This window comes from Ceratotherium simum, chromosome 9 (genome assembly GCF_057802395.1).
Source record: "Ceratotherium simum simum isolate JZ-2026a chromosome 9, ASM5780239v1, whole genome shotgun sequence".
Lineage (NCBI taxonomy): Eukaryota > Metazoa > Chordata > Mammalia > Perissodactyla > Rhinocerotidae > Ceratotherium > Ceratotherium simum.
In genome coordinates this window covers 64318021-64567238 of record NC_141908.1, presented here as the reverse complement: position 1 = coordinate 64567238, position 249218 = coordinate 64318021, and the positions used below count along the sequence as shown (strand labels likewise).

General features: G+C 38.2%; 2 protein-coding genes and 1 pseudogene across 3 annotated transcripts; 1 reads left to right on the top strand and 2 right to left on the bottom strand.

The window, feature by feature from the left end:
• Nucleotides 1-20539: 20539 nt before the first annotated feature.
• Nucleotides 20540-90591, bottom strand: FAM171B (family with sequence similarity 171 member B). Its single transcript, XM_004426713.3, has 8 exons — nt 90248-90591; nt 52549-52782; nt 47274-47366; nt 44051-44209; nt 40399-40569; nt 37139-37255; nt 25391-25514; nt 20540-25137 (listed from the first exon to the last, which is right to left on the bottom strand). The coding sequence occupies exons 1-8, from the start codon at nt 90465-90467 to the stop codon at nt 23793-23795; spliced, it is 2463 nt and encodes an 820-aa protein (XP_004426770.2). The 5' UTR covers nt 90468-90591; the 3' UTR covers nt 20540-23792.
• A 14691-nt stretch (nt 90592-105282) lies between these two features.
• ITGAV (integrin subunit alpha V) lies at nt 105283-199372 on the bottom strand. Of its 2 annotated transcripts, none has more exons than XM_014784671.2 (30): nt 198903-199372; nt 187852-187979; nt 165480-165571; nt 162865-162979; nt 157836-157897; nt 155805-155850; nt 152893-153018; nt 151659-151703; nt 150811-150854; nt 150663-150719; nt 147341-147393; nt 146730-146932; nt 142898-143089; nt 140435-140480; nt 138915-139022; nt 137176-137234; nt 135470-135624; nt 132539-132676; nt 128216-128283; nt 127406-127553; nt 126779-126871; nt 124862-124941; nt 124408-124488; nt 123819-123924; nt 123045-123203; nt 122104-122217; nt 110210-110323; nt 110002-110109; nt 109295-109417; nt 105283-109036 (listed from the first exon to the last, which is right to left on the bottom strand). In XM_014784671.2, exons 1-30 carry the CDS (start codon nt 199082-199084, stop codon nt 108941-108943), a joined length of 3141 nt encoding a protein of 1046 aa, XP_014640157.1. In that variant the 5' UTR covers nt 199085-199372; the 3' UTR covers nt 105283-108940. The 2 variants fall into 2 exon arrangements, with proteins under 2 accessions (XP_014640157.1, XP_004426768.1); XM_004426711.3 differs by having other exon boundaries at nt 187852-187982; nt 198903-199371.
• Nucleotides 199373-225682: 26310 nt separating this feature from the next.
• On the top strand, nt 225683-226066 carry LOC101406973 (large ribosomal subunit protein eL31 pseudogene; annotated as a pseudogene).
• Nucleotides 226067-249218: the final 23152 nt, after the last annotated feature.

The window sequence follows — 249218 nt, the reverse complement described above, 5'->3', positions numbered from 1 at the left end:
TTCATTACTAGTGTAGAGAAATGCAACTGACTTTGTATATTGATTTTGTATCCTGTAACTTTAGTAAATTTGTTTATTAGTTCTAACAGTTTTTCGGTGGAGTCTTTAGGATTTTCTATATATAATATCATGTCATCTGCAAATTATGACAGGTTTACTTCTTTCTTTCCAAGTTGGATGACTTTTTCCTTTTTTTTTTTTTTTTTTGCCTAATTGCTCTGGCTAGGACTTCCAATACTGTGTTAAATGAAAGTGATGAGAGTAGGCATTCTTGTCTTATTCCTGATCTTAGAGAAATAGCTTTCAGCTTTGCACCACTGAGTATGATGTTAGCTGTGTGTTGTCATATATGGCGTTTATTATGTTGAGGTACATTGCCTTTGTATACCCACTTTACTGAAAGCTTTTATCATGAAACAATGTTGAATTTTGTCTAATGCTTTTTCTGCATCTATTGAAATGATCATATTATTTTTATCCTTCATCTTGTTAATATGATGTATCACATTGATTGATTTGCAGATGTTGAACCAACGTTGTATCCATGCCATAAATCCACTTGATCATGGTGTATGATCCTTTTAAAGTATTCTTGAAATCAGTTTGCAATATTTTGTTGAGGATTTTTTTTAATTTATTTTTTCCAGTTTTATTGTGATATAATTGACATACAGCACTGTATGAGTTTAAGGTGTACACCATAATGATTTGAAGCATATATATTGTGAAATGATTACAAAAAGTTCAGTTAACATCTATCATCTCATATAGATACAAAAAAGAGAAAAAATATTTTTTTCCTTGTGATGAGAACACTTAGGATTTACTCTCTTAAAAATTTTCATATAGGGGCCGGCCCAGTGGCAGTTAAGTAGCAGTTAAGTGCACACGGTCTGCTTCAGCTGCCCGGGGTTCGCAGGTTCAAGTCCCAGGCACGCGCCGATGCACTGCTTGTCGAGCCATGCTGTGGTGGCGTTCCATATAAAGTAGAGGAAGATGGGCACAGATGTCAGCCCAGGGCCAATCTTCCTCAGCAAAAAGAGGAGGATTGGCATCGGATGTTAGCTCAGGGCTGATCTTCCTCACACACACACAAAAAAAGTTCATATATATCATAGAGCATGGCTAACTACAGTCATCATGTTGTACATTACATCCCGAGTAGTTTTTTATCTTATAATTGGAAGCTTGTACTTTTGATCACCTTTATCCAGTTCTCCCTTTCCCTACTCCCCACCTCTGATAACCACAAATCTTCTCTCTTTATCTACAAGTTTTTCTGTTTTTTGGTTTTTTTAGATTCCACATATAAGTGAGATCATACAGTATTTGTCGTTCTCAGTCTGAGTTATTTTACTAAGCATCATGCCCTCAAGGTCCATCCGTGTTATTGCAAATGGCAGGATTTCCTCCTTTTTTATGGCTGAATAATACTCCATTGTGTATATATACCACAACTTCTTTATCCATTCATTTTTCAATAGACACTTAGGCTGTTTCCATGTCTTAGATATAATAGATAATGTTGCTATGAATATGGGGGTGCAGATATCTCTTTGACGTTGTGTTTTCATTTCCTTTAGATATATTATCAAAAATGGAATTGCTAGGTCATATGGTAGTTATATTTTTAATTTTTTGAGGTATCTCCACACTGTTTTCTATAGTGGCTGTACTAATTTACCATCCCACTAATGGGCATGAGGGTTCCCTTTTCTCCTCATCTTTGCCAGCATTGTTATGTCCTGTCTTTTTGATGCTAGCCATTCTAACAGGTATGAGATGATCTCTCATTGTGGTTTTGATTTGCGTTTCCCTAATTATTAGCAATGTTGAGCATTCTTTCATGTACCTGTTGGTCATTCCTATACCTTCATTGGAAAAACGTCTATTCAGATCGTTTGCCAATTTTTTAGTTGGATTATTATTACTTTTGCTATTGAGTTGTATGAGTTGTTTATACAATTTGGATATTAACTTCTTACCAGATATATGTTTTGCAATATTTTCTCCCATTCCATAGGTTGTCTTTTCATTTTGTTGATCATTTCTTTTGCAGTAAAGAAGACTTTAGTTTAATGTAGTCCCACTTATTTTTTATTTTGTTCTTGGGCTTTAGGTGTCATATCCAAAACATCATTGCCAAGACGCATGTAAAGGAGCTTTGTTTCTATGTGTTCTTCTAGGATTTTTATGCTTTCTGGTCTTAAATTTAAGTCTTTAATCCATTTTGAGTTAATTTTTGTGAGTGGTGCAAGATTAGAGTCTAGTTTCATTCTTTGAAATGTGTGAATATCCAACTTCCCCAGCACCATTTATTTAAAAGACTGTCTTTTCTTCATTGAGTATTTTTGGCTCCCCTGTCAGATACTGACTGTATATGCATGGATTTATTTCTATGCTCTTGATTCTGTTCCCTTGGTCTATGTGTTTGTTTTTGTGCCACTACCATACAGTTTTGATTGCTATACCTTTATAATATAGCTTAAAATCAGGAAGTGTGATGCCTCTCACATCACACTTTTTGTTTCTCTTTCTCAGGATTGCTTTGTCTATTCAAGTCTTTTGTGATCCCATGTAAATTTTAGGATTTTTTTTTCTACTTCTGTCATTGGAATCTACATAGAGATTGCATTGAATCCATAGATGTCTTTGGGTAGAGTGGACATTTTAACAATATCAATTCTTCCAATCCATGAACATGGGATACCTTTCCATTCATTTGTATTTTCTTCACTTTCTTTCATGATATCTCATAGTTCTTAGTGTAGAGATCTTTCACCTCCTTGGTTAAATTTATGCCTAAGTATTTTATTGTTTTTCATGCTATTGTAAATGGAATGGTATTCTTTATTTCTTTTTCAGATGATTTGTTGTCAGTGTATAGAAACGCTACTGATTTTTGTTTGTTGCTTTGTATCCTGCAACTTCACTGAATTCATTGATCTAACAGTTTTTTGATGGAGTCTTTAGGATTTTCCATATATGAAATTATGTCATCTGCAAATAGAGACAATTTTACTTCTTTCTTTCCTATTCTGATACTTTTTATTTGTTTTTCTTCCCTGATTGCTCTGGTTAGGACTTCCACTGCTATGTTGAATAGGAGTGATGAGAGTGGGCACTCTTATCTTGTTCCTGATCTTTGAGGGAAAGCTTTCAATCTTTCACCATTGAGTGTGATGTTAGCTGTGGGCTTGTCATATATAGCTTTTGTTATGTTGAGGTATGCCCCTTCTATTCATAATTTATTAACAGTTTTTATGGTGAATGGATGTTGAATTTTGTCACGTTTTTCTGCATTGATTGAGATGATCATATGATTTTTTCTTTCATTCTATTAATGTGATGTAGCACATGGATTGATTTGTGAATGTTGAACCATCCTTGCATTCCAGGGATAAGTCCCACTCGATTATGGTGAATGTTCTTTTAAATATGCTGCTGAATTCAGCTTGTTAGTATTTTTTGAGAATTTTTGCATCTACATTCATCAGAGATATTGGCCCATAGTTTTCTCTCCTGGTAGTGTCCTTTTCAAGCTTTGGTATCAGGGTAATACTTGCTTTGTAAAATGAGTTTTGGAGTATTTTCTCCTCTTCACTTTTTGGGAGAGTTCCAGAAGGATTAGCATTAATTCTTCTTTAAATATTTGGTAAAATTCACCAGTGAAGCCATCTGGTGCTGGGCTTTCCTTCACTGGAAGATTTTTGATTACTGGCTCAATCTCTCTACTAGTAATTGATCTGTTCAGATTTTCTATTTCTTTCTTATTCAGTCTTGGTATATTGTATTTTATAAGAATTTTTCCATTTCTTCTATATTGTCCAATTTGTTGGCATATAGTTGTTTATAGCCTCTTATAATGCTTTGTATTTCTATAGTATCAGTTGTAATGTCTCCTTTTTTCTTTTTTTTTTTTTTTTTGTGAGGAAGATCAGCTCTCAGCTAACATCCATGCCAATCCTCCTCTTTTTGCTGAGGAAGACTGGCCCTGAGCTAACATGCATGCCCATCTTCCTCCACTTTATGTGGGACACCGCCACAGCATGGCCTGACAAGCAGTGCATCGGTGCGCACCCGGGACCGGAACCTGGGCCACCAGCAGCGGAGTGCATGCACTTAACTGCTATGCTACGAGGCCAGCCCCACCTTTTTTCATTTATAATTTTTTTGATTAGGTTCCTCTCTCTTTTTTCCTCGGTTAGTCTAAGGATTTATCAATTTTGTATATCTTTTCAGAGAACCAACTCTTAGTTTTGTTAATCTTCTCTGTTTTTTCTCTATTGTCGATTTCAATTATTTCTGCTCTAATCTTTATCATTTCTTTCCTCTTGCTAACTCTGAGCTCAGTTTGTTCTTTTTCTACTTCCTTAAGCATAGAGTTAGGTTATGTATTTATGATCTTCCTTGTTTCTTAATGTAGGCATTTATTGCTATGACCTTCCATCTTAGAACTGCTTTTGCTGCATTCCACAAATTTTGGTTCGTTGTGTTTCCATTTTCATTTTTTTCGAGATACTTTTTATTTCCCCTTATATTTTTTCTTTTCTCCATTGATTATTCAGGAGAGTGTTGTTTAATTTCCACGTGTTGATCAATTTTTCAGTTTTCCTCCTGTTATTACTTTCTAGTTTCATATCATTATGGTCAAGAGAAGATACTTGGTATGATTTCAATCTTCTTGAATTTGCTAAGACTTTTTTATGGGGTAACATGTGGCCTAGAAAATTTTCCATGTGCAGAAGATTCAGAAGAATGTGTATTCTGCTGTTGTAAGGTAGAAGGTTCGGTATATGTCTGGCAGGTCCACTTGGTCTATAGTGTTATTTAAATTCACTGTTTCCTTACTGATTCTCTGTCTGGATGATCTGTCCATTGTTTAGAGGGGGTATTAAAGTCCCCAACTGTTATTGTATTGCTGTTTATTCCTCCTTTTATCTCTGTTAGATTCTGCATGATTTATATGGGTGCTCAAATGTTGGGTGCATAAATATTTATAATTGTTATATCTTCTTGATGAATTGACCCCTTTATCACTGTATAATTACCTTCTTTGTCTCTTTTCACCACATTTAGTTTAAAGTCTATTTTGTCTGATATAAGTGTAGTTATCTCTGAATATTTTTTTTTGGATATCATTTGCTTGAAATATCTTTTTCAATCCCTTCACTCTCAGTCTATAAGTGCCTTCAAGGCTAAAGTGAGTCTCTTGTAGCCAGCATATTGTTGGATCTTGTTTTTATTTTTAAATTTTTTTTATTATTATTATTATTTTTTGGTGAGGAAGATTCACCCTGAGCTAACATCTGTTGCCATTCGTTCTCTATTTTGTATGTGGGACTCCACTGCACCATGGCTTGATGTGTGGTGTGTAGGTCCGTGGCCAGGATCTGAACCTGTGACCCCAGGCTGCCAAAGCAGAGCATGCAAACTTAACCACTACGCCACTGGGCCAGCCCCCTGGATCTTGTTTTTAATCTGTTCAGCCATTCTGTGTCTATGATTTGATTACAGAATTTAATCCATTATATATAAGGTAATTATTGATAAAGACTTACTATTGCCATTTTGTTGATTGTTTTCTGGCTATTTTGTAGATTCATTGTTTTTTGTTTCATATCTTGCTGACTTTTTTTAGTTTTGATGTCTTTTGGTATCAGTATGCTTTGACTTCTTTATCATGTTCTTTTGTGTAATTACTATAGATTTTTCCCTTGTGGTTATCATGAGGATTATATAAAATTTCTTAAAATTGTAACACCATATTTTAAACTGATAACTGCAATACAATTCCTAAACTTTATACTTTAATTCTTCTCCCCCTCACATTTTAGGTTACTGATTTTACACTTTACATATTTTTTTATGTTGTATAACTAATAATGGATTATTTTAGTTATGGTTATTTTTACCACATTTGTTTTATAACTTGTAAACTAAGTTGTATGTGAATTACATACCACCATTACCACATTTCAAAATCTAACTTTGACTATACGTTTACCATTACCAGTGAGTTTTATGCTACTTCTTAGGCTTTTGTGATGTTAATTAGTGTAGTTTTACTTTCACTCAAAGAAATCCTTTCAGCATTCCTTGTAAAGCAGATCTAGTGGTGATGAAGTTTTTCAGCTTTTGTTTGCTCAGGAAAGTTTCTATCTCTCCTTTACTCATGGACAGCTTTGCCAGGTATAGAATTCTTTGTTGACAGTTTTTCTTTCAATATTTTAAATATATCATCTCCTTCTCTCCTGGCCTGAAACGTTCTTGCTGAGAAATCTGCTGATAGTCTTGTAGGGGTTCCCTTGTATGTAATTTCTCTTTTTTCTCTTCCTGATTTCAAAATTCTTTCTTTGTCTTTGACTTTTGACAATTTAATTATAATGTGTCTATTTGGGTTTAACCTATTTGGGATCCTTTGGGCCGCATGCATCTGGATGTCCATTTCTCTCCCCTGGTTTAAGAAGTTTTCAGACATTATTGCATTTATATACTTTTATGTCCCTTTCTCTTTCTCTTCTCCTTCTGGAATTCCCATAATGTGGATATTGTTTCTTTTAATTTTATCCCATAAGCCCATAGGCTTTCTTCATTCTTTTTTCTTTTTGCTTCTCTGATTGGATAATTTCAAATGTCTTATTTTCTAGGTCACTGATTCCTTCTTCTGCATGGTCAAGTCCCCTTGTGAAGCTCTATATTGAATTCTTCATTTAAATCATTGTATTGTTTCCTGCCTTGTTTCAACACATTAACAAGACAGGAAACAACACATGTTGGAGAGGATGTGGAGAGAAGGGAACTCGCATACACTGCTGGTGGGAGTGCAAACTGGTGCAGCCACTATGGAAAACAGTATGGAGATTCCTCAAAAAATCAAGGATAGAACTACCATATGATCCAGCTATTCCACTGCTGGATATTTATCCAAAGAACTTGAAAACACCAATGCGTAAAGATACATGCACCCCTGTGTTCATTGCAGCGTTATTCACAATAGCCAAGACTTGGAAGCAACCTAAGTGCCCATCAAGGGACGAATGGATAAAGAAGATGTGGTATATATACACAATGGAATACTACTCAGCCATAAGAAATGATGAAATCCAGCCATTTATGACAACATGGATGGACATGGAGTGTATTATGCAAAGTGAAATAAGTCAGAGGGAGAAGGTCAAATACTGTACGATTTCCTTCATTAAGTAGTAGATAACAACAACAATAAACAAACACATAGAGACAGAGATTGGATTGGCGGTTACCAGAGGGGGTGGGGGGAGGGAGGAGGGGGAAAGGGATAATTCGGCACATGTGTGAGGTGATGGGTTGTAATTGGTATTTGGGTGGTGAACCTGATGTGATCTATGCAGAGATAGAAGTATAATGATGTACGCCTGAAATTTATGCAATGTTATAAACCAATGTTACTGCGATAAACAAAAAATTTTTTAAAAATCATTGTATTTTTTAGCTCTAGGATTTTTATTTGTTTGTTTTTAATAGTTTCTATTTCTTTATTGGACTCATTTTTTTTCATGCACTGTTTTCCTAATATTGTTTAGTTGACTGTGTGTTCTTATAGTTCACTAAATTTCTGTAAGGAGATTATTCTGAATTCCTTGTCTGACAGTTCATAGATCTCCATTTCTTTAGAGTCAGTTATTGGAGCTTTATTGGCTTCCTTTGGTGCTGTCATGCTTACCAGATTTTTTGTGATCTAAAGGACCTAAAAAGATTTCTTATGTTGGTATCTGCATATTTGAGTAAGTGGTCTCCTCTTCCAGACTTTACAGGTTCTTCTAGACTTTACAGAACTGGCAGAGACAGTTCTTCACCAGTCAGCTCAGTTTTGGTTTCTGCACTTGTCTGTGGCAACATCCTTGGGCAGGTGGGGCTTGCTATCAGAGTCTATTTTTGGGCAACGCAACTGCCCAAGTTCTGAGGTTGAGGGGGTGCCACTGGCCTAGAACAGTTGGATAGTACTGCTGTCTTGGTTACCTGCCTAAGTGAGGTTGTAGGATGTGCTCTACAGTTGCCTGAATTTCCTGGTCAAGCTTACTAGATGGTTAGGATTGGATACTACACTCAGCAGCAGGTGGGGCTTAAGAATTAGCTTCTCTGCCCTTTCTGAGCAGCAGGACGGGCCCCAGGGCCTGCATGGCTCATTGTTTGGTGACCTGAATCTGGCAAGACTGTCCACTGTGTTCTCCGGTCAGATGGAGCCACCAGTTTGGCTCTGCAGAAAGGGAAAGCCATGGGCTGTGTTCTCTGTTTAAGTGCCACCTTAAGCAGGGCTTTGATAGGCTATGCAGCTTCCTGTGTGCTCTGGTTAGGATCCCTGGTCGGGTGCACTATATGCAGCAATGGGTAGGGCTATGAACTAGTTTCTCTGCCTGGGCACAGTGGGAGAACCAGCTCCAAGGTCAGTAAGGCTCTTTGTTTGTGGCCTTGACTCAAGCCAACCCGTGCCCCAAGTTCCCTGGCAAAACAGGGCCACTGGCTTTGTTCAGCAGACTATCAGCTCTGCCTGCTGGACTTTCTGTTCAAGCATTCCTGGGCTATGCAGCTTACCAGGCTTTATGGTCAGGTGGGCTGGGAATTTTACTCAGCAGTGGATGGGGCTATGAATAAGCTTCCCTGCCTGGGCAAGGGCATACCAGGCTCCAGGGCCAGCAAAGCTCTTCATTTGAGGACCTGAATTACAGACCTGTTCTCAACTGAGTTCCCTGGTCAGATTGTGCCACCATCTTGGTTCTGCAGATGAGCAAAGTTGCTGATTGGGACTATTGGTTGGGTGCTGCAGGTAGGAACTCAGTCTGCCAAGATCTGAGTGTTGGTTGTTACAAGCCTCACCCCCTTCTCCATTACAATCAGATTCCCAGTGGTCAAGTCCCACAGATTGCCCTACAATCCCTATGGGGCAAGACTGGAGTGGGGCTCCCCAGAAGCAACTGACAATGCTGAAGGAGCTAGATGTCCACCCTGGGCTCTCTTTTCCCACTAGAGGAACTATAGGCTCAGGAGAGTCCTCTCAGCATATTGCTGCACTGGCCTGGGGGAGAGGCAATGTGGTCAGCGTGTAGCCAGTCCCCTTACCCTTCTAATACAGTCTGTCTTGGTCTCTGTGGTGCAAGGGGGTTCCTCAGTCTCACCCTTGTGTTCTAGGATTCTCTCAGTGGTGTTTTGTCCATGAATAGTTGTTAGTTATTATTCTTGTGAGGGGAAACAAAGTCAGGAATGACCTAGTTCGCCATCTTGGTGATGTCACTCTCCTATTGAGGATTTTTGCACCTATGTTCATCAGGGATATTGGCCTATAATTTTCTTTTCTTGTATTTTCCTTGTCTGGTTTTGGTAACAAGGTAACGCTGGTCTGGTAAAATGAGTTTGGAAGTGTTTCCTCTTCTTCTATTCTTTGGAATTGTTTGAGAAGGACTGGCATTATTTCCTCTTTAAATGTTTGGTAGAATTCATCAGTGTAGCTGTCATGTCCTGGGTTTTTTTTGTTGTTGAGATTCAGTCTCTTTACTTTGTTCAAATTTTCTATGTCCTCCTGATTCAGTCTTGGTAGGTTGTATGTTTCTAGGAATTTATCCATTTTTTCTAGGTTTCGCAGTTCATTGGCATATAATTGTTCATAGTAGTCTCTTATGATCCATTGTATTTCTATGTTATGAGTTGTAAAGTCTCCTCTTTCATTATTACTAATGACTTTTGACTTCTCTTTAACCTATTGGTTACTCAGTAGCATGTTGATTAATCTCTATATTTTTGTGAATTCTCCACTTTTTTTCTTGTAATTTATTTCTAGTTTCATACCATTGTGGTCAGAAAAGATGCTTAATATGAATTAAATCTTCTTAAACATTAAGAATTGTTTTGTAACCTAACATATGATCTATTCTGAAGAATGTTCCATGTGTGCTTGAGAAGAATGTATATCCTGCTCCTGTTGGATGGAATGTTCTGTAAATTACTTAAGTCCATCCAGTGTAACGTGTCATTTAAATTCAATGTTTCCTTATTTATTTTCTATCTGGGTGAAATATCCATTGATGAAAGTGTGGTATTGAATTCTCCTACCATTATTATATTGCTGTCTTTTTCTCCCTTCAGGTTTGTTAATATTTGCTTTATATGTTTAGGTGCTCCTGTGTTAGTGCATAAATATTTACAAATGTATACTGTTGTTGGATTGACACCTTTACCATTATATATTGACCTTCTTTGTCTCTTACAATTATTGGCTTGTAGTCTATTTTGTCTAATATAAGTATACCTACCCCTCCTTTCTCTAGGCTTCCATTTGATAAAATATCTTTTTCCATCCCATTACTTTCAGTCTGTGTGTCTTTAAAGCAGAAGTGAGTGTCTTTTAAGCAGCATATAGTTGTGTCTTATTCTTTTTATCCATTCAGCCACTCTATTTCTTTTGATCAGAGAATTTAGTCCGTTTACATTTAAAGTAATTATTTATAGGTATGGACTTACTATTGCCATTTTGTTAAATTTTTTCTGCTCTAATTACTTTGTTCCTTTTTCTTCTCTTGCTCTCTTCCTCTGCAATTTGATGATTTTGTAGTATGCTGAGATTCCTTTCTCTTTATATTTTGTGTCTATTATAGGTTTTTGCTTTGTGATTACCATGGGGCTTACATAAAACACTTTATAACAGTCTATTTTAAGTTGATAGAAACTTAACTTTAAATGTATACTAAAGGGCTACATTTCTACTCTCCTCCACATTTTGTTTTTTAAGTCACATTTTACATCTTTTTACCTTGTTCATCCATTAACAAACTGTTGTAGTTATAGTTACTTTTAATACTTTTGTCTTTTAATCTTTATACCTGAGTTATAAGTGATTTGCCCATCACCATTACAACATTGCAGTATTCTAAATTTAACTGCATATATTCATTTGCCAGTGATATTTATTCTGTTATATGTTAATTGATGTTCTTCCCTTCAGTTTGAAAAACTCCCTTCAACATTTTGTCTAAGGCCAGTCTAGTGGTGATGAACTCCTTCAGCTTTTGTTTCTGGCAAACTCTTTATCTCTTCTCCAATTCTGAAGGACAATTCAACATTGTCAGGTAAAGTATTCTTGGTTGGCAGTTTTTTTCATTTAGCACTTTGAATATATCATTCTATTCCCTTCTGGCCTGCAAAGTTTCTGTAGAAAAATATGCTGATAGTCTTATGAGGGTTCCCTTGTATGTAACAAGTCATTTTTCCGTTGCTGCTTTTAAGATTCTCTCCTTGTCTTTAACTCTCAGCAATTTAAATAAAATGTGCCTTGCTGTGGGTCTCTTTGGATTTATTTTGTTTGGAACTCTCTAGGCTTCCTCGATCTGGATGTCTGTTTCCTTCACCAGGTTAGTGATGTTTTCAACCATTATTTCTTCAAATAAATTTTCTGCTCCTTTCTCTCTCTCTCTCTGGGATCCCTATAATGCAAATATTGTTCCACTTCATTTTGTCCCATAATTTCCTTAAGCTATCTTCATTCTTTTTTCTTTTTGCTGCTCTGATTGGATGAATTCCACTGCCCTGTGTTCAAGTTCACTGATCCTTTTTTCTACTTCATCTAGCTTGATGTTGAATCCCTTTACTGAATTTTTCAGTTCAGTTATTTTATTCTTTCAGCTATGTAATTTCTGTTTGGTACTTTCTTATATTTTCTAAATGGTTGTTAAAATTCTCACTTTGTTCAGGTATTGTTCTGAGCTCAATGAGCATCTTTATGACCATTATATTGAACTCTATCAGCTAAATTACTTGTCTCTGTTTCATTAAGGTCTGTTTCTAGAGTTTTAACTTATTCTTTTGTTTGGAACATATTCTTTTGTTTGGAACATATTCTTCTGTTTATTCATTTTGCTTGAGTCTCTGTGTTGATTTATGCACATTAGATAAAATAGTCATCTCTCCCAGTTTTGAGGAATATTCCTGTGCAAAAGATGAACCTTATCATTTATGCTGCCTGGGCTCTTGTTTGTTACTCAGTCCTTTGTGATTGTTCAAGATGCCTTCTTTGTTCTTAGTGGCTCCCAGTAGCTGAGGGTGTACTAAGGCTGTCAGTGTCCCAAACGGGAGGATCACAGTCAGCACCTAGATGTAGGCTGTTTGGAAGCCAGACCCTCAGGCAGAATCTGAGAAAGTATGTAGTTAGGCACTCTCCATGGAGAAACTGGGAGATGGGCTTTTTTTCCCTGCTCCCTCTGTGCTGATCCTGGGGGTATAGTTGCAGGGGGCAAAGAGTGCTGCTGCGTCCATTAAAAACTGCTTCTTTGTTTGCTACTGTCCTATGAGACCCTGAATGCAATCTCTGGGGGGACAGCCAGTTAAGAACTCTTTGCTACAGTCCTGTATGAATCGTTGTGAATGTAAGCCCCCTTGCTATCAGAGGCAGGTGATCTAGGGGTCTGCCCCTTGGTTGGCAGCCCCAAGAGCTAGGGCACCAGACACGTATACAAGCTCCTTCCAGGAAGAAACTGGTGAGTTGGAGTGGGCTAGATGAAGAGGGCAGAGGAAGTATTCGCAGCCTTCCTTGGTCTCCAGGGAGGCTCACAGTCATCCCTTAGGTGCATGTTAAGTTAGAAGTCTGACCCTCAGGCAGCAGCTTTTAAGGTATGCAAATAGGCCTCTTTTGGGGGAAAGACGAAGGTGGGCATTTTAGGGCATCTTAGGGCATTCCCCCTAAGAACTGTTTCTTTATTTGCTACAGTGTTGTTGGTCTCATGGATGCAAGCCTCATTGGCTTTCAGAGCTAGGTTTTTGGGAGCCTGTCCCTCAGTTGAGAGTCTTAAAAGTTGGGGCACTAGATTTGGGGTCCAAACCTTTTGCTCCTTAGGGAGAAGCTTGGAGTTGGGAGTTCCCTCCTGATTGTATGGCTCTATGCTAGGGGTGGGGTTTATGGCTAGAATGTGTCTCAGCCTTTCCTCCCTGTTCCAGCATATGTGATGCAGATATTTTCTTGTTCTCCTGAAATGTAGGAGTCATTCAGCTAGTCTTTGTATTTCCTTTAGAGGGAATTGCTCCATGTGTAGCTATAGATTTGTGTCCTTGGGAGCAGGTGAGTTCAGGAGGCTCCTATATTGCCATCTTGAACCAGAACCCCAAGGAGTTCTTGTCTCTTTTTTTTTTTAGGTGGTTTTAGCTTTACAATAAAATTGAAGGAGAGGTACTGAGATTTTCCATGTATAGCCTCCCCCTTTATCAGCATCACTTACAAGAATGGTACAATTTTTTATCAAGGATGAACGTAGATTGACACATTATAATCACCCAAAGTCCATAAATCATGAAAATTCATAAAGAATGAACTTTAGGGTTCACTCTTGGTGTTGTACATTCTGTGGGTTTGGACAAATTTATAATAACATATATCCATCATTATAATGTCAAACAGAGTATTTTCACTGCCCTAAAAATCCTCTGTGTTCTGCATATTCACCACCCTCCCCAATGAATGATCTTTTTACTGTCTCCATAGTTTTGCTTTTTTCTAGAACATTGTATTGTTGAAATTACACAATATGTAGCTTCTTCAGATTGGCTGCTTTCACTTAGTGATATACATTTAAATTTCCTGCATGACTTTTCATGGCTTGATAGCTCATTTCTTTTTAGTTATGAATAATATTCCATTGTCTGGATGTACCACAGTTTATTTATCCATTCACCTACTGAAGGACATCTTGGTTGCTTCCAAAACTTTCTCTTTATACGAGGAGATCTTTCCAAGGATTATTTTAATTAAAAAATGGGTTATTGGGGGTTATTTTATTTCTTTTAATTTTACAAAATCTTTGTTGTGGTTAGAACCCTATTATAAATTCCCAGAAAGTTTAAAGAGTTCCTCTTCTACAAATATTATTTCATTGAAGATATGTCCTCTTTTTCTCTTGGAAAGTCACCTCAAATCAGAAGAAACATTTTTTTTCTAAAACAATTTTCATTCAATATATCACACTGAAGTTCTATGCTTCTGACACTTAGGACCCAAGAGACTCTATGTGTGTGTATGTGTGTGTACACAGATATGTACGTTTTGAAAACTTTACCTTGGGCTTTCTGGAAAATGTTAGTTTCAAGAAGTAAATGAATAACTACAGAAACAATTTAAATTTGATACAATGGTTCAGAAAACCAATTAGCTACTCACCATACTATTGAATCTTTGTTCCAAAGGACAGAGAGGGTCCTCATCTTCAAGAAGCTTAATATCTACTGGGGAAGGGCTATAGGTAGGCAACCTACATAATTTTAGATAGTGAGAATGAATAGAAAAAATAAGGGCAGGATAACATGATAGGAAGTGCCTAGGAATTGGGGGTTAGAAACCAACTTAGATGCGGTGAGAGAAGGTCTCAGGAATTCAGCAGAGAATTGAGTAACAATGATCAGAAACAGGCAGGAGCATTCCAAAGACGGAAGGCCAAATGCATCATCCCAAGGCTGGAAACATCTTGGAATTTTCAAGGAATTAGGAAAAAAACAACATCAAAAAGTGAGTCTAGAATACACTGTACCAGTGTGGGGAACAGTGGTAGAAAGAAAGGTTTTTATATGGACCAAGGAAAGAATGCACCAGGCGGTGCACAAAGAAAGGCAACACCTTTTCCAGATGGTTAATGAGGTTCCCGTAGCATGTAGTTCAGATCCTAAGATTTTACTTGGCAAAGAAGAGTATTAGAGTTGGGCCTCTCAAACCGTATTGTGTTGACAAACCACCTGGGAGAGCTTGTAAAAATGCAAATGTGAATTAAACAAGTCTGGGGCAGCACTGAGGAGTCTGCAGCTGTAACAAGTTCACAGGTGATGCTGATGTTGCTGAGCTAAGAACCACATTTACATTAGAAAGGTATTAGGTTTACAAAACTTGCTTGCCATCAAAATCACTTGTATCTTCTGATAAATACATTGTTTGTGGGCCCACCCAGTTAGAATTTCTGGAAATAGGACCCAAGAATATTATATATATTAAAAAAAAACTCTTTAGGTGGCAAAACTACCAAGTTTGAAAAGGACTGACGAAACACTACAGGCTAAGGAAATGGAATATGTCGATAAGGATGAAGATACTATGTGTAAAAATATATCTATAGATACATTAGCTCCACTCCCTTGTTTAACATGATGTTTTACTGTTATGGACTCCAGAAAATATTCGCTAACTGTAATCAACCAAAGACTACTTTAAAATGGGATAACATGATCTCTGGACTAAAAGATCAATAGACAAAGAGTTCAAATTACTGAGAGAAAGAAAGAATTAAGTGGACTGGAACTAAGGAAATTTGATTGCTGTCAGATTTTGGCTTATAATTGGCTTTGTGGCCTGGGGTGAGCGACTGAGGCTCTCTAACCCACATTCTCTCATAAATAAAATAAGAGGATCTCTGAAGTTTCCTTCTGTCCTTAACCTCTAGGCCTCCCTGCTAAACAAAGAATTCTTATTCCCACCTCGCCTGGTGGCATCACGATGCCATCTCGTCCAATCCTTCCCCCGACTTGCACTGGGACAGGGCAGCAATCCGATCACAGAAAGCATCCCCTTATTGCGGACACCCCCACACTTCACCAGTGACCTTTTTGCCCCCCACTCAAGCTTCCGGGAGGAGTACCAGTAAAGTGCTTCCTTCATCACCACAGGAGGTGAAGTGAGGGGATAGCTCCCTTCCTAAACAAACCCTTCCCAGAAACAGCACTTCCCCTTCTTCCCAGTCGTCCTCTTACATTAAGGAGATGGGGGGGAGGGGTAAGGTTAGCACCAACTCTGCTGAAAGGGCAGGTCTTAGCAAACCTTTCAAAGAGATGGTTGGCCTGATAACTGAGGGTTCTCTGGACCTAAAACATCTGCTTTTGTTCTCGTCTATGAACTTGAGTCTTCATGTAAGTGAGCGCAAGCGAGGCCATCTTGTTACACTAAATGGCCCCAGCCCCTCCTCTGTATGACTACTCGCTGCTCTGCACGTACTCCAAAAAATTCACATTCTCTCCTGATTTATGGCCTCCACTTATGCAGGTACTCCCCAATAGCTTGATAAATTAAAACTTTGTTCTATGAGTTTCTCTCCAGGAACAGGCTGACAATAGGCGGGAAACACACCTACAAGGTATCCATCACAGCTGACAGAAGAATGGAACAATATGATGCCTGGAGCCCATCATGTCTGGAGACCAACATCCCTGGACCCCCTCCTTACTGCCCATTTTCCCTATATAACTGCCTCAAGATTCTGTAATCTCTGAAGATGAGTCTTTGAGACATTAGTCACCTCTCTTCCAATTTGCCAGCTAATCTAATTAAACTTCGTTTCTTGATCTCTAACTTGTGATTAATTGGCTCAGATCATGGCAAGCAGAGTGACCCCATTGCTTGGTATCATTCAGGATAACAGGAAAGCTCCCACTTCACATTTTGGTCCATTCTCTTACAAGTTTTAGAATACATTCAAAACATCAGTGAAGAGATCGAGAAAAAATAAAAGTTCTCTGGAAACAATTTTTTTCTGAAGGAAACTGTATAATTAAATACTTTGAAATCATATAACATACTTCAGATTAATAAAAACTTAGAAAAAAAATACTGGGCTGGGGGAATATTTAAAAATAACCTAGGTTCCTTTGATTCATGAATCACTGGATAACAGGCCCTCTTCTTCATGCCTCTTCAACAGTTGTTGCTAAATCATTCTAGAGAGCTGAGCAGTTATTGAGTTATATGAGACAATATGATGTATGGGAGGCAAATTATGCATGAGAGCAGCTAAGCAGTACTACTCCAATCCTGTTAAATCCCCTAAATAATTTCAGTGGTTCTCTTCTTTTCCCAATATCTAATTGTCCTGATGAAAAAGCACAACAATAGTGGCTGTAAAAAGGACTCTGACATCTGGAGGCTACACTTCGATAACTGACTATCAGTGATACTATAGGTGTTAGTTTGCAGTGATGATAATCAGCTCTTAATTGGAGATAATCCCATTGGTTAACGAGGTTGAATCACAAAAGTGACCCCTTGTAATTTAATTAAATTCATCAAAGGTACTGTCATAGAATAATAACTACTATTTGCCTAGCCTGTGCTTTTCCTCTGTACCACCTTAAGTCTTACATTAGCCATGTAAGGGAGGTATTACTATTATGAGCATTGTCAGACCCAAATAACAAGAGGAAACCAAAGTTTACCAGAAATGTGAAGTGCCATGACTTGAACCCAGACCTCCTGACTTTCGCTCCCCCGTTTGTCAAATATTTATTGAAAATCTATGTTGTGAAAACGCAATATAGAAAAAATTTTAGTAATGATGGAAGAAATTTACATAAAAATAATTTACCACTTATTTTTAAATAAGATTCTACCTACAAAAATTGAATTTACACCCAACTTGAGATGTAAAGTGAAAGTCATATTTACGAAATTTAAAAGGAGACACAGAAGTCACTCTTATTTTCTTTCAACTTACGTACATATCCGTTTATTTGTAAAACTCAATACTCTGAACTAGAATTGATATTTTACTTATATTTTTAAGCTATCACACAAATAATAATTTAATGACATCAGTGGAAATCTTTTCTCACCCTACAGACTCTTTCTGGGCCATCTCACCTTCACCTGTAGCTTCAAACCACCATCTGGAATTCCCCAAATCTCTAATGCCTGCGTCAGATTGAACATCTGATGGTAGCCTAATAGCTAACCCAAGATTGATTCAAAGATGTACAGGAACTCTCCTAGATGGCCCACTGATCCTTATAACTCAGAGCATCCAAAAGAAAATGACAGCTCTCCTCTCAAGCCTTCCCCCAGGCACCCAGTTAACCCAATAATCACTAATAAACATTAAATCAAAAAATTAATGAGAATTGTTAAAACACAAAATTCAACTGAGTAAATCTGAAGAGCTAATTGACTTTATTAAACAATGTATGAACTGGGCAGCATCCCTTCTAGCAAGTGAAAGGGAGCTCTGAGGAACTTTACAAGGCGGAAGGCTTTTATATGCAGCAATGGGGCAGGACAAAGAGGTTATTAGCAAAAGAAAAGGTTTGTTTCAGGCAAGGTCACTTTCCCTTAGGGGCCTTTAACAGCAGGGGTCTTACGAGGCAGATTACATTACTAGTGTTGATCAGGAAATTCCAGGCCGATTGGTTTAAAATTCCACTCCTGGGAGAGGCTGAAACCGCAATTAAGTCTTGGTTTGCTGTCCTGGAGACACTCGACTCCATTTTGGCCTGTTTCCGTTTTTATTTTTTAACAGAATATCTGCAAAAGTACTTGTTAATAATTAAACATTTCCATATTTAATGGACACAAATCTTTCAGAAGTTATCTAAATTAGAAATCATTTCAAAATAGAAGTACAGAATGCTAGATATGAGATAAATTTAAGCTGAATAAATTTACTTTTAAAAAATACTTTCTATGTAAAACAAAAATCTGTGTTTTCCAGATTGAAATATGGGAATATATTAAACAAAAATTATTTTGAGAAATCTCCTCCACATTGCTTAATAGCCACAATTATGCTGTTCAATATAGTATTTAGGAAAGGTTTTTAACTAAGCTGTCCAAGTATAATAAGTTCAGAGACTCCTGGGAATGTAATTATCTGGTTTGTTTTGAATCAGACTGTCTGCAGTTAGTCTGGCGTTTTAATAAGGTCTCCAGGGATTACAATCAGTCAACATACGAATTATGAAACTTCTAGTCAACCTAAAGAAGAAAAGAAAAAAAAGACCAAATCATGTGGGGAATTGGGGTATTCCTACAGGACTGTGGAATATTATTTACAAACACAGCAAATGCAGGTTTGAAAACCAGGAAACATAGGGTTCAACCAGGAAATGTTTAGTAACCAAAGAAAAAAAAAATACCATATACTTCTCACCATGTGAACTTTTCCAACAGAAAAAGGAGGATGTTCATCTGCTATAGCTACAAAGTGGAGGAAAGTGTTAAGGCAATGTTTTGACAAACATTACAGGTAATTTTTAAATGTGTTCTTTAAGCTTAGCTATTTTGGAAAGAAAACAGTTTTTTTTTTTTCCCTAAGAAATTTGCCATATATATTTAATGAAAATGTTTTTCCATCATTTGTAATTAACATTTTGGTATTTAATATTATAAATTGTGATTGATTTCTAGACAATTTTTCTCTAGTCAAACTGAAGATGTTTTCATAAAGAAAAAAAACAACAACCACTCAATGGACAGTAGTCCACAGTCCCAAAATAAACAGGCTCAAAACAAAGGGAAAAGAAAACAGGTCAAGGAAAGAGTAGTTATTTTGATGGAGTCAACAGATCTACATCTAAGACAACAGAGCAGATATCTCAAAAGAAATACCCCACAATTGATTTCGAGAGAGCTTACTGACGGAATTAAGCTGTCTCTTTCTACATCATGATAAAGAAATCTACCTATAAAAAAAAGGCCAAAAGGTGACTTTATGAAGTCTAGGTAAAGCAATACTGGGGTATAGTTTAACTGTTACTACACAAACAGCATGCGGTTCAAGGGAAGGGTCCCTGATTATCTGTCACGATTATCAAGTACAGATAGGTGAATCACTTTTAATGAATCACATTAAAATATTTAACTCCATCCAGTTACCTTTCCTATAGTTCTTACATGTCTCCCCTCATATTAATTTCCTTTCTGAGATGACACTGTGGTGGCGGCTTGTGAACGTCATGTTTGGCAGCTATGTTTCTGTTTTATGAAATCTGTTTTCCATTACCAGTTTCACATGAGTTTGCGTCCTAGGAGCTGCATCGTTTCTGTTAAGACTCCAGGCTCTTCTAGAGGGAGACCAGGCCCGAAACAAAGGCACCACAACCTGGCTTGCACTTGACGGGAATCCAAATGGAAGTGTCCATCTCAATGCCGGTGTTGGGGTCATAATCTCCACTATATTTGTGAGTGGATTCAGAACTCAATTCTCATTAGAACTGACCAAAAGTATTTCTAGTACCCTGTTCATTTACGTTATACAAAATGTCTAAAAACATGGCAGCCAGGATAATGATTCTAAAAGATAGTCTAAAGTCCAAAATACAAACTGCCTGAACTTAAGTATTGTTCAATTAACTGAGCAGAAGGGCTCTTGAAAGAGCTCTGACACTCTAAGTGTAAACAGCCCTTTAGCCTTGGTGTTATCATTTAGTGTTGGGTTTAAAAGCCAAAGAATATTTTTTAAGGGGTGAGGGGATATTCTATTTTGGGAATTGCAATTTATTTTACATTCTATCACATTATCTTAAGAAGTCTTCTCATTGAATGGAAAAGTAATTTGTCTATACTCAGCTTTAATAGTAAAAATGTGAACTTTGGAGAACATGAATTACAAAGAGAAATTAAGTTCATTACAAAAATAAAAGGTATTCAAATATACAATGTTTATTTTACTATAGAGAGTGTAATAAGGAAAAAAGTAATAATTGAATATTTATTAGATTAAATGACAATTTAGGGAGGAATGTTTCGTAGCTTACCCAAAATTAAACAACGCATCAAGTATATTTTTAGATTTATTTTATTAGCTTTAATGAACTGTTGAACATTTTACAAATCTTCAGATGGTTACAGTTTTCAGCAGTAAATATAGTAGTAATGGCAATAAATACACTGAAATGTGAGATTCCTCTGATGAAAGAATACAAATGATGAAACACTTGGAAACAAGAGGGCAAAATGTCAACTCTAGGTCTGAGATGGAAAATAACACCGTCCAATTCTTTACAATGCTAGTACATGGGGAAATGAGTAACTCGTTCCCTATAAATGAATATGGAACTTTGAGCTTCACCTTTCTGGGAAGTTTTGAGGGACATTATAACCCACAGATCCCTAAAACTAATATGTATTGATACCAGAGGATTCAAACACACAGAAGTGATCTGAAAATGATTGCCAAAGCAAAGAAGTGCTTTTATTCCTCAACATTTGTGACCTCCGTGGTATACTGTGTATTACAAAAGGGCGTAATCCCTATACAACTGCATAAATGTCATAAAAATGGATTTTATAAAGGCTCATCATAATATGTATTCAAAAATACATACAGCTGTGCTTTAGTAAATGAATCCATCAGTTAATTGAGGGATAATTTTGCTTTTAAGATATATCCAAAGTATATACAAAGGATCCACAAATGTTAACAATTGGTGACCAAAATTCTCTAGGTTCACATTTTCAAAAAACTGCGTTGGTTTTCAATTTAAAAATTTAAGAAAGTTGTGAATATTGTAGGTTTATTATCACTTGGGTTAAGAAAAAGTAGATGGCTTCAGCTTTTTAACAGGAAATTTGTGAACTACTCACAAATGAGAAGTTACACATTTTTGATCTTTAGAAAAAATAAATTGCCTATACTTCCCAACTGAGAACAGAATGTGCAGTGTATAAAAAATGTTTTCTTCTGAAACCAAAAACAGTGTTTCTAGAAAAGCCCTTGGGGATACATCTTCTCATTTCCTTTACACAAGAATGAGTAAGTGGTATACCTGAATGGTACATCCTTATACCAACATGTGTATTCCATTACCAAGCTGAGAGATGAAACATTTTTATCTAAAGGTGGGAAAAATATACACTTAAAATATCGAAGAAGTGCAACACTTTCCTATGTAGCTTCAAACTTCATTCCAACATGAACAATATATCAGTATAAGCCGGATTCAAAAAAGAATTAAACACACAAAAGAGATAAATGTTACTTGCATGCAAAATTCATTGTTCCAACGTGAAACACTAGGTCTATATTTTTTAATAAAAACCGCACATCTGTTTAATTTGGCTAACAGAAAGAAAATGCACATTTAAGAAAGATGTTATCATATCCTTCTAATAAAGCAAGTCTATTATCAAAGGCACTTCAGCAGAGCCCTAACTCCTTAACCTTTTCCAAGTCATTTTCATTTATGCCACTTCTAATGCATCTTTCTGTACAAGGCCAATAAAAATCCTCCTCTAATTTGGGCCTTATCGATACCCCTGCAAAAAAAAAGTAAACCTAGGTATTACCCAAAACATTGATCTCTTGCATGGATTGGGGTGAAATAGAGCAAACTTTTGCCTGGGTCTTTAAGTTCTTTGGGTTAATACAGAAAGGTAGGAATATTATCTGACAAGTTAGATGCTTCAGAAGGGGTTACAGGAAAAAATTGGCTAAAGTCTACTATCTTGGGAAAAAAACTTGTATTTCATTGTCTATCCATCTATAATTTGATTATAAAGTTAATGTGGCTAATTTTGGTTTTTTTAACTTTTTGTGTGCCTTGGGTCTCTATGTTGCTCCCATGTTCATTAGCAGGGATGAGAAATAAAGCAATTTAGTTTCATTTTTTTTCCCCCAAGGGAAAAGGGAAGCTGCTTCAGACATTTGCCTTCATGGAAATTTTAAGAAAAATAGGATGAGTTGATTTTAACTAACAAAGAGCTTTATTTTTAGGACATATGAATGATAATTCAGAGCTGAAGACATTTATAATTAAAAACAGTTGTTGAATGTATTCACACTGAATTCTTTGCTATGATAAAAAGAATATGGATATGTCACTGCCAAAACTGCAGAAAAAATGTTGCAAAAGCTCTAAGCGAAACTGTTACTTTTCCCATGAATTTGAAATTGTTTTTCTCAAACACCTTTTATGAATATCAACAACAACAAAAAATGTAGATATATACCTAGTATCCTGAAGGTATTTTTGCGTCTCAGGGAAGTGGCATTTCTTTTTCTGCTCATTGACATTTCAGAAAAAATTGGAAATGTTTATTTCCTTTAGTTCCACATATTTGGTTAATTTTTTGGTGTTCATAAGAAATTCAACTCATTGATTTTTTTAATCAAGTTTAACAGTGTTTAAGTGACTGAAGTTTTTTTTGGAATAGAAGAAATATCTTAAAACTGATTTTAGTCTACATGTATCAGTGAGTCTTAAACTAAAAATATGGGTTTTTTTCAGATTGGTAAAAAGTTTTTCTTGACAGCTAAGCTGACTACACTTTTTGGGGGGGGGGTGGAGAAATTTAAAACAAAAATTCAGTATCAGAGCATTTGTTCCTCAGATTTATAAATAACAAATTAACACCTTATCATTTATTCTGTGAAGTTATATCCAAAAACAATCAAAGAGCTGGTGTTTCCCTCTCTAACAACCAAGTAGCTTCTTGCCCATCTTAAACGAGTATGGGATTTACTTTTGATACAATACACATGCTGTTTATCGCAAAAAAGAAAATGTTGTCTGGCCTTTAAACTCTAGAATAATATCAATCCAGAACATTATCAAGTTATTTTCAAATATAGGCAACAGAGAACATAATAGGAACATTTCACAAGAAGATGATGCCTGAAGAATACAGTTTCATTTCTAAATGTTTCACAGGGGTAGTCATCAAAGCAGAGGCAACACTTTTGGAAGCAACTTCTAGGAGAACACGTTTCACTGTTATTCTCAAGAGAGTCAGGGCTAAATTGGCTGAGTGAGCAACATTTTCGGGTAACCGACATCTTGAAGCTATTTCACATTTTTAACTCTTGGACACTTCAAATTCATCACCCAAAAATAAATGAAAAGAATAGGCCAGAAAAGCATCCCTTGGTATCTTTCGCTCATTACTAACTTACCATTTTACTATTTACTCTGCTTGAGACATGTCCAGGGACCATGAGATTGCTCAGTCTCAACTTCTTAAGTTCATACCGCAATTTACAAGAAGAAGCAAGAATAAACAGCACGAGACAGCAGAGACACAACCACCCTTGGTGTTAATTTATGGGAATCAGTGGGCGTTCCTCTCGCTTCTTCCAGATATTAGTCTTGCTATCTCTTTTGGCTAGTGGTGGTCTGCCTCTTTTTTTAGTGGGGGATGTATTGGCTTCAAAATCTTCAACAGTGCTTTTTCTTCCTGGGGACTCTTCCCCAGGGTGCTCCAGGATAGCTCCGCTCCCTCCATCTAGGATGTGCCTTAAAGCTGGGTCCTCAGGGGAGCAGACAGTGGTTCCACTCTCACTACTGCTCAGGTCTAAATCTTCTAAGTAAAGGATCTTAGGCTGATGCATGCTTTTGATGAACGTTTTCTCCCTCTCGAGTTTTCTAGTTGACTGATGCTCATTCATGTCCACCCCAGAGTCCAGACTCGTGTCATTGCTCTGGGTTCTCTTGCCCTTTTTCAGGTCTATAAAGGAATGCCTCACTTGCGCGACTGGCTTTCCATCAAGAGACACAAACCAGGCTCTGGGATGGGGGGAGGGCTTTCCTTTGGACAGCTCTAGGAGAGTCTGTTCTGAAATTCCTTGAAGCTCTGATGAAAAAGGAGTCATCACAACAGCTTCATTTAGTGTTCCAGGAACAGAGACAGATTCTAGTAAGCTGTTCGAATACCGGCTCCAATCCGAAGTTTGGGATGGCAAGCTCTGTTGACCTTCGAGGGGAATATTCTCTTCCCTGGCATCTGGGGGCTGTGCGTGAGAATGCATTGGCATTTTGGGCAATGTCTGTGTAAAGTTCTCTCTATTTACTGGTTCCATCAATTGGCCATAGACTAACTGTCCCTTTCTTGGCAAAGTAGCTGACTTAGCAGTATGCAACTGCTCTGGGGTGGAGAAAAGGTCAGATGTTTGAAGGATAGCAATGGGCTGGCTGTAGATATGCATAAGCTGTTCAGGAATGTGGGAACGCCCATACACCTCTTCACTACCTGTGAGATACCTCTTTTCCTCTTGAGCATCACCTAGAGATGAAGATAGATTGTTGTTAATATGTTTAGGTTGTCTGGACCCTACATTGGGCTCCAAAGACTGTGCTGGGTTTCTTGAGTAATTATTTTGATTGACTGACAGAAATGAAACATCTTCATTGTAGATTTTAAAATTGTCCCGAGTTTTTACCATGGAAACTCTTTCTTCTGCTTCTGCCTTTGATGGTTCCTTTTTCTGAGGGCTGTATGAGGAGTTTTTGGCATTGAATAACTGTGACTTGTCTTCAGCTTTTAATGCAACTTTGACTGAACTAATGTGATTTATGTGTGTTGTTGAAGTTGTCTGGTCTCTCTTGAGGACCTCAAGTTTAGTGATATTTCTCTCTCTTTTCTGTGGAGTACCACATTTATCCCTAGAGTAGAAGAGAAGGCAAAAAATGTTTAAAACGTATGATCTAGAAGGTTCATTTTAAAAAATCATCCCATGATATGTACATAATATATGTAATGCTACTGTTAGACTATATCCATTTTTACTTTAATCTCCATGTTTTAAAGATCAAACAATTGATTTCTACAAATAAACTCTGTAATACACAGAACATACTGATGATACCATAATTTGAGTTTTCTGTGTTTATACACATTGATTAATATTGTTCTTACCTGCAATAACAAAGAAGTACAGCAAAAAATCCAATGACAATGACTACTGTTCCTCCTAATATGGCTGTAAGAAACACTGTGTGGTAGGCAGTTATGTCCTTTGAATCTCCATTTATACCCGAACCTAAATGGTTCGATATAAACAAAGAGAAAACATATTATTTTAGATCAAATTTTTAACTATGTCCTATCCTAGATGAGGCAGATTAAATATGCGTACACACTTCTGGTTGCTCCTCTCCCATGGAAGCCTTCCCTGTGGGTGGAATATACTTTCCCCACCCCTTGGGTTTAATCGACTGACTTGCTCTGCCCAATGAAATGTGAGCACCTTAAATGAGGTTGCATGCTACGGCCCACCCCTCTTGCTAAGGCCCTCTAATATGCGAATAGTATTTCCTAGAGAGTTGATATTCCTTCAGCCTAGGTTCCGGAATGACAAAAATGTTGAACTGAACCAAGCCAAGCCCAACAGTCATGAAATGTAAGCAACAAATAAACGTTTTCTATTGCTAGCCACTGAGAGAGCAGGTTTGTTTGTTACTGCAGCAACGGCTGTTACAGAAATTGGTACCTAGATGCTGAAATGCTGCTATAACAAAAAACTAAAATACATGACACTGGCTTCCAGGCCAGGCAGTGAGCAGTGAGGAAACTGATTCAGGAGGCAGTAAAATGGTGACCCTACTTAGTTGATAGAAAAATATTTGGTGGAATAAACTGGGAGAAAATATTTCTAATTAATTTGAGCTTTGTGCAAAAAGATTCTGAGATAGAATGATGGTAGTGAGTGTTGATTGTTATTAGCTGCATTTGATTTAAAAAGAAATTTTAAAGATAAATTCAAAAAAATAATTTGCCAAAGTAAGGAGGGATGAACACACTAGAGAGAATCCAACAATTCCAGTACTCAAAGGATTAAAAGTTGCAACTCTTTCACCCTGGGCTCCAGAATAAGAAGGCGCCAGGATCCCAGTAAGCTAAGCCCTGTAGAGGCACAGCTGACCCACTCTCCTCCTTTATGAGACCACATATATACAACGCTGTTGTAATCACCTTAACCACAGTAAAAGTGGACTAACACACTGGGATGATCAGTGTAAGCTATTAAGATTCTGTGTAAAAATAAATGCAACTAACCTAGAAGTAACCTATTTCAATATCACTAAGACTTCATTTTGTCCAAAAATGTATATAACAAGTCTACTGATCAGTATCAACTAGATTCTAATATGTACTCAGGGTGATAAGGCGATAAGAGTGGTGAGACAACTGGTTTTTTGGTCATCTCTACCAGGAGAGAATGTCCAGAATGAGGCGTTCAACCAAGGACACTGGAAAACACTGAGGCTCACGAGGCCTTTAGATCCTTTAACATCTGCATCCTCTGAATTGATAAAAGTAATAATAATAGTAATATCAAAGGATTTGGAGAAGCAGCATTGCGGTTATGCATACAGACTTCGGAGCCAGAAGGCCTGAACTAGAATCCTGGCCTCCCCATTTATTTCTATATGGTCTCGAGCAAGTTTCACTTCCTTGTGCCTCGGTTCATATCTGTCATGCCTCCCCCATGTGGGTTGTTATGAGGATTAAGTGAGTTAACACTTATAAAAACCCAGAACAGTGCTTATTAGCACATGACAAGCACTCAGTGAGTGTTAGCTATGCTACACTGTTATTGTTGTTAAAGCAAACTTCAAGGTTATATAAGAACAGGCAGTCCTTTAAAAAATGAATTTAAAAAAAAAAAGGAGGCGGAGTCAAGATGGCGGCGTAGGCAGACTCTGAACTCACCTCCTCCCGTGGACACAGCCAATTTACAACTACTCGTGGAAAAATTACCCCTGAGACAGAACTGAAAACTGGATAAGAGGAACTCCTGCAACAACGGACAATCCTAACTGGGGTAGAAGAGGCAGAGACCCCCTTCTGGAGAGGGAAAACGCCGCCTTCACAAGCCGCCAGCTTCACGGCCGCCGGGAGCAGCTCACAGGTACGCAGCCTCCCTGGAGACGCGGGACCCTGAGCCGGGGAGCGCCCCCGCTGTGGGCATTTTGTGGACCCAGCACAATCGACACCAGCGGCATAATATCTGACTGTGCCTGCTACTAAAGCATTGGGGAGCACCCCCAGAAAACCCGGTTCACAAAGAAACTAAAACTGGCTCTTAAAGGGCCCGCGCACAAACTCACCCGTTCCAGAAAGCATCCTAAAATCACCAGAAAGAAAGGTGCACACTGCTTTAGTGACAAGAGACTCACCTAATAGGCCCTGAGTGCATCTCGGTGAGGGGTGAGACCTCTCCAGGGACTGGGACATTGGCGGCGGCCATTGTTGTGGCCCGGTGTGAGCGTGCTGACACAGACGCCATTGGAGTTTTCCCTGAGACCTGCTAGCCCAGGGTCTGCTCCACCCGCTAGAGCACCGATTTAATCCAGCTCAGCCAGGGCAGGCAGCCCACCCTAGAGACTGGCCCCACCTAACAACAAGCCCTCAGGCAACGTGTGGGCCTGCATAGATTGGTGACTGGATTTTCTGCAGCCTGGCAACTGAGCTGACTTGAGCCGGGCAGGGTGTGCACAAGGAGCGGGTGGAGAGTGTGGGGTGGTGGCGGAGTGTGTGGGGTTCCTGCCGTGGAGAGACTGGGTCCGCTTGGGGAGGTCGGGGCGCTCACACGGGGCAGGACTGTGTTGACTGTGTGTGTGGACCTCTGGGCGGCAGGGCTTGTCAGCTGCAGAAGACTTGTGCTTCTCAAAGACCCACATAGGAGGTTTGCCCCACCTTCCAAAGCCTGAAACAATTGGGTGCTCCTGTGCCTGAGGCCAGCCCCACCCAGCTGCAATCCTCAGAGAGCTGACAAGAGACCTAATAGGCTAGAGGTTTACAGCAATTGTAAGGCCCTGAGCCTAACAACCTGCCACACTGGGGGCCTACTCACTTAAAAGAAATACTGCAACACAAATGTGGTATTAGAACTTACAGCCAACTGTGCTGGGGCTCCCCACACCTGATAAAGAGACTGAAGGGCCCACAACAACTACAAGCAGCTGAGCATTACAACAGCTGGCCAGGAGCATAACTCAGCCTCCTGGGCGCCTATAGGGAGAGCTAACAGGCCACAATAGAAGGACACACGTAGCCCACATAGGGGCCACCCTGGAACATTGAGAACTGAGGGAAGCACACTGGAAGCCTCCTAAGGCATCACTTACATAAGGTCACCTATCCAAGAGCAGGAGACGTAGCTGACCTACCTAATACGTGAGACACAAGCACAGGGAAAGAGGCAAAATGAGGAGGCAAAAGAATACATTCCAAGTAAGGGAACAGGACAAAACCCCAGAAAAGGAACTAAGTGAAACAGAAATGAGCAACCTACCTGACAGAGAGTTCAAACTAAGAGTGTTAAGGATGCTCACTGATCTGGGGAGAAGAATAGATGAACTCAGTGAGAATGTCAACAAAGAAATGGAAGATATAAAAAAGAACCAATCAGAAATGAAGAATACAATACTGGAAATGAAAAACTCATTAGAGGGACTCAAAAGCAGAGTAGAGGATACAGAAGAACGGATCAGTGAGCTGGAAGAAAGACTAGAAGAAATTACCCAAGGTGAACAGGTAAAAGAGAAAAGAATTAAAAAGAGTGAGGACAGTCTAAGGGACCTCTGGGAAAACATCAAGCGCACTAACATCCGTGTTATAGGTGTCCCGGAAGGAGAAGAGCGAGACAAGGGGGCAGAGAATCTATTTCAAGAAATAATAGATGAAAACTTCCCTCACCTAAGGAAGGAAACAGACATCCAGGTACAGGAGGCACAGAGAGCCCCAAACAAGATAAACCCAAAGAGGCCCACACCAAGACACATCATAATCAAAATGTCCAGAATTAAAGATAAAGAGAGAATCCTAAAAGCCGCAAGAGAATGTCAAGTTACATACAAAGGAAATCCCATAAGGCTATCAGCTGACTTCTCAGCAGAAACCTTACAGGCTAGAAGAGAATGGCACGATATATTTAAAGTGCTAAAAGGAAAAAACTTACAGCCAAGAATACTCTACCCAGCAAGGTTATCGGTCAAAATAGAAGGAGAGAGCAAAATTTTCCCAGATAAGCAAAAATTAAAGGAGTTTGTCACCAAGAAACCAGTGTTACAAGAAATGTTAAAGGGACTGATTTAAGGGGAAAAGAGAAGACCACAAATAGGAAAAAATATCTATTTCCACGATTAGAACGCAATGGGAAGAAATGCACAAAAAAGAGAGTAGATATGATATAAAAAACATAAAAGGAGGGAGGAGGGTAGTTAAAGAGTACAGCTTTCAGACAGAGGTCAAACTAAAGTGACCATCAATTCTGTATAGAAGAAGTAAGGAACAGAGAAGGACTACTTAAACACTGAGGAAAAAAAAAAAAAAAAGATAAAAATGGCAGTAAGTACATACTTATCAATAGCTACTTTAAACGTCAATGGACTAAATGCCCCAATTAAAAGGCATAGGGTGGCTGACTGGATAAAAACAAGACCCATATATATGCTGCATACAAGAGACACACTTCAGACATAAAGACACTCACAAACTGAAAGTGAAGGGATGGAAAAAGATACTCCACGCAAATGGCAATGAAAAGAAAGCTGGGGTACCAGTACTCATATCAGACAAAATAGACTTTAAAACAAAAACTGTAAAAAGAGACAAAGAAGGGCATTACATAATGATCAAGGGAACAATCCAACAAGAGGATATAACACTTGTAAATATCTACGCACCCAATGTAGGTGCACCTAAATATATAAAGCAATTATTAACAGACATAAAAACAGAAATATACAGTAACACAATAATAGTAGGGGACTTTAACACTCCACTTACACCAACAGATAGATCATCCAAACAGAAGATCAATAAGGAAACATTGGCCTTAAACGACACCTTAGAACAGATGGACCTAGTAGATATATACAGAGCATTCCATCCATAAACCGAAGAATACACGTTCTTTTCAAATGCACATGGAACATTCTCCAAGATTGATCACATATTAGGCCACAAAACAAGTCTCCATAAATTTAAGAAGATTGAAATAATACCAAGCATCTTTTCTGACCACAACGGTATGAAACTAGAAATCAACTATAGGAAGAAAATCAGAAAAGCCACAAATACATGGAGAGTAAACAAAATGCTACTGAACAACGACTGGGTTAACGAAGAAATCAAAGAAGAAATCAAAAAATACCTGGAGACAAATGAAAATGAAAATACGACATGCCAGAATTTATGGGATACAGCAAAAGCGGTTCTAAGAGGGAAGTTTATAGCGATACAGGCCTATCTCAACAAACAAGAAAAATCTCAAATAAACAATCTAAAAATGCACCTAAAGGAACTGGAAAAAGAAGAACAAACAAAGCCCAAAATCAGTAGAAGAAGGGAAATAATAAAAATCAGAGCAGAAATTAATGAAATAGAGACCAAAAACAATAGAAAAATTAATAAAACCAAGAGCTGGCTCTTTGAAAAGATCAACAAAATAGACAAACCTTTAGCTAGACTCACCAAGAAAAAAAGAGAAGGCACAAATAAGTAAAATCAGAAATGAAAGAGGAGAGGTTACAACAGACACCTCAGAAATACAAAAGATTATAAGAGAATACTATGAAAAACTATATGCCAACCAATTCGACAATCTGGAAGAAATGGATAAATTCTTAGAATCATACAACCTTCCAAAACTGGATCAAGAAGAAGTGGAGAATTTGAATAGACCAATCACCAGTAAGGAGATCGAAACAGTAATCAAAAACCTCCCCAAAAATAAAAGTCCAGGACCAGACGGCTTCCCTGGTGAATTCTACCAAACATTCAAAGAAGACTTAATACCTATCCTTCTCAAACTCTTCCAAAAAATTGAGGAGGGGGGGAAGCTCCCTAACTCATTCTACGAAGCTGACATTACCCTGATACCAAAACCAGACAAGGACAACACAAAAAAAGAAAATTACAGGCCAATATCACTGATGAACATCGATGCGAAAATCCTCAACAAAATACTAGCAAATCGCATACAACAATCCGTAAAAAGCTTATCCACCATGATCAAGTGGGATTTATTCCAGGGATGCAGGGATGGTTTAACATTCGCAAATCAATCAACGTAATACACCACATTAATAAAAAGAAGAACAAAAATCACATGATCATCTCAATAGATGCAGAGAAAGCATTTGACAAGATACAGCATCCATTTATGATAAAAACTCTGAATAAAATGGGTATAGAAGGAAAGTACCTCAACATAATAAAGACCATATATGAGAAACCCACAGCTAATATCATCCTCAATGGTGAAAAACTGAAAGCTATCCCTCTAAGAACAGGAACCAGACAAGGATGCCCACTGTCACCACTCCTATTTAACATAGTATTGGAAGTCCTAGCCAGAGCAGTCAGGCAAGAGAAAGAAATAAAAGGGATCCAAACTGGAAAGGAAGAAGTGAAACTGTCACTATTTGCAGATGACATGATTTTATATATAGAAAACCCTAAAGAATCCACCAGAAAACTTTTAGAAGTAATAAACGAATATGGTAAAGTTGCAGGATACAAAATCAACATACAAAAATCAGTTGCATTTCTGTACACTAACAACGAAGTAGCAGAAAGAGAAATTAAGAATACCATCCCATTTACAATTGCAACAAAAAGAATAAAATACCTAGGAATAAACTTAACCAAAGAGGTGAAAGATCTGTACACGAAAACTATAAAACATTTCTGAAAGAAATTGAAGAAGACACAAAGAAATGGAAAGATATTCCGTGCTCTTGGATTGGAAGAATTAACATAGTTAAGATGTCCATACTTCCTAAAGCCATCTATAGATTCAATGCAATCCCTATCAAAGTTCCAACAACATTTTTCACAGAAATAGAACAAAGAATCCTAAAATTCATATGGAACAACAAAAGACCCCGAATAGCTAAAGGAATCCTGAGAAAAAAAGAACAAAGCTGGAGGTATCACACTCCCTGATTTCAAAATATACTACAAAGCTATAGTAACCAAAACAGCATGGTACTGGCACAAAAACAGACACACAGATCAATGGAATAGAATCGAAAGCCCAGAAATAAACCCACACATCTATGGACAGCTAATCTTTGACAAAGGAGCCAAGAACATACAATGGGGAAAAGAAAGTCTCTTCAACAAATGGTGTTGGGAAAACTGGATAGTCATATGCAAAAATGAAAGTAGATCCTTACCTTACACCATACACAAAAATTAACTCCAAATGGATTAAAGACTTGAATGTAAGACCTGAAACTGTGAAAGTTCTAGAAGAAAACATAGGCAGTACGCTCTTCGACATCGGTCTTAGCAACATCTTTTCAAACACCACATCTGACCGGGCAAGAGAAACAATAGAAAAATAAACAAATGGGACTACATCAAACTAAAAAGCTTCTGCACAGCAAAGGAAACCATCAACAAAACGAAAAGACAACCTAACAATTGGGAGAAGATATTTGCAAACCATACATCTGATAAGGGCTTAATCTCCAAAATATATAAAGAACTCATGCATCTCAACAACAAAAACTACCAACCCAATTAAAAATGGGCAAAAGACCTGAACAGACATTTCTCCAAAGAAGATATACAGATGGCCAACAGACACATGAAAAGATGTTCAAAATCACTAACTATCAGGGAAATGCAAATCAAAACTACAATGAGATATCACCTCACGCCCGTCAGAATGGCTATAATTAACAAGACAGGAAACAACATGTGTTGGAGAGGATGTGGAGAGAAGGGAACTCTCATACACTGCTGGTGGGAGTGCAAACTGGTGCAGCCACTATGGAAAACAGTATGGAGATTCCTCAAAAAATCAACGATAGAACTACCATATGATCCAGCTATTCCACTGTTGGGTATTTATCCAAAGAACTTGAAAACACCAATTTGCAAAGGTACATGCACCCCTGTGTTCATTGCAGTCTTATTCACAATAGCCAAGACTTGGAAGCAACCTAAGTGCCCATCAAGGGACGAATGGATAAAGAAGCTGTGGTATATATACACAATGGAATACTACTCAGCCATAAGAAACGACGAAATCCAGCCATTTGTGACAACATGGATGGACATTGAGGGTATAATGCAAAGTGAAATAAGTCAGAGGGAGAAGGCCAAATACCGTATGATTTCCTTCATTAAGTAGTAGATAATAACAACAATAAACAAACACATAGGGACAGAGATTGGATTGGTGGTTACCAGAGGGGAAGGGGGGAGGGAGGAGGGTGAAAGGGGTAATTCGGTGCATGTGTGTGGTGATGGGTTGTAATTAGTATTTTGGTGGTGAACATGATGTAGTCCATGCAGAAATAGAAGTACAATGATGTATACCTGAAATTTTTGCAATGTTATAAACCAATGTTACTGCAATAAACAAATAAGCTAAAAAAATAAAAAAATAAAAATAAAAAAAAAAGAATAGGCACTCCAGTACTGGCCACACTTTCCTATACGGTAACAAATAATAAAGTGTTTATCATATCTAAACCAATTACAGCACTGCACGATAAGAAATTTCTTCAAACAAAAAAGAAATAAGAGTAACAATTCTATCTGCAGATTCTTATTCAGGATACAGACCTGCAACAGAGAAAAGTTTGATTATAACTGGGTGAAATTCAACTTCTGCTCCTGAGAGTATAAGAATACACGTGTCCACAATAGAGTAATGCGAACAATTTTCACTCCACAGGATTCCCACACAACTCACTTTTGGAAGTATGAGGCTGATACTGTTGGGTCTGTCCCAAATATTATATGTATGACAATAGCAAGCAAGTATGCATCTGCATGTGTGTTTGTGTGCGTGTGTTTGTGTACATGCCTAAAAGGGGTTAGAAAGGTAGAAATTACAATATATTTTAATTCAAATATATTTGAAAATGCATATTTAAAAATATATTAATAAGCATTTGTTTATTAAGCTCTACTCAGCTGCCACTTGCCTACAGCAATCTATGAAAAACTATTTGATTTTAATCTCTTGCACTTAATATTTTTTTCAAGCAATTTTAGAATTCTATTTAAGATTTATTTTAAAAAATAGCTTTAGGATATTATCAACCAAATTATAACTAAAGTAGCACCAGACACTAACTAGCTCATCACAGGACCAACTTTGATTTTACAGTAACACTCACATCCTAAAATGTTTAGGGACATTAGGGATCATCATATCCAACTCCCGCTATTTAGAAACAAGAAAACTAGTACTCAGATGGGTAAGTACCTATTTCAACCTCATCCAGTTAGTTATTGGCAAAGCCAGAGCTACAGTCAAGATACCCATATTTATAGTGCAGCGTTCCTTTGACTGTGATATGCTTGCAGAACAAATTTTTCAGAAGCATCACTAGAAGGTATCTAATTCAAACTAAATAAGGAATTCCACACTTCTATTTTAAGTTCTCTGATTCACACAGAATCTTTTCCAACATATAGGCTAAAACAAAACTTCCACCTATTTTAGAAAATTATATCAGTTTTCATAATTCATAGTCATCTTATGTAAACTGGTTGTTTCACATATAATTTTTGGTGGAAAGTACACTTCTCTCTAGAACTCAATTGCTCGTTAGGTTATTTTTATTAGAAATGAAATAACTTGGATTTAGTTGAGTTGAAGTATTAAGTTAAATATTACTTGTTCTTTTTTATCAATATTTCATTATAGTTGCAAACCTAGAATGGGAGAAGGTCAGACAGCTGGCAAGCCTGCATGATATTTTGAATCATGAAGAACAAAAGTAACCACCCTCTGGTTTCTGAATAAATAATCTCGTAAGCACTAAGTTCAAACAGAAACAGAGAGAACATCCCTCTTGATCATAATGGTTAATGGCTCATATTTCTTCTATTGGAATACTAAATTTTGGCTTCATTGGAAAAAAGTCTTGTTACCTTGCATGGTTTAAAATTCAAAAGTTGTCAACGTAAAATGAAAATATAAATCAAACTATTAAACAAAGAACTTTTTCAGAAACTCTGAGAACCTTCAAATTATTAATAGATCGCCATGATAGAATACTGTAGAAGAGAAAGAAATATGTAAAATGGCACCCACATCCTTGATCAGGGTGTGCACTGGGACTACTCCTGACCGGCATGAAATGGCCAGGTCACAGCTGTCTCTCAGCTGGGAGCCAAGACACCGGATCAACCAAAAGAATGATCTCCGACACATGATTAAAGATGAAGGAATGACCCATGCATTCAACTTTCACACTCTCTCAAAACTTCACTAAAATGATGCTCCAAGTTTAGCTTTGTTTTGTTTTTGTGAATGTACAAACCTAGGGATTAAAAGAGAATGAGATGAGAGAAAGAGCAACAACATGCTGAAGGCGGGAAAGCTGACTCAGCAAAGCTGGCAGCAGGAAAAGCCAAGAAGCAACTCAATCTACACCATCGGACACCGGAAAGCCCCAGAAAGTGGCAGCAGGCCCATGGTGCAACCAGTCTACACTACAGTAAGTTAGAAGATTTTCCTTTTTTTAAGAAGATTTAATGGATAAAAAATGCAATGTTTGAGAATTTTGAGAGATTTACACAATTCAAGATGAATGCAGGATTTCCTTAGGTACAAATTATATAGATAATTTGATACCATGTTAAATCAAGAAAAAGTGAAATACTCATTTTTCCCAGAATATGAATAGATCATTCTTGGTGGACAAATCTCGGTTTTTGTCCCCCTTCTGTTCATATGTCAGGCCAATCTTCATTTGGGGTATCCTTGTCTTATTTGGAAACAGTCTGGGGACACTATTATTCAATAGCCCTTCTTCATTCCCACCCCCACCCCCACCAACAAGTGTGCTCATGTCCAAAGTCTGGGCCAACCAGATTCTTCATCCCTAGAATGATCAGGACCAGTGTGAGGAAAAGACTGCAGAGGGTCGGAGTCAGCTACCACTTAGCAGCAATCTTGCACAGACAGTCAAGTAGGCCTACTAACTGGGCCCTCTGGTATTCCTGCCTTTTAGAATCTGGTTCTTCACTCTTCCCTGGGATCCTGCGAACTCCATATATCATAATACACTTTTTTGTGTGTGTGTGAGGAAGATCGGCCCTGAGCTAACATCTGCCAATCCTCCTCTTTTTTTGGCTGAGGAAGACTGGCCCTGGGCTAACGTTCATGCCCATCTTCCTCTACTTTATATGGGATGCCGCCACAGCATGGCTTGACAAGCAGTGCGTCGTGCGCGCCAGGGATCTGAACCAGCAAACCCCGGGCCGCTGCAGTGGAGCGCACGCACTTAACCGCTTGAGCCACTGGGCCGGCCCCCTAATACATTTTTTTTTAATTATCCAAAATCTGTTCCTGTTGTTTTCAACCAAAAGCTCTAACTGATTTGGGTAGAATTTATTCATGAAAAGTAAACAAAGAAAAGAAAATACTTGATTTGAACAAATTTCATACTTCACAGATTCATCAGACACTATAGCTATAAAAGACCTTAGAGTTCACGGCACTTTATTTTTTTCATATGTTTAAGAAAAGATTAAGCTGGGATCAAGAGACTAGAAGCTTTTTCCAGTGTCCTACAGTAGGTAATGGCAATGCTAAGAATAAAATCAAGATGTGCTGATATCAATTCCAGTATGACTATTTGGATTTTTTTTTAATTACTTTGTATCATTTTACAATACCTCTAGTTCCTGGAAGTGGAGCTGCTATCCAGTAGCCCAAATGCGGTGCGTCATATGTCCAAATTAAATGATTGTTATAATCCTTGACTATTCCCTGGCCATGATTTACCCAAGCACCTAAAAAGGAAGTCAAGTAAAAAATACCAATCAGTTAGTTCATATATCTTTAATGCTGACAGGAGTTTGCTAAAGTCATGTATAGAATACTTTGCAGGACTTTTTCAAAGATTATGAAAACTGTGGCAATATATTATCATTGGCTAATATATATATTATAGAATAATATAGTACATATTATAATAATATATAAAATAGAATAATTTGAATGATTTGTTATGACTAAAGGAAATAAAACCATTACAAATGAGGATATAGGCATATTTAGGGAAATCATGACTCTCCAAATAACGTTTAAATTGCATATATTGAGACAGGTCTTAAGGACGTGCATAGTGAAACCCAAATTTATTAATAGGTGGTTACTTGTCATCTGTTCTGGGATTCTGATTAAACACTTATAGGGTATGTTTCATGGCCTTATTAATTTTTTTAATTAAATACTCTTTTGTTCTAGCACCATTGGCCTAGCTCTTTTGGAACTAAATTTTTAAAAATTTTAAAAATATTTTCTGATGCAATAAAACGCCATCCACAGGAAAAAGAATTCAGTAAAACCCACACCTTTTCTAAAGTTCGGCATAACAAAGCTATTTACAAGTTTGGTGTGTATTTGTATTTGGTTTATTGACTCACTGTAATGACGTTATCTACAACATGTAAAACAGTGTTTTAATAAGGTAGACAAACTTGAAATGATGAGAATGAGTCAACCTATGCTTCTTAAACAGTCACATTAAAATTAAGCATTACACATGTGATAAATCAATATAAAAACTTTGTCACTGGAAGATACATTAGAGACAAAGGCCTTTGTCAAGAGGAACAATCAGAAATCAGGACTCAAACAAAGCAGATATTCTTCTTTAAAGAGTTTTAAAACAAGTCTCTCATTCAACAAATTAGGATATTGAGGCCCGAATAAGTTAAGTGATTTGTTCAAAATCACAATCCTGGCAAATGGACTAGAAACCAAGTTTTAGGCTCTTAATCCAATGATTTACAATAGTATGCTACTGTGATATTATGATTCATAATAAGAAATGCATATTTGGTCTTCGTCCCCAGTCCTGGCTCCTAAAACCCTTGGAATTCCTACATGATAAGATCCATACAGGTGGAAAGAGTGTCTTTTGTTGTGCTTTCAACCACACCTGAGTTTATGTTAATCACGAGGTGATTTTTGGAAAGTCCCTATGGATAGGGACTGGTTGCCGGGGGAACCAACCACGTGATTGGGAGGTTGGAGCTTTCAGCCCCACCCCATACACACCTCCAGAGAGGGGAGAGGGGCTGGAGATTGAGTTCAATCACCAATGGTCAATGATTTAATCAATCACGCCTACAGAATGAAGCCGCCATAAAAATCCCTGAACTACAGGGTTGAGAGAGCAGAGCTGGTGAACAGCGGAGGTGCCGGGAGGCTGAAGCACCCAGAGGAGAGAGCCTGGAAGCTCTGTGCCCCTTCCCCCAAACCTTGCCCTATGCATGTTTTCCATCTGGCCATTACCAAGTGGTACCCTTTTATAATAAACTGGTAATCTAGTAAGTAAACTGTTTTTGCAAATTATCAAACTTGAGGAGGTGGGTCATAAACCTCCAATTTATAGCCAGTCAGTCAGAAGCACAGATGACAAATCAGACTTGCAATTTGCCTCTGGGGGGTGTCTTATGGGACTGAGTCCTTAACCTGTGGGATCTGATGCTAACTCGTGGTAGATAGTGTCTGAATTGAATGGAATTTTAGGACACCCAGCTGGTGTTGGAGAACTGCTTGGTGCAGGAAAACACCCCCAAATTTGGTGACCAGAAGTGAAGTAATGAGCTAGAATAGAGCGTTGAGAGAAGAGTTTTTCCCTTACAATTACCATTGTTATTGATATAGTTTCCACTCTTCCTTAAAAACATGGATATACTATTGCTTACCTTCTATAGTGAACATTTGATTTGTTTTTTTTTTTTTGCCTATCTACCCTTCTAGTTACAGTGAAATCTCTTTCCAAATTTCCTTTGAGAATCGACTGCTCCCTATTCTCAGTCCACACGATTAGTTTGGGGCTCCATACCCAGCCCCAACATGTGACTTATGCCTAAATAAATCTGTGCATTCTGCTTGTAGGCCACAAAGATGGGTTCCAAGATGGGGCACGCAAACTCCATACTACAACTGCAGTGAATCCAAGGGCTTGTGCAATAGCTACTAGGAAAACAATCTCTCTTTCCATTGGACTTCAACCTGGGTAGGTATAAAGTTAGAGCATCTACAGCCTTCTTGCCACCCTGAAGAGAAATCCTACCCCAGAAAGGTGTTAACATAGAGTAAAGAGATGAGAGAGGAGAAGAGAGATAAAGTCCCATGAAATGGTCCTGGCTCTGTGTCATGACTCACCAAGATAGTTCTAGCCCTGGGCTTTTCAGGTGTGAGCTGATCACATCCTTTTCTTTGTTTTTTTGTAACTTTCCTACCTTATTTACATGGAAACACAGAAACAAAACGAGGGGAAACAAAGGAGGAAAAAGTGCTTCCAGCTGCTATTCAGGAGGCTAAACTCAGGGAACAAAATTGGTACCTAAGGTTTTTTTTTGGAAAATAATCACTCTCAATCTCTTAATAACACAATATTATTTATTTTCATGAAATTAGCATACATTTCTCAAATGCTTTAACCAAGCTTTTAGATATAAGTTCATATTGCCTATCAAAACAAAAACAACCCATAAAAGTAGAAATAACTTAAAAAATAAACTTTATTTCTGCTCAAAATGTTAGGGGATATAAAAAAGGCATGGGAATGTGAGTAAATAATGCTATTTTTAAATAGAATATATTGGCATCATTTTCCCCACAGTTGTAATATATTAATCAAAGTGGGACCAATTTTGGTTGTTAAAATTCTAACATTACTAATTTAGCGCTCTACTAAAGGTAAAACATTCAAATATAAATGATATAGTTTAATATGTTTTAAATAATAAAGATATTAAGTTAAATTTTAATATTATCACATATTAAAAATATAGACGTTTTATTCATCAATTATACCTTAATAAAGCTGAATTTTTTTTAAATAAAAATAACATAGAAACATATTTCTAAGATAAAACATTCAAATATTCAGAATATTTTCTCCTAGCTCACATACCTGTGTTCATATCAAATGTCCAGGCAGGGATGTGATCCCCTGCCCTTACATCATCTGTATGTAGAAGCGGGAGAGAAACTTGAATAGAGCCATCCACTTTTAATTCTTTTCCTCCAGAATATATTTTCACACATATTGCAGCAAGTGGAGTCAATTCAATGCTTTCAAAACCTAAAAAAGAAGACAGTTTCATTAAAATCACACATAAAATACAGATTGTAGTTACATATTAGTAACAAATTAAGATGGGCCTAAAATATCTAGTTCCTCTATTTCACCTAGAGTTGTCCATTTTAATATCATATAGATATTAGATCTTCATTAGGGATTTTTAAAATATAATTTTAAAATATATCAAATAAATATAAGCTATACTTATGTAACATTATAATATGACAATACGAGCCTAGAGATCTAATTCTCTCAGAGTCATCTGATTTAAGGTCACTGGAATCTAATTCAATGTTTTTTAAAAACCTACAAAACCAACAACCAAAAAAACATATCTCACTAATAAAAGATCCACCATACCACATCATCAACGCAGATACAGGTCTAAAGCATCTGTCTCTCCTCCTCCCAAGACCATCTGTTTCAAGTACTAGAACCAAGAGACTCAGCTGTACTCCTTAACAGTTACCTTAGGTAAAAAGCATTCTATTCAAAATGCAATGTTTATAGATAGGTTTGACAAACATGAGAGAAAATCAGCAATATTGTTAGCTAATAAAAATAATAGGCCTCAATATACATCTGATTAACAATAGGATAATTGAAAGAATATAAACTTAGACTAAATATTAATATTACTTAGTCTTCAAAACTTGAAAAGTAGGGGTACAGGAGATTAATAGAAGAACTGGTTATACTGCTTTGCCTATGGTTTTAAAGATGTGGTTATACAATTTATAGTATGCCTTCTTCAATATCAGGAGCTACTTATTTTTTCCTATTACTTAGGGGAAAAAAAACAAAATGTCTTTCTTTGTTTTGTTTTTGAAATATAAGCAATGCCAAAGTTATAATATACACCAGAATATTTACAATGAATAAAATAATGTGGTTATAGATGATGTTAAAATTATAATATAAATTTTCTACAAATAATTTGATAAATTTAAATTTTCCAAGTAATTTACCAACACAGAAAGAGTTGACTAAAGTACACTTATTAGATATTATTTCCTCTTTGTGGTTAAACTTTTGGATCTTTGGCTTAAAAGCCAGTTTTGTTCATTCAACAAATATTTACAACAGAGCCCTAATGGAAGCACGCACTCATTTTGGCTCCAGAGACACAGTGAGTACGTGATCTCTTACATTGTCTGGAAGATTTTTTTCACAATCCTCATTACTATCAAAAAATCCTTTTTTTCATTTCTTTCCTCATTGTCAGCTTTTCCTCCACTTGAATTAAGTGTATGATAGATACTTTATCAGTGCTTTGAAGAAAATCTGGAAAGGCAATGTAACTGGGTGGTCAGGAAGGCTGCCTCTCTGAGGAGGGGACGTTTGAGCTGTGGCCAAATGATAAGGTGCCATCAACACAAAGACCTCAGAAGAGCCTTTCAGGCAGAAGGAACAAGTGCAAAGCCCCCAAATCAGAAGTGATCTTGGCATGTGTGAGAAAGAAGGAAGGCTGAAGGGCAAAGAGAGGTGGAAATAGCCTAGGGCCTTGGAGGCCATGGAAGGGAATTCTCATTATCGCTACTATCACATCTGATATTTATCTTCAGTTATCAGACAGGGCAACCACTGGCTTATTGAAAAATTTCAGTTAAATATAAGAGAATTAGTCTTTGAAACTTCCTCAAACACTAATCATAAGATAAGCAAAGTATCACCGTACATATTTTGTGGACTTGTTGCACTGGTAAGTAATCCAACATAAGCACAAATAAAGTATTATGTAATCTGTAAATAATTATAATCTCATATCAAATTATTTAGTAAAGCCAGCCAGCTTTCTGAAGTGACTGCTCTTAACTCCATCCCCCAGTCCTATGCAGTCAGTGGCTTCACATTCTGAATGCAGCTGAAACTGATCAGATCGACACTCCCCATCTGGGATAAGGCCAACTTAAGAAGGAAAAAAGAATGGTACAAGGGAAAAAGAGAGACTGAAAGACAACAAGGAGTAAACTTTAATAAAAGATATTTTTATACTCATAGAACTCTAGAACTGTGCAATCCAATACAGTAGCCACATGCAACATGTGCCAATTTAAATCAAGTTCCTCAGTGCGCTAGTCATATTTCAAAAGCTCAATAGCCACATGTGGCTAGCGGCTACCATATTGGACAGAGAAAGAACATTCCCATTTGACAGCACTGCTCTAGAACTTTTAAAAGGGGAGCAGCATTCTTAGGACAACAGAAACTTTTAATGAATAATCTCAAAAGTAGGTAGTAGAGGAATGTTGGAGAGCAGAGCATATCATGACCGCTTCCCACTGAATCTAATGAGGCTTGCCCATAAAAACCCTCCAGTGCAACATGAGCTTCATTTGTGATAGTTTTTATTTTGAACATTCTATAACTGCCACCTGGAAAATTTTGGCAGGCATCTTAGACGGGCTTCCTCCAGAAGCAGACCCTGAGATAACTCAGGAGGAAGCACCTACCATGAAGGGAGTAGAGGACTAAGAGAGAAGAAAGAAGGAAGCCTACGTAGGATGTATTAATGAGCAGTAGTGTTCTTTATGAGGGCCAAGCTTGCCTTCTGGACCAAGGAATGCCCTCAGGCAGAGTCGCAGGTCTGTGCAGTAGGAAACAGGCTTGTAACAGAAAAGTGAGGGTCATGTGGCTAGGGCACCAATAGCACAGCTATGGCATGTAAAAAAAATACCTATCTAACCAAAACACCTATATGCTTATTACTCTAATTTCTGGCTCTTTCCCAAATGAAATGGACCAAAAATTTGACACAGCTGAAACCATCATAATTTTGATGGTCTGAGGTGATTTTAAAAACAGTGGGGTTTGTTATGCTGCAACAAGTGGTGAAGCAAGTGTGGATGTACACAGGGAATATGCTGTTTTTTATGGGGGTGATTCATAGGTTAACTGTTAAATAAAATGTAAAATTCCTCCATCCCCTTAACTTTTAAGTCATGACAGCCTTAGTGCCGTTGAAGCTGGAAAATATTTATAAATTTTTACTCATAGAGGATATTAAACATGTTTGAAAAGAAAAATCTCCAATTGCTTACTCCAATCTATAAACTTTTCCACATCTAACAATTATTGTCACTTCTGATCAATTTGTTAAGAATGAATAGGACAAATTATAAAAAGATACGTGTAAACTTCTTTAAATCAAATTTCCATTTTTAAATGTATGTGATTTGCAAAGTTATACAGTAATCATTACTGTTTTCTATATCTTGTTTACTCCCTTTGGATAAAAATATCCTGTAAATTAAATTTTCCATTAATTTGAAATAATGTATGCAGAAGACTCTGGTAATATCTTTCATTGGATAAAAGGGAATTGCCTATAAACGTTTCAATAACTAGATTTATGTTTCAAAAGTGACATGTATCCTCCGAAGCTTAAATGAATATCAAATATCTAAATAACTTAGTATTTGAGAGATTTATGTACTTTTTCTTAGAAATATGATTATATTATGTAAAAATTAGATAATACCTGATTTATTGAGAGTAATTCCAGTTGTATACAGAAAATTGTCCACTTTCAAAAATTGCTGTAGAACTGTAAGATAGCCTGTAACATTGTTGATGTGATGGTTGTCGGGCAGTTTAATTAAGGCTTTTGAAAACTGAACACTTGGTTGAGATTTGGCATCTGGAAAAAGGAAACCTCATTAACAAATAGACAAAACATGCATACTCGCACAGCACCACTGGTCAGGACATTGTACTTTAAGGGAAGCAGTTACTATTTCTAAGCATTACTAACATCTCATAAAATTATTATTTTCAATTCAGAACTGAATAAATAAGAAATCTCCCTTTCTTTAGATCACAAAAGGCACCTTTTGGCCTCCTCTGGGCTTAGCTAGTTTAAGATTGGGTGTTCAGTAACTTGCAACAGAAAATGTTTTTGATGATATTCAGCCATTTACATAAATGGGTGGGTTTCTCTATCAGATAACTAAACATGCATTTAAAAGTCTTCCAACTGCCAGGCACTCAATTTACAAATTTCTCACGTTAATAACTTTGAATTGACTATTCTCTAAGATAATTCATGGAGAGAGAACTCGGTGACAATATTGATATTTCTGTAATCAACGTATTTTATCTAACAAGTCAAAGATCAACTTCTTAAATCATTAAAACTAAAACTTAGTGGAAACATCAGCTTTTGCTTCAGACTTTAAAGTCACTGATAAAGAAAGAAGCAATCAGTTAAATTATTAGGATAAAAAAAGTAGTAGTTTCTAAATAGTTATGACAATAAATGATGGATAAAATAATGTAAGATAATTCTCAAAATCAGTGTATAGTTTACTTTTTATGTATAAAGCTAGAAAAATAATACCTGCAAAATACAGAGTTAAGGGATATAAATAAAAACAACACATTTGTAACATATCATTCTTGTTTGGTTAAGTTGTTTGAGGGTACAATCTGATACCTTCTGATCACTTACAGGTACTATCTACAACTTACTCTTTTAAAATATGTGCCTTAAGTATGTTGCAGACCCAAATTTCTTACAACTGAAAACATGTACACTAAGGGAAATGTCTGTCTGAGCTTCCCTAAGGTTTTGTACATTCCTGAAGTTTCCAATTTCTCCTGCTCCTTTTACTACAAATACATTTACCCACAGGCCTAACACATTATTTTTTTTGTGTGTGAGGAAGATCAGCCCTGAAATAACATCCGTGCTAATCCTCCTCTTTTTGCTGAGGAAGACTGGCTCTGAGCTAACATCTATTGCCCACCCTGCTCCCCTTTTTTTCCCCCTTTTTCTCCCCAAAGCCCCAGGAGATAGTTGTATGTCATAGTTGCACATCCTTCTAGTTGCTGTATGTGGGACGCGGCCTCAGCATGGCCGGAGAAGCGGTGCATCGGTGTGCGCCCGGGATCCGAACCTGGGCCGCCAGTAGTGGAGTGCGCGTACTTAACCTCTGAGCCACGGGGCCAGCCCCTAATACATTTTCACTGTACAAACTGAACAACTCTCTGATCAAATCTTGGAAGAAAAAATATAAACATTTTATGGAAGTTAAGAAGTGAAGATGTGTATTTTCTAACGAAAGAGTTAACATCTTCAGAAACATCCGTCCTTTCCTGCTTAGCCTTACCAATGGGTCAACTCTTAGGGAAATGAGGCAGTAAAAGGAAGTGATCAAAGAATTCAAGAGGGCACACAGTGTTCTCACGGAGACGGGCCAAGGCATGGCCAGTACTATCCAGACAAATGAGTGCTCACCATTGCTTGATATAGTGGCAAAGGAATGGCACATGGACATGCTCACATGCATCCATTTCATGTATGCCAACAGAAATCACAATTTGTAATGGGGTTTGAAGAGGCTAGTACGGAGTAGGAATGTGTCAAAACAAATAAATAAAGCACTGAAAAGGAGAACCCGATTTCACTAAGGCCCCAGCAGCATAAAACATAGCCTTTCTCTGTAGTAAACAGTTCCCATGTACTTTTTATACTTCCACACACAACTCCACATCCACCCATCCTGCCATGCACCAGCAAACCCACTGGCTCAAAATTCTGCTAAATGCCTTAGCATTTCAACAGTAAGAGATTCTAGGGGCTGGCCCCATGGCCTAGTGGTTAAGTTGGGCACACTCCACTTCAGCAGCCCAGGTTTGGTTCCACGGAGCAGACCTACACCACTTGGCGGCACCCATGCTGTGGCAGCAACCCACATACAAAATAGAGGAAGACTGGCACAGACGTTAGCTCATGGGCAATCTTCCTCAGCAAAAAAAAAAAGAGTAAGAGATTCTACTGCCTCACTCAGTAAACTGCTCCAAGACTAATCAAGCCCTAGTTTAATTTTTTTCAAAATAATAGTATTCGGTTTTCCTTTTATTACTTTAGGAAAAATAAGATAGCTTCTGAAAACGAAGAGAACTTTTACAAACAATTCTTTTTACCATGACTCTCTTATTGGACTCTACGTGAGGATTTTCTGCCTTTACCAGTCATTCCTATTATGTTTTCGTTCTAAAGGTTAATTCCCCAATACAAAAGAAACAAACAAAAAAGCAAATTGTTTCATTTCAAGAGTTTTTATATAATATGCAGGAGACAAGTCACAAAATGCGGGGGATTCCCTGAGGATTAGTTAAGGAGGTGACTTAAGAATGAAACTCTCATCTTCATGGCTGGTAAAGCAGAGCTGGAGGTCACAGCTTGATTCAGACTCAGCATAAGGCTTCCTATATTCTTCCCCTTGGGATATGCAACTGGGGCAAGTCATGTCCATGGAGCATGATACTTCACCTACCCGGCCTCGGGCCTGTCCCACAGAGGCAGCAAGTTTAATGGCACAGGCAGGAATAGAGGTGACCTGCAAATTAGAGAGCCCCAAAGGTCTGAGTCCTTTTCCCAATTTCACCAACCACTAAAGCCTAATGAAAGATATGATTTAGAAAGAAGTTCAGAAGCTCTCTCCAATATTTCTGAAAGTCAAATGTTCCTATTTGAAGGCTAAAATAGGAAAGGAGAGGATGATTCCTGCCACACAAAAAACCCATACTGTAGTCTGATAGTGAAATAACAATCAGTTCAGATCAACATACAGGCAGTATAATCATCCCTGATCAGTTTACATTTTATAATAAACATTGATCCATTAGGGAAGAAGCACAGTTACATAATATCACTTTAAGCCTTTACCTACTAGCTGAATAAGAAGTGTTGTACTTACCAGATAATTTTCCAGTAATTAAAACAGTGTCTTCAAATAGCCATATATTTGCTTGGCTTTGCGGGAACAGTGACAGTGTAACTGACGAATATACTGTGAAATATAGCACAATTAGAATATTTCATTAAACATGGGGGAAAACTGGGATAAATATAGTTCTGTTCCAGCAGATCCTAAAAAGTGGGGAAAAAGCTGTGTGATGGGAAAAGTAATTCAAAGCAAAGGAAGAATAAATGTAAAATATGATGGAGGAAAAAGAGGATCAGCATCAAGTGAGAAGAAAAGACTGGGCATCACCATTTATTCTACTAACCTTTTCTATTTCACGCAGTATCTGTACCAAAGTGACTGGTGATGTTTGCTAACTAACCCCAGATATATATGGTCAAGTTAAAAATACTTGAATAATCCTCTGCTATTTTCTCTACATAAATTGTTACTTGTTATTTCCTTCTTATGATTTTTTAAACAATTTTCTTGGCTCCATGATTCAAGGGTCTTTAAGATAGAAAGTACATCCACTCCTCTTTTTTAACTTCCTACATAAGGGTCCAATGCTCTTCTTCACACAGTATGGTTTGCCAAACAGACTCTGAGTTGGCAGAGGAGAAAACAGTTTAATGCACAGAATGATCCACAGTAACGCAGGACGGATGGGGCTGAACCCGCCTACAAACGTAGGCCCCTGAAACAACTGGTGAGATGAGTGAAGTGCAGGTGACCTGAAAGATAACAATTTTTTCAAGATCAGGAGCAAGAAGCTGGGACAAGAGACCATCATTTTATAAGAACAGATCAAATAAGCCTACTAATCCTGCAAAAGAAAAATATGTTTTGAGGCGTTACCCAAAGCACGAGTTCTCATTTGATATCTCTCCTCAATGTGATATAAGCATTTAAAATTAATAGAAATAACATAATATCCCTCAATCACTTAAGATAAAGCACATTTGCATGGCAATACTTTTAATATTTTGAGGTGCATCAAAGAGCTGTAAAGGAAATATGGAAAAGACAGGACAAAATACAAAAAGTATACACTGATGTACAGGTGGATATAAAATGAAATACATTTTTTTCCTAAATAGGAAAAGAGGACTACCATAGGAAGGTATGATTTCAATTCAGAATACACTAACATTTAGACTGATTAATGGATTTATTCGATTGGAGAGGAGATGGTAGGGTAGTAGCTTGGACCTTGAGACGATTATAATTAGGGCATTATCCCATATTTGGATACTTTCTCAGTCACAGGTAGCTTAAAAGGGGCAGCCATGACAGCTTTTTAAGGTTATTAAACCTGAGGAGACTCTTTTGAACCTCACTAAAACTTACATTCAGATTTCCTTTCTCTTAAAAAAAATGTTTCCGATTATAAAAGGGATGTATATCCACTCTGGAAACGTTGATAAATACAGAAAAAAGAAAAAGAAAATGATGGTCATCACAATACCACCACAGAGACACCCACTATTAATTAGTATTTCAGTATAGGTCTTCCTGGATTTTTCAAAATAGGGAGTATGACATTGTATACAGAATATTTTTTACCCTGCTTTTTTCACTTAAGATAATATCATAAGCATTTCTTTTCCTCAATAGAAACTTTTCATAATATTTTCAAGGTCACATATTTCATTTCTTGAAGTATCAAGATTTACTTAACCACTACACTCATATTGTATATTTAGATTGTTTCCATTTTCACTACTATTACAAAATATTTGAATCAACATCCTTGTGCATAAACATCTGTCCACCCTACTTATTTGTATGTTTGTTTTTAGGATAGATTCCTAGCAGTGGAATATTGGGTCAAAAGTTACGAAGATTTTGAAGACTGACACATATTTCAAAATTGCTATCCAGAGAATTTCGCTAATTTGTACGCCCATCAACCGTGTTTGAGAATGGCCTTCTTACCTCACTCTGTCAATACTGAGTATGTTCACTTTTTAAAAACTTTTCTAAGGTGAAAAATCTAAGAAATGTGTATTTCTTTGATGTACACATCTTAGATTATTAGGAAAGTAAAATATTTTCTCACATTTACTAATCATTTGTATTTCCTGTGTTTATAATTGCTAGCTCATATACCTTATTTAGGCAGGGCACTGGTGTTTTTTACTGATTCATATAAATTGTTTGCATTATTAAGGATATCACTCCTTATTGTTTCATATATTTTTCCTACCATTTTTTTAAATATGGTGAAATCTATTATTTATGATATCTTCTATTGCTTTTAAGTTTAAACAGACCATCCTAATAAAAAAATCAGACAGTTTCTTACTCTCTTATATTTGATTTGATTTTCCACATTTGAACTCTTCAAGCGATACATTTTGGAATATGCATCCAAATTAATTTACTCTGAATAGCTGAGCAAAATATCCCAATACTACTTACTGAATACTCAGATTTATAATGGCATCTTACCATAGATTACATTTTTTATAAATACTAGTATCTGATCTGTACCAGAGTACAAATCATAGTACAATATCACATAGTTTTAATTTTGTAGCTATATATTTTAGTCATCTGGAATGGCAAACTGCCTCTAGTAAATCTTTCAAAACAAGATTCCCAGGTATTTTTACACATTTATTCTTTAAGAATTATTTTGCCAAGATTTTTCTTTAATACATTAAGTCTATAAATTAATTAGGGAAGAACTGAAATCTTTACAATATTCAGTTTTTCTAAGAAGAAATATGATGTTTTTCCAGTTATCCAGTGTTTTAGTTTATTTGGGTTTTTTAGCTCCATCACCAATGTTTGTTAGTAGTAGTTTTATTTTCCCCACACGCATTTATTTCACTTTTTTTTGTGGGTTTCCCTGTATATTTTGTTCTTGTTGTTCTAAGAGGGATTTCTCTTCATTATTTTTCCTAACTGGTTATTACTTTTGGTATATAAGAACATGTATGGATTTGTACCAATGCTAATTTGTAGTCTTCCAGGCATATGATCATAACCAGAAATAATGGTTTTCATTCTTCCTAATAGCTATCCCCTTTTTTTATCTGTGAATATCTTTTTGCTCTGATACGAACTTCTACTACAATATAAATTACTATAGACATTTGTGTTTAGTTTCTTATTTTAGTAGGATCACTTCTAATATTTTATAGCTAAGTATGATTTTGAGATACTTAAGGATATCTTTGTGGTCCTAGTTTTTAAAAAGTTTGTTCTTAGGTATGGATGGTAAACTTGTAAAATGCATTTCAGACAATTGTTGATAATATCATATAGTTCTAATTTGTTCTACTAATATGATATACAAAAAATTAATAGAATTTGACACATATTTAACATCCTTATAGTCCTGCAAAGAAGAAAAATCCTACTTGGTCTTGACAGTGCGCTATATTTCAATAATGGTGAAATTCTTTTTACTATTCTGTTTAGGATTTTTACATACAGAGTTATAGATAAGATTGGTCTATAGAGGGGTGTACATATATATATGAGAGAGAGAGAGTATGCACATATATTAAGGCGTTTAATTTTGTATTACCTTTGTTAAGTATGGGAATCAAGGCTGCACTGGTTTAGTAAAATGATTTGGAGTACTTTTTCTTACAGCCTTCGAATCAAGTTATTTTTACCTAGAACATCTTATCCATGGTTATTGGTCTACCTCATCTAAAATCAATATAGTCATTTATATTATCACAAAATTGTTCATTTTATTGCATTTTTTTAAGATTAGTGCCATTAAATTCGATATGATTTTTAAAGCTTTTATGTATTTCTTTTCTTGCCTTCTATTTCCCTCATTTTTGTTTAGATTAGCCAGATGTATGTATAATTTATTTCAAAGAACTAGCATTTTGTCAATTATCTCTTCTTTATATTTTCTAATTTATGCCAATCTACTTTAATCTTTATTATTTTTTCTTTATTTTTCTGACTTTCACTGAATGAATAACTATGCTTAATTTCTGACTTTTAAAAAAATTAAAGCATTTAAGACCATAAATTCACCTCAAACACAACCCTATTCAGATTTTCTAGTCATGATTTTATTAAAATCTTGTTCACATGAATCTTATTAAATTGTCTAATTCATTTTTCATTTTCTTTCTCATTCTAAATTTAAATAATGGTTCAAGAATTTGCATGCTTCCAATATGAAACCAAATAAAATATCTAAATTCTAAAACAAGAAGTACCACATTAAAAAAAAAGAGAGGGGTTGGCCCAGTGGTGTAGTGGTTAAAGTTCTCGTGCTCTGCTTCGGCTGCCCGGGGTTCACATGTTCAGATCCCGGGCGTGGACCTACATACCGCTTATCAAGCCATGTTGTGGCAGGCATCCCACATATAAAATAGAGGAAGATGGACACAGATGTTAGCCCAGGGCCAATCTTCCTCAGCAAAAAGAGGAGGATTGGCAACTGATGTTAGCTCAGGGCTAATCTTCCCCACCAAGAAAAAAAAGAGAGAGAGAGAGAGACCTATTACCTAATGTATCATCCTTCTAATCAGTCAGACTTATATTACGGTACCTTGTATGGCCCATTCCTCCCAATATTCAATTTGTCATACTAAGTCCTATCAATTCTTTTTTTTTCCAGCTTTATTGAGATATAATTGACATATAATATCATATAAGTTTAAGGTGTAATATGTGATGATTTGATATATGTATATATTGTGAAATGATTACCACAGTAATTACCAACTCTTTCTTCAGCATGCCTCATGTACTCCTCCTCTCCTTTTCATTCCCTCTCTGACACGAGGCTGTTGTTATCGTCCACCAGCACAACCGCAGCTTTGTAGCCAGGCTCCCTGAATCCATTTTAGTCCTACTGCTGGCCTATTCATTGTACACTGTTAAGTAAATTCAGTTTCTAACAACTGACACTCATTGTGTTCAAGAATCTATAATAACTGCTTTATTACTCAGCACATAAATCTAAACTGTTTGTCTCATCTTTTGAGAACATCCTTCCATCATCACCTGGCCCCACGGTACCCGGCCCACCCTGTTTCTAACTAATCCTCTGGGCCTGCCAAGCCCCTTCCCTCCACCTGCAGACACACTTTGTACCAGAGCCGAGCTCTTGCTCAGCATTCCTTCAAGCCTCTGTAGAAGGAAAAAGGCCTTCATGTTTTCTTCAAACTGGCACTCCTTTCTAGCCTCCTTATACTGCCTTCACATAGATATTCTCATTTACCAGAACAAAAGATTCCGAAAGCAGAGAAAAAAAAAATCATAGACATTTATGAAGGCAAAACACTGCTGAAGGGCTTACTTGGCATTCTTCCGGTCTTCCAAGGCAGAGGAGTCAACACGTAGCCATCTTTGTAAGCAATAATGGTTAAGCTGAGTCCTGATTTATAGGGCACTCTTATCAACACTGCTCCATTGTTCTTAGTCACTGTGGAATTGGTCTTCGTGTAGTTTACAAACACTTCTACAACTGCTTGGCTCAGGTACTGACGACTGATGACGTCATTCACCTGGACTTTCAGCGTAAATACAGACACTGGAAGGGAAAAAGGGCAGAAATTGTAGCATGTTAGATCCTAGAATGCATATGTCACCATGCTGTAAAATGTCATTCAAGACATCTGAATAACCATGCAAACTGTTGATAAATTTAGGAAATACTATGTATGGATGGATTGATAGAAAGGGATTAAAAATATTCCAACAAATTCATTAGAGTTCCTAAAACTGAATAAATTTGAATTTATTATTAATAAGGCACAGTATTATTACTCCATTTTTCTTTGCCAATTAAAAGGAGAAGAAAGAGTAGTGAAGAATGCAAAGACAGAGGTTTCCTCTTGAGGAAAATTTTTACTTGGTCTCACTAATTTCTAATACTATCAAGTTATATAGATTTAATACTAATTCAAAATATAGTCAAAGTTCCTAGAATAAAATGCTGTCTCCCCACACCCATTAGGACACGGCTAGCTCCTTTATGTTGTCCTGTTGTCTGGAAGCAGGGGACGTGTTTCGTTCCAAATTACAAAATATCAAAACACAATCTTTCTCTAAAATATCAAAAAGCATTATCCATTAAATAGATAAGAAAACATCCTAAGATAATAAATTGAGGAAAATAAGAATTAAAGCTTGTTTCTTATTAAGACTTCACCTTATAGATCCTGATAACGTGTTCATGGATTTACCAGTGATAATGTCTAGCTTTAATAAAGAACTTGTACCACATGGAAATGCCCTTGCAAAGCCTGTATCACAACACCTTTGTCACAGATGCTTCTCTTCTACTGTTAAGGGGGCTTTGGAGTCAGTCATGGTCCATCCTTGCCACCCTAGACATGTGGCTCTGGGTAAGTTCCTCACCTCTCAAAGTCCATTTGCTCCTCTGTAAAATCGGGAGAACAGTAACTACTTTGAGTTGATAAAATGAAATAATGCAAATAACATGCTCAGCACAGTGCTTGGTTGTCACTTAATATCATTATTAATAATAAAGATGATTACTCCACAATTGGAGACTACTACACAAACATTAGAGTACACTGATAAGAAATATCTCACGAGGATTGAGTATGCTGCCATGTATTTGCATAAACAAAGCCATTTTACTCAAAATGATTTTTAGCAATAACAGCACATCGGGTAAAAAAATCCTAGTCAACATTGATTGAGCTGCAATATTGCTACAAAATCGTGGTTATGTCTTATCTATTCTAACTTTGTTAAAATAAGCTAGACTTTAAATTGCTTTTAGACAATAACAAAGACATTTTAAATACAAATAGAATCACTGCAATAATTGCCCAGTCTTAGCAAAGGTTGGATCCAGCAAGTTAGAAAAGAGTTCTGATCTTTTCAAGAATCTAAAAATGAGATTAAATGTTACCCAAACACGATTCTTTATATATTCAGACACAAACATATTTTTAGTATATTTCCTCTTATATAATAATTATAACTATAATAAGAATTACAAGGTGTTGAGAGTTAATGAGCCAGGCACTGTGTTAATTTTTAAGTGCATCATTCCATTGACTCTTCAAAGAACCCTCATTAGAGAGATACTATTATTTTCTTCACTTTATATATATTGGTAACTGCAGATTAGAGAGGTCTGTAAATCAGCCTTGGCCAATCCACAGCAGACGGAGGAACAGGACACAAACTTGGACAGTCTCCCCTCAAAGCTTGTGCTCTTCAACTATTGCACTACAGCTGCCTGATTATACTCTTAAAAGCAACTCTAGCTGCAGTTTAGAGTGTGGAGATGGGAAGAATTAATTGGGAAAAGGAAAGAAAAGGCAGGATTATATCCTAGAGAATCATACCTTACAGTGAGGTTCCATTAGCCTGTCTGATAAACTGTTCATTTCTAGGACAACAACCTTGTGTATATTCAAATGTAAATATGGAGAATAGATTACAAGGCAAAAGACAGAGAACTCAAGTTTATCCTCACCTCTGTTTTCTCAGCATTTGTAATAACAGACAGCCTTGTGGGAGGTTAAATTATTTGTGAGTAGTCGTTACTATCTTTACTTTTCATGGATAAATTCAGGAATGTCAAGTACGAAAGGTTAACTAGGCCTCGGGTCTCAACTTCAACTGTTCCTCAAATTATTAAAGTATTTTCCCAATAGATTCAGCCCATCACTATGATTTCACTCTAAAATAAATAAAATCACGTTTGTAACAATTTAAAATCAAAATATGAACAAGGGCTGGGAGTAAATATATGTTCCTGGTGCCCAGCCTTGTATGTATATTATCACAAAAATCTCAATATACCTTTGAAAAATATGTAACATTAAGTCCATTTTACCAATGAGGAAAAGAAGATTCAGACAGGTACTGCAAACTTCCCCAAGTCTCACAGATATGAAGAAGGCATGTCAGCCTTCAAGTGTCCCCATGAATGACTCCAAAGCCATCTTCATACCACGTAGCACTGAGTCTTGGGGTTACACTACTAAAATTAATTCAAGGAATATATGATTGCAATTATCATTGAGAACTTAAATTCTCATATAACAACAATTAAAAAGAAAAAAGTGCCCCCCCAACACACACACACACACACACACACACACACACACACCAGGGCCAGTGTTAGAAACTTTACATGTTTCCAATTTCATCCTAATACAAACCTGCAAGACTTTTCCCCAGTTGTAAGGCAAGCCAACTGAGGCTAAAATTGCACAGTTAAGGAAGGTATAGGCAGGATTACAGGTCCATCTGACTCCAAGTCCCATGTGTTTTACTCCACACTCTCTCATTGAAAAGCCTTGGGAATTTGGTTTCCATCATATTTGCTAGCTTACTTATTTCCTTCCAACTAGTGCAGAGAAGGAAGCGCTCATTCGCTAACCCTCTGAGCCTCTCATCCCCATCCCTCAGCCTGGTTTGGCCACAACACAAGCAACAGCAAAAACAGCATTAAAAACAAGACAAAACTCGGCTAAAAGCCTGGCCAAAGTAATTAAAGAGGCATGAACAACTCTTTTTTCTCCAAATAAAAGGAAAAGTTATAAAGAATTACCTGCCCATGACCTAAATAGGATGCTTCTGACCTCCGTGATGTCAACAGTTTGATCGGGCAAACAGTGCTGGCAGCATATACCCACGTTCAGAAGTAATACATACCCATAAAAATCCCCCTTACTAGTTCTCTCCTCCAACAAAAATACTTTGGCATTTAGACTGGGCAGATTCTGTGATTAAATATATGATTTTCAACCAGGGGTCCTTTGTCTCCATCATCTACCTACTCGTCTCCATTGTATTTTTCAGCTCTCCATGCACATATTACTTTCTCTGTCACTTAATTATAATCATTATGTCTTGCCCACATAATCTTCTTTTCAATATGTCACCATTGGTTTAAAAATGGTTCAATATCAAATGTTTTCAACAGCACCCTTAGAAAACATATAATCTAAATGTTGAGAGAAACAAGTAAAAATAAAATACACATCAAAGAACAAGGTCCTGAGGTTGCTGGGAAATATTTAACTAATAGCACATGATTAGAAGCTGTAAGTAGTGAGAACCAATAAAATTCAAATGACTAATAAATAGGTATAAAGAAATGTTCTTGAAAAAGCTCATTAGAACCAATACTGTATTATGATTTTGCTATAGGATACAGATAGGTAATTTAAAAGTCCAGACAGGGTTAAAAAAAATACGGCTAACTATTTATTTGGGTGACATCTAGAGCTTGAAGTGGGTGGGCTGATGAATTACTATCCCACTTCTTGAGAATTTGACACCATCCTATTATGTTGTTACCATTGTGTAAGTTACAACTGCGCCCATGGAGAAACCAAGTTATTTTCAGATTTCTCCAGTATAAAAACTAGAGTACTTCTTTTCCATTATGTTTCAAGCATCTACAATAATCTCATTTAATATACTACTTTTTTCCTCTCTAGGAATATAACGCTAAAAATATACTAGAAATACTAAAAATATATAATGCTAAAAATATAAAGCTTTTTTTTTGGGGGGAGGAAGATCAGCCCTGAGCTAACATCCGTGCTAATCCTCCTCTTTTTGCTGAGGAAGACTGGCTCTGAGCTAACATCTATTGCCAATCCTCCTCCTTTTTTCTTCCCCCAAAGCTCCACTAGATAGTATGTCATAGTTGCACATCCTTCTAGTTGCTGTATGTGGGACGCGGCCTCAGCATGGCCGGACAAGCAGTGCGTCGTGCGCACCCGGGATCCGAACCCGGGCCGCCAGTAGCGGAGCGCGCGCACTTAACCGCTAAGCCACGGGGCCGGCCCTATAAAGCTTTTATAAACAGATCACAGATCAAATTTTAAAAATAAAATATTTTAACAATGAAATAAATTTTAAAAACTGTATTGAGGTTTATGCATTCAAATGAGAACTAGAAAAAAATGAAGAGCAAAAAAATACAGTGGAATGAAATAGCTGGTTGGGAATGGTTAGAAATGTTCACCTCCATTAATTCATTCAACAAATGTTTATTGACTGCTTACTTTTGGCCAGATAGCTAAATGTTGGGGATACAAACACTAATAAGACAGTCTTGCCTTGAGGAAGTTTATTCTGAGGGAACATGTGAAAAAATAGTACTGGAGAATTATCTGATACTACCGTAAAGGAGGTTTTAAAAAAGCAATATTGAAACACAGACAAGAGAACTTTCTATAGTACCTAATATAGTCTTCTATGAAATTATGTAGAAATTAATTTAGAATCAATATGTGTAACAATTCCTATAATAAGTATCAATCTCAAAGAGAGATACCCACATTCCCACTGCACCATTATTTGCAATAGCCAAGAGAAGGAAATGACCTAAACATCCATCAGCAGATGAATGGATAAAGAAATCTGGTATATACATACAATGGAATATTATTCAGCCTTAAAAAAAAAGAAGGAAATTCTGCCATTTGCAACAACATGGATGGATCTGGAGGACATTATGCTAAGTGAAATAAGCCAGACACAAAAAGAAAATAATGTATGATCTCACTTATATGTGGAATCTAAAATAGTCAAACTTATACAAGCAGAGAATAGAATGGATTACAAGTGGCTGAGAGGAAGGAGATATGGGGAGGTGATGGTCAAAAGGTACCAAGTTTCAGTTATGCAAGATAAATAAGTTCAGGAGATCTACTATACAGCACAGTGCCTACTGCTAACAATACTGTATTATATACTTAACATTTGCTAACAGGGTAGACCTTATGATAAGTGTTCTTACCACAAAGTAATAATAAAGGGCGTAGGAGGAAACTTTGGGAGGTGATGCATATGTCCATGGCCTTGATGATGGTGATGGTTTCACAGGTGTATACTTATCCTCAAACTCATTAAGTTATATACATTACATACGTACAGGTTTTTACATGTCAATCATACTTCAATAAAGTGGTTTTAAAAAAATATTGAAAAATGTGGATCTAATATCTACATTGGAATCAGTTCACACTATCATTTTTTGAACAGAGAGAATGTCAACATTTTGAGTTCAGATCTCCAAAGGGGATACCACTTCATTCTCTCCTGTTTTTCATGATCTGACTCTTTGGTCCATTCCAGCGGAGACTTACGGTGAGAACTCAAAAGATGCCAAACTTCTGGCTATGACCCAAATCAGGCTGTACTAGGGGCATTCAGAGGACTAGTTCATTCTCCACTCACCATTTTCATACAAAATATTCAGTCACAGAAATCTTAGTTTAGAGCTAGCTATACAAATATCTTAAGATATTAAGATAATATCTGGTTACCAGAGAATATGTGGTTCCGAATTTAAATGTCAAGGTATTTAAAACCTTTAGCAGAGACATAACAATCATGTTTTCACTAAAGAGAATATCAATTTATTCCCAACTCTTTCGCCTAGCATTCAACATCTGACATAGGGACACCACCTCCCTTTCCAGCCTTATTTCGCACTAGTCACACTCTTTTATTTCCCACTAATCATACAGGCCAACTCCGACTGCTGCCTGTTTTTGTAAATAAAGTTTTATTGGAACACTGCCACTCACTCATTTATGTATTGCCTACGGCTGTTTTTGCTACAACGGCAGAGTTGATAGTTCCAGCAGAGGCCATATGGCCCGCAGAGACAAATATCTACTATCTGGCACTTTACAGAAAAAGCTTGCAGACCTCTGCTCTACACAGTCACATAAATAGGTCACCGGGTTTTGAGGACCAACCCACTTCCCTGCTACATTATTCATTTCTTTCTTCTATCCGAAAAGCCCTTTTTTCATCTCTACTCATCAAAATCCTAATCCATCCTTCAATGTTTATCTCAAACTCCCCCTCTTCAAATAAATTTGCCTCTATCCCAATTAGATGGGATCTTTTCTGTACTGACTAGTCTAATGGCACATGGTATATTCTGGTGTATCTTTTACTTTCTGTGTATTTGTCTTCTCCATGAAAATAAGCTTCTTGACAGCCAATATTGTTTCAAACTCAGCCGTGTGTTTGCCAGAGTTTAGTAAGGGGTTTAGCATGTGAATTCTTGATGAATGGAACAAGGGTGAGGAGGAAGAAAGGGAAGACAAGAAGAAGAGTAAGAGAAAGAGAAGAAATGAAGGGAGAGAGGAAGTAGAGAAGATCAGAAGTGGCCAAGCACCCAGGGAAAGAATGAAAACTGCAGGATTTCCACAGAGGCCACCTGAAGTTACGGTTAGCTTTCTAGCCCCAATTTGGTGAAATTTTGAGTTTAATCCCACAGTTGCCAGTGAGAAATATTTTATATTATTACAACAATCACAATAACAAATAAATAGTAAGATTCCTTTTCCTTTTGGAAATTAATATGACTTTTCCACAAGAATATTTAACTTGGGGGGGCCAGCCCTGTGGTGTAGCCATTAATTCCAGCACGCTCTGCTTCGGCGGCCCGGATTCGCGGGTTCGGGTCCTGGGCGCAGACCTACACCACTCGTCAAGCCATGCTGTGGTGGACCCACACAGAAAATAGAGGAAGACTGGCACAGATGTTAGCTCAGGGCTAATCTTCCTCAAGCAAAAAAAGAGGAAGATTGGCAACAGATGTTAGCTCAGAGTGAATCTTCCTCACCAAATAAAGAAAAAAAAAGAATATTTAACTTGGAAAATTTGACTAGAGAATATATAAGTAGCAAAACTTGCTAAATAAATATAATGCAACTGTATTACAGCAAAGATTAAACTTAAAATTTTTATTTTTATTATTTCAAAACAACACCAACACAGTGGTTTTACAATTCTTTCTCCCAGGGTACCAGCACAACTTCCCTATTTAATTGGAAGAAGGGCTGAAAGTTTAGAAAAGAGCAAGGACAAGAAGGAGCTTATAAAGAGAAAGGGCCATGTTATTCTGCATTCCGTAAAGCAGAGTGGAAAGGGCTTCGATGGTTTAATCTTTACAGCATTTCAAACATAGAAACACAGCCTCCTTCTTTTAATAAACAAAAGGGTGCTGAATTTTTTAAAAAGCTCAGTAAAATAGAAAAGCCTCCTTTTCATTGCTTAAGCGTCAGATTGGATCCAGAATTCCTATTGGCTTTAGAGTTTAAAAGAAAAAAATAATCTGTGCGTGTTTGAAGCAAAATCAAATTTATTTGCAGTAAGTTAATATTCATTACAGAGAAAATGTCAAATCCAAGAAGAAATTAAAGAGATAGAATAAGGACATGATCTCCAAAGGGGAAAAATGTCATGGAGCAAATAAAACACACATTTTCTCCATTAGGACTAGAGGCTTAAATGAGAGTGATTCACCAAAACTAATGAAATGGATGACATAAAAGAGTCCTTATAACTTAAGAACCAGGACATTGCAGACGACTCAGTAGGGAACAAACAAGAAGGCTGAGCCATTAGGATTTGGACTCAGTTCCTCTTGCCTACCCAAAGGCCCTTTTCCTCACGGAAATAAATCAATCTGACTGAAGCTCCTAAAACATACTGTCCAAGCTCACTCCACAGGCATTTATCCTTCTCTTCTCTTCTCTTTCCAATTTTTCATCCTGCCTTAGAATCACTCACAATTATCCATTCATTCACTCACTCCCAAAGTCATTTAACATACATTTCTTAACAACTCTGTATACGAAGGCACTAAGTGCGGAGCGACAGAAGAACCTACAGGCCCGGTGTTACCAGACATATGCCCAGGTTATTTACCCGCCACACAAGAGGGGCCAAATAAAACTGGAAAGCCAGGCTTACGGCAAGGAAAGAGTTTTTATTTCTGGTGATGTCAGCCGGGAGACGAGAGCTTTCAAATTTGTCCCGTCTCCCCGACCGTCTCCCCGAAGGATGGGAGGCAAGGGGCTTTAAAGGTTGTGAGGGATGTGGCTGCTTGTAGGGAGGGGGAGCCTGTGGCCTTGCTGGTCAGCACTTTCCCCTTAGCCTGCATTTGGCCTTGTGAGGCTGCCTGCATGGAGGAGGATGGCGAGATAAGGGCATCACAGGTGGGTGTCCTTCAACCGTCTGTCTCCCTGGTGGATGGCGGATTCTGGCGCCAGGAAGCCAAGGAGTCGAGGTCTGAGAAGCTTTAGCTTCTTGCTATCAGTTTCCCTGTAGCAAACCTCAAGAACTGGTAATTAGCCAAAACTTCAGTGTGAGCCCAGCTTGAGGCCACCTGGGCTTTTAACAATTTGTACCTTCTATCTGCCTTGTGGAGTTCAAGGATGCAAAGGTTTAAAACACGATATTTACATATGAATGTAACTTAGAGAAGCAAGGAAAGAAGATGAGCGCTTTTGGTTTTAACCCCATATATTCTGGGTTTAATGTAGGGGAACTGATATCAGGGCCCGTATCACCAGGAGGAAAAGTTCAGGATCACTTTTTTACTTAAGTGTTTGACAAAGCATTGGTCCGGCTGCCATGGAAGTACTGGGCACCCAAGTCAGACTAAGGTGGAGGCGAGGGCTCCGCTGTGGAGGCAAAACTGGAATTGAGTTTTGAAGACAGGGTGTGGGGGAGGGGTGAATAGTAAAAGCACTCTGAAACCTGGAATTCAGTCACTGACACTTATCCTTAAGACGCAGCTCAGACATCACCTCCGCACTGAGGCCTTCCCGGTCACCAGGCCTAGTTCCAGGGCAGGAGGGATGATGGAGAGACAAGAGGGACGGTTTTCCTCTTCCTTTGTACTGATACGTCATAGCTCAACTCTGAGTTATCGGGGTCATGTTTGGCATCACAGATGAAAGGAAGACCGAGAGAAACAAGTGAGTTTTTTATTTTCTGAGAGAACTCAGCAAAACTTTCAAAAGACTGAAGAAAGAACAACCAGGTTAAGAAGAACATGTGAAGACTCTGACAAAAATAGAAATAGGTGAGCTGAGAAAACGTGAGAAGCAGATATTCCTCCTTGGAGAAAAGATGGGATTGGGCAATTCGTCCAGGAAGCATGTGCTGACGGACACCATGCCCTACCCCCAAGAATGTCCTTATCTGATGATGTGCCCCACTGCGTCTGAGCTCATTCCCCGCTCTACCCTCACTCCTGATCCCCATTGATCAGCCCCTTGCACTTCCTTAAGCATGCCAGGCATGTTCCCACCTCCCGGTCTTTGTACAGGCTATTCTTTCTGCCTAGAATTCTCTTCCCCCAGATATCCAAATGGCCTACTCCCTCACCTCCTTAAAATCTGTCAAAATTACACTTCTCATGACTCCTACCCTTGCAGTCCCCCTTACCCTATGTTTCAGGGGTCCCAAGACCACTTTCAAGGTCGGTGATCCACCAGAAGGACTCACACCACTCAATGGCAGGTCATACTCACAACTAAGATTTATTACAGCAAAAAATCAAGAGTAAAAACAACAGGAAAAAATAAATGCATGAGCCACGCCCAGAGAGGTCAGGCATGGGCCTCCAAGTCCTTCTCCTGCTGGAACTGCCCAGGACACAAGTTCTCTCTATCTATGAGCTGCAGGGACACACGCAAAGGATCTGTATGCAGGGAAGGCCAATGGAATCTCAGGGCCCAAGGCTGTCATGGGGGCGCTGGCCATGTAAACATGTTCCTGTTATGTAACCAGCATGGTAGCCAAAACACAGGACTCCAGCATAGATACCAAGTGTATATCATGAACTTGCTAAACAATCTTGACAAGCTGGAACAGCATGCCCCATTGCTCTGGGCACATAAAACATTGTCATTCATCAGTAGCATAAAGGACATTCCAAGGGCCACATTCCCAGGGGCTGGCCAAGGGGAAATCATGGTTCCAGGCATACCTGGAGACATGCAAGGATTAAGCAACCAAGCCTGCTGTGTTACCACTTTCCTCACACTTGTCTACTTTTTCCATACTGCCTTCTTTACACACTTTGTAACTTACTCATTATGTTCATTTTCTCTTTCCTCTACTAGAACGTTAGCTCCATGAGGTCATGGATGTTTTCATCTTATTTACTGCTGTATCCTGAAATATCAAGCTTTATTTTTGAATGAATAATTGACAGTGAATTCCTTACTCAGATCTCATTAAGTGAGACCACTGGCTCAGAATCACTTAATAATTGCAAGGGAGGATGCAAATATATGAAATAAGGTAGATAAGCCTTGAAGTGGACGGGGGGAACAAGGAGATGTGTAAGTAACCATTTCTGTACAGAGAACATTTGTAAGTTATGTACTTTAAGCAAAGCACAAACTCTTTGATTCTTTACCACTCCTTCCTTCAGTAACTTTTTTAACAGATACGTTCATTCTTGTGATGGTGAGAAAGAACTTCAAAATACAAGATTAGGGCAACCATGGTTGCTTTCCCTTAGAAAAGCAATTATATGAAGAGTAACTTCCACCAATTTTAAATAATTAATTGGGAAAATACTCTGTACTATATCACCAAGGAACCAAAACTGAAGTTGGCAATAAAAATGGAAACCAGCAACATAGGTGAAAACAAAAAGACTGCTATAAGGGAAAAAGCCCCATTTGGGAAAATAATTAAAGAAATGTTTTAATAGAAAAGTTCTCATAAAATCTATTTCACACAGACTTAGGTTTCTCAATAAATTGCTATTTAAAAGGAGTAATCCATTAGGAATCTTTGAGTAGTACATGATTTTCCCTTAGGTGTTTCAAACATAGTGAGGATGGTATACGGGAGAGACGAAGTGACCTTTGGAGAACCATCACTGAACGTTCCCTCTCATGAATGTCACAATGGAAATCAGGTTAGATGTGTACAATACCCCCTTGGGGATGAGTTAAGTATGAATTACTTGAATTGAACACAGAGTACTCTAGCCTCCTTTGCAACTTCATGCCTTAATTTCCTTAAGTACTCCCAATTTGGTAGAATTGATGGACAAAGTCTAGAGAGGGCTATGTCATCCAGGCCAAAAGGAGAATCAAGCTACTGCTATTTATATAATTAATATCCTGAAAAGGATTTAGTGTAACAAACTGAAAATGTCCCCCTAAAATTATCTCCCCAAAATATTTCCCACCAAGTTTCTACAAAGGATGTAATATCCCCAAACAGCAAACAATGTAAAGTGTGTTAGTATTTTGAGCTGCACAACCCTAAGCCAGGGGACCAAGGTAAGAGAGAGCTCATGCTGGAGTCCCTGTTAAGACATTTCTCCAGAATGGCTTGAAGGCAGGGTCAACTCTTTATCAACTGAGATGGCCAGCAGTCTTCTCCTCCCGCCAAGAGACCTGTCCAGCCCTGCCCAAAGACCCTTATGTCTAAGCCTAGTCCTATCTTGCAGCTGAGAAGTCTTCTTTACTATTGTTTGTATGATGCATTCAAATTTCAAAAACATCTCAAAGAATATGGTACTGCAAAGTACTCACTAGTACAGTGCCTTGAATCTAGTGCTTTTTTTTTAAAGTATCTATTTTTAGTGGTTCCACATCTTAATGCTGCCAAGAAATAGTGTGACTAGTCTTCTCTGCTAGAATACATGCACAGATTAGCAATTGAGTATCTAAAACCAACTACATAACCAACAAAAACCTAGTAAACAAATCATCTGTTGTACCTAAAACAGAAAAATATCAAAAGCCTGAGATCTGGGGCCACAGTTCCCAAACTGTGCTCAAAGCCACCAAAAGTGACACAAACTCACAGGGGTGCCAGAAGATACTTTAAATTTTCATGCAAGCACAATGATACTAACATCTATTGGACACCACACAAACTCAAGAGTCCCTAATTCAATGTACTACACTCAAATCAACGACATTGCGTCTTTGTGAAGTTGGGTGTTCAGTGATTGCTCTGACAAAAAGCAAACACTGCATGACAATGAATGCCGAAGAGGAAATGAGGATGGCGGTGTTCACTCAGTTCAGGGTCTGAGAAGTTGCGCAGTGTCTAACAGACAAATACATCCCATTAAGTAACTAGCAAATATATATTATTCTTTTCGAATGATTAGTAGTTGTTAGAAGTTTGGCCACAAAAAACATTACTGAGACATTAAACAGAGTGTAGAACCCAGAAAGTTTGGGAGCCTCTGTGTTTGGGGAGTCATTTTATGCTACACACGTTTATTAAGCACCTACTATACGCAAGATCTGTACTAGTCACTGTGAGCGATACAAAGATATTAGTTGCCTTTAAATATGTACATGAAAGAGTCAATGGGAAGAGTAACAGCACCAAGAAAAGTGCCTATGAAGTGTGTGAGAGTTCAGAGAACTGTATGTGTAAGTCATTCTGGTTAACAATGTTAAGCAAGAAATGGGTCATATGTGAACTCTTAGCATACATGTTTCTAAAAAGTGCCTGTTCATTTTATTATCTTAATAAGAACATTCCAGGAAATAACTTTTCTTGAAAAATACATATTGTAAACACGTCTACTTAACTATTTTCTGAATGCATGACTGATTGCTTGAATCAACAAATAAATATTAAATGAAAATCTTACAAAACTTCAAGATTATCAATTTGCATAATATGTTACTACTGTTACGTTTTCCAGTACGCTCAACTCTCTTGGCCTAGGACGGCCATTCTCAACCCTGTGTCGACGTTAAAATCATCTGGGGAACTTTTGCTATATTCCCAGGCCCCACCCCAGACCAATTAAGTAGTAATCACTGCAGATGGGGTCCAGGGAATCACATTTTTAAAAGGTCTCAGATGATTCTAATGCATAGCCAAAGGCTGAGAACCACTGACCTATGAGAAAAAGTAAGTATATCCCGAGGGTGTAGGGATATAACCTAAAGCCATCCTCTTCAGTTCACAAGTTTGGTTTCTATTAATATAAAAGAATTTAAATTACCTATCTTTGATTGAAATGGGCATGCACATGTCTTCCATGGCCTGCCCATGGTCCCTTCTGTTGCACACCCCTAGAGGCACAAGCACCCCAGAGAATCAGAGAGGTAGGATACTGACATGGAAGAGAGCTGACCTTGGTGGCTAGTCTACTGATAGTTATTGTTAGTTTTGCTTTCCTTAATCACTGATATCTGCCATTTCCTAGTCATTTATTTCTGTGTCCTTCTCATCTTCAAAAAACCTGGTTAACGCAGGGTTTGGCTTCACTCAATATTTTTCATTAATTTTTTTTTTAATGTTCTATTTAGAAAATTTCAAAAATAGGGGAAAATAAAAAATATTTCCTAATCCAATTTCTCAAAAGTAACTGAGATTCCATCCAGTACTTATAAAAGCATACTGAAAAAAACAGATTTACAAAATTAAGATCATATTGTATATACGTATATAACTGTGTATACGTTTATATAAGCATGAAGTAGGGTAAGAAAGAAACTCACCAAATGTTAATAAGTGACTATGTCAACTGGGTCATAGGGGACGGGGGGTTCCATTTGACTTGCTATAACATATACAGTGAGCATGTATTATAGGTAGGAAGTAAAAAAGAAAATAAGCCAATAAAGAATGTTATGTGTCATGCTTTTCAGTTAAGATTGTATTGTGAACATGTACCCATGGTATTAAATATTTTTCAAAATTACCATATTTCATTTTTGAAGAACATTCTATGGGTTGTTATTCATTTAACTATTCTCCTATTGGTGTATGTTTAATCATTTCTAATTTTTCACATTTGCAAACAATGCTTTAATTAAAAATCCATGTACTTATATCTTCATCTGAATTTTCAATTATTTCCTTGTGAGGAGAAAAAATAGGTCAAAGGTAAAAATTGTTTAAAGCTTCTTGATATGTATTACTAAAATACTTTCCAGAATGTGATACCAATCTATACTATACACAAGAGAGGATTCCTATTTTATTTTACTGTAGTCAATATATCACCATGACTGCTCCCATCTCCCCAGGGAGTTAACATGAAAAAGAATATTCAGTAAAGTTTTGAAATCATTCTATGTTCCTTTAACTTTATCTTTCATTCCTAACATTGTTAGTTGTTTTATTGTTTCTTCTTCACACGCTCTTGATAGGTTGAGAGAGCCTCTATGAAGAAAATTAAACACACAAACAATAGCCTGACAGAGTTCAATATATACTATTTTGTTATTTTGGGATTGCACTGATGAATTCATAGATTTATTCACAGCAAAATAAATGGAAAATACTTAATAAAACATCATCCATTTTCCCTTTTACAGAAGGCTTTCTCTCCTTGTTCTTTCTATATGCAAAGTATGTTTAAATCAATGAAGAGAAAATGGAGCTTACTTAGAACCTGCCAGACACATGCTTCCGCATGTCTTTTAGCAAGTGTTGAAACCTACTGTCAGAATTTCCTTTAAGCAGATAAGACCCATCCTGCTGGGAAGGATAGATTTAAGCACAAAGATCCCAGCATTTTCTCTAATATTCCTCTGACATCTTAGTAAAATGTAGCATCTTCCCCGTAATTAGACATCTTTGAAAGGAATACTGACCAGTAAATAGAAATTCAGGTGCTATCATCGAGTGCCTAAAGCACTAGCACTGCGTGAGCACCACAGCAGGAACAGGATGCAGCCTACAATTAGCAGGGAATTTTAAGCAAAACAAATCATTTATTAATTTATTTTTTCAGTGAAAAATTAACATAAAATCGAAAGATCTTACAAGACAAAGCAGATATGACAATGCATATCCAGTACGCGTTTTGTGTGAAAGAAAGGTTCATCAGTTGCATCACAACACTTTCAAAAATTCAGAGATTGATTAAATCCACTTGAGTAAACATCTATTGAATATTATTCAGGCATCAGGTAAAGCGCCAGGTCCAGTGAGAACATGTATCATAACTTCTCTTTACTCAACATCTTCTTTGTATCAGAAACTATACTGTGCTAAGTTTTTATGTATGTTACTATATTTAATATTACCCGGTTTCAAGTCTGAAGCAAATCCAGTGTGAAAAGCATACAAAAATGATATGAACAAAGTATTCTGGGTATACAGAAAAGGGAAATATGAATTCTAAATGAAGGAATGAGGGATATTTTCAAGGAGGAATTGAGGCTGAACTAGAAAGAGTAGATGAATTTTAAAATATGGAGTTGAGGCAAGGACACGTCAGGAAAAAGGAACAGCATGAGAAAGGGCACCGAGGATAAATTTAAAAAAAGGAAATACATGCAGTTATTAAGTGAATATAAGAGGTATAAAAAGACCTCTCTGGGGGCCACTGGTAAAATGGACTTGGATAGTGAGAAACCGTAGATATCTATTGAAATAGTTTACGATCAAGTAAAGAAAGTCAAAACTAGAGCAGACGCAGTGCCGAAGAAGGATCAGAAGCAAAAACATTTAGGATCTGGCAACTGACACAATATTGAGATTGAGGGAAATTTTAAATGATGTCAGATTTTTGAGCTTCAACAACTAGGAGAACAGAAATAATATTCTTTTATTTAACCATTATTTATTGAGTACGTGATAATTGTTGATCAAGGTGATAGGTGCTAACAGTCAGCTAAACAGAACAAGATTGCAATAGTCCCTACTCTGTGGACCGGAAAGGCTAGCGGGAGACTGCAGACAAATCAATAGGCCATTTCAACTGAAAGCCAAGAGTGCTTCAGTACATCAAGTGCTACGGAAATGCAGAGCGGGGACACCAAGCCAGACCCCCCCCCAGGTCCACAATGGTTCCTGAGAGAAGTGAAAGTCAAGCTGACACTAGAAAGCTCCTCTCACCTTAACAACCAGCAGCTCTTCAGACAGGAGAGAATTCTAGGCAGAGTGAACCAAAATGCTGAGGCCTAAGACAGCAGAGGGCAGCAGACAGGAGAGCCTGATGAGAGCATAGAATGGAAGGGAGAAGGAGACTGAGAACAAAGAGTGGCATCTGAACAGAAGTGCCCATTACAGTAGACTCAGCTACTGTCCTTCTGGAGAGAAACCTCAATGAAATGAGCTGTCAAAGTTTGCCCATCCTGGTGATTCTATGCTCTAACTCCACTGAAACAACCTCCCCTCTTTATGTCAGAGCAGTGATTCTTTAATCCTTAATCCCTTTGAGAATCTGATGAACCTATGATCTCTCTTCACCTCCAGCCCTATAAAAAAAAAGAAAGAAAATGCATGTACCCACAAATACACAAAAATTTTGCATGTAATTTCACTAGGCTCAAAGGTTCCCATAAACTAGGGTTTCTAAATATTGCTGAGGACACCAGCATGTTCCTGGCTTCACATTTTTTTTAAAACAAGAAGGATTGTTTTAACTATCACTGCTAATTTCAAAAATGTGTTTTAACCTTATGGGTAAACACAAGTCATTTTCCCAGAGGCTGTACCGTCTGTTTTAAGAGCCAGGCAGCCAGGGTTCCAATCCCAGCTCTGTCTCTTACTACTTTTGTGACTGTGGCAAATTACACAGCCAATCTGTGCCTGAATTTCATCTACGAAATGAGAACAAAAACAGCACCTAACAGATATACCTCATAAGGTTACTAGGGGATTAAATGAAATAATAAACAGAGAGTTTAGAACAGTTCCTGGCCCTGAGTATTACTAGTGTTTGGTATTCTTATTCCATATTTGTAAAAACTTCTTCAGCTTCTGAACATAAGTCTCCTGATATTTTTGAAGTAATGTGCTAACTTTACCAAGAGCTCCCTCAGAAAAATGAGCACATATTTTACATATATTTTAGTTTGTATAATTTGCCCTTTCTGGAAATTTTTTCTTCACCTTAAAAAGTTTATAAAAGGGGCCGGCCGGGTGGTGCAGCGGTTAAGCATGCAAGCTCCACTTCGGCGGCCCCGGGTTCGCAGGTTGGGATCCGGGGCACCTACAGATGCACCACTTGTCAAGCCACGCTGTGGCGGCGTCGCATAGAAAGTAGAGGAAGATGGGCACAGATGTTAGCCCAGGGACAATCTTCCTCAGCAAAAAAGAGGAGGACTGGCATTGGATGTTAGCTCAGGGCTGATCTTCCTCACCCAAAAAAAAAAAAAAGTTTATAAGAAAGCTGTTTATTTCTATGACACTAAATAACCTCAATAAAATACTTTTTCATGAAACACTACATGTATGTGTGTGTGTGTGTGTGTGTGTGTGTGTATATATATAACAGAACAGGATAATTAATAGTTGCTAAAAAGTCTTAGAGAAAATTGTGATAAATGATCCACATTAGTGAGTTACTAGTTAGAAAAACATTTGACTTGTTTTCATTATTTCTGTTAGGCAAAGATATTAATCATACGTTTTAACTTTCATTTAACTGATCTGGAATAAACTGGATAGAAAAGGAAGTCTAGTTCAAATAAGAAATTTTATGTATTCAACAAACATTTATGCAGCAAAAACTGTTAACACTGGGATGGATAATAACATTTTCGCCTAGTGAGTCATAGTGTTCTAAGTGTCTTGTATATGCGTATGGACTCATCTCAAGTCTCACAAACCCATTTTAAGTATCACTCTTCCCAATTTAAAAATGAGGAAACAAGATTCAAAAAGGAAACTGCTCAAGGTCTCACTGCTAGAAAGTAGTGAAGACAGTGTGTTGCTCAATTAAAGACATTATTCTTTCTCAACCAGAAAAACTGAGGCATCCAATGACATGACATCAGCCATTATGGAGAATTCTAGAACATTAGATGGACTTGTACATAATTCTCTTTCCTATTTCAAGCAATGTCAAAAGCTGTATAGAGGCAAATTTATTACAGAACCACATACAGTGCTTTTTTCCACCCCCAAATCTGAATACAAGTTTCTCTGAAAAAGCTATATAATAAGCCAATTTCTGAAGCAGTCAACTCTGAAAACAAATTATACATGCAAGAATAAAAGAAGTTCCCACACTCCTAAGACAGACTGTTCTGTAACCATGGTAATAGGTAGCCACAAGAATAGGTTTTAAACATGCTTAATCAATGTATGACAGTTCTACAGCCTTGGAACCACAAAATTGGTTTGAAACTCATTTAACCAATCAATCACTGACAACTTGCCTAAGTCAACTCACATCTGCAAGGTAACCAATCAGTGACCAACACTCCCGAGCATCAGCCGATCGGGAATGGACTCCCTCCAATGATGGTGCCTCTGTGCACCAACCAAACAGCAAAAGTCTCACCTGAGAAGCAGGCTTCTACTGCTAATGTCATCCCACCACCACCTCTGAAAGTCTCCCAAATCCCTGAACTAGATGCTTCCCCCAAAAAACTCTATGTAATGTCAGTTTCCTGCTGGGATGAGAAAAACTGTGCCTGATCAGCATAGCTCTCCCTATCAAGTAAGCAATAAATTCAGCATTTTGGGTTTTGTTTCAGATATCAAATGGTGATCTCATCCTTTGACACAAAGTATGCTGTTTCAGGCCTTAGCAGACACTAAAAACAGTATTTCCCACATTAAAACATAATTTTGCTAACACTCTTCCAAGCCTAGTACTGAACCCTTCACACCAATACTAGGTATGACATGACATCCTTTTCCTTATGGATCACTTTTGTTTTGAATGCTTTGAAAGCATTATTGCTTCATAAATAAGAGAATTTAAAAGAATACATATTTAAATAAATGTGATGTACCAAATACAAACAACTATACATATTGAATCAAAAGTATAGGTGCTTTCTAAATTTTCTAATATTTCTTGAAGCTTACTGCAAAGTAAAAAAACACTAGATAGAACCTAATTGTCCATCAGTATGGCTTATTCATACAATGGAATTTTATGCAGCAATGAAATTGAATTAATGAGATGTGAATGTATCAACAAGGAAAGTCCCCCAAACACGATGGTGAGTGAAAAAATCAAAACGCAAAAAGATATGTATAATATGCATGTACATCCACTACAGTTTTTTATTTTTTAATTTTTTTGTGAGGAAGATCGGCCCTGAGCTAACATCTGCCAATCCTTCTCCTTTTTTGCTGAGGAAGACCGGCCCTGGGCTAACATCTGTGCCCATCTTCCTCCACTTTATATGGGACACCGCCACAGCATGGCCTGACAAGCAGTGCATCCGTGCATGCCCGGATCCCAACCGGGGCTGCCACCAGCGGAGCGCACGGCTTAACCGCTACGCCAAGGGGCCGGCCCCCACTACAGTTTTTTAAACAGAGAGATTGACACCAATTTCAGGATAGTGATTAATTCTGGGTAACAAATGAAAAGGGATGAGAGTGAGGCTTGATTCTATCTTTAATTTTTATTTCTTAAAAACAGAGGGAGAGGGGCCGGCCAGGTGGCAAGCAGTTAAGTGGGCGCACTCCACTGTGGCCGCCTGGGGCTCGCAGGGTCCATCCTGGGCGCGCACTGACGCACCGCTTGTCAAACCATGCTGTGGCGGCGTCCCATATAAAGTAGAGGAAGATGGGCACCGATGTTAGCCCAGGGCCAGTCTTCCTCAACAAAAAGAGGAGGATTGGCAACGGATGTTACCTCAGGGCTCACCTTTCTCACCAAAAAAAGAAAATAAATAAATAAATAAAAAAGAGGGAGAGAGAAATCTGAAGCAAATAGAACAAAAAGCTAATATTTGATTAAATTCAGTGATGAGCACATGGACGTCAATTACCTATAGACCATATTTCTATATGTTTGGAATCTTTCATAATTAAGATGAAAATTTTTTAAATAAAAACAGAATAGAAATGGAAAAATTTATTCCTACAGTGACTATGTGAGTAAATATAAAAATACAAACCAAAATCTTAGTTTCTATTTCCTACCTTAAGTTCTACCAACTAGCTTTCCATTTAGGGCCAATCAGCCAAAAAACATTCTCCTTATTCCTTTCCAGCCACCTCTTTTTACATAGGTTCTAAAACTGGTGATCAAAAGGCACGTAATTAAGCCATAAACAGTTAGGAAATCAGTCTCTTAATAATTGAAAGTTTGTCTCTCCTTCCCGCCTGTTCCCACAGCACTCTGAAGCTCTAATGGGCATATTACAGCATCTTGCCTTATATTATATTTATATATGTTCACGCACTCTCTACCTACAAAGGTTAGCTATCTTGAGAGCAGAAAACTTACTCTTTAAAGTCCCTTCAGAAAGTCAAAGAGACTCTGCATAGTAAATGTTGAATTTACTAATTTACCTGCACTTGCTATATTGAATTTGATTTTTATACTATATGCCCCTCTCTCTATTTGACTATTTGAATAATTTTCCATCTTAGAATTTCAGTATATAATCTATTTTTAATTACTGGACTTTATAGACCAAGAAATTACCACCTCTACAGTAAATTTTTCTAATTCTTTCAAGCCTGAGAGAATAGCATAAGCTGGTTTAGGTTAAGAGCTGAGCAGTAGAGGTCAAATCTCACATTTAGCGCTGCCTTATTAGCCTTTGCCACACCTGTCAATCAATTCCACCCAACCAATCAAGAAGCAAACATTTATCCACTGACCCATCCATTCAGGAAGCTATTACTGTGAACCCAACACAAGTCCAGGGTTGATACTGCCTTCCTGCCATTTGCCAGGCTCTGGAAATACAGAGCAAAAAAGATAGTTCGATATGACTGAATCCTTTGTTTTCATTTACATTCAAAGTGGACTAAAAATAATTCTTATACTACTTGCTCTGATTTATTTTTGTCCTACCAACTTTCTAAACCTTCATCTGGTTTATTATTTTAATTTGGACACAACCCATATCACAACTAGGAATTTTTAGTAAACTCCTGATGAATCCTATTTGGCTTTTAAAATTCATGACTTTCTGCTGATTCCTACTTATAAAAATAAGAATAGCAAACAATTTCTGAACACTTTTCCCTTAATGTGGAGTTTATAATTCTATTCCATTCTTTCATCCCATCTATTAATGAAAACTCCTTAAAATGTTGTTTTACTTGTGAATATTGTTCACATTAGAAAATTTTAAACTGGTGAGATGCAATTACCATACCAATTTAAGAATTCAGTCAGCCTCGAATTTCACAGAACACAATCTTCTAGATCGAATCAATATGTTAATCAATCAGCTGCCTCCATTAGGATGTTAATGCCCTTCTCTGCTGTGGATAGTAACTGCAATACTAGAGAAACATAATTTACTACTCCCCTGAGGTACGTATTCAAAACAAATAAGATTTCATCTGCTTTGCAGCAGATTTCTTTTCTAAAGAGAGTGTTTCAGGACACATCATTTTAATGGACAGATAATACTCCCCAGCACAATGCCAAGGCTAGCAAAGAGAAAGCAGGAGAGCTTTCCATAGAGAAGAAATACTATCTTTTCAACACCAAGTTTTCCAAAAAGGACCACAGCCAGTATTCGTTGGCTTATTTGTATGGTGAGAATTTTCTAGCTCATGTTAAGATTTTATGGACAGAAAAAAAGAATAATCAAAACTACTGTTTGAATTCAGCCTTTCTTAAAAGCCAATTTGTCTTCTCAGCAAAACAAAAGGAATCAATATAAAAGTGAAAACTTGAAGCTCACAGATGAATACCTCGCACTAATTTTTGGCTTTCAAATATATTTTTCTTGCGTGCTTGCTTGCTTTAGGTAATGTTCCAAAGACAACGTTGTTTCTACGTTGTTTTAAAAGAAAAACAGTAATTTTATTCCATTATGTACTTTAATACTTCTTACTACAAAAACATATATGCACTTTAGAGTCAATTTACAGGAAATACAATAAAACAATGAAAACAAATCCAGCCTCATTTACTGGAACGTTGTAAAACTAGCGTGTTACCTTTTCTGACTACCTACTCAACCCTTACTAACATAATATCATAGAATATAAATCAAGACAGAATATTCATACTTCTGAAATATTTATTAAAAATCATCTCTAATATCAATAGTAATTGGTAAGTATCTGTTAAGTTCTACGTATTTCACATACATCAACTCTCATATTCAACAACAAAGTTTCAAGTTAAGTTTCATTATCTCTACTCAGAGCTTAATCAGCATGCCCAAGAGCACACCTAAGAGCAGATTTTGAACTCCAGTTGTCCAAGCTCCAAAGCCCATGCTCTAGCCACCAAACCACACAGCCCTAGAATGATTCATCTTCTGGTAAAGACATCAACCACAGAAGCGCGTGCGAGCGCACAGAGCCCAGTGTTCTGCCCTAATCAACCATACCTGAGCCCTGCCTCCCTTTACATTCTCATCCCACGATCCTCTCATCTCACTCTCCAGGGCAGCCCCCTGGCCTTCTGACATGTCTCAAATTCACCAAAGCCTTTCCTCTCCAACATTACAATCATGAACTAATATTCAGCTAGTCACCCAGTTTTTTAAAATGCCAAGAAAAGAGTTTAATGACTGCTCTCATTAATTATGCTTTTTGTGGCAAAGAGAACTTTTATTTGATAATTATTGAGGACTGATTAATTAAATGGACTTGTTTGCAATGTAGATTTAGACATTTGTTTCTATAAGTCAGAGGCCCTAGAGCAGTATTTTGAGGAGAAAAAAAAGATTCCCGTTTGGAATCCTAAGGACATCTAAATTAGTCCTATGAAGTGAGGGAAAAAATGGAGGTGAGAAAGAAGGGGAGTGAGAGGAATGAGGTTTTCATCACAGACCAAAAAGTGACAAAACTAAGTGTTAATAAGAGACAAAAAATAAAGGTAGAAACGGAAGGAAACAAAAATATAGAGCAGGGAAACAAAATGACTCTAAAAAGTGCTCCAGGTTTAAGAATTGACTTTTGGTATATTAATATCATGATTGATTGACAGTCCTCAATCTTAAAGCATCATATAGTATTATTCAACTCATCATCTTCCAATTCATTTTAATAGCATCAGCATTTGCCATGAACTCATAAATCTAAGAACATTTTTTCATTCACATGAATTTTGGACTACCTGCTATGTGTCCAGCACTGTGACAGGCAGGAGGAATGAATATACAAATAAGAAAAGCTACTTAGTTCCTTAGATAGTTATCTTAATATATACAGTCACAACATGTAATGAGAACTTACTGAGTGTTAGGCATTCTGGGATGTAAAATGGGTGAATGAATGTATCTATGCTCTGAAAGAACTCAGAAGCTCAAGAGAGAAACAAAATAAACACACCAGAAGGAGAGAGAATTGTGGACTGGAACAACTTCCTAGAGAAAGCAGAGTTAAATTAGTTTCTGCTGGACTTAGGGACAAGATAGAGGCAGGGCAGTGCCAATGGAGAGAGAAAAGTGTCAACCAATTTAAAATTTGCTTGGAGTTAGGACTGAGTGTAGGAAATAACATATTGAGCTAGATAAGGCTTTTTTGTTGAACAGAAAACCAGCCAGAATTTGCTGAGGCAAAAATGGGAATTTATCAACTCATGGAATACAAAGAAAGGCTGTGAAGCGAACCAGGGGGATGACGATCATCCAGCCGGAGCTTGGGAGTGAATGGAACCAGGAACTTCATCTCTGTCCTGACTCCATCCTTTCCATTCACAGGCTACTGGCTTTCTCCACATGGCGGGGAGCAAGGCTGATGACAACTCTTGGCTTGTACATCTTACCATTTCCACCATCAAATATGGATGGATGAGGGCAGCATAAGCAGAATAAAGGGGAAAAGAGGTAGCCAGACAGACAATTCTATATATGTCCACCATAAAAATAACATGCGAAGAGTTCACCAATGGAAAATGACCCTAGATTGGCAGGAAATGACCAAAGAACAAAATAAATTGAAAGCCTGGCAGAACCTCCCATTTTGGAGAATAATGTAACTAAAATGCTACCTTTATACAAAACTCAGTCTTACCACAATCTAGTGGATATGTAATATAAATAAAATGTTTATATTATAAAAAGCCCAAGCGAAATCTGCTTAAGAATTTGCCACATACAATATCTAAAATTCATTTATTCATTCATTACTTGAAGTTCTATACCTTTTCCTCATTGATTTTTATATAGTTTATTAAAAAGTTTTTAATAATTGTTTTACCATTTCAGAAAAAGTATTACTTTCCCACTGAAAGTTACCCAGGTCTTAAGCGAAGCATACTGAAGCTTGTAGGGATGAAAAGTCAAGATGCATACAACTAAGTTTCAATTAGTTCTGAAATACTGTGTGCATGTATGTACGCTCATGCACCCTTGTGTGTGTGTGTGTGTGTGTGTGTGTGTGTGTGTATGTAGAGAAACACAGTAACAGAGATAAAGCAAACATGACAAAATTTTAATAACTGTTGTATCCTGGTGGAGGATACACACTATTTCAGTTTTTCATTATATTTCAAAGTATTCATTATAAAAAGTTGGAGGGAGGTAGATACCTGACAGAAGACTTCAAATTTTAATGACAATATAATGAAAGCTTAAGAAGAGAAAGCAGTGTTTCAGGAAGATGCATGGAGTAAGGGTATGGTTTGAGTTAGAGGGAGGAAAAAATAGGGAGATCTAATAGATTTCTCTAACAGCCCAAACAGATGAAGTGGGGGCCTAGACAGAGAAAGTAGCAGTGAAAATAAAACAGAAAGAATGGACACTAAAGACTCTGTGATGGATACTTAAAAGAACCCAGTGAGGGACACGTGAGTGTGGGAGATGGAATTGATGATGATGGAATTGACCTGGATTCCATTCCAGGTCAGATGATTAGAGAAAGGGTAGAAATAGGAAAGGCCTAAAGGGGGAGCAGATCTGTTGGGCTAAGACAATGTCTTTCATTAAATAGATTTATATAATTGCCTCTTCCACGAAATACGGTTCACATTCTGAATGGTGCCATATGTGGAATAATCTCCTTAGTCTCTGAAAGTCCCAAAAGACAACATACCACACAAAGACCCTGATGAGAGGCGAACACATGGGGGCTAGAGCCGGAGGGAGAACAGCCACAGTCAGCCCATATGCTCCCCCTGTTAAGCCACCTGTTTCAAAGTCTCAGTTCCCTTGCCTGGAAGATTTTCAGAATTTCAGGGGTGAAAAAAATGCAAAAGCTCTATGACAGGGTGCTTTAAGTGATAAGGGCAAACTTTGATTGAATCTACAAAAATACATCAACGTATATAGCTTAAAGTAAATGTGACACCCTTTCTCATCCTTTGGTAATTTTCAGCTAAATGGCCTCTTGCTATGAGTACACCTCTAGATTAACCTTAATGGAGAAAAACTTCATGAATACACAAAATTCCTATTAATTTTCATAACTTTCTGATTTAGCAGAAAACCAGGCAACTACATTTTTTTAATGTAAACGTAATTTTTAATGTAAATGTGCAATTACATTTTTTACAAGTCTCAATTCAGACGGTGCAACCACAATCATTAACAAAATATATTTTAAATCACTCATTGCCTTTTGATGGGGTGTGGAAATGAAGTTTGGGGTCACTGAAGGGGAAAGAAGAGAAGCCAAGTTGTTTTCATGATAGACTGGGGAAACGGCCAACAGCCTGGCACAGATGGGGGAGAGAGAGGTAACAGGAGACATCAAGACACAACTGGTCTCTGTCACGTTCATGTTGAGGACTGAGAGGTTAAGAAAACAGCACAATTTGGTCAAGGTGGTGAAAACTCATTGTTTTAATGTCAGGGGAAAGTATTTCTGCTACATATCAATGTAAAAGCAAGAAGCACCAATTGCTAGCTCACAGATCTAAATTAATAGAAATGCAGCTTATGTTTGAATTTAGAATTCAATTCCTTTATTTGAGAAAGGAACGCGCATCACCAGTCTGATGTCTTTAAGAAATGTGGGTACTGTGGAATAAGCTACGTTATTTTTTTTCTTTTCTAACAATATGGAATGATGAGCCATAAAAGTAGGAAATTTGAATTCTAGAGAATATTAAAGATAAAGGGGAACAGAATTATTATATTGTTATCACAGAAATAGAAAAAATAAATCTAAATAAAAAATAAGAAAGTAAATTATTTCCTTCTTCTGTTTTTCTACATCACTTTGAAACTCACCTTAAGTGTGCTTTCTTCCAGGAAACAGGCCAAATTATTTTCCCCCAAACCTGTGTTTCCACAATATCCTATACACTCTTCTAACATAGCACTTCTCACACTCTGTTCTCATTTGTGGTCTCTTTATCTACATCCCCACTGGGTGTTCTCTGCAATCAGTGATGATAAAGTATCGGGCAAACAGTAGATACTCAATGAGTTTATTTAAAAAAAGGAAAAAAAAATGAATGAAATCATTCACTATAGGAATCTTATATGTTATCTCTAGCCCCTTATATAAACCAACATATGTTGTGTTGAATTCAAATAATACCAGTTCCTCTGCTCCTCTTTTTCAAAGCAGGCGTTGCTCTTGATCTAAAACCTGTATGCTTTGGCCACTTCCCTCCAAAAGCCCTACAGCCTTTTCCCTATATAATATCCTTTTCACATACACTCTCTAGAGAAGGCAGCTCAAGCTTGGGAATGAAAGAAGATATTCAATTGCATAAATATTTATCTATACAGAGTCATTCATTTATTCATTCAATAAATATCTATCCAGGAACACAGCCCCAACCAAAATAATTATTGCACCTGGCCTTATCTGGCTTCCAATCTAGAGAAGATGACAAACGGAAATATGGATCAGGTACCTAGCTACAGTTCAATTACAGGCCTTGAGCACGTAGGAGGTGCTTATGAGAGCACATAACAGAGGAACCTCGCTCACACTGGAAAGTCAAAGAAAACCTGTTTAAAAGAAGAGGCATTTAAGCTAATATCTGAAGTTTGAAAGCAACTAGCCAGGTGAATGGGTGTGTGTGGGTGGGTGGGTGGGTGCGTATGGGTGTTTTGGATCAGGGAAGCGCTGTAAGCAGAGAAACAACCTGGACAGAGGCCCTGAGGTACAAAAGCTGTGACACTCAAGGTACAGAGAACTGGAGCACCGTGATGAAGCAGGAAACTGGACCTGACACTGGAGTGCTGAATCGTGCAAAGCCTTACGGGTCACGTTAAGACCTTCCACTTGCTTCTCATGTCACGGGAAGCCTGACCAGATCTGTACTTAAAAATAGAATTACCTCTATGAGGCGGTGATCCTTATAGTTGCTCTGGGGAGTATGGATTTTAGAGCATCAAGAACTGACACTATGCCGGCCTGGTGGCATAGTGGTTAAGTTCACATGCTCGGCTTCAGCAGCCTGGGGTTTGCGGATTCGGATCCTGGGCACGGACCTACACACCACTCATCAAGCAAGGCTGTAGCAGCATCCCACATACACAATAGAGGAAGACTGGCACAGATGTTAGCTCAGGGATAATATTCCTCAGCAAAAAAATACAAAGAACTGACATAAAGAGGCCAATTCACATGCTAAGCTGAACTACAGCGTAAGAGTAACCTGAGCTAGAGCAGGGGCAGTGAAGAGGGAGAAAAATTAACAGATGAGGACTATTTAGGAGATAGACTTGATGGGGTCCAGTGACTGACTAGACGGAGAGGAAGGCAGACAAAGTGGCAAGGACAGCACCCTCAACTCTTCTTCATTGGCCAGGGGGGCACAATAAAGTATATATATAAAGTAAGAAAGCTTTTTAATAACAATAAGGAAGAATTAATAGTGAAGGTAAAAGCTTCCAGTTATAAGATGAACAAGTTATGAGGATGTAATGTACAGCATGCTGATTATAGTTTAAAAAAAAAACAACAATGAGGAAGGAGACTTATTCTGGAAGGTGTGGTGGTAAATCACGAGTCCAGTGTTAGACCTGCTTAAACTGAGACACCTGTGATATATTCAAATGAAGATGTCAAAATAACTGGTGAATATATTCAGGAGCAAGTTCTGGGGAGTCTTAGCATATAGATGGTATTTAAAGCAACTGGAGTGAATGAGATCACCTCGCGAGAGGGGAGAGTGAGAAGAGAGTCAGAGAGTGTTAAATTAAGTGGAAAAATAAATTATTTTTTCTACTTTTATGTTTAGAACATAAGGATATTTTCATTACCTATATATTATAGTATCAAACATCTTATAGTTGTAATATTAATACGTGTAATTTTTAAAAACATAATGTAATTACTGCAAAACAAATTATTTAAGAGTTAAAGACTTGATACTGTCTTATTGATAAGGAATATTGATAGGAAGAAAGGGGAGTGAATTGGGTCACCATATTTTCATCTCCCTTTGTCATAACTATCTCTAAGCTGCTGGATCCGTGATGGGCCCACATAGAGTCCCTGCATAGAGTTCCAGCCTATGAGCCAGTCCTCATCTACAGGAAGCACAGTGGCTATAGTAAGCCTTGGATTTGTCATGTGTGTCTATATTTTTTTCCTCCATGTCTGTGCCCCATGCTGTACTCAGAAGCTGCAGCTTTCCAAGTCTCAACGCATGCTATCATTTAACTTTGGAACATCAGAATGTGTTGAAATACAAATTTCTCCATTTGGATTTTCAAATAAAAGAAAAATTCTGCAATATAAAGCTATTCCTCAAATCAAAGAAATTCTTCACTCTGCTATTCACTCTTTGTAGCATCTACTTTTTCCAATGTAATCAGCTATTAGTGAAACCAGGAGGGGCATGAACCAAAAAAGTGAGTGAGGAAAAGATGGGTTTCAACGAGTTTAGAGATGACATTAATTCCAAAAGCCTGGAACAGCACTGGTGATGAAAACAGCAAGTTCAATTGCAGGCTTCAATCACTGTAGACTGAAATTACTATTTTGACCTAAAACTGTTTAAAGACCAAAGATTAATACTTGTTTCAGCAGGCGGGGAAAGGCTTTTAGGTTTTCATAAATGCCTTCTTTGAGAATTAATAACAACCAGGGTAGGCCCGCACCTGCTAAAACCGTTTGGGGTTTATAATCAGGCCTGGAGGGATTAGATGACTCACAAAGTCACCAGAGCCCTTATTAAGATTATTAACTTAATCTCGGTGACCCTATCTTTCAGTGGAATAACCAAGAGCCAAGATGCAGAGAGTCTGGGTTGACTGCCAAAGAATTCTGAACAGAGGGTTTTTTCAGGTATAAAGTATCCCAGCAGTTTATTATATAATGAAATCTAGACACAAAACAATTCAAAGTCATGTAATTTATCAAAAGCTATTTGTTGCATATTGGTAGCCATTCTACAAACAGAATGGAAAAGCCAAAGGATGAAAGAAGTGACCAAGGTCCGTGCATCCTAAGCAATCAGTTCTTTTAAGGGTTAAAGCTTTCTGGCAGAATTGCTTATGCTGCTGTCAAGCTAACTAATTTTACTGATCACATGTGCACAAAAACAGAAAAACCTCTCATGTAAACAAAACACAAAAATGTTACTTGAGTCTGAAAGTTACCTTTGTTCTTTTCTTATTGTGTCCACTCACAAAGGACTAATTAACCATGGCAGGTTTTGTTAACCTTTAAAGGGGTCAAGGATTTCTTTGAAAACCCTACAGACACTCTGAACACTAGATAATTGCAGATTTATATCACTTCAGGGTGCTCATGAACCTCCTACACCCTTCCATTGGCTCCCTAGGACCTCTGCCTTAAAAGGTGTAAGAGACAGTGAGTCTCTTACACACACATGGGGGAAAAAAGATTCGCCACTTGTGAGTCCTTTTCTCCCCCATGAACATTGATATACTTGACGCCCTCTCATACTTGTCACAGCAAGTTATATTACCTCTCTCTTCTTTTCCCTTGAGCCTCCAAAGTTTTCACCTCCTACATCTTTGCATCCTACATTTACCAAGCTCTATTGATTCACACGGCTTCTTCCCTATTTGAAATACTATGGTACAGAAGCAATTTTAAAATACACCTTCTTTTGACTCTTCTCATTCACAAACTTGAGTCAGTTGGTAGGAAATGTTTCAATTATAAAAAAAACTCACTCATCTGGGTCATATTTGCTTGAAGGAAATCATCAAATTATCCTTAACCATAAGTTTCATCAGACTTTGTAACTGCCAGGTGGTACCACAATTTCTTATACGATGTGGATGTGTTCTAGCTTATGTCATATACTTTTCAAACACTGCCCGAGTAAAGCATAGGAGGTGATTTCTACCTCATTCTAGTTCCAAGAGCCTATGATTCCAAGATGGTTTATTATAATCTGTGAAGTGAAAAACTTTTGTTTTTTTTTAATTATTACGTATTTTAATTGATATTAGACATTCCTTCATTATAAACAGCATTAGAAGATCAGATTAGTTGTTTCATACCATACTATAAAAATATTTTTCTTGCATATGATTATGAATGAGAGTTAAACTCTGATTAATATAAAGAAACACTGAAATTTTGGGAAGTATTAAATCATAGCTTTTCTGCTAAAAGTCCAGAATCTAATAGCATAAATACATTGTAAAATATACTTTGGGAAGTACTTATTTTATGAAGAGAAGTTATTTGTCTTTAAATGAAAACATTTGGAATATACCAACTCATTAATTTTTTTATTTATTTTTTGTGTGTGAGGAAGATCAGCCCTGAGCTAACATCTGATGCCAATCCTCCTCTTTTTGCCAAGGAAGATTGGCCCTGGGCTAACATCGGTGCCCGTCTTCCTCCACTTTATATGGGACACCGCCACAGCATGGCTTGACAAGCAGTGCGTCGGTGCACTCCCGGGATCCGAACCTGCGAACCCCGGGCTGCTGCAGAGGAGCGCGCACTTAACCACTGCATCACCGGGCCAGCCCCACAACTTATTTAAACATAAATGAGTAGATAGATTTTTTTTTTTAACTTCAGGTAAACAAACTGAATTAATCATAATCAGTGTTTCATGACACACATCATTAATCCATGCATGGTTCACTTTACTTAGATAGTAAAATAGTTAAATCATTCCTACTATACCCATTACTCTTGGTGATGTTTTTTCTGTGACACAAAAAGCGTGGCCTCCCTCTATTTCATTTTTGCAGTAAATGGATATTCTTCTGATAATTTTATCTCAATCACCCAGATATTTATAAACAAACTCTACTCATGCAAATATGAAAGAACATTAGCAGCATGTTTCAAGTTTTGAAGAAACATAATCCATTTAACTCTACACAGCCATATTCTGACAGCTTAATTTCTATCCTTTCCAAAAACACAGGAGACAACAGACAAGGGTGGAATGGGTCACAAAATCCAGTAAGTCACAAAATCCAGGACCTTTGCAGCTTCTATTCAACCCAATTAGTTAACCCACTAGGAAAAACAACTCATCCATCTACTCATCCTGTTTCTGTTTGTGTCACACTCCTATTACAAAAAAGCAAAAGGGTAAGTAAGTGGGAATAAAACCATGGACACTAGTTTCATTTTATTTTAGAAAGACCAAAGGATACGGAATTCTACAACATCCCTGGAGTACTCACCCCAGAGACAAGCCAGGGGCCTCGCAGCATGCGGCCTGGGTTGAGGCTGGACATTTTTACCAGCTTCCAACTGGTCAACTGGTCACCTAAGTCCAACTAGCATTTAGGGCCACAGATACGAACTGCTATTGGCTTAGCTATCTAAATGTTCTAAATTTCAGCAGAGCTAACAACTGAATCAAAACTATATAGTTTATAAATAATACTTCTTTACTGAACAGGAACAAAACTAAACTAAGTACAATAACTGATAATATTGGCAAATGTTTATTTTAAAATTTTATGTTATTCTCTAAATTGTTATGATATAGAAACCTGCTTAAGAAAAAAGCACATTAAATAGAAATTGAAATCTCACTCACCTATAAATGAAATTAATTTTAAATCTTAATTTCCGCGCAAAACTTAGAACCTTAATATGGAGAACTTAGACATTATCAACTCAAGATTTCAGATAAGCGTAATATGTTACTGAGGCATTTTACAGTCTTGGTTCACTAGGTCACTGACGCAGATCTGATATGTCAGCAATGAGGGAAAGTGATTATCATTTCCTTGACACCCTCTACCCTACATGAAACGGTACTCAGGCCCAAGCGAAATGGCCTTTATACTCACAGACATTATCAACAAGTATTTAAGAATACTGCGTATTCCTGATGACATAAGACAGGCATGAAAGAAAAAGAATTTAAAAGGCACAGACTCTCATATGTCCTGGACATAACACATTGTGTTTACACAAAAGGCCAATTAAACTGACATCTCCAAACACAATCTTCAAAGCAAACAGAAGCTGTTTTCTTAAGCTTATGATGTATTTCCCTACAACGCATAGCTTTCATAGTTTTAGAGTTTTCCAGGTAAATACTCCAAAGCATACTTTTTACCACTAGCAGATGGAAAATATTGTATCCATTTCCTAGCTAAGGCAATTTGGACAAAAAGAAATGAAGACACATCACACTAAGCCAAGTGAATGAATGACAACACTGCAGCTAACCTAGTCAGACAGAACGTTGAATGAGAATCAAGTTCAATATTTATATACTCGGGGGGAAGAGTTTTGTTTCAGAAAAATATTTTCTAGTTTCTGTTCCATCACATTAAGAACACTGACAAACCACCACTAAAACAAACTGGACTCAAATTCAACACAATGGCATGTGCTTTTCAACCTGTAATCAACACCAAGAAATAGCTCCTTTTGGATATTAAAATCCTGGAAAGAAATCATAAATACTCCATCTGGGAATACGGCCTTTAAAACATGAGTACTTTAGAGAGAACAGTCGATTTCTAATCCCACTTCTCCTATTGATTTTCAAATTTCTTGAATAGAAAAAAGTAAATAAATAAAAGCTTTCATAAATGGGAGATTTCAGTCAGGTTTGTTTAAATCAAGTTATTTGAATTTAAGTATGCACTAATAGTCTACATTGAATTTCATTATTTTTAAATTACATTTTATTAAGTGAAGTAGGTTTCAGCTACACAGAATATGAAAAAAAAAATTTTTTTTTCACTTCAAAAGCATACCACTTGGCCCAGCAATTCCACTCCTAGGCATTTACTTAAGAGATATGAAGGCATATCCACACAAAGATTTGTACAAGAATGTAGCAGCTTTATTTACAATAGCTAAAACTGGAAATAACCCAAATATCCATCAACAGAATAAGTGATAAACCAAACCTAGGTAATTCATAAAATGGAATACTGTTCAGCAGTAAAAAGGAATAAACTATTGAAAATGCAACATGGATAAAACCTATGGAAATTAGACTGAGCTAAAGAAGTTGGACACAAAAGAGTACATGCTGTATGATTCTATTTTATGAAGTTCTAGAAAGTGCAAAATTAATATATGATGAAAACAATCAGAACAGCAGTTGTCTCTGCGTAAGAGAGGGATTGGAATGGGACATGAGGGAATTTTCTAGGGTGGTGTAAATGTTCTGTATCTTGATGGGGTGATGCTTACACAGGTATATCCATTTGTCATTAAGTTAAGGGATGCACATCTCAATATATGTACACTTTACCTCAAAAAAGAAAAGTCCTGAATAGTGGAAACGGATGGAGGTATGGGTGAAACAATTAAAGCAGAATTTTATCATTGGTAAAGCTGGGTGATGGGTATGGGCTTTTATTATACTATTCTATTTACTTTCTGTCTATTTGACATATTCCAAACTAAAAGGTTAAAAATCTATGTCGGTGAAATATACAATAAGAAATTCTTATCATAAAAATATACCTCTCAAGAAGCTTTCTCTGTATGCAGAAAATATTTATAAAAATCCATGGAGATCCCCTGTGTCTGTGCTTCACATGGAGAATTTGAAATGGAGCTCATTATTTTTTCCAGCTCCTCTCGCCCCCACTCCAGCATGCCTCCCTTCTAATGGGCCATCACAGTGAATATGATATGGTTGTCTCAGCTACCATAGCCCCCAAATTTTTATTCCCTGGCCCCTCAAATATTTATTTCTAACAAATACTGGTGCAGATGGAGAAATCAGAGCTGCTGCAAACACCAGAAAAAACAACTGATTTGACCCATCTCAACCTTAGTCTTGATTCTCACGACTCTCTGAAGACGGTGTGTTTTATAAATTAATGAGAAAATAAAAATTTACTGTTCTTAAATTCTGATTTTTTAAATCTCACATTCAACTTTTTTAAACCTCATTTTCTTACTTCTCAGCAATACAAAGAAACATAAATTTTCAGAATAACAAAATCGAGAGAATACTAGCCAAGGTCAATGGTCCATTTCTCTACTATGGACTGATATGTTCAGTCACATACCAGTCACTAAATGTGTTTTCTTAGTTTTCTAGATTTTCCCTGAGGAAAGTCCTATAGTTTTTCACATAACATGTCCAAAGAATCAGAAGCACCACACAGAGGAAAGAATGAACTCACGCTCAATCAGCTATTTAAAGATACGTTAATACCCTCCTAGGTCATAAGAGGATTATAAGTACACTCGGGTAAAGAATCTTCTTGACAGACCCTCATAAGTGGACTCAAGCATTGATATCAATTAGTCCTCTACAGTCAGCATAAGATAAACACCAAAATTAGCTAAAATACAAGATCCAAAATTTATATACTTTATAACCTCTACTTACAGATACTTCTACCTAAAATTTCTTTATTTTTATACATCCCCTGCTAAATTCCAACGAAGAATTTCATATGTTAAATAGCAAATACTCAGAAGGTGAAAGTGATCCTTGATGCCAGCATTTTCGTTTCTTCCTTCCTTCCTTCATTCATTCAACAAACCTACGCATACCAGGAGCTCTTCTAGGTACTAGAAATATATACAGTCATTTAATACAATAGGGAACAAAACAACGTTCACGCCCTCACAGAGCTTACGTTCTAGTAAGGGGAGACAGGCTTACAAGAGGGGCTGAGGATAAGTGTCGTGGAGGGGAATCAGTACGAAACGGCACGCTGATTACTATTTCATAAAGCCGGTCGGGAAAGCTTCCCAGGTATAGTGACATTTGAGCAAACCTGAAGAATGTGAAGTTCCAGAATTCCAGAGAGAAATTCCGGGTAGAGAAAACGGCAAGTGCAAAGGCCCCATGCCAGAGGCCCCTTGCAAACTGAAGAAACTGAGAGCCAGCGTAGCTGGAGTGGAGTGAGTTAAGGGCAGAGCTGTGGGCGATGGGAGGGGGGGGTGCATACAGGGGCTCTAGGCCTTTGTAGGCCATTTTCAGGATCTGGGCATCTAATGTGAGAGATGGGAATCCATTGGAGCACTGTGAGCAGAAATGATCCCATTTAATGTTTTTAAAAACATCACTAGCTGTGTGAGAACAGACAGTAGAGGAACAAAGGTTGAAGCAGGAAGACCAGTTCACCCTAGAGATCACAACGCGCTCAGAGGACTATTTTAACTTTGTTTGTTTATGGGTTGTGTTTCGTGACCCGACTCCATATTCCGATAACTAAAACAGCAATCAACTAAATTGTTCCCTTTCCTGCCACTGGCTTGAGGAGCTAGAGTTTCCGAGGCAAAAACAAGAGGCATCATATGTTACTTTTCAGGGTCTAGTCGGATTTAGGAGACAGGGCCTCCTTTCTCTTGATTACTCTAATAGGTAAATAAGACAAAAACTGCTAGTTTCCTAAACCATCATCCTTTTCAAAAATATTCCCTCACAAATATCAAAAAACAGATATTTTAATGTGCACACTAGATACAAAAGATTTCATCTTATTGCAGTTATTCATAATCCTCATCACAACATATCTATATCACAGTAGTCAAAAGCCATTTCACTAATATTCCTAAAAGATAAATCGAAATAAAAATATACTGCAAACCATAAAATCCACCAATCCTCTCTCAGACTTCTGTTTCATAACTTACGAAATCCTTCTCATAATGAAGACAGACTCTCAAACACTCTCCTATCTCTAATTTCCTTAAGGTTAGCAAACAGCATGTCTAACAGCAGCCTCACCCAAACCGTGTTGTTAGCACTTTCAGTTATAAAAACCCAGGCAGGAAAACCACCATACACTCCACACCTTTCAGGACTTGTAGCCACACTTGAGTGTTATTAATGGTTTAAGAGAGTGTCAGAAACACATGCTATCCCGCACACTTTGGTGATTTCATCCTCTGCTCAGAGCACTCTGATAAATTAAATCACCCTGGCTGTGTCACGAATCGCAGCTGGCATGCCTGAGTATTGCTCTTTGATGACGAACAAGCAGTACAAAATAAGACGCTGATTCCACTCTTTAAAATCTCATTTTCAGCATCTTGTATAATGTTACTAGGCAGGATTTTAAATGCAAATGTTATAATATAATTCACTTTGGTTTTTGCAGAAACCTAAGCCCACTTGCCAAAAAATGGATGGCTTTTTTTCTTTCCAAATAGCAGGCAGCATCTACGCTGGGGAAGGGACTGGGGTGGGGGGTGGGGAGAGGCTATTAAAATGCATAATCCAGCTTTTTGCTTACCGGGAGAGCTTTAATGGGGGGGAACAAGGCAGGAAATGAGGGACTGTCACAGCCACATATACTACAGCGTATTTCCTCACCCTCACTGAATAGTGTCAAGAATCTGCCTCATTAAGTTCTGCTAACAAGTGAGATTCCCCTCTCCGGGGGCAGGCTTCGCTGTACTAACATCTCTACCGACTTTATCTGCCCCCCTCTTCTTTTAGCTTTCCTTCAATTACAAACTCCTATTTCATTTTGTTTTGTTACATCTTATTATTATACTGAAGGCATTCTTGCAAATTGCCTTAAACCCTTCCCAGGAGAAGAAGAGATAGAAACAGATAATAAAATAAATCAAGATTTCTTCCTCCGGGTCTAAATTTAAATACAGAAGGCTGGGTGAAAAGGGACGTGTGGGTGTCTATGGCAAGATTTTCAGTCTCTAGGAGAGAAAAGGATAAAGAACAGAATACTAAAGGGATTTGAGAATGTGTGTGTGTTTAGTTATTCGTGTGTGTGTGTGTGTGTGTGTACAGTCATTCCCAGGGCAGAGGGAAGAATTCAGGAAGAAGGGAGGGAAGAGAAAAAGATCAATGGAGGCAGTCACTCACCCCTACCCCTCCCGACCCCTCCCCACTCTACTGCAGAGCTCTGCGCTTCCCAGAAAGCTCATCATCCAAAGGGCATATTCCCGAAACCAAAGCATAGCCCGAGTCCTGGGCAGGCAGTCTGGGGAGATGGCGGAGATGGGGATGGGTAAGGGACAGGCGATGGGAAGCGATCGGGCTAGGGAAGGGGCGAGGAAGCCAGCGACGCCAGATGAGATCTCCGGCGGAGATGGAAAGGCAGAGCCGGGCCGCCGCGACCTACCTGGAACAGTGACGGTGGAGGATGCCCCAGGCACCTCTGGCCTCTCCTCCTCAGCCTCCTCCCGCTGCCGTTGCTGCTGCTGCTGCTGCTGCTGGATGAGGCTGAGATCCGAGCGGCTGAGCTCGGCTCTGGCGGCCGCGGGGACCAGTGGTGCCTTCAGCAGCACCGCGGCCAGGCCGAAGAGCAGGGTGCAAGGGACGCGCCGGCTGAGCCTCGCCATGGCCGAGAGCCAGAGGGCCGCGGCGGCATATTGCGGGGCCCCGGGCGGCGGCGGGCGCCAGGGCTGCGGGCTCCGGCAGCGCCCGCTCGCACGCTCCCCGCGCGCCGCCTGCCTCGCACACCCTCACCGAGAGCAGGAGGAGGCCCGGGAGGCCGAGGAGAAGCAGGAGGAGGAGGCGGGGGAAGGTAGCATCCTCGAGCACGTGATGCGCGGGGCGGGGCGAGCCGGGCGCCCGGGGCCCGGGCTCCGCTGTCTCCCGCAGCCGGGCTGCTCCGAGGGCACGCGGCCGGCGCGGTGCTGGGGCGCGGTGCCGGGCGGAAGCCACCAAACGTAAACGAGAAAGGAGAGCCCTTCCGGGAGCTGGTAGACTTTCAGATCCTCCAGCCCCTACCGAGGCTCCGGGAAATTTTGCAGAAAGTGGAATAAAATTCCCCCCACCTAACCCTAAAGTAGAGGAGAAGGTGGTACATTGATTACCTTCCTACAACACTTAACTCAGCATCAGCAGATCAAAAAGCCGGAGTCTCTTAACCACATAGGCTTTGCTTATCAAGGCCATCTTTGGTTAGCTAGAAATTAAACTATTGCTCTCCAGATTTTGACTAAACTTCCTTTTTCTGCCCAAGCGGGAATGTCTTTCTGTATCGTTGTGTCCTTAAGTACGTTTTGTCTAATTGTAGCGTATATTTTTCATTTGTTCAAAATATTGTACTAAATATTGTACTAATGTAATATTGTACGACATATTGTACTAAATGGGTACTAGGTGCTTACAATGTGCTGGCATTTAGTCAAGTGTTTGGAACAAGCGAAGATAGAACCCCTGCGTTCTAGGAGCTCACTTCCTGTTAGGGCAGAGGAACACATAAACATTATCATCCAGGGTGGTGGTTGCCACAGGAGAAACACTACAACATGTAGAGGTTGCAATGAATTGGAAGAAATTAACTATGCGGTATATGGAAGGGGCTGTGAAATACTCCACCGGGGAGGTGGAGTTTAAAGAATAATAATATTTCCACACATAAATGGGAGCAATCAGGTCATGTAAAAAGTAGAGCAGCGTGTGTGTGTGCGCGCACGCGCGCACGCACCCAAAGCCCAGAGGAGTTTAATAACACAGTGTGCTTGGAAAACTGTGAGCAATGATTGTGACAGAGTGACAGTGTTTTAGATTGAAAGGAGACCGGAGATCAGGTCATTTTCTAAGTAAGAGCAAACACTTCTGTAGTACTTAACTGTGTGCCAGGCACTGCTCAAGCACTTTATATATGTTAACTCCTGTAATAACTTTGGATGCTATATAAGGAAATTGAAATTTACTCTGCAAGTGATTATGAAGTAGTGAAAGAAATTAATCGGGGAAGAGACTCACCACCAGTCTGCATTTTACAAGGATCACTTTGCTATCAGTATAGAAGATTGATTACACAGGATAGATTGGAGAAGAGGAGGTCAGTGTAGAGGTGTTTGCAAAAGCCCACGAGGAGATGGGCAAGGCTTGTGAGACTGGAAAAGAGAGGAAAGGAGTGAGATATTCAATATTTAGGGCTGGAATCAACAGAAATGATTGGTTGTTTGGGTGGGGAAAGGAGCCTCTTTTAGGCTCTATAATTTGTCCTACGATACACCTGAGAAAACTAAGGCCTGAATGTTGTGTAAATCACATGCATGGCTGAGTGGTGGATACCAGAGCCGTCTGACTCCAAGGCCCTCCTCCATTAACCAATAGCTCTGCCTCATAAAATTGATTTATTGATTCAACCAAGTAATCAATCAGTGTTAGGCATTGTGGTCAGACCTGGAGACTCATACTATAACATACTTACACCAAAAGAAATATATTATATATATATTACACACACAAACATATTAGTTGATCCTCATTATTCACAACTCCATGTTTCTGAATTTGCCTATTTGCTAAAATGTATTTGTAACCCCCAAATCAGTACTTTCATGGTTATTCCTGGAAATGTGCAAAGCAGTGAAAAATTTGAGTTGCCTGACATACATATCCCCAGCTGAGTTCACACAAGGTGAAGCTCTTCCTTCTTTCAGCTCTCACACTACATACAAGTGTCCTTTTTGTGGTCTATTTAGTGCCAGTGTTTTTTTTCAGTTTTGTACTTTCCGTTCGAGATTTTGTTGTTTAAAATGGCCCCCAACTATAGTGCTGAAGAGCTGTCACTGTTCCTAAGCCCGAGAAGGCTGTGCTGTGCCTGACAGAGAACATACATGTGTTAGGTAAGCTTCTTCCAGGCATGAGCTCTAGTGCTGTTGGCTGTGAGCTCAGTGTTAATGCACCAACAATATATAATAAATAAGGTGTCGGGCCGGCCCCGTGGCTTAGCGGTTAAGTGCGCGCGCTCTGATGCTGGCGGCCCGGGTTCGGAGCGCCCCGAGGCACCACTTCTCCGTCCAACGCGAGGCCGAGTCCCACGTACAGCAACTAGAAGGATGTGAACCTATGACGTACAACTATCTACTGGGGCTTTGGGGGGAAAAACTGAATAAATAAAATCTTTAAAATAAATAAATAAATAAATAAATAAATAAATAAATAAATAAGGTGTCTTTAAACAGAAACACACATAAAACAAGCTTATGTATTCTTGGGTTGATGAAAATGTTATGACCAGAGGCTCACAGGCACAAAACTGTATTCCTTTTAGGAGTAATGGTTCAGTATTTGCTAATTTAGTGTTCACAGTGACTTTATAGAACATAACTAACAAGAAAAAATAAGAATTGACTATATATAGTATGAAATTTTATATACGTTATAAAATATATATAAATGAAAATGAAACAGAATAAACATACATACCTTAACAAAAGAAGTAACAGCTGACATTTACTGAACACTTTCTATAGCAAGAATCTCTAATTTTACATTATCTCATTTTTTTTTGCCTTTTAGGCTCTATAATTTCTCCCACTATACACTTGAGAAAACTGAGGCCTGAACCTTGTATAAATCACACACATAGCTATAAGTGGTGGATACCAGAGCCGTCTGACTCCAGGGCCCTCCTCCATTAACCAGTAGCTCTGCCTCATAAAATTGATTTATTGATTTAATCAACCAAGTAATCAAACAATCACTGTTAGGCATTGTGGTCAGAGCTGGAGACTCAGCTGTGAACATGATGGCCCTGACCCTTGTGGAACCTACACTAGTGAGGATACAGGCAAGTAAATATGCATTTTAAATAACAGAGTCCCAAGGGGATATATGAGGTGTCATGCAAGCTCAAAGCAGGGGCAGCGAATCAAAGCTCCCAGCGTCAGAAAACGTGGCCTGGAGGAGGTCATGTCTAAGCTAGCCCTTCAGGCTCGAAGGGAGCTTGCCAGTTAAAGAGGCGAGGTTGTAAACATTGGGAAGAACACAGGTAAGAACGGTGGGGGTGGAGAGGGACGGTCCAATCAGATAAATCAGCTGAAGCAAGTATGATGGTGAATGACGTGAGGTCACAGTCAGATCACATTTACATTAGACTATGAGATGTCCCACAGGCACTCCAAATGCAAAGAGACTACCACTGAACGAGCCGTGGCCTATCACCTATCCTGCAGTGTGTATTACCAGTTCATCTTGATACTGTCCTAAGCAGCCACCCAAGATCTGAATCTGGCAATTTGGCTGTTATACTATATTTTTAAGACATATTTTGTCATACAAAGTGAGATAATGTAAAATTAGAGTTTCTTTCTATAGAAACTGTTCAGTAAACGTCAGCTGTTACTTCTTTTGTTAATGTATGTATGCTTATTCTGTTTCATTTTCATTTATATATATTTTATAACGTATATAAAATTTCATACTATATATAGTCAATTCTTACTTTTTCTTGTTAGTTATGTTCTATAAAGTCACTGTGAACACTAAATTAGCAAATACTGAACCATTACTCCTAAAAGGAATACAGTTTTGTGCCTGTGAGCCTCTGGTCATAACATTTTCATCAACCCAAGAATACATAAGCTTGTTTTATGTGTGTTTCTGTTTAAAGACACCTTATTTATTATATATTGTTGGTGCATTAACACTGAGCTCACAGCCAACAGCACTAGAGCTCATGCCTGGAAGAAGCTTACCTAACACATGTATGTTCTCTGTCAGGCACAGCACAGCCTTCTCGGGCTTAGGAACAGTGACAGCTCTTCAGCACTATAGTTGGGGGCCATTTTAAACAACAAAATCTCCAACGGAAAGTACAAAACTGAAAAAAACACTGGCACTAAATAGACCACAAAAAGGACACTTGTATGTAGTGTGAGAGCTGAAAGAAGGAAGAGCTTCACCTTGTGTGAACTCAGCTGGGGATATGTATGTCAGGCAACTCAAATTTTTCACTGCTTTGCACATTTCCAGGAACAACCATGAAAGTACTGATTTGGGGGTTACAAATACATTTTAGCAAATAGGCAAATTCAGAAACATGGAGTTGTGAATAATGAGGATCAACTAATATGTTTGTGTGTGTAATATATATATAATATATTTCTTTTGGTGTAAGAAAGGTTGGTTAAAAAAAATTATAGGGAAGCCAAATAATTCTGGGAAAAAAAATGAATGCTATCAAGAATTGAGAAAGAATCCACCCCTGTGGTTCCAGGCTCTAGGCCTGCCCCAGCACCAGACTGGCCCCCGAGGCCCCAGGCACCAAGCTAGTACCTTAGACCCAGCCTCCAGGCCAGCACCTGTGGCCCAATGCTCCAGGCCTACCCCAGCGCCAGGCCAGCAACGACAGACCTAGGCTCCAGGGGACCCAGGGTCAGACTGCCTCCATGGACTCAGGCTCCAGGCCCTCCTCCAACAACATCCATCAACATCTGCAAATCAATCAATGTGATACACCACATTAACAAAATGAAGGATAAAATTCATATGATCATCTCAATAGATGAAAAAAAAAAAGCATTAGACAAAATTCAACACCCTTTCAAGATTAAAAAAAACAACTCTCAACAAACTAGGTATTAACAGGGTGTACCTCAACATAATAAAGGCCATATGTGACAAGTCCACAGCTAACATCATACTCAATGGTGAAAGCAGAAAGCTTTTTCTCTAAGATCAGAAACAAGACAAAGATGCCTGCTCTGAAGACTTCTGTTAAATATAGTACTGGAAGTTCTAGCCAAAGCAATTAGGCAAGAAGAAATAAAGAACATCCAAATCAGATTAGAAGAAATAAAATTATCTCTGTTTGTAGATGACATGATCCTATATATAGAAAATCCTAAAGTCTCTACCAAAACTGTTATAACTAATCAACAAATTCAGTAAAATTTCAGGATTGCAATTTTTACAATTTGAATTGCAAAATCAACCTACAAAAATCAGTTGTGTTTCTATACACTAACAATGACCTATCTGAAAAAGAAACTAAGAAAAACAATCTCATTTACAATAGCATCCAAAAAAAAAAGCCCAAATCTTAGGAAGAAGTTTAACCAATGAGGTAAAAGATCTGAACACTGAAAACTATAAAACATTGGTTAAAGAAATTAAAGAAGACACAAATAGATGCAATGATATCTCTTGTTCATGGATTGGAAGAATTAGTATTATTAAAATGTCCATACTACCCAAAGCCATCTATAGACTCAATGCAAAGCCTACCAAAATTCCAATAGCATTTTTCACAGAAATAGAAAAAACAATCCTAAAATTCATATGGAACCAGAAAAGAATGTGTATAGCCAAAGCAATCTTGAGCAAAAAGAACAAAGCTGGAGACATCACACTACCTGATTTCAAAATACACTGCAGGGCCGGCCCTGTGGCTTAGCGGTTAAGTGCGCACGCTCTGCTACTGGCGGCCCAGGTTTGGATCCTGGGTGCGCACCAACACACCGCTTGTCTGGCCATGCTGAGGTGGCGTCCCACATACAGCAACTAGAAGGATGTGCAACTATGACATACAACTATCTACTGGGGCTTTGGGGAGAAAAAGGGGAAAAAAAGGAGAAGGATTGGCAATAGATGTTAGCTCAGAGCCAGTCTTCCTCAGCAAAAAGAGGAGGATTAGCATGGATGTTAGCTCAGGGCTGATCTTCCTCACAAAAAAAAAAAAAACAAAAACAAAAGACACTGCAAAGCTATAGTAGTCAAAACAGCATGGTCTGGTATAAAAACAGACATATAGACCAATGGAACAGAATAGACAATCCAGAAATAAATCCATGCATTTTTCATCAGTTGATCTTTGACAAAGGTGCCAAGAACACACAATGAGGAAAAGATAGTTTCTGCAATAAATGGTGTTGGGAAAACTAGTTATCCACATGTATGTAATCATAGCCTTATCTCACTCCATGTACAAAAATCAACTCAAAATGGATTAAAGACTTAAATACTAGACCTGAAACTATAAAACTATGTATTGGAAGAAAACATAAGGAAAAGCTTCTTGGTATCAGTCTGGGCAGTGATTTTTTTGGATATGACACCAAAAACACAGGCAAAAAAGCAAAAACAAACAACTGCAACTACCTCAAACTAAAAAGCTTCTGCAGAGCAAAGGAAACAATCAGCAGAGTGAAGAAACAATGGGAGAAACATTTGAATGGGAGGAAATGTTTGCTAACTATACATCTTATAAAGGGTTCATATTCAAAATGCATAAGGAATTTAACAACTCAATAGCAAAAAAACAAACAATCCCATTAAGAAATCAGCAGAGGATCTGAATAGACAGTTTTCCAAAGAAGACATACAAATGGCCAACAGGCACATGAAAAGGTGCTCAACATCACTAATCATCAGGGAAATGCAAATCAAAACCACAATGAGATATCACCTCACATCTGTTAAAATGGCTATTAATCAAAAAGACAAGAAATAACAGGTATTGAAGAAGATATGGAGAAAAGAGAACACTTATGCACTTTTGGTCAGAATGTAAATTAGTGCAGCCACTATAGAAAACAGTATGGAAATTCCTCAAAAAAATTAAAAATAGAACTATCATGTGATCCAGCAATTCTACTTCTGGGTATTTATCCAAAGAAAATGAAAACACTAACTTGAAAAGATATCTGCACCCCCATGTTCACTGCAGCATTATTTATAATAGCCAAGTTATGGAAACAACCGTAAGTGTCCACTGATGGATGAATGGATAGAGATATGGTATGTGTATATATACAATGGAATATTATTCAACCATAAAAAGAATGAAGTCTTGCCATTTTTGACAACATGGATAAACCTTGAGGGTATTATGCTAAGTGAAATAAGTCAGATACAGAAAGACAAATACCGTATGATCTCATGTATGGAAACTAAAAAACAAAACAAACAAACAAAAGCAAAGCTTATGGATACAGAGAATAGATTGGTGGTTACCAGAGATGGAGAAGGGGGGCAAAATGGGTGAAGGAGGTTAAAAAGTACAAACCAGCTATAAAATAAATGTCATGGGGATGTAATGTACAGCATGGGGACTATAGTTAATAATACTGTATTGTATATTTGAAAGTTGCTAAGAGAGCAGTTCTTAAAAGTTTTCATTACAAGAAAAAAAATTTGTAACTATGTATGGTGACAAATGTTAACTAGACCTATTGTGGTGATCATTTCAGGATACACACAAATATCGAATCATAATTTTGTACACCTGAAACTAATATAATGTTATATGTCAATTATATCTAAATTAAAAAAAAATGAAAACCACATATTATCTCAATAGACACATGAAAAGCATTTGACAAAATACAACACCCTTTTTTTTTTTTTTGTGAGGAAGACCAGCCCTGAGCTAACATCTATTGCCAGTCCTCCTCCTTTTTCTCCCCAAAGTCCCAGTAGATAGTTGTATGTCATAGTTGCACATCCTTCTAATTGCTGTATGTGGGACGCCGCCTCAGCATGGCTGGACAAGCAGTGCACTGGTGCACACCCAGGATCCGAACCTGGGCCGCCAGTAGTGGAGCGTGTGCACTTAACTGCTAAGCCACGGGGTCAGCCCCCCCAACACCCTTTAATGATAAAAATGCTCAACAAACTAGAAATGGACTGAAGCTTCCACATACTGATAAAGGGCATCTACAAAAAACCACAGATAACATCACACTTAGTGATGAAAGACTGAATGCTTTTGCGTTCAGGAACAAGACAAGGATACCTACTGTCACCACTTCTATTAAACATTGTGCTGGAAGTTCTACTCAGAGCAATTAGGCAATTAGGGAAGAAAAAAAATAAAAGGCATCCAGATTGGAAAGAAAGAAGCAAAATCATCTCTATTAGCAGATGACATGATCTTGCGTAGAAAATCCTAAGCAAGCCCCTAAAAAAACATTAGAACTAATAAACAAGTTCAAAAAGATTGCAAGACACAAGATCAATTTATAAAAACCATTTGTATTTCCATATCCTTGCAATGAACAATACAAAAATGAAACTAAGAAAAATTCCATTTACAGTAGCATCAAAAAGAATAAAATACAGGGCTAGCCCCAGTGGCCTAGTGGTTAAGTTCTGCGTGCTCCACTTCAGTGGTCTGGGTTCTGTTCCTGGGTGGGGATCCACACCACTCAACTGTCAGTGGCCATGCTGTGGTGGTGGCTCACATACAAAAAGAGGAAGTTGGCAGCAGATTTAGCTCAGAGCGAATCTTCCTCAGCAAATAAAGAATAAAATACATGGGAATCAATTTAACAAAAGAATGGCAAACTTGTACTCTGAAAACTATGAAACATTGTTCAAAGAATTAAAGAGGACCTAAGTTAATGGAAAAACGTCTCATGTTCATGGATCAGAAAACTTAACATTGTTAAGATGACAATACTCCCAAATTGATCTACAGAATCAACACAATCCTTATCAGAATCCCAGCTGACTTCATTGTAGAAATTGACAAGATGATTCTAAAATTCACATGGAATTGCATGGGACCCGGGATAGCCAAACAATCTCGAAAAATAAGAACAAAGTAGTAGGATTCACATTTCCTGATTTCAAAATTTACAACAATTCTATGGAAGCCAGCCTGTGGTTGGGTGACCTGGAGCCTATGTGGATGAGAACTTCATCGCCAGAGTCTTTGCCACCATGGGGGAGACCATGATGAGCATCAGAATTATCCAAAACAGCCTCACTGGGATTCCAGCTGGCTAGTGCTTTGTAGAAGTCACAGATTTGGCAACAGCTGGGAAGTGTTTGCATAAAATTAACGGGAAACGTCTTCGAGGAGCCACACCTGCAAAACGTTTATGGGAAATAACCAAATACTAGCCCTGAGTACTCCCTCTTTTGGAGGGCCTGACCCCAGATGTGGGTGGTGGCATGCTTTGAGAATTCTTCATCAACATTTACTCCTCCTATCGGGAAGGCAAGGCCATTTTAGACCAGGGCTGTGGTATTGTGAAACCATTGGGCTATGGTTTTGTGAAATTCACGGATGAATTCACGGATGAAAAGCAGGTCATATGGTTCAAATAGCTACTAAACCCTGGGTTTAGAGGCTCTTCTCAGGTGACAGGCATGTAATCATTAAGATTCTCTGAGGTCAGAATGCATGGATTATCTACTTTATGTCAAAAGGCTATGGTTTTGTGAAATTTACCAACGAACTGGAACAGAAGTGAACCCTTACAGGGTGCCAGGGAGCTGTGGGACTGGGGTCTAAACTGGCATTGCTGAGCATGGCAATCCCTAAAGAGAGCCATGTGACGCCAGTGGAATATAGTCAGATGTACAGTTACAACTACAACCAGTGTTACCAGCAGTACCAGAATTACCATCCCAGGTGGGGCTGTGACCAGAACACATTTACTCGGGTAGGATTATCCATTCTCCTGGAGATAAGGAGAGTCTGGGATTATTAACCAAAGTGGCTCGTATGATTCAAACAGCTACTAAACGCTGGGTTTAGAGCCCTGCTCAGGAGGCAGGCATGTAAATCATTAAGATTCTCTGAAGTTAGAATGCGTGGATTATCTGCTGTGTGTCAAATAGTGGGCAATTTTATCTATGGCTTTTCATGTATCCTCCTTCCTCCAACAGATTTGCTCCAAGTCTGGTGGCTAGGTAGAAAAAAGTTCATTAGGCATTCCAGCTAGGATGGCCCAATATGTGATAGGAAGTGATGGAGCCAGCTAAACCTAGACCAAAAGGCTCAAGACTTGGAGTTTGCTCCAAGACCGGGTCTAGATTTTCAAAAGGGATTGTTTTAGGGACAATCCTATTGAGGGGTATTACTGTGCCATCTATGTGCCAAGTCCTTCAACCCCCTCTTGTGTTTCTTGACCTTAATTATCTAAATTCATTAAATAGATATGAATCTAAAAAAAAAGAGAACCCAGGAAACCAGACTTGATGATTTGGGAAATTCTCAACAAATCCAGATTGCAAAGGATGCTAAAATTAAGATATTTACTGTCAAGAAACTTTGCTCTAGAGACAACACAGAGACTGTACAAACTTTTCCTAATATTTCAGAAAATTTTCTTTGAAGAGATTAAGCATATGACTTATAGATCCCCTCAGACATCTCAGCAGAAGCCAAAAATAGAGATGGAATTATTTAGGAAAGATCTGTGGAGTAGTCTCTGGTCTAATGGAGTGAATCTCCTTGACATACACAGGAGATCCACAAGGTTCTTGTGAATTTTATATCAGCAGAAACACTGCCAGCTTGGTCTAAAAGGGATAGAGTACAAATGGAAAAGCATATTGGACCCACAAAATTTTGCCAGTACAAATAGGCTGATAACAATACTCGGCTGCAAACTTGTGCTACGTTTTGTAGGGGGGGAGGTGGGAAGGGGGGTGACTCAGAGAGTTCAGCCATGAGCCACAGAGAATTATTCACAGATTTTGAAACCAAATGGAGTTTGCCCAGCTGGATTTTGAAATTGCTTCAGACCAGTGAATTTTTTTTCTATTTTTTTCCCTTTTTTGAACAGAATGTCTATAATTATTATCATATGCCTGTCCCACCATTGTATTTTGGGAGCAGAAAACTTTTTCTTTAGCTTCACAGGTCCACATATAGAGAAGAATTGTATCCCGGGATGGATCATAACCCAAGCCTCACCCATATCTAGCTTAGATGATTTAGATAATGAGATTTGGGACATTCAATCTGATGAGATTAACAAGGGATTTTGGACTTTGAGTTGATGCTGTAATGGTTTGATTTGGGGGGACTTTGGGATGGGTTGAATGTATTTTGCATGTGAGATTAATGTGACTCTTTGAGGGCCAGAGGTGGACTGTGGTAGACATAATAATACCCCCCAAAAGATGTCCATGAGCTAATCCCTGGATTCTGTGACTATGTTACCCTTCGTGGCAAAAGGACTTTGCAGTAATTTAAAACTACTGCATTGTCCAAGGCATGATAAAGTAATGAGGCTCATCCAGTCACCAAGCCTGCATGGGTCTAGGGGAGGATATGGAGTGAGGAGGGTGAAGAACTGGATTTGGAGAACTAGAGGTGAGAAGAAGGGACTATTTCTGTATGATGTGTAAACCAGATTCTCAGCTCTGTCATTGAATCACTCCTATACTACAGCTGCTTTAGGGTTCCCTTGAGAGGCTGTGGCTGTCTAGAGGGAACAAGGTGAAATTAGTTACTGCTGTGTAGTCTCTATTACTTGGAATCACTGAATACTTGTGGAGTAATTGAGAAAAAAACCCTTAAAGTTCAACTGGATAATTGAGCACCACATTGTGGTGAAGTGCTTGGCTCTGGTTTAGTAGTAATGGTTCAAGTTGAAAAGTCAAAATTGGTATTACTAGGAAGTTGGAAATTTGCTTATTCTTTAATAAACTCTTCATTTCCTCACTTAAGCTATACTGCAAACTGCAAAATCATTCACTTGTCTGCCAGTTAGGTGACAATATCTCTGAATTTCAAAGGTGTTTGTGTCACTTATAATCTCAAAAACAACTTTAACTGCACTGTTCAAAGATGAGACTATTTATAAGCCACTAGAACTTTCTTGCCTACAGGAAATTTGCCATGTACCCTACACAAGATCAAGAATAATTTCTATTACTCAGGTAGAGAGCATAATTCTCCAAATTAAATACTACTACTGATAATATACATCACTTAGTGCTTTTTAGTAGTAACTTTGTAGTAACTAATATTCTGAATAAAAGATTGACTAAAAAGTGATGCCTAAAGATTCCATTTCAACACTCTAATCTGAGAAATAGTGTAGAACTTTGAGATTAATTACTTCCAATTAGGTTTTTAAAAATAACACGAAGGTAAATTACTGTAAAGTTCAAATTCAAAATCTAAACACTCCTTTTATTAAAACACCACCAATTTATATATTTGTTATGCTTCAGGAAATGGGGCTGACAAAGAAAGGGAACCAGGGTGTGAAAGAGAATCTAACCATATAACTCTCTAGGCAATTCAGAACAGGTTGAAAGTGAATAAAGATATCACTTGGAAAAGCATTGGTGTTGCACCAATTGATATTCAGGCATCTCAGCCTCTTCACTAGATAATAGCAAATCCCTTTTATAAACTGTGACTGGTAATCTAGGCAGTATTGCACAGCGGAAGGCGTACTGGACTAGGAGTTTGACTATGTAAACTGTAGTCCCAATCCTGACAGTGACTGCTTTGGACAAGTAATGAACCCTCTGGGCAACATTAACAGTACGAAGAGGTGAGGTACACCCCTTCTAACTTGTGGTTTTCAGCAGTTTGACATGGTGTAGAGATGGTGTCTGTGATTGTCCCGTTTGGGGTTCGTTGAGCTTCCAGTATTTCAGGTTGCTATTTTTGATCAAATTTGGAAACTTTTTCACTTCAAATATTTTGTCTGCCCCATTTTCTCTTTCCTCTCTTTCTAAGAATGCTTTTGCACCTAGTTAGATTGTCCCACAGGTCACTGAGGCTGTTTATTTTTTTAATCTCGTTTCTTTTGTGTGTGTGTGTGAGGAAGATCAGCCCTGAGCTAACATCCATGCCAATCCTCCTCTTTTTGCTGAGGAAGACCAGCCCTGAGGAGGATTGCCAATCCTCCTCCTTGTTTTCCCTTTTTCTCCCCAAAGCCCCAGTGGATAGTTGTATGTCATAGTTGCACATCCTTCTAGTTGCTGTATGTGGGACGCGGCCTCAGCATGGCCGGACAAGCGATGCGTCAATGCGCGCCCGGGATCCAAACCCGGGTTGCCAGTAGCGGAGTGTGCGCACTTAACCGCTAAGCCACGGGGGCTGGCCCCCTAATCCTGTTTCTTTTGTGCCCTCTGTGCTTCAGTTTGGATGAATTCTATTGATCTATCTCTAAGTTCATTGATCCTTTCTTCTGTTCTATCCACCTTACTTTTAATCCCCCTCTGACGAATTTCTAATTTTAGATACTGTATTTTTTAGTCCCAAGATTTCCACTTGAGTCTATTTTATTAGTTTCCAAATTTTTCCTGAAATGCCCACCTCTTCACCCAAAATTTTCATGTTTTCCTGTATAGACTCTACCATATTTATCATAGTTATTTAAAGTAATGCCTGTTGAATTGTTTGTGGGTCTGTTTCTATCGACTAATTTTTTTCAAAACTATGGGTCAACTATTTTTTCTTTCTTCCCATTTATACACACACACACACACACATACACACATGACATTGTGGATGACACACTGTAGTCTTTAGGTTGTGGTCTCTTCCTCTGAAAGGAACCACCTTTAGGAGCAATTAAATCATAGGTGGATCTCCTTAAACTTGTGGAAGCTTGGTTTTATGCTTCGTTAGGGTGGGCCCCTTTGGGTTTCCCCTTTGTCCTAGGGTGAATTAATTAATCTTGCGATGTAGTATTTATTCCTAAGGCAAAGATCCTCCAGAGTTTCAATGGAAAGACTGGGGTGTTACCAAGCCCCTGTCACTGGGTAAGACTTGAACTCCAATCTCTTGTTCCTCCAGCAGTGGACAGTAGCTGGAATAACTGCTCAGCTCTTTCAACCTTCCAACTGTTGTTTTCCTTTTGGGCTCCTTAGAGTCTCACTAGAGCAGGGTCAGGGTCAGCCAAGGATTTGAGGGGAAAATATTCCCTCCTCCTACAATGTGGCTCCTTCCTTTCCTAGATTTCATCCTCAATTTCTAGCCGCGACGGGAGTCCTATCATTTCAGGAAATGAGAGGGGTTTTTTCCTTGCATTCTATCCACACAACAGACAGTGACCTGGGGGTAAAGCGTGGTTCCCTTCCTTAAGAGTCAAACCCCCTCAAGTTTCTGCCTGCTTTTGGGAACTTCAGTGTCTTCAAAAAGTTTTTTTTCCTTCCTAGTTTGTTCATTGTTATAGGATTCAAGCCACTCTGCCTTTATTGGAATTGGAAACCCCTCTTAAATTTTAAATGACTATGATTCTATGACTTGTAATTGGTGTATTTTTTTTTTTTTTTGATGAGGAAGATTGGCCCTGAGCTAATATCTGTTGCCAATCTTCCTCTTTTTGCTTAGGAAGATTAGCCCTGAGCTAACATCTGTGCCCATCTTCCTCTATTTTGTATATGGGATGCCCACAGCATGGCTTGATGAGTGGTGCGTAGGTCCACGTCTGGGATCTGAACCTGCAAACTCTGGGCCACTGAAGTGGTGAGCGCGAACCCAACCATTATGCCACCCAGCTGGCCCCTAATTGGTGTATTTTAATGTTAGGTTTCTTTTGCTATTCTTGTGTTACCTTTTTTCAAATAACTAACACTCTTAAGAAATCAGACTTTAAGAGAGGTGTGTCACCTGTTTGAGGTCATTCTTTTAGTGCATTAATGCTGGCTCACATGATTAAAAAACAAAACAATATCATGGAAAGAAAGTATAAAGTCCATACATAAAAGTGGCACCATATGCTCAAGTTTATTGTACAAGTTACACATTGGAAACTAAGCAGAACACTGTACCAATTTTCACTAACTCAAATCAAGTTAGCAAATGACAAATTTTAGAACACACTCATTTTATGTCTCACCCAATGTGGGTGATCACAAGAGAAGCTAAACAAAGACAATTACTTTCTATGTTACTTAGGTAGCAAATTAGTTTGATATATACAGGTTCCAAGTTACCTTAAGATATTTTAAAGTGTTTTAAAACCAGTAGAGAATAGTTCATGTCTAGCCTGAAAAAGAATGTAGAATGGACAATTCAGGGTAAATAACTTCATTTGTGTATCCATAGCAGAATCACTCCTTCCTGCTAACAAACATACTAATCAATCTGTTTACATTAGGTTTAGTAAATTAATAATGACTTTGAAATTATCTAGGTTTGGTTACATTGTTATATTGCACTTGAGAACAATGACAATAAAAATCAAAGATTCAGTACCTCTCCCAAAAAGTTCATTATGTATCAGAAATTACGTGAAATAAAAGCTTATATGCATGCTACACGCCCATAGGTTCATCGTGCTAACTAGCCTACCAAAAAGTCCAAGGGGATACTCTCTAAAACAGTGAGTATTAAGTCATCTCATTCACCATTTTTGATCCTATCTTCAATTTTCAAATTTTATATTTTTTTCTTATTTATCAGACTACCACATATACAAGCTATTCAAGAGTACAAACAAAGTGACACTGAGATAGGCAATGGTCATACACAAGTATTCCAAGAAAGACTTATTCTTCTCCAAGCTCTGCACTACATTCTGCAACACAGGAATGTCTATCATCTTACAGATTCTGTTTGCCTTATAAAAACCAGCTGATCTATTATATACTATACTTTTGCCACATAAATCTCTCTCTTATGGTCATCATTCATTATCAAAAATCTTTACAGCCCTCTTAAAGAAGCCAGAATAGTCTCTTCTACTAATACTTGAATTTTCTCTTTATATAAATATAAAGTATTAATGAGAATTTACTATGAATAAGTAGTTTCATAACACAGGTCGAATTGTGGCACTGATGTTTTGATTAACTGTTTTACACTTCAGAATTATTAAGAACTTAATCAGAATTACAATAATAATTAATTACAAGAGAAAGGTACAGGGAAGAAAGGGAAAGAATGTTTCTCACACAAATGTTTCTCAAAACACCAATTCTCAAATAAATGCCTACATAAGAAATCAATAACAGTATGAATACTTTTTTACTAATATCAAATGCTTTAAATATTGTCTACCTCACGCATATGTTTTTTTAAACTGAATCAGATTATAAGAGTTTTACACTCGAATGGATTTTAATTCTCAATAAATCACACAAACATAGTAGTATTTAAAATGTTTGAAAATTAAAATAGTTTTCATAGAACTATTTTTTGACATTTCAACCAAATACATTCATATGCTACTTTAGGATAAAAAGAAGCCCAACATTTTCCCAAACATTTTCTTTAGAGAGTAGACTTTCAAATTGCACTTCTACCATATTTGTGTAGAGATATAAATTTTCATTTTTTAAAAGAAAATACTATTGCTTAAAACTACATTTCATAAAGGCAATTAAAACAGCACATTAATTTCCAATGAAACATCCTTCAATCTCCTACACAAGGTTATACCTTGAGACAGAGGCCATAAAAGGAACAGATTGCAAAAGCAAATAGTAACCTTCTTTTCAAAGAGTGAATTTCTATCCAACATATATTTTCAGGAATGACTCTATTAGGTGGGAAAATATAAGGTGAAAGTTGTTATAGACCAACTTAGTGACCATCTGGTGGCAGGCTCTAGGATAAAAATATTTTTTTCTTAAAAATTTTAAATTTATTGGTAATAAAAATACTTATTGCATATGACTAGGATCTTTTAAGCTACTAATAAAATCTATACTACAAAACCTATTAATTTTGAAATTCATTAGAGCTAAATACAGGGTCTTGTCAATAATCTAACTTATATAACTCACCTACATTTGCCTCTATTTTATGAATATATTCTAGCTTAGCCACTTGTGTAGGGAATTATAACACAAGACATGGCAAGATAAATTTCAACTATTTTTAAAATATAGAAAAATATTCAATTATTTAAGGAAAATATTTATCATTACCTAATGAAGACAGCAGTTAAAAAAGCTATTCAACTCTCAATTTCTAATGCACAACATGATGTAATTGCACAAAAATAGGTATAATTAATAGTCATTCCCAGGCCTTGAGGAACTGTGAATAAATCACATATTCCTCTAGAAGATTCATCACCCTACAGGCATATAAAATTACAACTTGACACCTATGCAGCTTTTATTTAAAAAATCCTACAAAAGTAATTTATGTTAATAAGCCTAAGAAAGTTTTAAAAGGTTTCCATAACTTGAATTGCTTATAAAAGTACCATTTAGAAGTCATTTTGATAGCTGAGACTGGTTTTACACATTATACTTTGCTAAAACTGCGGTGATATCCACATGAGTAGCATCATGCTGGAAGGAAACCAGTGAGCTAGTTGGAGAATTTCAATTCTAAGCATTTCCTATGGGCTTGGGAGGTTGGGTGCAGGTTCCTGTAAGTTGTAAAGATTCCTCATTGACCTTGACCATTTCTCAGTAACAGTTTTGGAAACATAAGGAACGATACATATATAGGAGGAAAATAAATTAATCCCAACTAAAAATTCTTGCTCTAATCTAAGAATGTACTATTAATAAGCAACTCTATCAAAGAACTACAAACAGAGCCTTTTCATTAAAATGCTTTTTTCCTGTATTGTAATAGCCAGACTAGTTCAATGGAACAAATGTACTTTGGAAATGATTTCCAACTCCATATGACTTTAAGCATCATGATGCGTAGCGGAAATTAAACGATTACACAAGAGGCATTTTTGAGTATAGAACTAATTTTTAGTATAGGTTGGCTTAAAGGATTTGAAATAAAACTTATACAAATTAAAATGTAATAAAGTGGATTGTGGATTAAATATAAATAAAAATTTAATAGCATGTACCCAATTTTCATATTAAAACAAAATACTGTACCTTTGCTATTACAGAAAAGAATTTTGATGAGATCATGCTTTTTTTTTTTAAGTTCTACCATGTAGGTAATATTAAAATCCAAGTTCCTGTGGTTATAAAGTTAGTAGCTTGAAAACTCAACTGTAGTGTAATGTGTATTAACATTAAGTACCTGTACCAAAGATGTGGATTCTAAGGCCCAAATCTGGATGGCTTTAAAACAACAAAAACAACAAACAAAACCCAACATACAAAATCAGAAACAATAATTGTAGGAGGTACTATTTTATATAAAGTGGTAACTCAGGCACTACCTGTCTTATGTACATTGAAGAACTATCACTTGAAATTTCATTACTTAAATACCTAAAAACACAAGTCAGTGGATGTGTATTAAATGTATGTCTGAACTTAATTATAACGAAAAGGCTGACAAATATTGCTCTCATTTTGTGGTTAAAACAATGGGCACCATCAGCAGCACAGTCTTGGAATTTAATTTCTCATGAAGGAAATTGAAACCTAGAATGAAGTTGGTGACTCTAACGGGTCAGGACGTAGCATAACTTAAAAATCACAGTTAAGTTTCCGAGTTGCCTTCACCATTTTCATGAGGTTGAAGCTGCTCCCTTTCTTGTTCTTCTTGAGGTGGCCGGACACGTTTAAAAAAGCCCATCTGTCAGTTGAAGAAAAACTATATTACAGCCACATCAGTGAAGAATATTAAAAGTATTCTGAGTGATTATAGTATCACCAAGAAAATTTAAATGGCACCTGGTACAATTTTTCTTCCCTCAAATAATACGTAATGCTCCTCATGCGTCATCATTAAAGGTCCCTTTCTTCCTTCCCTTCCCTTCCTCCTTCTTCCTTTCCTCCCTTCCTCTATTCTTCTGCTTCCCTTCCCTCCCTCTCTGCCTAGTCCCTTACTTACCCTGTACATTACAAATACCAAAACAGCCAGTAACAACAACCCTGCAAGAACTGCTAAAATGATCACCCACACAGGCACGGGCATGGGTGCTGGCTGAATGCCCCAGGTGACATCAGTGGTGACCTGTTGGGGGAAAACAAGTTTGAGTTTTGAAAAGAGTTCACTGACTTATTCAACAAATATCTGAATGCCTACTATATTTTATTTTAATGGTACTCACATTCTTTTCTTTTCTTGTGTATGATAATTTATTTGGTATTGGTAGCGTGCACATATACACATAAAACTCTCCCAAACAGGTTAACTTCTGACTGCTTCTGAAATGATTTTTAAATAATCCTATCCAGTTTATGATGTGTTGGTCCCATTTTTAATCATCAAATTAAAGATCTTTAAAGTGCTTTCACTTATTGCAGTTAATTTCCAACTTGTTAACTTTGGGAGGAGAAATTTCCCAAATTTCCCCCTATGAGAGTTAGTATATGCTAACAATCTCTTACATAATACAAGATACTAAAGTAAAGCTTTAATAACTCTGAGGTGGAAGAGTAAAATAATAATATTAAACTAGGTCATAATCCTATAAACAACTCTTAATTACGTAAAATTATCAAAATAGCTTAACTGCCATTATTTAAAATAAAATAAAAATATCTATGGCATTGAACTAAGTGCATTTATTCCATTTCCCCAGATCAGTGACTTACTAATGTGGAGTTGAAGATATCCTCAATTGGAAGGTTCTTATAAGGAAACTCTATGACATTAAATGAAGCAGACGACTTCAGAGAATATGAATGATTCTGGTTTTCCTTCTGTACAGAAATAACAATGAAATGATTTCCTGATGACAGGCCTTTTTCATTTCTTTGAAAAAATGGAGAAGTTTGCTGAATGCCGCATCTGTGCACTTACATTCATAAAGGTCTCGGTCCACAGCAGAGACCTCACATACAGGATGGCACTCTTTCCTCTGTCTAGCCGCCCAACCTGGCAGACAATCTTCAAGCATTCTGCAATTCCACAACCCTGCCAAAACAAATTATTTACTTACAAGAAAAGGTCATTCTCTCGTCTCTTCAACATATGAAAATTATACATTTTACTTGTTTTATCTGACAGCTAAAGAGATGATCCAGATTCTTTTGCCTTATAGGAATAAGGCTTAAAATGGACAGGCTAACAGTTGAGTCTATGAATGCTTTTTGTTATGAAGGGGTTGGTTTTAATGTGATTTGTTACAGAAGGAAAAGATCTATAATATTAAAAGATTTATTTTTATGGCTAGAACTCAACATTCTTTAGGTAAACCAGAGCATGGTGATTTTTTTTTTTTGTGAGGAAGATCAGCCCTGAGCTAACATCCGTGCCGATCTTCCTCCACTTTATGTGGGACGCCGCCCCAGCATGGCCTGACAAGTGGTGCGTCAGTGCCTGCCCAGGATCCGAACCCGGGCCGCCAACAGCGGAGCACGTGCACTTAACCGCTACGCCACGGGGCCGGCCCCAGAGAGCATGGTGATTTTAGTAAGACACAAAAATCAGATCACAATTTGTCTGTGGAAAAGACAAAGAAACAGACTGAATCTTTAACAGTTATTCCATGTCAGACCTGTAGAAATCAAGTGTACGCTGATGGTCTTTGTTACATTCAGTGTTCTTATCAGGAACTTGAAGGCAGGCAATCAGAGGTAACAAATATTCACCACCTTCTACGTGCTGGTCAAACTGCATTAGACACGTCAGATGCATACACCTCACAACAATGCTATCCAGTTAAGTGGCACCTCCAGTTGCTGACCAGGAATAGAAGTGAGCTTCCTTGACCTGATAAAGGGCATCTATGAAAAGCCCACAGCTAACATCATACTTGATGGTAAAAAAAATGGATGCCTTCCTCCTAAGATCAGAAACAAGAAAACAATGCCCACTCACAACACTTCTATTCAACATTGTTCATAATTTTCTAGCCAGTACAATTAAGCAAGGAAAAAAAATTAAATAAAAGGGGTCAAGATTGGAAGGCAAGAAGTAAAGCTATCTCTATTCGCAGATGACAGGATCTTATATACAGAAAACACTAAAGAATCCCCAATAGAACTACTAGAGCTAATAAGCAAGCACAAAAAATGTGCAGAATACAAAAATCAATACAAAAATACGAATATGCGTTGTATTTCTATACATTAGCAACGAAAAAGCTGAAAATTAAATTAAGAAAACAATTCCCCATTTAAAATAGCATCCAAAAAGAATAAAATATGTAGAAATAATTTAACCAAGGAAGTGCAAGACTTATACACTGAAAACTACAAAATATTTTTGCAAGAAATTAAAGACCTACATACACAGAAAGATATCTCATATCCAAGGACTGAAAGACTTAATATTGTTAAGATGGCAGTACTTGCAAATTGATAGACAGATCCATAAAATCACTATCAAAATTTCAACTATCTTTTTTCTAGAAATGGACAAGCTGATCCTAAAATTCACATGTAATTGCAAGGGACCCCTAATAGCCAAAACAATTTTGAAAAAGAAGAAAATGTTAAAAGACTAATATTTTCTAATTTCAAAACATACTGTAGAGCTATGATAATCAAAACAATTTGGTACTGGTATAAGGATACATGTATGGATCAATGGAATAGAAGTGAAAGTCCAGAAATAAATCCATACATTTATGGTCAATTCATTTTCAACAAGGCTGCCAAGACCATTTAAGGGGAAAAGACAGTCTTTTCAACACACAATGCTGCGACAACTGGATAGCCACATGCAAAAGACAGAATCTAGACCCCTCCTTCACAACATATACAGAAATTAACTCAATGTGGACCAGAGATGTAAATGTAAGACGTAAAAATATAAAACTTAGAAAACCAGAAAACTTAGGTGTAAATCTTCAGGACCTTGGGTTAGGTGATGGTTTCTCAAATATGACAGCAAAAATATAAGCAACAAAAAAGAAACTTGAGAAAAGAAATTTGGACTTCTTCAAATTTAAAAACTGTTTGCATCAAACGATACAATCAAGAAAGTAAAAAGACAACTTACAGAATGAGAGAAAATATGTGCAATCATAGCTCTGATAAGGGTAGTATCCAGAATATATAAAGAACTCTTTATGACTCAACAATAAAAGGCAAACAACCCAATTTAAAAATGGGCAAAGGATTTGAATAGACATTTCTCAAAAGAAGATATACAAATAGAAAGATGGAAATAAGTCGGTCAAGATGGCGGCGTAGGCAGTCTCTGAACTCACCTCCTCCCTTGGACACAGCCAATTTACAACTACTCGTGGAAAAATTACCCCTGAGACAGAACTGAAAACTGGATAACAGGAACTCCTGCAACAACGGACAATCCTAACTGGAGTAGAAGAGGCAGAGACTCCCTTCTGGAGAGGAAAAACGCCGCCTTCACAAGCCGCCAGCTTCACGGCCGCCGGGAGCAGCTCACAGGTATGCACCCTCCCTGGAGGCGCGGGGCCCTGAGCCGGGGAGCGCCCCCGCTGTGGGCATTTTGTGGACCCAGCACAATTGAGACCAGCAGCATAATATCTGACTTTGCCTGCTACTAAAGCATTGGGGAGCACCCCCAGAAAACCCGGTTCACAAAGAAACTAAAACTGGCTCTTAAAGGGCCCGCGCACAAACTCACCGGTTCCAGAAAGCATCCTAAAATCACCAGAAAGAAAGGTGCACAGTGCTTCGGTGACAAGAGACTCACCTAATAGGCCCTGAGTGCATCTCGGTGAGGGGTGAGACCTCTCCAGGGACTGGGACATTGGCGGCGGCCATTGTTGTGGCCTGTTGTGAGCGTGCTGACACAGACGCCATTGGAGTTCTCCCTGAGACCTGCTAGCCCAGGGTCTGCTCCACCCGCTAGACCACCGATTTAATCCAGCTCAGCCAGGGCAGGCAGCCCACCCTAGAGACTAGCCCCACCCAACAACAAGCCCTCAGGCAACGTGTGGGCCTGCATAGATTGGTGACTGGATTCTCTGCAGCCTGGCAACTGAGCTGACTTGAGCGGGGCAGGGTGTGCACAAGGAGCGGGTGGAGAGTGTGGGGCGGTGGCAGAGTGTGTGGGGCTCCCGCCGTGGAGAGACTGGGTCCACTTGGGGAGGTCGGGGCTCTCACACGGGGCAGGACTGTGTTGACTGTGTGTGTGGACCTGTGGGCGGCAGGGCTTCTCAGCCACAGAAGACTTGTACTTCTCAAAGACCCACATAGGAGGTTTGCTCCACCTTCCAAAACCTGAAACAATTGGGTGCTCCTGTGCCTGAGGCCAGCCCCACCCAGCTGCAATCCTCAGAGAGCTGACAAGAGACCTAATAGGCTAGAGGCTTACAGCAATTGTAAGGCCCTGAGCCTAACAACCTGCCACGGTGGGGGCCTACTCACTTAAAAGAAATACTGCAACACAAATGTGGTATTAGAACTTGCAGCCAACTGTGCTGGGGCTCCCCACAGCTGATAAAGAGACTGAAGGGCCCACAACAACTACAAGCAGCTGAGCATTACAACAGCTGGCCAGGAGCATAACTCAGCCTCCCTGGGCGCCTACAGGGAGAGCAAACAGGCCACAGCAGAAGGATACACGTAGCCCACATAGGGGTCAACCCTGGAACATTGAGAACTGAGGGAAGCACACTGGAAGCCTCCTAAGCCATCACTTACATAAGGTCACCTATCCAAGAGCAGGAGACGTAGCTGACCTACCTAATACGTAGACACAAGCACAGGGAAAGAGGCAAAATGAAGAGGCAAAAGAATACATTCCAAGTAAGGGAACAGGACAAAACCCCAGAAAAGGAACTTAGTGAAACAGAAATGAGCAACCTACCTGACAGAGAGTTCAAACTAAGAGTGTTAAGGATGCTCACTGATCTGGGGAGAAGAATAGATGGACTCAGTGAGAATGTCAACAAAGAAATGGAAGAGATAAAAAGAACCAATCAGAAATGAAGAATACAATACTGGAAATGAAAAACTCATTAGAGGGACTCAAAAGCAGAGTAGAGGATACAGAAGAACGGATCTGTGAGCTGGAAGAAAGACTAGAAGAAATTACCCAAGGTGAACAGGTAAAAGAGAAAAGAATTAAAAAGAGTGAGGACAGTCTAAGGGACCTCTGGGACAACATCAAGCACACTAACATCCGTGTTATAGGTGTCCCGGAAGGAGAAGAGCGAGACAAGGGGGCAGAGAATCTATTTCAAGAAATAATAGATGAAAACTTCCCTAACCTAAGGAAGGAAACAGACATCCAGGTACAGGAGGCACAGAGAGCCCCAAACAAGATAAACCCAAAGAGGCCCACACCAAGACACATCATAATCAAAATGTCCAGAATTAAAGATAAAGAGAGAATCCTAAAAGCCGCAAGAGAATGTCAAGTTACATACAAAGGAAACCCCATAAGGCTATCAGCTGACTTCTCAGCAGAAACCTTACAGGCTAGAAGAGAATGGCATGATATATTTAAAGTGCTAAAAGGAAAAAACTTATAGCCAAGAATACTCTACCCAGCAAGGTTATCGTTCAAAATGGAAGGAGAGATCAAAATTTTCCCAGATAAGCAAAAATTAAAGGAGTTTGTCACCAAGAAACCAGTGTTACAAGAAATGTTAAAGGGACTGATTTAAGGGGAAAAGAGAAGACCACAAATAGGAAAAATTATCTATTTCCACGATTAGAACGTAATGGATACAAATGCACAAAAAGAGGTTGGATATGATATCAAAAACATAAAAGGAGGGAGGAGGGGAGTTAAAGAGTACAGCTTTAGACAGAGGTCAAACTAAAGTGACCATCAATTCTGTATAGAAGAAGTAAGGAACAGAGAAGGACTACTAAAACACTGAGGAAAAAAAAAGTTAAAAAATGGCAGTAAGTACATACTTATCAATAGCTACTTTAAACGTCAATGGACTAAATGCTCCAATTAAAAGGCATAGGGTGGCTGACTGGATAAAAAAACAAGACCCATATATATGCTGCATACAAGAGACACACTTCAGACCTAAAGACACTCACAAACTGAAAGTGAAGGGATGGAAAAAGATACTCCACGCAAATGGCAATGAAAAGAAAGCTGGGGTAGCAGTACTCATATCAGACAAAATAGACTTTAAAACAAAAACTGTAAAACGAGACAAAGAAGGGCATTACATAATGATCAAGGGAACAATCCAACAAGAGGATATAACACTTGTAAATATCTACGCACTCCAATGTAGGTGCACCTAAATATATAAAGCAATTATTAACAGACATAAAAACAGAAATAGACAGTAACACAATAATAGTAGGGGACTTTAACACTCCACTTACACCAACGGATAGATCATCCAAACAGAAGATCAATAAGGAAACATTGGCCTTAAACGACACACTAGAACAGATGGACCTAGTAGATATATACAGAGCATTCCATCCAAAAACCGAAGAATACACGTTCTTTTCAAATGCACATGGAACGTTCTCCAGGATTGATCACATATTAGGCCACAAAACAAGTCTCCATAAATTTAAGAAGATTGAAATAATACCAAGCATCTTTTCTGACCACAAAGGTATGAAACTAGAAATCAACTATAGGAAGAAAATCAGAAAAGCCACAAATATATGGAGATTAAACAAAATGCTACTGAACAACGACTGGGTTAATGAAGAAATCAAAGAAGAAATCAAAAAATACCTGGAGACAAATGAAAATGAAAATACGACATGCCAGAATTTATGGGATACAGCAAAGCGGTTCTAAGAGGGAAGTTTATAGCAATACAGGCCTATCTCAACAAACAAGAAAAATCTCAAATAAACAATCTAACAATGCACCTAAAGGAACTGGAAAAAGAAGAACAAACAAAGCCCAAAATCAGTAGAAGAAGGGAAATAATAAAAATCAGAGCAGAAATAAATGAAATAGAGACCAAAAAACAATAGAAAAATTAATAAAACCAAGAGCTGGTTCTTTGAAAAGATCAACAAAATAGACAAACCTTTAGCTAGACTCACCAAGAAAAAAGAGAGAAGGCAGAAATAAGTAAAATCAGAAATGAAAGAGGAGAGGTTACAACAGACACCTCAGAAATACAAAAGATTATAAGAGAATACTATGAAAAACTATATGCCAACCAATTCGACAATCTGGAAGAAATGGATAAATTCTTAGAATCATACAACCTTCCAAAACTGGATCAAGAAGAAGTAGAGAATTTGAATAGACCAATCACCAGTAAGGAGATTGAAACAGTAATCAAAAACCTCCCCAAAAATAAAAGTCCAGGACCAGACGGCTTCCCTGGTGAATTCTACCAAACATTCAAAGAAGACTTAATACCTATCCTTCTCAAACTCTTCCAAAAATTGAGGAGGGGGAAGCTCCTAACTCATTCTCTGAAGCTGACATTACCCTGATACCAAAACCAGACAAGGACAACACAAAAAAGAAAATTACAGGCCAATATCACTGATGAACATCGATGCGAAAATCCTCAACAAAATACTAGCAAATCGCATACAACAATACGTTAAAAGATTATACACTATGATCAAGTGGGATTTATTCCAGGGATGCAGGGATGGTTTAACATTCGCAAATCAATCAACGTAATACACCACATTAATAAAATGAAGAACAAAAATCACATGATCATCTCAATAGATGCAGAGAAAGCATTTGACAAGATCCAGCATCCATTTATGATAAAAACTCTGAATAAAATGGGTATAGAAGGAAAGTACCTCAACATAATAAAGACCATATATGAGAAACCCACAGCTAATATCATCCTCAATGGTGAAAAACTGAAAGCTATCCCTCTAAGAACAGGAACCAGACAAGGATGCCCACTGTCACCACTCCTATTTAACATAGTATTGGAAGTCCTAGCCAGAGCAATCAGGCAAGAGAAAGAAATAAAAGGGATCCAAATTGGAAAGGAAGAAGTGAAACTGTCACTATTTGCAGATGACATGATTTTATATATAGAAAACCCTAAAGAATCCACCAGAAAACTTTTTAGAAGAAATAAACGAATATGGTAAAGTTGCAGGATACAAAATCAACATACAAAAATCAGTTGCATTTCTGTACACTAACAACGAAGTAGCAGAAAGAGAAATTAAGAATACCATCCCATTTACAATTGCAACAAAAAGAATAAAATACCTAGGAATAAACTTAACCAAAGAGGTGAAAGATCTGTACACGAAAACTATAAAACATTTCTGAAAGAAATTGAAGAAGACACAAAGAAATGGAAAGATATTCCGTGCTCTTGGATTGGAAGAATTAACATAGTTAAGATGTCCATACTTCCTAAAGCCATCTATAGATTCAATGCAATCCCTATCAAAGTTCCAACAACATTTTTCACAGAAATAGAACAAAGCATCCTAAAATTTATATGGAACAACAAAAGACCCGAATAGCTAAAGGAATCCTGAGAAAAAGAACAAAGCTGGAGGTATCACACTCCCTGATTTCAAAATATACTACAAAGCTATAGTAACCAAAACAGCATGGTACTGGCACAAAAACAGACACACAGATCAATGGAATAGAATCGAAAGCCCAGAAATAAACCCACACATCTATGGACAGCTAATCTTTGACAAAGGAGCCAAGAACATACAATGGGGAAAAGAAAGTCTCTTCAACAAATGGTGTTGGGAAAACTGGATAGCCATATGCAAAAATGAAAGTAGACTCTTACCTTACACCATACACAAAAATTAACTCCAAATGGATTAAAGACTTGAATGTAAGACCTGAAACTGTGAAAGTTCTAGAAGAAAACATAGGCAGTACGCTCTTCGACATCAGTCTTAGCAACATCTTTTCAAACACCACATCTGACCGGGCAAGAGAAACAATAGAAAAATAAACAAATGGGACTACATCAAACTAAAAAGCTTCTGCACAGCAAAGGAAACCATCAACAAAACGAAAAGACAACCTAACAATTGGGAGAAGATATTTGCAAACCATACATCTGATAAGGGCTTAATCTCCAAAATATATAAAGAACTCATGCATCTCAACAACAAGAAAACTACCAACCCAATTAAAAATGGGCAAAAGACCTGAACAGACATTTCTCCAAAGAAGATATACAGATGGCCAACAGACACATGAAAAGATGTTCAAAATCACTAACTATCAGGGAAATGCAAATCAAAACTACAATGAGATATCACCTCATGCCCGTCAGAATGGCTATAATTAACAAGACAGGAAACAACATGTGTTGGAGAGGTTGTGGAGAGAAGGGAACTCTCATACACTGCTGGTGGGAGTGCAAACTGGTGCAGCCACTATGGAAAACAGTATGGAGATTCCTCAAAAACTCAAGGATAGAACTACCATATGATCCAGCTATTCCACTGTTGGGTATTTATCCAAAGAACTTGAAAACACCAATTTGCAAAGGTACATGCACCCCTGTGTTCACTGCAGCCTTATTCACGATAGCCAAGACTTGGAAGCAACCTAAGTGCCCATCAAGGGACGAATGGATAAAAAAGCTGTGGTATATATACACAATGGAATACTACTCAGCCATAAGAAACGATGAAATCCAGCCATTTGTGACAACATGGATGGACATTGAGGGCATGATGCAAAGTGAAATAAGTCAGAGGGAGAAGGTCAAATACCGTATGATTTCCTTCATTAAGTAGTAGATAATAACAACAATAAACAAACACATAGGGACAGAGATTGGATTGGTGGTTACCAGAGAGGAAGGGGGGAGGGAGGAGGGTGAAAGGGATAATTGGGTACATGTGTGTGGTGATGGGTTGTAATTAGTATTTTGGTGGTGAACATGATGTAATCTATGCAGAAATAGAAGTACAATGATGTACACCTGAAATTTTTCCAAGGTTATAAACCAATGTTACTGCAATAAACAACAACAACAAAAAAAAAAAAAAAAAAACAAATAGAAAGATGCTCAACATCCTTAGTCACTAGGGAAATATAAACAAAAGCACAATGAGATACTACTTCACACTGATGAAGATGACTATAAAAAAATTTTTTTTTTTTAAACAAAGCCAATAGCAAATGATGGAAAGGATGTGGAGAAATTGGAACCCTCATACATTGCTGGTTGGGAATGTAAAATGGTGCAACCACTTTGGAAAACAGTTTGGCAATTCTTTAAAAGTTAAACAGAGTTCCCATATGACCCAGTAATTGCACTCCTAGGTTTATTCCCAAGAGAAATCAAAACATATGTTCACACAAAAAACTTGTGCATGGATGTTCACAGTGGCACTATTCAAAATAGACAAAAAGTGGAAACAACCCAAATGTTCATCAACTGATGAACAGATAAACAAAATTTGGTATATCCATAGAATGGACTATTATTCAGCCATAAAATGACTGAAGTACAAAGACACGCTACAACATGATGAACCCGAAAAACATGATGCTAAGTCAAAGAAGCCAAACACAAAAGACCACATATTATATGATTTCATTTATATGAAATGTCCAGAATAGACAAATCCTTAGAGACAGAAAGCAGATTAGCGGTTGCCAGGGACTAGTGATAGGGAAGAACAGGTAGTGACTGCTCAACGGATACAGTTTGCTTTTGAAATGATGAAAATGTTTTGGAATTAGATAATGGTGGTGGTTGCACAATGTGAATATACTAAAAATCACTAAATTGTATATTTTAAAATGGTTAGAATGGTGAATTTTATGTTATATAAGTTTTATCTCAATTTTTTAAAAAATGTAATTCTGTAGGAGGATAAAGAGTACAGGATCGAAAGCAGGGTGAGGGGAGAAAGTAATTTCTATTTCACACAGGTTGATCAAGGAAGTCCTGTCATAATCTGCCATTTATGGACACCAGAAGGAGACGGGGAAGTAAGCCACAGGGCTATCTGGACAAAGAGCATTCCAGGCAGATGGGACAGCAATTTTCAAAGTCTAGAGGTAGAAACATGCTTGGGGCTGTCTGTTCAATGAAAAGCAAGGGGCCCAAAATGGGAGGCGCAGAGTGAGGAGGGGAGATGCAGGCAGAGAAGTGGAAAGGCCAAGATCGTGATGGGCTTAAAGGCTTTGCAGGCTCTGGCTTTCTCTGAGTTAGATGGGAAGGCACTGGAGTGACCTGACCTGACCTATATTTAAAAGGATCACTATGGCTTCTACATGGCAAATAAACTGTAGTGGGAAAAGGATGGCTATATGGAGTGCAACTAGAGGTTTGGCAATAGTCCAAGTGAGAGAGGAAGTAGGCCTGGGTTAGGTTGTGGCAGTGATGGAGCTGGTGAGAAAGGGCCAGATTCTGGATATTTTGAAAGTAGATATTGGGCTGGCCCCATGGCTTAGTGGTTAAGTGCGCGCGCTCTGCTGCTGGCGGCCCGGGTTCAGATTCCGGGCGCGCACCGACACACCACTTCTCCGGCCATGCTGAGGCCGCGTCCCACATACAGCAACTAGAAGGATGTGCAGCTATGCCATACAACTATCTACTGGGGCTTGGAGGGGAAAATAAATAAATAAATAAAATCTAAAAAAAAAAAAAAGAAAGATATTGATAGAGATTGCTGATATTAAGAACATAAGGTCTGAGAGAAAAACAGGAGTCAAGCATGACGCCCGGTTTTGGACAGAGAATGGAGTTGATACTTACAGAAATGTGGAACCCTGTAGAAAGAGCACAGTTGGGAAAACTCAAGGGTATGTTCTTAGAATTAAGCTTAAGATTCCTATTAGATAGTTAAGAGGAATTCTAGTAGGCAGTTGGATAATGGAGACTAGAGTTCAATGTAGAAGATCAGGTTGGATATATACATCAAAGTCATCTACACAGAGGTGGCATTTACAGCCATGAGAGTGAATAAGATCATCTAGTGCAGCACTGTCCAACAGAACTTCCTACAATGATGGAAATCATCAATATGGAGATATCTGCACTTCCCAAAGCAGAGCCACTAGCCACATACTACTGAAATGCGGCAGGTATCTACAATATTGGACAGCACAGATCTAATGAATGAATGTAGGTGGAGCAGACAAGAAATTTGAGATCTGAGCCTTGGAATACTCTATTGAGTTTAAAGGTCTGGAAATGGAGATTAAGAAGAAGTGGTCAGTTATGGTAAGCTGAGAATCAGAAGAGAGTAGTGTCCTAGAAGTGAATGATAAGTGCTTCACGAAGGAGGAAGTGATTAATTGTGCCAAAAATCACTGAGCAGTTGAATTGGATGAGAACTAAGAAGGACCATGGAATTTGCTGTGATGTGAAGGTAACTGGTGATTGCCAATGAACATAAACACTATACCAGGTTCTCTGCTAGGTGATGGTTTGCAGATCTGTTAAATTTCAAACACTTAAATGATAAGCCCTGTTATAATATTATAGTCATTACATAGGCTGACTCAACAAAAGTTAACCATAATGCTAATAACCATTTTTGTAATATATTTTTGGTAAGGCCTTCTGAGTTTTTCCTGCAGTATTACACTAAAGCCTCAAAGATTAGGGTGAGGCCAAGAGAAATGTTAGTTAAAGGAGTGCAGTGAGAAAAATAAGTTGGAACATAAAATTTTTTATTAGCAATACATAAAGATAGATCATTTGAAGAAAATGTGGCGTTAATTTGACTAGGAACAAGGAAAGTAAGCGGACTGGATGGTATAAAAATATACGTAGTTCTTTCAAGCACAGCTGTTGTTATTTTTGAAATGTTCTTTGGCATCGGTTCTATAATCACTTATTTTTAAATGTTTAAAGTGCTTGTTGTTGAGATGGCGCTTACCAAAGTGTGAACATCTCCTTCAGTGAGGGTGAGATCCCGCTTAGTGATGAGATGGTTCCGGTCACCCTGCCCAGCAACTGTGTCATTCTTTTCAGTTCCTTGCGAATTTGAGATCTAGGATTATATCAATAAACTGGTGGTAAATAATCATGGAAAACATTTTACATTGACATTTTAGCATCAACTGTTGTATGTGATTAAAACACAGTGACCGAAAATTTGGTATGACAGAAAATTCACCACTTAATATATATGGTGAAAAGTAAGCACAGAAAATAAAGATTAGAGTCCTTAATACGCAGAAAAAAGTTACCTCTGCCTAGCCATGATTTTCTCCCCTTGCATAGCTAGAGGGGAAACTGATAAAATACACAGAGACAGCCTGAAATTTCACAGTATACATCTGTGATGAGTGTCAATCATGAGTATATTTTTTGTTTTAACTTTCCTTAGTCCAAACTGTGCAACAGCTTCTTATTGAAACATATGTGGTAAGAAGGAGATGACTATATCCAAAAGTATACAGAATCCCATAAAATGACCTTTTTCTAGGTCATTTAAGTCAAGAGAGCCAGCAGTAAAATGTTGTATCTTATCCCAAAGACAAAAATTCCAACAACAAACATCCTCGACACAATATTATAGTGGATAAATGACAATACAATGGAACTAAAGTCAAACTGAGTCACTTAAGAATACCTCCTGAGGCTCACTAAACACTTCCTAAATACATGGTTCACTAGGACCTCACAGAATTAATCCTTACTCATTTTACAAATAAACAATTTAATCCTTAGTGTACTGGTTATGAACTAAAATATTTTTGCAGAGTGGGTTTGTGGATGAGAATAGTTGTTTTATTTCATATATTTCTTTTATAGGTTTAGAAAGAAAAGCAATAAAATATCATCATACTGAAAAGCTGCTGTTAAAGACATTACCTTAATTCTCAAAGGGTTGATCTCCATATCTGAGGTGCAGTTCATTGGCCCATCAATATCATATTGAAGGATGTACAGCAAGGTGTTATTGTTGTATTTGTAAGGCCACTGAAGATTTAGCATTGCCTTGCTGAATGAACTTGGACCATTGTTTCTCAGCTAATGAAGGGAAGAAAATGTAAATATTTTGGGCAGAAATCGATTCTATAATCCTTCCCCTACATCAACTTTACAGATCACTAGCAACAGTATTTGAATAACAGCAGAGTTTCCATAGTAACTCTAACTACAACATGATCATCATTATGCAAAAGAGATCAAACGCAACATCTGCCTTTAGTGTAGGGCAGGATGTGTCAGGATGAAAATATAAACAAAAGAGGAAAATATAAAAAAGTTATTGATGAAAGAATGACATAGAAAATTTTCTTCCTACAGAAACGAAATTTTGATGATCTGCTATAGGCACTTTTAATTTTTAGTCAAAACTGCAAAATGTCCATGGGAAAATCCTCAATGACCTATTGCTTTCATTCAAGTAGAACTAACTGGTTTTAAACAACAATTTGTATAAACTGCTTTCACCACTTGAAATACTTACCTAATAAAAATGAACTTATGAACCGGGAAAAAATTCAAAGAAATCTCTGGTACAAACTAAAACTATGCAGAGTTTATATAAAAATTAAATAGACTTGTTTTTAAAAAATAGTCTATCTGTTCCTTTCTCTGTTGGCTCTCTGCCAGGTATCAGTTACATCCAACCATGCAAACCTCGTAGATGTGCTGGACCACCGGCCCGACGTCTTCTTCAGTCTCAGGGTTCTCCTTGTGCTCCCAATTCGGAATCGGAAGAAAGATATGATCAGGACTTGAGACTCTAAACAATGACCAAAGAAAACCTACCATGAATATCAAAATGATATGGTCAGTTCATTTTCAAAAGCACCCTGTATCCAAATGGATAAAATCAGAACTATTAAAAAAACATACATTTAAGAGAGAAAAAAAAACTAGACATGCATATGTACATGCACAGACACACACACAATGCTTTACTGACTCTAATGTAACAGGTGAATTGATAAGTCAGTTTGTGTACAAGTTCAATAAATCTATTTTGTGCCTGCTGTTGCCACGTCTGGTTTATTTCCAGAGGACTACCAAACGAATATTGGGAGCTTTGGAACACACCTAGACCTTCTTCTACGGCAGCTGCAGCTCAAGTAAAACCACCACTCAACATGGAGTGCCTACTATACAAAACAAGCTAGGGGCCTAATAGTTACTTTTAAAAAGTAACTACTTTTTTAAGTAGTTCAAATCACGAGAATGAGATACTCAACTGGGTAATCATACTGACCCTCTTATCTCAACAGCAGCTAAAACAGCAAGGTCAACTTTGTAAGATACAACTGGGCTTACTTTGTCAAAAAGATTGGAGCTGGAAAAGAAAAAAATATATTTAAGACTGAACTGAGCATAATCATCATCAAAATCATACAGAGGTACATGCAGTAAAACTAAAAATGAACAAATTAAAAGCAACAAAGAAATGAAACACTTAAAAATCAAAATAGATTTTCATTAGCATTTAATTCCAAAAAGATGATCAAGTTTTACTTCTTAATTTTTAGTTTTGTTTTACAAACTCAAAACTGACAAAGTTATTCTTATAACTATTGATTAAAAAATGGTATCATCAGGTACTTAAATTTTATTCTATTCGATTACATAATATTTAAAGTACATTACATAATATAACAAATAATATTTCCTCAATAGTCATTCTAAACTGAAAAGAGTTGTTTTCATACCTTTGGATCTGTAAATCGAACTTCACAGAAGTATCCATCTCTGACTGCTGGTGCACACTGAAACGAAGACCAGCTAAGAGCTGAAGGGGGAGGAAAAGATGGCAATGTTAGTTAAAACAAGGTCTAAGTGGTGAAATTTCAAATAAAAAAAGATTGTTCTAAAAATAGGGATTTTCTGAGCTTACAATAAAACTGAAAGTACTCTAACAAAGATAATTAAATCTGATCTATCAAATCTCTTTTATTTATGATACTTGGGCCAATCCATAATGGAGCCTAGGTAAGAGCAATTATGAATTATATCTCTGTATAATATTAACTATCTTTCTAAAAAATGCAAAAGTAAATGTTTGTTGATCGAATGAAAGTACAAGTATGCACAATTATTTGGTCACAGGAAGCTAACAACTGAACTTGTGATAATGGAGCAAGAAGGAAGAAATGGACGGTTTACGAGAGAGAGAACTTGGTTAATAAAGGCACAAGTACGGCCAGAACCAGAATTTCTCCACATCTCTCACAACTCTACCAACACTGAACATCCCAACTTCTGCAGGCAGAAGATTGTTATTTAAAGAGAACAACTGAGCTACAAGGGAAGAGAAAGCAGGCTTCTTGGGCATCATATAAATGACACATAAAAATGGCACTTTGGGGGGACTTCATCAAACGGCCTCCCACTTTACATAGCCTGGAGCTGGACATCTGAAATAACCTGAAATTATCTATACTGAATGAGCTGTGAGTGGGAAAGCTAGAGAGAGTGAGGATATGAAAAAATAAAAAGCATGTTCTCTTGTTAATGAAATACTGTGTTGAATATATGTGAAAACATGCAATTCAGGATACTTAGTTCAAGCCCTCTTCCCTAAGAGACCATACATCTAGACATAATAATGACTTTTAATAGAAAATATACTTAAAGAAATACGGAATATTTACTTATTTTAATTGAAATATATTTGACATATAACAGTGTGGAAATTTAAGGTGTATAACATGTTGATTTGATACATTTATAAAGTGTAATATGATTGCCATTGTAGCCATAGTTAGCACCTAACATGTCACATAATTAACACTTCATTTTTGTGCTTTGAATAATTAAAACCTAGTCTCTTAAGAAGTCTGATGATTTTAATACTGTGAATATTGAATACTGTTGTCTATATTCACTATGCTGTGCATTAGATCTCTAGGACTAAACTATTTAATACTAGTTGCAGGTTTGTACCCTTAAACAACACCTAATAGGAGAGATGTTGTTTAAGGGTAAATATAGAATATTTAGCCCCATATTATCACAGATCTTCAAATTACCAATATGTGCTATTAAATTCAATTCTATTGAAAAAGTAACACAAAATATACTGCCATTTTTCCTTGATACTAGGAATTCTACAAGGTATATTTTGTTCAGTTTTTAGAGGATCTGGGAAGTGACCCACTGAGTGCTTCTTCTCAAGCTCCTGGGCTCCCTTCCCCACCACCTGAAGGGGAGTGCTCTTTGATCCTGCTTGGGAGCACCACACAGGTTTCAAGTTAACGAGATAATTCTACCTCAACTAAGGACAGTCTTGGTATTTGTCAGAGTAGCTTTGAGGATTCATTAAAGCGCTAGTTTAAAATAACAAAGTTACAATTCAGTCCTTAGTTTAAACCATGTTCTCATCCATTTACCAAATTGAAGGCGGTGGAAGGAGGAGCTTGTTGAACACAGTGTAACAGCACAACCCACTGTTTTAGTATCCGAGTCAAAACTAAACCCAAGTCTGCTCATCATTACATTCTAAATCAAAACCAATTTCAAGACACTATTTTGAAGTGTTTATTAAAAAAATTACTATGGGAAAACCCACAGAAAAATATGCTATTTGCTTTAAAAGAAAAAAAATCCATTTAATTAAAATGTCTTACTTGAGTTCCAGCCTTCATTGGGTTTCCAAGGTCACATACCACTTGGCGGGTTTGGTTTTCTGTCTTAAATGCACAGGACAGTCTTGCTAAGGTCTTCGACAGACAAAAAAAAAAGGGATTGAAAGGAAATAAATTAAGGACCAAAAAAAAAAAGGCAGAAGCCATAAGACTGTAAAGTTCCTAGACAAGAGCATGCAGTTGGATATTTATGTTTCTTGTTTTACAAAGCAAATACATCTATTTGAGCAAACAGGGGATCCGGGAGAAGCCAGAATTGTGTACAATTGCCACATATAAATGTAAAAGTGTTTCTGAAAGATCCCCACAGGATTTAGTGACATAACCATATTTCCCCCTCACAAATTATTTGATGGATAGGCTCAGACACTTTATCCTTCTGACCTTGTTTCAGGGACACTTCGCTGGCAATTCTAAAAATGTCATATCAATGCATTATGCAAAAAGTATTAGGCTTGAAAGGAATTACGTAAGATAGGCACTCCACCGTCTAGCAATTTAGCCTTAGGTAGAATGGCTAAGCTTGTACAACACTAAATAGGGGAGTAGCTCATTAATGTTAATGAGACCTACAATGCATTTCGATTGTTAAAGAGGCAGCTTGCTTACTTCGCTGTTGCGGACAACCCCGATGAAATCAGCCTGCGGTGGGATGGAAATGATGAGCTCAGCTTCATAGGCACCTTCTCCTTGATTCTGAGCTTTAACAATCAATGTCAGAGGGTTGTCGTCCCCAATACAGATCTTCTTTTGATCACTGCAAGTTAATACAAATCTAGACAATGAAAAAAGACTGCACGGGAGAGCATGACTGTTCAAAGAAATAAGAGATAAATACACAGACAGCACTGACACGTTCAACAGTGTCTCAAGATATTTTAAGACTACTTCACAGCCCAATAGAAAACTGAAAATAGCACACTGGGTGCAAATCCAAGGCTCCTCTCAGTAAAAGAAAACACTGATGCCACTAGTATACGACTATCGTTCATATCTATTACGAAGTAATTTTATATCTTAGTAAGTACTATTAATTCCCTGATTTTTTTCTAAAAGCTGAATGAATCATTTGTCATGATTCTCACAATATTCTTTATAATTTATATACCATATAAAGTGTAATCAGATTCCTTTAGTTAAAGAGTATATCTACAAGGAAGTGTATCTTTAAAGGAGTGTAATGTTACTATGTGACACTACTACTCAATGCTGAATGGAAACAGAACTGTCAACCTAGGCGAACAGCGAAAATAGTGCACTTTTTTTTAAAATTCAATATTGTTTTACAATTATATAAATAGTACCTTATCCTTCTATATAACTTATTCTCATTAAAATATATTATTATTTTGAATAGAAAACTGTGCTGTTCCATTTAAATTTCTTATTATACTATTTACTGTTTGGAGCAAAACTTACCTATGTACAGAAACTTCCAGTTTGGGTTTACAGACATTGTCTTCACCACAGTCAAGCAGAATATGAGCCTACGAAAAAACATTTTATTTTTTTTACATGAAAAAATAGTACAGGATACACATACAGTATATATCAATATATATGTGGATGTATGTGAATATACATATACACAAACACACACATATTTATATTATATACACGCATCAACTTGTTTGCATACCTGAATGCAAAAGGGATCATGGTTGCTTATTTTTAAACAGGTCAGTGAAGCCAATCGAGAATGAAAAGGAAGGAAAAGATTCACAGGATATAATACCATTAGTTGAAACTTTTTAGTTATATCTCAAATTAGCTGTTATGATTTTGGAATGAAGTGTCATATAGAAAAGAAAGTAAGAGTCAAGAAATGAGGGATCAGCTTCTGCTGCTGCTAGCTAAGTTGTGTGATCTTGGGCAAGATAAACTCCCTTGTAGGGTTTCTGCTTACAGACGATGCCTCTGCCAACATCATGGAAACGTGGCTGCCGAGTGTAAAAGAATAATGAGCTGTAGGTATAGAGAAGCAATTCAGACAGGCAGACCAAAGGGAACAGAAACTGGACAGAATGAGGCCAGCATATGCATGGCAGTTTGGAAAGAGATGAAGGAAAAGGAACTGGAAGAATTAAAGTTAGCCAATCCAGGAGAGCTGAAATAAGCAAAAATCCGAACTTTCTCCCTCTTATCGGGCCATGAGAGTGTGCCAGTTGGAGCAGTATGGAAAACCCACAAGAGAGAAATTGTGGGAGGTAACAGAAGAAGCAGGGCAGGATGTGAAAGAAGGAATATAAAAATTAAGAACAGGGGCCGGCCCAGTGGTGTAGTGGTTAAGTTCGCGCATTCTGCCTCAGCGGCCTGGAGTTCGTGGGTTTGGATCCCGGGTGCTGACCTATACACCACTCAACGAGCCATGCTGTGGCAGCGCCCCACATACAAAATAGAGGAAGACTGGCACAGATGTTAGCTCAGGGCCAATTTTGCTCACCAAAAATAAATAAATAAATAAATAAAATTAAGAAAAGAGGAAAAGAAAAAAGATAAAGCCACTCTTGGCTTGTCTATTGATAATATCCAAAGGCTTCAGGCCCAGAGGCAGGCAAAAAGAAGAAAGAAAAAGATTTTAAAGGGGAAAAATAATGAAAAGCTTCCTTTAAAAAAAAGATGATTGGGGCCAGCCCTGCGGCTTAGCGGTTAAGTGCACGCGCTCACTACTGGCGGCCTGGGTTCGGATCCCGGGCGCGCACCGATGCACGGCTTGTCTGGCCATGCTGAGGCCGCGTCCCACATACAGCAACTAGAAGGATGTGCAACTATCACATACAACTATCTACTGGGGCTTTGGGGAGAGAAAGGGGGAAAAAAGGAGGAGGATTGGCAGCAGATGTTAGCTCAGGGCCGGTCTTCCTCAGCAAAAAGAGGAGGATTGGCATGGAGTTAGCTCAGGGATGATCTTCCTCACACACACACAAAAAAAGATGATAACTGTATGCTTCCAAGTCACAAGGGATATGCAGCTACCCAGAATAAAATTATATGATAGAGATCTTAACTCTCAATTAAATTGGGATGAAACCCAACAATGTACATGAATTAATTTAACGACCTAGACAGAAGCAGTTGCCATGTGCTTCAAGAAGGGAAAAAAAAAGGTCAGGACTACTAGGAGAACTTTGTGATGATTCCATAAGTCACACCAAATATAATCACTGATAAATCAGTTCAGAAAAAAAGAGTGGATTTTAAAGATAATAAATTAACTAGTGAAATGGTGTGTATTAACAGTCCCAGTTAGAATGATGAGTATCTGAAGTCTGGAATGAGAAGTATGTCTGAAATATTAATAAAACTGTGGTAAAGGGATAGTTGGCTAACTACCACACTATGTTGAAGAAAAGGGACCGGGCCAGCATTGGTGCAGCTAAGTATTAAAATATGCTATCAGGAAAGATATTTTCAGAAATGGAAAAGCATGGAGCAATGTCTTCCATTCACAAAGAATTAAATCTCTACAGTTATACTTAATATCTTGCACAGAGTAAGAACTGAAAACATATTTGAAAGAATAAATGGAGGGCAAGAAAAAAGACCACTCTTTCCACAGAAAGCACTAAATCTCTACTCCCAAGGATTGGGGTGCAGAAAGGGAAACCCTAGACTAGCTGCCCTGTCCAATGCAGTAGCCACTAGGGAGCCCCATGGGGCTTCTGAACACTTGAAATGTGCCTAATGTGACTGAGAAATTGGTTTATAGATTTTATTTAACTTTAATCTGAATTGAGATATGCTGTAAGTGCATAATAATACACTCTGAATGTTGAAGACAGTAAAAAACAGAATGTAAAATATTTCACTGATAATTTTTAAACTGATTATATGTTGAAATGATAATATTTAGGATATTGTTATGGACTGATTTGTGTTCCCTCATATGTTGAAGTCCTAAGCCCCCTATACCTCAGAATGCAACTTTATTTGGAGATACGGTCTTTAAAGAGGTGATTAAGTGAAAATGACTTCATTAGGGTGGGCCCTAATCCAATATGAGTGGTGCTTTATAAGGAGATTAGGAGACAGACACACAAAGGGAAGACCATGTGAAGACACAGGGAAAAGATGGCCATCTACAAGCCAATGAGAGAGGTCTCAGAAGAAACCAACTCTGCGACCCCTTGACTTCAGACTTCAAGCCTCCAGAACTGTAAGAAAATAGATTTCTATTGTTTAAGCCACCCATTCTGTGTTACCTTGTCATGGCAGTCCTAGCAAACTAATCCAGATATATTATTAAAATTAATTTCACCTGTTTTCTACCTTTTTTAAAAATGCTGCTGACTAGTAAATTTAAAATTACAAACATGGCTCACATTGTATATTTCTATTGGAAGCAGTACTTTATAGAAAGTGCAGTAAAAAAGTTTATAATATGACTAGTGAAATGAAGAATCCATTTTAGGAAGAATAATAAGAATAGTGGGTAGGTAACCAACATAGAAGTGAGAGTAAATAATAAAGCTAAGAATGCAGAAGGAAAGATGCCTAAAAGTAAATAATATCATTGTTGAAACAAATGTAGGACACAAAAGAAACAAAAAAAGATTCAGTTAATGAAGAATGAGAACAAGCGGGGAAAAAAAGGAAGCCAAATGTTACTGAAGTTATTATTTCCCACAAAGGAGGTTCAAAAGTTAACCTATTTGATTAGATGGCTTTAAAATTGTATTGGTATTAAAGAGATTGGTGCTCTCAGTAAGTTAATCAAAAGTAATATTAACACTAATAAATGATTTTGAAAAAATTCTAAAATTATAAAGAAAAAATAATCATAAGCCCAATATCAAAACACCTAATGTAAAGGGATGAGTAACAATTAGCTATTTAAAAAATATAAAATTGAATGACAGACCCTAAGAGGCTCAGATGTTGTATTATTATTAGTCAACATCATATTGTATATCCACTAAAAATAAAAAATAATAAAAAATGAACTAACAGAACTGTATTTACAAGTTCCATATTAATGGGTGGTAGAAAGTGGCACATACACTATTCATGTGCAAAATGAAATATGAAATAAATTGTTTATAAAAATTACAAAAGACTAAAATATAATTTGCCTTATGCTGCTGCCAAATATAGTCTTCTCAAATTACATATATATATATATATATATATATATATATATATATATATATATATAAGCATTTATGAGATCTTAGCAAGTTAGACAAAAGAAACAACAACCTAAATTTAGGGTAAAGCATTCTATAAGAGCAGAAATATTAACTTAAAAATATGAATATGTAATAAAAAAGAAGAGAAAGGAAATACACTAACATTTGAATACATAGGTTTTACATAGAATTTTCCAAAAATATTATAGTATCGTCTTCATGAAATTTTATGTTGTTTTGCTTTTATGAAAAGAATGATTTGTGTACTATATACCTATGCATATATGTGTGTACATATACTATTTTTTATAATTAAAATGTAAATCAAAGATAACATAGATATAAAACTTGTTTAGCAAAATACTAAAATACTATGTAACTACACTGGCACTTTGTTGTTTGCCTTGAATTATTTTACTATTTATGTATATGAAATGTGACCCTGTCTTTCTCTCTATATCACTAAGTTCTGGGTGGCTTTAAATATCTCTCACCTGAAAATTCAGATTCCTTCCCCTGACTTCTTTGACTAAAAACCCAACATTATAAAAGCAATCTCTTATGATATTTAAAAATATGAACTGTAAGACTTTAAATTGAGAAAGTACAGTACCTGTCGACTAATGTTGGCAGGAGTGAACTGGTTAAGAATGGGTTGCAAGCCTGTTGCATCAGCAGCCGTTCTGTAATCCAACCGATACTCCATAAAAATAGTAATCGGAGTGAGTTTGTCTCTAAATTCAGATTCATCCTAGAAATGGAAAAGCTTCGAATTAACGATGACATCATCTATGACATCAAAGTATCTGGAGAAATTCATAAGTGCACAATACAAAGCCAGCTGTATTCATCCTTGATCCAATTCTACCAAAACTCTCCAAAAAACTACAGTTCTGTAAGAATAAGAATAGAGTATGCAAAAAGATTATCATGATCCAGTGAGAACCCTTAACCAATTTTTGTTTTATAATGTAATTTTTGATTCACACAAAAATATACGAGGCACGTTAATAAAGTGAGCACTCAAACACACATCCAATATAATAACTAGAACATTACCGATATCAGGTAAGCTACCCACGTGCTCCTTCCTCTCTACAGCACTCTGCCTTCCTTCTCAGAGGAAACCACTGTCGTGAATTTTAAGTTCACCATTCTCTTGCTTGCTTTCTATAGTTTCATTATATTGCATATGTCCCTAAACAATAGGTTCTTCAGTTTGCTTTTCCTTTTTTCTTTATTTAAAAATGAGATGATATGTATTCTTCTGTGATTTGCTTTCTGTCCGACCCTCTTGCTAAGATTCATCCGTGCTGTTGTGTGTAGCTGAGGTTAATTTTTACTGTTGAGTAACATTTCATCATATAATAAACCCACAACTTATTTATCCATTCTCCTGTCAAAGGTTATCTGGATTGTTTTGGGCTTTTGGTTTTTGCCATTACAAAAAAAAAGTGTTGTAATGATTATTTTTCTACATAGTGGCAAGTAGATTTGTCAGCTCTGTAAGATAATACCATATTATTTTCCAAAATCTTCATAACAACTTACACTGCCATCAGCAATGTGAAAGAATTCTCATTAATTCACATATTGACCAATCAACAGGTATTGGCAGACTTTCTTTGAATGTAAGATGGTACTTCTTCGTAGTTATAACTTGAGCTATTTGTCTTGTTTGTTTAACTAATGAATAGTTATTTAGTCAAAAGCTTTTCCTGCACTTAAAATGGTCATGTTTTTTCTTTAGTTTATTCATGTGTTAAGTTACACTTCTATATTTGTAATGTTAACCCACCCTAGAATAAATCCAAATTTGTCTATTTATTTCATCTTTTTTATAAACTGCTAGGATTCAGTTTGCTTATATTTGGTTCAGTATTTTACATCCATGTCTTTGTGTAAGACAGGCACGAAATTCTCCTTGCTTGTACTATTCTTGACCAGTCTGGGTACCAATTACACTAGCTTCATAGAATGAGTTGGAAATATTTTCTGTTTTTCTATTCTTTCAAAGATTTTAATACTAGAATGTCTTATTCTTTATGGTTTGGTAGATATTGTTTATAAAACCATCTGGGCCTTGTGTTTCCTTTGTATAAAGATTTTTAACTGCCAATTCAATTTTTAAAACGGTTAAATGGATTATTCAGCTTTTCTATTTCTTCTTATCGCAATCACGTTATGTTTTTCTAAGAATTTCCCTGTTTTGTCTAAGCTTTTCCCTGTTTTGTCTAATTTTTTCTATGTCTTAGCACAAGGTTATACATAATACTCTATTATTTTAATCTCTCTTTTATCTGTAGTTATGTTCCCTTTCGATTCCTAATTTTAGAAATTTTTTTTGTTTTTTCCTTCATTTTTTTCCAAAATTAAATAGCATTCAAGGTTATACATTTACCTTCACATTCTGCTTCTGTGACATCCCACACATTTTGATATATAGTATTTTCACTATGATTTGCTTCTAAATAATTTTCATTATGATCTCTTTTTTGATCCATAAGTTATTTAAAATCACAATTCCTAATTCCCAATTTATCTTTTTGTTATTGATTTCTAAAAATTGCCCCATGATCAAATAGTGTATTTTCTATTATTCCGATTCTCTGAAATTTGTTTAGACTTCCTTTATGACCTATATATGGTCCATTTTTATATTCTCTAGTTGTTGGGTGCTGAGTTCTATATAGGTCTGTGAAATCGAGCTTGTTAATTGTGTTGCATCTTTTAAATCTTTACTGATGTTTTTGTCTTCCTTTTAAAAATTTCATCCTTTCTTTCTTTAAACATTTGATACAAATTTATACTCTGTAACTGATAATTCCAACATCTCAAGACTTTGCAGGCTTAAAATTTGTTGTTTCGTCCAATGGCTTGTTTCCTTGTATATTTAGTGCTTTTTTTAAAAATGAATTCATATTTGATTGAGCTTAACCTGTGGAAATCCTGGAGCCCATACTAGATTGTTCCAGAGAGGCTGCATTTGCTTTTGTTGGAGGCAGGGTGCACCTCTGTCCTGGGAACACTTTAGCATCACGCAATGTCGAGACCTAAAGCAGAAGGTTCAGTCAGACCCCTGGCTGGCGAAGGCCCCAGGAGAGTCTGAATCCCCATCCTGGTGTCTGCAATTCCTGCTCATCTTCTCCCCTGGCTCCACGCCTCCCCAGCAATCCTGGCTCACACATTTGCACAGCACTCAGAAGTCAAATTTAGTCAACAGTTTTTTAATTGATTGCTTATTTTTTTCGACCCGAAAAATTTCTTTTAATGTCTTGAGAGTCCAGCAATATTTAAGAACCACGTTTGTCATAATTTATTCAGTGCATGGTTGTGGAAAGGCCATTTGGACTATCCAGTTGGCCAGGAGTAGAAGTCCATTACTCAGGTTTGACACTTGAAAAGCCATATTTCCTCAAGTGTATTTTTCTGTGTTTTCCTTTTGATTTAATGCCAAAATTTACAGAAAGTGAAAATCATTGAGATGAAAAGAAAAAATAACGTGTAAAAAGAGAAGATAATGAAGCAGAAAAGTCTCTCTTACCCGCAGATATGCTATTAGTTCCTCGCACTGCATCTGTCCCCCCCTTGATATGGTCATGTTCTTAGAGTGACCTGGGGACCTGTTATGGAGAAACAGGGCTCGTCGAATTGCTCCTTTTTGCTTGAGTTTATCCAAAAGAAGCTCCACCTGGAAGTCTACACAAACCAAAGGACTTATAACCAACATAATCGTTGTGGACACCTATCTGTCCCAGATACCTAGAGTTCTCATGTAAACACAGTCATTTAGTCCTTAAGATGTAATTTGTTTCTAATTCATTAAAGATGTCTATACATTGTAGTGAGATCACAACATACTAATTCTGAATAAATATTTAATAATTAATGAAATAACTAATCCAACTATCCCCAAAGTCATGTCATATATTAATTCAGACAATAGATAATGATGGTAGTAAAACAACTATCAGAGGAGAAATTTTTTCTTTTACTTTAAGCTGAGAAGAGGAAGTTCAGAGCATGAAATATATGTGAATTAAGATTTCCATCATTAATGCAAGTAGCAGGACTCCTGTTGATTAAGAAATATTTACTAGCATGCAAACCTACCACTGTATTTAACACCATGATGAATGAACAGTTTGCATCACTTGCAAGTCCTACTTCTAATGAAGCTACCATATCAAATTGTCAGATAAATTTGTCCCTCATGAAGCAAGTGACCAAATATAGTTGATTGAGTCAAGAATCATCTTAAAATGAATGTGCAGCCTATAGTCTGAAGCACAGTTGTTAGGATTACTTCCTCCTAAGATTCAGTTCTTTAAGCAGTTTCTTTAAAGGAGTGTAAATCTTTGAAACCACACATCTCTTTCCAACTTTCTCTGAACGGTGAACTTCATGTCAAATTTGGGTGACAACCCAGGGTTATTTTCCTTCCAGCTCTGTTCCACCCGCCCACACTTGGCTGTTTCTCAAACACACTAAGCACGCTCCGGCCTCAGGCCTCTTGAAATTGCCATTTCCTCTGTGCAAATACTCCTCCAGACAGCCCCTAGCTCCTTCACATCCTTCAGGTCGTCACGGAAAAGTCGCCTTCCAGTGACCCCTTGCCTTGCTACGTGACGTGAACGTTCACACACAAACACACCCAATAGATCCAGCCCTCTTCCCCTTTATTATTCATCCTGAGCACTTGTCACTAACATGCTGACAAATCTTGGCATCAATTACTTAACTCTCCTCCCTTGCTCTCCGGACCACATACACCGTTTTTCAGAAAGGAAGAGTCAAGGTTGAGTTTTCTGTGTGGGTTAAATTCAGTGGCCAAAACTTTTTCTCCCTCTTTCCACTATTTCTAAGTCACCTCTATTCCTGTGCTTGCTGGGTGCTTCTTCAAGCATAAAATACAACCCTCTCAGTAGATCATCTACTTATAAACAACATCATTTCCCCTAGAGTTCACTGATCTCACGGTGGTCACTGCTTAACTTGCTGAAGGCCATCTTTACCGTTCAGCGGGCTATTTTGTTCACAATGCCAATAAATAAACGTACTATTTCTGAATTGGCTTAAGAGCTGCCACAGTAATTACACTGCAATTTTAAATGTCTTTAAGCATAAATGTTCCAATAAAAAACAACAGTAACAACTATTTGAGTAACTATTCAAATATCCTAAAACATTTTTCAAGTGCTGTATATGCGGCATCATTAAAATAATATAATTTTTCCATAGAACACTTACTAAGTTTCGTGGGAAGTGCTCCTTTGCCATCTGCCTTTAAGCAGAACCTGACATTAAAACTGTAGGAAAATAAAAATATATACAAATCCTATAATCCAGTTTAGACATATTTTTGAATATCACCCAAATCTCACATTTCTAATACACAGTTTACGTTGTGAAGCCTTACATCTTTTTTCATCTTAATATTACTCTTAAAACATAAAACTACACAGAATAATCTAACTCATCCTTCAGTAATTTAAGCACATTTCCTTCCATAGTACCTTGATGAGAAAAAAAACAGAAAAGAAAAGAATTTCCTAACTTCCTCTCAAGTTTATAGAACCTGATGATAAATCAAAATGAGGGAAATGACAGTCTAGATTTAAAATAATGTCCCATTCAATCAAAAGCCCCACCAGAGCCTCCTTTAATCAGCAAGCTCCTCTAGAACAGTGTTCTTCACAATTTATTAACAGGTCATGAAATCAGTTTAATGGGTTGTGTCCAGCATGTTAAAAAAAACAAATTAAATGAATAAAATTGACTAAAGTATCAATGGTAAGATTTCATGAAAGTGTTTTTTTAATTACATACATGTGTTCACTGGATTATGATGCAAAGTGTATTTCCTATTATGTGCCAGAGTCAAAAACATTTAAAAGCTACTGCTCTAGTTAGTATATGATTATTAGCACAATTATAAGCATCGTATTGGCAACTTCACAGGGACATGCAGGATGAGTGAAGGGAAGAAAGGCAGTAAAACTTGAAGCCAAAATCTTGAAAACAAGTTCGCTGCCAATCAATAAAAATGAAGACCAAATATTACCAAATTTTTAATGCAATCCAATGAAAAGAAATAAAAATTTGAAAAATGATGTTAATAACTATAATAATAATTTCAAAACAAAATCAGGAAAAATATTTTTTCATTAGCTCTTTTCAAGTAAAATTGTCCCAGTTTCCAATCATTCTACCCTTCATCTATAAGTTCTCTCTGATTTTCCTGTGCAAACAAGGAACATAAACAGTGTTTCTCAAGGTAGGGTATTCATGATTTTAATAGTATATGGGTCAAGATTTTTCATCATTAATTTTATATTTATTTTGACATATATGAGAAAGATATTGGTTTCTCCATTTTATTTTAAAGGGTTTTAAAGTAAAACATGAGTCAATTTAAAGAAAAAAATCCTAAAAAATTACAAATACAGGTAGACTGAAAATATAGCAAAAATCATGCAATATAGCAAAAAGTGGCATACCAATAATGAAGATTCGAGAAACACTGGACTAGAGAAGAATTCATTGAACTTACAAAAAACATTATATTTTTCTTTAGAAACCAGTAAAGGAACAAGTAGAAGACCAGTATATTAGAGCAAAATAATATTTTCCATACAGCTATTCACAGATATTAAATCTGAAAAACATCATGTATTTTAAAAATTAAATTGATCATGGGCCTGTTTAGAATTAAATATAAATGAGTTCTGAGATCTTATGAGCTTTTACTTCTTTTAGAATATATTCACTAAGCATGCATGTTTTTTCAAAAGTTAATTTTATGCTAGTTTGTAGCATATTTCTAGAGCCTTCTAGATATCTTCTTTGGAACAATATTTCTATAATCCAATCTGTGACATGAAACTGCTTTAGCAATATTTCAGTCCCCCCACCTTCATTTTCAATTGTTTTTATAATGATTGAACCAATAATCACAATAATAACTGCTATTAAAAAAATACCCTTACCAGGAAACTTTAAGATCTGTCCCAGGCAGTGGGCAAGTTTTATTGTCTTGATTTAAAATGCTAGGGTATACTTCAAGGCCAGCATTTACGGTGATAACTGGTCTGGCCCTGGTGAAAAAAAAAAAGAAAGAAAGAAAGAAAGAAAAACAAGTTGTTTAAAATGTTAGATTGGGCTAAGCATTTTAGGTTCACATTCACTGCATACACAGCACAATGTTTACTAAAGCATTGTTTATAATAGCAGAAAGAATAGAAACATCTTCAACACAGAATGACCAACGGTCCCAGTTTGCCCAGGACTGTCCTGATTTTAGCACAGACAGTCCCACGTCCCGGTAAATCCCACAGTTCCAGGCAAAGCAGGTCAATTGGCCAACCCATTTGAACTCAGTCCATTAAAGCAGAATGGTGAAAGGTCGTAGGATGTTTACCTACGCAATGCAATACAGTGGAGGAAATGAGTGCCATAAATCCATCTGTGCTGTTATGGATCATCTCTAATATATCCAAGATAGAATTTTAGTATAAGAGAAAAAAAAACCCACAACTTTTACAAAAGATGCATACACACATACACACATACACACACACACACACACACACATGATTTTTTAATGCATAGACTATTTCTGGTAGGATATACTAATAAATAGCAACTGGTGTGAGAGAAAGTATACTTTTTTTATTGTGCGCCCTTTTTACATTGTTTGAATTTTTACTACATGCATGTATTACTTCATTAACGGCACTTTTAAAAATTGAAACAATAAATTAAAATAAATAGTTTTCCAAACTTCAGACGCACAGATTTAAACTCCGTACAAAAATACAGTAGGCGCAGGTCACTGTGCCTGTCTCAATCATGATAAATCTGGGAATCTGTATGGACACACGCTGCCCCGAGAGCCACAATCAAGTTGCCCCATCACAAATCCCCCTACCCAGCACCAATGTTAGTTTTCCTGCCATATATAATCATGGCCCATAGAAGAGTAAACATCTTAATCTACTTGGGATGCCAGATGATATTCTAAGGCATGAGGATTGGACAAAACACAGAGAATAACAGAATATGTATGAAGCTGGGAAATACAGATATGTGGATTTATACATATTGCTCTAAAGAAAATATTCATTTTAGGAATCATTACACACTGTCCTTGTGGGCAGAGAATGCTGCAGCACAAACACCAAGTTAACTTCTTGCCTCTTAGAGGAAGTAAACTCGTATAATTTTTAAAGAGAGATTTAAAATGCAGGAGAATATCTCTGAATATAATATAAAGAACAAAGAGGGAAAATTTCTAAATACTTTTCTCAATAAAAAGTCTACAGCTTTCTCTACTTTGGGATCTCCTTGTATCAATACTACTTGCCTGGAGCAAATCCGGTACAGAAAGAACAAACAAATTTTATCATTACTTCAAGAAAATTAAACTGAAATTCAAACACTGGTACTTAACTATAAAACTTTCAAATAATTCAGAATATTCCATTTCAGGATACGGAAACATGCTCACCTGTATAATACAGCTCTATCTACACCAAAAGCTCCTACAATTAAGTCTTAAAAGAGAGTAGAAAAAATATGTTAATAACAATAATGGTTTTTTAAATTCACATACCATTCTATAAAACATTTAATGCATATAATAAAGATTTAGACTAGCCTCAAAAGTATTCTTCATCAAGTGGCTGTAAGATAATATCTAAAAGGCCAAAATATATGAAAAACTCTAAATAAGCTATCATCAATGGCAAACACTCTTCATAAAACTAATCTTTCATCCAAGTAGACAAGAATCTTTGTAATGGATATTTAGTAAAAATCAGCAACAATAAGGAAGTTTATACCCCCATAGACACACACACCCCCAAAGGAAAAAGCTTTATAGACACCTGTGGATTTTACAATTTCATTATACAAGTATACATTACAATTTCATTGTAAATTTCTCTTTTTTCCATTTTATTTATTTTGTTTCAAAAACAAAACAAAACCAAAAATGCACATTATATATACTTAGAATACTCAGAATGATAGCAGATAACGTTCAAATCAACAAGAACAGAATGCGTCGATTTTTATATGTAGCTGGTACAACTGGTTCACAACTAGGAAAAAAAGAAATCAGAGCTCTGTCTCACGGTATACCCAAGCTAAACCTGAGCATGCCCTTTCTAAGCAGAAAAGTACATGAGAAACCATAAAGACAGGCAGATTGGATTACACAAAACTTAAGAACTTCTTTATGCCCAAAAAGCAAATGTGACCAACTGGGAAATACATATAAAAGTTAAGGAGTTGGGCCAGCCCCGTGGCTTAGCGGTTAAGTGCGTGTGCTCGGCTGCTGGCGGCCTGGGTTCGGATCCCGGGCGCCCACCGACGCACCGCTTCTCCGGCCATGCTGAGGCCGCGTCCCACATACAGCAACTAGAAGGATGTGCAGCTATGACATGCAACTATCTACTGGGGCTTTGGGGGGAAAAAAAAAAAAAAAAAAAAAAAAAGTTAAGGAGTTAACATCCTCAATATTTAAGGCACTGGTACAGGTTTAAAAAAAAAATGCATGAATGAAAGAAAAGAAAAACATTCCAATAGAAAACAGAAAAAAAGATATAAAAAGGAAATTCACAAAAGTAAATATCTATGCAAATAAACAAAAATGCTTACCCTCACTAATAATCAAAAACTGTAAACTAAAACAAAATAACATTTTCCACGTATCATATAGTTTAAAGTTATTTTAAAAGAAACAAAAGATGACACTCAGTGTGGGCACAAATGTGGGAGAACTGTCACTCTCTTACTGCTGGTGAGTGCTTAAAAAGTTCGCAAGACCTTCTTTTGGAGGGAGTGGGATTGTAGTTTAATACCAACAGTCTTAAAAAATGAAAGTACGTATCTTTGACACAGCAGTTCTAGAATTTTGTCCTAAGAAAATAATCAGAGGTATGAACCAGAATTATATACAAGGATATATATGCCCTAAAATAAGGTTAAATAGATGATACAACAATTTGATAGCATGGGGAACATAAAATTCATGTTTTAGAAGAATAATTAATAATATGAGGAAACATTTTTGATACTTTAAGTGACTATAATATGCTTTTAACAGTGCATAAAGCATAATTCTATTTTGTTAAAAAATGTGTGTGAATGCTTGGAAAAAAGATTGAAAGATGCTTTGCTGTATTTTCTAAAAGTTCTATAATATATTGCATTCATAACAAAAAAATTTCTTTAAATAATATTAACATAGATAAGAATCAAATTCATTCCTATTTCTAAAAGCACTTCAACATACTTGTATATTGAGCTCATTAACTGTTTCAACAACAAAAGTAATCTAAATTTCTTGCATTATATTTCATTTAAGAATAGATTCACTATAACACTCCCAAGTATGTAAGAGCCAGAAAAAGGCCTCACTTCCTGTACTGGCTCAAACCAGCGGGCACCTTGGGCAAATTACCTTTCTCAGTCTCTTTTCTCATCCAGAAAATGGTATAATAATGAGCTGAGCAAGCTTATATTCCTCACCAGCCTTTTGGGAGAATTAAATGAGATGACATATTTTTTTAAAATTCACAATGGTTAGTCAAGTGCCTAAAAATGCTAGATCATTAAAAACAAACAAAAAAAAGATAGCTGACATTTAAAAACTTAGAATGAGCAGTTAGCTTTTGTTTATAGCTTCTACAATATTTTTCTCTGACACTTCATTGCAGACTTCAAGACAATAAAAGAAACTCAGAGTATGTGTTTTATATTGGAAGCACCCAGCAAATTGAGCTGTCTTTGCTTTGTATCTCTTTCAGTGATGAGAACAGTGCCTTGAACAACAGCATGGGCTTGAACAATACTTGAAATACTGAACTGAAATGATTTATAATATAAATCAAGAGCACAGTAACTAATACTATTTGCTAGTAGGACTGAAAAATCTAAGAAGCTCTATGCATTTCTAGGAAAGCACCTGGATATCCATTTTTGTCTATATCCGTGGCTCCTTTCATTGAATAGCCAAAGCTTGGGGGCATGCTCCGAGCAGCCCACTTCCCTTCAAGGATTTGAGATGGCACCGCATTCAACCCTGTTGATCTTCCATTGAAAATATAAACAATTCCTTTTTTATCTTCACCCCCATATGGAGCAGCAATGGCAATATCTGTGGGGGGAAAGGCGGGGGGGGGGGGGAGATGGACAGAAGAAGGGGGAGAAGAAGGGGAAGGAGGAGGAAGGAAGAAGGAAAGGAAACGGGGAGGGCAAGGACAGAGAGAAGGAAGTCTCAGTACTTATTATTTATATGGAGAAGATCTTAATATTTATAGAACCCATTTATCACAATAAATGTTGACCCAAAGTTCAGTAGCATCTCCTTTACTCAACAATCTAATTGAAGGAGATTCCAGCCAAACTGTGTGGAAATGACATTAATTTGGAGCCACATTCTGGGTCTGACCTTGGACAAATCACCTAACTGTTCTGGATGTCACATGCCTCACCTTACAACGGAGGGGAGGGGGCATGTCAAAAGATTCATCTAAGGTTCATTTTACCTCTCAAAATTCTCGTTAATTTAGGTGGGCATGGTTTTTGGTTTTCTGGCTCAGATACTTCAAAGTTATGACTTCATCCCAATCCAGCTCAACTTAAATTGAAGTAACAAAAACAAAAATTTAAAAAGTTTTAAATCCTTTAAAAAACAAATATAAAACACCAAATGGTCCTTATGACCTTTCTTAACTCGAAAATATGTTACAAAGGTGTCCACTTTCTTCTGTCTCTGCTGGTACCACCCTAGACAAGCCATTCTCTTCCTTTCCCTGGACCCCTAAAGCAGCCTAAGTGGCCTCTCACTTCCACTCTTGCCCCTATCATTCATTCTCCCCAAAACTCCCAAAGGTTAATATCATGTGGCCTTCCTTCCTCAAATCCTCCAATTATCTCCCAAAGCATTTAAACACTACCCGTTTTTGTCCCTTCAATCTACCACCACTCCCACCACCCCCACCTCCAGTTCTCACCCTCACTCACTCTTCCTATCAATCACGGCCTTTGTCTCTGTTTCTTAAACACACCAAGCTAGTTTCCATCTCTGGGTTCATACTTGCTGTTCCTCCTGCCTCAACAGCTCTTGCTCCCCAGCTTTTCAAGCTTTGCCCCTTCCCTTTGTCCAAATCATAGATCAAATGTCATCTGTCAGAGAGGTCCTCCTTGGCCATGCTATAAAGCAATGGACTCTCCCCTCTCGATCATGCTCTCTAGGCACTTTATCACATGATATTGCCTTTTTTTGTTTTAACCTACAGCCTTGATCACTACCTGAACTTCCCCATTATGTGTTTACTCCATGGCTCCTCTACAAAACATAAGCTTCACGAGAGCAAGGACATGTCCATTTTGCTATGACCTATGACAGCACCTACACACCAGCCATTCCAAACTGCCTCAACTTCTTTAATACACCCACACTGTTTTCAGCCTCCTCAGTGGCACATCCCCTGAGACACCAAAGACACCTCGATCACTCCTCTTTTATGTTAAGTCTATTACGCCCAGGAATATCTCAAACACTGCGATGATCACATTCTAGTATTTATTTGTTTACATAAAAGTTGCCCCTGTTGATGTTAAACTCCTTAAAAACATGGATGGGCTCTAATTTATCCTCTCCTTTTTAGCATTTAGAACAGTACCTGGCCTGCAGTAAGCACCAACTAAGAATCTGTTATCCTTACAAAAAAGTAGTATTTAAATTATGTAAGAGTCCTTCTTTTATCCTTTTTCAAGTTTCAAAAGATAAGCATAACTTCTAAATTGACATATGCATTACGAAAGTATTTATTAAAATATAATTTCCCAACAGAAGATGGCTCTAGTGTTGAGAGCTTCTTTACTAAAAGTTATCTTTAAGTTTTCTAAACCTTTCATTACTTTATCCACTCTAATCATCTTCTCTCTTGGCTGGCATCTGTCCTGTCTGGGGAGTACTACTTTTTCATTCAGTGATTTCTTCCTTTGATCATTTTAGTTGCTCTTTTCTGTGTTTTCTTTCCTCTGCCTTTCTGGAGGAGTACTGACAAAAACTGCACATAATTGTGTAACATAACTTTACTGTTTTCAGTATCCCTCTTGATGATACCTAGGGTCTTCCTGGTGGTGTAGGTGGAAAGGGAGGACTAGAGGAGCATCGGCATAACAAAGGGTTAGTGTCATCAGGTCTGAACAAAGAAAAGATCCAGGTTATAACTAATAGCTCATTTTGGATATATAAACTATAAATATATATACATAAACTATAGTTACATAAATATGGCTCAGATCATTTTCCACTAAAGACATCATCATTCACAATCTACTTGGGACAATGAGACCCCAGGAGAAACCTTGAGAGAACAAAGTCATCCCCTATGGTATCTATCTCTAAAAATAAAATATCTTTGTAAAATCGTTATAAAACTTCAATATCTTTTAGCTGTTGTTGTTGTTTATAATTGTGTGTTGACAGATAATACATTTTAATAAAAGTATAGAAAGCAGGATGCGATGTTGGCTGGATCGTGATATTGAGGACACTTTCTTTAAAGGGGCGGAAATATCCTCAAGACAAGGTGACAGCAAACGTGTCCAGGCTCTCCCAGAAAACCCAGAGCCAGAGGCCCAACTACAGCAAAGGACTCATTCAATTTACTCAAGGTGGAATCTCAGCTTTGGGCCTGTGTTTTCTAGGTAGTTTTTGTTCTCAATAAGTAGTGATTTGGTCTGTTCTATGGTATTCTTTTCACCTTCTATTTTGAATTTTATACCAGAGTTCCAATTGATTTCTGTTAAGTTCTCTTGGTTGTAAAAATCTTTAAGACTCTATTTTAGGAAGCAAAATGTCCCTTTGAGTAGTTTTCCACTAACATTGAAAAGTTTTAGGGTTAATCTTAGAAGTCACACTTCCAGTGCATGACATAAAACTATCCATGAGGCAGGACTGGTGTCTTGAGGCCAAATCAACGTCTCCCTTTCTACTACTGCTTGGGAGATGTAAGACTCATCTGTATTTTTTAAGTTTTCTTCTTAATTTATAATTTTCTTCATATTTTAAGGGGCATATCCCTATATATGGTTGATTATACAAACAAACCAACAGTTCAACTCTCCATTCTGTGACTTCTACAAAAGTTTTTAATAGTATTCTTTTTTTAAAAAATCTTGGTAATTTGTAACCTATATTTCATTCTATAGTAAAAGCCAATTTTTATTTTGAAATATATCTACAGCTATTAATTAAATAATGAGCTTATGTCTTTTACTTGCCCCATGAAGGGAGATATAACGTCCCCCAGAATATTTTAGGCAGCCACAACAAAGTTATGGCTCTAAAAATACAATGGCAAACCACACCTTAGAGGATGCATCAGAGTCAGCATGCCCTTGACAATGTGCCTGGGAGTATATTTTACACTTGTACCAAATGGCCAGTAGAGGGCACTGCTGCCAAGCAGGACAGAGACACAGAATCACCAGCAAGCACCAGGCTCCCTGGGAAGGCAGGTTCCTTTCAGAAATTAACCCTTCCAACACTCCAATTTGAGGCTGCATGAATCATAATTCATGAGAAGTAATTTTTGAAAATTTTTTTCTGATTTTTAAGGAAAAAGAGCAACCTGTTGTTCAACCTGATGTGTCACTCACTGTCACTCAATCCTTTCCAGGAAGGAGGTTTGCTTGTGTGAACCTTTACAGATGCGAGTACAGGACTTTTCCGGGTGGACACACAATAATCAGGGACCCACAGTTGCTGAATTTGACCTTACCATTGAAGCCATCCTGGTCCAGATCTCCCAAAGGTGCTATGGCACTGCCGAACCTTGCAAAGACCTCAAACCCGTTCAGCTTAGTGGTCTGGAAATCTCCTGAAGCCCTTTGCAGAGACACTGAGACCTGCCCCACCTCCTGGAGTTTCCCATCAGAACCACGATCCATGAAGAGAGGTGCTCCAATAAATACGTCAGCATAACTGAAAGAACAGAATCTTTTTCGCCAAAGCAAGATCAAATTCCATCTGACTATTAATAACCATTTTCTTTCTTATTAAAACTCAGTTTCCCTCTTTCCACATCTCTCATAGCCACACTGAAGCATAAAATGATCATTTCAAATGCAAACCTTCCTTCAACAGTTTTAAGAAACTATGAGTAATTCATAAAATTACATTATTTCTTCATATTATAAAAGCTATCAAAAGAAATTATGAGCAACACAGAGGTTTTCTAGGATTCATGATAAGGTTGCTTCAGATTGTTTCCTTAAATAGAAAGATTACCAGGAAGCGGACAAAGAAACAGAAGAAAAAATGTTTAATTTTAGTAAAATGTTCATAAACACGAGAGAAAAACTGTTTCTGGAAACATTGTTTTCAACTTACTCATCCCCGTTAATGTCAGTGGCAGCGACAGAAAATCCAAAATATGCAGCCATCTGGATAACAAGATAAAAATGAAATGTTTACATTTCATCCAACTAGTTTAGACAATTAATATTGTAGTATATTTATCAAATAGAAAGGGTTATTTTTTTCTCTGCATATAGTGCTTTAATCTAAAATTCTTCTCTTTTGTTTATCCTACGAACACAATGACAATCAGGTAATGAGGCTTGTTTATTTTCCCAGATTTATGGGTAAAACATACCCTATGTATATCATTTCAGTGACTTCAACATATGCCATTTAAGCCCAAGTACAATCAACGCTTCTTCTCAGGCTTATTTCCTCCCTTCCTCTCCACTACCCGAAACACGCCAGACACAAACACACTATCAGAAAGACATACAGACACACACAGACGTTTTGGTTGAACCCAAGAAGTTATAAATGGACATCTATGCAGTACAGATAATAGATAATAATTATTAATAGGTCATAATTGGCTCTCCCTATGTGAAACTATTACAGTAATTTTTAAAGAAATTACTGTTTGGAAAGTCATGGAACGGAGTTTGTTTTTGCCTCACATCTCAATTTATGCCAGTAGTTTTGCTTTTCAATTTCACACACAGTACAAATGTGTTTGTTTTTTTGTTCTTTTTGCTGAGGAAAATTTGCCCTGAGCTAACATCTGTTGCCAATCTTCCTCTTTTTTTGCTTGAGGAAGATTTGCCCTGAGCTAACATCTGTGCCAATCTTCCTCTTTTTTTGCTTGAGGAAGATCTGCCCTGAGCTAACATCTGTGCCAATCTTCCTCTATTTTGTATGCGGGTCACCACCACAGCATGGCTGACAAGTGGTGTAGGTCCGTGCCCAGGATCCAAACCTGTGAACCCAGGCTGCTGAAGCGGAGCACGCTGCACTCAACCCCTATCCACAAGGCCAGCACCTGTGTTTGGGTTTCTTTTTTTTTAATTTTATTTATTTATTTTTTCCCCCAAAGCCCCATTAGATAGTTGTACGTCATAGCTGCACATCCTTCTAGTTGCTGTATGTGGGACGCGGCCTCAGCATGGCCAGAGAAGCGGTGCATCGGTGCGTGCCTGGGATCCGAACCCGGGCCACCAGCAGCAGAGCGTGCACACTTAACCGCTAAGCCATGGTGCCGCCCATGTGTTTGGGTTTATTACAGGCTTATCATGCAGAGAAAGAAGGAACGTCCTCTCTCCCACCACAGGAGACTGCTGGCTGTCATAGATGGAGCAACCCAGCTGGAAATAAATGTAAAAAAGGAAAGTTCTAAAGAGAGCCCAACATGCAAAGCAAAACTAGGAGAGAAGACAGATTAAAGATAACCTAAGGTGAAGAATGAGTCAACAAACCAAAAAAAAGCAAAGTTAGCAAAATTTGATTAGCTGAGATATCAAGAGGGAATAATAAGGGAGATTTCCATGTATCTATTTTGGGTTGATATTAGTGTAATTAAGAAAATGAAAGGTGCATTCTGTATTCAATGACAAGATCAGAGCATGTGTAATAAAGTGTATTGTATTTGGAGTATCATGTTGATGTGTTGACTAGAATTTAACAGATTACTGTTCTTGGGCCTTAGCCTCTCAGGGTATTCAAGCTGAAAGTGTAAAGAAAGGAAGGCATTTACTGAGACAAGTTTTGTCCTGGGTACTATGATTGAAATGTTTTCTTTCATTTGATTCTCTCCACAACCCCATGAAGAAGTTACCGGTATCCCTATTTTTATCCATGAGCCACCTGATGTACAGTGCTAAATACCTCGTCCAATGCAGTCAGACTGAGCACGCAGAGCCCAGGTCTGTCCTAGTGCAAAGCTCATGTTTTCCCCCAAAAAAACAGCTGAGGAGGAGTAAAGAAAGCACCATGGACTGCATACGACACGATCCAGAGACTCACACAGGCATCTGACAGGAGAAGCTGTTTGAGGCGAAGAAGTCATGACAGCACAAAGGGAAAACCACCCTGCCACAACACTAGTGGCCTGTCAACTGCAGGCCATTCCGTGCGGCATGAACTCTGACCGCCATACACAGGGGAAGAGGTTTCCGAGGACTGAGTCTAGTTCCTCATCCTGTCACTGCTCCTGCAGAGCCTAACCATCTTGACTGAACCAGAGTGGGCTTGAGTCCCAGATCTGTCAACTAGGTGATGTTAGTTTTTTCTCTACCCACTGATTGATTTTTCCTTTATCATTACTAACTTATCATTAAATTCTCTGACACATGCAATACAGAATGTTATAAAATGCTTGTACTTGTAGAGAATGTCTAGTACTTAAAAATACTACTTTTTAACTGAAGAATGTTTTATTTCATGTAGTACGAACGAAGTTTACCTATTGTAATACCTATAATACACACATCTGCGTCATGCTTTGTTTTGCATCTAATAAAATTAAAAGGCATAGATCATTCCTTAAAAGAGAATTTAATGCCATCAGCAAAAAAGGAAGCTTTTTTGGTTTTGTGTGTGTGCAATTTGATTTTGTATTTCCTTAAAAAGAAAAAGCCATAACATGCAATTACAAAAGACTTTGCTTAAACAAATTACTTTGGTTAAAACAAAGGTGAAATATTTAAAGCCTATTTTATATCTATAATACTGAATATTAAACCAATATTTATTATATGTCGAATATTAAACCATTAGGATATTGCCAAGAAAAGGTTTTTTTTTTTTTTTTTGTGAGGAAGATCAGCCCTGAGCTAACATCCATGATAATCCTCTTTTTGCTGAGGAAGACCGGCTCTGAGCTAACATCTATTGCCAATCCTCCTCCTTTTTTTTTTTCCCCTCAAAGCCCCAGTAGATAGTTGTATGTCATAGTTGCACATCCTTCTAGTTGCTGTGTGTGGGATGCGGCCTCAGCATGGCCGGAGAAGCGGTGCGTCGGTGCGCGCCCAGGATTCGAACCAGAGCCGCCAGTAGCGGAGCGCACGCACTTAACCGCTAAGCCGGCCCCCGAAAAGTTTTAACATATTAGGAAATGTTGATGTTAAAATGTTAAGTGAATCAGGGCAGGCCCAGTGATGTAGTGGTTAAGTGCGTGCGCTCTGCTTCGGCGGCCCAGGGTTTGCAGGTTCAGATCCCAGGCATGCACCGAGGCACTGCTTATCAAGCCATGCTGTGGCAGCGTCCCATGTAAAGCAGAGGAAGATGGGCATGGATGTTAGCCCAGGGCCAATCTTTCTCAGCAAAAAGAGGAGGATTGGCAACAGATGTTAGTTCAGGGCTAATCTTCCTCACACACAAAAAAAAGGTAAGTGAAAAAAACATTTTAAAAGCATACCTGCTCACCAGTAAAATTGTGTAGGGAGGACATGTTCTTCCCATCGTAAATATAAACCTGTGCAGGAAAAACGAAAGTATATGAAATATGGGAAAATATAAGAGAACCTAGAGATTTTTTTAAAAGCACCTTTTTTTAACTTTCCTACCATTCCCAATGTCCTCGCTGCTCTTGGAACTCCTGAAACAAAGTCTGAAAAGAAAAAACTTAATTACTCATTTTTAAAACCAATATTGGAAATTGCAAAAGGAAGGAGATATGTCAGAAAGCTTTAAGTTTTGTTTTATTTCAGTAGACAATAAATAAGAGATTTTTAAAAATTGGTACTCCATAATAAATGATCACAGCATTTAACCACAAAATCAAATCTTTACAAAATACAGAAGAATCTTGAGGACCCTCAAATAAATGCATGTGTGCCCTCAAGACATTTGTAATCTTGTTAAAGGAGAACAGACAAGATAAAGTGACCTAAGAATGAAGAAAAGCTATATTTATAGTAATGAGAAACAATACAGAGCAAACTGAAAAAGGGTAGAGAAATGTGATCAAAATCAGGTCAAGTCTATGATTCCCAGATTGAGCTCTGAAGCAAGATGGATGGACAGAAAAAGGATGAGGTAACCATCTTACAGACAGAGCCCAGGTTACAAATTATGCCTAAAGAAAGAAGAAACTAAGCTTCTCGAAGAGGACTGAATCTGCTGAAAGCAAGAAGGCAGGCACTGAAGAAATAATGGACAGTGCTGGGGCTAGAAAGAAGCAGATGGGAAAGGGACTGAGGCCCCAGCACCTGGCTCAATTCCAGCAGCTGCTAGAACTGTAACACAGACTCAGCTCATATCAATGTACTAATGTCTCCCTCATTTCTCCTGTCATATTCCATAATAGCGGTTTGAAAACTCTTTAATTGCTGAGATTTTTCAATGCTACTCGTTTCAAATGCCTAGTCTAAATTTTTTTAAAGAGATTAAATATAGTTCAAGCACATCATACCATCTATGCCATCACCATTGAAATCTCCAACAGCCACCGAGTAACCTAAACAGGGAGCAAAGGAACAGTTACCTTCAGCGTACTTGCTGAGTAGGCTTTCCTTGAAAATATAACCAAGTAATTTCTTTAATTATGCAATATTTTATCCTCTAGGGGTAATAGACTCATATGTATATGATAAATGAATCTCTATTAGAATAATACATCTCTATGAGAAAAATAAGACTTATCAACTTTACAAAGGAGTCAGTTAAAAGCAGGGCAAACTTCTCATTGATACAGAGAACAGATCGGTGGTTGCCGGGGGCAGGGGGTGGGTGTGGGTGAAATGAGTGAAGGAGTCAAAGGTACAAACTTCCAGTTATAAAATAAATGAGTGTTGGGGATGTAGTGTACAGCATGGTGACTATAGTTAATAACACTGTATTGCATATTTGAAAGTTGCTGAGATAGTAAATCTTAAAAGTTCTTATCACAAGAAAAATATAATTTGTAACTATGTGTGGCAATGGATGTTAGCTAGACTTATTATGGTGATCATTTTGCAATATTTACAAATATTGAATCATTATGTTGTACACCTGAAACTATGTCAATTATATCTCAATTAAAAAAACAGGGTAAATTTGCAATTCATCATAAAGAAGCAAGAAATAGATTTTTTCAGTCAGCAAAGTACTATTTCTGTAATGTGTACTTGGTTTAACGAATAAGAGAAATTTAAAGAGAGAGAACAAAAGTTAATAAATCTTAAAGACCAAAACTGTAGTTTGACATAGTGAATAAAAGTCTAGGAGTCACACTGCCTGGGTTCGAATCTCAGAACAGCAAGTTATAAGTGAGTGACTTTAGGCAAGGTCTTTTGCCTTTTTGTGCCTCAGTTTTTACAAAATGGGAATAATAACAGCAGTACACTTTCATGTACTTGTCATGAGGATTAAATAAGTTAATACAGATAAAGTACTTAGAACAACACCTAGAATATAGGAAGAAAATTTTAAAGGTTATCTATTATAATTATCATTGTATAAAAAAATCACCCTCTTAAATTTCAACCACTGAAATATAACATAACCTACGTACTCAATAACAATTTGAAATTATATTCCTTATATTTAAAGAAAATCTTAATCTATTTCACGTAAAAGAGTTTCCTACTTAAAGCAGAATATGCAACTACAGAACAAATATACCACAACTCTATAAAATAAACCCATATTTTGGTTTTACCTACCCAAATAACTGTCATCAAAAATAGCTTGTGCAGTCCGAGTTGCTAACTGGTTATTATATTTGATGCTGTAAACTTTGGGGTCATATTTAGATACGATTTCTGCCACTTGATCCGAAATGAGCTGACCTGAAATGTATACATAAAATAAATGATAACTTTCTACTGGAAACTTTATGACGCAGATGATGCATGATACCTGCATTAAAGAAAATTGTGTTAGATATTAGTATTTCTAATTATTAGCCTTAAATAACTCTCCCCTTTCATAATACTAAATCTGAAATTTGGTATTATTTTTTAAGTCACAATTATTACTATCCAAGTTAGTACTTAAAATTAGTCTCTACTAATAAAAATTTATGAATACAGAATTTGTCTTCATTCACTAAAAACAACTGATGTTAAATAAATGGAATGATAAAATCAAGGACTGCTTCCCAACCAAATCCATTAGAACTTGAAAAATCTACTGCAATACTTTTCCCTTTATAATAAGAATAATTGGTTCAACTGAATTTTTTTAATGAGTTATTGGATACCTGTATGAAGCAGCCTGAATGGGTGAGCTCACTTTTCTTCACAACCTTAAGCTACTAGGTAGACAAGAAATCTAGACGACTACAAAAAATCTGACTGCCTCCTGCCCCAAGAAAGGCTGGCTGATTTATCAAATGTCATCTCCAAAACATGGGAAAATAATCTCTTCATTTCTGCTGTTTTAGGAAAAAACTCATAATAGCTAAAATTTTCAGTCCTGTTCCAATTTTCCCAGTCACAGAGGTTGAGTTTACACGGCAGAAACATTTTCTGTCTGGGTTACTGCTTTATCCTCTGTGCCTAAACAGTACCTAACCCATAGGAGGAATTCAATAAATATTTCTTAAGTCAAAGAACATCGGAAAATTCATCACCTCTTTGAAATAAAACAACATTATTTTCTCTCTTCTTACAAAGACAATTCTGAGATCTATGGAAAAATTCATTCTAACCTACTTATTCAGGATGAAACCTGCTGATTTTAATCTTATTAAAACAAAATAGTCTCTGCCCAGCCACTGAGTCTTTTAGTTACATATTATAGCCCATTTATAATAAAACTCCAATGAACATAATAGCAATAGTATCTATATCTGTCCTAATTTATAATAAATAGGAATGCATACAAACATTGTATACAGCACTCAAGGTATTAAAAGAACAAGTCATTTAAACATGTTCACAGCTGTGTCTCTAAAAACACAGAGTTCACAAGCAGTCCTGACTGAGACTCACAGGATCTATCTCTGGTTCCCAGGCAGGCCCATCAGACACTTCCCTCCCCTCCACTAAAGGACACCCCTACCAGTAAAGAGGAAAAATAAATCCATGCTTTACATCTAACTAGAAAGTATTAACATTTCCTATTTTCCCATACGGAATTAGAACTATTTTTGTTTTCATTTTAAAACTGTAAAACAAACCACAAAAAAACCTATAAAACTCAGTTACAATTTTCCTAAATCATTTCATTTTTCAATAGATATATTAATTCATAGAAATTCAAAATTTTCAGTTTTAGTACGTCTTTCATACTGATCCTTGTCTTTGCCTGATTTTTCTCTTTTCTTCATTCTCTCCTTTGCCATCCCTTTCAACTTCTCCCTTACTCCCATTTCTCATTCCTTCTTATTTTCCTTCCATCCTATTTCCCTTCAGCAAATGTCTTCTTTAGCTTCCCTTTCTATAAAGCAAAAGTAAGCATGGGTTTTCCCACAAAGAGGTAAGGAAAGCATATTGTAGAATATAGAAGAAAAATTCAGTATCAGAAAGTACTTGCAAATCAATATAGTCACAGGTTTTCCAGTTCTTCCAAAGACCGATGCTTGAACATCACAATGCCAACTAACAAGTTCAGATCTTATAAATGGCACTTTTTAGCAGAAAATAAACATCTGAATATATTGACTAAATAAATAATTGTGTATATCTAATGATAAATGAAATATAAAATAAGTAAATAAGTAGATTTAGTTACCTATTTTCAAACTGTCAGAAAATAATGATCTCTTACACATTTGTTCAAATGGTAATTTTATTAGGCCTCCCAGAATGACGGAAGAATGTAGTGTTTTACCCTTACATCAATGCCAGCTTAATTATATTCTTTTGAAACTTAATAAGATCCTCTATTTTTAAAACTCCCCAAAGAAATCATTCTGGATGCCAGTGATTAATGAGACACTAACCATTAAAATATTCTAATGAGCAAATTCAAAATACTTTTAAAACTATGAGATTTTGGAATGTGACAATTTAACTATTGCAGATCAGTTCCTCACACTTCCTAATGCTTATGTCATAGTCTCCGGAGCACAGAGATGGAGAACTACATACCACAAACAATAAAAACAAATTATTTTAAATTACTTTATAAATTTACTTTAAAAATATTCAGTTTATTTTCTACTAGGAATACATTTATATGATATATATTATATATTATAATATGTTATATATTTTATTATATATATGATGCTATAATCCTTTTTTAAAAAATATTTTGTTACAGATAGCGATTATACATTTAAATTGTATTTTTCCATTTCTTTCTTTAAAATAATTTGAGGGCCGGCTCCGTGGCTTAGCGGTTAAGTGCGCGCGCTCTGATGCTGGCGGCCCGGGTTCGGATCCCGGGCGCGCCCCAGGGCACCGCTTCTCCGTCCAACGCGAGGCCGAGTCCCACGTGCAGCAACTAGAAGGAGGTGAACCTATGACATACAGCTATCTACTGGGGCTTTGGGGGGAAAAAAAATGAATAAATAAAATCTTTAAAAAAAAAAATAAAATAATTTGAAAAATCTCATAGGCACATGATAAGCCAGGTGAGTCTGAAACACAGTCATTATTGGGTAATTTAAAAAATATTAACCTACCTTGCCAATAAAAACTACCAGGACCACCAAGAAGTACTCTGTCAGCCTAGATTAAATCAAACAACAAAAAGATATATATGTAAAAACAGGTAGCTTTAGAAACTGAAAGCAATGTAATAAACATAAAAGCTATGTATACACGTACACATGTATATGACATGTATACATATATATTAAAGCAAACAAAAACATACATCTCAAACTCATCTAATCAGTTTTAGTAATTTTCATTGTACCTTTTCTAAAATACAATAAAATAAACTACAATAAAAATCAAAAAGGAAAGTTATATTCATTTAATATATGAAAATATACAAACATATACACATGTATATTCTGCAGACCATGGCTTCTTTGTACACTTGCATGAAGTACCACTGCAAAGTATTACTGGGTCACAATAAGGAAAAAAGTCACTCCTTAACTTTGTATATTACATTTGTGACACATAGGCAAATTTCCTTTCCAATAATCATTAAAAATTTTTCGGCTAAAGGAAAATTATTTTTATGTCTTGCAGATCTAAACAGGAGTGAAGTTAGAGGGTAAATTTTTCAGAGTATATTATATATACAAATTACACTGGACTAGCATTTCTTATATCTATAACAAATTAAAAGTATTTAATTCAAGGTATTTAGTGTTTGAGCATATTTTAGAAATTTTTTCTTGCTGGAGGTAAGAGAAATTTTTCCCCCTCCAAAGGACATACAGCCTTGTCAAGCTTTCAGCAGACAATCTCCTGCCCTGGCTGTGTAAAAGCTACGTCCAGGTTGTCTGCTTTAAAATGACACCCTTTTTTCAGAAATGAGTTGAAGAAAGCGAACAGTGAATTTAGCAGTGACCATTCACGGTATATGAGACTATTTCTGGGGTTATAGTTAAACAGGCATAGGTACAGAAAACATTGACACTTTTTTTCGAATACAACACCTATATGAAAATACATCATGCAAGTTTAAACCTAATATTTATTAATATATTTTACCTCTGTTTTGCTTCCTTAAATTTTGAATTATGAGTAATTATGAGTAAATTCTAAATTATGAATTTCAAATTGAGCAAATAAAATCAATTACTTAGTAAGGCAAGTTAACTATAATTACTAGTACCTAGTCTAGAAAAAAGTATTTTTTAATAAAATAAAGATAAAATACAAATTTAAAAAAAATAAAATGCTTTACTAGCTTTTCTGAATCACATAATTATATAGTTTCTGCTATTTTAATAAATTTAAGGCACACTTTGCTTGCATTTTCTAAGAAAGCCATATTAAGCTTTCTAAGGAAGCTCTACTTTTAATCAATCAATATATTTTTGAGACCTCTCTAGGAGTAATATCCTCAATTTGATATTCAAATATTCATATATCCCACCAAAAAAAACCGCACACACAAAAGAAAATTATGTAAAGAAAAGTTCTTAAGAAAAAATTCCTTGGAAAATATAAACGAAATTCTTATTTTAGAAAATTAGATAAAAACTATTAGAAAATTAGATAAAAACTATCAGCTCTGGAGAGCATATGAGCTTAGTTAAAAATACATAGAGCCTTGCATACGAGATTTCTTACAATAATTAAATTGCTTCAGCTTTACTTGGTATCTTTAGACACAAAATAAGTGGCAAACATGCATCTTTCTCAGCATTTATTAACTAAAACTCTAATTTTGTAATAAAGCTCCCATTGATAGCTTTTGTGAAAAATCAATTTCAGTCAAAAACAGAAAACTTTAATATTCTATACATTTATCTAACTGGAAATTTTAATATTAAGCCATAATAGTTATCTATTGTCTACTGAGGAGATTTTCTACTATCCTTCACTCCCATTTTGATGTCTATTTCAAATAAACAAAGTCTACAAGGGAGAGAATTAATAAGGCAAAGAATCATGGGTCATTTTTATTAGCTGTTTTCATAAAACAGGTAAGAGTTATAGAGAAGCTAAAGTATTGACCAATTATTTTTAACCATTGTTTAGATAATAAGGTAGATCTGAATCTCATTCAGTCTTAAATGAGAACTTACTTTAGTAAAATCAATGCTGAATCCTCCTTGACAAAATCCCTGTCCATCAGCATCAATATTTTCTAAAATAAAAAGATTGGAAACATACACAAACCCAAAAACAAACAAATAACACAAAACAAAACATGAGAAAAATCTGATATCACTGCAATCATAAGATAATGTACTAGTTTAGTTTCTGGGGATGCTCATTCACTCAGGCACTTAATGAGCTATCATCACGTTCTAAAAAAGTCAGTATGCATGTTCACCAGCACCATTTTCTCAGATATGGCAACGGAGAGATTAAAGTAGCTAGACCAGTCCCCAGGGAATAGAAAGATCACCTGAGATGGTGGATTTCAAAGTACTTATTTTTAACTACAACCCACAGCAAGATTATATTTTATATCACAGCCCACCAACCCAACATACACACATTATATGTGTGCATAATAGATAGACGAATAAAATAAAATTCACAAAACAATATCACTGTTCTTATGTACAGTATATTATATTTTCTATTTTATTATATTTAATTCCTTTTTTAAAAAATTACTGGTTATGACCCACTATTTTGATTTCATAAAACAATGATGAGTTGTGATCTGTGAGTTAAAAACTCCCATCTGAAATTCCTATTTCTTACTATTATTGCCCCACAATTGTTAGGTCTTTGCTAAGTTATTATGAATACTAGAGTAAAGAGAATACACACATTTCTAACACACACATTTCCTATACAAATATTTTATAGCCAACAACAATAAAAAAAATCTATGAAAAGTATAGTTCAGAATTCCAGGAGATGGTCAGACCCTTACTTAATGTTCTGTGAAGAGCAAAATATGAAACTATCCTCACAACACATTTAGTCCTGGGGTCTAATGGAAGTGAACATCTTTAAACATGACACTTTTAAGTATTTTCCAAATGATAATAGACTCAATAGTTTTACTCTTTTGTAGTTACTCCTTTTTTTGTAGTTCTCACAAAAGGAGACAATTCCTGGACAATTAGCCAATTAATTTACATTAACTCTATCATGAGTAATATTGTGCCCAGAAAAGGGGTAAGGATGAACCTGAAGACTCTCCCCTTTTTTTACCTTGAGGATAACAAGGAACAACGGGAAACACTACTCTTGAGTTATCAAGGAATTCTTGTAGCCAATGTTACAATATATAAATAATTATGCTACAGTATTACTGTATTTGCCACCCAAATACAGGAACCAAAAATATTTTCAGTCATGAGGACAACTTCCAAGAATTTTTTCAAATACTCCCATCAAAAATTTTGAAGCCATTTTAAAAACCTGGGAACTGCCCCAAGACTACACACTTAATATCTAAATTTAGAATAGTTTTTAGAAAATAGCCTCAAGAGTGTAATGCTACCCCAATGTAAATTTTTCTAACCAAGAGGGAATGGGAAAATGTGGGCCTGGGGTTTCCAGTGTCTAGTGAATCATACTAAGGAATTCTGCTCTGACCTCAAGTCAGCCGTTTATTTCCTTTATTCAAGTTGCAGCTGGGGGGAACTATTTCAGGCTATTTATAAAGACATCCTTTTTTGATTATCATACTGTATAATTATCTGCTTTATTTGGTTTCCCAGAACGTCCAGCCAGAAAACATGGCTGTCCTTTAAATTTTTCTTAACAGGTACATATTAAACTGAGTGTTTATGCCAATAAATTATTTTATGTTGACTATAACCTATTTCAGTGAAGGCTTTTGTTTTCATTTCTACGATTAATATTTCTCTCATTTGTTAATCCTGACAATATTATAAATCATAATATTATTGATTCTGATAGTAAGAGCAGCTAATGTTTATCAAGCCCTTACTGTGAGCCAGGTACTGTACTAAAGCACTTTCTGTGGTATTATCTGCTAAGACCTTTACAGCAATCCTATGAGAGACACTATTATTATTCACAATTTAGAGTAAGGAAACTAAAGCTTATGGAAATTAAGTAACCTCACCATGGTCAACCAGCTAGTACATAAAAGAGCATGAATCTGAGCCTAGGTGTGTCTACACTGCTAGGCTGCACTACCTCAAATCAATGATGTATTTATAATTCCCTGAGTAGTGAACAAGTGGACGGAAAAGCCAACTAGAAATCCTAAGTGAGAAAAACCTGTATACAAATAACATTATCATCAGAAAGTCAACAGAAGGAACAAAAGACTCAGTCTGAGCACGGAGTTGAAAGAGTATGTAAGTCACATGCTTTGTGGCTCAGGCACTTTGAGAACAAAGATGTTTGGCCTACTGTGTAATGCCGAGAATGGTCAGAGAGACAGTTCTGAAAGGCCAAAAGCAAATGCAATCAGTGAGAAGGTAAGTTTTTCACAGACAGTGAAGTTCTGTGCCCAGGGTGTCCACATAGGTCATGTCAAAAACAAAAGCAAACAAACAAATGAACAACAACAACAAAACCCCACAAACTACCACCACCAAAACAAGCCAAGTCATCAAGAAGTGAGCAATGTAGCCCTATAAAACTGGCATCTCATGTAAAATCACTGGGCTGCATAATTTATTGAAGTATGAAGAGACAAAACACTAACATTGTACCACTGAAGTCTTTCGTCCAAATCAGTGTTTTACCAATGATGAAACACAGGCGCAGAGTGTTAAGTGAATCACCAACAGCCATGCACTCATCACCAGCGAACGCGAGAATACAACCCAGCTTCTCAGATTCCCACTCCTGAGTGTTTTTCCTCTGGGCAGGCTGCCCCTCGTAATTTAGGCCTGTAGGTAGCTGGATATTTCCAAAGTTGAGCCAAAAAGCATGTACAAGGATCAAGGGATCCTGAAAGCCAGATTTACTAGGAAGAAAGGTAATCACTTTGCTTTTTTAAGATTGTTCTTTGTGCTTTTTCTAAGATTTGATGTTTTGTTATTTAGATCAGGGATCAGCAAACTTTTCCTGTAAAGGGCCAGAAAGTAAACATTTTAGGCTTAGGGGCTATACGGTCTCTGTGGCAACTCAACTCTCCTGTTATAGACAACATGTAAACAAATGGTGTGGCTGTGTTCCAATAAAACTTTATTTACAAAAACAGGCTTATAAGCCATAGTTTGCTGGCCTGATTTGGATGTTAAATATTTTAGAAAACAAGGTTTAAAATGATTTTATAATTTCTGTGCCTAAACCAAATAAGTGAAAGCATTATATAATAGATGCATCATGCAAACACTGCCCTAATCCTTTAAATAGATGTTGAGAAAAGAGCTGGTTATTACTGAAGAGGCAACATGACAAAAACGACTAGCCTAACAGGGCAGTATGTCCACAGGGGATCGTCATTACAAAGCTTGTTTTCAGAAGGGTTCCGTGTTCTCTCATGCACCAGAAATTATCCAAAGCTATACTTATGAAAACAGGATGTTTTCTTTGTAGAAAAGCTGTGCTTAATACAGAGGCAACTGAAATGGAAAACATTTTCTATTGTTAGTAATAACAGGAGAAACGTTCCTTTGGAGTAAGACACACCTGGGTCCAAATCCTCATTAGACCCCTCATTACCATAAGACATAGGAAAAAGTGACTTCACCTGTCTGAATCTCAGTTCCCACATCTATCATATGAGAATAAGGGTAATTTTGCCTGTGCGTCCATCGTATAAATGACAAGTTACAAAACTCGTATAGGAGAGTTAGCTCATTCTTCTAAGCCATAAAGTTACCTTCTCACAATAGGAACATTTTTTGCAATACAGAAATGAAAAACACAAATTTAGCCCTCATATTTTCCATACACAACCAAAGACGACAGTACTATGACCCAAATACCAACAGAAAGGTCATGACACAGATGACATCAAGCACCGAGGACAAAGCTGCCAACCTCCTCCACCCTGTGTAGGGTGTGCTCCTGACCTATCCTAATAAACAGCGTGGTTCTGGGTAGGGAACATTCTTTTGATGTTTACCTCTCACTTACAACAAGGAGGGTCAAGGTGCTGAGCTAAGAAATAAGTGTTTGATGAAATCATCCGCAGTTTCTCCGAGGTTCAACTGCCTAGAGTTTTGAGGACTTACTCAGTTCCTTTGATTTGGTGTCACAAGTCGTCTAACGTGGGAAAAAAGAATCTAGCAGTAAGAGTCTTCTGACACAATGTCGTACTTTTGTTACTAATTCTCTCCACTAAACCACCTGGTGACGAGTGGAACACAAAAAATAATGGCGTAAAAAGTGTTTCCAGTATAAACACCACACTGCATTTCAATAAGCTGTTTTTATGTTTCTGGAATAAAGAGGATCTGGAGTGATGGCCAATTCCACAAAGGTGGGGAGGCAGAAGAACTGGAATCTCCAAGGGGAAAAGGATGTACAGAGTTTGGAAAAGCATAATCAAAATTATAAGTGCCCAAAATCATCTTTAGTCACAACATCAATGTCACCTGAAATTTCAAATAAGATTAGAGACCAGTGTGAGATCTTTTGGATGATCAAAAGAGGAATAAGCTTGGTAACAGACTGACAAAGAAACTCTTATTAAAAGCAGGGAAATTCAGATGTAGACTCCTAAGCTTAATGTTTTACCTTCCTATGTAAAGTCTGGCTCTTTAAGACATAATTGTTAATTTTTAACACCATTAATACAAAGCTGTAGTTCTCAAACTTCAGTATCCATCAGAATTACCTTGTAGAGTTTATTAAAAATGCAGGTACCTGGGCCTGACCTAGACCTAGTGAATCACAATCTTTAGTTGTGGGGGTCCCACATCTCTGTAGAGAAGTGCAGCGAAGCATCTTTTGAATAATAGGGACTAAAAATACAGGTTTCCAAAATCACATACTAGTTACTACTAACCAAAGAAGATGAAAATTAGTTCTTAGGGAGACAAGATAAACCTGTTGACTGCACATTCATAATTTCTTTACATGAATAGGATTGTTTTCATTTTGCTGTCATCAAACATCACAATATACCTACAAATTTAACACACGCACACATACATTGTCAACCAACTAGGCTTCCCAGCCCTCTTCTTAGAAGCTGGTACAACTTCCTATACATACTTGATCTGCATGGAGCATACTCAACAGTCTTTGCTCCATCTTGAAGAAAGCATGTTCCAACTGGCTCTCTCTCCTGTTTCATTTCAGTTCTCCAGTGGTACAGCGGGGCACAGGCCTGAATTCAAAGGAGGAGTCCATGACATAGAAATTCTCTGAAAAAATTAGTGTTTCAGACAATCTATACTCTCTCAGAATATAATGTCACTTTCTAAGCATTAATAAAAATTAATCAAACCTATCCTATACCTTAAATTCCCTATTACTAAGTAATGGATAAAGTAGATAAAGATTTAAAAAGAAGTGCTTTTCTCCTATTCTTCTGAAGCCCATAGCTGTAGATTTTTTCTTTTCAAAATAGAAAAATTATTTCAGGTAGCATTCTTCTCGATGTTACATGCTAAGCTGAAGGTCTCAGACTGAATCAACATTCTAACTAAATAACACTCTTGTGCATGAAGAATATACCCCTAAATGATAAGGCAAATAACACATTAAGTAAGAAGACAGTAAAAGAATTTGCAGTGCTTATTTTATTTACTTTCTGAATAAACTATGACCTTTTGGTTTTCAAAGTCACAGATTTCAATACCATGTACAAGCAGTAGAATAATGCATGTTTTAACAGCAAAGTAATCTACCAAAAGTGTAACAATTTAATTTGCTGAAAAAAAGTTCAATGAATTTTCTATAATACTTTTTGAAGCAAAACATGTACACAACACTACAGACATCAACATTGGGTTATTTTATATTTACCCTGAAAAAACTGAAAGTCGGTCATTGTTGCTACTTCTCTACAGGTACTTGATGTTCCAGAGTGGATTATTTGCTACTTGTGCTTATTTCCGCTTCTTTGTACCTCTTTCTACCTACAATGCCCCTACTCTCACCCCACCTTTCATCTCCACTTCCTAAAATTTGACATGTTCTTGAAAGTTCTGCTGAAATTTCACTTCCTCAATAAATCCTTTCCCGATGCCCCACAATCAGATGGAAAAAAAAAAAGACACTAATAAATACAAAGCAGGTAGTTAAAATAGGGAAGGGTTCTCTGAGGAAATGACATTCAAGCTGCAATCAGAATGACAAGGAGCTAGCCAAGTGAAAACCAACAAGATGAGCATAACACTGGCAGAGGAACACAAACACGAAGGTACTAATTGAAATGACTTGGCATGTGGAAGGAATAACAAGACCAGTGTAGCTAAAGTACATAAAACAGAGTGAGATGATGCCAAAGAGAGAGCAGCCAGAGACCTGATTATAGAGATGCTTATAAAAGCCAGGCATGTGATTTTTATTCTGAGAGTGATGAAAAGCTGCTTGACTGTTTGAATCAAGAAGGTGAAATGCTCTGGTTCACTCTGGTCCTTGTATGGAGAATGGATCGTAGTTGGGTGAGAGAGGAAGCAGAGAGATGAGAAGGGCCACTGCACTGGCCCAGGAGAGCAATAATGGTGGCTGGGTACCGGGGAGAAATAGTGGAGATGATGATTTATTGATGGATGTGGGATATATTCTGGAAGCTGGAGGCAGAATTGGCAAGGCTCGCTGGTGGACGGGGTAGAAAGTCACGCCTCTAAATAAGCTGGGCAAGTTTTGTATAGCAGTTATTTTTGTGTTTTTTCCTTTTAGATGGAGGGTAACAAGAGTTCTATTTTGGCCATGTTCATTTTTAGTAATATGTGAGACATCCAAATGGAAATGCCAAATAGTAGTTTGGGAATATGGATGCTTTAAAGATCCAAGGAGAATTTGAGAGCTAGAGATACAGCTTTGGGGATTATGACACATAGATTGTATTTATAGCCATGGGACAGGATAGGAGCAGCTAGGTAAAAGGTGTAGTTAGAGAAGACTGGGGGCTCAGAACAAAGCTCAGGGACACCCCAACATCTAGAAATTGGGCAGAAAGAGGGACCATTAAAGGAGACTGCAAAAGAGCAGCCAGCGAGATGGGAGAAAACCAGAAAAGTATAGTGTTCCAGAAGCTAAGGGAAGAAAACTATTTCAAAAAGAATGGTCAACAGACCTTGCTGAATGGTGCTGAGGGGGACAAGAAAAATGAGAATAAGGACCAGTGGATTTCAGTGACCTGAAAGTCAAGGGTAACCTTGGCCATGCCTACTGGAGCCTGACTGGAATGGTTGGGAAGAGAATGTGACGTGAAGAAATGGAGATGGTTACTATAGAAAACACTTGCAAAGCCTCTGAAAAGGGGAGCAAAGGAATGGAGCCAGAGCAGTGGGGAAGACGAGGCAAAGGGAAGGTGGTTTTATTTTTAAGGAGAGGAGGTACTACAGAGTTTGATTAATCAAAGGCACACTATTCCTAAACCTGGCTGGATAAAAACCAACTGACAGGAGCTATCAAGACGGGCAGGAGAAACGGACAATGTAGGAAAGAAGGTGGAAAGGAGCAGAAGCTACTTGTCTGTGAAGGGCAAGAGAGACGGTACCCTTAGATGGGGTGGCCTTTGATCAGAGCCATCTTATCTCATTATGCCCTGTGCCCCTGAGCACAGTGAGTTTTACTATCAGCTTTCAAATATAAAACTTCCTGTTTCCACACAAACTGACTAAACTCACCTATGAGTAAATATCCAAACGACTTACCAAAATTTTATCCTGTTTTGATCTCACAGATGCTCCAAACCACTGGTGGGACTTAAACTCCAATGGATCATCCTTGGCATAATCTCTGTTGCCTAAAAAAAATATTGTGAGGGGTGAGAAACAAAATATATATTCTTAGCATAACTCAGTTTATTCTAATCCAGCCAGGTTTACAAAGAGTGTGCCACTGATAAATCAAATTCCACATTGGCTAGTCTCATATACTTTATATGCATTAGGGACTTGCAACTAATCAGAAAAATAAAATACAGGATAACTTAGAAGTATCTCAGGGCTGTTATTAACCCCGTCAATTATCATAACGCAGATACGAAAAAGTAACAGTAAGTGAAGTCTTACAGTTGCTAAATTATAAGATAATTACTAAATAAATACTTGATATTAAACAAATACTTGTAAAATAATTAACTATTAAACAAATATGATTACTTTCTGTACTCCCAAAAGTTCTTCCTGTGGCATAAAGATATTTATGAAAATAAAACGCTATGAAACGCCTTTGTAGAACACCAGTAGTAAAAGACTAAAACGTGTGCCAATGACACGGTAACACGAGAGTTAAAATCTAGGAGATGTGATTTGGCTGGTAGGAAAAAGAATTAGATTTGGCACACTACATGCAAACGATTATTGAGAAAATTATTCCAAAAGTACCAGGCGCTCAGGTAAAGCACTGTAGATTTAAAAAGAAAAAGATAAAAATCTTTTCCATGGAAAAGCTCTTGATCTGGTCAAGGAAAAAATTACAGAAATATATGCATAAAGTATTTTGGAAAGGGGAGACTATTTTTAAAGATTAGTTTATTCCTCTTAAAATCTATTTATAATAATTATACTTTATAAACATATATTTCAATAACTATATTGGACAAACACATCAGACAAGTGTCAATTTAAAGAATGCCAGCCCACAGGTAAATATCATCAAAACGTTTGGTTAAATCTGTTCCCTAATCCTCACCCATCTAAGGTAGTGCTTATAGTTATTCAATTCCATTCTAAAGATTTATGACCAGTTGAAGAGTTATAAATAATCAATGAGAATTTCAATAATGCCAGATGTCTTACAGGCAAGGTGAAGGGTGTAACATTATTCATTGTACTATTCTTTTAACTTTTTCGTTGTTTCGGAAAAAAAATTTTTAATATGTCATTCTCCAAAGGTCTCTTTCTATCTGTAAACACCACTGTTGTTTGTCAGTGGTGACAAAGGCACCATTATGTAAGTAGAGGAAAGGAGGAACATACACAGAACTAGCTAGTATATGCCCTTCACCATGAAAACCAAGGTTTCCCAACAGTGGTTGGCTTGCCTCTGAAGCGTATGTGCACCACGTTCTCCCCACTGGAAACAACACACATCAGTGACCTACAGATCACCAGATAGTCCACAGACTCCCTTACCTTTCCCATCCTTCCATGGTTAGGTTAAAGCCACACAACTAGTTCTTGCCAATAAGCTAAGAGCCAAAGTGGCAGGTGTTGCTTCCAATTCAAATCAGTTAGTAAATATGAGTCTACTAATCATCAAGGAAATGCAAATCAAAACTACAATAAGGTATCATCTCACACCAGTTAGGATGGCTATTATCAAAAAACAAACGATAACAAGTGTTGGCAAGAACGTGGAGAAAAAAGACTGTATACTGTCGGTAGAAACGTAAATTGGTACAGCCATTATGGAAAACAGTATGGAGGTTACTCAAGAAATTAAATCCCACTTCTGGGTATATACCCAAAGGAAATGAAATCACTCTCTCCAAGGGATATCTGCACTCCCATGTTCACTGCAGCATTATTCATAATAGCCAAGACATGGAAGCAACCTAAATGTCTATTGACGGATGAACAAAAAAAGAAACTGATATATACATACAATGGAATATTATTCAGCCAAACAAAAGAAGGAAATTCTGCCAGTTGAAGCATCACGGATGGATCTGGAGGACATTATGGTAAGTGAAATAAGCCAGACACACAAAGACATATACTTCATTATATCACTTATATGTGGAATCAAAAATAGTCAACTCATTAAAAAACAAAGAAAAAAAGAGTGGATATGAGTTCTCCATGTTTTCTCTCTCCCATCCCTGAGGGAGAAGAATAGACAGAATTGCTTGCTGGAAGCAGCCTCAGTCCAAGTTTCTAAACCACAAGAACAGCCAAATGATCCATACTAGATGATGACATGAGCAAGAAAAAATCTTTTTTTAAGTAAGATCTGGGGTTTTGTTTGTAAATAAAGCATGCTGTTACTAAAGTATAGTCCAGCAGAGTCTGAGTAATATATATTCTAAAGATATAATGCTATTTCCAAAAGGGCCTGACCTACAACTACAAAGAAGCTTAGCCCCTGGAAGAACTAAATTCAATTGACAGTTTTTCAAGGATTTTAACCATAAAATTTATGGTTACAAGTTATTTAATAGGACTTTTTTTATTCCACTGCAAGCTAACCTACTGTGTTGCTGGCTTTCTATTCTATTCCCTTCTACAAAGGAAATGAGGGCATTTTCCCCCTCACATTAGTGAATCAGGAGAAATACGACTGTGAAGGAAACAGCTGCTGCTCGGGAAGATTCACTTCTACTCACCAACCCTTAAGATCACAGCATCATGATCAACTCAAGTAATCTTAGCCCGAGGGAACCGCGTTTATGAGCTAATCGTATTTGAACAAAACGTGCAACAACTGCTCCTTCCTGCTTCTGTTTTCCTTTAAAACAAAGCCTTTTCAGCAAGACCTTAAAGATGTCCCAGCAGAAGCCACGCTTTTCTATGAGAGGAAATCTTAGGTTGAACAGAAGTACCACATCAGAAAGGTTCAAATTAAGGCTCCATATAGTTTCCTCTTCATCTCTAAAACTTCAAAAACAAAATGATACAGAACCAAATCGCTCTATTCCTGCCAATACAAGTATTCCTGCCTACAAGACAATGATATAGATTCCTCAAAAATGTCAATGTCGTGAAAGACCAAAAAAGCAGGGAACTGTTCAAGATTCAAAGAGAACAAAGGGACACAGCAACCCAAGGCAGGATGTTATCTTTGAATCTTGTGTCTAAACATTGTTTTTATGTTACAAAGGACTTTATTAGCATAAGTGTGGAAATTTAAATATGGACTGTAGAGCAGATAACAGTATTGTAATAATAAATGACACTTTTCTAGTCTGTGATGATAGTACCCTGGTTATATAAGGGGAGGTCCTAGTTCTTAGGAGATACATGCTTAAATATTTTGGGGTAAAGGGTCACACTGTCTGCAACAGGGGTGAGTCTAGGTGAAGGGTGTAGTGTTGTTCATTGTATTACAGTTCCAAATTTTCCATAAGTTTGAAAATTTTCAAAATAAAACTACAGCAACAAACAAGTACACATGATATGTACTATAAGGGCCAAACAGGCTATCTTCTATTTCTCTTTATTTGAACTCTTTATTGTATTTATTCTGATTACAAAACATTACCAAATTAAAACATGAAACATAAAATAAAGCCATATGCAAAGATGAATCTAAATACCACAACCCCACCATTAAGAAATGATCTCTGCTAATATTTTGGTGTCTATCCTAAAGACTTGTTTCATGAATACATGAAAATCCTTTTATACGTAAAATAGATATTTTTAAGCCAATATTTAAAAAACATTCAAGTTATTATTATATATAAATGTATGTACCTTTTTTCCCCTTAACAGTATGTCACAAAGGTAGACCTACAGTATCATTTTCATCGTTGTGTGGTACATCATTATACAGCCATACAGTAGTTTATTTAACCAATCCCCTGTATCTCCTTCAGTTTCAAATTTAGAAATATTTCTATTTTGATTTAAGAGACTTACATATTCCCTCAAAGTCACATCTACTTCCTCTTCCAATATACACAAGAAGCTCAGCATAAAACTATTGTTAGGGTCTGAGACATGGGCTCATTGCTAAAATAAAATGATAAATCCCCCAGAAAATGATGTGTAATATACAATATTATTCTGATGGGTAAATTTTTAACAAGGTCCAAGATATACCTATTTTTTATACGCAAGAGTTCCCTTACCCTCAGTCCCCAGCTCCCTAAACAAGTCACGCTCAATCCCACCTGCAGGCCTTTGTACCCAAGGCCCTCTAGCCTGGAAAACCTTCCTTCCACTCTTGATTCAAACCCTACCTGAAAATTCAGTTGCAGTTGTCCATTTATGACCCCAACACACGATGAAATGGTAGTCTGCCTCTGAAGGAAATACCTGTCTAACAAAAGAGACAGTCACAGGAACAAGTAATTACGGTAGAGGTATGGGTAGAGGACGGGTAAAGAGTACTGGGAGAAGGGTGGCAGAGGAAAAGGGAGGGAGTGCTTTCTGGGCCAAGAGAAAATCCTGTGCAAAGAAAGGAAAGAGCGGATATTCTTGATTTTTTTAGAGAACTTTGAGTTGTTCACTGTGATTAGCGAGAAGGGTCAGGAGGGGAGTGGTTGTTCAGAGCTTTTCTACAAGGCTAACAGGCTTCATGGGGTTTTTGAATTGCCCTCTACACTAAGCAGTTTTTCTTTAATTATATTCCTGAAAGGTTGACGAGAACTTTCCTCTTTGTAAAATGTTATCCTGTTCTCTTCCTCTCACTTTGAAAAATTGTCTCCATGAATTTTTTTTTTCCTGAACAAACGGACTTTTCTCCAAATGCGCATGTGACGGCACAGGCTGCTGCTGTGCTGTGTCAAGTGGCATATGCTTCTCATCGCTACCATGTTCTATTTCCTATTTTAAAAAAGCATCGAAAACATCCCCTGCCATAATGATTATGATATCTGCCTTTGTGGACATCAGGTTTCGCTTAAGCTAGAAAATGTCATGGAAAATAAGTACAATTTTTACAATTTTTTTTTTTTTTTGGTTTTATTTACATCATCAAGTATTGTGGAGCACAGAAATCCATAGTTCTTTCCATATGGCAAGCTATTTATCAATAGTATTGAATGAGAATGAAGGAGCACCAGTCAAATGTGAAAAAACATCAGGCAACGTGGTTGTTTTTGATAAAAAGGTACATTTGAAAAATCTGGAGCTTTATTAAAACTTAGATGTGCTCAAAAACAACAGCCATGTCTTAAAGCATCATGTGATGAATGTGTTTTCAATTACATTACCAAACAAAAGAAGTCAAATATATCTGAATATAATGCATTGGCATATACTGGCATCCAAAACTTTGCCAACAGTCTTCAAGAAAATATCTATCACCCATTGCTTTGAAGGCCTTCAGCTTCAACAGGGTCATAACCTCAAATTACCGTTTGCTCAATAGGAGGTTCTTTTTTACCAACCAGAACTTTTTTTCCAGAGATTAAGTCTGAAAATACTTGATTCAACATCAGGCAGAGTTTCACTTGCAGGAAGTGTGAATAGAGGTGGGTGGGGAGAAAGGAAAGGAAAGCCTGCTCTCCAAACAGACTGACGAGAAGTTCATTCATGAGCTGGCTGAAACTGGCAGCTAATCCGGGAGCATGAGTGAAGTAAATATTTTGAGTCACAGCCCTGAAGTCACCATTTCAAGTGATGCCGGAAGCCCACAGGCTGTTTGGACCATGCCACCAGCCTTGAGAGGGAAATCGGATAAAGACAACTGCAGAAATTCCAGTGCTGGAAGAAATGCCTCCTCAGGCAGCGGTCAAGAACGAACAAGGATTTCTGTCTGTAATTCTGTAAAACACCTTGGAATATTGGCTCTCATCTCTCAAATAAATTAAAGGGAAAAAGAGTATCTCTCACAATGGGGTAAAGATGAGAAGAAACTGATCTGTATTATATAAATTAACATAAGTCTCTGTACTATCACTTTCAAAAATACACAGAGAAAAATGCTGCTAAAGAAACCTGAAGTTAACTAGCAAGTAAATCACTAGAAACGAAAATTTAATGTCTATTTTTCAGCTTTTAAATTCGTCAATTGCACTTTACTAGACTCCCGTGATTGAATATTTGAGGACAGAAACATTGAACAGAGCAAATTGTCATAGCTTTAGACTCTGCCAACTCTTCTCATTTCTTCCCATTTCCTTGGAGTGTTTCAAAGACACTGCCAAATATTCAACACCCCGGAATTACAGGGGGTGCTCATTTTTAAGACAAAGTTATCTTATTACCCTAAAGCTAAATTTTTTGTTTCTTCTTTCACGCCTAAAAATATCTTTTGGAGCAACAATATTATGTCATCCTTTTGGAAAAGGCCAAAGTCAAGAAGAATGCCAAAGCATCAGACAAGCAAGACAGTAAACCGCTATTTGGAAGTTACCTGTATTTTTAGTCATTTTGTTCCCATTCATTCCTATATGACTATTAATAATGAAATGATTTAGGTCATCAGAGAGCCTGTTTTTTGCCCAAAAAAGTGGCTATTAAAACAATGTAATGTACAGCATGGTGACTATAGTTAATAATACTCTGTTGCGTTTTTGCAAGTTGCTGAGATCAGATCTCAAAAGTTCTCATTACAAGAAAAAAATTCTGTAACCACGTGTGGTGACGGATAGTTAACTAGACTTACTGTGGTGATCATTTTGCAGTATACACAAATAGTGAATCATTATGTTGTATACCTCAAACTAATATAATGTTATATATTAATTATATCTTAATTTAAAAAAAAAAGAGCCTAAGAAGGCAAAAACATAAAACCCAGGTCTGGTGTGTTTGTTTTGTTTTATTGACATATAACTGACGTCAATGCTCCTTTATGATGAATTGCAATTTACCCTGTTTTGGTTTTTATTTATTAACAATGCCACCCCCACATTCATCTAATAAAATAGACAATCTGCTTCCTTAAGCAGTTTTTTACCTCAAACATCACTTTTGCTCAGTTGAACTTCCTATAACAAATTTGCCTGAAAGAAAAATTTCCCCATGTTGCTTACTTTTATATTATATTATATTAGTGAAAATTAACAAGTCAGAAGAAATCTCTTTGATCATTCATTTAAATAAATAAATCATGGGTTCCTCCTATGTCTAAATGCAAGGAATATAGCAGTAAATGAGACAGATAAGGTCCCTGCTTTCAAGGGAGAGAAATAATAATTATACAAGATATTTCTGGAGAGTCACAAATGCTCTAAAAGAAAATCAAGAGAAGACGATGAAGAGGCAGTCAGACATTGCTATTATCATGTATTTGTAAAGTAAGGCCGTTGTGAAATAATGTATTTCATCAAGTCAGAGCTGCAAATATTCAGATACTAACATCTTTGAAATCTGAACATGTATTACAGCCAATGGTGACTTATAATTAGCAAGATTTTTTAGTAGTAAGTAAATAGTCCATTTTAACATCAATAGCACCCTTACATTTACAGTCAACTGATTTTTGACAAAGGGGTCAAGAAAATTCAATGGGAAAGAAACAGTCTTTTCAACAAATGGTGCTGGGGCAATTGGATATCCATATGCAAGATGAATAATTTGGAAACTCTCTCTCAAACCATACAAAAAAACAACTAAAAATAGATCACAGACTTAAATGTAAGAGCTAAAAGTATAAAATGCTTATAAGAAAACAAGAATAAACCTTCATGATCTTAGGTTAGACAATGATTTAGGAAACCAAAAGTACAAGAGATAAAAGGTTGATGAATTGGATTTAATCAAAATTTAAAACTTTTATGCTTCAAAAAACACCATAAAGAAACTGAAAGACAACCCACTGAATGGGAGAAAATATTTGCAAAGCATGTATTTGACTGGAGACTTGTATCCAGAATGAATATATATATCTCCCTCTTACAGTTAAAGAATAAAAAACAACCTAATTAAAAATAGGCAAAGGACTTGAATAGATATTTCTCCAAAGGAGATATACACATGCCCAACAAGTACATAAAAAGATGCTCAACATCATTAGCCATCAGGTAAATGCAAATCAAAACCACAATGAAATACCACTTCACACTCACTAGGATGGTTATAATTAAAAAACAAAAAAGACAAAAAATAACAAGTGTGCATAAGGATGTGGAGAAACTACAACTCTCATCTATTGCTAGCAGGAATGTAAAATGGTGCGGCCACTTTTTAAAAGAATTTGGCAGTTTCTTAAAATGTTAAACATAGAGTTACTATATGACCCAGCAATTCCACTCCTAGGTATCTATCCAAGAGAAATGAAAAATAGATCCACACAAAGACTTGCACATGAATGTTCAAGTAGCAGCATTATTCCTAATAACCAAAAAGTAGAAACAACCCAAATGTGCCTTTACTGGTGAATGGATAAACAAGGGATCATGGAATACTCCTGGGCAATAATAAAAGAAGGGAGCACTGACACCTGAGACAACATGGATGAACCGCCAGACACAAAAGACCACATATTATATAATTCTATTTATATGAAATATCCAAAAAAGGGAAATATATAGACATAGAAATTGTGATTGCTTAGGGTTGGGGGTACAAATGAGGAGTGGTTAACAATGAACACAAGGTTTCCTTTTAGGGTGACGGAAATGATCTGGAATTACATTTTAATAATATCTGTAAAACTCTAAAAATATGGTAAAATTCATTGAATTGTACACTTAGGTCAATTTTATGGTAAATTATACCTCAAGCTGTTTAAAAAAACAAATGACAAACTTGTCAGGTTTCAGAAATCCTGCAACAATAAACAGAAATGTATGTATATAATAAGACTTTTTCAAAATTAATGAAAAATAAACAGATGCATCAGTAGGGTAACAGACCAAGAATAAGAATAGATAATACAAAACAAAAAAACCAGACAGAGCTAAAGAGAAAAGACTCAACCTCCCTAGAAATAAGAAATGCAAATTAAAACAAGATAAATGTTTCACCTGTCAGATTAAGAAAGAAACTATCAGGCTTGGTTTGCAGACAAGTTGTATCAATGTTTTCCTACTTGGCAAATACGTATCAAAAGTGTGTTAAAAACACATTTCTTTGATTCCTAAATTTTTAGAAATTAATCCTAAATAAATAATTAAAAATATGAACAAAAACTTAATAAGCATGTTCAAAGCATTGTTCTGATAGTTAAAAAAAAAAAACAGCAAGGGGCCGGCCCAGTGGCGTAGTGGTTAAGCTCGTATGCTCCGCTTCGGCAGCCCGGGGTTCACAGGTTCGGATCCCGGGCACAGACCTACTCACCATGCATCAAGCCATGCTATGGCAGCATCCCACATACAAAATAGAGGAGGATAGGCATTGATGTTAACTCAGGGCCAATCTTCCTCAGCAAAAAGAGGAAAGATTGGCAACAGATGTTAGCTTAGGGCCAATCTTCCTCACCAAAAAAAACAAAAAAAAGCAAAATGCCCAACACAATAGGAGATAGACTGAGTAACCATTATAATTTTATGTATTTACACACACACACAGACACATGCAGAGTATATACACAGGCCATAAGGTACATACGCAAACATGTTATACACACCCATACAAATATATCCTATGGCCATCGGTTTCCTGGGTGGGAGGATTTGGGAGATTTTTATTTTCTTTTTGCCTCTCAAGTGTTTTCTCATTTTTCCAATCAATGAATATGCATTATTTGCATAATGTTTTAAAAGGTAAAAAAAAAAAAAAAGTAGTGTGGATATGTATCCACTAATCTTCACATACAAAAGCTTAGTTAGGAACTTCTAGATCCCCCCTTAGTTAACTTTATGTTTACATTTTCATCTCCCACACATAAAGGAGTTTTAGTTCATAAAATTCAAGAACACTTAAATTGAACAAGTTCTTCCTAGCAATTTTGACAAGCATTATCCTTCCCATTCCTCGATGTCTTACAGTCCAATTATTAACAGTAGAATATTGCAAAACATAATTCATTAAAAAAAATCTAAATTCCAGATATTACTGAAGACCAAAATGGAGGTTAATGATTTCTTTGACTTAGTAAGAAAACATGGTTTCTTAGTTTATTTAAGAAACTCGGATAGACAATAAGTAGTGGTTAGATATTAGTAACAGTGAAAGGATGATTTGCTTTAAAAACTTCAAAGTGTCTTCAAATGTCTCTAGATGCATAATTATATTGACTTAAAATGACAAGAGATAAAGTTCTCTAAATCCAAAGTGTCTGGAGTCCAGACTACTGAAAAACTCATCAGTTGTGAATATAAAAATAAGTTCTGAACTCATAATCTACAAACATGAGAAAGTGTTACTAATTTACACAGAGCTGTCCAGAAACACCTTTTATATAAAGTTAGATATAACTGTTTTCCAAGAGCAAACAAAAAGAGTCAAAAGAAAACAGGATGAAGCTGGGATTGGTTTTTATTTATTTATTGAGTTATTACTACCACAGGGAACAGAGACTCAAAATCTCCCTGTCCTTCCATGAGCAATTCCGATGATTTGGCTGGAGCCAGCACAAAGAATACAGGCCCTTTGAAAACACCCACTGCTTTATCAATGCTGGCTTGTTTCCTCCTAGTGATGAGAAGGAAATGATCCTGAAAGCATCTAACATTTTAAAACAAAAACTCTTTACTGGAGATTAAAAAAAAAAAAAAGCCAAGTCAATGTTAAGTCTTAAAATAAAGGGTATGAGTCAGGTCAAAGTGGGAAGGGAAGGGGATGGGCTTTAAAGGATCCTATGAATTTAATTCGGGTGAAACATTTAAAGTGTTAAAATACTGACTAACTGCATGAATCTTAGCCAACTAGTAATAAAGAATTAGATTAATTGACTTCTAGGTTGCCTAACAGCTCTTCATTTGTATAATTCTGTACCAAGGGATAACAGATTATATCAAGAAAAACAGTTTCATTAAAAAAACTCACACAAATCTTTAGAACAAATTTGTTTTGTATTAACAAGGAAAGGGAGACTACCTTTCTCTGTGTTTTTAATTTCTAATTTGCAGGACTGTCGCAACTGTAGGGATATCTAGACACAACCCCGAAAGACAGAAAATTCACCAAGAGGACAAAGTCAAACTAAAGAGGCCATTTCTGAGTCTGTCTGATTGTTTTAATTGCAAGGAGTTGAAAACTGTATGGCATAGAGGCCACAGGGAGGCTTAAAGTTTTCTATTTGCTATTAAATGCAAGGAGCAGGAATATATCCAGAAAATACTCCTAAGCATTTTTCTTGACCAGAGAGACCTGGCATGGCCAGGGTCTGCCCACAGCCTACAGCCAAGCCCTTCTGAGAATAAGCAGAGAGTGTTCCAGCAAGCTGTTTTGGGTGGGCAGGGGAGTAATTGGACTTCTGACTTTTTCTAGGACAGATATTGTTGGTGAGAAGTGACATCCATTCATTGAATTGGGAATATAAAGAGAGGAGCTTCTCCCTTTTTTCAGGGATGTATTAAACAATCATGCAGACAAGCTGGTATTTCTGGGTTTGTTTTTTGTTTTTATTTATTTATTTTTTCCCCCAAAGCCCCAGTAGATAGTTGTACGTCATAGTTGCACATCCTTCTAGTTACTGTATGTGGGACGTGGCCTCAGCATGGCCCGAGAAGTGGTGTGTCGGTGCACGCCCGGGATCCGAACCCGGGGCCGCCAGCAGCGGAGCGCGCGCACTTAACCGCTAAGCCACGGGGCCGGCCCAAGCTGGTATTTCTAAACCAAGAGACTTTGATGGCGCGAGGTGCTACATGTTCTCCTCCTTCGGGGAGCATCATCAGTCTATCTTTTTGGAAAAGACTTGCTATTGAGAAAACTGGGCAATGGTCAGTCTGTCAGTAACATCCGCTTCCTAGAAAAGGAAAGCATGTTGCAAGGAGAGGATTTTCCCAACTGTCATCATAACAGGTTAAAATACAAACCAAGATATAATCTAGTTAAGAATATCCACAATTATCTTTATTTCTTTCCTTTTCCGTAATTACTCACTTCCCCACAGCTGCAATATGGGCATGATACAACCAACCCTTTCTTCACTTGTATATTGCTTCACTGTTTACAAAGTACCTTCATAGACATTATCTCATTTGACCCACATGACAACCCTGAGGGGTAGGTATTATGTTTATTTGACAATGGGAAAAATTGAGGCTAGTAAACTTCAGTCACTGGCCCAAGGTCACACGGAGTGCGTGGCAGAGCCTGAATTTGGGCCTGGATCTTCTAAGCCTGATTCGCATTCCTCATAACCACAGAGCCGAGACAAAAGGAACGAGAGGGAACAAGGCCTACTTACCTAAGCATTGTTCTTGCCCTAAAGTAGCTTGTAGTATAACCAATAGCAAACAACAAAATATATAAAAGGGCACTGCAGAAACAGAATAATGCCCCTTCCCCACCACCACCACCCAAAGATGTCCAGGTCCTAATCGTCAAAAACTTACATGCGAATATGTGACCTTATATGGCTAAAGAGACTTTGCAAATGTGATTAAATTAAGGACCTTGAAATGGAAGGTTACTCTAGATTATCTCAGGAGGCCCAAGGTAATCACAACAGCGAGGCAGAAGAGTTACTGTCAGAGTGACGTAGCCTGAGAAAGAGTGACCAGCCACTGCTGGCTTTTAAGATGGAGGAAGCGGCCACACGCTGAGGAATGTGGGTGGCCTCTAGAAGCTGGAAAAGGCAAGAACACGGTTCTTTCGTAGTGCCTCCAGAAGTTATGCAGCACTGCAGATGCCTTGACTTTAGCCCAGTGAGACCCATTTTGACATCTGACTTTCAGAACTGAAGATATTAAATTTGTGTTGTTTTTAAGCCACCAAGTTTACAGGAACTTGTTACAACAGCAATAAGAAACTGATTCAGGCATGAAGACAAAGTTGAGATAATAGACTACCCCTTGCCTGCTACATGCTTATTCCCCATATTATTTTGCATCCCAATATAATACAGTTTGGGAATATTTTTACTTCCTAAAATACACAGATCATTAATCCTAAAACTAAATCATATGTTAATCTTTGCTTAAATTCTACTTTTCCACATCCACATTCGATAAATTGTCTTTTCTACATATCAATCCTCCTAGTGTAAAACAAACAAATCATATCCCAAAATGACCTTTTCATTTTCACTAATTCCACAATGCTTCCAAGTTAATATTATTCTGTCAATTTAGGGAAACATCAGTTTTCAGCCATTATGCAGACCTTGGTTAAAACCTACAAATTGTGTGGTGTCACTAGATGAAAGGGTTTAAATATCCAAGAGGGAAACTACTATCTCATGGCAAATTGTAATATTCCCATCACTATACAAACATGTAAAATTAGACAGTAGGCATTCCTTTTTCCTCCTAGTTGTGGCTTTGTTTACATATTATGTCAAGAAAACCAGCAGGAAAAAGAAAACAAGCAAGAGTCAACAGTTTGAAAGAAAATTAACAGCTAGCACGTTTCGGAGCTAAATTTCACAAATCCAAGAGAGAGTAAATTTTAGACCGAGGTTTCTTTTTGTTCCTGCAGGCTCACTAATGCATAAACATCATTCAAAAAGATCAAAGCAGCAAGTAAGCTTGCCATCTTGGATTGAATTTTCTACTATATTAAACTTTTCATCACAGAACCCTATATTTGCCCTTAATTGTTTAAAAGAGAATTGTGTAACCTGTATAATTCTACCAAAAATAACGACTAGGAAAATTAACAGATTGTGTACTGAAAGTGTCATTTTCTCTGGAATATTCATGTCAAATCTACTCAGCAGGGCCCGGAACCAAGGACACTAGATCCATCCGCTGAGCTCCAGACCCTTTCATTTTTAATACAATGCTCTGTGTCTGTCAGGCTGTGTGGTGAATTTATTTGGTTAGACTGCTAGTTTAGAGTAACTTACTAAAATTAATTTAGATCCTTCCTCAGCTTACTTTAGTTTCATTTCTCATCATGCCCTCAACGCCTCACTGCCCTCACTCTACACATACAAACCTTACACTCACATATAGACACATATATATATGAGCGTGACAAGGAATTACTTGATTCTCATTCATAAGCATCTTTTACTAATCTATGCACATACTGTTTCCTCTCCCTAGAACTCTCTTCCACATTTGGTCAACTCCATCTCATTTTTCATTAGCTAGCTCAAAGGTCACCAACCAATCTGGGAAGGCTTCCTCAAAGGCAGAGTTAGATACTTTCCAGTTATGCCTCTTTTATTTTGGTATAAATCTATTTGAATTTATACCAGAATTAAAGTGAAATAAATTTAGATTAGTCTTCCAAACATATTTTTAAAATCTGCCCTCTTCCCCCAGTACACAAAATCATGCCCTGGGGTAGGAAGGAAAGCCAAAAGATCATCTTTCTTCTTTAAAAGCTAGAAACTAAGTGTTATGCTATCTTAAAACCAAAATCCAGACTGTCTTCCTCAGCTACCACTATACATCTTAATGCAGGTGACAAGCCGCAGCGAAATGGCCTTCTAATAAATTATACACTGTCTAATATCTAGGCATATCTTTGGTAAACACTGAAAGTAAAATTAGTCCATGAATTATATTGACCAGTAATAGATACACCTTGTATTCGTAAAGAATGTTTTCTTTTTATTACTTTGTTTTCTAACCAAAAAGAGAAAGACTTCTCTGATTCCTATTCTTTATCCTCTTTTGAAGGACCCTAAGTTTTAGTTCCCTATACAAGCTCATAATCTCTCATTTCTTAATCGGGTGAGACAAGACAGGCTTTCCCTGACTTTCACAGGCATAAGACTTAGACTCAGCCAATCAGATACCACCACAAAAGCTTCTTTTTTTTATTTTTTTTGTGAGGAAGATTAGCCCTGAGCTAACATCTGTGCCCCTCTTCCTCTACTTTATATGTGGGACGCCTGCCACACCCAGCATGGCTTAGTTAGGCGGTGCATAGGTCCACACCCAGAATCCGAACCCGTGAACCCCTGCCGCCAAAGCAGTGCACACAAACTTAACCACTACACCAGTGGGCCAGCCCCCCACAAAAGCTTTGACTCTCTAGCAAGTGATGCAGAGGCAGGGATGGGTAAGAATTATTCTCATGATGTTGTCCCACAGTCAGCAACAGCAATTCCAGTTCAGAAAAACCCAGCACTAACAGTTCTGTTAGCTTCTCTTGGTTCCTGCTCATTTTTCAGAAAACTGATGACTTAGCAATATACTTTCAATAAATTCCAGTTCAGCTAAACTTAACCACAGTCTGTTTTTATTGCTTTTCACGAAAAACCCAACACCCATGTGCAATATACACACATATGCAACCTACCCCCCATGCCAGGGACTTCTCCGTATACTAGCACACAATGGTGAGCAGAAATAAATTTGTTCCCTGCTTTGGAGAGCTTACAGTCTAGTCAGGAAAACAAACATATCATAAGATAACCAGAAAAAAAAGAAAATCAACGTAAATTTCAGCTTAATGAAAAAAAGAGCTGTACTCAGTGCACTAAGACTGCCTGTATAGCAGAACCTGACCAAAAGGAAGAGGAGGGAAATGGCAAAGGACCATTCACAATACACTATTTAACACCAACCATTTATAGCATCTCCAAAAAGCACCTGACTATAAAAATTTTTATTGTGATTCTGGAGCTAGCTGAGGTGTGTTCTTTTTACAGGAAGGGATAAAGTCACTATCCTGTTTTTTGTAGGGAGAATCAGCCCAAGAAACAAATGAGCCTGAAGTACTTCCTACAGTTACAAACTTCAAATGTTGATGCAACAACCAACATGGGAGCTTCTCAAGGCTCAGCTAAACTTGCAGACTCACAAAACTACCCAAGGCCACACGTAGCACCAGTCTATTCAGAGGATACGGGACAGAAGCAGACACACCTCCCTGAGGAGAGTCCTAACACGAAAGTCCCTGTGCAGCAGGACACGCAGCTGTCCAGAGCTCTTCTCTTCGCCTCACCAGGTGACAACTCAGGTATGAAGAAATGAGATCTGGTGGGTAAAGGAGCTACCCTGGCTTCAAAGCCTCACACCCCGTAGGACTGGTATCTCTTGTAGTGACTCCATAGCCATTTCTTTCAGAGTTCCCGTGAAGAACATGTCAGCTATTAGAGTCACTGTACTCAGGGAATCCAAAGCTGGGGCATCTCCATCAGGTATTTACAGCCTATTTATATTTCTCCCAGTCTAAATGCAATTTACCAACCAGGGCCCATTTTTAGCATAAGCAATGATATGTAGTCACTTAGCCACTCAGGACCCAGTACAATAGAACAAGAAACTTAACAGAAGATCAAATTGGCATGTAGAATAGAAAAGGGTTTTAATAGCCATTTTCCAACAGCTGACTACTGATAATATCCAATTTTAATGTCCCTATATGTATTATTCAGTTAGGCTGCATTATGCTGTAGTAACAAGCATCCACAAAATCTATTAGTCAAAAATAACAGAGGATTATTTTGTACACATACATTGTGGGTCAGTACAAGTCTATGCTTCAGGTCTTCCTCACTCAGGGACCCAGGCTGATGGAGGTTCTACAAACTATCACTACTCACTATGGCATCTCCTAAGGGGAGAGGCAGAACAATGCCCCAACTCCTAAACCCTTCTACCCACAAGTGACACACTTCTGCTCATGTTTTATTGGCTAGAAAAACTCACATGGGCATACCTAAATTCAAGGGTTTCACCAAAGTTTTAGAAACATGATACTGATGAACAGTTGTAATATCTACCACATCATATAAATCAGAGCTAACTTAAATTAAATAATTTTATAAATTTTATTTCCCAAGTATTAAAACATGAGGATGGAGCCCTTTTAAGCATTAAAGTCTCTTCTAGACTCAGACACACAATAAAATAAAGCAGAGAAACTAACTAATTTAAACTTCATGATCACCCCAGGAATGTATTATAGCATGTGGAAAGGTAGGTAATTTTCCCACGGTAACACTGGGAAAATGACAAAGCCTGGATTTGAACCCAAGTCTGTCTGACTCAAGGCCTATTTCCTTTTCATGACACCGTGATACACAGCAAATACGGAGTGAGTGAAGAAAGAAGAGGCAAAGGGCAAACTCCACAAAAGTATCAAGAAGGTTAGGAGGAATAAGGGCACATGATAACTTCAGACAGACAAAGAGCAGAGACTTGAAACAAGGAAGCAACGGTCGACGCGGTGAACCGTAAAAGAGAAGTTCAATGAGGGAGCACAAGTGTCCACTGAAGTGCCTGCCACTAACGATTAGGGCCATCGCTGGGCTGGGGTTTGGTAGCTGTCAGATTGAGGTGGTTGAATACGGGAAGTAATGAGAGGCACAGTATTCAATATCCTGGATGTGAAGAAAAGGAGAAAGGAAAATGACTAAGAGAAGACACCTCTTCACGGGAAAGCTGTTTTGATTAGTTTTTCAGGCAGAAAAAATTTAAGCATGTTTGAAAAGCCTAAATAAAAAAAAAAAAAAAAAGGAAAAGGGCAAATGTACAGCAGAGACATAGAGATAAATGAAGGAACAGGCAGGGTCCCAGAGAAGTGAGCACATAACAACAATATAAAATGGCTTAAATTGACTGAGCTGTTGCAATGCACCAGTCCCTGTACTAAGCACTTGTATGTCTTAACCAGCATATAAGTCAACCTACTCAGTTGAACACATACCTATGGAGCAGGTTTGATGAGGACACTGCACCTGGGAGATGGTGGCGGTAACCTGACAGCCACCTGTGCGAGTCAAGCAGCTGGTAAGTGGCAGGGCCGGGGTCTGAGCCCCAGGCAGTCTGCCTCCAGAAACCATATTTATCCGCTCAGCTGCCATCTCCCTTGACACAAGCCCCAATGAGGCAAAGAGAGAAAAGCCACGATCTCCCTCGAGACGATGGAAAAGATAAAAGACCTCTGTGGCGCAGAGATGTTTCCGTGTTTGGGCTATGATGGGGTGAGAGCTCCTCGGGACAGAGGTGTGAGGACAGCTCAGGAGGATGCTGGAGGTTGTAAGCACTTCTTCCATAAAGTCAAAACACAGTCTAATGGTGCTGTTGCAGATATATATTTTCAGGACTAAACTACTGAAATCTATATTGTCCTCTTTTCTTAAATTCAAGCTATTTGAATAAAATTTCTAATTTAAAAAATGAAATCTTAATTTGTATATTCTTTTCATAAGTCTCAGAAGTTATACAAAATGATTACAGAAACGTCAGCAAGGACAAAAGAGAACATATTTGTACATGCATAACTAAAGGACTTCAGTCATTTCTTCACTATAGAAAAAGCTCTGATGACTCATTCACTCATTCACCTATTCAATTTATTGGCACCAACTTGTGCCAGGCACGAGGCATTGTTCTAGGCCCTGGGGTTTCAGCTGTGAACAAAACACATAAAAACTATCCTAATGGAACATACACCCTCACTGAGAGAAAGAGACAGTAACTAAAAATAAATCACTTATACAGCAATGTGAGTACTGCAGGGAAAAACACAGCAGAGAAGAGTTTGGAAGCACTTGGGGAAAGGGGAACTGCAGTTTTAAATAAGATGGTCAGGGCATCACTGAGAGGATGATGTTGGAGCAATTCTCGAAGCTGGTGGTGAGGGGTACCCAGGGTACATTTGGGGAAACAACGTTCCAGGCAGAGGAAACAGCCCAGGCAAAGGTGAGGTGGGAATGTGCCTACGGTTTACAAGCCGCTGCAAAAAGACCCAGAGAGGCTGGAAGAGAGGGAAGCAGGGGAAACTAGAAGATGAAGGTAAAGACAAAACACTGGGCTGGCATACTGAGTCCTCTCGGCTATTGTGACATATATGAGGAGATATTAGCGGAATTTAGGCTGGAGTGTTATGATCTGAATATTTTAAAAGAATCACTCTGGGCCAGCCAGGTGGTGTAGTGGTTAAGTTCAGCACACTCTGCTTTGGCAGTCCGGGTTGGTGGGTTCGGATCTGGGGACAAACCAACACCACTCATCAAGCCATGCTGTGGCGGCAACCCACGTACAAAACAGAGGAAGACGGGCACAGATGTTAGCTCAGGGCCACTCTTCCTCAAGTAAAAAGGAAGATCAGCAACAGGTGTTAGCTCAGGGCCAATCTTCCTCACCAGAAGAAAAAAAAAAAGAATCACTCTGGCTGCTGTAGAGAATCAACAATCAGGGTACCCAGGGCAGAAGTGGGGAGAACAGTGAGGAGGTGTGCCGGCTCTCTTCCAACTACCCCTCCAACGCTCCTCTCTACCGTTCTCCACCCCGCTCTCTGCCCAGGACGCTGACCAGTATGAACTCACGGACTGCCCTGCCCGCTGGCTCCCAACTGCATTCAGCCAGTGAGAGGCACGCACAGAGGATCAAAGAGAGGCAGCAGAGTGAGGTCAGGGTTTATTCCCTTGCTCCTCCCTTCCGGTCACTTTGGGCTGGCTACTGCCCTCTGACAACAGCCACAGCTCCTGTCACGTGGTGCTCTCCACTTGTCTGGATTCTGGTAACTGCTCCCTTCCCCTTCTCCCTTCAGGCCTGGAGGCCGAATTTTAACTAGTGCCCAGGTACTACCATTCCCTGAGACCCTCCACAATCCTTTGTAAATAGTTTGTTTACTAAAAACTAGGCAAACTATCGCAATTTAAGCATGCCATCTGTGTCCCGGCAGCACCCTTGCTAATTCAGGAATCTAGGGCGACAGTCCAGGTGGCTTGGACCTGGATGTCAGCAGTGGAATGAGGAGAAGCAGTTAGATTCTGACTTGCTGACAGATTTGATGTTAAGCATGACTCCAGATTTTGGCCTAAGCAACTGAAAGGATGGAGTGCCATCAAATGAGATTCATTTTTTATGTTCACAAATCAATAGGAAATATGTGCAAATACATTAAAAGTAGCTCACAGGAAAGAAATACTAGGGGTTATAAACAAATGAGAAGATACTTAGTCTTACTGTTAACTGAAGGAATGCAAATTAATCTAACAATATAAAACTATAAGAAAATAAGATATATATTATATATATACATAATATATAATAACACTATAACAATATAAAATTGACAAAAATTAAAAATATGGTGATAAATGGTATTGGCATGGGTGTCAGAAAACACAATTGGGGGGGTGTAAACCTTTGTGAAGAATAATTTGCAGTGTCTATCAAAACTTTAAATATACATACACTTTGATCTAAAAATCCCCCACTGGGACTTTATCCTATAGACATACTCACACATTTGCACAAATACCTGTGTATAAGCTTTTCACTATAGCAGTGTTTATAATAACAACAGACTGGAAACAAGCTAAGTGCCCATCAATAGAAAATATTAGTGAAATAAATTGGGCTGTACATACAATAGAATACTATCAGTGATTTGCAAAGAATGAGGTAAATCCATGTATGTCACATGGAAAGATCTATAAGAGATTTACATTGTTAGGTATGGGGGGGTTGTGGGGGGAGTCAGGTGCCTGACAGCATACTTAGTATATTCCTATTTGTGAACTGCCCTTTTTTTAAAGGATATATACATGTGTAGGAATAAGAAAATTCTAGAAGGAGCAAAGAAATTGTTTAGAATAATTGCCTCTGAGCAATCTGATGTAAAGGAGTCCTATTTTTCATTGTATACCCTTTTGGACTGTTCAAAATCTTTCCTACCAGGTGCATATACTATTTTTTCAATAAAGTATTATATAAAGCCAAATTTCAAAAAAAGAACACTAATAAATTATCTTGCACTACATAAAAACCTATGGTGTTGAATACAGAAACATATCTGAACAGTTCAACCTATGAAAACTGAACTACAGTTTCATTTTATGAGTATTCATATTTTGTTAGAAGATACAAATGCCCTGACCCATAATATTCTGAATCACACGTACAGTCAGATGTCGCTTAACAACAGGGATACGTGTTGAGAAATGCATTGTTAGGCGATTTCGTCATTGTGTGACCATCATAGAGTGTACTTACACAAACCTAGATGGTACAGCCTACTACACATCTAGGCTATATGGTACTAATCTTATGGGACCACCGTCATACATGCAGTCTGTCATTGACCAAAATGTCATTATGCGACGCATGACTGTATTTCTCCATTTGTGGTAAAACTGAGCTTATTTCCATACTCGGGGTTTTCCAAATGTCAGCCATATATGGAAAAACAATAGGGTTTAAGGTAGATGGTTTCAAATGGAAAAAAACAAACATGTGATCTGATTCCTATAAGAGTTGGCTTAATGACTGACACTCATTCTGGCCCTGATCACGATGTCAAATGGAACAGTCCGCATCATAGTTCCTGTTTCATGAAATTATAATTCCCAGAATGAATACATTTTAGAACTAGCAGGAAATAACAAATGGAAATAAGGATTAATTTTCTTCAGGCTGATCTTAAAATATTCCGTCAAAGCCAGCAAATCAGAATCGTTAAAAAAATTTGTACCTATTGTACCAGAAGAATGTCACACTATTTGAGGATGCTCTAAGCTTTCACAAATATACATAAATATACCAATACAAACGTGTACAGGATAATGTATATTTTATTTCACTGATGTAAATGTAAAACTTACGTTATATCTTATTTCCCATCTTCCTTATGCAATTTTTCTCCTTACTACCACAATCCTGACACTGCAATTTGTCACTCTAGATAAAATTCTAATGTTTTCAGAACCATTACACATAATTTTCCCAAGAAATTTTGGATAATGATTTTTTAAAAGTCAACCAAATCTACATGAATACAAAAGATTCCTCAACTGGTTTTGTTAGCACAACCCCAGGCTTAGATATATTCATGATCAGAAAGCTGATCTTCTACAGTTGTCAGTGAATCATGCTTTAATTTTGCTGACAAAGAAAGGACAAAAAGCCTTGCTACGAGCTCCCTCTTCTCAGCAGAGGTGCAAAAACATCTTAAAAGATTTTCCCCAGATTTCTGCAGACTGACGCTATCAGTTTAAAGTTGAAGATGTCCAAAGCAATGGAAACCCAATGTATTTTTCTTTTTTTGTGTGAGGAAGACCAGCCCTGAGCTAACATCTGATGCCAATCCTCCTCTTTTTGCTGAGGAAGACTGGCCCTGGGCTAACATCCATGTGCATCTTCCTCCACTGTATATGGGACGCCGCCACAGCATGGCCTGACAAGTGGTGCATCGGTGCACGCCTGGGATCCGAACCCGCACCGCCAGCAGTGGAGTGAGCGCACTTAACCGATACACCACAGGGCCGGCCCCCAACACAATGTATTTTTAAAGCTTTTATATGCCACAAAATTGTAGGAAAAAATCATATAGTAAATCATTTGTCTTCATACAACTTTCTCTGGGGATCTGAAGTGCTTATGTACATTATTTATTAAATTTTTACATTTAAGCCAAAGCAAGTGCTTTCAAAATTAAATGATACTAAAAAAAAAATCAAGTGACATAAAATAAGACAAAGGGCCATCACATCAACGTTTACCTGTGGCATCGAATTCAATTGGCTGACAGCCCCGGTGAGAAGACCAGTCACACTTTAGGACTTGCCCTCCTTCCACAATCCCAGGCTGGGTAGTGTTTGCTTTGGGGGCTCCCACCAGAAGAAACATCCTGCTAAAAGACAAAAGGAAAGACAAGATTTTAAATGGCACAAATTATAAACAATATCTTATGATTTAGGAAGAGCATTCTCTGGATATTATCCACAAATATTTTTTAAAAACCATTCACTGAGGGCATAATCTTCGTTATTCATTTGGTGCTCTCTTACATGCATACATTATCCAACATGGTTTATTCCTCCTAACAGCATATTGTAAGGCAACCTCAGGGTTATATGTCATTTAAAAACTTATGCTTGTCAAATTTAAATATGGACAGCTTATTATTTGTCAATTATATCTCAATAAAGGTATTTTTTTTTTTTTTTAAAGATTTTATTTTTTCCCCCCAAAGCCCCAGTAGATAGTTGTATGTCATAGCTGCACATCCTTCTAGTTGCTGTATGTGGGACTCGGCCTCAGGATGGACGGAGAAGTGGTGCCTCGATGCGCACCCGGGATCCGAACCCGGGCCACCAGCATTGCAGCGCGCGCACTTAACCACCAAGCCACAGGGCCGGCCCTCAATAAAGGTATTAAAAAATATATGCTGGATAGAGTCAGAGAAGTTTTTTGATTTTTGTTTTTTGTTGTGTTTTTTTTTTTTTTTTGTAGTTTGCTATACACTTTCTATATCCTGAATGCTGAATGAAAAAAAATTATTCTAAAGTATGGTAGTTCTAGGGCCGGCCCCATGGGTTAGTGGTTAATTGCGCGCGCTCCGCTGCTGGCGGCCCGGGTTCGGATCCCGGGGGCGCACCGAGGCACCGCTTCTCCGGCCATGCTGAGGCTGCGTCCCACATACAGCAACTAGAAGGCTGTGCAACTATGACATACAACTATCTACTGGGGCTTTGGGGGAAAAAATAAAATAAAATAATTTAAAAAATAAAAAAATAAAGTATGCTAGTTCTAAATATTACCATTTTTCCATTTGGAAAACTTATCCTATTCTAGAACTACTGTACCTCACTTTTTTTTTTTTTTTTTTAAATAAATGACTAACAAATTTCTCTTCACAAAATTAATCTAGTCAATCCCTGGTCAAAGAATAGGATAACTATTCAATTTCTTATCAGGGTAAAATTAGGGGAAGATAAAATAGTCGGGAGTCAAATTTTTAAGTACAAGAGGTCTTTTCTTTGGTTCTTTACTACTCATTCAGAAAAAGATATGGATTATCTCCTCTACATAAGGCACAGTGCTGGGCACCAGAGATACCAGGATGAATAAGACAAGCTTGGTTCCTGCTCTTAGGGGGGCTTACATTCCCTTGAGGAAGAGGACGAGAAACTAGCCAAGAAAGAAATCACTCACTGTTACAAGTGCTATGAAAGAACTCAACAATTGGCTGAAAGAGAGTATTTGAGAACAGGGAGGGGAGACCTTTAGGTAAAGGGTACCTCTAAGGAATGGAGGAGAGAGACTTCCCTTAGATAAAGGGAAGTCTAAGGAAGTTATCTTTAACGAATGGGGAGGAGAGACCTCTTTTAGATAAAGTAGCAAGGGGACTGTAAGTAAATTGAGATGTACAGGATTAGAAGGAGGTCGCCAAGGAGTGTTTGTGTGCTGGGGGTGTGGTGAGAGGGGAGAAAGGTGGGATAAGGGGTGGGATGAAGAGGTGGATGGGAGCACCCCAAGCAGAGGTACACCCTAGGCAGGAAAGAGCCTGGTCCCCAAGACTTACAAGAAAAGAGGTGTGGCTGACGCAGGAGGGCAAGCTGGGAATGGCAGAGGATAAATTTGGGGAAGATTAAAGAATGTCACCTAGGTTTTGTTCTGGAGTGCATGGATGGGAGAACCATTTACTTTGCTAGAAAAACCTAGAGAGAAGGGAAGCAGGAAGCAGATTAAGTATTTACAGGAAAACCAAGAATTCAGTTCTCAATACATTAGTCTGAAATATCTGTGCGACACCTAATTGGCCTTCTAGAGCTCTGAGGAGAGTTCTGCCATAAAGATAATGTGTTGAGAATGTCAACACTCAGGGAGAAGCTTCAGAGAGAAGAGGACCAGAGAGTGAGCTCTGAGAGGCAACAACATTTAAGAGTCAGGTAGAGAAAGAGGATAAAGTAAAAGAGACTGAGAAGAAACTGACTGAAATATAGGAGAAGAAAGTGGGCTGCCATTAGACACAAAAGGCCCTCGATAAATGCTATCGCCATTACCATTTCATTTCCTCATTACACACTGTCACTTAAATTCTTCTAATAGAGGAAACATGTACAACTGCATTTCACTTTTTTGTGCAATTATGAACAAACCTACATCTTAAATACGGAATACATTCATTTTACTTTTATTTGTCAATTTCAATTTCATTCCTTCTGGGTGGTATCTGCCAAATTACATTTAGACTAGTCAAGAGCTGGCTGCGTGAATTGCCAGGTTACAGGAATCCTGCTCTCTGACACTTATCTGAAAACTCCGTACTCAAAATAAAGAAAAAACTCCCAACCAAACCACACCCTGTGTAATAAAGCTTTATGCAGTCATATTTGGCATCAGTAAAACACCAACGCTAACTCTCTCATCACAGCCAAATGACTCTGGGTAAAAAATCAACTTAGTTTTCATTCAGCAAGAAGTTTTTATAAGAAAAAAAGTTAGGCTACGGATAAGAGAGCAGCTCATCGTCATCAACCCCTCCTTTTCTACAGGAGAGCTGGGTAACAGCTAAATTATATATATACATACATATGAAATTTTTCATTTCAACAGGTAAAAAATTTGACCACAAAACTTCGCCCTTCGGGCCGGCCCCGTGGCTTAGCGGTTAAGTGTGCGTGCTCCGCTACTGGCGGCCCGGGGTTCGGATCCCGGGTGCGCACCAACGCACCGCTTCTCCTGCCATGCTGAGGCCGCGTCCCACATACAGCAACTAGAAGGATGTGCAACTATGACATACAACTATCTACTGGGGCTTTGCAAAAAGGAGGAGGATTGGCAATAGATGTTAGCTCAGAGCCGGTCTTCCTCAGCAAAAAGAGGAGGATTAGCACATATGTTAGCTCAGGGCTGATCCTCCTCACAAAAAAATAAAAAATAAAAAAAAATAAAAAACAACAACTTCGCCCTTCATCTGAATTAAGTTATTTTTGAGGACATGATGGGGAAAAAGAATATTTCAGATAAGTGTAGTTTTCAGGGTCTACACCTGAAAAGGCACAGGGCCATTCCTGCAATGGGCCTAATGAGCATAACACAAGCACAGGTATACCTACGATTTTAGTGGTGTGGATAATGGCCAAGTTCTAGGACATCAGGACAGGAGAGCCAGTTCTCAGAATCTGTCTAGAAACCTATAAGCAAAACTAATTTCTAGACTGTCATCACATAGCACATTACACAAAATTTTATAATTTTTTGTCAAAGCTATTCTTCCCACTTTACAATAAATTGCCTCCTTGAACAAAGGGGACTCTAATTTATCTTTGTACCTGCCACATAATAAGCGCTCAAGGAAGGAAACTGACAGCTGAGTAGCAAGTAAATTCGATAGCAATAGGTCATTTTTTTTTTTTTTTGTGAGGAAGATCAGCCCTGAGCTAACATCCGTGCTAATCCTTCTCTTTTTGTTGAGGAAGACGGTCTCTGAGCTAACATCTATTGCCAATCCTCCTCCTCCCCTCCCCAAAGCCCCAGTAGATAGTTGTATGTCATAGTTGCACATCCTTCTAGTTGCTGTATGTGGGACGCGGCCTCAGCATGGCTCGAGAAGCGGTGCGTCGGTGCGCGCCTGGGATCTGAACCCGGGCCGCCAGTAGCAGAGCTCACGCACTCAACTGCTAAGCCACGGGGCTGGCCCAGATAGCAATAGATCTTAATCTTAAAATAGCCATATAGTGAGGCCAGCCCGGTGGCGTAGTGGTTAAGTCCACGTGCTCCGCTTCAGCAGCCCAGGGTTCGCAGGTTCAGATCCCCGACGTGGACCTACGTACCGCTTTGATAATCAAGCCATGCTGTGGCAGGTGTCCCACATATAAAGTAGAGGAAGATGGGCACAGATGTTAGCCCAGGGCCAATCTTCGGCAGCAAAAAGAGGAGGATTGACAACAGATGTTAGCTCAGGGCTAATCTTCCTCACACACACCAAAAAATAGCCATCTAGTATAAATAAGCCATTTCCACTGTCCCCAACCCCTCTAGAACACAGAAATCCCTTCTATTAAACATCCAATTATCTAAATTATCCTTAAAATAATTTCTTTATTTTGGATTTCAGATACTTTCTTTACTTGGCACTGTAAGACAGAGAGGACTGGAAAGTTATTAGTGGACTCGGCCTTCAGCAAAGACAGAGAAAAAAGAGCACAGTAGGAGAGTTCTGGATGAAAACGGCCCTCTATTGGCAGCACAGGGCTTTAGTTCCTTGGATAAGACCAGGAACAAGGCTGCTGCTTTTCATGAGACCATTTGCACATCACAGGCATAAAAGGATGGTAATCCGATGTACTAACGTGGGAGTTCATCAAGTTTCCCTAAGCATACCTTCATGTGCAGTCTTGCACACTGGTGAAATGCCACAGAAATGGTAGAATAATATAAAAGGAATGTGTGAGTACTGTCAATTTCTAAATGCTAGATTAATGGGGGAAAAAAGCTGAGGAATACAGTTCTTTGTCTAAAATGTCAACATGATATTTACGCTACTTTTTACGAGTATTATAGAAAGTTTTTAAAAGAGAAAAATGGAGAGATGGAGAAAGTAAAATTGTCTGAGACAAATGTTAAAGTCTTAAGAGGGAGTTGTGTAGAGAAAAATTAAATATTTGTATAGAATAAAGGGTAAAGAATAGTAAAAAGTACTACCTGAGAAAATTAAGGAATATAAAAGCAACACATATAGAAACAAAAGCCTGTTAATGAGTTGGGAGGGTAAATTTCATGTCATGTGTTTTGCCACAATAACAAAAACAAAGCCTGTTAATGAAATGCTTTATAAAAAATTAAATAATTGTTACTCAAAATTCATTTAAGAAGGTGTAATGAATGTTTACAACAGCTTAATTAGAATAAGAGAAGTGACAGACCGGAAAAAAAAAAATTTTTGCAATACAAGCAGCATTGTCTAAGGCACACAGTTTAGGACCAAAGGTTATAATCACCATCTCACAAGTGAGAAAGTCACTTGAAATCTCTGAGCCTGGTTCCTCTTCTATTGAATGGAGATAACAATGCCCACTGTAATCACCTAAAAAACAAATTTGCTGAACATGGATAGTAGATAAAAAGCAAACTTAGAAAATCTGAAAGCATCATAAAAATATAAGATGATAGCATCAGAACTAAAAATAACAATTAACGAAATACTCCCTAATTAAGTAGGAAATATAAAAGTTAAAATCTGTTTTTAAAAGGGCTTTTCCTTCCTCAGTTTTCTGGAAGGGCCATTAATTAACTCAAATACCAGATCTCAAGAGAAAAAAAAAGAGAAGGGTAGAAAACAGTTGGCTTGCATACTTCCTGATAATGGTGGAGACTGGGGAAGATACATAGGGTTGGTTGAGGCGGACAGAGATTTCACTGATTATCAGCCTCAAAAATCTGAAGCCCAGCAACTTAGTTTCACAAGCCTGCAACTTTCTCCTGACAGACTCCATCTCCCTCCAAAAACTATGCCCATGAACAACATCAGGATCCCCATCCCCACCATTCTTTTTAAATGACTTGAGACATTTCCATTAAATGACTTTAAGGGAAAGGGAGGGGGCGGGGAATGAGGGAGAAGGGAGAGAGGGAGGGCAGAATGATGGAGGGAGAGGGAGGGGAGGAGAGGTAGAGGAGAGAGGACCAGGGAGGTGGAAGGAGAGAAAAAGGAGAGACAGGGAGGGAAAGGCAGAGGAAGGGAGTGAGAGACAGACAGACAAGAGGATCAGACACACCAGCCAGGAGGATGCAGCACTTTCTACCCACAGAGTACTCTAAGGGCCCTAGCTTCAGGGAATGTGACCTCGACTACCAAGGAGAGGTGACCAGCCAAACAATAAGCACATTTTTTAAACCCTCCAAATGAACTAAGTTATTTGGCTGCTTTCAGCACTGCCTTCTCCAAGATAAAGCATCTCTAATATATTTGGCTGACTCTGGGTTGACCAGTGAGCCTTCACCAAAAGGAATTTCTGAAAAATTATCCTATACTGTACCTATATAGAAAAAAATGTGTATAAAATAGTGCTGAATGTTATTTCAGGGCTATAATTCCAGTCTTAGATTTACTTTTCATTAAAACAAAAAATGCTAGAATCAACATTTATATGATGTAAAACAGCTGCTGTAACTACGAATTCTATACATTTTCCTTTCTCTTCTATAATGTCCTATAAACTTTGGGCCTTCATCAGGAGTATTCAACCTAGGATTTGCTTTCTAAATAATAAGGCTATAGTCTATGCATGTATACTATTTATGACAAGAAATAAGAACCAACATAGCCAGAGACACACTAAGTTCATGAAAATGAGCTGGCATCATTTTGTAAAGGGTTGTGAAGACAGTTACAATGGTGAGGGGAGAAACAGGCCATGAATTTTTAAAAGTATATGCAGACTGGGACAGACTGAAAGGGGCCCTCATCGAAGTTAAGTAGTTTGGACTTGCTCTCTGGCCATGGAAGCATTGTTGAAGAAATGTTAGCAGCAGAATACCTGGATCAAAAAGCTACTTCAGAAAGATAAAACTATTAGAAACGTGTAAGATGTTTCGCAGGTCTAAGAGCCAAATGATAAGAAAAGGATGAGGACCTGAGTACCATAGACCACACTTGTGATGACTGGACTGAAATAAGAAGGTCAAAGTAGAAGTGGAAAGCAGAGATAGATGCAAGAAACATTAAGAAGGATGACTTTCTAGGACCTTCTGCCTGGTGACTAATCACTGACTAATATTAGGAGAGCGCAGTAGGAGAGACAAAGAAAAACAGAAAATGAGAGGGAGGAATATGAAACTATTTCCAGGGCGACAGAGAAAATGATGGCACTATTAATAGAAACAGGTGCAACAGACATCACTTGGTACAAGAGTTCATTTTTAGTCAAACTGAGGTAAGATGGGCTAGTCGAGGAGAAATGATCCACAGGCTGTTGGAATATGGAGTGAGAGCTCTGCTTTTAGATCTAACATGCACACGGCAGCAGTTTTATTTTAAAAGTTCTCCAGATGTTGCAAACAGGAAGTTAGGATTGAGAACCACTGAATGTTCTGCAGGACCTTCTGCGAGCAGGGCACACTCACTGACACCTGGTCTTTGGGGGCACAGGAGCACTTGAAATAACTGTAAATAAAGCTCCATTAGTGTTTAATATGGAAAAAGGCAAGAATTCCAATCCACTGTTGCTCATTATAGCATTATTTAAAAATAAATATATATGTGAAATGAGAACTGTATAATATAGCATATTTGAAGAACAAATAAGTACATTGTTCAATTATTTTGTTATTAAAAATTTAAAATTTGGGGCCAGCCCCATGGCATAGTGGTTAAGTTCAGCGTGCTCTGCTTTGGCAGCCTGGGTTTGGCGGTTCAGATCCTGGGCACAGACATACACCACCCATCAAGTCATGCTGTGGCAGCAATACACATACAAAACAGAGGAAGACTGGCACAGATGTTAGCTCAGAGCTAATCTCCCTCAAGTAAAAAAAGAGGATTGGCAACAGATGTTAGCTCAGGGCAAATCTTCCTCAGGAAAAAAAAAAATTAAAATTTGAATATAAAAATTAAATGGAATTTGAATTTCATACCCTCTGTCTTGTGAGCCCGCCTCGCCCCCTACCCCCCACCAACCCACTCAAACAACTAAAGACGACCCACTCCTCTGGCCTCAGTTTCCTCATCGGTAAAAATGTGTTTCTCTGCTTCACTACCTCCCCTGGTGGTTTGTGCTGTCGAGTGAAATGAGACATCCTGAGTAAAAGTGCTTTGTAAATTACAAAATAGGTTAATTAATCTAAGATATCATTATTACAATTAAACCTAGGGTGCAATTTTTAATTTGTCCAATTATTCTCCACCAGAAAAACATGACTTGACTTCTTGGCCTGTATACAATCTTTAAATTTTATGTAATTTAAATTTTTTGGCAATATAGTCACCATAAATTAACACATACAGGAAAAAATAGATAGAATGCTAATTTTTTATTTTTCGTGATTTTTAAATCACTATTTTTGTGACTTTTCACTTCAAACCTAAAACTCATTTCTGGAGAGATTTTCTTGAGTATTTTATCTTTCCTTCTCTTAATAAACACTGATTCATTAGTTTTCACAACAATATGGGAATAATTCAATAACAATTTTCTATAATAAGAAAAATGAGACGTAAAACAATTCCATAGCTTGCCGGAGGTATCTAGACACCTACAGAAACCAGAACAGCCAGAGACCTTGTTAACTTTGCTTCCTCATTAATCCAGGCACTCTTCCTTCAGAAGAAAGGAATCTTTAATTAGTAAACACTTTTACATAATGTGAATTTTTTTCCTTTAGAAGTTTATGATCACACCAAATAACAACAACAATAAACGCAACTGGTAATATTGCAAACGGCACTCCCATGTACCTTGCATTTCACTGCTTGTTAAATTTAAAAGTACCTTTTTACAAAATTAAGAATAATTTTGCATTAATCTTTGTTAAATCTGAAAAATTCAGTAAGCAGAAACCCTTGTTTATAAATATTTTGTTTTAAAAAAAATCTCAGGGCTGGCTCCGTGGCTTAGCGGTTAAGTGTGCGCGCTCTGATGCTGGCGGCCCGGGTTCGGATCCCGGGAGCGCCCCGAGGCACCACTTCTCCGTCCAACGTGAGGCCGAGTCCCACGTACAGCAACTAGAAGGATGTGAACCTATGACATACAACTATCTACTGGGGCTTTGGGGGGAAAAAACTGAATAAATAAAATCTTTAAAAAAAAAAATAAATAAATAAAAAAAAATAAAAATAAAAAAAATCTCAAAGTTGATTTCTATTTTTTAAGTTAGGCTAGACCTAGAGGTCACTAGTCTACCAACAACAAAGTCACTGATGAAGATTTCAAAATATTATATGAAACCAAGCCAAGTTCAATTTTACCTTAGCACTGAAGGCGCCTCATGGGAGGTCATGTAAACCTGTGAGGTCATAGTATATTCAACAACTACAGTGACTACTCAAGAAGGATGAGCCATCCAGCCTTGTAACCAAAAACAGTAAATATCTCATGCCAACAGTTCAATATCACTGCATTTTCCATGGTAAAAACACTTAAAAGTTTATCATCTGGTTCTATATCTTTACACTGCTGAACTCAGAGGGTCGCCACAGAACCAAAAGCAACATTTGCAAAACACTCCATCAACTCTGAAGTATCTAAGTGCTAACTCTCGGTACTTTTAAGTACTAACTCTTCACAAAAGACAACATATATTTTCAAAATTATTAGATTTTCTGTACAAATTAAGTCTAAGAGGGCACCCTTGGGAGCAACTAACATCCTCTGTACCATAAAGGCATACACTTAAAAATATCTGGAAACAAAAATTTTTTAAATAACAGATAAGGCTGACAAACGATTAAATCAAATGAGAAGGTAGTAAATGTTGCTAAAGTTAATGATTATTTTTATTGTTTTGGAAAATCTGTACTCAGGTCTCACAGAAAGCACTGAACCTGGAAACAACAAAAGTGAATTGACTACACAAAACTGTCTAGTTTCCACTCCTAACTGCTTCCAACCTACTTACTGCTACACAGGTTGTCACCAAAACGAATGATATTCAGCAACATTCAGAAAGAAGATAGGAATAAACCCTGCTGAATGTTCTAACAGTCATGGAAAAATATTTAGATCATCCTCAAATTAGGCATGGATGAATTGGAAAAATGGTCCTATCTAAATACCGACCATCAAAATTATCCTGTCTCCCCCCAAAAAACAAAACCTCAAAATATAGAGAAAATTTAGAAACAAAAATATGTTGTTACAATTTCTAAGAGCTCAGAAAGAAGCCTAAGAACAGTTCTCCTTGAAAACAAGATTTAAACATCAGAAGACAGCCAGTGAACACATTAAATCAGTATTTCTAACGCTAACTTGGGGGTGGGGTGGTGCGAATGATGTCAGCGTTCAGTAAAGTCAGAGACAATTTTTAATCCAACAATGACAATAACTCTGTTACAAACCCTAACGGTCTTTGCAACTCGAAACGTTGGCAATTTGAAAACATAACTGAATTCTTAAACACTGCAGTATTCAAATGACCTGTAGTGAATGAAAACTCAGCAAACATCCCTGTTCTTTCTGAACAATGACCTAAATAATGAATCACTATAAAAAGAACAGATGACACATTCAATTCATCTGTTCACCCTCAAATGTTCAGAGGTCTGGCAGTCCCAGAGATAAGACACAATGAATCTAGTACGACAGTATGGTCATTTTAGTCATCAGAATGTCTGGAAAAAGAGTAAAAGAGGAGAAACAATCACACAGAGAGGCGGAAAGAGTGGGGGAGGGCTTGTTTAGGGAGAGCGAAAAGGACGGGTGTCTAAGTCTGTGAAGCAGAAAGACGACCGGGAAGGCTCACTGGTGCGGGAGAAAAAGAAGTTCGGAGATGAAATTGACCAAGTCCCGGACACTGGAAGAGGCGGCGCGGAGTCCCGCCCGACCAGCCTTTGTTGATTTCCCACTTGCCCCCAATTTTAAGCACAGGTCTGTTTCAAAGCTCTCCCTCGGAAGAGAGGAGGCGGGGGAACTGGGTGGTGGGTGCCGCGGGGGTTCATCTCCCCCAAATCTCATCCGCCCAGAATCTAAACCACCCTGTGGGGGGTGAGGGGGACGGACAGACAGACGCCCGGATCTCTCCCAGAGATCTTTCCCAGTGGGGAAACGCAGGGTGGGTGCGCGTGGGGGGGGGGAGGGGGCCGAGTCCCCTCCCAAGTGCGGCCACTTACGAAGACGCGCTGGGCACGAAGAAATCCACCGCGAAGCCGAAGTAACTGCCCTCGGGGCCGGAGTACTCGGCAGGACTGTCCACGTCTAGGTTGAAGGCGCCGCAAAGAGGCAGCAGGAATCCGAGGAGAGGGAGCAGGAGGCGTTGGGGACGAAAGCGCAGCCGCCGCGGCAGCGAGGCCATCGCCGAAGTGCGCGCGGGGCGCGGAGCCCGGAGGCGCGGCCACCCACCCCGGAGCGCACGGAGCCCTCGGCCCGCCGCCGGAGCGCGCCGAGACTTGCCGGCCGCTCGCTCCCGGCGGGTCCGGGACAGCGCCGGAGGCAGGAGGGCTGAGTCTCGGAGCGGCGCCTGGGGAGTGGGGCGCAGGGCGCGCGGGGCGGGGACAGCAGCGCGGGCGGCCCCTCGCCTCCCTCCCGCTCGGCCGCTCAGCGCAGCGTCTCGGGCTTGGGATTGCCGGGGTGAGCGCCGCACCCCCGGCCCGAGAGCTGCCCCGGGCAGGGGGAGGAGGCAGAGCAGGGGGAGGAGCCGGCCCGGGAGGCTGGGCCGCCGCGCAGGAGGAAGTGGAGGAGCAGAGGCGTCCTCCGACTGGGAGAGCCGAGCGCACTTCCGTGCGCGCTGTTACCTCCCGTCCCGAGAGCCGGGCGCCGGGGCCGAGGCCCCAGACCGTCAGAGCCCCGGGCGGCGGCCTCGCCCCCAGCCCCCGGGGGATGGGCGGAGGGTGGGAGCACGGTCGAGCGTCCCAACCCGCCCTCGGCCACCCGAGCGCCAAGGGCACCCCACGTTCCCCGGTCCCGCTCGGCACTCCCGTGCGACATTTGTTTGAAAATGAGGAAAGCTTTATTCGCTTCTCGCGTTTCTGCTGCTTAAAAGCCTGGCAGGGTCTCGCAACGAAACTATAATTAATGGTCGTTTTCCTCCCCACTCTATCCCACACGCAAACGCTGAACTTAATTATAAACTTCCAGAATGCTAGCACACCCTCTCCCAGGCGAGTTGTGTTCAAGACGATCTTCAGGTCTACGAAAGAATTAGCAAGGCAAAGAATCAGCTGTAATCGTTCCCAATCAAGACAGACTAGTCGAAACCTTGTTCTTGATTTACCAGCTGAAGTTGTATGATTTCGGATAACTAGACTTAGGACATTTGGGTAGAGACATAATTTTGGAGTTGGAAGAAGGAATATGCACCATGGAAATAAGGCTCCTTGCTGTTGGAGGCTGCACCACGCCCAGGCCCCTGACGGCACACTGAGAGACTTCCTTGAGGGCAGGAACCTTGACCTTTTTCTTTATATTCCCAAATCCTAGCACCTTGCCGGGCAGATAACAAGCAATCAATGAAATGTTGAGTGAATGAATGGAGATGAAATGAGTAAGCTTTGCCCAGAGAAGTGACTTTCCCATATTGCGTATCACAGGCTAAAGAATTTGGTGAACAAGACTGAAAGTATAAATGCATTGTGTGGACCTTAAAAACGTACAAGTACTAGAAGAGTAATTTCAAATTGTTTTCCCGAAGTAGCTATTAAAACTCAATCACTATGCATATTAACCTAAAGCTCTTAATTAATCCTGTGAAGGGATATGTATATAAATTGAAATGAAACATCTAATTTGAATTTATAGTACTTAATTGCGTTATATATTTTGATTTTTAAATTTGGCTAAAAGATATGCAGCAAAACCTTGGGCATGTTTTACAAGCCATGGTCCAGCACTTGCCTAAAGGAAATTACTGTGTGAGACAGGCAAGCCTACACAAATACCTACACATAAATACAAACATTGCTTTCTCCTCACAGTCGTCCCTGGTACACCCAAGAGGCCGGTATGTACCCATAAACCCAAAGGGTCTTTTACGCCTTAAAAGCCTGAGAACCACTCCGTTTGGAAATCCATCCAGCTAGGGAGGGCAAAAGAGTGTGGGGGTTTAAACTCCGGCTGGGTCCAGTAAGCCTTTCCATTCCCCAGCTTCTGACCCAGGACAGAGGATCAACAGACCAGAGCAGGGGAGGAAAGAAAGAAGAGAAGTCCAAGGAAAGGAAGAAGCCAAAGCAATGGCAACACCCGTGTGTCCACCAAAACCTGAGTGAACTCAGGACCACATTTCTGTTAGGAGACAGTGAACCAGACTAACCCAGTGCCTTAAGGCACCCTGGGTTACACATGACTACCCTTTGTAATAGTGTAGTCATGCTTGAGCAGTCATCTGCCTAGAGCCTTGCAAACTGAGGGAGTTTATTACAGTACAAATCAATTCAGCCAGTGCTTATCCAGACTCCACAATGTGCTGGGTACTCTGTGCATGGGAAAGGGAAAAGCATATTTCCTTCTACGGAAGAAAAGCTATGCCCCTCTCCCAGTCCTATGGCTCAACTGTTTAAACTATATTCGAACAATTTTCCAACTTAAAAGAGCTGCATAATATATCTACATTAAGTATAATCACTTTCCTACAGAGAAAATAAAATATTAGATAGTAGAAAGAATTCTGACTTTGAATTTTACCCTCTACCCCTCTGTCCTTTAGCAAAAATCTTGATTCCATTGGTTTCTGTAAATTCAAATGCTGGAGTTCAATTCCTCGCTTCGCCAAGTGCTAGTTAGTTGTGTGACTCTGGGCAAATCACTCCAACCATTCTGTGCCTCAGTTTTCTTATCTATAAAATGGAAATGATGATAACACTTACCCTGTAGAATTGAACAGTGCTTGTTGCTGTTAATACTTCTACTATCCATTTAGTACAGCAGTCACAGGAAATTTGTAGGACTATTATTACACTCTCTTAGTTCTCCCGGTACCTATCCAACGGTGCCTTCCATAACCATCATCAAAACAGAGGTCCGCTTGGCTTTGTCTTTGCACAAAAAGAATCTCAGTCCTGTTACCCCAGAATAATTTAAGGGGAATTTCAGATTTTTTTCTCTCAAAGAACATCAAGAGGGATTCAGTTCATAATCCACGGAAACCCTTCTGAAATCCCCTTCTTCTACTCTCCATTTCGTCAGAGCCTTTAATCCCCTAAATCCAACCCTACGGTGTTTCTTGCTGTTGCTTTTTTGTCTGACTCCCTCCTGCCTCTCCTCTCTCAGCTAGTTATTAAGGAGATGGACTTGGCCTCTCGGGCTTCGTCCCCACTCCCACCCCCAGTGCTGCCTTTTCCTATCTGGTCTGTATTACAAAAGATCTCAGCCAGCGCTGGTTGCTCATTGGGTGGGTAGAAGAGAAGAGAAGGGAGGCGGGAGACTTGCCTCCTTTCTGGGCTTTGCTTCCTAAACTACCCCTTCAGTGTTAGGCTTGTCCAGGTCTCCGGCCTTGATTCACTGCATTCCTTGCTCTACATGTCCCCAGCGTGGTCTTATTCATCGTCATGCTCTCACCACTCCCCACCTCACAGAGTAGCTGTAGGCATATGAAATTAATTACTTACCCTTTCCCCAGAGCGCCATCTTTGGTCACAGGGCTCTATCTTCCTAGAAAACATTAGCGCTGCCCCCTTAACCACTTCCCCCAGCCTTCATCCTTCTGCCATATGCAAACCTACACAATGTCCTCTATCTGGCTGTTTCCTACTCTTCTTTCAAGATGTGTGTCAGGCATCATCATGTCCTTCAGGAAGCCTTCTAGCAGGAACCACGCCTTATTGTCTTTGTATCCTCTGAGCTCAACACTGAGCTTCACGATGGAATTAGTTTTACTGTCCAGAGACTTAATAATAACTAACATTTTTATTAAGCTTACTTATTATGTGCTGGGCACTGTCCTAAGCATTTTGGTATATATTAAGTCATTTATTAGTCATAAAACCCTATCAGGTAGGCTCTATTAGTAGCCCCATTTTAAAGGCAAAGAAACTGATTCTCTACAAGATTGAATAATTTTTCTAAGGTCACAAAGGTAGCATGGCAGAGGCAGATTTTGAACTTGTGATGGTCCAAATCCAAGCTCACGATCGTTAGTATGAGGTTGCCTTTTACAGTACAAAAATACAAGAATAAACAAAGATAAAAGGGATGTAATATATTCAAAGTGATTGGAAAATTTACTTAACAGATTATCTTTACCCTTAATTAATCTGAATTTTTTACAGCATGTTTGCCAATAAAATATTTTAATCAAACTTTATTATTGATCGTATTTATCAAATTAGTTCCACTAGTTTGGCAAGGCTTGTCAAAGAAGAAGTTATAAAAGGGTAATTGAACAAAGCTTTCAGTAAAGACTAAAAATGGTCCTTATCTATTAAAGTTTTACTATGAAGAAAATAGTTGTAAGTGAATATTTTGTGGGGTTAATATGAAAGAGCAGAGACAATTTTGTATGTCTAGTCCCTCTGCTAATCTCTTCTCATCTCCTGACCTCCATATCCTTGTGGGTAAGGAAGGGAGCTGGTGATGATCTCCAAGGTCTTCTCCATCGCTGAGAGCCTGGGGCCTCGGTGACCTTTGTAGAGTAACTAGGGTGGTTGTTGACAGCCCCCTCCCCAAAACAAAGTCATCTGGTCCCATTCAAATATCCTTCCCTCACATTAGGCAGAATAACATGAACTGGCTCACATCCATGAATATTGGGAATGAGAAAGGGAAATGTTTCAGGGCTGGCGTGGTGGTGTGGTGGTTAAGTTTGCATGCTCTGCTTCAGAGGCCTGGGTTCAGAGGTTCGGTTCCCAGGTGCAGACTTACACCACTCGTCAGCAGCCATGCTGTGGTGGCAACCCACACACAAAATAGAGGAAGATTGGCACAGATGTTAGCTCAGGGCCGATTTTCCTCACCAAACAAAAAAAGAAAAAGGGAATTGTTTCTCATTCTCAGCAATATATTTTCATAACAGTAGGAAGTCAATCATTTGTTGCCTTTAGATCAGACACTCCTTCCATATACTGGGAAAACTTAGTTACAAATTTAAGAAGTTTCAGATAAACGTTGGGGAAAATGTGGAAATATCTTAGTTCCTTTGTTTAAAGAACAAAATATAGATAACTAATCTTTTGAAGTTTCAAAAACAAAAATGCAACTCTTTTCTCCTGTCTTGTTTTTGTTTTTAAATGGGTTTAACTTAAATGGACTATTGCTTAATAGAAATATTTGCTATCCAGGAAGCTTCTTTTGATTTTTCCCCTCAGGACTGAGTATGTTGACAAGCCAAATAAAATAAGTACTGTCTTTTATCTCTAGCTTGATTAATAGATAACATTTCACTATCTGAACATCTCCTTTTTCTCCGACATGCTTTCAGTTTACTCATTTCGCTTAAAAAATCTTGTTTTAAATTTTTCATCTTTTTTTTTTTTTTGCTGAGGAAGATTCACCCAGAACTAACATCCATGCCAGTCTTCCTCTATGTTTTAGTATGTGGGCTGCCAGCACAGCATGGCTGCTAAGAGAACAATGTAGGTCCGCACTCGGGAACCAAACCCAGGCCGCCAAAGCGGAGTGTGCTGAACTTAACCATTAGGCAACCAAGGCTGGCCCTCATCTTTTCTTTTTAATACCATGTGCCTTAAAGGTCAAACTGAATAGACCATATTGATTACTGTTGTATAAAAATCCTAAGAATGTAACATATAGGAATGCCACAATTGAAAATTAACAATGACGTCACTACATAACCTCAAGTGTGAAGAGAAAGTGAGCGGATTAAGAAACTACATATAGGGGCCCGCCCCGTGGCTTAGCGGTTAAGTGCGTATGCTCTGCTACTGGCCCCGGTTTGGATCCTGGGCGCGCACCAACGCACCGCTTCTCTGGCCATGCTGAGGCTGCGTCCCACATACAGCAACTAGAAGGATGTGCAACTATGATGTACAACTATCTACTGGGGCTTTGGGGGGAAAAGAAAAGGGGGAGGATTGGCAATAGATGTTAGCTCAGAGCCGGTCTTCCTCAGCAAAAAGAGGAGGATTAGCACGGATGTTAGCTCAGGGCTGATCTTCCCCACACACACACACACACACACACAAAAACTACATATAAAACATATTGTTTCTCTTGGGGTCAAACTTATATTTTAAATATCCAGCCATATTTCCTCCTGGAGACGTACATTTATTGAGCACTTCCCTTGTGGTCCTTTGTAAAACAATCTTTCAGGGTTTGAATAACCTATGCTAGAAGATATCCTAGAAATCTGAGATTCAAAGCACCAAAATAGAAATCACAACACAAGGTAACTTTCAGACCTGTGACTAGAAGCACACGCACTTGGCATTCCATGCCTGAAGGGAGCAGAGCATCTTGTGGGGAAGCTTCGGTAGGTGAGCACTTGTGCAGGTCTTCCCGAGGCTCACGAATATGCCACACGCACCACTTCCTCTGTGCCTGTGTTCCTGAGGGTCTTCTTTCTTCCACCTGGAATAGCATTCTTTCCCCTGCTCGCCCATCCCAATTCCACTCAAACTTCAGTGTTCACTCAAGACTCATCCTCTCCAGGGAGCTTTACATGGCCTCATTTTTCCCTTCCCTTTATTTATTTATTTATTTGTGTGTGAGGAAGATCAGCCCTGAGCTAACATCCGTGCTAATCCTCCTCTTTTTATGCTGAGGAAGACTGGCTCTGAGCTAACATCTATTGCCAATCCTCCTCCTTTTTTTTTCCCCAAAGCCCCAGTAGATAGTTGTATGTCGTAGTTGCACATCCTTCTAGTTGCTGTATGTGGGACGCGGCCTCAGCATGGCCAGAGAAGCAGTGCGTCGGTGCGCACCCGGGATCCGAACCAGGGCCGCCAGCAGCGGAGAGCGCGCACTTAACCGCTAAGCCACGGGGCCAGCCCTCCCTTCTCTTTAAAACGGCTTGTATTTCCAGGTCTAATCCACTCACAACTTAGCGTTTAATTATCCTTGTATTTATTTCCTGGTGTTTTTGACAATAATTGAATATAATTCTATTTAATATCAATTCTTGATGCTTTCAGGCATCTTAGTATTTTTTTTCCTAGTGAAATTATCAGTTTCTTAAAAATAGGAGCTATGTTTTCTTAATTTATATATTCTCCCATAACATTCAATATAGTGCTGAATGTATACTTCAAAAAATCACAAGTTGTTGATAAACTGTCTGTAAATTCTATGAGAAAAGCAAACATGTTGATCTTTTTCCCTCTCCAGCTTTATTGAGGTATAATTGACAAATAAAATTCTAACGAACATGTTGATCTTATCCATCATTATGTGTACAGTGTTCAGCACTGTTCTTATTGAATAGCAAGAAACCAAGAAGTATTTGTTGAAGGATAAATGAATGAATGTATGAATAAAAAAGTAATTGTCACCTTTATAAATTAACATGAAAGTAATAACTCAATAAATATTCTTTTTTTTAAAAGTTTTTTTTTGAGGAAGATTGGCCCTGAGCTAACATCTGTTGCCAATCTTCCTCCTTTTTTTTTGCTTTTCTCCCCAAAGCCTGAGTAGATAATTGTATGTCATAGTTGTGCATCCTTCTAGTTGCTTCATGTGGGACGCCACCTCAGCATGGCTTGATGAGCGGTGTGTAGGTCTGCACCCAGGATCCGAATCAGTGAACCCCAGGCTGCTGAAACAGAGAGCACGGCCCCTCAATAAATATTCTTGAATAAAGAATGAACAAATACATACTTTTGAAGAAGTAGAAAAGCCCAAGAATATCTAGTAGATTCATTGTATAACTAGCAAAGAAATAAGATTAAACACCTAACTTCATCTAGAATAGTGTTTCTAAGCTTTTGTAGCTGTTTTTCATTCCTTGTTGCAACTTAGGATTAGGGTTTGGGGTTTATGAAGGAGATAAAAATGAATCATAAATAGCAAGAAATGGCCTGTGCACTCCTGGAGTGCTCTGCCTCTCATTGTGAAATGCCACTGTGCTCTCAAGATAGGCATTCTTGAGCCAGCCCTGATGGCCTAGTGGTTAAAGTTTGGCACTCTCTGCTTTGGCGGCCCGGGTTCAATTCCTGGTTGCAGAACCACACTGCTTGTCTGTCAGTAGCCCTGCTGTGGCAGTGGCTCACATAGAAGAACTAGAAGGACTTACAACTAGAATATACAGTTATGTACTGGGGCATTGGGGAGGAAAAAAAAAGAGGAAGATTGGCAACAGATGTTAGCTCAGCGCCAATCTTTCCCAGCAAAAAAAAAAAAAAATAGATGGGGCCAGCCTGGTGGCATACTGGTTAAGTTTGTGCCCTCTGCTTCAGCAGCCCAGGTTCTGGGGTTTGGATCCCAGGTGCGGACATACACATGACTTGTCAAGCCATGCTATGGCGGCATCCCACATACAAAATAGAGGAAGATTGGCACATATGTTAGCTCAGGGACAATCTTCCTCACCAAAAAAAAAAAAAGATACGCCTTCTTTATTTCAAGGATATGCCTGGTGGTGGATTTCGGAATTTCCCTTCAAATGATCAACATATTGTAAAAATGTAAAAGGAAAATCATGTCTACTAGTCCATTTAAACTAATTAAAGATTACAGCATCCTCTTGCATTATAACTACTTAAGGGGATTTAATCCGTTTTAAAGGCTTGAAGTGTTGATGTGTGCTCTGATGTGCCCTAAGAAATGGATCACATTTCTCAGAACAGCACTTATTCCACAAGAAAATCCATGTTTGGAAGAGGGTAACGTTCTCCAAGCTATTCTTCTATCACTGAAAAGTCAAGTGAAAGGCTTAGCTATAGAAAGCAAAGTATTTGTGGTATATTCATAATTAGCAAATACATTTTAAAACATAATGCATAAAAAAGTCTCTATGTTTTATTTATGTCATGACTCATAAAAGGATTCATGTGGTATAATTTAAAATGTTTCTGGCACTTCATAGATGATTGCTAATACTTTCTTCCCACTAATCATTTTGTATAAATGTAGCCTTGCTGGTACTGGAGATTAGAAACCAAAACTTCTAACTCTTTTTCCCTTCAGGTTTATGATAAATGTAAACACTCATAACCAGAAGATCTTTAAAAACTATAGTCTACAAAGTTACGCTTATATTTATTTTTTCCTTGGAAAAAATGGCAAGAAAATGTCTCATTAATGACAAAAACATACCGTTTATATATTACATGTGTGTATAGTTCCTGAAATTCTTTTCCTTAGATATATGCTTTAATCCTACTATTGTTTAGTAATATGTTATCTAAATGATTATTGAAATATTTTCTTTGGTAAGTAAAAAGAATCTATATGTCTCAAAAAGACATAGCTAAACATATGTCTACAAAACACAATTTTGCAGGAGAAATTTTAATATCAAGAATGTTAAGACAGTGATCCTATAATAGCATTATATACCAGGGAATATTATTCAAGTTACGTAACTTCGTACACATTACGTTAGTATGCACTTTTTCAGACACTATTAAATATAGAGCTATGAAAATCTGATTTTTAACATCAATAAAATAAATTTATTCACATGACTATTGAACTATTTTTCTTTCCACTTACAGAAACACTTAATTGGTCTTATTAAAGAATATGTTGATAATTCATTTATTCACCAAATATTTGTTATTAAGTCCCCCCATATCCCCAACACTTTAATTGGAGCTTGAATTACCAAAAAAGTCAGACATGACCCCTGCAGAAACCTACAGTTTAATTAGACAAGTACTTAAGTAACTAATATTAGCTAACATTTATTAAGGGATGTATTTTACTATGTGCCAAGTGCTCTATTAGAATGCTTTATATGGATTATGCATCTTCATAACAATACAGTTACTGCATGTGGATAATTTTACCCCATTTTACAGAGGAGAAGGATAAGCGTGGTGACGTTAAAACATGCTCCCTTCAATAGGTGGAGCCTAATTCCCCACCTCTTGAGTGTGGGCGGGATTTAGTGAATTGCTTTGAATGCACAGAATAGAAGCAGTGACTGTGCAACTTTGTTGACTAGGTCATAAAGGCACTGTGGCCTCCCTCCCTGCCTCCTGCTCTCTCTCTCTCTCTTTCTCTCAGTGGGGAAGCCAGACACTGTGTGGGGAGAACACACGCGCTGCCCTATGGAGAGGCCCACATGTGAGGACCCGAGGCCTCCTCCCAGCAGACACATGGGTGAGTCATCTTGAAGCAGGGTCCTTCTCCCCACTCAGGCCTTCAGATGGTAGCAACCCTGGCCAACATCCAGCCTCAAGAGAGACCCTGAGCCAGAAACCACTCATCTAAGCTGCTCTTTCATTACTGACCCACAGAAACTGCGAGCTGTAAATATTTGTGGCTTCAAGCCAACACATTCTGGGGATAATTTGTTATTCAGCAAGAGGTAACTAATACAATGTGTTTAGAGAAGTTGTGTAATTTGCTAAGGTCACAGAGCTAAGAAGTGTTAGAGCTGTTCCAGCCAGTCTATCCTAGCTAAAGTGACTGTATAATTTATTGTCCAGCTGGGACACTTTAGAGAGTAATAGGGATCCTGATGATAATTATATTGGTACAACAGCTATATACTGGGACTTTCTAGGGCAAACTGGGACATATGATCACTCTAATTACAGCCTATGCTCTTTACTGCTACACAACTCTGTCTCCTGTATAAATAAGTGTATATAATGTGACCAGTCCAACAATGGAAGAATAGCACAGGGAATTGATAATCCACCTGCTCTGACAGAGACTACCAGCTACCTACCCAATATTCATTGTCCCCTTCTTGTTTGGTAATAAAACCCCCATATTGTGTGGTGGCAATAATGTGTCTAGCTGGAAAAAAAAAAACAAAAACAAAAAACCCTGTTTCCCAGCTCCCTTATAGATCTCCAGAAGATGTCAGTAGAAGTTGTCAGGTGAAGCTACTAGGAAAGCTCTTAGAAGAGGGCTAGCTTAACTATCAGGAGCACTTTTCCTCTGCAGTTTCTTTACAGCTGATGCCTGGGACATGGATGTAGTGGTTGGAGCTGCAGCAGCCTGATTGCAAACATGAGGAGACATACTTGGTAATAGAGGTCATGATGTAAAAATTACAGAGCAGAAAGTCTGGGTTTCTTATAACCACGAATGCATCATTCCTGCCTTGGACAGTAAACCTGCAGACTATATTATATGAGAGAAAAATATACCTCTATCTTTGTTTAAGCAGATATTACTATGGTTTTTCAGTTATACCTTGACTAACCTAATCCTAACTGATATACTCACTTTAATTTCTCAAACAATATATTTAAATTTTGAGTACCAAACATTTGTATTCTTATTTTATTTTGATAGAAATTGTTCTAGATATGTCGACCACTCTTCCTACCTTTTTAAGTAGCTAAAACAGAAGCATTGTCTGACGGTTTTCTTGACGATACAAGGTTATTATTATTTACAGAAAGCAGAGTCAGTTTAGTTTTTAGTGGCTAGTAGAGTTTCATATGCTCTATGGAAGCTCATTCAATTGTTGGTATTAATAAAACAGGTATGAATTAAGTTCTTGTGAGCAATACTCTTTTAGAGGGGCTGGTGCCTTCACCAATTTTGTTCCTTTTAAATGATTCATTTGGGAGTTTTTCTAAACTCTCCACTCTTACTTCCTCTAAAAACTTGAAGACTAATTAAGGATTTCCACCTTTCAGTCACTATGGAAATGTGCCAGGGGATTTTCATGAAATGTTAAATATTTGGATTTAATAGGAAATGATTACACTCTCTGAGGAGGTAGACACAGAGCCCTTAATCACATAATTACATTAGGTTTAGCTCATAGAAACATAAAAGAATTAAATAAAAGTTTGGCACCTGTTCAGCATTTTTGTGAAGCATAAAGGTATTTCTACAGTTAGTTTTTTTTTTCTTTTGAGTTTTGAAAAAACAATTACTATTGTAGAGATGGTTATTTAGTGCTACTTTTGTAGGCATAAATGAGACTTTAAGAAAGTGAGTTAACTTCTATTCTAACCATTTCAGGTTAGTTGTTCTATCTCAATTTAGAATATCTTTATCATTAACAAGATTTTTAAACAGTTACTACAATAAAATGCTCCCTGTGGAGAACAAATCTTCTCATACATCTAAAAAGCCTGGGATAAATACATGGAAGAAAACTTCAAAAACAACCGAACAATTATGTCTGATCCAAAACGCAATAGTGAATGACATTCACTAAAAAGAACTTAACCTAAGGCTGGATGATCATTGGCTATACATGTAACAGGTCAGTGTTCTCTGATAGAACTTTCTGCAATGATGGCAATATTCTGTATCTATCCTGTCTCAAACACTTACATTAGCCACATATGGCTATTGAGCACTTGAAATGTGGCTAGTATGACTGAGAAATTAAATTTCAAATTTTATTTAATATTAATAGCCACATGTGGCTAGTGACTCCCAAATTGGAGAGTATAGTTATAGAATAGTACAGTATTCATACGGAGGTGAAAAGATTAGATTTGAAGGGATTCTAAGGTCTCTTCCAACTTTATATCACCGTAGCTGCAAACAATGAGTGGTTAAATTCTATTTCTTCTCCATTTTCTTCTCCACTCTGGACCAAATTTTCCTTGTTTCTCATCTCTGGAATTCATTCATTCATTCATTTCGTCGTCACAGAACTACAGTGTGCCAAGTGTAGTGGAAAAAAACAGAATCTGTGCTGGCATTAACATTTCTAACCTTCTTGATTTCCCATCTTACTGCCTTCAGTAGCCCTTTCTTTCTGGGACCCCTCTCTCGTCTTGAAATGTGATGGCCAGGTAGCAGGCTGTGAAGGCCAGACCAAAACGCAGGCACTTCTAGATTCATGGAGAGATCTCCGCCCGGATGGAGCAAAGCCACAGGAACTGATGAGGTCGCGCAGGAGCAACGAGGGTTCTGAATCAGAGTCAAGTTGATTGTAAAGAATGTGCTATTCCTTGCACATCTGAGGTGTGCATCTGGTGGGCTGTAAATAATTCTCACTATTGCCAGCATCCTTCCCAGTGTCTCCCAAGAGTCTGAAAGTGGCTTCAGCCTGTGTGGAGGTAGGTCTCAGTCTCGCTTGTACCTCACTTCTGCATCTGGTCTGTTCTCTCAACCCTGCACGTACCCTATCTCAACCCAAAGATGGAACACGGTCCCTTTTACATTGATTCCACCAAGCGACCTAAATGCAAGGTGGTTACATGTAGCGGAATTCCGTAGAAGTTTGAGGGTAATGGCGGAGGGGGCTATGTCGCAGGTGAATATTAGATAGCCCTGTTCTTAAAGCCCTCAGCATTCCTACTGTGGAAACTTCTCCCCGCCTGTGTCTCCTCCTCAGAGTCCCGACCTCCCATCATGTTGTCTGTACTGCCTGCACCAGACCCTCTTTTGTCTCTTCTCCTCATTCTCAGGCCCCCATTTCTTCCCTCTGGGCCAAGGCCATGTCTAAATCTCTCTCGTTTTTTTATTCTGAACAATTCAGGCTTCTCTTTGTTTTGCCCTATATTTTCAGACCATGTTGGGGACTTATATTGTCAGACTCAAAATTTCACATAAAAAACTAAGTAAAAAAATCTTCTTACCCTAAAAAGGATTCTGGTTCCAGATTTTGAAATAAAATTTTCTCTTTTTCATGTAACTATATATGCTATATAACTATATATTACTATAAAGTGGTTTCAGAGAAGACTTGCCCTGGTCATAGAATCAGGTGTTGTGGGGACTAGAAGGCAAGGCTCTTGAAGAGCATTTCTGTTTCCGTTATATTACAGCCATAAACAATATGGGTTAAATAAGATTTTGTAAACAGGTCTGAGACTCTCACAACCACTTACAATATTGTCTCCCATGAGCACTAGAAAATGGCAGGACAAACATTTGGAAAATAAATCATATGAAAATGAAAACTGTATGGATTAAAAAAGTGATTGAAAATAGCTTGACATATATATATAGAGAGAGAGAGAAAAAGAGATTATCTTGTGCTACTTCACATGGGAACATTAATTAAGAATTCAGCCGTACTGTGAGGATCCAATGTTACATAGAGGAAATGGAACTTCAAAAAATTTAAAAAAGGGTATCTTTTTTTCTTGGAGTTGAGTTAGAGAAGCAAGTAGATAATAATTATTTTGACAAAATTATGCCATGTCACCTACAACACGTTTCAATGATGCCAGAAGATAGATCCATCTATGTTTTCATTGAATCAAAACCTTTACTGACTCCATACTACATGTAAGATTCCAAGGCATGCTGGTAGATCCTACAGGGCTTTTAAGAATGAAATGTTTGTGTGGACTCTTTCAATTGCAAGTGACAATAGCCCAGCTCACATTAGCTGAAGCAAAAAGAGAATGGATCGGTTCATATAACCAGGAAACTCAGGGTTGGTTCAGACACAACGCAATTCCCAGGGAACGTAGCCTTTCCCCGCCACCCCACCCTTCCTCTTTTTGCCCTCTTCCTTTGCCAGCTCTGCTTCCTTCTTTGTTTTAGTCCTAGCCTCTCCTAGTTGACCAGGGAAGATAGTTACCTGCAATCTTAGGCCATGTGTCATAGGTTGGCAATCCCATCCTAACTTAAACAGCTGCCTTCTTCCCAAATCAGTATATCAGCTCTAGGCAAAGATTCTTCTTCTTTTTTTTTTTTTGTGAGGAAGATCAGCCCTGAGCTAACATCCATGCTAATCCTCCTCTTTTTGCTGAGGAAGACCGGCTCTGAGCTAACATCTATTGCCAATCCTCCTCCTTTTTTTTCCCCCCCAAAGCCCCAGTAGATAGTTGTATGTCATAACTGCACATCCTTCTAGTTGCTGTATGTGGGACGTGGCCTCAGCATGGCCAGAGAAGCGGTGCGTCATGCGCGCCCGGGATCTGAACCCAGGCCGCCAGTAGCGGAGCATGCGCACTTAACCGCTAAGCCACAGGACCGGTCCTAGGCAATGATTCTTACTTGCTCTGTTTATAATAATTGCTCAACCAATCACTGTGTTCAGAGGAGTGAGAGATTATGATTGGCCGTGTCTGGGTCAGGTGATCGCTCCCGCAGCGAGGACGTGGCACAGCACTGTAATCGATACAATGTTATTAAGCACTCAGGATGAAGGGAGGGTGGTTCTGCAAAGAAAGGAGTGCAGCCAGGCATACAAATACAATACATGTCCACTGTGGATTCATAAGTAACGTGTCTTGTCCTCAAGGAGTTTTTTCCCATATAAATCTTAGTACTTATGCAGGGGGGAAAATATGCCCACAGGTGCCCCAAATTTATAATTTCAGTATTAACCAGTTATCTCAATTACAAAACATTTAAATATTCTCTCAGTCCTTACTGTTATGTAAACCTGGTTTCGTTAGTTTTAAACTACGTGTAAAAATTATTTGATCATTGGCATAATATGTTTGTGGTCAAAAGGCAATGTTGGCTTAAAACTTTTTCTCTGTAAGATAAATGATAAATTTATCTTTACATATTGTGAAAATGATGTCAATCTAACAAGCCGTTTCCTCAGTTAACCCTAGTTTTGTGGCTGTGATGGTCTGAAAATGGTTTCTTGGCCTCATAACACTTTGGTTGCTACTATATTTAGTGACAATTTATTTTAGCCTTGACAGAAAAGCTTCTCGTTATTTTTATGGGAATTTTATTGGCTAGAAAGCATAATTTGTGTTGTTTTCTACTCATGCTGTCTTGGTATACAGAAAGACAGTATTTTTACTTAATGTGTCTCACATTCAATAATGTGAAATACAAGCTTTTGTTGGGTTAAGCCACTGAGATTTGTGAGTTAACTTGATACTGTAATTATACCCTAGCCAATCCCGACAAATACAGATGTGTTAAGTTGCAAGTAATCATGATTTATAAACAAAAAGATTCTCACCATAATTATGCAAATATTATATATTTTCCCTTAGTACAATATGTGTAATTTATATTCTAGGCAAAAACTTGCATATATTTGTGTGATTTCCTTAAGAGTGACAGTTAATTCCATCTTTTCCCCAAGAGAAAAGAGGAAAAAAAAATCATAATTTGGTGTCAGAGAGTCTTCTGCCCCTAAAAGCCAGGAAGGATCGTCTATGCCAACTACCTGTAAATAGCTTTGATTTTTTTTCTTACTCTATTTCAGCAACTGAAGCGTCACAAATTGCTCCTGAAAAGAGGGATTTCTGAGTAGAAGTTATGTTACTACACTAGAAATTGGGGATTTTACCACAAATTATTTCACTTTCACTGTGGCAAAGAAAATGCAGGTTGACCTCCTGGAAGGGCCTGGGAGAGAGCAGCTATTGAGGGTCTCTGGTCCTCATCACCTCCTGAGGGCACAAGGGAACCGCGAGAAGGCTGTGTGGGAATTTTCATCTACGCCCGAGGAGAGCCCATCTCTGAAACTAAAATAACACTTGTCTGATAACTAACCTTTCTCTTCAATTAAATAACATTTCCTTCACGCTTTAACTCATTGGTTTTCAAATACTTCTTGGCAGTGGAACCCTCTCTTCTGATGGCATGTCAGCAGAATTCACATATATAAAACACATAAAAGCCAGATCCAGACGCTCCAAGGGTCACCATCCAGCACAACCGAAAGCCAAGACTTTCAACACTTCAAACCAGCTTAGTTCTATGACGCCCCCATTGCGGGGATAATGAGAGGGGCGGCCACCTAAGTAAAAGATTCGGTCGTTTCACTCCAGCAGATTGACCTTCGTCTTTCTGTAGTCGCTTCAGAATATTCACCTGCACTTGCTATTGTTCTCCACTCAAATAAACCTCCTTGAGCCCCTGCCTTCCCTGTTCCCCTGTCTCTTCCTTTCAAGATGCTCAAGAAAATCTGCACACTCCTTTTGCATCTGCCTCAACTCTGCCACATTTTTAATACCTAACCTCTTATTTCAAGACTTCAGCGCTTATCAGTTTCATTCAAAATCTCCCCCTAAATCTTTGTTTCTCCAGGAGGCCTGTGCTATTACTGCTGCCTCACTCAACCTCCTCCCCAGTTAATCCACATAAGGCAAATGGGGAAGAATAAAAATAACATTTTCAATTTCTATTTTATAAGTAAAAAATTATATCTATATAAAATATATAAACATATAAGTAAATATATAAAAATATAAATATATATATTGGCTCTATCTTTTCACACAAACATTTGAAAAATTGCTTCTTCTGGACACTCATATGGTGATGCAGACATGTGCTGCACAACCGCAGAACCACTGGCAGGTGCGATGCACCATTATGTGGCCACCTGCCTCGGGCCTGCTCTGGACTGAAGGAAATTTTCCTAGAATGTTTTCTAAAGGGGTGACCCGAGGACCACCTCCATCTGGGGGTCCTTGCATGCAAAATGCGATACCAGGATCCCAAACCAGACCTACTAAATCGGAATTTCTGGGTTGGAGACCTGGGGTCTGCCTTTTTAACAATTTCCTTTGGGGAGTTTCAGTTACTTGTTCCTAAGCAACAATCCTCTCCCCATCCCCCAAACATAGTGGCTTAAAGCAATGATTGGTTATTTCTCATGTTTCTATGTGGGTTGAGTAGCAGTTTCCAGGGAGCCCACTCAGGCAGCATCATTCTGGTGGAGACACACATGACTAGACTGGAAGGTCCAAAATGGCCTCGCTTGCACATTGCCAGTCGGTGCTGGCTGTTGGTGGGGTGCCTCAGTTCGCCTTTCCCTGCTTCTCATCCTCTGCTTGGCTCCAGAAACCGGGAGCGGCTTTCTTACATGGCATTCTCAAGGTGGGATTCCAAGAGGGCAAAGGTGAAAGCTGCAAGCTCTCCTGAGGCCCAGGCTTTACTCCCACGACGTTATTTCTGCCACATTCTATTGGCCAAAGCAAGTTACAAGCCAGACCAGATTCAAAGTATGGGAAAATAGACTCCATTTCTTGATAGAGTCGGCTGCAAAGCATGTGGCTATATTCACCCACACACTGTAGTGTATTGCTAAGTATATATTAGGTACTTAATACTTTTAGCCTTCATCATCATGTCTGCGGTGACTGAAGTGGTTATGAAACTTCTGGAATACGGTATTTGTAGGCTTTGCTTTGAAACGGAAGTTTCTGCCTGTATTTGCTAGAAACAAGTTGGTTTGCTTTCAGGTCCTGAAACCAGGACTGTCAATATCATGACGTTAAATATAAGGGTCAGCAGACAAGATTCAGAAGGTCAAAAAGAGAGTGGATATCTACCCTTTCGTTTTCAACCTACTCAGAGGCAACTATGGAGTTATTTAAAAAAATCATTAATATAACAAGATTGCATATTTTCACAACTATTTTATTCAGATTTTTCTGATCAAAAATTTTCCAAATCAAAAAAAAAATGTCGGAATTGGCTAATATAAATTTAGTTTCCTCTTCTACCATAGCCTATCCTTTGTGACTTTGATAACAGCAAGAAGTCTTATTTAAAAATGGTAAAATGGTGGGACAGAATAAAGAGGATTGAAGCCGACCTGAGGAGTTAGGTTCAGATTATAAAATTCAACAATCATTCCAGGAGGAAGGACTGAGATATCCGATTTGCTGAGAGTTGCAAAGCCTGTTGTGAGTCAGTGACAAAGGGAGGGTGGCCATCCAAGCCACACCCACGTCTCTGCTCTGAGAATTTGCCACTTCACTTGCAAAGTACATGCAGTATCAAGAAAAGGGATCTAAAATGTATTCTTGGAAAGTGGCCTCTGAGGGGGCTTACATAGCAGTAATTCTTAAGAAAAATACCGGCCTCTGAGTGCAATAGTGAAACAAACCATGAAAATGTCTTCTATTCAACAAATAGAAAACATGCTATGACAAAGCCTTGAATTTGCCTGCTGCCTCACGTTAGAGTGCTTTAAACATATTGTACTGTATTTAACATTTGCTTTTGGAAGTTTTTTTCTTTTGGTTTAGACTGAAGGAAAAGTTTGCCAAGGTTTATGTCTTCCTGAGTCAGCAAGTAAATTTCCCATTACTCTCCCAGTTGGGTGAGTCACCAGCCCGGCTTAGGGAAGTCGCAGTCCCGGTGTCTGGGCGGGATGAGAACCAACATTACAGTCAATCAGTCTAGACAGCTTAGAGGGCAGCCACTTGGCCATTTATGGTATCATTTCCCTCTTTTTACTGGGAGAGCCTAGAGAGCAAAGAGACACTCTTGGGAATACATGTAGGGTTACCAGATTTAGCAAATAAAAAAACAGGATGCCCGGTTAAATTTGGATTTCAGATAAACGGTGAATCCTTTTTTAGCATATGTATGTTCCAGGCAATATTTGTGCCATACTTTTACTAAAAAAAAAATCATCTCTTATCTGAAATTCACATTTAACCTCGCATCCTCTATTTTATCTGGCAGCCCTACATATATGGATCTCACTTCATATCATCCACCTTTTATTACTCTGCAGAATGTCACAGAGATGAAAGTCTGTTTTTCTGAGCTTTACAGAACTAAAGTTGAGCTATTTTTCTTTCATCTTTTATTAATCACGTAATTACTGTCTAACATCAGAGGAAGAAAAAATTATCAAAGACAATTCCCCGGAGCAGTGATTCTCCGACTTGAATGTGCATATAAGCCACGTGAGAATCTTGGCAAAATGCACATTCTAATTCAGCAGCGTGAGGTGGGGCCTGGCATTCCGCATTTCTAACAAGCTCCCAGGTGGTAGCAATGCTGCCGCTCCATGGACTACAATTTTTAGTAGCAAGGTTTTCAGTGTTTCTCAAACTTTGCTGCATGTTAGAATCATCCGGTGAGCTTTTAAACCTCCCGATGTTCAAGCTGCATCTATCCAAATTAAATCCGAATTGCTGGAGGCAGGAGCCAGCACCTCCTCAGTTGCAGCCAATGGGGGGAACCGCTGTCTCTGATGAGGCCACACTGATGCTGGTTAATGCTTATTATCACCTGGCTGGGAGGCAAAGTTTTTCTAAAAAAATTGGCATGATGGTTATTACACATTAACTGCGATCTTGAGAGACTGAAATGTGAAGGAACACCACCAAAGAACAGTCTTTTCAATGCCTCCACGTTTCAGTTATGCTTTCTAAGCAATTGAGAAAAGCAGTAGATTTTATTTTAACTGTTAGATCGCTAAATATTTTCCAAATTTGGAAATTTTATATCTGTAGCACACATTTTTCCGTGAGTTTAAAATAATTTATTCCTCTTAATGTTTCTAATGGAAACCAAACAGTCACCACCTCAGAGTCCGCCTGGCTTGGAAAAGACTGGAATTTATCGTCTGTTACCATTTGTGAGGGTTGGCTAGAGTCAAGGAATGTGACTTAAGGAAGAAAATCAAATCTTTAAGTTCTTGTTGTTTTTCACATAAAGACATGTCAACAAAAATAAAAGTGTGCCTTCAAAGCTACTTCATGGCACATATTTACACAAAACAGACAGGTGCTGACATAAAGTTAGCTGTGGGAAACTTCTACAAAAGCCTTATTTCTTAACCAAACACCCTCCTCTTTTTTCTTCGAATTTTGTTACTTTAGTGTCATCCATTTTTATGCCATCTTCCTGACATCACAATCTTTTCTGCAGTATTGTTTAGCTTGAAGAATGCTTTTTGGGTTTCTTGTACTTTGCACTGGAGTGCTATTCCACAGAATATTCTTTTCTTTTTTTTTCTCTCTCCTGGGTTGTTTTGGTTTTTTTTGTCTACCTCCTTCATCATGCATACTCTTCTCTTCTCTAGTTCATGCCTAGTTTATACCCTCCGTCACTTCTCTGCTCAATTCCCTACCTTGTGTCCAAACATTCTGGAATCTGTGACCAGACTTTTTACTTCACCTGCCTCCTTCACCAACTCTAGCAATAGTTACTGTGGCCTGGGAAACAACCTTAAGAAGCCCACATGTGCCGCCAACCTTGGGTGGCCCCATCAGCAGGTTGAAAGGCTGCCAACAGGAAAAGTTGGCTCAGAAGAGGTACAACAAGACCATTAGGGGATGGGTGGCAAATTGTTGTGCACACATTTAACTGTGGGTTCTCTCCTTAGTGTGCCCCCGCAGAGAACTTTTGTCTGGCGGAGGGCAAAGTAGAAATCGACTCTTAGGCAACAGAAATCTCCCATGATGAGGAGGAAGTTACCCTGATCTGTCCTGCACACAGAGTAGCCACCTAAAGGTGTTTTTGTTCTAAATAATGGTAGTTTACTCTTCTGGCCATGAGAGGCTTATACACATTTTCTTAAGACTTGGCCCCCAGTACAGCAGTGCAGTGTGCAATACGATAACAAAACAGTAACTAAGCTAATGTATATTAAGCACTCACTATGTGTTGTTATATGCATTAGACCTTTAAATCTTTGTAGCAACCCCAAGTACTATTGCTACTCCAATTTTAAAGATGAAGAAACTGAAGCTTAGAGAATAAGGATTTGCCCGTGGTCATACAGATAATTGGTAGTAAAACCAGGAGGTGAATCCAAACAAGTCAAGTTAGAGGTGAAATCCTGTACTATCTGAATATAGCCAGGGCTCCACTGTGTGGCGCTGCCTCTCATAGTCCTTGCAGGGAATGACAGGATCCTAGAGGACCTTCATTTTCGGTATTAGTGATAGTAAATGCATTAACAGTAGTAGTTTTCTCCAAACTGAACCAATGGTTAAGGAGGTTATTTGAAGTGTTATATAAGTGAATCAGTAAGAATTGTATTCCCCTTTCAATTTTCTTTCAGTCTTTCTGATTGTAACAAAAGTCAAGTCTCAGATTGGCGCTGATTTCTATCAATCATTTCCCACTCACATTTGCTAATCTTCCTTTTTAACAAAGAAGGGCAGCCTTGGACTGGAAATCTTCAGTAGACAACAGTATCTACTGAGAATTTAGTAACATTACTTTGTATTCATTTTTAAGGTTACCTTCTATTTATGACAAATGATTTTGTTTCGTGTTCTTTTGTTTTCCATTTATGGCAGGGATATATATCCTCTTAAAATTAAATTTAAATACCATTTTTAAAAAGTACTTAGTAGAGTTGATATGCAGATATGTCAAAAAGCCATTAGTACTTCAATGGCTACTGTCTAGAATACTTTAAACAAAACAAGAAAAAAAAGACTCTGCAGTCTTATTTCCGCTAGCTGCGTGAAAATGCTTGAATTAAGGATGAAATTAAAACTCTAACACTAAAGAAAACAGAATGTTAACTGCTTTTGAATTCCCCTAGCCTCTAGATTCCGGGGTTCTAGACTACAGAAAAATTATTCCTCCTTCCATGCTCTGAGGATGTATTGTATTATAGAAAGACCTCTTGACTCACTTTCAGAGGCTGCAGGTTGGATCCAAGCCCTGCCACTAACCAACCTGGGTAGGTCCTAATACCTTCCTTAAATTCAGTGTCTCTGTCAAGAAATGAAGGATGGGGGCTGGCCCGGTGGCGCAAGCAGTTAAGTGTGCGCGCTCCGCTGCGGTGGCCCGGGGTTCGCTGGTTCCGGTGCGCACCGACACACTGCTCGTCAAGCCATGCTGTGGCAGCGTCCCATATAAAGTAGAGGAAGATGGGCACAGATGTTAGCCCAGGGCTAGTCTTCCTCAGCAAAAAAAGAGGAGGATTGGCAGATGTTAGCTCAGGGCCGATCTTCCTCACAAAAAATAAAGAAAGAAAGAAAGAAAGAAATGAAGAATGAAATTAAATTGTTTCTTCTAGCTTTTTAGTCTGTGATTCTGCACTCAATGCATCCTCAATGGTCTGTGCATTTACTTGCCTTTCTTCCAAAGTGCTCATCTAGGTGAAGCTTTGTGTAGGTCTGTACAAGTAACTGATGTTTTTTGAGAGACTATAAGCAATGTTAATGCTTTATTTTGTAAAGCTTCTGTTTTTGTTACCAAAAGTTACCAAACCAAGGCTCATTGGCGTGGGGGTGGGGCGCTATCACAGGTCAGCTGCCTGCTACAACCTGATATTGTTCCAGGAGAAAAGGAGGCTTTCACTTCCTTTCCGCCATTCAAAGAAACTAGCCTGAATTCCAAGAATGCCTGTGGCATTTACCAGACACTGCTGTTTCCCCTGTGTTTGTTTATTTTTACATTGGGCACGCAGTTCAATTAATTACCACCGGTCACCGGAATAGAATGTAATTACAGCCTGAAGGATGACCAAGCTGCCTTTTCTTGAGTGACTAACTGCAGAGGGACGCTTCTCCAGAGCTGCTTACCTGCATGAGCAGCTTCGCACTGCTGCCGAGCACCTCCTGGAGTCAACAGACAGCCCAATTTTAGTTAGTGCCCTTAAATCTTCCAGCTTCTGGTCGCCTGACAAAAACTAAAATCAAATTACACGCTGAAAATACGCAAAGCAGAAGACACCAGACCAGTCCTAGTTAGCTGCATAAGATCATTTAAACCCCTAGTTTCATGATTCAGATTTTAATACACGCCTTTTCGAAGGTTCTAGCATGTTTGGAGGAGAGGGGACGCAATCCGCCCTGTAATCAGGCATCAGTTGGACAGAGGGGTCTATCACGTTCATGTCATTACAGCTTACCACCTGGCATCAGCCACATAATTCTCACATTCTCTTCTTCTTTGTGTTCGCTAACATTCTGAGCACTTTATACAGGAGATGGCTTTCCCAAGACATAATGAAAGTGTGGAAAGAACAGTAGGAGACATTAGATCCTGGGAATGCAGATATAAATTTCTGCAAAACAGTGCTAATCTACGAGAAGGGCAAAATAATGAATTTTCCATTAAAAATAAACTCTATAGGTCCTTGCACTGAGACTATATTACCTGAAAACAACGATGTATTTGTTAAATGTCCAATACGACACACCTCATGAGAACAGTTTGATATAAAAAAATCTAGCTCCATGACCCAGATATGGCACAGAGCATTTCTGTAATTTGGTTATTGCGAGTTCTCTAGAGCAATAAACCCGAGCAAACTCAGTTGCCATCGTTACTCAGTTTGCAACAATCATTCATAAATTGCCTGTTTGTCAGGATGGGCAGAATAGTTAGGGAGGAGAAGAAGAGAGCTAACTGGAGCAGAATCTGAATTTTTCAAAACAGCAAATACCCTTCGACTCTCTTAAATATCACCTCCATCTCCACCCGGTAATCTCACCCGGACTCCTACTCCACTCCTCCACATGCCGCGTACCGCAAAGGATGAAGAGTTCAGAAGCACAGAGGAAAATAGATGAGTTGTGTCATTCATGGTTAAAGCCGCCGATGGTTCTGTTCACTCAGTGATTTATAAAAATCTTCCTGTTGACCTTGCCCATCTCAAAACCTTTTTTGTTGTAACTTGTTAATTCCCTATAGAAAAGCAAGTGTTTAGTTTTGTTTTATCTCAAACTCCTGCCTGTGATTTTCAGTAAAGAGATTTGGCCAAGTCGAAAGAGTGAGGTTTTCCTGTGGAATTCATTAGCTTACATTTTGATCTGTGGGGCGCTAGTGCCGCTTGATGTGTTGCCCCCTCCCCAGGAAGATTGGTCCTGTGCCAACATCTGTTGCCAATCTTCCTCTTTTTTTTTTTTTTTCCTTTTTCTCCCCAAAGCCCCAGTATATAGTTGTGTATCATAGTTGTAGAGTTGTAGCTCTTCTATGTGAGATGCAGCCTCAGCATGGCTTGATGAACGGTGAGTATGTCCACGCCCAGGATTCGAACTGGTGAACCCTGGGCTGCCGCAGTGGAAGGCAGGAACTTAACTGCTACGCCACCGGGCCGGCCCCTTGATGTTTTGAACATAGTGTGGGACAGATGAAGCTGAACTTTGAGTTCCACTTCTGTGACTGTTTAGCTGAGTGATCTCAAGCAAGTTACTTACCCTCTCAATGACTATATTTTTCTTTTCCAGGTGTTCTATCTGGTCCTTTTCAAATCCACCTGTTCTTTTTTCATTGTAATTTGTTTTTTTTCTTATGTTTCTCGTCCTTCTTTCATGTATTTAGTTATTGTTAAAATACTTATTTCATAGCCTATTTCATATTATTCTCTTTTCTCTAGTTCATGGAGGTGCTAGACTCCCCAATTCCAGTATCTGCTGACTCACGCTCGTGACAAATTATTTTATGTATCTTAGAATTTGTCAGGTATTGCTTCTGCTATGGGGACTTCCTGTGGCTTTATTTATGGAAGTACTCCTCATAATGCGCTTTCCTTTGTTTCTACCAGGCATTGCTGAACATCACTGGTCTGGACCCAGTTGTCGAGGCGGAGGTAAATTTCCTTGAACTTTTCTTGGTGCCCATGGGCAGACTTTTTCTAGTTCTCCTTTCACCAAAGTGGGGGACCTGTGTGGGTCTTGGTTCATATGGAGGTCTCAGTTTCAAATCTGTATTGGCCTCTTGTTTCTGCGGAATAAGACCCAAATCTCTAGTCTGTAAGGTCTATTTTAAACTTACAAGCAGCCCAGCGCAGATGTGGTGTCAGCTTACCTTACCACACTGAGTCTTAGTTCCCCTCTTAATGTCTGATGGTTTCCCATTCTTTTTTGCAAGCTCACCTAGGTATTTAAAATATAATTTATTTTGTCTAACAGTTCTAGGTATTGGCAGGAAGGGCTCTCTATTCGTTTCATCCAACCTGCCACCAGAATCGTTTTCTTTCTTCTCAAACCTTGGATGTCTGCATATGTGAAATAGGGATTCTGATGGCATGTACCCCATACTGTTTCAGTGAAGATTAAATAGGATGAAAGTGCTTAGGGATGTGGCAGTACATAGTTAACTGCATAATAAATGTAAGCCTTTATTGGCTGAATGCTATCACTGGTGTTATCAGGATTCTCCTGGGAGTAATCTCTGACAAGACTGTTGACACTTCATGAGATCAACAATTTGATAAAAGGCCAAATACCAGAAGCTAAATTTGGATATTGCAAACTCAGTCTAGTGATGGCCAGTTATCCAATGTCTAACATCAAAGGGGAGTCATATTTTAGGGTCACGGGAAGAAACGATCGAAGTACAGAGCATACGTGATGGTCGCATAGGACACAGAGCCCAAATAGCCCAGGAGTTTCATCTGGACACAAGGCAAAGCAGAGTGTGAAAAGAGGCCAGCCCCTGGAGAGCAGTTTTGATCAACCAGGACCAGTGGAATATGGATCTTCAGCCAAGAGGAAAACAGTGAAACTCCCCTCAAAAGATCATGCCTGGAGTTAGAGGCCGGGAAGTCTGGAATCTGCGAGTACCTGAGACACCAAGCAAAATTCGTCAAAGTTACTAAAATATACCACATGTGTTCTCAGGGAGAGTACCTGACGTTGTCCCCGGAATGGCCTAGGTTGGACACAGCAGTGAGCGGGGCCTGGCACCCAGGCTATAGGAAATGCAGCAGACAGAGATACAGTGTCTAAAGGAAAAATAAAAATCCGGGCAGACAGTACAGCTGAGGTGTCATTCAGAAGAAAGCTGGCACATAGGCAAAATTTAGGCAGCAAGCAAAAGTCTGGGACCAGGAATGCCAGAGCGGAGGGTTTGAAATCGCACACAGGTAGCGGATCACGGAAAGATACGCTGAGCTGCTGTTGGAATAGAATGGGGATGCTTTTTACAGGTTACCCAAGTTCTCTTCTCTTAGGGGTGGAGAGGGTGCCTCTAAGGGCACTGAGTTTATTCAGACCCAATTTAACTTTCTTCATGAAAGAGCCTGGTATGATGAAACTGCAAACATGAAAACTGAGTCTTGGAAGGAAATGACATGCATAATAATCATACTTGAATGTGGAATACTTTGGATTAGAATGTCAATTAAATAAAAGTAAACATCTGAAAATTGGGCCCTGTATGGTTAAATGCTGGTGCACCTATGCAATGAAATATAATGCTGGCATTACCAATGGTAATCACAAAGAGTTTTCGATAACTGAAGAACGCTTTTGGGCAATGAGGCTTTCCCTCTCCCACAATACCTCAGGCTCTTCCTTTCTAGTGTGGGTGTGGCAGAATGGCTTGGGCAAAGAAGGGTGTGGAGAGGAAGAAGGGCCATTGTGCCATGAAGGAGGTAGTGACCAGAGAATCACCATCACCATTCACGAGCACATCCATAGAGTGGGTTCCAAGAAGCGTGCCCTTCCGGCACTCAGAGAGATCCGGAAATTTGCTGTGAAAGAGATAGGAACTCCAGCTGCGCACTTTGACACCAGGTTGACAAAGCTGTCTGAGCCAAAGGAATAAGGACTGTCCTCTACCGTATCCGTGCGGTTGTCCAGACAATGTAATGAGGATGAAGATTCACCAAATAAACAAGCTCTATATGTTGGTTACCTATGTACCTGTCACCACTGTCAAAAATCTACAGACAGGGCCGGCCCCATGGCCTAGTGGTTAAGTTTGGTGCACTCTGCTTTGGTGGCCCAGGTTCTGGGGTTTGGATCCTGAGCATGGACCTACACCACTCATCGGGCATGCTGTGGCAGCAACCCACATGCAAAATAGAGGATGATTGGCACAGATGTTAGCTTAGGGTGAATCTTCCTCAAGCAAAAAGGAAGATTGGCAATAGATGTTAGCTCAGGGCCAATCTTCCTCACCAAAAAAAAAACAAAACCCAAATCTATAGACAGTCAATGTGGATGAGAACTAAGCTGATTATCAACTAAAGTCATAAAACTGCAAAAAAAAGTTTTCACTATGTTAAGTGAATAAAGGCGATTCTTTACAGAATTATAGATTTTATCAGTTTAAATTGTGTTCAGCTGCTAGTACTAAACAACTAAAATAGCAGTGCTTAGACAAGAGGGAAGTTGGCATTTCTCTCACAGAAAATAAGTCCAGACCTGGCAAGGCAGGTCCACAGTCATCAGGCACCCTGTCTCTTTCTATCCATCACCTTCAAAGTTGGCTAAAATAGTTGCCAAAGCTTTAGCCCTCATGCCCACATTCCAGGCAAGAAGCAGAAGAAAAGAAGAGCAAAAAAGTTGCGTTCTAACAGCATGGCCTCTTTTGCAGGGGTGTTCCCAGAAGTCACACTGTTTTAGTTAGAACTACGTTGGACAGAAAGTAACAGCCGCTCGAAACAACAGTGGCTCAAATACGATCAAAGTTTATTGCCTTAAGGAGTGAGGCAGCCTAGGGCCGATATGGCAACTCTGCTCCAAAACACTCTCAGGAACTCAGGCTCCTTCTTTCTTGTTGGATATCTCTTAGTGGCTTCCATTCCAAGATCACCTCATGATCAAAATAGCTGTTCTAGTTTCAGCCACAGTGTAATCTTGTGATTTATGATGAGAAATATATGTTTGGTTTTCATCCCGGTTTCTGGCACGCAGCTCCTAAAACCCTTGGAATTACCTAAGTGGAGAGTGATAAAGGTGTCTTTTGTTATTCATAACAAGCATCTTTCAACCACACCAGAGTTTATGTTAATGAGGTGATTTTCGGAAAGCCCCTGAAGATGGGGGCTGGTTGCCAGGGGAACCAACCAGGATTAGGTGCTGGGAGAGTGGCATGCCCAGAGAGAGCATAGAAACTCTGTGCCCTTTCCCACATACCTTGCCCTATGCGTCTCTTCTATCTGACTGTTCCTGTGTTACATCCCTTTATAATAAACTGGTAATCTAGTAAGTACACTGTTTTCCTGAGTTTCGTGAGCCACTCTAGCAAATTAATTGAACCTGAGAAAGGAGAACCTCTAATTTATAGCCATCTGTCAGAAGCACAGGTGACAACCTGGATTTGTGATTGACATCTGAACTGGGGGTAGGGGGCAGTCTTAAGGGACTGGACCCTTAACCTGTGGGATCTAATACTATCTCCAGGTAGATCATATCAGAATTGAGTTAAATTCGAGGACACTCAGCTGGTGTTGCAGAATTGCTTGGTGTGTAGAAAACCCACACATCTGGTGTCAGAAGTGTTGTGGAGTGTGGTGTTCTGAGTGTAAGTAAAGTATTGAGAGTACAGAGACACAGAAAGAGCGATAGGAGTATGTTTTTTCCTTTAGATACGGTATCTATAATCTAGCCAGAAGAAAAGAGAAAGAGATATGGAAGAAAAAGAGGCGAATGGCCCATGCAAGCTGTCTTTTCAGGAAGTTTTCTGGAAGCTTCCATACAACCTTTCTGTTTATATCTCATTTGCCAGAACTTAGTCATATGGCCACACCTAGCTTCAAGGGAGGCCAAGAAATACAGTACTTTTAGCTAGGTGCATTAATAAATCGGATAAAAGCAAGATTCTAATACTAAAGAAGAAGGGACCAGTGGATGCTGGCTAGGCAGCTGGCAGTCTTTGCCACATCTATATGGTGTGATCACAACTATATGATTTTAAAACAGAACAAGGCCTGGGGAGTGAGACAAAGACATAAAGACATGCACATTTTGATTGGGACCTAGGGTTGGAAAAAGACCCAGAGCTTGGGAAGGGGTAAGGAAGGGCAGGCCTAGGCAGTATGGCGGGTGGGTGTGGGAGAGTGTGGGTGTTCAGTGTAGAGGACGTAGAAGTGTTGAGAAGTTGAGAATAAGAAAGAAAATCATGAAGGGGCATGTCTCAACTGAAACAATGTGGGCACTGAGGATCTGAACAAATGGTCCTCCAAATACAGATGTTACTGCACCACGTTCGTTTTTGCCCGCCGCCCAGAAAGCCAATCACCGAGACGACAAGATTGCAGAGAGAGAGGGTTTAATCACAAGGCAGCCACGTGAGGAAATGGGAGAATGAGTCTCAAATCTGCTTCTCTGAAAATAGGGACTCAGGGAGATTTATCCGGAAGGGGGCAAGGTGGGCTGAAATGTGGAGATGGATGATTGGAGGTGAGGAAAGGTGAGGTAACTGATGATCTGCACAGCTGTAGTCAGACTTCATGCCTCTTCATAGGACGCATGTTCACAAAATGGCAGCGTTGGCATGACCCAAGGGTGGAGTTTTTAGCCTCTTGATGTCAAAAGGTCGCTTATTGGACATCTGCGAGGGCCCAGTTGATGGGTTGGTGGTCTCAACCAGCCCGAAGTGGACAAGGGGTTTAAATTCCTGAAAAACAGCTCAAACATCCATTACCATGGTGACCCAGGCTTCAAGGAGATGTTATCTATAGGAATCTGGTGGGAGTCAGATAGCATGTTACCTAAATAGCACAGTTAACAATGGGCGGGTAAACAGCTAAGAGCTATAGCTAGTAATTGCAAAAAGGAAAAAAACTTTAGTCTTGAGTCTAGCTACTTAATCATCAATGGCCAACTTTTTGCCGGTTTCAAGATCTTTTTTTTCCTTTCTCTTTTGCCTAGCCTCTCTCACTGGCCACTTCTGCCATCATAGGCTCTCATAGATGTGACCATTCATCTCTCCTTTGAAACACTTATCTCAATTGTAAGTTAACACTTATTTGTGTAATATGGAGATTGATAGTGTAAGCTCCATTAAGGCAGGCACACCGACCTTTTTTGCCAACGATTGTACCCTTCTGCCTGGCATAGTGCCTGGTATATAACAAATAAGCAATAAACATTTGCTGAATTAATGAAATGAATACGTAGAGGACACACTGATAGGAAAAGAATGCTATAGAACACATAACAAGACAAGTTCTGGAATGGTGCCTTTCAAAGATAAAAGATACATGAATTTGTGAGGCTTCACATCTTTCCAGAATAAGCTTTGCTCTGAACAATTGCAAATTGGAAGACATTAGCTTCCTGTAGTTATACATTATGGTTCTGTTCTTTTCTACTCAAGACAGATCTTACATATATTCTTTTACTTTATCTCTACTTAACTGGATCATCTGGACTCTGCCTGACCCCGGGCTCCTTCTCCCCTACTCCTCCCCAGTCCTGTGACGTATATAAATTATCAGTAGCTGACTGGAGTCCAAAAACGCATTGCCAAGATTCACAGGAGGATGCAATATTCCTTTCCATCTTATGATACTCCTACCTAACGGTTGTGTGACCTTGGGAAATTTAACTGATTTGTGCCTCAATTTCCTGATCTGTAAAGTGGGAATAACAAACCCACACGTCAGGGTTGTTCAAAGGATTGTATGAAGTAATGTACATAAAGCTCTTAGCAGTGACTGTCTCCTAATGTGCATTCAACATATGTTAACACTTATTACTTGCCCCCAGAACAGAATGCTAGGAGATGATGCTCACATTTTCCATGGATGGGCAAGACCTTCCTCAACAATGGCTGCACAAGAGAAGTGCTGAGAGGAAGGACTGCTGCAAAGATGGCCATGAGAAAGGAAGAGAGGGTGGAGGCAGGGAGAGGTTTTCTAGCTCCTACAGCCAGTAAGTGGCAGTACCATGAGGTGGGACGGTGGGAGAGGGTAACAGAGTCCCACCCATACTGGCTCTTGGGGTACTTCCAGGATCAAGTGGGTGGCAGAGAAAATCTGACTTGAGAATTTTTTCACAGAGGGAGCAACAACCCTGCCTCAGCCATGTGAGTCATGGGTTCTGGAGACAAAACAGCATTGACTCAATGGATTGGAGAGAAAGGGAGTTTCCTTAAGGAGTAACTCCTGCATTAGCCACTATTTCCCTAAGATACAATATACCACATTTGCAAGTTGTGTTAGGCAAAAACAAAACACAAAAAACTCCCAAACACAAACTAGCTTAAGAAAGGAATTTTCTGGCTTAACCAACTGAAAAATTCAGGGGCAGGAAGCTCTTGACTTCAGTCTGTCTTTCAACTTTACTCTAATCTCCACATGAGGATCCATGTGTGACATGCTCAGGCTTCATTCTACGTCTCCTCCTGGTGACAAGAGAGCTGCAGCAGCCCCGGCCTCACAGCCTTTCTGGTTAGAGTCCACCAGGAAAGAAAGAGTCTGCTACCTTGATGGCTCCAACAAAAGTCTGCGAGTCTCATCAGCATGATTGACCTGCTTGTGAATTAGTAACGGACACCACATAAAATGATGCTCTGGTCAAGTCTGGGTCATGTACCACCCTTCAGAGCTGAAAGTGGAATTAGCTGCACAGGAACCATGTGGATTAGGAGTGGGGAGGGGCAATCCCCAAACATAAATTGTGGGCTGTTACCAGAAGCAGGGTAAATAGATGTGAGGCAGTCAGAAAAAAATGTTTACTACACTTCCCATTATTTTTTCTTGCCCTGTGTTACAGGCACTGTAGAAATGTTACTGTATTATATACAGTGAAAATCCTGAGAAAACATACCCTTGCTTTGGCATTAGGTGTGAAATTCTCTAAAGGGTACCAGTAATTGTTTCACACTCCAGATTAGATAGTCTTAAGAGTACTGGGCTCTTTTGGCATATAATTCAGGCTATTTTTTAGTAAATATATATGTGTCCTGTCTCCCTGTTATACGGCAAGCTGCTAGAAGGCAGGGGTCTAGCTGAGTACCCTACATAATGTCAGTATTAATAAATAATTTTGTTCAATGATTCATTCACTTAAGGGCTCTGTTTCCACTCAGATCTGGCACCATCAGAAGCATTTGAGCTTCCACTGGCTTCAAAACAGGAATTATAATTCTTTTTGGCAAGTGTGAAATCATCTAACTCATGTTCTTCGGAAACACATTTTGAACAACATCCTGCTGACTGGAAAGATGTATACAGTCCCCCACAGGGCAATTTCTCATTCAACACTTACATTTCAAATGGAAAAAAATTTTCAAGTAATTAATTTTGATCATTTAACAGTCTGGTTTTAGCAGATAGGCCCATGCTATTATTCTTTTGAACATAGACAATTTTTCAGAGCAGGACAGTGAATTTTTTCCCCTTTCAGTAGTAACTAAGGTATAAATTCATCATCTTAAAGGCTGAGAAGTATCCATTTAAATCTGGGGCGCTGAACCTGAGCTCTGATCCTGGGGGCGGGGGTGTGTGTATGTGTTTGAGAGACAGAGAGACAGAGACAGAGAGACAGAGAATGATGGAAATTGACCAATTGTCTGGAAACCATGGAGTTTAGGGTGATACGAGAAAGTGCCAAGAAGCAAAATGAGAGTCTGACCAAGATATGAATCTAAGAGGAACAAGCAGAGAGACTGAATCCAAGCAAGAGGCAATACAAAGTAAGATTGATAATAATAATAATGATAATATCATTATTGCATGATGATGTGTGTATGTAAATACGGCACTTACTGTGAGGTAAGGACTATCTAAGTGCTTTACACAGGAATGTGTATTCTCCTTTAGTCTAGACTATAGGTTTAATGAGGGTAGGGACTGTGTTATTTTATGTAGGGCTCTTGCTTAATAAATATTGTTGAATACTAATGACACTGGATTTGCCAAAACAGAGCAAGTGGGATAAGGCATGGAGGGTCAGGGGCAGATACAAGGCATTCCCTGAGCAGCTAAGTCAAATCACTGACTCTTCCTCTGGGGTGTCCAAGGCCTTGGTTGTGGCTGTTCAAATGTGTTAAGGCATATCAGACTCTACCCAGATTTTGTCCATGTTCCAAAGATCATTTCAACCTTGCTTTTCATTAAAGCAGCCATGAAAAGGCAACTGAATGACTGTGCACTGTAGAAATCGGTCTGTGGGTTGCTCTCTTCACCTTACCCTGCTGCCCCTTCCTCCCCTCCCTTCCCCACGCATGCATCCCAGGGTATCCTGGGGCTTCTAAAATGTACGCCATCACATCTCTGCTTACAGTAACACTGGCAGAGTTTGGTATCTGGTGTTAAGCTTGTGTGGGGGTATCTTTCTGGAGTTTCGTACTGGTAGCAGCATAGGAGGCAACTGTCCTCAGTAAACGAGTGCTGTAAATACCTACTTCTTTTCATAACACATGGCTCTTGATTAGTACTAACTCAGCATGTCCCAAGAGACAATCAGTGCAGTCTGCCAGGCCTGCATTTAATCAGCAAGGAACTTTCCATTCCCATGCCTTCGTGCTGCACAGCTTCTATCACGTTTTCTTAGCTAAGCAGAGAGTCTTAGTAAACTGAACTTTTTTTTTTTTTTTTTTGGTGAGGAAGATTAGCTCTGAACTAACATCTGTTGCCAATCCTCCTCTTTTTGCTGAGGCAGATTGGCCCTGGGCTAACATCCGTGCCCATCTTCCTCTACTTTATAGGGGACGGTGCCACAGCATGGCTTGATAAGCAGTGCATAGGTCCGAGCCTAGGATCTGAACCTGTGAACCCAGGGCCGCCACAACGGAACATGCCAACTCAACCTCTATGCCACTGGGCCAGCCCCAAACTGAAATTTTTAGAGAAAAAAACCAACACATTCTTGGGTTTAGGAACAGGAGTGAGGGAGAAGGTGAGGTATCTCTAGACAAGAGACTTTATCAGTTAAATATACATTTTACAATGGAAAAACAAGTCAATGAAAAATAGAACAACTGGAGGATGTTCTTTGCTACTTGTAGAAGGCCAACTAGATTCTGGAAAGCAACCTGGGATTTCATTAGTGATGTAACCATATAACAGTTTGATCACACAATAACAGACATTCTTCACTTGCAGGCTATCAAACTAATAATAACCTATTTGTGACAAAGAGAAACTTTGAGTTATTGAAATTTCTGAGGCTGGGGAAGTGGAGTGTGAGTTGGGGAGGTTTACCTAGCACAGCAATATGAAAAGCGTCATTAATATTTTTCGGCTTATACATACTTGGGTTCTGGAGGGAGACTGTTTGAATTCCAGCCCTACCACTTACTGGTTGTATGAACTCGGACAAATGTTTAAATCTCTCTGTATCCTAGTTTCTTTGTCTGTAAAGTGGAGATGATATTAGTATTTGCTTTATAGAATTATTGAGATGATAATCAAGTTACTACAATGAAAAAGCTTGGAACAATGCCCTGACTCATTGTAAAATTCAATATATATTGCCACCAGTGCCATCATTATTATTACATTCGTGTACATCTCTAAATTCCTCTATATTAAATCACTTTTTTTCTATTCCTTGTTCCATGAATCTGGTTGGGTGTTAGTTGAAGACACTGACTTTTAGATTTTATCATCTTCATTAAAGCTAATCCTCGTGTTTCCATGGGGAGGGACTTCAGCTGGACTAATGCCTCAGGTCTCTGCCATATTACTCACTTCCCTCCCTGGAGGGTTTGGGAGAAGGATCTGGGCTGTGTGGTCAGTGGATCTGTCATTGTGCTGACCGGGTACATTCTGATCTGGCTCTCCACCCAGCAGCGAGGCCTGCCCTGTGGAGAAGACGTAATCTTGTCTAGGGTACCCTGTCCTTGACAGGGTAGATGATAAGCCCACTATTTTAGAGGTATAATATCAGGTCAATTGGTCATATTTTCGAATCCAGTTTTTATCAGGAATCAGTAATATGAGTAATATTTCTCCACCAATATGACTTTGATGTCTTTTTCTCAGTCGGTTTTGACTCAAAGGGAGAAACACCTATTGTGCGTAAGGTTCTGGGAGGTTCCTGCAAGTGGTACATTGATGACTAAGATACCTTCTCTTCCTTAAGGAGCTTGAAGTCTAGTAAAAGGAATGACAACTTTTCATAACTAACTATAACGCAAGCTAAATAATTAAAATAAGAAGAGCAAATTTAATGGGAAATTCAAAGGAGGGAGAAATCACTCCCATCTGGAGGCATCAAGAAAACACTCATGGAAGAGATAGTATTTAATGTGGTTATTTCTTCAACAAACTGAACTGCGGTGGGGGAGGGCATTTTAAGCAAACAGCAACGTCATGAAGGCAGGAAAAAATGAGTACATACATATGTCAAGAGAGGGAGGGTGACAAGGCAATAACTGTGGAGAAACAACAAGTAACTCATTCTGGCTGAAATTTAGAGTATATAAGTGAGGAAGTAGGGGAAGAAAAGGCTGGACATGCTTGCACCATACAGTGGAAACTCATGGAAAGTTTTTGAAAAGAGCACCAACTTTAGAGTTGCATTTGTGGGGGAGGACAAAATATTCTTCTCCCCTTCTAGGTTCTTCTGCCTGGTCTGAGAATTAAACTGACATGAGACAAATTAACAGGAGAAAATCAAATTTATTTGTGTATGTATGGGAACCCCACATACATGAGAGGTTCAGAGACAAAAAGGTAAAATGAGGTCCTTATGCCATCTTGAGCCAAGGAATGGGATAGAGGCCTGAGGCTTCAGAGAAGAGGAGGGTAATTCACAGGATGATAAGAAGAGCAGATGTTTGGTAATTAGATGTTTTCCCTGCCATATAGGTATGTCATAAAAACTTATTTCTGGTAATAACTCTTATTATGGGCAAGACTCCCAATTTAAATTCTTTAAGGGAGAAGTGAAAGTTTTTCTTGAGCCTGAATGGTCTCGATTGCCTTTAGATCAAAATATTTCACATGCCAAAGTGGCACATCTTGGGGAGGCCTGTTCTGAACCCCTTCACATTTAATGAAGATTAATCAGGCAATGATACATAAGGCAGATTCAATTCAGAGGTGGGAGAATGGGAGTAATTAGGATGGAGCCGAGATTCAGTTCCCTATTTGTTTGAATCCAAGCCTTGGTTTATCAGAATAAAGCATATAAAAAAGATTTGTTTTAGAGGGATAAGACAATGAGCTCAGACCTGGATACTGAGTTTGAGATGCCACTGGGACATTGAAGTGAATAACCCCAGTCACTTCTGGCTCCATTCTATCCTTCAATTGGTAGGGACACAGATTTTCCTCTTTATGGCAGAAACTGCAAAGAATTTGTTGCCACTTTTAATCTCCTACACCAATTCTGCAATTTATTAGCTCTGTAACCTAGGGTTGTTTACTTAACCTTTCTCAGCCTTAGTTTTCTAATATGCCAAAAGGCAAACCTATGTCATAGACTTCTGAAACTTAGATAAGATAACTATGTACCGACCTTGCACAGGTCCTGGAATGTGGTAGGTGCTGAGAAATGGTAGCTACCACCACCATCATCATCATTACAGAGTCAGGTTCAAACACTGGCTCTGTCATTTACTAGCTGTGTGATTATTTAACCTCTTTAAACCTTGGTTTGCTCATCTTAAAAATGGGGATAATAAAAATAACTACAACAAATATGGTTGTTGCAAAGATTTATGAGATAATCTATGCACAGAACTTTTTAAGACGATAGTACTAGTAGTTCCCAGAGTTGTCGTGAAGATTTTATAAGTTCTTAAATGTATTCAGCATGATAACTGGCATACAGTCAAGACTCTAAATATTAGCCATTATTATTGTAATTACTATTACTACTACTACAATTGCATTAGGTAGATATTTGATTGTCACCTCTCCATTAATTATGGGTTCTTTAAAGAAATCTATTCAATATCTATCTCCTTTAGAAAATTAAGTAGATACATAGATAGATGGATATTTTAAAATATAGACTAAAGATATCTAGATGGCAGTTTGTTCTGTGTGTTATGAACTTAGGGGTATTTGGGCTTAAAGTATGGATTTTGGAATAATACATATAGAGATAATACTGGAGAACCCCGAGAAGTATAGGGAGAAAAGAGGGCTGATGAACATTACTAGGTATTTGCTCATAGCAGATGAGAGAGACAAGAGAAGCCAGGGAAAGATGCATAAGGAAATATTAGTGATCCAGAAGTAGAATGACATTCATCACAGTTCAAGGAAGGAGAAAATTACGGGAAGGAAGTGGATGTTCAACATTGCTACACGGTACATAAAGGCTTGAGAACAATTGTAGGCTTTGCCAATTATGGGGTAATTTGGTAATTGGTGACTGAGAGAGAACAGTTTTAGAAAGAGAATCAAGGATAGAATCCAGATTCTGAGGAACTGAGGGGTGAGTGGGTGGTAGAAAGAATGGAATGGAAGCTGTGATGATAGTCTACTTTTTAATTTTCCAAAGAAGAAGACAAAAAAAGGGCAGTAACTGAGGTAGTAGTAAGGTCAAGGGAAGGATGTTTATAAGGAGGAAGAATCTTTGTAGGAACTCAAACAGGGAAAGCAAATGAAGACACCATCAGGAGCGGTCCTTGGTGGATAAGAACCTAGAGGAAACATGGAAGAATGGGAATAGAGGCTGGGTTGAGCTTTCTAAAGGCAGAGACACACATCTTTCTTGGAGACAAGAGTAAAGCAAAGGAGTGGGCAGACTAGAATTACCAAGAGATATTGAGATAGAGCAAATGGAATTGCATGAGGTCTCCATCGGATATCTTGGATCTTACTGGTAAACAAGAAAGTGACTACTATATTCTGAGAGATTGCCAGGAGTGGAGTGGGAACTGAAGGACGGGGGTGCCATAGGGAAGAGCTACTGTTGAGAGTTGACTGTAGCTGAATACAACAATTTCTGGGCAGTAATGGGAGCTTAGCTGAAATTAGACTCATTAAATTGCTATAGACCCAATCTACCGACTTTCTCTAGAAGTGTTGAACATCCAGGGAGTGAGAGCAGAGAAAGCATATTTTGCATTATATTAAGCTTGATAGTGCTGAAGTAGGAATGACATATGATAAAAATGGCAAGGGATGACGTGTGGTGGTTAATAGTATATTACTGACATGGCTTGGTATATAACAAATTCTGAACCCAGAAAAGACAGGATAAATTGAAGAAAAGAGAGAATTCAAGACACAAACAGATACCATTAGGATTAAAAACAAGTTAAGTGATCGTGAAGAAATGGAAAGACTTGAAGTTGAGGTTAGAATGTGGATTTTCAGGGGTCAAGATCTTAGAAGTGGAGCGACATCAAGGGAGATGAAGTCAAGGGAGGCTTTGTCAGGGGCTAGCCGAGTGGAGTGGAGCTCTGCTTCAGGAAGTCCATAAAGAGTGAGGAAAGGCTGTGTAGGAATAGGATCCAGTGGGTCAGTCAGAGTACCCTGGCTCCAAGCCCCAGCTCTATCACTCTCCAGTTGGGTGACCCTGTGCAAGTTACTAAACCATTCCACGTCTGTTTTCTCATCTGTAAAACGGAGGTCGTATTAGTTCCCAACTTTTAGATTTGTTGTGAGGAGTAAATGGGATAATATATGTAAAATGTCTCACATTTGACACCTAGCAAGGGCTCAAAGTATAGTTTTTATTAATATTTATTGTTAACTTTCTTTATTTTCATGAATCATACCTCAGTGTCTATCCTTAGGAGGATGACAGGGCTTAAGGTGGAGAGGAAGACAGTTGATAGAGTACTCAAGTCAATGAAGAAGATATCAGGTGTTAGAGGTTAGTGGATGATTGGGTAAGGACTGTTAGAAAGCCTAACTAAAAATGCCTTCAACAATAGACACTGACTTACCTCAAAACAAGAAATCCCCTGGTAGAACTGCTCCAAAGTTTAGTGCTGTTGGCTTACTGATATCTTGAAAAACCCAGATTCTTATTTTGCGTGTTGGCTTATCCTCTTAGGCTATTTCTCATCATGGCTCCAATATCATGGCTGCAGTTTCAGGGATCCTTAAGCACTGAGTTTGAGGGATCCTTAGTGTATCTCTCTAGAATGTGAGGGGGCTAGCGTCTATTGATTTCAGTTTGGGGAATAAGACAGAGAAATATCATTTAATATTTTGTTATACAAATGCTGCAATGAGCGCCCTTGTAGGTGCCTCATCACACACACACGAAGTATTTTCTAGCAAGAATAAGGAGATGTAGAATTGCTTCCACAGAGTGTACATTTCAAATGTTGTAGAATCTTACAAATGGCATTAACACTTTACACTATTTCCCTACTTCCTATCCAAATTTTCATAAAATCAAACAAATATTTGCTAATCTGGCAGATGAAAAATGTATCTCATTGCTCTTTCAATGTGCATTTTCCTTGTTACAAATGAGGTTGACTATCTTTTCAAATGTTTGTGGATCATTTGTATTTAATTTGCTAGGAGTTTCCTGTTCATAACTATTGCTTGCGTTTCTATTGGATTATTCGTATTTCCTCAATTTGTAGAAATGCTTCATATAGTCTGAATAGTAATTCTTTCACTGCTAACTGTGTCTATCCTTTGTCTTTTAGCTTTGTTGAAAGTGACTATTTTAGGAAACAACTTTACATTTGCACAGAATTTTTTGCACTCTTGGGTTCTTAGGGGCTGTTTTACTGGCAGTAAGTAGTTGTTTGATCTCTAGGGTCGACCCTGCCCAAAGTCAACTACAGGAAGCCCTCCACATGGTGTTATTTACAGGATAAGGAGAGAAAGCCTCAAGTACTCCAATATATTTCAACCAAATGAGTCCGATGCCATGACTGAAATTCCCCACAAGTCACTCCTAAGGGACTTTCTGGGAACTTGGATTTTAACTAGGTGAAGGATGTTATTATCTTCTTGAGACAGGATATTAGACTATTAACACATTAACAATGATTATATTCTCTGAATAAACGTTTTTGCCATTCATTTTTATTGGAGGGAATGAGAGGTACAGGTAAAGTAGAGAATGTTTGAAACATAGCGCATGACCCATATTCTTGAAGAACTTTCATGGAGGGCTTTGGGTAGCAAGGAGGCAGCTTCAGGGTGAATTTTCCCTTTGTCAAGAAGGAAGAAAGGAGAAAGACAAAAAATGGAATACTCTCAAAACAAACTTTGATTTTTTTCTCTCCTTAGCTTAGAGTTCTTTTAGTCCTCTAATACTTGGGCTACTTGCTGGGTCAATATCAAAATGTGATAGTTTTCCACTGAAATTAGATGCTACTTTGATTATTCCCTTGTTAAAGCAAACTTAAATAAGCCATTCTACAGCTATGATTCAACAGATCCTTTCAAACATTCCTCACGAAAAAGTCCTTTGATAGAAAGAGTCATTTGAGATTGAAAATAAGGGGATTAAAAGGAAAGTGGCACCAAATGCTTGTCTTTTGCCATGTGTTAAGTTGTGAGAATTTATTCTCTCCTTTTAGTGGTTTTTAGTCTCCGGGAGAAGAAGATGTAAAGAAAGCAGATGCTGATGAGTCACATTTAAGCTCTTATAGCTTGAAACACATTTTTTATTAGTATATAAAGCTATTGTCTGGAAGGTGGTTGGCTCAAGTCCTTGAGTAAAACCCTAAATGGTGAATTTTCCTATGTTGTCAATACTGAAGAAGATGGACTAGATACTCTCTAAGAACACTCCCAACTCTTGTGTTCTACACTTTTTGTGAGCTTTATGCCTCTTTTGCTTTTGCCCCAGTTATGCACCCCCAATATAGCCCCTAGGCCCTTTTCTCCTCTGGCTGCTTCTTTAGGTCATTGTCCAGCCATGAACAGTGAAGGAGTCAGGAAGAAGGAGAAAGCTTTCACAGTGTGAGAATGGGAGCAATATGGGAGCAATTCATTGTTTAGTAAATATTTATAGATTGCTTGCCATATGTCAGCTAACCACAAGTAGACAGACTAACCAAATTATCACAAGCATGATTACAGCTGAAGGGAAGTGCTTTGAAGTTTCCCTATAATGAAGGACTGAAGACCTGATTGAGAAGTCAAAAAAAGCTTCTCTCAGGAAGAACCAACACCTGAGCTGAGATCTGAAGGGGATGAGGGGTTACAAAGTGAAAGAGTGGGTGGGTTGACTGTGGTAAGATCTGTTCGGGCAGAACAGCATTCACAGGGGTCCTGCAGCAGGAGGGAGCAGAGTGTGCTCAGGAAACACGGAGGCAAGGTGACGCATCCCCAAGGTAGTTAGGAGAAAACAGGACTTGGTAATGATTTGGATAACTGGAGACAGTTCTCCCTCAGATTCCTCGCTATTCTCTTCCTCTCTTTTTCCCTCCTAGCAGATAACAGACACTTCGGTTAGCCATTGTCTTAAGCACTTTACACATATTAACTCAACTCTAACTCAACAATAAACCAAGAAGTATATGGTAGAATATAAGAACTCATGATCCCACCTGAAAATCTCTGCTTTGTCTTTTTCTGTTCCTCACATACTCAACTCTCCTTAAGATAGCAGACAGTTTTTGTAGGAACAAGCCCAGGGTTATTTGAGAAAAGAAAAGAAAAAAAAAGGGGATGGGAGTATTCAAATGTCTTTTGGTCATGCTGAGTCCTGAGGCATGGGACTTAGGAAGAAAACTCCAGAAAACTACCATCCATTCATGTGTTCTTTATTTGTGATGTATAATATTTACTGAGTGCATATTATGCTAAGTACTGTTCTGAAAATTTTATATATTAGCTTATTTAATCTTCACACCTAACCCTGTTATGATGCCCATTTTACAAATGAGGTAACCAAGAGAAATCTCCAAGGATGTATGGCTGATAGTAGTGAAGGGAGGTGGGCGCTCTGTCTTCAGAGGCCACACTAGACATCACTTGCTTATTTGTATGACTGCCTCCTAAACGATTCTCTTCTTCCTTCTCTGACAGACTCCCTCAGGACACATCAGGGAAGAAAGATCCTCTTGACAAACATGATATAGTCATTGAATTAACAGGAAAATAGGGAAAGTCTGGTGGAACTTTGTAAGGACAACCACTACTGAAACTGGCTTTTCTTTAACAAATGAGAATATGGAAGTAATTTTGTGGCTAATGAACATGGAATACTTGAGTTATGCAGCAAGCTGCCATGTAATTCTAGATTCCTGAAACTGGTAGTACGAACACAGCTCTAAGGCTGCTTTTGAGCTGGGATTATCGTCAATCCTACACCACTAAAGTAATTACAGCAGAAAAAAGAAACCATTTTCAACAAAGTCGCAGAATTTCTCTGATTTGCATTAAGTATTTGTCATTTTCTTGGCTTGTGTTTCTCCTTTCATCATTGAACTGTACGGGAGATCATGTGTTTCAAGGCTGCCTCATTCTCATTTGGGTTCAAATCAAATTCCACACTGTTTTTTTGGATGCAGGGGTTTCCCTGAAGTTAAATGGAGTTTCCTCCACTTTTGTTGAGATCTAAAGCAGCAGGATTTCAGTTCCTCACTCATTACTCATCACTTTAATCACTCCCTTGTATATACGCTCAGCTTTCTTGCTACTTTCTCCCTCCATCGCATTCCCTTAGCAGATAGTAAAGCACTTCTATCGTATTTTCTGTGTCAACCACGTTCTAAGCACTGTACACCTATTCCCTCAATGACACCCTGTGAGTATATGGCAGAGTACATAGGCCCAGAGGCAGGTAGGCTGGGAGACAGGGCAGTGGAAGCATGTAAAAGATCTCTTCTAAATCCTCTATTCTCTCTGTAAACGGGAAACCGGCCGTACTCATTTTATAGATGAGGAACCCGAAGCACAGAGAGGGCAGGCAGTTTGCTCAAGACCAGTTTGTTCAAGGCAGAACCATGATTTAAATCCGAGCAGTCTGACTGCGGAGTCTGTACTCTTAGCCTTCAGGCACTACTGCAAAATTCCTCCCTGGTTAAATTCAACTCTGTACTTCCCCGGCCTGTACTTGGGAAGCTGAACATAGCTGAAGAGAAACGACCACGCTGGCTGTTCTCCTTTCACATTCATGCGTGGGCATAGGCCTGAAAGCCTACTCTACTTCCCAAGTCGGTTCGTTTGTTGATTTTTCACACCTTTTCTCTCTTCAAACCTTTGCTGCCACTTCTCCAATCTTCACCTCTGGTGACGTTTCCTATTTCATTGAGAAAATGGAAACAATCAGAAGAGAACATCCACTTGCTTCCACCACCCAACTACTGACCTGCTTGCGTGGGGGCCCACGTACTCTGCCTGACCTTTACCGTGGATGAAAGGTGATGCTCCTGTCTGAATCCAATAGATTCTTATTGTGCACTGGATCCAATCCCCTTACCTTCTCCAGGATCTGTGTCTTCCAAATGTATCATCTCTCCTGTATCATCAATTTTCCTACCCATACTAAATCATTCCCATCAGTATACAGATATACTGTAATATCTCCTCTTAAAAACAGAAACAGGTTTCTGGTTTCTGGTCTGGCATGTGAGGAGCTTGGCAGTTGTCATTCTGTCCTAACAACAACTAAAAAGCTGAACAAATTGAAAAATCAACAACTTTTCTTGGATCCATCAGAGAAGTGAGGTTACAGGCAAACCACTGCCCCCAAACTTGGAGAGCTAGGCAAATATAGAGCATAACAACTTACTGGAGCAGAAACCTGCGTGAGAACCCGTGCTGGGCTAGGAAAAGCTGAACTGTAATTGCCAAATTGCTGGATGCTCAGTGTGGACGATTCTGAGAGTTAAACTCCAGGGGGACCCAGTCCTTGGGGAGATTATGAGTTTTATTTTGTGAGTTTTATTTTTTTTGTGAGTTTTAAAATTTATTTTATTTTGTGAGTTTTATTTCCAGGAGACCTACCTACTTCTCATAGTGAATATCAGAGAAAAATCTGCTTGTGCTTCTAGCAGAGTGCGAAGAAAAGGAACCATTTTGAAATATGCAAGAGCATTCTCTTCTTCACAAGGCCTGCCCACAAGAGAAACTATTTTATCAGAGTCTAAACTATTGGGATTTTATCAGAGCCTAACCAGCCCTGGGCGAAGGGAAATAACCAACTCCAGCCACTCTAGCCTTCTACATGGGAGAAGGGAAATACCCACTCTCAATCCCTCTGGCCTTCCACTGGGAGAAGGGAAATACCCAACTCCAGCCCCCTCTAGTCATCCTGTCCCACCTAAGGGGGGCAAAAAGTGAGAAGCATTTGTGAAGTTCATAGTTCAGAGGCACAGGGTCTCTAGAAGACTGACACCTAATCAGATGAGTATCTAATGCTGCCCCTCCTCCCACACTTCATCGCCACATTAGTAAAGGCCCATTCACTGTGGTTCATTCTATCCAGTATATCATGCCAGGCTATCAAGAAAAAATTAAAAAGCAAACTAGAAGGCAAAACATCAGTTTGAAGAGTCAACAAGCATCAGAACTAGACTCAGATATTGCAGGGATGTTGGAATTATCAGACCAGGAATTTAAAACAACTGTGACTAATATGCTAAGGACACTAATGGATAAAGTAGACAGCATGCAAAATTACTATTTTGTAATGTAAGCAGAGAGGTAGAAATTCTAAGAAAGGATAAAAGATAAATACTAGAGTTCAAAAAACGCTGTAACAGAAAGTAAGAATGCCTTCGATGGGCTTATTGGTAGACTGGACACAGCTGTGAAAAGAATCTCTGAGCTTGAGGATATCTTAATAGGGACCTCCAAAATTGAAAAGCAAACAGAAAAAAGACTGGGGGAAAAAAAACCCAGAAGAGAATATCCAAGAACTGTGGGACAACTATAAAATGTGTAATATACACGCATTAGGAATAGCTGAAGGAGAAGAAAGAGAAATGAAAGAGAGGACACCATTGCAGATCCCATGGATATCTAAAGGATAATTACACCTTCACAAAAATTAATTCAAAGTGGATCATGGACCAAAATGTAAAATGCAAAATTATAAAACCCCTAAAAGTTAATATAGGAGAAAATCTAGAAGACATTAGTATGGTGATGACTGTTTAGATATCACATCACATCAAATCCATGAAAGAAAGAATTGATAAGGTGGATTTCATTAAAATTAAGGACTTCTGCTCTGCAAAAGACAATGTCAAGAGAATGAGAAGACAAGCCTCAGAGTTGGAGAAAATATTTGCTGAAGACATATCTGATATGACTATTTTCCAAAATATACAAAGAACTCTTAAAACTCAACAATAAAAAAATGAACAACTGCATTAAAAAATGAGCCAAAGACCTGAATAGACACCCTATCAAAGAAATATACAGACGGCAAATAAGCATATGAAAAGATGTCCAACATCATGTGTCATTAGGGAATTGGAAATTAAAATAACAATGAGATACCACTACACACTGTTAGATGGGCCAAAATCCAAAACACTAACAACACTGAACGCTGGTGAGGAGGTAGCAATAGGAACTATCATTGCTGGTGGGAATGCAAAATGATACAACCACTTTGAAAGATAGTTTGGCAATTTCTTACAAAATTAAACATAGCATAAGATCCAGAGATTTTACTCCTTGGTATTTATTGAAATGAGTTGAAAAGTTATGTCCACACAAAAAATTGTACATAAAGATGCTTATAGCAGCTTTATTCTTAATTGCCAAAATGTGGAAGTAACCAAGATGTCCTTCAGTAGGTGAATGGAAAAACAAACTGTGGTACATGCAGTCAATGGAATATTATTCATTGCTAAACAGAAATGAGTTATCAAGCCATGGAAAGACATGGAGGAAACTTAGATGTATATTACTAGTGACAGAAGCCAATCTGAAAAGGCTACATACTGTATGATTCCAACTATATGACATTCTAGAAAAGGCAGAAGTATGGAGACAATAAAAAGATCAGTTGCTATGGGGGTGGGGTGGGGATGGGGATATGAACAGCACAGAGGGTTTTTAGAGATTTTGGTTCTGGAAAAGGCAAAACTATGGCAAAAGTAAAAGGATCAGTGGTAGCTAGGGTTTGAGGGAGGGAGGGATGAATAGGCAGAGCACAGAGGATTTTTAGGGCAGTGAAAATACTCTGTATGATACTATAATGGTGGATACATGTCATTAAACATTTGTCAAAACCCATAGAATGTACATCACCAAGAGTGAATCATAATGTAAACTTGGACTTTGGCTGATAATGATACGTCAATATAGTTTCATTGATTGTAACAGATGTGCCACTCTGGGGCAGGATTTTGATGGCAGGGGCGCTATATACATGGGAAATCTCTGTACCTTCTGATTCATTTTGCTGTGAACTAAAACTGTTCTAAAAAAGAGTCAATTTAAAAAACAAAACAAAAACAAAGCAAAGAACCTCCTTGGACCTCACATTCCTTTCCAGCTGCCACCTCATTTCTCTGCTCCCTTTTAGAGAAAAATTCCTCAAAAGAATCACCTGTGGTCACTGTCTGTATTTCCCCTCTTCCCATCTCTCTTAAATCCATTCCCACCAGGCTTTTGCCCTCACTACTCCACTGAAATATGGTCAGTTCTCAGTCCTCATCTTACTTGAAATATGAGCAGCTTTTGACAAGTGATCATTTTGTATTTCTTGATAACACTTTCTTCACTTGGTTCCTGGGACACCCACTTTTAATGTTCTCCCCTCCTCTATGGGCCCCTGCTTCCTAATCTCTTGGCTGGTTTCCCCTCATGTCCCTAAATGCTAATCACTGGAGTGTACTGAGCTGAGTCGTTAGTCTTCTTTTCTGTATCTACACTCACTTTCTTGGTGATCTCTTCCAGACTCAAGGTTTTAAATACTATCCCTAACTGAGGATGCATCTATTCAAAATACCCAGTTTATGAGGTTGTGGTGAGGATTAAATGAGTTAATATATATAAGGAACTTAAAATTGTGTCTGGAACAAAGTCAGTACTTTATATAACCAGCTGTAAACCTGCAAGCTATCTAATAGGCATCACAAACATCACATGTTCAAAACCAAATTTCCAATTTTTCTCCCTCAGGCTCCCCCTCTTGCAGACTTTCCTAACATCCTTAACTCTTTGCTTCTTATCATATTCCCCATCTAGTCTATGAGAAAATCCTGGTGGTTCTACCTTCAGAATATATTCAGAATCCAAATCTTCCGGGTATCTCATCACTGTATCCTTGTCGAAGGAACAATCATCTTCCACCCGCCCTAGTATAAATTTACCGATGAGTCTCCCTGCTTTCTCTTGTTTCCCTTTGGTCTAGCTCAACACAGCAACCAGAGTGACGCTTTTAGAATACGTCAGATTGTGTCACTCCTCTGCTGTAAATCCTCCATCGGACTCAGGGCAGAAGCCAATATCGGTGCAGTGGCCTACAAGGCTCTAGGTTAGTTGGCCTATTGCTCCTCTGATTTCATCTCTTACCCCTCTCTGTGTGGCTCACTCTGCTTTAGCACACTAGCCTCCTTGCTGTTTCTCAGATATACTCCCCCCTCCATTACTTTTGAATTTGATTTCCCACTGCCCAGAATGTCCTTCCCTGAGATAATCTGCTCAAATGTCTCTGCTCATCCCCTCTTGCATTCTGCAGTAGCTCTCTCAAAGAATCGTCCTATCTCTCTGGGACCTATCTCATCAGGGCCACCAGGGGAGGACCTTGCCTGTAGATTAAGTCAAAATTTCAAAACCAGATTCTTGATGACATCCTTTGAGCATCTAGATCAAGACTTGCTTAATGATAGCTCTAGCCCTGGACTGTTATATGAAGCAATCATGCCTTTCAGAGTTTATTACAATATCTGGCAAACAACTTGGAAGGGGTTGTATAAAAAAATCATTATCGTTAGTATATTTTAATCATGATTTATTATTGTTCATATTTTAATGTGGTAGAATTGTATTAATGATGAGTATTAGCAGAAAGAAAATGGTAACTTTGTAAATAAAGCATGGAGAAATGTATTGCTTTATCTTTTCTTCTGGAGACATTATTATGTTGCGCTGCATGAAGAGAAGAGAGAAAAGAAGGGGAAGGAGACCAAGCGAAGGGAGCTGACAGTTATAAACTGTCTGGTTTTGTACTAAGTGCTTCACATGCATTTTCTTCTTCAAAACTCAGCATCCCCAGGGCGAATCTTTTTCTCCATATTTTACAGATGAGGAAGGTCAGAAGGTTAAGGTCATCTAGCTATTAAGCGGAATAGTCAGGTTTTGTGACCAGGGCTGTGTTACTCCAAAACCTATCCTTTCGCCATTTTCACCATGCTGGGTTTGGTCTATAAATCTTTCTACAATAAATAAGTCCTGTTTATTGAGCCAGTGAGTGAAACTAGAAACCAAGTGGGAAAAAGAATTCTATTCAGTCTGCAAATGTCAAGAGTGACAATATGTGGCTGTGTTCTTACCACTGAGCTTAAAATCCTGCAACTCAGGCTTTGGTAGAAATTTGAAGAAATTTTCCATCAGCATGTCTAACTAATTAGAGAATGATAAAATGTTACCGCATGTAGTGACAATATCCCACCTATTTCCTGGAACTCATTCTATAACGGAGAAGGATATGAATCAACTATCAATAGAATATATTAGCTCATCTGTTCTTATCAGATGCAGTGAAATTTAGTATCTAGGGTAAGGGTTGGTTTAAGGGGTCCCCTGAACTTGTGTGTTAGTGAGAAAAAAATTTTGTATATGTTTAAGAAATTATGATTATTCACTTTTACATTGTGGTTTAAAGTATATCACATTAGAAACATTTAAAGAAAGATAATTTTATGTTTGTCCCAAGAGATTAACTTTAAACTACAGTAAAAAATCTAGTTAATTCACTCAAGACAACCTTATTTATTAAGTGCCTATTTATGCTTTGAACTCTGCTGGATACTGTGTACAAAGAGAGCATGGTGTACTCAAACTAGTCCATAGCCTCTAGAAATCCTTGAGGACCCTTCTTTTGTGAGTTCCCAGGCAATGCAAAAGCTATTTGGGATGAGCTATATCCTGGGCACAAATTGGCCATTTAAGCTGGCCAGCTCACCTCCTTCACGGAGCAAGGAGAACTGAAATAAGGGCAGGGGATTCTTTCTCAATCCTTTGCGTCACCAACTACATTTAATCCTTTAAATGTCTTCTAAATTAATCTGTCTTGCATGTTAATTGTTTTTATTGCTATTCTTTGAAACTGTGCCAAAATACTTTACATATTCCCAGTACTGAGATACTGAGAAACGGATGCAAAAATTTTCCAATAATTCTTGTGAATATATATTTAAATAAAAAGTTAACATTTGGAGTTTTCAATGGGACAACTGCCCTACCAAGGTTTATTGTTGATATTCTAGCTATCTTAGTTTGATATCCACTTTTCCTTTTAGATTCAATGTTCAGATTGTTTGTTGCTGAAGATGTCCTCACCCCCATTAACATTTTCTGCTGTGCCAATTAAAACAGTGTTTTAACCTATATAACATTTTTTTGTTTGTTTCCGCTCTCTCAAGAATTTGCAATAGCAGCCAGTTTCCGTTTGGGGCCACCAGGGTGTTATCATGCTTTCCTTTCATATAACGAGGAAGTTGTTCATGGTGTTATATCATACAATTAGAAGATTCCAAGAGAAAGTTTATTCAAGTCTAAATCAGCCACACCTTTCAATACACATATACGGCAGCGTCTGTACGTGGATGGGAAAACCACTTGGCAAACAAGACTACAGTACAGCTGGGGGAGGTGGAGGGATGACACACTGGCTATGAATTTTTACTCCTGAGGCCAAGAGGGACCTACACCTGCACTTCTATACCTTCCAGTCCACTTTGGTCTTCTGAGGGTCAACATTCAAGAAACCCTTATTGGTGCTGACAGCCATCCCTTGCTTGTATGGTTTTTGGAGTTTGGGCGAGGCATCTATGATTGTTGTGAATGTGTTCAGACATGAGGCAATTTTCATGGACCCTAAGAAATGAGGAATCATGACTACTAGGTAATTTTATTCTTTCTTCTTTACCCAGTTACGGGATTTACAACTTTTGTCAATTTGTGGTCTGTGCATAAGTATGGGGGACAAGGATGGAAGAGTGTAAGGAGAGAGAAATATTTCTTCTTTCTATGTTCAAATGTGGGACTCCAAGACATACTTATAATAACACCTTCCAACTTAATGGGTAACATTAAGCTTCAACATGTCATTTTGCTATTTTTCAGAAAGAAAAACCTAAGGTAATGGTTGAAAGACCCA

What these genes read in the sequence shown, in the direction of transcription:
- FAM171B (XM_004426713.3), bottom strand. Translation starts at nt 90,467, where the DNA reads ATGGCGAGGCTCAGCCGGCGCGTCCCTTGCACCCTGCTCTTCGGCCTG. An exon ending in GAAGACCGGAAGAATGCCAA is followed by an intron (nt 47,367 to 52,548) that starts GTAAGCCCTTCA and finishes TATATTTCACAG; the next exon opens with TATATTCGTCAGTTACACTG. An exon ending in TCCACTTCCAGGAACTAGAG is followed by an intron (nt 25,515 to 37,138) that starts GTATTGTAAAAT and finishes CGAACCATTTAG; the next exon opens with GTTCGGGTATAAATGGAGAT.
- ITGAV (XM_004426711.3), bottom strand. Translation starts at nt 199,084, where the DNA reads ATGGCCTCGCTGCCGCGGCGGCTGCGCTTTCGTCCCCAACGCCTCCTG. An exon ending in TTCGTGCCCAGCGCGTCTTC is followed by an intron (nt 187,983 to 198,902) that starts GTAAGTGGCCGC and finishes TTTGTCTTTTAG; the next exon opens with CAGGATGTTTCTTCTGGTGG. An exon ending in TCAACCCTTTGAGAATTAAG is followed by an intron (nt 122,218 to 123,044) that starts GTAATGTCTTTA and finishes ATATAATCCTAG; the next exon opens with ATCTCAAATTCGCAAGGAAC.